The sequence below is a fragment of the Episyrphus balteatus genome, chromosome 3 (genome assembly GCF_945859705.1).
Source record: "Episyrphus balteatus chromosome 3, idEpiBalt1.1, whole genome shotgun sequence".
NCBI classification, from domain to species: Eukaryota; Metazoa; Arthropoda; class Insecta; order Diptera; family Syrphidae; genus Episyrphus; species Episyrphus balteatus.
In genome coordinates, this window is record NC_079136.1 from 47,939,528 (window position 1) to 48,183,320 (window position 243,793).

The window sequence follows — 243,793 nt, forward strand, 5'->3', positions numbered from 1 at the left end:
CTATATGATATATCCAATGAGTAAAGTATCTCTGTGTTATAGGGAAATCCGCCATAAAGGAAACTTACCAATCCCGACCAAACGACGGTGCGGGAATCCCGCTTAAATCATCCATCAAAATGTCTGCGGTCCCGCCAAACGTCACATCACAAAACCGCTAACTCATTTGTACAAAATGAACAAAGGGAAAAGAAAACACCCACAATAAAAATACAACAACAACAACAAATAACAACACGACACCAGATTCCAGGTGAAAAATTGTTGTTGTAATTCATGAAACACTTCATCACGTGACCATGTGTGCTACATGCATTCAGCAGAGAACTCGAAATGCGGAACCGCGGCGCGTAGCCGTAACACAAATACTCAACGTGCACCGTCTGCTGCTATGTCATACGTCGCTGTCGTAATATACACGTGCTATGCTAGCTTTCTGGCTTGCGGTTTGTGGTGCAACGCTAGATGCCAAAATCAGCTCTAAGGACTGCCATTCTATTCAATGTGGAAATCCTGTGGCCACAACTTGTAGTAGACACACGGGGATAACGCACGGCTCAAATATCACGACGATAATGATGACGACGACGACCGACAGACGGACAATTAAAAATACCGCTTCCCTAGTTAACGTCTTCCGTTATAACTATTAGATTACGACTAATTCAAGAACCGTTTAAGGGCTTCGATTTCAGACCCAGTGGAAGAAGACGGGAAGACTGGCTGGTAGCATTGAATAGCTGCTAGCTGGGAAAAAATAACAAACTTTAAGCCTGCCGCTTGTTGCCCAGGATACCTCCTCACACACAGAAGTTGTAATTGAATTGGAATTCCCTGATGTGGTGGGCTGATTCACTGAGGGGAGAAGTAGTTATAGTCTCTTGCAACTTATTACAAAATTACAGCCAAATAATAATGATGAAGGAAGGGTTTTAGGCAAGGTTACAAATGCGATTGTTATAAACGATATACCAACAGCCAGCGGTACAACTCCTTTTGCAAAAGCACCTTTTTTTGATGGACAGTTGAGTGAAAGCCGGAAACTTTTACTTTCTGTCAATAAGGTGTCAATAAGCCGTCTTGTAGTAAGAAATCAATGGGTTAATGGGATAGGAGGAGGCATTAATGCTGTATATAGCATGCCGCATGCCAACCTAAACATAACGTGTGCGATTTGATGATGACGAGGCAAAACTCTTGACTAGGAGAAAGGAATCTGAAATCGAAATCGAACTTAATGAGTGGGTGTTATATTTTTTTACTTGCGATATAGGTACTATAGGGCAAGTATAGGATTCGTAAAAAAAATCGAACTCGAGATAACAATTTTACATGACATTACGATGATGGAGAATGCCAAAAAAGTGGGTCCGGCAATTCTGTCTGTCTGTCTGTCTGTCTGTCTGTATGTACCTCGAGCTAGAGCCTAAACTAATGGAGTGATTTTGTTCAAACTTGGTAGTTAACAGTTTTAGGCGATTCCCTAGAGGACAAATTGAAATTTTTTTTTTAGGACCAAAACTAACGGTACCTGTCATATAACGGAAATAGAAAAATTAATTTTTTTCAAAAACGGCTCTAACGATTTTGATTAAAAATTTTGTGTATAGTATTGCACATAAGGGCCAACTTTTAAAATAAAAGAAATATTTTTTGTACCGTTATTAACGGTACCTGTCATAGAACGGTTTTTTTGATTTATGAATATCTCGTACAAAACTTACCTGATTTCAACGAAAATTTTTATACAAAAACGTTTAGGTAGGACTAATATTAAAATTTTAGAAAATTTTCAAAAAACACATTTTTGGATTTTTAAAAAATATTTCAAAATTTTTTTTTTGAAAAATCAATTTTTTGAAAACGGGTGTCTGAAAAATTTTGAAATTTCGTTTTAATGTGTAAATTAGTTATTTCTTCAAAATGACATACTAACTTTTTTTTTGAAAAATGTTAGAAAATTTTTATATATAAAAAATTATTTTTTTCAAAAACCGCTCTAACGATTTTCGAAATTTTTTTCTAAAAATTCCTTTTCATACTAAGAATAAAATGTCAAACTTAGTTTTTTGTAAAAGATCATTTAAAACTGTGTTTAGTTTATTACAAAAACAGATTTTTTTTTTATTTTTTTTTATTTCTTGAAAATATCAAATTTTAAAGTTTTCCCTAATTTCTTGAACAAAAAGCTTTAAAATTAGAGTAACTTTGAGCATAAGAGCAAGTACGTGCGACCCCAGTCGTGCATTTTATTTTTTTTTGCAAAGACGAAACGAAGAAGAATGTTGCGCCATATTAAACTTTTTTTTATCAAGTGATTGGGTATATGTGTGGAGCATCGAAATGTGTTAGTTTTACCTCGATTTTAGGGTTATGTCGTTATTATAATTAAGGAAACAAATAATTGTTTACTTTCCGATTGGAGGTGTTTTTAGGTCAAAGAATGTAGGTCAAAAACACTGTTTTTTTTTCATTAGGATACAATGTATAGTAGATAAAAAAAAATATATAAAGACAAAATAAAGACAAATTTAAACAGTAGGAAGTAATTTGTTTTAAATTATAAGATTTTCTATAAATGTTTAATGCTTTCTTTTAAAAAGTTAAAACTTTTTGGACTTTTGCACTTTTTAGGCAAAAGCACAATAATCAACGTTTTAGAGGGAGTGCAACTAGCCGCTATAACTGACTTTAAATATCAGCTGTTCAAATTAATCATGTTCAGATTTAATCCACATGTGACTGATGCCATTTCGAGGAAAACTAACTCCGCTTTCAACTGAACCTGCAAAAAAAAAACAAGGCTTAGTACAACCACCTAATAAATAAAATTATATTTAGAGTTTTAATACACCATTTTTCTTTTATAGTAAGGCTTCCATTGACATACTCTCAAGTCTCAAGTCTTGTTTTTAATTAGGGTACTGGAGAAGTAAATAACTACTTATTTGGTCTTCAAGCTCTAAAACGTCTCTAAACTTGCAAATTATTGGCATGAATGGATATAAACTCAATTTGAAATGGTTGTTCAAAAATTTTGTTCTTAATTATAATTCGATAAAGTTGTAAGATAATGCATAAATCTTATGTTTTTGGACCTGAAACCATTCCGAAAACTATGTTTATTTACCTACTGACCCTACTAACAATTTTGCTTCTATAATGCTTTACAGAATCAACAATTGCATCTGTAAAGCTTTATAGAACCAAAATTGTTTGTCGGGTAATTTGACTCGTCTCATTTTTTTTTTTGTTGAAAGTCATGATAAAATTGGGGTTTAAATTAAAATTGATGACAATCAATCAAACCCCTCCCTTAAAATTTCTATTTTCAATGCGGCTTTACTATTGTAATTAAAGAAGCCTATTCTAATTGGGACACTATGGTGTATACGTACTTTTTTCATAATTGAACATAATAAGGAAGTCATTGTGTTCTAAAGCTAGTAGTTTCAAACTTTTTCGTACCCATTCACATAGATAGTTTTATAAAAAAAATTAAGGTTTTTATAAAAAGTATTGAGTGACGTGATATTTAAAAGGTTTATTGTTAATGGCTGAATTTTAAACTTATTGCGTGTTTCAATAATCCTAAATGAGATAATTTCTCAATCTCTCTCATTTCGAATTTCAAATGAAATAATTTTGTAAACGATTTGACATTAAAAAAGAAATATTAATTATAATTAATATTATAAAGAAATATTAATAAAGAAATATTAATTATATGTAATTAATATTTCTTTTCTAAAACTAACTCTAACTCTTTTCTAAAATTACTAAAATTAAAAAGAGATTAGATATTCAACATCTAACGACTATCATCATCGATTTTCATTTAATTTTCTACAGTTATAAGAAAATGTTGCAATTGAAATTCAAAAATACGTAAAAACCTTTGAAAATCAAAATAATTGATGATCATCAATTTACTACTGCCTTGACATATGAATGTACATATGTATAATTTTAATGTATCATGTGTTTTGCATTTACATGGTGCAGTTATAAGCCAATTTTAAAAATCTCTGTGGACACGTTCGCGTATACGCACTATTTTTTTAAAAGAATATATATATATAATATATTTGAATTTTAGTGTTTTAAATTAATTTCACCTACCACAATTTAGATAAAAACCAAGCACGAAGCTCAATTGACTGAAAACTGAGAGTAGATTTGTTACGCGAGAGGTTCCCGAATTGGAAAGTATTGCTACGAAATTATATTGACATTATAAAAGAATTTCATTATCTCATGTTTTTTTTTACAAAATTCTAACTTGATTTTCTTTATTATACAATTTTTGTGTCATACAGCCCTATTCTGCTATCCATCGGGGGTAATAATCTCTGAATATTCACCAATTAACATTCTGCTATTCATCGGGGTGAATCCAAGCTCACGTCGCACAGTGGGGCAGAATGCCTTAAAACGTGGTATTAAATCAACCGTAAGAGCTAAGAACCTGAAATTTTGTATATATGCTTCTGAGACCCTTACTAGGCCATATCTAATGCTATAATTGCCACGCCCACTAAAACGCCCACTTATTTGGGATCTAATAAAAATGTTAGTATTTTTCAGATTGAAAGGTTATTTTAAGGCTCAAGATACTTAATAATATATTAATTTCTTATCTGACATAACTTTTATCCATGCTTTTATCCAACTTTACCCTTATTGTAGAGAAAATCTGATTTAAAAAAAAATCTTTTTTTTTAATTTAAAGTTTTTATTTGCATCGACTTTTTTAAATTTAATTATATAAGTTTATTCATCACTTTCGTCATCAGATACGTTAGTTTCAACAAAAATGTTTGCTTCGGGAATGCTTGGAGGTTTCAATAGCACAGGTGATTCTGGGGGATAAGACTGCAATTTTTTTGGACGACCACGTTTCTTTGCAGATTCTTCTGCCTTTTTAAAAACAATTGAGGTATTGAGCCAATTTTCGTTTGTTGCATTAAATCTTTGTTCGATTCTAGAAGCTTTGACCCACCGCGTTTTGAACTCGGATTTAAAATGCGAAAAAAGTCTATTGAATTCATTAACTTGGCTAATTTCGGTACTTTTTGTCATATTTAGAAGATATTTTTTTAAAAAATCCAACTGATCCTCAATCATAACACTCTCACATCTTTTCATAATTTCTACAAGTTGCCTTCTTGTAAAAAAATTGAATTTGAAGAGATTCCTAAAGCAACGAAAAAAATAAAAAAAAAAAAAAGTTAAGGTTCAAAAGTTACGAAAATTCACATATCACAAAAAGGGTGCAAAACGAGCACGTTTTTTTGACGGAATCACAAAATAAACATCACAAACATTTTAAAATCACATAAAACACAACTCGATCCCACTCGGAACACATTTAAAAATCAATGGATTTCACAGAACCTCTAAAATAACCCTTTTAAAAAACTGATCACGGAACTTCACTAAAATTTTACATATATATTTACATATAACAAAAAAAAATTGTTTAAATAACTCTTACATACCCGAAGTTGAAGGCGGCATACTTAAATTTTTAATGAATCAACAAAAAAAATGAAAAACTGTTCTCAAAGATCACGATGAGAAATCGACAATTTCACTTCTGGTTCAGCTGACTACTAATTAAGCTTAAACAAAACTGTGTCGTGAAAAAACAGGAAGGACTAAAAAAAATTAAAATAATTTTTTTAAAGGATGGATATTACTCTATTAGAAAACATTAAAAAATTAAGTTTATTTGCAATTTGGTTTTATTAATTATTGCCAGCTTTTGGGTCGATTTGCCCCATTGTGCGTCGGTAATATCGGTAATGTTGTTCGGTATTCCACTATTCACGTGAGTGAACTTGCTCCATACATTTTCAATCCACACAAAAAATGATGCGGACAACTTTTGGTTGTAAAAATAGCCCTGTTCCATTGGAGGTGGTAGTTTACTCATGAGTAGATCTAGTACTACAAATAACACACGATCTTCTACTCGAGGAGATACGAAAGTGTAGTTGTTGTAGTAGATTTCTACGCACGAGTAAACTACCACCTCTAATGGAACAGGGCTAATTCACCATCGTTTAAATGAAAGAGAGTGCCACTTCTCACAACTTTTTAAGTATTTTTTGAGTATGTAAGGGTTGTGTTGACGTTCACATGGATGTCAAACAAAGGTAAGAGAATGCAGTTCACCCGATGGATAGCAGAATGATAGGGTAGTGTTAAAGTAGATCGAATATGTGAATCTGAACAGCACAATAGGGCTGATAGTTAAATACCCACAAAGTTTTTGAACTAAAGTTCATAATTCATAGCCATTCAAAAATCAAGAGGTCTATCATTAGTTTCTTTTGAAACACAATTTCTTTTTTTGTCTTCTTTTACAAACTTCCAACAAGGCTCCTTGGTTTTCTGTCGCCTTTTGAAATTAGTCTTTATCACGCAAGTTTCTTAATTTCCACCCTCAGTTTTCTTTTTGCTAACAACAAGTTTCACGTGTTTATTGCAACTTGAGTGCAGTTCAAAAACTTAAAGCTATTATTTCCCGCACTCTGCGGGTATGGCATTTTGTTTTGATAACATAATAAGTGACATTATTGAATACCCAAGCAACCGAAGTTGACTTGACATAATATATAAATGTAAAATGTGAGAACTGAACAAAAACAATGGATAAGTGAGAATATGAAAAAGAAAGGTCTTCTGTTTCGTTTAGTTGAATAATAATAAATTGAAGAAAAAATATCGCAAGTAAGAAGGGTTGTTGGAAACAATCAATATTTGAAAACACGGCGGTTTAAAAAATGTTTTTTAATGATGGAGAATTGAGTAGTTTTAGTTACAATTTTTGGAAATTCGGTTAGAACGTTAAATTGAAGAATATTTTCACTATAATCTGTTCGTAAAGGCATCTTATTTTAATTACAATGAGGTATCAAAATTGGACCATGAATTATGTAGTCAATTGACTGGAGAAAAGTTAAATCTTTTAAGTGCAAGCTGTTTAATAGAAAAGCCTACAGACATACAACTTTATAATTCAATTACTATTTTTAATAATAAAATCCTTGATCTCTGATCTAGCTCTAGCTGATACTTACCTGATCTTTAACTATTGTTTGTGAAAACCAAAAAAAAATTAAAACAATCTTCTTATTGGTCATATCATAACACAACATGTTATATTTTATTTCTATTTTGTTACATAAATATTTATGCATTTATTTTGTCTTAAAAGGTCATTGAATATATCGTTAAATAAAGGAAAGAAAGGAACAAAAAATTTTCTTTAATTTCCTTGGCTACTTTAATACTTTTGTGGAAAAATTTCAAGGAATAATGCAAAAGTGTATTTTTCTTATTAAATTTTTCGTTGAAAACAGGGCTCATTTCGAACTAAAATAAAATAAAATGTAGAAATACAGATATTGCCAGTAAAATTCCCATCCAATTGGGGATTATTGAAAATAATATTCGTAATAAAGTTTCCAAACCATTATAAATCAATAATAAAACCCTTGAAGGTTAAGCATAATTTCGTACTAATACTAGGTATATCCAACAACCTTTAAAATTTGGCCTTTTAATAGTTTTTTAGTTTATATATAAATTTTCATTCATTGTGGTCTAATAAATTTTGGTGTCGTAATATCGATGTTATTTTGTGTGTACCTTAGGGTGGGTCAAAAAAATCGAAATTCTTTTTTTTGAATTGGTACTCCGAAAAATCGATTGCTAGACCCCTCTAGAATATACACACCAAATATGAGCTCTTTATATTAATGGGAAGGTCCTCCGCTTTGCAATTTTCCATTTTTACATCAAGCTTCTACTAAAAAAAAATAATTTTTTTATTAATTGACTTTTTAGCAAATTTCTTTTCATATTCTTGTAGGAAATTGAACGCTCTACAAAAAAGGCCTTATACACTTTTTTCGTTTATCTAACCGTTGAATAGATATTTGAGGTCCAAAAATCGAGAAAATCTTTAAAAATTCGTTTTTTGTTCTTAATTTTGTAACAAATTGAAAAATTATAATGATCAAACGCGCAAGACATATTCTTGTTGAAAATTGATTGCTCCACAAAAAAGGTCTTATTAACTTTTTTCATTAATCTAACCATTCTAAAGATATTCGAGGTCAAAGTTAAAAAGAAATATAAAAACATTTTATATTTTTAAAAAATTTCTAATTCACTGAAACTTCATTATTTTCAAATTAGCAAGATATATTCTTGTAGGGGCTTAAACGTTCTACAAAAAATTCCTTGGAATGAAATTGATTGCTTTAACCGTTTAGAAGATATTCGTATCCAAATCGCAATGCATACGGGTCATAAGAAAACTATTGAAATCAGTGAGCATTGGTTTGGATACGAATATCTTCTAAACGGTTAAAGCAATCAATTTCATTCCAAGGAATTTTTTGTAGAACGTTTAAGCCCCTACAAGAATATATCTTGCTAATTTGAAAATAATGAAGTTTCAGTGAATTAGAATTTTTTTAAAAATATAAAATGTTTTTATATTTTTTTTTAACTTTGACCTCGAATATCTTTAGAATGGTTAGATTAATGAAAAAAGTTAATAAGACCTTTTTTGTGGAGCAATCAATTTTCAACAAGAATATGTCTTGCGCGTTTGATCATTATAATTTTTCAATTTGTTACAAAATTAAGAACAAAAAACGAATTTTTAAAGATTTTCTCGATTTTTGGACCTCAAATATCTATTCAACGGTTAGATAAACGAAAAAAGTGTATAAGGCCTTTTTTGTAGAGCGTTCAATTTCCTACAAGAATATGAAAAGAAATTTGCTAAAAAGTCAATTAATAAAAAAATTATTTTTTTTTAGTAGAAGCTTGATGTAAAAATGGAAAATTGCAAAGCGGAGGACCTTCCCATTAATATAAAGAGCTCATATTTGGTGTGTATATTCTAGAGGGGTCTAGCAATCGATTTTTCGGAGTACCAATTCAAAAAAAAGAATTTCGATTTTTTTGACCCACCCTAGTGTACCTATGTACATATAAGTAGTATGTATAACATTTCAAAATTCTATATTAAAAATTTTTTTAAATGCATCCTTTTTAATATGTGTTTACGTATATATTGCTTCATTTGATATATATTTTCTTTTTCTTTTAACATTTATAGTTCTTTTTTTTTTTCCTTAGTACTGTTTTTATTTGTACTTATAACTTGTATCATTATTTTTTTCTTGTTTTTTTTTTCAAATAGAACTCTTTATTTAAATTAAATTTTAATGATAGTAAATTAATTAAATTATAAATTAAAAGAAATATAAATCATTTGAATATAAAAGTGTTTAAATGCTGTCGTGCTGATTATATGGTGCTTTTGATTTAAACCAAAAAGATTTCAGAAGACTTATCCAAATTGTTTGGTTCTCATAAAACATGTCTAAATTAAATTTCAAAAATTCGTATAAATCGGTTCAGTTTCATTTACCCAAATAGTTTTTTGGAAAAGGTTTGTATAAACTGTAGTTTTTAAAAACAAGTAGTTTCCACCGCAAAACAAAACTTTTAAAAGATTAATATTAAATCCTTATAGGAATGTACCTAATGCAAATCATTTTAGGAAAACAAAAATTCCTTACAAAAAGGTTTTCTAGACCTTAAGTGGGGATTACTCACGAATGTTTTACTTACAATTTAGGTACCTTAATATTACAGATGTAACTATTAAGAAAAACCAAAATTCAACTTTTCGTATGTTCTTTACTTAAAGATTCTGCTGCGTAAGTTGTAAAATTTGCGTTTTTAAAAATTTATTTACTCAGGTTTGAAATCTTTCTCACCATAAAACTTATGAAAGTTAAAAAAATTAATGAAGTAAAACATTTTATCTATTCGCTCCAATCTGCAAAAGATGTCTCTTAAATCTGGATCACCAATCTAAGATTTGGAACGTTATTAAGCTAACCAACGACTAAGCGAATATATGTTACTGCGTTGTAAAGCTATTTCTTTTTATATAGTGGAATTTGGTGACCTTTTTGTTGTTGCATTTTGTTGATAAATGAGCTTCAGTTCAAAATGAAACAAATATTAAATGTTCATGACGTTTCATCAATATTTCTTTTTATCGTAAACTTTAAATATTTTTCAAAAGTTTTGCACCCATTTTTTAGCCCGAAGTGTGGTTATAATAAAGGGGGGACTAAAAAACAATAAATTTGTCCAAGAAAGTAAAATCTTAATTCTTCACTACCCAGATATGTTATTCAACTAAAAATAAGCAAACAAAAATTTAAACAAAAAACAATTTAATTTTAAAATTTTATTAAAAATTCTATTAATTATTTTTTTATTTTTATTTTAATTTTTATTAAACTAAACAAAAAATAAAAACAACCTCAAAACATAATATCGAGATTCAAAAATTTTGAAAAAAGATATGAGTACAAATTTGTGAATACAATACCATTTTTGGGGTAATTTTTTAGGTAACGCTACATTTTATAGTTGCCTTCTAAATTACTAAACACCAAAAAAGAAGATTTATCAAATTTATTTTACATGCGCATTAAACGCGAGTATGTGTGAGAAAGTGCAAATTTTGTAAAGACATTATCATAAGACAAAATATATATTGTTTTTTTTATAATACTTAAAGTTTTTTTTTCTCTGATTCAGTCTAAAACTTCACTAATTAACCCTCAGGATAAAATCAATATCAAAAACTATACTCTTAACCATACAAAAAAAATAATATTAAAGTTCAAAACAAACTATAGTTGTTGTTAAAGCAATTTTGGTGATCAAAAATTAAACTGGAATCACATAGTTTAAAGTAAAAATTAAATATAAAATATGCAATTATGTAAAAATTGTATGTGAAAACAACAATTATTTAGGAATATATTTGAATATAAAATGTTAGGTTGTCTGTAAATACTCTGATTTCCTTTCAAATTTCGAAACATTAATTAATTGAGTTTCGAGAATTCTAAATTATATTGATTTGACGAGATTATAAACGAACTTTTAGAGATTCCATACGACTGACAATGCGACGACGCAATTCAGCATATCTAAAAAGAAATAAACAAATATTTTAATACAATTCTAGGTCCAAAAACTTTAACTGTTTACTTACTTTTCTCTAACTTTGGCGATTTCACGCTCCAACTCATCGTTGTAGCGATCTAAAATTGCACGGCACTCTGGTACGGAGAGGTTGATAAATTGAGCAACCTCATTGCTGAAAATATTTTTGAAATGAATTTCTTAAAATTGTTTACACTTTATTGATGGTGATTTTACCTTATTTCTTGAGTCCTTTGAGCATCCATTAGAAACATTCGAGCTACATCTTCATGTGGACCAAGCATTATACGAACAACTAATGGATAGTCTGTATCCTTTAATCGTTTCTGCTCTCCATTATCTCGCAAAATGAAAAGTGAAAAATTCTCTGCCGGACTATCCACTTTATATTTCTCCAAAATGAGATTTATAACTTCTTGTGTTGTAACCAACGATGTCACCCATACGCTCATTTGTGATCCATAGGGTGGTGTAAAAAACGATGTTTCTCGATTATAAAAATGACCATTAATGGAGCAACGACGCTTGAGCTTTGTACGAGATCTAGAAATGAAACGAAATGCCATTAATAAAAAGAAATAAACAAGGTTAAAGGTTTCTATATGATGGCTGAAAAAGTATTGCCATCTTTACACGGTTAAATTTGTTGAACCAAAATACTGAACCAAAATCAACATCGGATACAAGAGCAATCACACGTGTCATATTCCCAGAAAATAGGGACACAAGAATAGTAATCGGCCAATTCACATCCATTACCCCATCGGAGTAACAAAGAAGCGTTAATCCATTGAAACACAATAGAGTCTCGGAATCTTCTATTAAACGACCAATACCGACTAACATATAGTTATATGAAGTATGCGTGCAACAAAGAAAACAAAGATGGATTTTTTAAGAACTATCTTTTCACCGAAACGTAGTTTTGACGACGTTATGGTACTTCAGTGGGATCTTAGTTATTTGATTAGGAAAAGAGACATTTTTTGTAAGCCAGTCCATGCACACAGATCGTCTGACAAAACTTTAGGAAACGTATAGATTTTGTAGAAAATCTTGCGATGGTAGACTTGGAGCACCCAATGGATACTATTACTATGGACGGAATAGCGATAAAAACCACTATTGACAATTTGGAGGAAGCGGTACCAGATCTTTTTGTCAACCAAAAATGGTGCAAGACTTCCAGGAACATTTTGTCTTTTACATCGAGAATCTCTACTAAAATAATAAAGATTAAGGAAATGCCTACAAAGAAACGAAAGAACTGACTATAATAACTAACAGGAGGTGCTAAGAGAACAAAAATAGGTAAATATCATATTTATGAACTCTACACAACACATTTAGTATAGTACTATAAGTGTCTACAGTCTCTCTTTAAGAACAGTTTCCTTCCAAATTTTAAATTGCAAAAATTTTCGCTTTTGCGTAGAAGAACAAACTTTGGGGAAATTTCTACTCTACCCTTCTGCGAGTAAAATTTTTCTACAGCGAAAACAACATACATAGATCTTATTATGTAGTTTAAATTTCGAGAAAATCAATCCACCAACTTTAAAAACTTCACCGTGGGTCTTAAATCTCACTAGATTAATATCGGATGCTAACTTGATATCGAAAAGGCATTCAATAGTGTTTGGATACAAAAGCTAATATGATCTTCGCCAACAAAAAGAGGCTCTACGAAGAGGCAAACACAAATTAACAGACAATAAAAAATGTGTCTAAAATCTCAATTCTGTGATAAGAAGTATAATCAGCACCTCGAAATTTCCCGACAACTAGTAGCTAGACCGATTCTGTTTCTGCACTGACTCTTGACCAGCACGCTAAATGGCTAAAATCTTCAATTTGTTGCTAAGAGCACATCCATTCTGCTTCGATTGCCTTTCTACAATAAGGACCAGAAAATCCATTTACTTGACCTACAAGAAGTGAGATATCGAGAAGAATTAAGATCATTTTGGTGCAGTTGGCCTTCCAGTCAAAATGTTTGTTAAAGGGGAACGATATAACGTTGTCAGAAACATAAAACAGGTACAATATGACGTTGCATGCTCCATCCGAGAAAACAAAACACTCTGAAAATTCTGTCTTAATATTTCGCTGCAGTGTACAAAATTGTGTCCGTTATTTTATGTGACTGGCAACGACCTAATCAGTGATCAGCCCATATCAGTCTCTCAGGTGTGCTGTGATGAGCATTATTACATATAGAAGCGTCATTATCCTGGTAAAAAAGCCACAACCACTTGAGAGCTAAGAGCACTAGGAGCTCATTCAAAAAATTTTAGTAAGCGTAACTGGAAGCAATGGTTAAGTTCATAGTTCATCCTGGGTTAGCGATATTTTGAACAAGATAAAGTTACTAACTCTCTAGTTGTACTTACCTCTTATTGCCTGACCTCCTCTTAATTGCCGTCGATCCAGTCCTTGGCGGTCGTCGCAATACCACCCCATCTTCTGTAACATGATATTGTTGGCCATTAATATACGTCTCTGTGGCTGTTAGCTCACCCGCAACATCAGAACTATTTGTATCGCCTCCTCTGCTTGTGTCGTTGTCACTATGATTGGGCGGATAGCAATCCATGCGAATATTTACATATCGCTGTTCGCTGCGTTTTATTGTCGACGGCTTGCGTGGCTTCAAAGTTGAAGATTCATCCTCGCTATCGGTAAATTCAAAACAAGTCGGCCCTGACTTTGAACGATTAATGCCTTTTTCAAAAACCGATCGACCATTATGATTATGATTCATATTTGCCGAACCAGATTTCTGCAGAGCATAATTCCTCGCCGACGAATGCTCAATTCCACTAACAACCCTTCTGCAAAGAGTGTCATTGATCATCGATGGATCAATAGAGCGCAAAGCTTGTTCGCAATTAAAACTCTTGCTCATTGCATTCTCACCGTAAAGTTTCAACGAATCATTTATTCGTGATGGATCAATTGGTTGGTTTTTCTTTAATGTGTCTTCGTTAATTTCTGGAAAATCATTTGATCCATTCACATATTCCTGATGGATACTTCGTTTGAAATCTTCAAAGTCCATTGGTTTGAGTGTGTCATCATCGTTGTCAGTGGTTGGATTGGTCGTTGTTGTTTCAGTTGTAGTTGTTCCCAATGATGCCGATGCTGTGATAAAGTTGTCGGAAGATGTTTCTGTGGTACTGCTGCTACTTTGCTCTGATGCACTCTTGGTCGGAGAACTTTCACTAGAAGATTGTGATGATGGCAACTTGACTGGCATTGTTTCATAGATTTTATCCTTCTCACTAAATCGTCGTTCTACCTGAAAAATAAAATGAATGTTTTTGAAAATGCTTCTTCCTTGAATAAGAATTGTTTTTTCTTACCTGTAATAAATCATCAATTTCATCCCATTCCAAATTATTAATACTCTCAAGCTTAGACGGAAGTGTTGATGCTGTACTGCCCGTAGTGGTTGTTAATGTTGATTGCGTCGCTGTTGGTGTTGTCGGCGTTACTGCTTCCTCAGACAGGGGATACTCATTTAAGCTACACGAATCAAAAGTCATACTATCTGATAAAGAAACATCTGTCGATAGGTCATCTACTCCGCCTCCAGTTGTTGTTGTCGTTGTTGCTGGATCAACTGATTCAGTTCCATCATTTTCTTTATCAGAATTCTCCGCTTCAACAGTGCTACTGGTCGAATAACGTCCAGAATTTCTTTTACGTATTGCAACAGTCCGTTGATCGTCATCTTCTTTTAAATGGATAACACCTTGCACACCCCAATATACTCGTAAAGCACCTTCAAGTATCAGTCTATTGTTAACCTCACGGCTACGCACCTCTAGGCTTTTATTGTCATAAAATTGATTATACAGCTAAAAGGATTATTAAATAAATTTATTAAAAAGAAAACTCAATTCGAGAACATTGACAAACCTTTAATTTTGATTCCAAATGATCTCTTGGTAGCGCTGGCGTACCATTACTATTGGCACGTTGGATACCCTTTTGTCCAAAATTCTTATGAGATTCTACTCGAGTACCATGGCCAAACAGTTGCGGGCCAAATAGGGCGCCATAACATGGCACATGACAATAAGGCACTCCCTTATGCTAAAAATAAAAAATATGTATAAATAAGGCAAACATTTTAAATGAACAAAAGAACAAATAGGGTTTAAATAAATAAAAAAAAAATATGCTGATCGTAATTTTTGATTTAGGATGGAATCTTGTTGCATATTGTACATACTTGAGGTGAGATGATAAGAGAAATAGGAGTTCAGATTTTTGAGTAACTTATAGTAACGCTCTGCTACTAAACTAACCGTTAAGAATAGGTTTCTTCTAACACACAAAAACAAACGCTTTACTGACTAGTTTATGGTTGGGTACCAAAACCCCAAACAACAAATGGTAAGAAATTTACACTTGTCGGAAATTTTTTTTAGTTGAAAATGTCCAAAAATGCAGATTCGCGGTTTTGGCGTTGCCCATTCGCAGTAATGGCGTTATGCCGACGATATAGATTCCATTACCGATATCCTAACGTGTCTAAAAAACGCGATCCGCCTTCAGGAACATTCGTCAATTTTTTAGTATAGTGAATAGTCTTTAACGATATTTTACTTGTGATAAACATACATAACATAACATATAACTTAAACTACAAAAATAAATTTTTAATTCGTACCCATTTTTGACTAAAGCAAAAAAAACACATTTTTTAGAGATTTTACCTGGTGCAGGTTTTCCCAAATATCATAAAATCTATAAGTTTTCTGGCAAAAGCGTAAACTACATTTTTGTTCATTATTGTTTTCTTCATAAATTATCATGGGTAAGCAAAAATTAATTCCATTTAAAAATTAATGTCTGAGCAATTAAAAAAGATATTAACATTTTTTATATGCAGGTACAAAGAATAGCATTTTTTCTTAATATCAAGACATTTATGAAGTTTTTATCATAAGTATTAGCGGAGTTATAAACATTAACATGAGTAAAGGCATGCCGAAGTAAGCGTTTTCTTAAATCATCGCTAAAGGGTATCAACTTTGCAGATAGAGAGTTACTGTAGAACAGTTTTTTTCTTACAATATACCCAAGAATCATCCCTCAAAACATTTTTATCTTAACCCGGGTAACCCTGTATATGCTTTGTTCAGGTGGGATCAAGGAAAGTGGTATTTATGAGCTACATTATCTAAGGAAGTAGCAAGATAGCAAGGGTCTAGCCCTAAGTTCTTTTACACGATTTAAGCAGCCGTTTGCTTTCACCCTAAGGTCAAATAACAGAGGAAGGCGTTTAAGAAAATAGAATCCCGGTTTTAGCTTACCGATTTGGTCAAAATTTTATTATTTTAATTTTTAGAATGTTCATTTATCGGGTTATGATACCTTGAAGACAGGTTAAAGTTTTATTTTTGGAAGGTCATTTCACTAAGTACACTTTTTAAACCATTATATGGAAAAATTCGACGTTAATCTAAAGTAAAAAAAAAAATGGGTTCCACTAGACCCATTTAAAGACTGTTTCAGGAGTCGATTGACTATTAATGAGTTATCTTAATCTTCCAAGTCTTAAATAAATAAGGATGGAAACAAAAAAAAAATACTCTGTTTATAGATGAGAAATTTTTTTAACCATAAATTAATTTTTAACAAAAAAAGTGAGGGAGTTTATGGCACAAAATCAAATAAGGCAAAATTGTTGTAAAAAGGGTTCACGTGGAAGTAATCTTGCTACAGTAATGATTTTGAGTAAGGTCTCATAGGTACAAAAGTTTCTCTCGAGTTAAGCAAAAAAGGTGTGAAAATAGGTCCAAAAGCTTGCAACAAATATATCTCAAACAGTAATATAAAACGTTTGCCAATTACTTTTTACAATTCAAAATGATGAATACTTAAAAAAAAACTTTGTTCCTGTACCAAAAGGCAGAAATAAACAGAAGTGGCTAATGTTCAACTTCCCAGATTTTATAAAAACATAAAATATACCCTCCATCGGTTCTTAGCAGTTTTTGTAGCATAACAGGTAGTATACTTTCAAAGCTAGGAGACTTAAAAGATAAGAAACTAATACATGCTGTTCTAGCAGCTCGAAAAGTGTGTTGCTATCGGTTTTTCCGGAGACTATATCTAATAGTAGCCGTGTTTTATTGGTAACTCAGTACTTAGCTCAGTAAAATTTTACACGGGAAACAACAACAAATGATTGCTGAGGATAAACAAATGTTTTGTATTTGTTGGTTTACAGAGAAACTGTTTTTATAGACTTATACATTTTTGACCCTTCAACAATATAGGATTATAAAAAATAAATAAAAGTTATCGTTTTTTGTTGTTTGCAGCATAAAATGTTTACTTAGTAAAATACTGAGTACCAATAAAACACGGCTAGTATTAGACTAATACTCATAAGGAGCTCATTATGAGTAGCACTGATTGCGCTTCTATGTATTTTTGGTTTCATTGAAGCTTCAGCAAGTAAAATAGTCATTTCAGGAGAGAGGAGAACAAAAACAAAACAAGGGTTCATCTCCAATTCCAGGTGATTGAGGATTCGATTTTAGAGCGCCGGATAAATGTATTATTCAAAATGAGATAAAAAATGGAAGTATCCAATTTTATTTATACCTACACAAAATACTAGACCATTCATCTATCTATGGCAATGAGGGCAGACAAAATTTGCAAGCATGCGAAATTGACGCAAACATAAACATGAGACATGCCACCCAAGACTAATTAACTAGGTACCTTTTAGTTTATTTTATTTTTTTTTTGTTATCTATAAAAAAAAATGACTTCTTTTATCCATAATTCTCTGTACCTACTTAGTCATAATTCACTGGAAAATAATGGAGCTTAAAAAGAAGATACTTTGAAGACGATACGTGATCAGAAAACAAATCAACTCTAACCGAGAAACATTCTCACTTAATAGGTCTTTGAACCCACATAATGGAAAACTCATATTCAATTTGTACTTCAAATCAAAACCGAGTAGAAGAAAACAAAAATGAATCAATAAAACAAAATTGGTCAAATACAAGATACAAATGAATCGACTTCTTTATTTAAATGACGATGGATTGGTATATCAATAAAACTTCGCCTCAATAGATAAGAAAAAGATAAATGTCTGAGCAATATCAATTAAAGTATTCATGCACAAATTGATTTAAAATCTTGCAAGATTCCGAAACAAATAAAGATTCTGAGACAAAAAAGACAAACAAAAGATACGCAGATACACAATTATTAGGGTCACTAGCTATTAAATAAGTTGACTTTTTTTTGTCTTCCCTTTTTTTTTTTTTGTTAAGCAGATCATCCAATTAAACCCAAGAAACTAACAAAGGCATACAAAATAAGGGAGGAATAGAAGAAGAATGATACAACTAAAATGCAACTAATCGTCACTTTGCCTAAGAAATGTATTTATAACCGCAACACACATTAAACCCTTAATAGTTTTTCTTTTTTTAATTGATATAAATCTTACCTCAGCATGTTGACCGGGATTCAATCGTTTGCCACACTCTTCACAACGCAAACATTCCGGATGCCAATCATAGCCCAACGATTGTTTTCTTTCAGCTTTAAAGAACATAATTTTATGAATTAAATTAAATATTTATAAAGTAATAAACATTTTTATACCAAAGTAGACAGGCTTTCCACACTTGTGACACTTCCACATGGCGATTTAACAGCCAGCTGCGTCTCGAGGAAAAACTCTAAAAATCCACCCACGAGAACAAAACAACACACAATCGAGTTCAAAAAATGAAAAATACTTTAATTAAAGTAGAAAAATTTTGAGTTTCTTTCGAGAGATCTTTGGATTTTACATGGAGTCGTCAAAGAAACAAGTTATTCATAGAATTCTTGACAAAATTACATTAAAAAAAGCCAAAAGAAAGAAAATAAAAAAACTTCCTGGAATTTGTAGACCAATCGAGTTGTTGGCTGTAGAATAGAATATACATAGATTCTCGTCTGTCCCGTCCGTTCGTCGTCGTTCGGTGTTCGGTTGTTGCTCGTTATACGCCTACAATAATTTAATCGTTTGGTTCTATCTACTACTTGCACTTGCAATGGAGGAGGATTTTTTTTTTTTGTTTATGATAGCCTCTTTGGAAATTGATAGATGTGTATTTGAATAGACATTATTTCTTTGTTTACTTTATTGTCTGGGTTTTTTGTTTTATATAGAAAATGAGAGGGGTTTAACCACGCACTTTTGGCTGTGGAAAAAAAAGGTTTTTCTCCGGTTTTTTTTTCACTGATAGATTTGATTTTTTCGCAAAAGAAGAAGACGAAGACAGTGGACTTGAATTTCGGTTCTTTGTGCACTTTTGTTTCAATTCGTGGGTGTTTCATAAATGTCAGTTTGACATTTACATTAAATTATGGCCGGTTTGCAGTGAATTATTTTTGTTATTGTGAATTGTTGAAAAGTGTGTTCGTTGAGTGTGTGTTTTGGTGAAATTTTTTAAGGTCTTGTTTAGATTGATATAATTTTTTTTTCCATGTGCCAGAACATGTCGAGAATTTTTGTGAAAAAATTTTCATTTCCCTCGATTTGTTCAGGCAAAGGGTGTAACTTGCAGTAGAGAAAGAGGAATGAAAAATTGTATAAATATTCGGAGTAGAAAATTAAGGTTTTCTATTGTGGTCCTTCTTCCATAGTTTGGTAAGTGTCAAAATACTTTCAACTTCTGGTAGCGAGAGAAGGCCAGACGTGCAACATCTAATTTCACTAACCAATCGTTTAATTCAAGGGCCAGTTGTACAAATGTGGTTCAGCATTGGTTGAGGAATTTAATTTGCTGATTTCAGTGGATTATCTGTGGTTTAACATTGGTTTAAGCAATGATTAGGCTATTTTAACACATAACCCAACTAGCACAACAGCTTCTATAAATTGAGATCTCGCAGGATCTACTTTTTATACAGCTTGTATTGAGCTTGCTTCAGAATTTAATTTCTTATAGAAGTTTGAACTTGTTTAACAACTTCTAATAAGTTGTTTAAATATTGTTAAAGAAACTTAAACGAAAAAAGCTTGTTTTCGGAAAAGCCTGCTTAATGAATTTATAGAAGATTTACAGAAATTACCAAGTTTAGTATTTGGTTTTTGGTTTTGATATTGAATAATCTAGCTGGGACACTTTTTGGTTTTGACATTGAATAATTTAGCTCAGACATTTTTTTTACATTTCTGCTATTTGAACTGATTAAGTTTTTGATTTCATTAATTAATATACGAGGATGGCCGAGTGCGTAGAGTGGTGGACTGCCACCAAGCAGATACGAAGTTCGATTCCTGGGTGTGGTAAAAAAATTATATACTTTTAAAATTATTATTAATAGATATACTAAAAACTAATGGAATAATAATATAATTTCAGATTAAAAGATAAAATTCATGATTTAAAATCAAATAAAAACCATTTAAAAAAGAATTATATTTTGTTTTTGTAGTAGTTTTTTTTTATTTCGATAAGACATGTATTAAAGAGCTATACAAGCTCTTCCGAAGCTATCTGTCAAATCTCAAAGCTTCTGTAGAGCTTCGGTAAAGCTTCGTTTAAACTTCTTATAGAGGGTCAAACTTGTATAACGTTCTCCTTTTTCCATGCCCAACAACCTTACTAAAGTTTAAAAGAAGCTAAAATGTAGCTTTTGTAATACCTTAACCGAAGCTGAAATGTTAGTTGGGAACGACCTTGAACCAGTGCTAAACCTTAGATTTACCATCCATTTCAGAAGATATAAGTTGCTGATCCACTGATCAAGGACGTGTTTGTACAATAACACTGACAACAAGCATAGTAAGCATAGCGCAGATTCAGCTAGAAAATCACACATTATGTCGAATGGCTAAAGTCGACTGGGATTCTTCTATTGGGGTTGTCACTTTAGTCACCTGCGGCTTACGTTCACACGAATCGACATACGCCGAAGAGCTTCGCCGAACGTCAAAAATCGACTCGTGAAAAGTCGACATAAGAAAAAAAAATGTAGCTAAAATTTAGGGTGATCTGCGTACTAGGGTTTAACATAAATGTGAATTGCTAAGCTCGACTGCAATTTTTTTTGTCCCGTTTAGCCCGGGCGTAATAAAAAACACACTTAAATGGGGTTTTTCTTTTTTAGTTCTGAACAGAGTTTGAACTGTCAAAAAAAATCTTGTTTCTTTTTTGTTCAAAAGCCTGGTACGCTGCTCGCGCTAAATTTTAGCTCCCATACAAATTATCGAAAAATTTTATCTGAGCTAAAATGGATCCCAATACAAATTATCGATAACTTGTATGGGAATTTTATCTCAGCTAAAATTTAGCGCGAGCAGCGTACCAGGCTAAAGCGTTCAGAGCCTCGAAATTTGTGTATATTTGCTGTCCAAAAATAGTTCAGAGTTTGTTCAGAGCACGAACTACGAGCTCGGAAAAAATAGACTGAACTTATTCTGAGTAAAACCTGAATGCTTTATGTCAATGAAAAAAAAAATATATATGCACAATCAGAATTAAAATGGCTGTTGAAGATGTCGGCTCAAGTGCAATTGGTCAGTTTTAATAATAAATTACTTCAAACTATGTTATTTTTAGTTATTAAAACATAATTTTTTTTTCTTTGTTGTTGTTGAAAACTATGAATTGACAAAATGTCATTTAGTGACAGTTTGTTCTCAACTTTGTGCCAATATTAATTCAGAGCGCTCAGAACACGGTCAGTTCATTAAATGTTCAAAGGGTGCTCATGCTCATAATGTTCAAAATTTTCTTCTGAACTAAAAAAGAAAAATCCCTAAAATAATAATAGTCATCAACTAAAAACAGGCAAATTATTCTGTAAGCTGTATTCAATCGATTTTGTGTGTTTCACACTTCATGAACACACCCACAAAAACTCCAACAAAAATATATCAAATCAAACAAACCTATTCTAGTGTCGTTTCGTTTCCCATTCTTCTTCTTGATTTTATTGTTGGAAGTTGGAATTTTGGAATAAGAAAAAGTTGTATATTTTTCAACTTCGTATTTCGCTGTTCGCTCTTGTGCCTCTTATTTTTCATATAATTCTTTTTAATAAAATATCCATTCATACAAAATAAAAGTTAAATTTATAAAATTAACTTGATTAAACAAATAAACATTCCAAAATCAAGACTATTTGCTTATCCTCATGAACAAACGATAGCAACATTTCTCATTTTACCGATTTGTTGTTGTTGTTCAAATGGATTTACTACGTGTTCAAAAATCCTTCTTCAATATGTTTTGTTTTGTTTTATCAATTAACCCATAAATAATTAATAAATAACAATAATTAAATTTCTTTAAGAAGAAGAACAAAAAAACAAAGTAACCCCTTTTTTTCGTATCAGAGAAAAAACGTTATGTCTTCAGAGGAAAATCAATTATCCGAAAAAATCGATTTAATTGAACCCACAACTGGCAAATTATTCTTCGAAACCAAATCGGATTTGGTCTTTTGTAAGCCGCATTTGATGCCTCTCAAATCCTTAACTCTCGAACGTTTAGAAAATATGCAAAAGAAAGCTCAGCAACAGTTACAGGAAAATCGTCTTAAAACTGCTGTTGTTGGAGAAACTGATAAATAAAATAAAATCCACCCACTTTTAAAAGAGGAGCATTTTTATACATTTGCATCACACAAAAAAAAAATGGCATACCTTTTAGCAAGTGCAATTATTTTGGCATTGTTCTTGGCCGGAATCTCACTTTATCGCTATGGCAATATCCAGAGACAACATTTGCTCGTGACATTTTCCGTTCTAACAGCTTGGTGCTTTTCATTTTTGATTGTTTTTACTATTCCATTGGATGTTACTTCGGTAAGATGATTTTATTTAATTTTGTATTGTAATCAGTTGGCTCCTAATTAAGAGTTCAATAGTAATTATGTCTTAAGTTTAGATAAGAGTCGAGACTATTAAAACTAATGGTCTCAGATTTATTATTATTATTTTTTTTTATTTAACTATTGATTGTTCCATGGTAAGTTTGTTTTTGTTTGCGTCATCGAGTTTTATCAATGAAAATTAAAATTCATTTCTATACAAAGTGTAGATAGTTGTTGGTGACTGTATCTTCGAGTTAAGTTGACAATCGTGGGCAAATGAAGAAATATTTCAGTTGAGAAATGAATCATTGAATACAATTACGTATTGACCCTTTTGAATTTTACCTAAGAAAATCTTGGTAAGCTTCCCGGTTTTGAAAACTTAATGCAAATGTAGTATTTGCATTTTTTTCCAAGACTATATTTTTTAACGAGAAGCCTTCTTTACATTTCGTCGTCGTAAAGCAAAATTGTTCTAAGGCCCAATTTATTGAATCTCCATTAAACTTAAATCGACATTAAAAAAGGGAATTTTAAAATTAAAAACCAAATTCGTTTAATTCAGTCTCTTTTAAGGACTTTTTTGAAGTTTGGCATCATTAACTAATTGATCATTAAATTTAAAAGTCGTTTTAGTTAAAACACCAAATTCGACCTTTTAAGAGGGATTTTTAGAGGAAATGGAGGTTTTAGACAGGGTTTCTATTTATTCACTCTCCATTAGCGTCAAATGTCATTTCATTTATTATTTTATTAAGAAAAGTTTCAGTGTCAATTGACAATTAAAAATAAATAAAATATGCATAAATATGGAAATATTGAGATGGTGAAAAAGTGTTCAATCAATATCATAAGACCAACGTTTGGTAATTGTAATTATTGGTAAAAGTACCTACCTCAAATTATTCTAAAACTTTATTTTAAATTTTGTGATGTGATTTTAATGAAGCTAAAGCTGTTCAATAGGGTAAATCTTCATGAATTTATGCTTCTATGCACTTGAAAATATGCGAATCTATTGCCGATTATATTGGTATTATCATGCGAGCCGTTGCTAACTAAGAATTAGTTTATATTCAAAATAATGCCATAAAGGGAATATTATTTTAAATAACTGCGAGTCGAGGCTCTATTAAGGGAAGGTATGCGGGTTAAACAAACGAAAATTCACTTATTATAATTCGTGAATTTTCGTTAACATGTACGTGGGCAATTGTCACATATCGTCGGTGAAACCAGAAAAGTGTGTAACTCCATTTTAGCGAATTTTACAGGAGAGCAAAAACACAAAATCGTTTTGAAGGCATTTGTATGAGTTTTCATTTTCTAATTTGCTAATAAAATAAAAACTATGAACTTTAAGAGGATTTTCAGTTTAAGAAACGGTAGATATCAGGTTTGTCTAACAAATGGCATTTAATTTTTTAGAAAATTTGGAGTTACACACTTTTCTGGTTTCACCGACGATATACTATATCAACTGCTTCACCTCCAAAAAACACGGTTGTCGTGCTGCAAAATACATATTTTCAGTTTATGCTCAGCCTTGTCATAAGTTCTATTCGTGATATTGTGGCGTTTTAGCTGCAAAATACTTAAGGGCCATCATTTTTGAGTTTTTATATTGTTTATCTTTCAAATCTTCAAATTTAAATATATTTTATTTGACAAAAATGTAGCTTTTGACAGTTTAATTTTTCAAAAAATAAAAAAAATCCCTGGGATATTTTTAATGGAGTTTTAAATTTAAAGTTTCCATTAAAAGTAAAGACTTTAACTAAAGCAGAGTGAATTAAATGATTTTTTAATGATGGAAACTTAAAGACGTCAATAGATTAACAAAAGTCACAAAAAGCAAATTTTTAAGGGGACAATTTTTAAGTTTCAAATTGGTTTAAAGAGACAATTTTCTGCTCGTTTGCATCCAAGTTATGTTTTTTATAAAGTTTGTTCTTTTCTCTTGAATAAAATATACAAGTTTACCTCATTAGTAGGTGCATACTATTTTTAAATATTTTTTAAAACTAAAAACCCAAAATTGAACATAGAACAATTCCTATACAAGTACATTTTTTTCCTTAAATAAAAAGTGGACTTAGAACAAAATATGATGGGACTTAGAACAATCATCATTTCCAAAAGGCTACATCCCTGTTTTTATTGTTCTATGTCCCATTAAATTATAATATCTGCGGAGTTAAATTTTTTGACAAAAACAATTTTCATTTAACTCATTTTCAAAACTCAATTTTGCCTTGCATCGACGATTTGTTTGTTCATTCGATTAAACTTGCATCTGCGATGCGTTGCATTTCAATTAACTATCCTATGATGTTTTGTACATTCTACAACATTCTGAGTTGCATGCAGGTGTTGAACAGAGAACAGCTTTGTAAATTGTTGAGCATCCGCCCAGACACACATAAACATCAAGACTTCTTACAAGGAAAATAGATTTTTGCTTACGAAAGCTCTTTCGACAGCAAAGAAGTGATTTGCTTTTGAGTCAATCACCTTACCTTTTAGTAGAAAGTACGGAACTGTAATAAAAAGAAAAAAAAAACTCAGGACGCTTCCCTTATTGATTGATTGGGAATTCTTCGGTAATTCCTGAGAGGCAGGTTACTTTTATTCCGATTTGCAACATATCTATAATCGGATGATTCAGATTATGGACCTCATTGTTAGTGTTGTTGAAATGTTTCAATTCCTGCCTGTGAAATCAATTTATATTTCCAAGAATCATTAGCAGATATTTCATGCTGGCGGCGATACATGCTCTGAGTTTTTGCTCACAATATAGGTACTATAAATCTGGTTTAGAATTATAAAAAATCGAACTCGAGATATGAATGAATACTGAATGTCAATAAAGTAGGTCTCGCAAGTCTATGTGTCTGTATGTACCATGAGCTACAGCCTTAACGGAAGAAGCGATTTTTTTAAAACTTGGTTGTTAAGAGCTTTTGGTAATTCCCAAGAGGAAATGGAAATTTTTCTTGGATTAAAACAAACAGTAACTGTCCTATAAAAATAGAAAAGTTTATTTTATTTTCAAAATCGGCTTTAACGATTTTGATTAAATTTTTTTGTGTAATGAAGCAAACAAGGCGATACATTTGTGATTAAAAAATATATATTTTTTGGACTGTTATTAAAAGTACAACCGTTTTTTTTAGTTCTGAATTTCTTGTTGAAGACTTAGCCAATATAAATAACGGTCAGTGTGGCGTATGTGAAACATTTTTTTCAACAAATTTTTATTTATAGGTCGTTTTAAATCAAAAGTCCTGACTCTGAGTTTATTTTCTCCCTTCCAATAAAATTGAGAACAAATAAACAAAAAACTCAATTTTATTGGCTTATTGCGACAAATCAACTCAAAAATAACAACAAATCATGCTTGTTTGAATGAAAGAAATGCTAAAGAAAAAAATAAATTGAATTTGTTTATTAATGATTTCTATGGTGACGGCTCCAAAATAATTGAAAAATAAAAATAAGATATATACTGCCCAATTATACAAATGAAAAGATGTGAATTGAATTTCAAGTTATGAATTGCTATCATATAAACTGGACATTTCTGGTCCATCTTCATCTAGCCCTATAATAATATCTTCAGCAAAGTTATCCCAACTGCCTTCAAATGATAAATAATTAAATAATTGTATGTTTTTTGTATTGCCCGCGGATATGGAGTGATGCAAGCCCGGGAGACTTGCCTCCGCTTTCTGAGGCTAACCCAGTGAATCTCACAGACGGATCAATTAATTAAAATAGGGATATAAAGAACTGTCCTTCGTTATTTTATCGTAACTTAGAAAAAGTTCAGCTGCCTCATAAATGCTTCCTTCCAGTAAGCGAATGAGTTTTTTTTTTATTTTTGCTCAATTTTCCATGGGACTTTTGATTTGAAACGACCCATAAATAAAATTTTGTGCTTATTCCTGTGGACTTTTCTTTATGTATTGTTATGTTAAGCTTTTTGAGGATGGCAAACTAATTTATACACTCACGAAAAAAAGTATGGAATAAATCACTGACAATAACTAAAGTCGTGTTTAATTGGTAACTCAGAACTTAGCTCAGAAAAATTTTGCACGACAAACAACAACAAATGATTGCTAATGATAAACAAAATATATTTTTCTAAGCTTATACATTTTTGAATTCAGTAACTAATGATTACACTATACTAGTTTTGTTGCCAAACATATATATAGTTTTTTGAAGGTGTAATGAACTCAAATCCGGGGTCAGAAAAAATTTATCAGCTCCCGTTTTTTGAAATAATGTATTATCGTCAAAAGAGGACAAAAAACGTTTTTTTTTTTAGTAATTTGGACGTTATTTTTTTATGTAAGGAAAACTTCATTAACATTAATCTATAAGAATTTTTGTCCTGCTTTCAAGAACTGTTTAAATCTTTCCAATATCTTTTTTACTGCTCGAGATATCTTAAATTTGAGTAAGTGTGTTTGGCTTAATATAACATGAGGGAAGGAGATAATATCGTCGAAACAAAAACATATAGCGTATGATTCACCAATGGTTCACGTGGCCTCATTTAAATAATTTTCATGACCCATTGGGTCATGTGACACTCAACGTGTTAGGACCAAAATCTTTCAAATTCGAAAAAATGAAATCAAGCTATAAGCTTGAACTACATATATTGGCTTTTTCTATTTTTATTGTTCATAAAATTTGGCCTTGGCGTTATAAATGCCGAAGACTTGTTCTTGCATTAATGTAGAATCTCCTACTATGTTACCTTATAGTCTTTTCAATTTTTGGTTTGGGTGTTTAGCACTACATTAGACTCTCCCGTCTGGAGGTGTTCCCCTTCCAACACTAAGCTTTAATCTTTGTTTAAATTATTTTGGCTCTATCGTGAATCTTCAGGGGAATTCAGTTTCCCTGGGAATAGTTTTTTCCCTCGAAATTGTTTGTGCGATCTAGAATCTCCTTCGGAATTTAATTCCAGGGAACAAAAATACTATGAAATGACAAATTTCCATGGATATGTTACTGCCGAAAAATTTTAGATAGTCATTTTCGTTCCTTTTTTTAAAACAATTCCAGGATAATTTTTATTCACAAAAGCTCCCATTATGAGGGGTTAGTTCACATACTTGAAAAACCAAACTTATTTGACTACAGCGACAAACTAACAATAAAGCATACAATTTTGATAATCTCCATTAAAAACCAAACCTTTTATATCTCCAATTTTCTTTTTTTCAGACTGTTTACCGCCGATGTCTTCAAAACAAAACAGAAGTCATCAATAAAGACGATGGATCGGCAGTGTTTATCAATCATAATGAAAACTGTGAAAAACCTTGGGGCCTAGTATCGGAGTCGATATTTCCAAATCTCTGGCGTATAATTTACTGGTCCTCACAATTCTTGACATGGTTAATAATGCCATTGATGCAATCTTATCTCAAAGCTGGTGACTTTACCATCAAGGGTAAACTTAAATCAGCTCTAATCGACAATGCCATCTACTATGGATCGTATCTCTTTATTTGTGGAGTTCTACTCATCTATATTGCAGCCAAGGGTGTATCATTAGATTGGCAGAAACTCAAAGCCATCGCATCGTCAGCATCGAATACGTGGGGTCTGTTTCTGTTGGTGTTGTTATTGGGTAAGTTGATGGTTGAAATGGTATTGTACTCAAGTTTCATGTATTGTTTTCATTTCAGGATACGCTTTGGTTGAAGTTCCTAGATCATTCTGGAACAATGCCAAACCTGGCTTTACTCTTCAATATGCTTATTTCAAAGCAGCCAAACTAAGTTCAGAAAAAGCCGAAGCTGAGGAGAATGTCGATGATGTTCTGGAATCATTACAAGGCATTAGTCGCTCAGTACCCAATAATCACGAACTGCGACCTTGTGTAGAAACGATTTTAAGAAAGGTGCCAACAGAACTACAGGAACGTGCTAACCGCAATTACAGTCGAGGTGGCAATGGCTCGTCGACAATTGTGCCATCAGAGAAAGCACTCGTAAGGATTCACAAGCAAGTGATAAAATCCTTACAGACACTTCAGCGAACCGAAGCTCTTTGGAGTGTTCAAGTTGAAACCGTATTGCATCTAGAAGATGTTTCTCGAAATATTCACTCATCTGAAAGACGTTTCAAAACCGAATTCCCAAGAAGTCGATCAAATATCTCCAGAATTCTTTACAGTCCCAAATTGGATTGGTATTGGGAATGCATGCTTAAGTCCCCATTCTTGAAAGCTCTGTGCATTGTAACGGCTACAATGTCATTCATGGTCGTTTGGAGTGAATTGACTTTCTTCAATCGAAAACCAGTCTTGTCAATCTTTGCCAACGTCATTAACATTGCCAAGGAAAACTACGATTTCTTCACAATCGAATTGTTCTCGCTGATTATGTTGAGTTATTTATTCTACTGTACTTATTCGACTATACTACGCATTCGATTCTTGAATCTTTACTACCTGGCACCACATCATCAAACCAACGAACACAGTTTGATTTTTAGTGGAATGCTTCTTTGTCGTTTGACTCCCCCAATGTGTTTGAATTTCCTCGGGCTCATTCACATGGATTCGCATATCATCAAACAGCGAATCATGGAGACTTACTACACCCAGATTATGGGTCACATGGATGTGATCGGAATCATCTCAGACGGATTCAATATCTACTTCCCAATGTGTATGCTTGCTTTCTGTTTGGCAACTTGGTTTAGCTTGGGGAGTAGAGCTTTGAATGCATTAGGATTCCAACAGTTTTTACAAAATGAAACTATTGCCACGGAACTTGTGCAGGAAGGCAAAGATCTAATAGCCCGGGAAAAACGACGTCGACAGAGGGCCGAAGATGCAATGGCTCGTCGACGAGATTTCAATCGAACTGACTCGGCCGAAGTAAATGGCTCGAGTATAGGAAAATATCGCAATTTGCGAGTTGGAGGTAGTCTCACACCTGCTGATGGTCTGCTGAGAGATGGTGATCCAATGGGATATGCAACTACCAATCGGCAACCTGATCTGACACGCAGTCTTTCCGATGAGATCAATGATCGTTTCGGAGTTAGCACACATGTACAGATTGGTTTTAAGGGCACAAGTGACTTAGATGATTTTGAAGATGAACGAAGAATAGGCCCACCACCAAGAGGGATATTTGATGATGTTTAGCAGAGTGCAATAGATGATCGAAGAAGGTATTAAAATATAAAAAAAGAGGCCAGTTGATAAATAAATCAAAATAACATCAGGAATTTGGCCAGTAGATTGCAGATAAAGTAAAAATTAATAATCTATTCAAAGCCAGATACAGATGAGGATAGAATGCTTGCAAAGACACTTTTTAGGCAACGAGTAAGGCTTTTATCTAAACGAAGCCATTAACTTATCAAGTTTTACCGAATAAAGTGTTTCAGGTTTATTTTCGAAAGATGATCTTTCAGTAAAAATTCTTGAGAACTGAAATTAAATTAAGGTCGACTATAAATTAATATTCTTGCCATTTATCCAAGTACTTTATTAGGCAACAAGAAAATTGACAAAATTTCTCCTTATCGTTTATTAGTCTTTCCAAAAAATATTTTTTGAAATATCTGAGTTAATTTTCAATAATGTCACAGGTTGATATAATTATTGAACGCCATATTTGAAAGAAGAGAATCAAGTGTAGTGGAAGCCAAGTAGCATCTTGAGGCGTAATAGATTTAGGCTGCCCTTAAGCTGTGACAAAAGATGTTAGCAGCAAATTATGTGGCTATCGCATAAAGTTTTATATTTTATGAATCAATGCTCTGATCGTTTATCTCAGCTCTAAAAAAGCTTTTTAAATTTGTAATCAAGTTTTGTTCGAAAAGCTTCCGGAAATTTTACTCCCTTTCGCTATTACATCATATTTAAAGAAAGAGTTTTCATTCACAAATAGGATCGATTAACTTCAAAACATTTAAAATCCTACTCGTCAATTATTATCATCGTGAATGCAATTCCGCTGAGAAGTAAAAATAAAATTATTTTAAATTTTCGTTTTGGATATTGAAATCTCTATTATTCTAAATTCATTGAAGCATTTCGAAAACTTTTTGTTAAAATATCTCAAACCCACTGGATCTGGCTTTTGTTAAATGAAAAGAAAAAAAAAAACAATTATAAATATATTTAGCTACATATTTACTTTAGTTTAAGACTTATGATAAATATTTATTTATAAAAATATAAAAAATAATAATAATAAAAAAAAACACATTTAAATAATTGGCTTCAAGAACAAACCGATAGTTTTTTTTTCGATTCTTGATTATTTATATATTTTTAAGCAACCCAATATATATATTTTTTAATTTCCTGTGTAAAAGACTTTTTTCGAAATAAGATATTATGTGTCATTTAATTATACATTATAATAATTATAAATAAAACATTTGATTTTCCTAAATCTTGTTATTTGTTTAAGTACTGTGAATATAGAAACGGATTTTTAAATAATAATGTATACGCTAAGTATGAATATTGTTTCTTTTTTTTTTTTAAATAACTAATTTTATATGAAAGTCGGTATTGTGCAAAAATTAAAATTATTTATAATTTGAAAAAAAAAACATTGATAAACTAAACGTAAATATAGGTTCATAAATGATATTTCAGAAAAAAAAAATAAATAAAATGTACATTGTACATTTAATACAAAATTATGTTTTTTTTTTGTTGGAAAGGATTCAACTAAAAAAAATTTCCCATAAAATGATTTCGCCTAAGTATCGTTGACGTTGAATTCTCAGATATTTTTTCAACTTGCGATATACAAAGGTAGTATAGAGAAAGTTAAGGATTTGTAGAAAACGAGATTCCCTAGAGTCAAAATAGAATTCTATTTTTAGGACCAAAATAAACGCTGATTGCAATATAAGCAAAATTAAAAAAAGTGGTTCTAATTTTGTTGTTTAAAAGTTGTGTGCGATCTGTGAGTTTTATTTTTTGAAATAAAAAAAAAACACAGTTGAACCTTTTTACCGTAGCTGTCATAGAACCGTTTTCTTCATTTTTGACTTACGCGGCTGTTCTGATGCCTGATTTACAATATTGCGAGACGACGAGACGAGATTTTCCTTGACGATTTTAAAAATTTCCAAATAATAAAAGTATATGAAACAATACACAATATTCCGATTCTCGTTGAGTTGAAATTCCGAAAATTTTGAAAAAGGACGCACGAGACGACGATTTTTCGAAAATGAAATTTTAATATTAAAATATTTAAACAGCTTATATGGATAAAAGTTGTTATAATTTCAAAATTCGAGTTAGTCTAGGTAATAAGGTGAGTGCCTCGTAATCTCACCGTTCGGTGAGATTATTTCGCAGTATTGTGAATTTCCATACGATTTTCAAACGATTTTTTTTAATCGAAAACGTTCAGAAAAAACGCAACGCTCTCGTCTCGCAATATTGTAAATCAGGCATAATATTCGTTCGAATTTGAAAACGGAAATTGAATCCGTACGGATTGAAAACGGTTGTTCTGATTTCCATTCCACTTTTTTGTTTTCCGGTTGCAAATTGCTACCCGTATTGAAAACGGCAAAAATTTGTCCGATCCGATTACGATCTTTTTTCGAAACACCTATAAATCCGCAAAATGTTTTCGAATACGGAATTCGAAAATAAAATTCGGCTGCAAATTAGAACAGCCGTGTTACTTGAAATCCATTCAACTGATTTCAACAAACAAGTTTATACAAAAGTAACCATAAAATATTTTCAAATTTTTGGATTTTTTTTAACGGACCCAACAATTTTTGACATATTTTTTCTAAAAACTCTTTGCTGTATAATAAATCTAATGGCATGTTTCGGTTAGAGATTAATGCATTAAAATACAATGTTCTTTGTCAAAAAAAAAAAAAATATAATCTTCTCACGTACCTATAAAATTAAAATACCTACTCTTTTGATTCCTTATTTGTATGACAAATGAAATCACAGTGCCAAATTTTACTCCTCCTCCACTACTTTTGCAAAATGCGGTTTAATAAAAATTAATTGGGGACTTTGAACCTGCTATAGACGTTCCTAATTTTCCTGGGCTGGTAAAGTTTTGGAAAATTTTCTTAAAAATACCTAATTAAAATTTGTTTCTAATTCAATTTAAAAGTTCAAATGACCTCAACTCCAAAGCGTTTCACCCAGACCCAGGTACGACAGTAGGGCTCATCATTTAGATCTGTCGTACCCTTAAAATAAAAATAATTTTTATAAATTTCTATTATTTTTTCTTCGTTATCAAATTTGTTTCGAAAAATCAATCTTTTGAAAACGGGTCTTAAAATATTCATTTAATTCCTTCAAATAAATATTTTTGAAAAATTAATTTTTTTTTTAAATTTTCATTAATAACCATTTATTTTTGAGAACGCCTGTTTTCAACACGTTTCTATACATATTATAACAACAAATACTTCGTGTAGAATAAAAGTTGCCAAGTATAGAAGTTTTGCCAACCAGCTCCAGCAGCAGCAGCTGATAAGACATTTTTTATTGCCGTGCTTGTATGTTGCAACTTCCAATTCAATAAATAATTTACAATTCCCATTTTCTGCTTTATGTTTGTTGTTGCTGTTGGTTGTTGTTGAGCAAGATAAATAAAATGTGTATAATGGTTATTATGCGTATATACATCATGACAAATGACACCATTTTTGTTTCTAAATTCAGGGGAATATAGCAACAATGATGCATATAACTTTTCTTTGCGCAGATGTATCAAAAGTGCAACCAAGCCATATGAAGACCCATTCACAATAACGAAATTTTAGTTTGGTGTTTGTTGTTCACATTATTAAAATAACGAATAGAACCAATTACTAAATCATAACGAATAAACAAGGCAAGTGAATGCCGATTCCAATGAAAAAAAAAATCGCTACTTAAATCTCTTTTTTAAGACTGATTTACATATTTTCTTACTATAGGTCGTTTCAAATCAAAAGTCCTGACTCTGAGTTTATTTTCTCCGTTCCAATAAAATTGATGGCAAATAAACAAAAAACTCAATTTTATTGGCTCATTGCGACAAATCAACTCAAAAATAACAACAAATCATGCTTGTTTGAATGAAAGAAATGCTAGAGAAAAAAATAAACAAACCAAAAATCTGAATTTGTTTATTAATGATTTCTATGGTGACGACTCCAAAATAATTGAAAAATAAAAATAAGATATTTACTGCCCAATTATACAAATGAAAAGATGTGAATAGAATTTTAAGTTATGAATTGCTATCATATAAACTGGACATTTCTGGTCCATCTTCACCTAGTCCTATAATAATATCTTCGGCAAAGTTATCCCAACTGCCTTCAAATGATAAATAGTAATTAAATAAATTGTATGTTTTTTGTATTGCCCGCGGATATGGAGTGATGCAAGCTCGGGAGACTTGCCTCCGCTTTCTGAGGCTAACCCAGTGAATCTCACAGACGGATCAATTAATTAAAATAGGAATATCAAGAACTGTCCTTCGTTATTTTATCGTAATTTTAGAAAAAGTTCAGCTGCCTCATAAATGCTTCCTTCCAGTAAGCGAATGAGTTTTTTTTATTTTTGCTCAATTTTCCATGGGACTTTTGATTTGAAACGACCTATACTACAGTATTGATAAATGCAATACGTCAAACTAAACTATAATTTGCTAAAACAAAATAAAGCAACTCATAGCCAGTTCTTGTTTATTTGTGAAATTATTCAAGCTTTTTTTGAGATGAAAAAAAAAAACAAATAATGTAAAACAAAGTATAAAATATTTAATTTCATTTTTCACTTTGACACACATACACATACATTTATAGAAAAAAAAATCGCTACTTTTTTAATTTCCTAAATTAACTAAAAATTTCGAATTTTACTAGCGACTGCAAGTGATTGAAAGGAATTCGACATTATATGTACACCCCTCCTTGTATCAATCAACGTAGATCTGAATTTTAAGAGGTTTTGAGAATGTTCTGACTTCTGACCAATCAGAACCTCTAACAATTAAGCTCAAAAGTGCTCTGCGTTGAATACAGAGATTGTTATTTTATGTTTCCTTATACAGAGCTAAATTGTGATCTATTAAGCCTGGTACGCTGCTCGCGCTAAATTTTAGCCAAGATAAAATTCCCATACAAGTTATCGATAATTTGTATGGGACTCATTTTAGCTCGGCTAAAATTTTTCGATAATTTGTATGGGAGCTAAAAATTTAGCGCTAGCAGCGTACCAGGCTTTAGTTGGGAAGAGGCTTCAATTGAAAAACTTTTATGTCACCTCTTAAAATAATGGACGAAAGGTACGCTGAACCTCATTCCCCGAAATATTTGAATTAAAAATTGACCCCAAAAGTCTTATTCTACCGAAAGATAGTCCAATCCAAAGCGAAAGAAAAAAGGTTGCGTTCTTCACAACCAAAAGTAAAAGTTAACGAGCAACAAGAATAAATATCGCAATTATGGGTGCATGGCATATAAACAACTTTTATTAGTTCAATTTCGAACGAAACAAAATCTTTATACTCGTTATAAGAAATCAATAAAAACACTCATCGCTACAAAACAAAAATAATCATTCAATCGAATGTCCCATCACTACAACAACCTATTGTGAATGGAATGATGCGACGTGCGCTTTTCTACTTTATTTCTCTATACATACGCCACAGCTACATAAACACACAACCTGACTCTTGTATACATGTTCAAACATTTTATTGAACAACTTTTATACACTACGCAAAGAAAAAAAAAAATAGGTGTCTGCTGCTGGTTAGTGTGTCTCTACACTTTTGTGTAATGTTTTTTGTCGTCCGAAAAGAATCTCTAATAACTCGGCAGCATTTTTAACAAATATACATCATCATCATCATTTTTCTTGCAATAAAAACAACAAAAAAACTTTTTGTTGTTTCTATTCTTTGCCCCCCTGGCGGTTGTGAAAAAGAAAGAATATAACAACAATTTATATAAAATACTTGAGTGATTTCTTGTGTAAATCAGAAATTACATATTTCTCCCCAACAAACTCAGAGGTCGCCCCCTCAATAGTTGCTAGAGTTCTTCTCTACAACCAACAAATTGTCAAATTTGTTAGAAACAAAAAAAAAAAAACTCAATAAACAAATAATAATGGAATGGACTCGCGACAAAACCCTCTCACTAATCAATGAGTACAAAAAGAGACGTGGTCTCTGGGACATGACCCACGAGGACTATCGCAAAAAAGAAATGAAACAAAAGCTTCTTATCGAGGTGTCAGCTAGCCTGGGTGGCGGCATACCAATAGTCGAGATCGAAAAGAAGTTCCATACACTGCGTACGCAATATCATCGCGAAATAAATCGTATGAAACGCAAAGAACCATACAACTCAAAGTGGTTTGGTTTTAAGAATTTACAATTTTTAAGTTCACCCAAAGCAATGCGGGCTGGCAAGGGTAAATTGAAGGCTGAAATAACAGAAGATGGGGTAACCAAGTATATTATTCGTGATGCATCGTCAAGGGATTCTGAGGTGGCAGGTGCTGTGGCAGCTGCAGCCTCGTCCATTACCACAGAATTCTTAACGATTCATCGCAACAAACCTGCAACAACAACGGTGACATATGAAACCGCTGCTGCGACAGTTCCCGCTCCAATTTCAATTGGGCGGGTACAAAAATTTGAATCAAATCGAGCGCGCGATTTGGAAAAACTCATTGAAGAAACTACCAAAGATGTCGAAGAGCCGGAAGAGTCAAAACCGAAGATTATCAAAGAAATCAGCCTGCCGCTGCAACATCACTCTTATAGTAGTACCTCGATGACGACTCAGGAAGAGTCACAATCTCAGCATCACCAACAGCATCAGCAGGAACATCACATAGAAGAGGAACACTTGAGTACTATTGATATACAAACGAGCGTTGAAGATGAGAATATTGGCTATCATCATCATCAGCAGCATCCAACGCCAGCGAGGGTTTTTAAGATTCAGCGAAGAGATACTTGCAATGAAGAAGAGTACTATGAGGAAGAGCAACAACAGCAACAGAATCAGCATCAACATATTCAGAGCAAGCGAATCTATTATGACAATGGCAATGCTGGAAATGTTAATGGCAACATTACTGCCACTTCGCCATCTGGTATAACTATGGCTAAATTGCAAACTGTTCAGTCGCCGAGATTTAGAGACGAATTCGCTACGTACGGCGAATATGTTGCCAATGAGATGAGGACAATATGCAATCGAGAGATACTTATATCACTCAAGCATAAAATCAATACGGCACTGTTTGAGGCTAGTATGGCTGAATTGCAACAGAAGTGAAAATATCAAGACACGGAGGTGTGGTGGGTTTAATATTCAATACCTACATAAAAATGTTGAATAAGCTCTCGACTAAGTCAGCAACTCTACCATTCTTCTGTGTAGAAATAGAAAAGTATATTAATAAGATTTGTAGGTATTCATGAAATAAGAGAGATGTGCTCTGTAAGATTGCACATTTAAAGTCAAATAAATATCAGTTTTTAGTTTTTATCGAAATTTTATTATAATAATATAAATTAACTATAATATTTGAAAAGAAAATTTTGAATATTTAAGAAATTTATCAATTAAATAATAATAAAAGTGTTTCAATGTCTAAAAGCGATTTGGTTGTTTTCTTTTGTTGGAAATGGATCGGTTAAATTCTGCTTTCAAAAGTAATGGAGTATAGGACCTTTAACTAAAACTTAGTGAATAGTATTTTTTTTTACCGAAAACCTTTGTTTTCTCTACCAAATCATTAGATTACACTGGTTAGCAAAATTAAACTTTTTTTTGTTGCCGAAAAAAAATTTATCAGCTCCCGTTTTTGAAATATTACCGTTAGAAAATGCAGTACTTCGGACCTTATTCTTTTATATAAGGAAAATTGTTTGAGCGTATTTAATAACGGTTTTTATAAGAACTATTTACCACCTTTTTAAATCTGTTTAAATCTTTTCGATATCTGTTTTACTGCCCGAGATGTCCTAAGTTTTTTTGGTATCTTTATAAATTTTATAACGTCATTATCTTCTTTATGATATATGAAGCCAAACCCACTTACTTCAGTTTAAGATATCTCGGGCAATACAAAATATATTGAAAAGATTTAAACAGGTATCGAAAGATGGAAAACAGTTCTTAAAGAAACCGTTACTAAATATGCTCAAACAATTTTCCTTATACAAAAGAATAAGGTCCGAAAAACTCAAAAAAAACGTGTTTTTGCATTTTCTAACGGTAATATCTCAAAAACGAGAGCTGATTAGTTGTTTCTGACATCGGATTCGAGTTCAGCACACCGAAAACCTTCAGAAAAGTATATTTTTGTTTCGGCAACAAAACCCTTGTAAACCAGTGTTATTTTTCAGGTTAAAAAAGTTTGTATACTTTTGTTTGAAGATACAAAATTCTTAACTTTTAGTTTAAAGTTTTGTTTTGGAAACAAATAGCACCTGCATTGTTGGGATATTGCTTTAATTGATGTACAGTACACATATCGCTCATTTACTTGAATACTGCCTTAACTCAAAAATTACGAATTTTGAGTTATTAATGCCGAAGTTATTGGAATAAAGTAATCTTTAATCCTGCAGAAATTAATTTCTAAGCTTTAAAAACTGACGGAGAATTTTAACTTGTTTCCTGAAAAACCAGTTTTTTTTTTTGAATAAAGTAAAGAATGGAATAAACAAAATATATAACGACCCTATCACGAATTCTATTCGCACCCGAAATTTTCTACGAATCTTAGAAAACCCATCACAAAATCCGTTGAGTAATTACAATTGGTATGAGATTTTCAATTATGAACAGATTTTGTGATTCTTAAGTTGGGACACAGTAGGATTAGTGGTAGAGATAAGTAGCAAATTTCTGAATGGAATTCGTAAATAGGCATGACATGAATCTATTGTTTTTGTTATTTAATTGCTACACGCTAAACTGTAAAGTAGCTTTTTTAGAAATTAAATTAGTTAATGAAATAATTTTGGTCGATATAAATTTAATGTAGTATTAAAATATAGTGTTTTTGTTAAACTAGGAAACAACTCACAAAACAAATTTCAAGTTTCTGAATTACAAAAAAAAAATTGTTAGCTAGTCTGAGTATTAAGACTCCTATTTTAAGTGTCCGACCGAAGGTTGATTTTCAGCCGAAGTCTAAGCCGAATTATTGGGCTAAAGGAAAATCTTCGGTCGATGCCGAAGCCGAAGCATAAGGTTAAAAAAAAGTCAAAAATTCTCCCTTCCAATTGGATAAAAATATTATTTTTATTTATTTATTTATGATGACACACATGTGTTTTGAAATTTTTCAAAAATTGAAATTTTTTTCCGGCGCCTAGTACGACGCTCGATACAATAAACAGATTCTTCGGCTTCGGCCAAAACTTCGGTCTAAAATGGCCGAAGCCCAAGGTTTGGCCGAATGTTGTTTTTTTGGCCGAATCTGGCCGAAGCCGAATGCCGAAGCTTCGGTCGAACACTACCTATTTTAATCTCGCATCTCAATCCATGATAAATGCAAAATATATTTGTAAGAAATTAAATGACGACATTTTTGGAAAAATGAATTTGACCATTGATAAGCGTCCTTATTCTTTATTATTTATCCATTCGCCGGTGCCTTTAAAAACCGATCAAATCTAGCCTAAAAATGATTATCATTTAAGGGTAAAGTTTATTTGAAAATTGCAGCAATTAAACTTTTTTATTGCTCCTTCAGTGATTTCAAAAAAGAAATACAATTAATGTAAGTTTTTCTTTAAACAATGCAAAAAGTGACTTAGTCCACTCTCATAATCATGGGCACATATATTCGCTTCTTCTGACTTAACACGTCGAAAATGTTTATCTATTTGCTATTTAATCTTATGTACAACCAAACAATTTAATCGATAAATAAAAATATTTTTAATTTTTCAAACTTTAAGGGCCATTTGCTCCATTTTAAAGCCATCATTTAAAAAAGGTAGTTTAAAAAATTCGTATTCGATTTGACAATGTTCTAATTTTTAATGGGTACACTATAATGACAAGTGAATAAAATTGACCTAATGAGTATTCTTATTATTGAATTTTTATAAAATTACAGATACATGTCTATATTCATTCGATTTGGAACCAACCCTTCGATTCAATAAGCAGAAATAACATTAAAAACAAATTTTTTGTTTTAACAATTCTAATTTTGCTAGTATTGTATAATTAATTTAATTCAAACAAATTCAACAAATTTTAAATTACATAACCGTATTTCTAATTTCACTTAAAACTAATCTAATCGTGTTTGATGAACTCTCTTCATGTGATCCTTCAAATAACGCTTCTGCATCATTTTGACTCCACAAATATGACATGCAAAATCTGAAGTATTATCATGAATCTTACGATGTTTGGTGAGATTATTTAATGCAGCAAATTTCTTATGACAAAAACTGCATTCGAATGTTTTTTCTTTGGTCGTCTTATGTTGCAACGCATGCGAATCCAAATGATGTTTGAATTTGAATCCTTTGCCACAATCGAAACATTTATGCGGTGCTTCTTTTGAATGGGTCTTCCGATGTGCATACAGAGTTGAGTCTGTTTTGAAGTGTTTCCCACAATCGTTGCATTTAAATGGTTTATCTTTGCTGTGGACACTTCGGAAATGATTTAGCAATACACGTTTACATGGGAATACACGATGGCATTCATCGCAGGGAAATTGTTTAGCTAAATTGTGATTGGAATTCATGTGATATTTAAGACCACTGTTGCTGGTGAATTGTTTGTCACATTTGGAACACTGCAGCTTATTGTTATTGTTGGTTTTGGTAGTATGATTCTTTGTTGGGGTAGCACTTTGTAAAGAACTCAAGGCATGCTCCGTCATGTGGGTGATAAGGTCATCTCGTGGTTTGTAATTCTTACAAAGATCACAACAGAATACTAAGTCACAGTGCACAGCAATCAAGTGATCATTGAGTTCTGGTTGGCCTTTGGTGCAAACTGAGCAAAAATTGCAAATAAAGCTGCCATTTGTTGCTTCTTTTGAAGTGCCCCTGGAAATAAAAAAGCGTTACTTTAAAAATAAGAAAAAAAGTACGATTCAACCAAAGTGTTGTTTTTTTTTCAAAAAGTCTCGTACGATTTGAATTTAAAAATGCATATATTATCGCTAATAAAATCGACAAAAGTTCAAAGTGAGAACCTAAGAACACCGTCAATAAAAAAAAGTTAGGTACCTACAAGGAAATGAAAACCACACACAATCAGAATTCGCATAGAATTTCCCCTTTGCACTTCCTCAAGACCAAAATTGTGCGTCTTAGAAAGGGTACAACAGCATCTAACTGATGAACCCAACTGTTGTACCTGGGCAAAACGCATTTTAGACTACAGGTCATAAAAATTCTATTAAATTGAATATTATTCATAAAGTCCACAAAACACATGTAAACAAAAATTATAAATTTATTTTCATTATTTTAGTTTTCTGTTTTCTTTCTTCTTTTAAGTTTTACTATACTATAAAAATGTTACACATACGCCACAGTGACTAACTAAATTGTTTGATTTATTACTTTATTGACTTTTCTAAGGAAGTATGCATCTGTACCAAATTTGTACTTTTTATTTATTATTGAACTGAAGTCTTAAAAAATGAAATACAAATGTCAGGCCAATTTTGAAGTTTGAGTCGTCTTCACAATTGGCCTGACATTGCATTAAGATATTCAAGAATTTTATGATGAAATTGGCTTACGGGATTTTTGTAAATTGATCATCATAATTCCACTCGTTTTGTTTTGATGATTAGTTTCCTGTTTGCAAAAATTATTCAAAAAAAAAAAAAAAATCCTGGGGACTTATTGCGATAGAAAATTTTATTATGAATTATAAACAAAACATGATTTTATTAAAAAAAAAAATCAAACTATAAATTTAACATTGATTAATACACGATGTTATCTTGAAGACATTTATTCTACTCTTCACCACCACCTTCTTCCTCTTCATCAAATTCACCTTCTTCATCTGCAGTTGCTTCTTGATATTGCTGGTATTCAGATACCAAATCATTCATGTTGCTTTCAGCTTCAGTGAATTCCATCTCGTCCATGCCCTCTCCCGTGTACCAATGCAAGAAAGCTTTTCGTCTAAACATAGCGGTAAATTGTTCTGATATTCGTTTAAAGAGTTCTTGAATGGCTGTTGAGTTTCCAATGAATGTGGCTGCCATTTTAAGACCTCTTGGCGGGATATCACAAACGGCTGTTTTGCAATTGTTGGGTATCCATTCAACAAAGTAGCTGCTGTTCTTGTTTTGGATATTGAGCATTTGTTCGTCAACCTCCTTCATGGACATTCGACCTCGAAAAATGGCAGCCACAGTAAGATATCGACCGTGTCTAGGGTCACAGGCAGCCATCATGTTCTTAGCATCGAACATCTGCTGAGTGAGCTCGGGAACCGTGAGAGCTCGATATTGTTGCGATCCTCTGGAAGTCAATGGAGCAAATCCAGGCATGAAGAAATGTAACCTGGGGAATGGAACCATATTGACAGCTAATTTCCTTAGATCTGCATTTAATTGGCCGGGAAATCGGAGGCACGTTGTAACACCAGACATTGTGGCCGAAACTAAATGGTTCAAATCGCCATATGTTGGAGTTGTTAGTTTCAAGGTCCGGAAACAAATGTCGTACAGAGCTTCATTGTCAATGCAATAAGTCTCATCTGTGTTTTCGACCAGTTGATGGACACTCAAAGTTGCATTGTATGGCTCGACAACAGTGTCAGATACCTTTGGAGATGGCACAACGGAAAACGTATTCATTATCCTATCGGGATATTCTTCTCGAATTTTCGATATCAGTAGAGTTCCCATACCAGAACCAGTTCCTCCACCTAGCGAATGTGTCATTTGGAATCCTTGGAGGCAATCACATCCCTCAGCTTCTTTTCGCACAACATCCAAAACTGAATCAACTAATTCAGCTCCTTCGGTGTAGTGTCCTTTGGCCCAATTATTTCCAGCTCCAGATTGGCCAAATACAAAATTATCAGGTCGGAAAATCTGACCAAATGGACCCGAACGAACAGAATCCATAGTTCCTGGTTCCAAATCAACGAGTATAGCTCTAGGAACATATTTTGCACCGGTGGCTTCATTGTAATAGACATTGATACGCTCCAGCTGGAGATCACTATCACCGTAGTATGTTCCAGAAGCATCAATGCAATGTTCATCGGATATAACCTCCCAGAATTTTCCTCCAATCTGATTGCCGCACTGACCCGCTTGAATATGAACAATTTCACGCATTTTTTTAAATTATGTTTAATTATGTAGTTCTGAAACAAATGCAATGGTTTTTGTAAATTATATTCTTAAATTTTCAAAAAGAAAAATTCTTACACAGAAATGCGGACTTATTTGTTCTAGACTTTAAAAAGCAATGAAAATTGTATAACGAGAAATTAATTTTCTTTAATTATTTTTCATAGCACTCTCAAGTATTTGAAAAATAATTAAGTTAGAAATCTTAAAAGTGTTTTTTTTAATAGATGAAGAGTGTTTTTATGGAGATTAAAATTTTTTTTTTATTTTTTTACCACATTCTAATCATCACGTTCGAGAACGTTAACAAGTAAACCTTACCAACAAGAAACGCAGTGATTAAACCTTTCCGTTTCCGACTCTCTGTTTTTATATTTTTTCTGACGTAAAGACAGCATATCTTAATAACGACAAGAGTGGACAATTGTTTTTTTCATTTTGAAAGTTTTTTAACATAAAAGAATTCAGTTTATTTTTTTTTACATTACACTCAAACTTTTTTATAACCAAATATTATGATGCCTGGCATATACAAATGCTTGTTTTTCCAAAAAAACTTCTTCGTTTACATTCAAAAAATGTAGTTAATACCCCGATCGTCCCTACCGTCGCACAGTGTGCAATTTTACATATCTAGTGGAACTTTATTAAAATTCGAAGTTTTCCGAATATAAATATTTTGATGTATAATGAAAGGTTAAATTCTATACTATGAAATATTAACAAAGAAACAAAAATTAAAACTGCATGCGCCGTTCTGCAGTGTCATGAACATAAGATTAAAATAAGCAAAAATATATTTAAAGTTAGATGATTTTTTTGAGTGAAACTAATAGTTGTGTATTTTATTATTTATCAAAGCTAGCTGGAAAAACATTTTTTTAAATTATTTTTTGGTATTCTATTATGATGTTACTACAAAGACAAATGTGTTGTTAAGTCTTAAAATGGAAGAAAATTTAATTTTGTTTCAAGACCTTAGGCAATTTATTTTAATTATTTATTCTGTTAATTTATCAAGCGTTTTAAAAATGTATCCGCATGTATCCTTCGTGAAATGGTGCTTAAGACCTCGCTCAATATTCTATTTATCAGAATCCGTTAGGGGTTTTTGTGAATAGCTGCGGCCCCAATACAAAATTTTTTTTTTTTGTTCAGATTTATAGGCCATAAACGTATTTTTCATATTTTCAAAAATCGTAAATCAGATTTTTGTGAATCGCAAATTACTTTTTTAGACTCCTCATAATAATATAAGACAAAAAGATCAAATAAAATTTTTCGAAATCTCGCTTCGTTTTCGAGATATAGATAGTTTCGATTACTCGATGTCGGCTCTTCCCCATCTATTTTGTGCATATACAGGGTGTCCCAAAAGTAATGGATCAAACGGAGTATGCTAATAGGGGATCTTAAGGGCTCTCAGAATTTGGTAACTTGTTCATCCCAAATCCTTACGGTTTTCGATTTAATGCAATTCTTGTGAAATTTCGAAAAATGTCGACTTTGCAACAGTATTTTGCTTCCTGCGGCCATTATTGATTTTTGTTTTTTACAATTCTTTTACTAAAACATTGACAAATAATTAGGAACAATTATTTAATCAAAATATTTTTTATTCAATAAGCCATTTCGATGCAAATTAACTAACAGTTTCAAGTTTAATAAAAAATCAATTTTTTACTTTTATTTGAGAGCAACACCACAAAAAAAATTTTTATGGTGTGAGAATGGTTTATTATTTTAAAAAGTTGCCCTGTTATTGTAGTTTTCAAAAATGTATAAAAGTTTCCAAAGTTGCAGTTAGATCGCAAAATATTACAATTTGAATTCAACAAAACAAGGTTTTTCAAAGCAAAAATACAAACAAAAATAGAGGCTTTTGTTCAAAGAAAAATAAACAAATAACAATTCGAGAAAATGTGTTTGTTTTGGTTGTCTTTTGCTCTGAAAAACCCTGTTTTGTTGAATTCAAATTGTAATATCTTGCGATCTAACTGCAACTTTGGAAACTTTTATACATTTTTGAAAACTACAATAACAGGGCAACTTTTTAAAATAATAAACCATTCTCACACCATAGAAATTTTTTTTGTGGTGTTGCTCTCAAATAAAAGTAAAAAATTGATTTTTTATTAAACTTGAAACTGTTAGTTAATTTGCATCGAAATGGCTTATTGAATAAAAAATATTTTGATTAAATAATTGTTCCTAATTATTTGTAAATGTTTTAGTAAAAGAATTGTAAAAAACAAAAATCAATAATGGCCGCAGGAAGCAAAATACTGTTGCAAAGTCGACATTTTTCGAAATTTCACAAGAATTGCATTAAATCGAAAACCGTAAGGATTTGGGATGAACAAGTTACCAAATTCTGAGAGCCCTTAAGATCCCCTATTAGCATACTCCGTTTGATCCATTACTTTTGGGACACCCTGTATACTCCGATGCCTCATATCGGACTTATAATTAGATATATACATATATCTGAAAATCAATAAGGCACTTGTAGAAATACATATTCAATATAATCAAACTGGTTTTCATAGCAAAAATTAAGTGTACTTGGAACCACGAATTTAGTTCCGCTAGATTCCTAGATTGGCAAAATTGCACACTGTGCGTCGCTTTTTGCGTCAATCTTAACACATTTCCACAATCTAAACCGGCAAAAACAATCACTAATGGCATTGCGATGATGAATAATCCCAAAATTCTGTCTGTCTATCTACACACACAGTCTTAACAACTTGAGCGAGTTTCTTCAAACATGATAGTTAACAGTTTTTGAACCGTTATTTACCGTGCCTGTTATATTATTAATTTTTGAATTTTCCCAAAATGACAAAAAACGAAAAATTACAAAAAATAGCGTATACAAATATTAAAAAAACACACTTTATGGAGTAAAAAAAAAATACATATTTCAGTTCTTGAAAATGGGTTGATAAATATTTTTTGTTTCAAAGTTTTGGCAAAATATTTTCTCAAAAATGGCATATCAAAAGTTTTCTTGAAAAATGTTAGAAAATTTGAATATACATAGAGAGAACTATTTTTTATTTAACTGTACCATAAATGGGTGAGAGTTGTTAGCCACTAGGACTTACTCCTTCTTATAACTTCCCCTATACAAATATAAAGGTCATGCAAAATAAATCACAACAAAAACATTACTGTTAAAACAGAGCCAAATTCTCTTTTGTTGAAATTATGCTGGCCAAGTTCTAAAGCTTGGTTTCAAAGTATAGTAATTTTTTTTTATTACCGATTTTTAAAGTTATTTGAAAAATTGCCAAGTAAACAATCATTTTATGAATACAAATTTTAAACTAACTTTAGAACTTGGTACAGTTTTACATCTCAGTACTTTTTGTCGCAGCATAATTTCAACTTAGTGCTTAGTCTTTTTTTCATTTTGATTTGAAAAACTTTTTCCGTCACACTTGAGTATTGAACTTAGACCAAGCGAGTTCAGAAGCCAGTACACTACGCACTGCGCTACCTCACCCACATGATTAGCTTCACTTAATTGCAGGTTTTCTTAGTTTATCAACATGCAAATGAATAGACTTAGCATTTTTACTAGCTCCTTCAAGTATGATTATTGTTATTCGGCTCTTTCATGTTTTTCTCCATACTCTTAGGCATAGCAACAATTCGTTTGCATATACGAAAGTAGGAAAGTGATTAGAAAGATGTTAGGCGCGGGCCCTGATTATTTTACATTAAGTGTCAGTTTTTTCGTATGTTTACATACTTGCAGTGGCTGCTATTTATTCCGTCAATACTTGTAACGCAATTTACACTGCGGTTCACTTGAATAAAGGCACTAATATTACAAAAGATAAAAGCGATTGGTGCTGTGTTTTGGAAATTTATTAGATTTTCGGTTTTGGATTTTCAAAGAGTAACTTATTACAAACAAAAAACCAAAAACAGAAACCGTTTGGCTACTAGTTGCGTTTTTTCGCATTTCCTGACAAAACACTGTGTTTTGTTTGGTTCACTAGAATAAAGGCAGGCTCTTAAATCTTGTAAAAACGATGAAAAAGCGTGGACAAAATTAGTTTTAGTATAGAAAAGTGCAACTTTGTAATAATATGTGTATTTTAACAAAATCTGCACTAAAAGCTACCATTAGGTACCACAGAAAATGCAAGAATAGAAGGTAACATTAAAAATGCACTTCTACTATGCACAGTCGTGAATGCTGTTGGTAAATACTCTAAATTTGTATGAGAATATTTTGAAATTAACGTAAACTAGTGATTTAATGTAAAAGTAAAGCATGAGGCACCTAGACAAAGAGCCAAGAGAAAAATAATTCCAAAACTAGCTGCACGTTCCGTAAACGTTGGCTCTAAAATCAAACGAAAAGTGGTGTTTATTTTATGTTAGTGTGATGGTTTGTACCTTCACTGAAGTTAAAGATGAGTACAATATTTAAAAAGCTTCAAAATTCAGAATAAGACCACTATAATGGTCAAATAAGGCAAAATAAAAAGTTCATTGTTTACGGTTGCATTTGAAGAAAACAAAAATGGGATGGTGAGTGGTTTTTGGATGGAAAACAAATCATCTAAAATGTTCCAGAACGATATTAGTCCTATTTCTTAGATTTAGAAAGGAGGTACATTTTTTGCATCACCAACAAAGGTCGCTAAAAAGTGTAATAGGAAACAATACTTTTTTATAATATGCAATAATTAACTTTTAGTTACATGGTTCGAAAATAGTCAACCACTGTGTTTTGTGAAAAGTTGCGAAAAAACGAAACTTGAAGCCACATGGTTTCTGTTTTGGCTTTTTGTTTTTGCAATATTGTTTGTTATAAATTGCTTTTTAAAATACCAAAACCTAGAATTTGGTAAGTTAACTTACCAAAGCTCCAATTGCTTTTTTTTTCTAAAATAAGTGCCTTTATTCAAGTGAATCGCAGTGTATGAAAAATATTTTGTAGTATTTCGATAAAATATTATTTAAAAATTAAAGGCCATTTGCGGAATCGAAACTTTAATAATTTATGTCGAACATAAACTCTTATTCTCTACTTTTTCCTCTGCGAAACTATCACATAAGGATTTATGTTGAATACAAATGCTTAAGTTTCGATTAGCAAATGGCTCTAAGGCCTAATTTATTCACTCTCCATTACATTTAAAATCTCCATTAAAAAATTGAAAACTGTCAAATCGCATACAAATTTTAAAATTTCCCTTTTTTAATGGCGACTTTAAATTTAATGGAGTGTGAATAAATTGGACCTAAGGCCCAATTTATTGACTCTCCATTAAACTTAAATCGCCATTAAAAAAGGGAATTTTAAAATTAAAAACCAAATTCGTTTAATTCAGTCTCTTTAAAAAATTTTTTTGAAGTTTGGAATCATTAACTAATTAAGCATTAAATTTAAAAGTCGTTTTAGTTAAAACACCAAATTCGGCCTTTTAAGAGGGATTTTTAGAGCAAATGGAGGTCTTAAACAGGATTTCTATTTATTCACTCTCCATTAGCGTCAAATGTCATTTCATTTATTATTTTATTAAATAGAGTTTCAGTGTCAGTTAACAATTAAAAATGAATGAAACATGCATGAGTATGGAAAAATGGAATGGCGAAAATGTGTTCAATCAATTTCATAATACCAACGTTTGGTAATTGGTAATTTTGGCTTACAGAACAAGTCGTTTTTGTGTTGTTTTAGTTTAAACGACATGTACGTTATAGGGATGAATTGCTTCAGGTTTTGGTCACTACTAGCATTTCTTTCTCGTCAGACAAGAATAGATTTATAGGCTTGCTAGAAATTTTTGAAACTATGGGTATGAGGGTTAAATGGACAACACTCTATTTGAGATTTTTAATAGACACAAAATTCAAAAAAATTAATGCATTTCTTATCCACTTCGCAGAGCGCAGAAGAGCACATATAATATAGTAGATCTACTAGAGAATATCTACACGACTAGTGAAACTAATCAGGGTTGAGATGCTGCGTAATCCTAATCATCACAAAAATTGCAATATTTTCAGCATTTGGTTTCCACTGGTATATCGTAACACCTTCTGTAGGTTTTTGTCTGGCATTTTAGCTGCAAAATACTTATGGGCTATCATTTTTTTGTTTTTATGTTGTTTATCTTTTAAATCTTCAAATTTAAATATATTTTATTTGACAAAATCGTAGCTTTTGACAGTTTAATTTTTCAAAAAATAGAAAATCCCTGGGATATTTTTAATGGAGTTTTAAATTTAAAGTTTCCATTAAAAGTAAAGACTTTAACTAAAGCAGAGTGAATTAAATGAATTTTTAATGATGGAAACTTAAAGACGTCAATAGATTAACAAAGCTTTTAACTAAAACGACAAATTTCAAAATTTAATGGAGGCTCAATAAATTGGCCCTAAGTTCTTAAAGACAAAAGAAATTTACAAGCTTCGTATGTTTTTTTGTTGGTTTTTTTTTTTTTTTGCTTTGTTACAGAAATATAACATGGTAATATAAAGGGTTAAATAGGGGATGAAAATGGCCCGAGTTGTTTCTTGTAAATAAGGATGAAGTGCCAAAAATGATAGAGAACTTGGCTGGGCTCTACCGTGGCTCTTGACATGTAATTGCTCAAATATAATAATATTAAAATGCAATCGAAAGAAGAACATGCAATATAATTATTATAATATAAAAATAAAAATAATCTGCCACGAAATGTAGGTTAAGTCTTTTTTAATGCACATTGATATTTTAAATACATAGATACTTACTTGTTTGTATACTCATCACCACTATGGTCTTGAAGAACACTTGTTATTTCTAGCTTGAAAAAATATTAACATTTATTTATCTTCTGTTTAAGAATGTATTACTTCAAATGAATTTATACCTTTATCATTTCCATTTCTTAGAGGAGATACTTTCTCCTTGCTTTTCGCAATTAGTTTCTTCGTCTTCTTATTCTTAAGAAGCGCAGTAAACTTCTTTTGCGACTTCTCACATCGTTTGTAGAAAACATCCCAGCTGTCGATTAAGTTTAAGCAATCTACGCATAGGTTTTTGGGAAACTCTTCATCGCTATCCTTTAAAAGTAAATTTGTTTATCAAACGTTAATAATACAATATTTTAATTTAAGTAAATAAACAAAATACTTTTACTGGAAGATACTTGTAGATTTGTGTTTTGTTATCATCAACAGTTTCCAAATGTTTGTCTTTTATAATTTCACCGCAAATTCGACAAATCTTATTGAAATTCATTTTTTTGTCAGATTATAAAATTTAAATTATTAAAAATAAAATAAATAATTTTGTTTTTATTTGATAGATTTGATGAATAAATTAATGTTAAAAGAAAATTCTTCGTATATTTTTACGCTGGAAGACATTTTTCTTTGTTTACAAAACAGAAAAGTGAAGTTTGTGCAAATTTGTACAGCAGTTTCTGTTACCAACTTAACAAAGTGAAATGTTGATATCAAAAATAATTGCAGTTTTTTTTTTTGTTGAAGGATTTAGACTTGCAAACATGCTTGACAACATACAAGATACACCTAGAACTTGTATGACAACATTTAGATTTGAATTCAATTTGTTTGAAAAAATTTTTGATGAGAGCAGAACAAAAAATAATCAGTGATTTTTGATGAACAGTTTTTTGATGATGTTCAATGTTCATCACCAAAGAATTTAAGCGCAACCGTTCCACACTCAACTACATTTCATCAAGCCATGTTGTCGGACAAGTTAGCAAAAGTGTAGACGTTTGGATGCAATGTTCCTATACATTGAATAAAAAAAAAAATGCTACAAAATGTTGCACAGCATGTATCGAATGCACTTCTTGTGCAGGGTGTCACAATAAAATATTTCAAGTATAGAAGTTTTCTTTTAAATAAATGTAACTAAAAATATTTTCGTTCACTTGCTACCACGATAACTTTATTTAAACTGCAAGCTATTGGGATGTTTTCCTTTTTGGCTCTGAGCTATTTGAACAGAGCTCTCAAATATAATTATCATATAAAACACCTGAGCTGAGCGCCAAAACTAATGCCATTTCATATACAACTTCGTTATTTTTTTTTTACCCTGAAGTAGACGGCCGACTGTCTTTGGAATCAACTTTGAATTTTGCTCCTATTTTCTATCAAAACTCTAAAAAAAAATAAATTAAGTTTACTTCGATCAGCGTTTCACTCGATTTGCTCGGTCTTTTTATACCTGAGCAAATTGTGAAATCAAATATACAGGATGTTTCAAAAGTAATGGTCTAAACGAAATAATTATGCTGGAAGACCAACTTGAGGGCACTCAGACTTTGGTAACTTGTTCATTCGAAATCTTAACGGTTTTCGATATCTTTGGTAGTTTTTGGACAACAAATTAAAAAGAACTTTAATAATTTTAATCTTTTCAAAAACTTGAAAAATATGTCATCAAATGATAAGGTAAGATTACGATTATACGTGTACGATTAGGATATGTCGTCAGTTTTGTGGTGCATACGTATCGTCATCGCACAGTGGCCCGTTTTGACTTTTTTGCTTGCAAAATTAATATCTTCTAAACAAATAAAGATATCGCCACATTTTTTTTTATCTTGAAGGAAATTTCCAAGGCTATGAAAATTGTGAGTTTCAAAAAAAAAAAACTTTACAGGGTGTTTCAGAATTTGGTCTTAAAATAAGAAGTTTTAGATAAGGTTGTAAACATAATGGTGTTTTGATTACAATCGTCAAAAATCAATTTCTGAAGTAGTCTGAGTTGGTGACACAGTGGGGAAAAAGGAAAGGAACCAATTCGAGTGAAACAGTGGGGAGAAAAGTATTTTTTTGTTTTTTATTTTATGCAATTTTTTATTTTTCTTTATAGAAGAGTACATTTATAATGTATTTCAGTGATATATTACAAGTCAAAAAGTGGAAAAAGATAAAAGTAACAAATTAAGACATAAAAAACACTAGATTTCTTTAAAACTATTATCTAAGTCCAGGGTAATTTGTAATAAACTCATCATTTCTGGAGTGTATTGTTCTTGCAGATCTTTTTGGTTTCTTACATGCCTTAAGGAAGAAATAGGTGTATCCGATGAGGTTGCAAGCATGTTAAATAGGTCTTCATTCTGCCGAATCCTTGAAACTTTGCACGTATTTTGATATCTGTACTTCTTGTGGTCTTTAACTTTGCACTCCTGGGATTCTTCTGACAGTTCTCCAATTGAAAGTGATTGATATTCGATGATATTTTGACTATGGACCATTATTTTGTGAAGAGTAGGCGTGAATAGTTTTTAAGGATACTTTTTTTTAGAAGCTCTGCTGTTTTCTTAGTATACTCTCCAAATTTAACTGCATGCACTACTTCCCTGCAATTCAAAACATTCAGTAGGTATTATTTTCAGCATCATAATAACTTCTCCATTGACTCCAGTTATTCGAGCGGTTGCATCTGATTGTTCTCCTTGAAGTGTTTCCATTATTAGTATTTCCATAGCTTTCCTTTGGTTTATCCACATCAAGTCCAAACTCTTCTCGAAAACGCGTTTGGATCGCTTGTTTTCTTCTCTTTTCCATCTCCTTGGTCCCAATATATTCATAAAAAATCATGTTATTGAAATCCACCACTTACAAAACAAAGAACTCTAATTTTCCAAGATTTTATTTTCACACATGAAAAAAAAATGTCGAAAAAATGACTGACCTTATCAAATCAAATCGCTCTAGCTCAGTTGGATGCAAAATGACGCAGCTGAGCTTTTGGATTTTTATTAAGAAATATATAAGGATTTTGAATCAGCTGAGCTTGGTTTGATTATGTAGGAATCTTTTTTTTCTATGCAATTTGAAGTCGAAAAAGTGTGCAAAAATCAGTGTTTCAAAAAACTTTAAATTAAACAATTAAAAAATAAATTTTTTAATTTTTTTTTTTTAATTTTTGGTTTAAATATTTATACAGCATTAAAAAAAAAATAAAAATCAAAACGTTTTAGAAGCCCTCTTCCTAGTTTTAACACTCAAAGCTAAGAAAAAAAATAAAAAAGTGTTGAAGTGTTTCCATTATTAGTATTTCCATAGCTTTCCTTTGGTTTATCCACATCAAGTCCAAACTCTTCTCGAAAACGCGTTTGGATCGCTTGTTTTCTTCTCTTTTCCATCTCCTTGGTCCCAATATATTCATAAAAAATCATGTTATTGAAATCCACCACTTACAAAACAAAGAACTCTAATTTTCCAAGATTTTATTTTCACACATGAAAAAAAAATGTCGAAAAAATGACTGACCTTATCAAATCAAATCGCTCTAGCTCAGTTGGATGCAAAATGACGCAGCTGAGCTTTTGGATTTTTATTAAGAAATATATAAGGATTTTGAATCAGCTGAGCTTGGTTTGATTATGTAGGAATCTTTTTTTTCTATGCAATTTGAAGTCGAAAAAGTGTGCAAAAATCAGTGTTTCAAAAAACTTTAAATTAAACAATTAAAAAATAAATTTTTTAATTTTTTTTTTTTAATTTTTGGTTTAAATATTTATACAGCATTAAAAAAAAAATAAAAATCAAAACGTTTTAGAAGCCCTCTTCCTAGTTTTAACACTCAAAGCTAAGAAAAAAAATAAAAAAACAGATTTTTTTTTCATAGTAAAAAATTATTAACTTTGACTTGCTCTATAAGGCACACCAATAACCCAAATTGAAAATTTTTTTCAAATACTCGAGCTCCAACCATTTGTGAATCCAGTGATCTAAAAGTTTTTCTTTATCGAGCCACCCGAAAAATGAATATTGCAAGCACTTTTGTCTAAATGGGCCACTGTGCATCGTCAGTGCATATAGCAAAATTGGTCTAAGTCCTTAACAAATTGTATGGAGTTAGAACAATTTTAGGCTCTCAAACAAAACTGGGCTTTCACAAATTATGGCGGAAAATGGGAGCACACCAGATTTTGAAAATGTAAAAATACTTGACAGAGAAAAACACACAGACAAACGATATAACCTTGCGAATCTTCGAATTCAGCAAAATTTGGGAAGAGTGATGAATTTCAAAGAGGATAAAGACAACATACTCGTAAGCTCAAGTTATAACACATATGTAGGTAGGGTAGAGTTGCCTATTTTCGGCCGTATCCAGTTTCCGGCCACCTTTCGAAAAATCGTTATAACAAGTGATTTCGAAGGTTTATTCCAAATTTTCGCTCGTATGCTGTTTTAACAAATATGAGAACAGCATAAGAGCAAAATTTTGGAAAAAACCCTATGAAATCCCTAGTTATAACCATTTTCCGAAAGGTGGCCGGAAACTGGAGACGACCGAAAATAGGCAACTCTACCCTATACAGTCTGTGATAATAGGTTTTAAGTTTCTGTTTTGTCTAGTTTTCAAATAATTTCTTTACAATAGTTTTTCCGTTTTCAATTAAATAGTGCAATATACATGTTATTTTATTAAATAATACATATTTAAATTATAAACAAATCTAACACTTGATATAAAAATATGTTAAAAAAATGTAATTTGACGACAAAAGTAAGTTATTAACACAGACAATTATATAATTATTTGTGTTATTAATTAAAAAAAAAAAACAAAAGAAATTATCTAAAAATTGTAATTGTATTCAAGGTATAATAAAATTAAAAGATGTTGGCAAAAAACCAAACGAAACGTCGGGAAAATTAATGGATTAGTCTTTTAATTGCTTTAAAAATTCATAAATCATAAGAACCCAAATTAAAAATACTCAACAGTTTTGCTTTCCGCCGACGATATATAAAAGTTGGTGATGTCCTGTCCTAAAACTACAACCTCTACCAGATCACTTCAGAACTTCGTCTTTTATTGTTTTGTTTGGGGTAATGTTATACTTTAACTTATGTAACCATTAAGAAAGGTGTGTAGTAAATTGTAAATTTTATTAAAACTTTTAAGTTTCGGGTATATCCCAGGGTCGTGGAATAAAGGTTTTGTAGATGTAGATGTAAGTCTATTTTCTTGCCTTTTCTTTGATTCTTAAACTTTTGGGCATTTTCCTCATCATATTTTGACCAAAAACAACCTCCGACAAGGTTTTGGTTGGATCATTTTCGTTAAAAAATTATGATTTATTTACTTAATTCTCACGAAAACAAGGGTTTGTTTCAAATTGTTCCAAAGCATTTGTGCTAACTCATTTTTGCTTGAAGAAAAAAAGTGAAGTTATTGCCAGTAAATAAACAAAAAACTTTGTCCATTTTTATGTCTTACAAATATTTATTAGACTTTTAATTTTAATACATAATAATTATTTAATTTAATCAAGTGAAAGTCACTTTTACATGAAACTCTAATACTCTTCTAGCATTAAAGCGCCAGAAGGTTCTCTATATTTGGCACAATAAGAGTTTAAATCTAGTTACAAGAGTTTTATTTAATATTTTTATCTTCTTTTATATTTAGTGGGTTGAAATTCTATTTCGGTGGGGGAAGAAGTTCTAAATATGTGAATTTGTGCTGTTTACATTTTAAAAGTAATATGCGCCTATAGCATAATAATTACTTTGACAGTGTAAGATATTATTTTTAAGCTATTTATGGTTTTTGGCAATTTATCAGGAAAACAATATAGTTTCCTATAACGATTATGTTTAAACTTTCAGCTTAGGCAGTTAAGTATATGTGTGCATGTTTTTATACTCTTCTTTCGACAAATTTTTAGAGATGCTTTTTTATAAAATACTCAACTGTGCCTTAAAACTATATTTTGTTGTAAATTTGGAAATTATAGGCTTTTGTAATGCATTTCAAACTCCATTCTAAATCCCGTCTTGTCTTGTCTTTGTTTCATTTTGTATAGTTCGTGACATTGCTTTATAACATGTTATATCAAACAGATGCTCTCTTTAAACTTAACGTACTTGCAATAATATCAGTTGGATGGTAATCAGCATCGACAAATGATTCATGATTCAAGCAACGTGTTCCACCCAAGCAAGTGCATGAACACACAGAAGTATTGTCATCAAAATCGGTGCAGCAATTCGAGTTGCCAAGTAATTTTCCTTTCATATTGTAAGAAGATTCTTGATCATAGTTCAAGGGCTGATTGGAAGATCCGAGTTTTTGATGAGCATCTTCCTCGTCTCGTTTGGCTTCTTCAGCTTGCCTGAAATTGAATAAAACGATAAACACTAAAGACTCTTAAAATCTAAAATTAAAAAAGTCTTACATTGTCATAAATCTCAAGACCAACAAATTTATACTAGCTGCTACTACGGCCAAGCCAAAGAGTATAAAAACTAAGCTTAACGCCACATAACCGGGCTTATTCATTAGAGCCTGATCATTTTGCAGGGCAACATAATCACCAAAACCAATTGTAGTCAATGTGACGAAACAATAATAAAAGCTGTCAAAATAGCTCCAACCCTCATAGCGTGAGAATACAGCAGCTCCAGTTGTGATGATAATTGACGAAAGCATGCCTGTAGCTAACATAAGATTCATTTCTGTTGCCTCAGTATGATTACAGTGCATATAACGTTTCGCACGACGAATTATAACCGATGCAAATTTATTCAAACGTTCACCAATACTTTGGAACATAACCAATCCAAGAGGAATACCAACCTAGAGAAATTATTTAAAAAATTGTTGGAATTATATTTTGTTTATTGGCTTTAAGAATTTACCATAGCATATGCCATACAAAAAGCTTTACCACCAATTGTAACTGGAGTTGAATGGCCATATCCAATCATAGCTAGAACTACGGTTGCAAAGTAAAAGGCTCCAGCAAATTTCCATTGAGGTCCAGCTTTATGCGGTTTATTCTCAATTATAACTATTTCCATCATTCTGTAGTCTTCGGCTGAGACATTGTACTTTTTGACAAAGTTGTTTTTTAGTGCTAAGATAAATAAATAAGAAAAACATTTGAAGAAAACGTTTGAAGTAAAAAATATATTCTAAAGTTCGTCCAAGTTTCGATTTCCCACCGATTGTTTATTTCATACATTTAGGGCTTTTGTCCATTAACCCAATCCGCGTTTTTGTGGAGGTCGTAGATGAAAACCATAATCTAGTACCTACTTTACACATTTCTATCCATGTAAGTTTCACAAGTAGCACAGAATTTCTTAAAGAAGGAATTAAAAGTTCTGAAAGTTTGTTTCTGATATTATATTATTTACATGCTCTAAAGGGCAAGTATTGGTTTCGTGCCAAGAATTAATTTCTAGGTTATAATAAAAACCAACATTACGATGGTGAAGAAGTACGAAAAAATGGTTTTCGTCAAGGCGTCTGTCGTGTCGGTCCGTGTATCGATCTGTAAACATTTCTATGGATGTATGGACTTTCTGAAAAGAACGGGTACAGCTACAGATGTTTCTTAAGGAATTTTAAAAAGTTTGTTCATTTTTGTTTTATATACCTACCTATCTCGCTTAAAAAGTGTATCTTCTATTGTACCGAAATTGTCAAATCCGAAAACAAACCGTATTTTAACTTCTTATGAGCGCTCTTAAGCTATGAGCGATTGAAGAAAATCGGTCTGAATTTGTTTTTATTTTTTTTTTTCTCCAAAACTCGAAGAAAACAAAGTTTCGAAGAACTTTGAACTGAATTGTCTTTCATTGTAAAATATTTAAGATGAATGTGTTTTCGCGAGTTTTGCGTGTTTCATCGCTGGATGCAATTATGTTTTTCTGCTACGAGGCTAAAACTTTTTTTGGCTCCGATTTTGGAGTGTAAACATTTTAAAACTGTGCTATTGAAATAGTCCGGGCATCCTGGTGAGCTGGAGAAGCAACAAAACCGTGTATTATGTGATAAAAGTATGAAATTTGCATGGTTTGGTGGTGCTCAGTAAAAAAGTAATTTTGAGATACTGGGTCATTTTTAGAAGAAGTGTTTACAATAGAGGCGTTTTTCTATGAATCAAATTGGGCGTATTTTAAAAAAATTCAAAATAATTTGACCGTAGACAGGGAAGACTTTTTGCACACATTTTGCATTGATTTTTTTTAATGCGAAAAAATTTTTTATTTGCAATCCATTTTTTTAATGAAAAAAATATTTTTTATTTGCAATAAAAATTTTACTTTTAATGCAAATATTTTTAATTTGCAATATTTTTTAATGCAAATAGTTTTCTCAGTTCCAATAGTTTTTTTTTCTCAGGCAATTTTTTTTATTTGCATTAAGTTTTTATTTTTTTTTTTGTTTGTAATGGAAAACAAATGCATTTAAAAGAAAAATAATTTTTTATAACCTTGCATCTAGGTCGTAAGTTTAATATTTTTTATTCTCTATATGTCATGTGTGTACGTATTACTCGTAAGCCATAGCATTCAATCATTTTTCCGAACAAATTTTTTGTAGACGTGAGTGAACTAAGAGTTACTGTACTATAACTTTGGTTCAAGCATGATCTTGGCCATTTAAACATAAATATATGAACCTGTACCATATCTTAACCTATTTTGATTTCAAATGAAACAAAATCCCAAATTAGAAAATTTTATAAATGGCTCTTTAGAAATAGTTTAAATTTATAACATTATAAATATGCTGGGTAGGTTAAATTTTCAGTTGTAGGTATATAAGTAAGAAAACCAACATTAAGTTTGCAATAAGCTGATCTTCATATAAAAAAGTGCCCTCCTGTCAAAAACTCTATGATCATTAGGGTGTCCGTTATTTCCCAAAGTGATGTTTTCCGGGGAGACACCCACCAGATCGAAAGTTTAGGGCCTAAGGGGAATTTAGCAAAAAAAAAATTTTTGGAGGTCATTAACCCGTGCCTCTAAGGTCATACTTTCCCCATACAAATTTGTATGGGAAATTTTTAACTCATACATAAAATTTTTTTTCTCTCGAGTAAAATCATCTATTTTTTAAATGTTTGTTGATTCTGGTTGGAAAATAGTTCTTTTAAAAGATTACATTCAAAATTTCCCGTTAAAAAATGTTTTTATATTTTATTTCGGTTTTTGAAATTATTAGCTGTTTTCGTAGTTTTTGCTTTCACCTATCACATATGTTTAAATGCAGTTTTATTGGTTTTTAATTCTTTTCAAATATTGCATTCAAAAATTTGTGTATAAATCAAAAATTTTAATTTTTTAAAATTTCTATTTGAAATTTTTGCCGTTTTTATAATAAATAAATATTATTAAATACTTTACCCTTTCTTGTTTACAACTTTTTTGATGTCATTTTTTAGGTGAATAATTTTTAAACAAAATTCAATAAAAATATTGTAAACATATCTTTTGTAGTTCAAAAAATAAATTTAAACGTATAAAAACGGCAAAAATTTCAAAAAAAATTTAAAAAAATTAAAATTTTTGATTTATACACAAATTTTTGAATGCAATATTTGAAAAGAATTAAAAACCAATAAAACTGCATTTAAACATTGTGATAGGTGAATGCAAAAACTACGAAAACAGCTAATAATTTCAAAAACCGAAATAAAATATAAAAAATTTTTTAACGGAAATTTTGAATGTAATCTTTTAAAGGAACTATTTTCCAATCAGAATCAACAAACATTTAAAAAATAGATGATTTTACTCGAGAGAAAAAAAATTTTATGTATGAGTTAAAAATTTCCCATACAAATTTGTATGGGGAAAGTATGACCTAAGAGGCACGGGTTAATGACCTCCAAAAATTTTTTTTTTGTTAAATTCCCCTTATTTAGGCCCTAAACTTTCGATCTGGGGTGTGTCTCCCCCGAAAACATCACTTTGGGAAATAACGGACACCCTAATGATCATTGACTTAAGATAAAAATGATTTTTAATTAAACTTTATTAAGTACAGTACTTTTTTATAGTTTTTAAATACATACTTTGCAAAAACTCCCATCTCCTTGATTCTGTTTGTGATTCCAATGAGTCGAATACTGCTGCTCCAATGAGCAAATATGTAAATGTGCATACAACTAGCGATAGCGTTCGAACGTTTTGCCTCTTCATGGTGCAATGAATTAACACTCCAAAAATTGATTCACCTCGCTCAAAGAGCATCTAGATATTTTCTTATCCAGGTGCAAATTTTTAGCTTTTGCTCCTACTTATATAGTTTTCTAATGCTTTGAGATTCCTTACCGGAATCCTTTAACTCCAACGAACTATGAAGTTTTATATTCTTGTTTAATTTTTATCAACCACATATTACAATAAAATATTTAAATTTTAATTTAGTTTAATGTTAAACAAATTATATTTTAAATAACTGCGGGAAAATTTTCAAGACTTTTTATTGCAAAGTTTTCAGCTTGAATGATAACAAAAATTGATTTTTCAAAGAGATTTTTCATTTTAGAGTTTGCGCATTAAAAAAGCGGCTTCATTATTGCCTGCTGTACAAAAAGTAAATAAAAACAGCTGTGTTAAGGTAGTTTTTCTTTAAAGATGTAAACAAATAGTGATTATAGTAAACAAAATGATTTATGTAATCTACAAGTGGATTTATATACACACACACCTGTTGTTTTATTCTTTGTTTGTTTCATTAATTTTTAATCTTAAGCAACCCTTACAGTCTTTGACAGTGAATTTGATACATATGTTTATAGTTTTAAATTAATCTAGCTACTTTTCCAAAAAACTAACTTATATAACTTTTAATTAGTTCCTGATTACTTTATCATTAAAAAAAGCATACAAAAGTCCGCTTAAATTTTTATTACAGCAGAGGTTGGCAAATTTATTTTCAATTTTCATATGTGCGGTCACTGTGGCGTATGTGGAACATTTTAACAAACTAAATTTGTCGGTGACAAGAAAATATGTGTTTTTCTTTAGGGTCCTTTATTTAACTACTTCTGCTGACTCTACATAAATATTATTTCAAAAATTAATAAAACATACAAAAAGTTCTTAAATTTTATTAGTATGGAGTCTAAAGAATAACTTTATATGGTTTTGGATTTATTCAAAAGTTTAGAAATAATTTATTTTTTAATATTTTAGCCAAATGTATTTTATGAGATATAGCCTAATATATCTGTCATATGTATAAAAGTGGAGTTATCAGAGGTTTGCATTTAAGTTGTTGAACCTTAAACCTCCGGCTGAAGGCATCAGATCAATTTATCTGTTGACGCAAGGCATGGAAGAATGACTTCTTCTATTCACTCTTGACGATGGCCATATAGAATAACATATTCTACTTAACTATTATTTTTGCTTCTACATATGTAGCTTTGCAGATATACGGTAGCTTAACGGTAGCAAAATTGTAAGTTTGAAAGGAAGGAACTATTTGTATGATAGTTTCTATGATTTTTATTAAATTTAAAGTTCTCTATTTGTATTTTATTTTAAAAATTATTCATACAGGAATAACTTCACCAGATTTAAGATAAAAAGTACCATTCAAAATCATTTTTCTAACAGGATCCTTCCTAGAAAAATAAATAATTGTTTAAAAAAAATAAAGTACGTGTAGCTCTTTTTAAATAATTTGTTTGTATACTTCTTTTTAAATTCTTCATATGGTTTAATTTGGAGCGTTTCATGTGGTACACGATCTAAAAATTTATTCCATTTACATTTCAAGTATTTGTTGTTGGACATTGAATATGTTTGAATTAATTCTTCTCTTGTTGCGTTGCCTTCAGACATTTTGAAATTTCAATTGAAATTTTGTTTTGAAAGTGTTGATGTTTATATTTTTTTTAATAAATTGAAAAAAAAAAAAAAAATTTCAGCTGAGTATGTAGGTTTAAACATCCAAGGTCGCAAAAAATTGCACTGTGCTGATTTTTTTGGATTATTTTTTGTACAGCTACTATAGTGGTGTAGAACCGAGTTTAGTGGTGGGCGAAAAACTGCAACTTAAGAGCAGCTCTTTAAGTTCAATATGTCTTCAAATGAAGCAGTTCAAAAATTGTCAAAAAGATATCAGCTTTCAAGCTGAAACATATTCCGCGAATTTACTAAACTAAACTTCTTAATCATAGACGATTAAAGTTACAGTTTTAATTTTTTTTTTTTTTCGGAAACATCTTTGCCGTTAAGGTCTTAAGTCACAAAGCTGTATTTTTTATGGTTGAATATGAATAAGCTCTTTATTCTCATAAATTTCGTATTAAAAACATAAATCTGCATTTCTCAAACTTATAGAGTAGTTTTTGAGATAAAAGGCTTACAAAATTAATTTAAAAAAACCTGTAACTGACTTGTCCAATTTTAATAATTTAACTAATTTAAAGTTTAATTTTCTTAAGGCATGTGGAAATTCTTGAAGAACATAATGCGTAAGTGGTGTAAATGAAATGAATACCTAAAAATTAATTTTAATGTTATTTCAGCCATTTAAATTGAGCTAGGTATGAAACGCGAAACGTAGGTATTTGTGGGTATCTTATAAACAGCTAAAAATTCTGCGAAACTTATTGTTTTTAAATTAAGGGAGTTTGAAATTTCTAAGATCTTTGTCATAGTAAAATTTGTTTCCTTATTAATAGGGATGTAGTTGCAAGAAACATGGCTGTGGGCACTCTACAGTGCCCTTTGATATATCATTGGTTGTACCATTTTTTTTAATTCAACGTTTCGAGTGAATTTCAGTTTCAGTTATATATAAGTAGCGTACATCAATAAAGAGTCATTCTGGGAACGCCTATCTTGTGATCAATTACAGGCCGCCTCCACAGGAGATAATTTTTGTCATGTTGACGTGTCTTAACAAGGAATGTCTTGTGGAGGTTCGCCATTTCTTGTTATGATTCAATGTAAGACAACCGTGTCTTCGATTTTGTCTAAACACGATTGTCTAACATCGAATTTGACAGATGTGCTTTTTTTCTTTTGGAAGTGCAGTTTTTTCATTATTTTTTGTCATCTCATGAAGAAGGTTGTCTCCGTAGTAGCGGACGACAAAATAATATTTGTTTGTTTTGCGAATTTTGGCATGTTTTATGTTGAATTGAATTAGATTTCATGAAATGGTATATACTTTCTGAATTTATTTATTTATTTTGAATTTATATAACAGGTATTATAATTAATTTTTATAAAAATAGATTGTTTATTTTTTAGAAGGCAAATAAAAAAACAAACCAACCAATAGGTACATGTATAAATTGAAAAAAAATAAAAAAAAAAGAATCATACAAAATTGGCCATATAAAATAAATTTTGTCCGCAAAAAATCATACATCATCCTCTGGCGAACGAAGCATATGAAATCAATTGTCCGAACATAATTTGCCCAGCCAAGAAAATGAAAATTGTTATGTTGTAGATGCTAGACATTGAGTTAGAGAAAAATATCTCCTGTGGAGGCGGCCTGTTAAGATTAAAATTACTATAGGGGTATTCACGATCCGATGCAACTGGTCTAGTACTTTGTATATAAAATCTATAGTACTATCATGAAAAAAAAAACAGCGCCACCAAAAAAGTAAGCTAGCGAACGAACTAAAAAATATGTCAAATTTCAAACAGAAATGTATATCTCATCTCCTTACTCCCATTATTAATTCGATCTAAGCGCCCTCGCGACCACTCAGGTAACGAACAAACTAAAAAATTGTACTTCATGATAGCACTATAGATTTTATATACAAAGGTCTAGTATCATTGCAAAAGTGTAAAATCTTACAACACTAGAACAACAAAATATATGGATTGAAATTTTACAATGGTCTTGCACTTTTGCTATACCCAAGCCCTATTGCAAAATAAAAATTCAATGGAGTAAAATTTTTTTTGAAAAGATCATAAAATTTTACTTCAAAAACAGTTTTGAAAAAAAAAAAATTAAAAAATGGGTTTTTTAGAAAAAAAATAAAATGTGTTTTTCACCTTTTTTGTAATATATCAGCTTAAAATGGACTAATTTCATTTTTAATAACGGTTTTGGAAAGGTCTAAATATCACCCTACAAACGCAAAAAAACATTCATTCAATTATGTTTAAAGTCGCAAGAAATATGCAAAAAAGTAATTTAAGATCATAGTTTTTTTTACTCTCAAAAATTGAGTGACTTAAGGAAATAATTCATACTACTCACTTGCTAATTTTTTTGGGGGTTTATTTATATACAGAAGTTCATATTTTGAGCTTAGGAACCAGTAAAAAATGACACAAAAAGATTTCATGACATAGGTATTTTTCGTATATTCTTTTCACATGGAATTACTCAGGGGCGTTCACGATCTATTGTAAAAAAATAAAATTTTACATTTTTACTAGGCCTGTTGCACCAGATCGTGAATACCCCTATTATGTTTATATATTAATTAATATATTATTTAGGTCTGTTCGTTGTTTTTCCGCTCCAGGGCACTCTGAGTCCCCTTCAAGCAAGAAAACGGAGTCCAGAAAAAACAGTCCGACCTCCGACCGAGAAAAGCGGGGTTCCACTCACACACTTGCAACTTTTTGTGTATGAACACAAAGTCTAAGAGAATCGTGGTGAAAACTGAGAAAAGGAAAAAAAAGTAGACAGACATAGCCAACAAGAGCAAAAGCGTCATTTTGTCATTTTTTGTTGAAGTGTTTAGTCGCGTCGTATCTCGTGTCGTTGTTAATAAAATATAAGTATAATTATAAACAATTATATCAAACTATTAACAATATGGAAACAAAAAAAGGTATGTTGTATATATCGCTCAAAGTGTTTGGATTAAAGTGATGTGTTTCTGTTTGTGTTGTAGATGTAATCTCTAATGATGAAGAAAAAGGCAGAAGGTGAAACATGCAATTGGGCATCTAAAGAAACACCAACAACAGCAGCAACAACAAATAATAAAATGAAAAAAATGTATTGTATTTTATATTGTATATATTGTGAAAATTTCGTTTGCCAAAATTAAATAAAAAATAAAACAGTTTCAGTGAAAAAAAAAATAAATCTTGTTCTTTTTTTGGTCGCAAATGCGAAACGTCATCCCTTTTTTATTCCTCTTTCTGGTAGGTTTTCGCTGCTCCGACTCAGGTCCGCCTTCGGCTCCATTTTCTCGGAATGGAGATTTTCACCACACCAATACATATGCAATCGACTTCGCGGTGATTATAATTTCCATACTAATTTGAGCCGCCTTCGGACCAGTTTCTGATCCGAAGTCGGACTCAGCTCCGCCTCAGGCGGAGCGGATTCGGACCGCGGTCGGACCTGTTTGCTTGAAGGGTCATGTCAATCAATTGTCAAAAAAATCAAAGTTTGTCGGGTTTTATTTTACATCGAACACCTCAGAGCTTTAGTTTCATCACCTGATTTCTGTTTTGACATTTTTTTCTGTATTTAGTTTCTTATTTCATGAATTTCGTGAAAAATCTCATATTTACCACACAAATTTTGTATCCACAAACGGCAATCACTTTTCGCACTCCAAACATTTTTTTTTTTTATAAATGACAACAGCTGATTTGATTTTAGGTGTGTTTTTTATTACCACCGGTCTTAACTGGATAAAAAAATGCCTCGGCGCTTACCGAGAAAAATTTGAAGCACTGCATATTAAATGTTCCGAAATCAGCTGACACAAAAAAATATAAATCAGCTGACACAAAAAAAATATAGAGTTGTCATATTTTTCGCTTTTGGGTTTTCTTGTTTGTTTTTGAAAAAAAAGTTTAACTAACTATTAAAAAATATTTAAAATAATAATTGTCATTCCAAACATCAGTTTTGATGTTTTTAAACAAATTCTAAACAATTTACGAAGAAGTTAATTTGGTAGCACAGATTTAAATCTGTTGAAAAAGTTAAGCCGAGAGAATTCTCCGGGCTAAACAACTAAGCCCAAGGGGCTAAAGTGTTGTTGCATTTAAATTGTAAATTGCTTAGCCCCGACTGCGTTTTTTTGTCCAGTTAAGACCGGTAGTAATAAAAAACATACCTTTTGATAACTCTGAATTCAGCGCTCTGACAAAATACCCAGAGTTGTTCGGGGTGAGTTCAGAGCGAACAGCTAACACAGAGGAAATAACTCGGGTTGAAAAAGGAGCTACAAAAAACGCTTGACGTCGAATTCGGAACGACCCAGAGTGCCCTAGAGTTCACAACGAACAAACCTAATGTTGATATTTAAATTTTAACTGAAGCACCCTATAGTAACCGCTGTATTGTTCTAAAACAGCATCAACTCAACTTCACCTCAACAAGTATACCGGTTTTTTTGTTGTACCACTTCAACTGTCAAACAAGGTGTCTTTCTGCTGCGCAGGTAAACAAACGCTTGAAGGACTTCTTTTTTTTTATTATTTTTATTTTGGCTTTTCACAGCGACAGCATTTGGCACTTGTTTTTCCACTTTGCTCGTCGCCGCCGCTGCTTACAGCTCGTAAACATATTTTATTTCCGTATCATCAAATCAAAAAGAACAAAAAAAAAATAATAATTTTTAGCAAATTTTAAGCAAAAAATAATATTTTAACTAAATTATGGCAACATTACCGCCACGAAAGAATCCAACACCAACGAGAATCTCGAAGCAGCATCTAACTCCGTTGCAGACGCTGCTACAGATGGGTTTTCAAAAGCATAGGGCGTAAGTGTAAACACACTATTGATTTTCTTTTCCTTTCAATAAATTCTCAACTATAGACGAGATTTTTTTACTTTCATCTAAAATGCGAATTTCCCAATAGAAAAAAATGAGATGAAATTCATTTTTATGTTTTCTGAAATTATATTCTTTGAATTTTAGAGAAAAGGCTTTAGCTTCGACCGGCAATCGAGGAGTACAAATTGCTTCCGATTGGTTGTTGGCTCACGTAAATGATCCATCGCTAGACGAATGTATTCCGCGTGAATACATTTTATATGCGTGTCCAACTGGTCCTTTTCTGCACCAATTGGAAGAATTCTGGAATAAATCACGATTATTGTGTGGCTGGAATGGAGCACACAATTATGTTCCACACATTACATTGGTTTCGTTTTTCAAGGTAAGTAAGTAAGCTAGTTTAATGAAGATTTTTCTTATATTTTTCTTTGCATGAATAATTTAGAGATTAACCAAGAAGTTTGAGATTATTATTATTATATTATTATTATTCGTCTTATCTCAGAATTCAGGGATACAATTATTCAACCTTAAATTACATTTCACCCGATGTTTAATTATTCAGTCTTATAAGCTGCCAGATTGGCGATTAGAGTAATTAATTAGTTCAATTTGTGTGGCATATGTTATCCTCTTAAATATTTCTTTTGTAATTGTTTTGCGGTGTATTAGCGAGTTTCCAATTGCTAAACATTATTTATCTATTACTGCACTGTCGGCTAAAATTAGCGGACTGCTAACAAAAATGTTGTTGGTTTTTTAATTTTTTACTACATTTTTTTTAGATAAGAACTTTTGTAGTTTGATCAAATACACATCATTTAAAGAATAATTTAAAGGAGAATGGGCAAGTTTGTATGGAATATGGACGTTGCGCGGCCAGGAATGAATTTGTTATTTTTTTATGTAATTAAGGGTTACATACAGGGTGTCCCAAAAGTAATGGATCAAACAAAATATGCTGATAGGAGAACTTAAGGGCTCTCAGAATTTGGTAACTTGTTCATCCCAAATCCTTACGGTTTTCGATTTAATGCAATTCTTGTGAAATTTCGAAAAATCCCTACTTTGCAACAGTATTTTGCTTCCTGCGCCCATTATTGATTTTTGTTTTTTAAAATTCTTTTATAAAAATATTGCCAAATAATAAGGAACAATTAATTAATCAAAATATTTTTTATTCTATACGCCATTTCGCTGCAAATTAACTAACAGTTTCAAGTTTTATAAGAAATCAATTTCTAACTTTAATTAGAGAGCAACACCGCATAAAAAATTTGTACGGTGTGAGAATGGTTTATTATTTTAAAAAGTTGCTCTGTTATTCGAGTTTTCAAAAATGTATAAAAGTTCGCAAAGTTGCAGTTAGATCGCATAATATTACAATTTGACTTCAACAAAACAGGGTTTTTTCAGAACAAAAAACAACCAAAAATAAACACATTTTCTGGAACTGTTATTTGTTTATTTTTCTTTGAACAAAAGCCTCTACTTTTGTTTGTATTTTTGCTCTGAAAAACCCTGTTTTGTTGAATTCAAATTGTAATATTATGCGATATAACTGCAGCTTTGGGAATTTTTATACATTTTTGAAAACTAGAATAACAGGGCAACTTTTTAAAATAATAAACCATTCTCACACCGTACAAATTTTTTATGAGGTGTTGCTCTCAAATTAAAGTTAGAAATTGATTTTTTATAAAACTTGAAACTGTTAGTTAATTTGCAGCGAAATGGCGTATGGAATAAAAAATATTTTGATTAATTAATTGTTCCTTTCTATCTGGCAATATTTTTATAAAAGAATTTTAAAAAACAAAAATCAATAATAGGCGCAGGAAGCAAAATACTGTTGCAAAGTAGGGATTTTTCGAAATTTCACAAGAATTGCATTTAATCGAAAACCGTAAGGATTTGGGATGAACAAGTTACCAAATTCTGAGAGCCCTTAAGTTCTCCTATCAGCATATTTTGTTTGATCCATTACTTTTGGGACACCCTGTATATTGTGGAGAAGTTTTATTATTGTGACGTACTCCAAAAATGCAAAAATGGATAAAATGCATTTTTGCATATAACACTTTATGCAGATTGTCTCAAAGTTGTATCTTATGTGGGTATTTTAAGTGCAAGATACGATACTCTCTCATTTTCCCTAAATCTGAAGACCTTTATCTTGAATATCCAACCACTAGAACCGAAACTATAAGCTTTTTAAAACAACAGTTTCAAGACTATTTTGAGAGTTTCGTTATTCAATTTTTTGTTAGTTTGAATTGTTTGAAAACTTTCGAACAAAATCTTGAAGTGGTTGTCTTAAAAATCTTATATTTTGAGTTCTATTGGTCGGATTTTCAAGAGTAATGACTTCAGGCTCAGGGAAAATGGGAGAGCATCATATTTTATGTTCCAAATATAAATATAAACCAATTTGTCGTTCATACATTGAATAATGCATTAACGATACTAATACTGCATTTTCTTACATTCTTAACGCAATACTGCGAAACGTCCATAGTAAAAGTTTTTCCTAAGTTATAGTCCTTTCATTTGATACCAATTTTATTAATGGCCGCTCAACGTCCAAAATGCCCATTCTCCTTTCGCAACTATTCTGTTTCTTGAGAAAAATATCAAAGACAAAAAAAAAAATTGAAATTTTGCTCTGAATACTGGGTTAATATAAATGAATTAAAATAATAATACAGTTATAAACAACATTTTTTTTTATTTGTATTTAATGAGAGAAATTAAAAATAGGTGCATTAGACTTAAAAAAAAGTAATACCGCTACCTTCTCTGCATCAAGTCTGTTACACAGAGGTTGGTTTATTAAGCCCCACTACTAAATAATTGTTCCCTCGGAAGACTGGCTTGTGGAGTGGGTAGAAATTGTCGTTAAGTTTTTTGCTGGCAATTTTTTTTTGTCCGCAAAGAAAGATCTTTATTAACCCTCTGTAGGCACACCTCTTTTTTGCGAATTTGGTTTATACTTTTTCATGTCGCTAGAACTTTTTTCGGTCTCACTATTTTATGGAAAATCATATATGAAATTGATTTCCGAGGAATTCGAATATTGTATTCACAATTCCAAAAAAATTTATTTTCACCCTTATAAAGACACTCTTTTCTGATCACTTTTTATTTTTGTCCTGCCAAATTCGCACCCGTGTGCCGACAGAGGGCTAATAGCCTGTTTTCACCCCAAATTTTATAATTTCGCAAATTAGGTCAGTTCGAATTCCAAATTCTACAAATGTCCTATACAATTTGAAATTCGACTTAAGGCTGTAGTGAAAACGGACTATATTTAAGACTTTTGCATTTTTTCTGTGTTTGCCTAAAAAATCAGTAACAGACGTACGCGCCATTCGCTGGCTCCACCTAACTTCTTTCTTGTCGCATCTTCTTTGCATCCGCATCCGCATGAAAACCCGCATTGATTATTGCGGATGCGGATGTCCTAAATCATGCGGAAGTTCCGCATTTGCGGATGCGGATGCGAATATTCGCAACATCCCTAGTCAGTATCATTAACAAAAGCAAGTTGATGAACTGATTTTTGTAAAATTTCGCCACTATTGATGAACTGTTAGTTGTGCACAATTGTTTTAAGTATTATGTTAAAAGTTGAATGGGAGCTTATTCGGTGATGTTAGACAGACCACAAAACGCGAGATGTGACAAGACTGAATAATATAATTTCGTCCCTATAAGCGCTGTAGACTTGAAATTTGATACAAGAGATAAAATTCTTAGAATGGAATCTCTCAGACATTTGATCTTTGTTTGACTTTTGTTGCCTTAAATCGTATTTAAAAGCCTTATAGATAATGTAAAAAAAAGTCTGGTCTGGCCACACAAAAGTTTAGGTATCTCAGTCAGACTCTATCTTTTCTTTCTATGGATCGGATACAAGTTTCGAACACTTTCCTCTAAACACTTTTTGTGAGTTGAGTTCTCATAAAATTTGCTGTTTATTTCGCTAATTATCCTTGAAAAAGCATGCATGTGAAACTCGTGGTCAATATGTATATTAAATAAAAGTCTTATCTCGTTAATTTTTAAATAATACTTTTTATTGACAGTACAATGTCTGTTTAGAACGTAAGCCAAAATCAAGAATGATTGAGCTCACAAAAATCTATATGTGTATTGAGTTTTAGAGGTGCTAAATGGTAAGAAAAGAATGTTTTCGAAAATATAAAAACGACCCCAGCCACAGTAGAAAATCAAATATAGTCAAAAACTCAATGACATCATCGATCCTAACGCTCGTCGTCAACGACATTTCAACTTCCAATTCCCTTACAAAGCCAATTATATTCCAAATAGTAAATTGGTTCCTCCCGAGTTCGAATGTGTAAATTTCATCATAAAGAACAATTTTTCGAGTGACGAGAGCTCGTAAAAATCTCAATGTACACAAATCTGCTAGACAAGATGATATCCCCACCATTATTGTCAAGGGGTGTTCTTATACGTTGAAAAAATCATTTTAAAATTTTTTACATCTATCGCATTCTTCTGGACTTTTCCTGAATAGTTAAAAAACTACATTTGTCTAACCTGTCAAAAAAAAAAAAAAAAAAAATTGAATCTTCCTCACCTTCAAATAGACGTCCAATTGCATAATGTCCTAATGGAAACGTTAATAGCACCGAAAAGTGTAACCAATCTTAATAGTGTAATAAAATAGTTATATTGAGCTTGATATTTCCAAATCAAACATCTTTGCGCCTTATAGATTAGGGTAAAACAGGAAGCATTAAAAATGATTGGTGATGGTGCAGTTACTGAATCAATGGATTCTCTCTAACATCTCGAAGTGTCTCCTGCCTTTCCCTCATTTCCCGCCAGTTAAGTATAGAGACTCAACTTTTAGCCTTTCAACTCGTATCTGAAATGCTTTACTTGGCTCTGTTTAAGATCAGTGTACAGTTGTATCTAACACAATCCTCTCCTCTTTTCCTAAATGATCCCACTGTGTTGATTAAGGTATTCATAACCCCTTGCTGTGGGCGTTATATAAAAAACAAAGTTATTGAGTTATTTTTTGTTTTCCAAAATATTTCGGATTTCAATTTTAACATTTAAGAAAATACAAATAAATAATCCTTTTTTATCTATTTTCATAGGCTCCTGACGAATGCGCTTTACAACTATCTAAAGCCTTGAAACAAATCGTTGATATGGCTGGTGCCTTATTAGATCGACCAATTAAGCTAGAATTGTATATGAGTCCAAATTTTATGGGATTTTTTGTTGCCGAAGATGATGCCAACTATTTGAAACGATTGGCTTTACAATATGTGAAGGAATCATCTAATTCAAGTATGTTATTTATCAATTTATTCAATTTTATCTTCAAAAACTGTTTATATTTATTGTGTGCTTAGAAAAGTATAAATAATAAAATTTATTTTGGTGAAGGAAGGTTAAAAGGAGAAACTAACAATAATTTATAAATTCTCTTTATTTTTCTTATTATTTTTTATTAAAATTTATTTTAGTAATAAGTGATACTTATGAGCAACTTGATGCAATTGTGGCTTGCTTTCCATGGTGTGGGGCCGTATCTTCTGGTAATCGATGCATACCGCGCAGCAGTCGATGTAAGAAGACATTGTGTTAATATTTTACTACTTTGTATGTTTATTTTAATTATGTTGTGTATTTTTGATATTTGTTCATTGTTTTTAGCTTAGTTGCATATACATATAAAATTCGAAATATTGGAATCTAGTTAACTTGCTTCAACATACCCATTGTTCTTAACTATTTTAGCAACAATTGAATAGACTTCTTACTAATTTTGATCATTTTGGAAAAAATATGTTTTTCATAAAAATGATTTTTACGATTTTAACCTCCCGTATCTTAAAAAATTACTCCAGAATTTGTTTTTGAAAAATATTTGAAAACAGCTAAAATCTGATTAAATTGACCTTACTAACTTGCCACAGCAAACTAAGTCAATGCAGTACCTTGCATGAGTATAACCGCATCATAATTTAAACGGGAGGGGTCGGTTATAATTTTTGTAATTTTAGGAATTATTTCTAGCAAAAATAAAAAAAAAAAATAAAGCACGACTGGGTCGCACGGATTTGTTCTTATGTGAAAAGTAGCTTAGAATATCAAAGCTTTTTATCTTAAAATTTGTCAAGTAATATTTTTAATTTCAATTTACAAAAATTTAACAAAAACTTGTTAAAAACAAATTTTATAGGTATTATTTTTAAGTTTGTATTTGTATTACAAAATTAACTTTTTAAATGTCTTGAACTCCAAACCAAGTATATGTACTAAATTTGGTTAAAAAGGAAATATCTATTGACACATAATATCAAAGTTTCAAAAAATTCTTTGGTCCGCTTTAAAAATATTTTTTTAAAATTATTTCTTAATTTAAAAATTAAATTAATTTAAAAATTAAGGTTTCGCAGGTATAATTTCGTTGAAAGCGATTAAGATAGTTGTAAGGTAATAAAATAGTTGCAGGTAATAAAATAAAAAAAAAATTTTAAAAAAGAGGGACTGAATTTGGTTTATTTACTTTTGTTTTCTTTTAAATAAAAATATTTAGATCGGTTTTGAGAAAAACAAGCTTTTCTATTTTGGTCATATGAAAAGTACCGGGAATAACCCAAAAACTTTTAACTACCAAGTTTGAAGCAAATCGGCTCAGCTCGAGATGGAGACACAGACAGATAGAATTGTAGGACTTACATTTTGAATTGATAACTAAAACTTACACTTTGAACTACAAGAGCAAAATCTTAGGAGTTGGGACCCAGTTTATGAATATTTTAGTACTTAATCTGGTGTATTAATTTATATTGAAAAATGACTGCTGTATACATTGAACCGATTTCAATTAAGAACGATTTAAATAAATAAACAGTCATGGCAATTTAGATAAGCTAAACCCTAAAATCTAATTCAACCGTTTAAATCAACAAACATTTTAACCTTTGGAATCCAAAAACAGACTGAAAATGTCAAGTAGGTATCTTTCAAAATGAAGTCTATGGAATCTTATAAAGGTTGCTGGAGATTTATCTTCTATTGAAGACATGTGGCCGATAATAGGCTGGGGTAGAGTTACATAATTATATCCTACAAAATTGGTCTTATCCTCGAAATGTCTTTAGAACTAATAAAAAAAAAAAATAATATTTATAAAATAAAGATAAACAAATTATTTTTGAATAAATTCTTTTTGCTATTAAAATTATTAGTGGAATGTAGTACGTATAAATACCATTTTCAACCGCTAAAATAATCTTTATAGTGCATGGCATTGTTTGAAGTTGTTTTCGTTTTTTAAGTAGTCAATATAGAGTTGGTGGAGTCTTTCAATCTTAAAAGTAGGTAAGCTTAACTCAATTATTGTTGCATTTAGAAATAATAGCACAAGCAAGTCATACATTGTCCCTTTTGCCTGTACTATAAGTTTGAATATTACCTTTATCAAATAAATGTTATCTAGATAACAGTTTTAAATTCCATATCTTGGCTTTATTCTTATTATTTATTAAGATAAGATTTCTTACGTTTGTATGTGTATACAATTGATTGTTTTAAAATTAATATCAGCCAAATTTACCCCTATCAAGCTGAGATGATTTTGTAGTTTTTGTTTGATTACGCTTTGAACTCTTATCTTTATCAATTAAATTTAGTTTTTTTTTGTTTAAATTGCAATATCGTCTGAATGAGTAATTTATAATGTCTTGCAAAGTAAAATAAATTGTTGTTTGTATTATGAACATGTATGTGTGTATTTTAATTAAGTGTGTGTATGTGTGTGCTCTGGTTTTTTCTTCACTCTTCGTTATTTGTGTTTTTTTTTTTCTCTATGTCTGATCTTTTAGCAATATCATTGGAGCCGCACGTTAAATCACTTCATTTGACCTTAGCGTATCAGTTCCCGCAGAGCCAATTTAATGCACTGAAAACATTAGTGGAATCATTAGATCCATCTTGTGCATCCAGTTGGGAACTTCGATTATATTCGCGCGATCCAAGGCTAGCGACGAAACAAGTAAAAAATTTATCAATATAATCTGTACATAAACTAAAAAAAACTTCCTTCTTTTAATCTTTAAACACCTTTATTTGATTTCTAAAGAATTTCTTAACTTCATTATAAATCTAATTAATTAATTTTATCAATTTTGATTCTAGGTACACAAAGTTCTATATCCACATAGTCCACATGAAATCGATGAACTCGAATTGCGAATAGGTGATTTTATTTACTTGAATAGTGATTCTGTGGATAATTCGTGTGATGGATGGGTTGAGGGTATTTCATGGTTAACTGGTATGACTGGATATTTACCTGTAAATTACACTGAACGCACAGCAGAATCAGATGCATGGACTATGCATAGAGTTGTTCAATTATCAAAATCTATAACACCATCATTGACATCAGTTGAAGAAATTGATATTGTAGACGGAAGAAGTTTATCGACCGAGGACGAACGAAGGGATTTACATCCAGGTAAGAAAAAAATAATACATATAAATAAGAAAATGAATTTGGATTTTAAGTTAAAAAAGTCGTGTGTGAAAATAAATAAAGGGTATTATATACATACATAAATAATACTTAAAAAATGTACTTATATAAGTTAATTCTGGAGAACTTATCTATAAAATTATCTACCCAGACTTTCTTTTTAAATTTTCAACTTACTGTGTGTTGTTTTTTGTTAATTGGTTGTGAAAGTTTTTCTTAACCGTGTTTCATTGTTAACTTTGCTATCCTTATAGACCGAGAGCCGACAGCATATTTTGGCAGTTTTGATATAACCGAAATTCGAGTGTGCACATATCTAGATATGCACCACAGTATGTCAACGGAACAAGTCTGGCAGTGATCTTTTTCAGCTTTCCCTTGCCAGACGCATCCAAAGTGCAGCAAAAAATCAATTTTTGGCGTTTTGGTATAACCGAATAAATGATACACCAAAAAATCATAAAAAATCCCCTGATTTCGAATCTGTGGGTACCGCAAGTTTCTTTTTCAGCTTTCCCCCCGCCAGACCGCTTTAAAGCATTTTTAAGTGCATTTTTCTAATACAAAACCTAATTACTTATTTTCTGTTAGGTATAACCGTATGATGGTAACAAATTAAAATTCTATGTCTATTCCTGGTTTAGAAAATATAAGTTTAAGCCAGATATTTTTCAGCCTTCCCTCTGCCAGACGCCCTTAAAGGTTTCCCAAACAGGTTTTTCATAGAAAAAACACCTAGTTTCTGTTTTTTTCTTATAAAATTGAAATAATATTTTTTTGTTTAGAGTAACCATATGATGGCCAAATATTAACTTTCTCTGCCTTTTCCTGATTTAGAAAATGTAAGTTTAAGCCAGTTTTGTTTCAGCCTACCCTCTGCCAGACGCCCTAAAAGGTATCTCAATAGTACGGGAAAGTTAGATTTTGCTATATGGGGCATGGGGGTCTGGGAAAAAATCCGAAATGCATTTTGTCTTCAGGGATTAAAAGAGCATAAACCCAGGGATCGAAAGAGTCTAAAACCACATTTTGTACAACCGCACCAAGAATCATTTTGTTTGTCCCTATACAAAAAATTGCAATTTTTTGAAGTTTTTTGCCTACAGATCGAAAACGGTCTGTCAAATCGAAAAACCAATATTGTAAGAAATGAAGGTAATTAAAAGATCTACAACTTTTACAACGAACAAATTTTTTAAAAAACGCTCAATATATATGATATGACAAAAATAAGAAAATCACTTTTTGACGTGTTTAAAAAAAAACACCCTAACTTTTAAACCAAAGGGATAAAAATGTTATTTAACATATATTGTAGAAAATTAAATTATTTCAAGTTTGTCATACATTGTTTTTTTTTGTAGGTTCAAAAATACGCGAGTTATGTGAAAAACTAAAATTTATATTAAAAAAAAATGGCGGCCAAATGACTCTTAGTGCGATTGAACAAAATTTGGTTTACGACTCGTGTCTTTATGCCTTTCGAGCCCTGAAGTCAAAATGCATTTCGGATTTTTTCCCAGACCCCCATGCCCCATATAGCAAAATCTAACTTTCCCGTACTATTGAGATACCTTTTAGGGCGTCTGGCAGAGGGTAGGCTGAAACAAAACTGGCTTAAACTTACATTTTCTAAATCAGGAAAAGGCAGAGAAAGTTAATATTTGGCCATCATATGGTTACTCTAAACAAAAAAATATTATTTCAATTTTATAAGAAAAAAACAGAAACTAGGTGTTTTTTCTATGAAAAACCTGTTTGGGAAACCTTTAAGGGCGTCTGGCAGAGGGAAGGCTGAAAAATATCTGGCTTAAACTTATATTTTCTAAACCAGGAATAGACATAGAATTTTAATTTGTTACCATCATACGGTTATACCCAACAGAAAATAAGCTATTAGGTTTTTTATTAGAAAAATGCATTTCAAAATGCTTCAAAGCGGTCTGGCGGGGCGAAAGCTAAAAAAAAACTTATGGTACCCACATTTTTGAAATCAAGGGATTTTTTATGATTTTTTGGTGTATCATTTATTGGGGTAATACCTAGAAAAACGCCAAAAGTTGGTTTTTGACTGCACTTTGGATGCGTCTGGCAGAGGGAAGGCTGAAAAATAGCTGGCTAAAAATTATATTTTCTAGACCTGGAATAGACATAGAATATTAATTTGTTACCATCATACGGTTATACCTAACAGAAAATAAGTAATTAGGTTTTTTATTAGAAAAATGCACTTAAAAATGCTTTAAAGCGGTCTGGCGGGGGGAAAGCTGAAAAAGAAACTTGCGGTACCCACAGATTCGAAATCAGGGGATTTTTTATGATTTTTTGGTGTATCATTTATTCGGTTATACCAAAACGCCAAAAATTGATTTTTTGCTGCACTTTGGATGCGTCTGGCAAGGGAAAGCTGAAAAGGATCACTGCCAGACTTGTTCCGTTGACATACTGTGGTGCATATCTAGATATGTGCACACTCGAATTTCGGTTATATCAAAACTGCCAAAATATGCTGCCGGCTCTTAGACTATTAGTAAACCTTTTGTGTACAATTCCCACCTAAGCATTCAAAATAAAATTCAATATTCGGTCACACGAATATGAGTTAATTGTTTAAATATTCGATTGTTATAATTTTTTAAAAATATTTTTACTTTTGTAGTTAACTTAAAGCACACAGCACATTGTGAGAATTCACTTAAATTAGTTGCAGAAAAAATTCTAAAAAAAGTTGTCTGTTAGTTTTCAACTTCAGTTTGAGTGAAAGAAACGTGTGATAAAAAAATATGGTAAGACATTTAAACGAAAATTTTAATTTTGCAAAAGTCCGTCGATAGTTGAAAAAGCAAGTTTTTGTTGTCCGATACATATCTACATATCTATGATGTTAAAACAAATCAACCGCTTTGATGTCACTTACTAAATAATTGTTTGTTTTTTAAAGAAGGAATTTTAATAATTAGGACAACAATTACAAAGCTTTGTGTGCGAATTATTAAAAAGTCAAATAAAATCGGTCCAAAATCTAGATGTTTTGAAACAACATATTTTTTCTCGGTTAAAAGAAACCATCAAAAAACTCCAAAAGGTTTTAGATACAATTTTTAATTTATGTCAATCACGTAGACAAAATTGTAGTAAAAGTCGTAATAGTTTTTTAATTAAAAAAAAATTGCTTTTAAGTTGTAATTTCAACCATTGCATTGGTTGTATGTGCAACCATTGTGCAATTTTGTGTGCAACTTGTCTTACCGAAAAACAAAAAACCATTTTAATAATTTTTTGTTGCAAGCTTACTTTAAGTTGAATAGAACTTGAGAATTTTCCAGTCCAAGTTGTAATTTTGTTTTTATTCATTCAAAGTTGATGTTTTTAGCTTTTGTTCTTCAAATCTAGTGTTTCTCAATTTTAGGTCTAATTTCTTCACTATAAATTAAATTTAAAGTCCCGATTAAAAAAAAAACCTTCAATTTGGCTTATCTTGTTGATACACTGCGCTCAGTTAAACCGCATCACGAATCTTTTTCATCAAGTTTAAAAAATAAAAAAAAAAAATATTATCAGCTGTTATGATACCTTTCTCACAGATAAAAATGAGTTAAATCGGCAATAACTTTTCTTTGGGAGCGGTACGATTGATCGCAAACTAAAATCTCTTATAACGAAATCTCGCATTTTTTAAAATTTCACGCAAAACAAAATTTCGCATTTTTAAAATCTTACATAAGAAAATCTCGCATTTTCAAAATCCCGCAAACCAAAATTTCGCATTTTTAGAAAAAATCTCGCTTCTGCATAAAATTCTCGCTATAACAAAATCTCGCACCACAAAAATCTCGCATTGTAAAAGTCGACAAATTCGATTGAATTAAGTCCCTTTAATCCTTAATCGAGTTGATCTTGAACACTATGAACAACTGAAATTGAAGTATAATATGCATATAACAAACTTTTACCTTTTCTATCTTTTTCTCATAAATAAACAACAAAAAATTACAAAAATAAAACACAATAAATTCCCAGGAAAGTCATTTAATTGAAAAATAAATTACTTCAATAGTTAACAAACAAAAAGTAAAGATAATATACATAATTCCATACAAAAACAATAATTTTAAGATAGCGAGAGGTTTTGAGCCACGCTTCGCAAGTAATCAATTTTTGACAGTTGAAGTCGTTTTTTATATATATTTTTTAAAGATGTATTGCGAATAACGGTTTTATTCCTTCGTTCAGCATTTCTATTACATCTCGATTGCTGCAGCTTAAATTTTCCCATAACAATTTCCCTAGAAAGATGGCCGACCAAACTGTAGACACCAATATGCCTTTTATTTACGATGGCATTTAAGCGCCTATGCCAGACTTCCACATTATGTTGGGTTCCTTGAAAGTTTGTTGAAAACGTGTCAACAATATTCCAGAAACTTGGATAGTAAAGAAGTAGGTTATGCATAGGTAATATCAGACAGACTTATAATCTCGCATTGAAATAAAATATTTATTAATTCGCGCGCGCGAATTAATAAATATTTTATTTCAATGCGAGATTTTAAATTGCGAGATTTTAGTTTGCGAGATTTTAATGTTGCGAGCTTTCGTTGAGCGAGATTTTGTAATTGCGAGATTTCGATATAAGAGATTTCATAATGCGAGATTTTAAGATGCGAGATTTTAAAAACGAGATTTTAAAATGCGGTCAATCGTACCCAACCCCTTTTCTTAGACTAAGGGCCTTACTAATAATCAAATTTAAAGCTCGCTTTAATTTTTACCTTAATTCTAAATATTTCACAGTACCAAAAACCAATTAAATAGTCAGGTTAAAGGCTAACTCTTGGTTAAATTTTATAGTTGAGTTTCCCAACTATAAATTTTAATCGAGCATTAGCCTTTAACTTGACAATTAAATTGGTTTTTGGATTTGTGAAAAATGTAGAATTAAGGTAAAAATTAAAGTCAGCTTTAAATTTGATTATTGGTAGGGCCCTAATTGTATGGACTTGATTTTAATGTCTTTAGATTCAGCTCCAAAAAATAATTGAAAAACATGTTTCACATAAGAGTATTTTAATACTTTTAACTTCACCAACGAATTTTGTTTATAGACTCTTTTGATTCTACATCCAAGTTTCATGAGGGTTTTGTTTTGAATCCCAATTTACCTGTTCTAAATATTTAATAATAATTTCTGGTCGTTAATATTTACTTTCCAATGTCTTCTCTTTAAGGTCATTTACACCAAGATTTAATTGAAGGCTCCTCTTTCACTGAAGAATCCGACCTTAGCGCTGAAAGATTTTTACGAAAGACCTTAATTAACCGTTGTGTTGAAATTCCATCAGTTTTACAAGCAATACATCCACCACCAGAAATAGACAACGACGCTGACATAGACAGCTCAAGTATGCAGTCGGAAAAGAAAGACTCCAGCACATCGAAAGCGACAAAAAATCGCAAAATCTATGTAATGCGTCATGGTGAAAGGGTCGACTTTACATTTGGCACTTGGATTCCTTATTGCTTTGATGAGTTTAATAATTATGTGAGAAAGGATCTAAATATGCCTAAATCGTTACCTAAAAGGTTTGTTCTAAAAGATAAAAATTATTTTGCTAGTTAATTTATGATTTTGTTTAATTTTTAAGAAAAAATTGTCCAGAGGGTTGGCAAAATGATTCGCCTTTAACGAATATTGGACTTTTCCAAGCTAAATTAGTTGGTGAGGCAATGTATGAGGCTGGCATTCAAGTGGATCATGTTTATTGCTCACCAGCTTATCGTTGTGTACAAACATGTACAAGTGCTCTAGAAGGTAAAAGAGTTTCATTTTATTGAAGAAATAAATTTCATGTATGTTTCGAAAGGTCTTAAACTTAATGGAAAACACAAGCTACGTGTGGAAGCTGGACTTTTTGAATGGATGGCTTGGTATCCCGACGGAGTGCCAGATTGGTGTACTCTGGACGAATTAATTGAAGCGCGTTATCACATTGATAAAGAATATGAACCAATATTAAATGGGACCAATCTAAATGACGTCATCAAAGAGACATCTGAAGAATTTTACAATCGCAATCATGAATGTTTACTAAAAATCCTTGAATCAACAAGTAATATTGACTCTTTTTTCTCTACAAATTCTTTTAATTTAAAAATTGTCTTTTCTCTGCAGCTGGCAATATATTGATTGTAGCACATGCAACGACTCTAGACACCTGCTCACGTCAGTTAATTGGAGAAAATCCACGTTCCACAAATGAATTGCGGCAGGTTATTCACAAAATTCCATACTGCAGTCTGGCAACTGTGGAGCAAATAAATGGCGAATGGAAATTGGTTGAACCAGAATTTTTGCCTGTGACGCATTCAAAGAATCCACGTTTCGAATGGAATGCATTGACTGCCACATAGTGTTCGTGCTTTGAAGATCTTCTAAAACCAGTAGTGCAGTAGATGTGTAGAGTTGTTTTTTTTTATACATAGACAAAAAATAAAATAAAATCACATACAAAACAAGTAGAAAAAAATACATAATTAAATTAATTAATTAATTATTATTACTATCGTATTGTATACTCATCACTCAATTCTGTACTACCTTGGATAAAAGAAAAAAAAATATATTGTTAAATTATTATTACTATTATTATTATTATTGAACTTAATTATTATTAATTAATATTATCATTACTCACAAAAACATAAACAAAGATATTAAACAATTTTTACAAAAAACAATCCCTATACAAAATATCAGTTGAAATTAACAAAAAAAAAAAAAAAAAACAAGTTAAAACATTTTAACAAGAGAAAAAAATGAGTAAAACCGAAAATTTTGAATCCTAGTTTGTTGGATAGTTATATTATTATTAATATTAAAATAGACTGGTTAAACGAGTAATTTTACTTCTGATAGAACAGTAAAGAGTTTTTTTTGTAATCGATATAATTATTTGCTACTATTAAAATGACCTCTTATTCAGTATACACAAACATTCATAGAAGAAAATAATTCTTTTTTTTTATTTGTTGGACAATTATTTCAGATAAAGAATGAAGGAGTTTAACATCATTTTACTAATAGGCGCAACTGGAAAATAAAGTGCATTAATAATGCATAAATATTGACTGTCATAGAAATGGATCTTCGTAAATTTTTTCCGAAAACTTTGGTTTGAGAATGTTTGTATGGATTTATCTACTTGCAGTGTGCGGTATGTAGTCTGTTTTTAACCCAAACCACATGTTTTTCACATCATTCCTAAAAAAGGTAAATGAAACTTAAAATTGGTTGGAAATTCATGAAGATTTTGTTAGATCCGAAATGGAAAAGCCTTTTTATTGGGAACCGTAAACCGTGCTTAAGGGCAGGTTATGTGAAATATTTTTAAGTTGCTTTATAGGTATGGGGACAATTTTTTTAATGCCAAAAAATAGGAAATTCTTGAAAATATGAATATGATTAAATAAATTGTTGCGCATACACCACAGTGAACTCTTTTTATTTTCATAAAATAAAACAATAAACTGCATGTCATTGTTAGCGGAAACTCGTTATAAACTTACGTGAAAATCCTTTACTATTGGGGTGCTTGTTATTTTTTCAAGTAAATATCTATCAACCTATTGTTTTAATAATTAAAAATTTAAGAAATCACAAGAATCAAAACCATTTTTTTGGTTTTTTGTAAAATGTTTTTTAATAAATTTCAAAAGTATTTTTATTTTTAGTTATTTATTTATTTATCTACAAATAGATTATTATAGATTATGTTTGAGTTCTATCAATCCATTTAGACAAGTCAAGTGTCGGAAGTGCCTCACACGGTACGATAGGATTCCTGAAAATAAAATTTTATGAAGTTAATATAAGTTTGTGTTAAGCATAAATTTTAAATAGAAGTTATATTAAAATAAAGGAACCTTGGGAGTGTTGACCCTAATTTTTTGGGTGCTTTAAGCAATGTGAATATATGAAAAACTTACGTTTTTGAAACAGAAATGAAAGCTCTAGGCTGCATTGTCTGAATTTGATTTCCATTATCACACATTATTCTAGCCGCACTTGCCTTGCGAATCTCTCTAAGTTGCTCTACAATGAATTTAAAAAAAAAATTAAACAAAATAAATAGCCAAAACTTTTTAAATATACCTTTTGTAAATCCGGTCTTAGGATTATCGTTCTCGTAAAAAAACCGATCACCAACTCGAGTTCTATAAAACTGTTCAATCAAAATGCATAAATTTGTTGGACCAGCCAGTGTTCCAGGTACAAAATCCTCTAATGCTGCACCAACATTTAGATCAACATCTTCAGGGCTTTTATAAAAAGCTTTTAATCCTTCAACACTCTAAAAAAAATGAAGTATTTAAAAATCATTCAAAAATAAGTAGGAATCAATATTACATAAGGATTAATGAGATCTAAGAAATCCTCCCAATTGTTGGCCCTCTTGATACCACAATATTCTCTTAAATCGTTGTAGGAAGCTAAACCATGATCGCGACCACGATGAGTATCGATTGCACGAAGATCCAAACCAAATGGTTTGCCCCTTGGAAACAAAAAATGTTTAATCTAAAAATAGAACGAAAAGATCTTAAATAAAATAACGAATTTATTTTTCAGAGAAGATAGAAGATGAAGAAGATTCGGAATAAATGAAATAGTCTCGCGGTTAAGAAGTGGAAATATAGCATTAAGCTCAGAACCTAAATGTTTACCACCTAAATAACCTAATTTCTAAGCAGTTTTTTGGTTCTTACCTCTACATCAATATTGTTGTCAGTAAGTTGTTGCGGTTGCGATCCCATTCCTCTAGAAAGCGAATCGAAGTTATCACCAAATTCAATAATTTCAGGTTTATTGAACCAATCACGTAAACGCACAGAAGCATCTACATTTCTCAATTCGGAGATCAAACTGGAAGCAGAGGGAAACGGTTATCAGAAAACATTTCTTACAAAATTTTTTCTTACTCCAAACGACCCTCGCATTGCGAATGGAAGTGTCTGAAAGCAGCAGTAGTAAATTCATTAAGAGTAGTCGCATCAACATTAGGATCATAATCATTGACATGGCAATCCTCGGCCACATCATAGATCAACTTATTTCTCAGCATATTCTCACGACCCAAAAATATTGGCATCAATTCGTAGTAGTTAATGTGTTGGTATTGTGCAGTTAAAATTTTTCTAGCTTCCTGAAATAACAGCTCATCTGTCCAATGGGGATTCAATTTTTCCAATTCACCAGCTAAACGATTGTGTTCACGCAAAAGCATTGTTGTCAAAATGGTAACACCTGGTGATGAATTCACTCGTATATCACCACCTGCATAACAAATTCCATTTTCATCATCAATATTACAGAATACGGTTGGCATTGGATTCTTCATTAGCCATTGGTAACCGTTTCGTTCTTCAACATTCAATCGACCTCTTTGAAAAGTACGTACACTGCTAATTGCCGACATTGTGTTACCATACAATATCGACAAGTCCATATAACTGGTAACTGCATTCAATTGTTCTACTGGTCCGCCATTGTAATTACAATTTGTACCTTCATCGGTTAAAGTTCTAATGAAATCCATACATTCATTTCCGTATTGTAAATTGAAACGATCTTCGGGTGGAATATCAAGATTAAAACAAATTTCAGGGTTCCTTTCGAGGTAACGAAAATCATGTGAACAACAACGGACGAAACGATCTGAAAAGGATAAAAAAAAATAAATTGATTGGGTTTAGTACAAAAGGGAGAATTAGGAAAACTTATATGAAAAAATTAGCGTTAAGAAAAATTTATGGAAGAAGAATTGATGGAACCAGTGCCTATCTTCCAAAGTGGTAGATAAAATCTTTAAGTATGATCTTTGTTCCGTTTCAAAGCGTTTCTCGAACGCTCTTCACGATGTGAGGATTACAAAAACGCAGCCACAGTGTTACTGCGCTTTTTTGGTTATTTAAAAGCTTTTGGCTTATCAAAGATTTGCTTCATTTGATAAAAACTTTAAAGAGGGGTTTTGTCAATATAACAGAAAAGATTTTGAAGGATGCACTAACGCGGATACTCTAAAATATATTCCTAGACAAGTTTTATGTTCAAAATGCATTAAATTAACATTTAAATGAAAAAAAAGTACGTATAGGTACGTCACAGTCAATGAGTGAACTTGTTAAATATGTACATATATAATATATTCATTTTATTTATTTAGAGCTTTAAAAAATATTTGTATCTTAAAAAAACTATATCATTTATAATACCGTACACACATATCTTTCTATATGAATTGAAAAGTTGTGCTCAAGTAGCACAAAAGTCTAAAATACACCAAAATATTTGGAGTATTTTTTGCACTTTCGTGATATACATTTTAAATATAAAAAATATACCATTTTCTCGTGTATAATAAACTCCACTGGTTAAAAAAATTATACCGATTTTCGGTATATAAATAGCGCTAGTGGTATACAAAATGATCTGATTGGTGAAAAATAATTCCTTTGAAAAATACACAATAAATATATGAATAAAATACACCATTTAAATTATTCTGATTTATAATTTTAACCAAAGTCAATTTTCTCAATTTTGCACCAAAATTATTGAATTTATACCAATTTATACACCAGTGTGCTACTTGAGGTGGTTTAATTTTTCCTAGAAACGCGAAGCAAAATGAAAAATGTTTTGAAAAAAAAAATTTTTGTATCAGGCCCAAATCTGCAATGTAGGGTCGTTCAGTTTAAAGTTCGAAATTATTTAAATTAAATGAATAATTGGGCTAGTAAAGTGAATCAAAGTTGTTAATTTTTTATGGTGAGAGCTGTGCTAGACAGATTTGATTTGAAGAAGTCGGTCAATTTTATCTTTTTTTTGTTTTTCAAGTAGAGAACACTTTTGTTTTTGAAAATATAATTTCTTTGTTTCGCGGGTATTCATATTTGTATTACGGCATTCAAATATTGGTTAACATTTGGAAATCCATTTCCACTAAAATAAAGCGTGAAGAAAGTTATAAAAATTAGTTTCAAATTTCGCATTTAAAATTAAATCCTGAAAATGGCCCATTAAATAGTGGTCAATATGTGGCTTATTGTAATAAATATCATTAAAACATGAGCTTATTAAATTAAAACTTTCATGTTGTTTAACCAAGTCTTAAACAAAGCAAAAACTTATAGTATGTAGTAAAACCATCTCTTTCAACCATTAAACACTGTTCAGCTTATACAACTACAAGTACCTATACAAGATAGAAAACTATGTAAAGGTCTTTATTTTTTAGAAGAAATGTTATCCTCTGTAATTCTGTAAAAAATGTTGGTGTCTTTTTTGGTTGCTTATATATTAATTTTTCAAGGAATAAGCTCTAACTGAGGTTTATGTGACTATTGAAAAATTGGCACTTAGTTTTAAACAAACAAAATTTAATACCATACACCCTATTCAATCCTTACAACAAAGTTCACCTAGACTATAAGCAATTGTATCATAATTTACGGCCATATTATTCACTAGTTTAAAAAATACATCTGGATGTAAAGAAATTGAAATGTCAAAAAAAAAGTTTAAACCCGGTTTGCCTTAAAATAATCAGTTCTTAGTAAATAGCATTTCTTTGTTAGATTCATATATGAAAGATTATACTAACTTACTTGATGTAGAACCATTTGATACCCGACTGAAATCTCCAGCAACTATTTGACCCCATTGCATATTCATGAGTGAAAAATCTGGATCTGGAACATCTCGTTCGCCGAATAACGATAACGATATAGATCTTGCATTTGGTAATGGTCCTCCTGCAAGTGAGCCAGTTGGTTGATGTATTCCATCGCTATATTTCGCTGGTAATAGTCGTGAGAATCTAAGGAATTCGATAAATAAAAATCTATTCCAATTCCAATCACTTTTGATATGAGTGTATATTACTTGTAATTGGCCATGCCAAGAAGAGGATTAGCCAAATTGTTGCAAGATCCATCTATAGATCGATAGTTGGTATCCTCACATGTTGTTGGTCCCAGATTGCAAAAATCTCCTCTTGGGGGTGTTGTGGTTTGTGTTGAAGCAGCAGCGTTACCAGCAAATAAATCATGGAATGGACATGATGTGTGCACTTCTTTCACATTTTGCAACAACGATAGGATTAAAATTTGCAGAAGTAGTATTGATTTAATAACAGTCATTTGATTCAAAAGATATTTAACTTTAATAAATCGTTTTTATATAATATTTCTGTTAAGACAAGAACTATGACTATCTTATGCCAACTTCTCGCAAATACCTAAAAAGATAACAATCTCTGATCGAAATCTTAAGCGAATCGCTTTTACAAATTTAGGTTAGTAGATATTTCAGGTTATAAACAATATTTTGAATTTTTGTTAACAGGTCCGATAATAGAACGATTTAACCAGTTTCATTTTCAAGACACAAAAACAATTGCCTAATTTTTTGTCTGTTGAACCGCAACTGGTAAGGGTTTTGTTTGACTCAAGGTTAAGAGTATGCATCAAAAGCATTCTAATTATTGCAATTAAGTGAATGAATTGTTATTTGCTGACTAAATTGTCGTAATTTATTATTCAAATTTTAAATATGTGTACATTTATATTCATCGCAATAGAGGTGTTTATTAAAAATAAGCCAAATCCACCATTTAGTCACACGTAATTGTTACTTCAGTTTGTTAAAATCTTTAACTTTTCAAACGGTTTTTCGTTTTTTTTTTTCAAATAAAAATTGTTTATTCAATTTCTTATAGTCCAACCACCAAAAACCCATATTTTCTAGTCTAAGTTTTTTTTTAATAAAAGATGTAGTTAAAACATACCTACATCAGTTTTAAGGCTAGAACTCTCTTCATTAAAATGGGGTTAGAGTCAAAATTCTGCCTGGGTCAAAATTTTTTTGTCAAAATTCTGATTTAAAAATTTTGCTTTCAATTCTGCTTTTTAAATTTAAAAATTGAATAAGAAAAGGAATATATTCTTTATCGCACAACATCGTTTCTAATTAGTTTTCAACGGTATATAGATGTAAGTGATAAGAAAGTCAGTCTTCTAGGCAGTTAGGAAAGTACCAAACTTATAAATTACATTAAGGAGGTGAATTTTTGTTTAGTTAACGCATAGCTATGAAAAAAAAACAGAAGTAGCAGAATTTTTTTCTAAAAAAAAAAAGTGCTGTGCTGACAGAATTTTAAAAAGCAGAATTTTGACAGGCAGAATATAAAAAAGTAGAGTTTTGAAAAACAGAATTTTTTTGAAAAAAGCAGAATTTTGAAAACAATAATTCTGAAGTCAGAATTTTGACCCGCTCTCTAAAAATGTTTACTGCCACTTTTAAATAAGAATAACTATTTTATTTTGCATTCCTACTCAACCCTACCGCTATCGCATTTGTTTGAAAAATATGTTAGTGTTTTTGGTGTATTGAATCTGCACCTAATATTCAAACCAGGAAAATTAGGACTTGCGGACATGAGATTTTTTTTAGATTTTTGACATACATAAGTTATAAAATATCCAAACAAAGACAGAAATAAAAAAAAAAATAGCCTATTAGCACCTACATATACCAAGATTGTACAACCATGTTTTTTAGTGCATATTCTAAAATTTCCATCTAGGTACATAAAAAAAAAACAATTTTTTCACAGACATACATAATGTATGTTTTTTTCATTGAATTTTTATGATTCTTAATGAATTTTTTAAGAATTTTAATTTTTGAAGGTTTTTCGGTTGTTTTGAATCTTTTAATCATGTATTATATGTGTATATTAGAGTGACCGCAAGAAATCGATTTTCGAAATTCGGTCGGGGGAACCCCATAAAATGTTCAGCCTTTGCAGATTTTTAGATAGCCAAAATTTAAGCTTCATTGGATAAGTCTAAATGGTGCCGACACTCGCTCAAAGTATCAAAAATCTCTGTTTTTTTACTGTTTTGCGAAGAAAATTAGCTCTAGCTCCCAAACAGATGGGGCTATTTTCACTATTTATATATTAAATTAAAAGTAGTGTTTTTACGAATAATTCAGATGCTAAATTTGTTTAGTCTTGCTTAAAAAAAATGTTTGTGTTCAATTTAAGTTTTCAGTACTGACCTCAAAAAAGAGCTGAGGTGCAGACTCTGTTAACAAAGAAACTTTCTATGTTATAGATTGATATAAGGTATCTGACCGAAATGCTTCTCGTATAATTTTAATTAGAATAGAAGCATTAGGGCAGAGTAAAATTGGCTTTGAAATTTCAAAATCAGGCTTTTATTCAAGAAAAAAAGTAAAAAAATACCTACGATTTGAAAAACTCCTCCTTTTTGGAAAGTAATAAAAGAGGTTTCAAAATTAATGGTCCAAAAAAGATTCTAAAATATAAAACAAGGGTATCAATAAAAAAAATATTAATAAGCACCAAACACTTGATGTAATTAGCCCGGATTACAGGAGAGTTAAAGGCAATACATGTTAAATCCAACTGCGGATACGGATAGAAATGCTAAAAAAAACATAGCTTCATATGTTTATGAAAAGTAAGTTTTTCTTCAAAACAACAAAATCACAGTTTATGAAAGAACTATGGATTTGGTCTATTACTTTTACAGCATGTGAAACTCCTCATTGTTCCAGTACCTATTTCAAATAAATATTGTCTTGTATATAAGACTGATTTTGAAACTACAAAGTCAATTGGATTCTGCCCTAGTGCTTTTATTGTTTTAAAAATTATACGAGAAGCATTTCGATCAGATACTTTACATCAATAACATAGAAAGTTTCTTTGTTAACAGACTCTGCACCTCAGCTCTTTTTTGAGGTCAGTACTGAAAACTTAAATTGAACACAAACATTTTTTTTAAGCAAGACTAGACAAATTTAGCATCTGAATTATTAGTAAAAACACTACTTTTAATTTAATATATAAATAGTGAAAATAGCCCCATCTGTTTGGGAGCTAGAGCTAATTTTCTTCGCAAAACAGTAAAAAAACAGAGATTTTTGATACTTTGAGCGAGTGTCGGCACCATTTAGACTTATCCAATGAAGCTTAAATTTTGACTATCTAAAAATCTGCAAAGGCTGAACACTTTATGGGGTCCCCCGAAAAAAATTCGACAAAATTTTTTTTCTATGGGAGTTGCGGTCACTCTAGTGTCTAATTATTCTTTATTCAAACCTTCGAAAATATAAATTTCGAGGTTTGACCTTGAAAATCACGACTTTCGGACATGAGATTTTTCTAGACTTGAGCTAAGTTATAGAATATCAAAACGAAGATATTGAGCAAAAAAAATTTCTATTAGCATTCATTCCACTTATTTGACTAAGCTACATAATACGTATTTTTAATTATTCATTTATTTATCAACAAATAAAATTAATTAAAGATTATATTTGAGCTCTATCGATCCATTTAGACAAGTCAAGTATCGGAAGTCCCTCACACGGTACGATCGGATTCCTGAAAACAAAATTTTATGATGTTAATAAAAGTTTGTGTTAAGCAAAAATTTTAGCTACGAAAGTACAAATAAGGAATCTTGGGTGTTTTTTATTTTTTTTTCTTAGTTCGTAGAATGTCTGTTTTTTTTAGCAATTTGAATGTACTAAACTTACGTCTTTGAAGCAGCAATGAAAACTTGGCGCTGCATTGTCTGAATTTGATTTCCATTATCACACATTATTCTTGCCGCACTTGTTTTGCGAATCTCTTTTAGTTGCTCTTTTAACGGACAAAACAATGATTAAGACAAAAAATGTTGGGAAAATCGGTAATTTTGTACGTACCTTTGGTAAATCCTGTCCTAGGATTATCATTCTCGTAAAAGAACCGATCACCAACTCGAGTTCGATAAAATTGTTCCATTGAAATGCATAAAAATGTTGGGCCAGCTAATGTTCCAGGTACCAAATCTTCTAATGCTCCACCAACACTTAGATCAACATCTTCAGGGCTTTTATAAAAAGCTTTTAATCCTTCAACGCTCTACAAAAAAAATGAAGTATATTTTAAAATCATTCAAAAATAAGTAGGATTCAATATTACATAAGGATTAATGAGATCTAAGAAATCCTCCCAACTGTTGGCCCTCTTGATACCACAATATTCTCTTAAATCGTTGTAGGAAGCTAAACCATGATCGCGACCACGATGAGTATCAATTGCACGAAGATCCAAACCAAATGGTTTGCCTCTTGCAAACAAAAAATGTTTCATCTAAAAATTATACGAAAAAACCTAATGAAATATCGATTTTTTTTTTGTTTTACAGAAAATTGAAGATGAAGAAAGTTTAGAATTAATGAACTAATCCGGGTTCTCAAGTTGAAACAAGGAAGTGGAAACCTCAATGTTTCATCACCTCAATTACCAAATTTCTTCGCTGTTTTTAGGTTTCTTACATCTGCATCAATATTATTATCAGTAAGTTGTTGCGGTTGCGATCCCATTCCTCTAGAAAGCGAATCGAAGTTATCACCAAATTCAATAATTTCAGGTTTAGCGAACCAATCACGTAAACGCACAGAAGCATCTATATTTCTCAATTCCGAAATCAGACTAGAAGCAGAGGAAAATGTTTATCAGAAATTTTTTCTTACAAAACTCCTTCTTACTCCAAACGACCCTCGCATTGTGAATGGAAGTGTCTGAAACCAGCAGTAGCAAATTCATTTAGAGTAGTTGCATCAACATTAGGATCATAATCATTGACATGACAATCTTCTGGTACATCATAAATTAACTTATTTTTAAGCATATTCTCACGACCCAAAAAGATTGGCAACATTTCGTAGTAGTTTATGTGTTGGTATTGTGCCGTTAAAATTTTTCTAGCTTCCTGAAATAACAACTCATCTGTCCAATGTGGATTCAATTTTTCCAATTCACCAGCTAAACGATTGTGTTCACGCAAAAGCATTGTTGTCATAATGGTAATACCTGGTGATGCATTCACTCTTACATCACCACCAGCATAACAAATTCCATTTTCATCTTCAACATTGCAGAATGTGGTTGGCATTGGACTCTTCATTAGCCATTGGTAACCGTTTCGTTCTTCAACATTCAAACGACCTCTTTGAAAAGTACGTACACTGCTAATTGCCGAAATTGTGTTACCATAAAGCATTGACAAGTCCATGTATGTAACTGGTAACTGCATTCAATTGTTCTACCGGGCCACCATTGTAGTTACAATTCGTGCCTTCATCGGTTAGAGTTCGAATGAAATCCATACATTCATTTCCGAATTGTAAATTGAAACGATCTTCGGGTGGAATATCAAGATTGAAACAAATTTCTGGGTTTCTTTCGAGGTAGCGAAGATCAGGTGAACAACAACGGACAAAACGACCTGAATAGGATAAAAAAGTAAAATGATTCAACTGTGTACAAAAAGGGAAAAATGAAAACTTATAAGAAAAGTTGGTGTTAAAATAAATATAATGGAAGAAGTCTAACATCGAAAGTTGTCGATGAACGATGAACATTATGAAATTAATTTAAATCTGTACTTTCGTATGATTTTTGTTCCCATTCATAGCTTTTCTCGAACATTTTTCACGATGCACAGTGCCGTATTTCGACCTAAAACGTGGTCATAAATTAAATTTCTCAATTTTGCCCCCCAGGTAGATAACCAGGCTATTTTTTAGTGAAGTTTATTTATAGATTAGTCAACCCAGTTCGCGACACCATCAGTTGCAACTTGCAATATTTGGGTAAACACGAATTTTTTTGCGATTTAAAAAAAGTAAAAATTCTAAGTATTTTTTTTTTTAACTTAAAAGTGATTTTGGTGAAACATGTTGATAAGGATATAGACAATCAAGCTGTTTATGTTATTCTAAACAAAAATTATTTTTTCATACGGAGGTGTTAAAGTACAAACTTAAAAAAAATTGCACTTTTTCCTTGCTTAAATTTATAAATATTAGTGTTTTTTAAAAGCGCATCATGAAACAAATTGACTAAAAAAACAAAATTTAGAATAAATTACTAGCTTTAAGAACAGTTATAGCACAAGACTGTACCTACTTCAAATTTTTTGATTTAAAAAAAATTTGCACGGCTAATCGGAAGGTAAGCACTTAAGTGGGTTTTACTGTACCAATAAAATGAAAAATTTTCCTTTCAAATAACTTTTTAGTCATTTGGTACATATTTGATGAGAAAAAATTTGTCCAAATAATTTTGGCCAGGTTTTAGACCAAAATACCGCACTGTGCAACGCCTTTTAGCGTTCACTTAACTTACTTGATGAAGATCCATTTGCCACTCGACTGAAATCTTTAGCAACTATTTGAGCCCAATTCATATTCATGAGTGAAAAATCTGGATCTGGAACATCTCGTTCGCCGAATAATGATAACGATATAGATCTTTGCTATACTTTGCTGGTAATAGTCGTGCAAATCTAAAGGAATTTGACAAATAAAAATCTAATCCAAGTCCAATCACTTTGATATGAGTGTATATTACTTGTAATTGGCCATGCCAAGAAGAGGATTAGCCAAATTGTTGCAAGATCCATCTATAGATCGATAATTGGTATCCTCACATGTTGTTGGTCCCAGATTGCAAAAATCTCCTATTGGGGGTGATGTGGTTGGTGTTGAAACAGCAGCGTTACCAGCAAATAAATCATGAAATGGACATGATGTATTCACTTCTTTTACATTTTGCAACAACGACAGGATTAAAATTTGCAAAATTAGTATTGATTTAATAAGAGTCATTTGATTCAAAAGATATTTAACTTATAATAAATCTTTTTTGAGGAATGTTAGCTTTTATATAAAATCTTTCTGTTAAGACTAGAACTATGACCATCTTCTGCCAACTTCTCGCAAATATATAAAAAGATAACAATCTCTGATCGAAATACTAAGCGAATCGCTTTTACAAATTTAGATTAGTATTTCAGGTTATAAACAATATTTTGAATTTTTGTTAACAGGTACGATAATAGAACGATTAACGAAAGATTTAACCAGTTTTTTTTTAAGCGTCTAAATTTAGTAGCCTCATTATTTGTCTGTTAAAAGTAAGGGTTTTGTCTGGTTGAAGGTTAAGAGTATACAAAAGAAGCATTCTAATTACTGCATTAAAGTGATTTGATGGTTTTGTGGACTAAAATGTCATTATTGTTTATCAAATTTAAAATAAATCTATGAATTCAACCCAATAAGAAGTGCTTATTTAAAATAAACCAAGTCCACCATTTAGTCACACGAAGTTGCTTCTTTTTGTTAAAATCTTTAACTTTTCAAAGTGTGTTTTTTTTTTAAATACAAATTGTTTGTGCATTTTCGTAGTCCAATTCGAGTAAATTTGTTTATAAGGTCAGGGATATATGTATATAAGATCAAGATGCGTTCCTTTGGGAACATTTATCTACTGCTTAGTACTTAAAATAACTTTGAACTACTTTTGCTATATTGAAAAAGTACTTCAAAGCAGCTCGAAGTACTAAGCAGTAGATAAATATTCCTAAAGGAACGCAGCTAAAGTAAGAGATCGATATCAAAAGAAAGATAAGTTTTTACTAAAAATGAAGAATAGGGTTACCGAGAAAAAGTGGAAATTCCTATGTGGCAGCCCTATTTTATAGAAAAAATTCTCACATGACTTATTTAGTCATAATCTTTCTAGATTCATCAAATCAGAAAAAAAATTGAAACATCAAAAAAATAGTAAACAAAATTATATGGCAACCATATTAAATGCAAATAAAAAAACTTTATTTCATGTTTTTCCTTATTGTTTTAAAATCTGCATTTGATAGGTTTTGAAAAAAAAAAACACAATTACTCTGGAGATTGAACTACAGGTCAATTGAATCATTTATTACATTTTTAAAATTTAAAATCATTGAACATTTTGTATGAATTTATACCTAAAAAAAAAATAACTTTCCGAACTCTATTAAAACCATCTGTACCAAATTTAGAGAAAATTCGTCCATCCATTTAAGCAGTAGAAACATGTACAACAGATATGATTTTTTAGACTTCGGGTTTGAATTTATTTGAAATCTATTAGAAAAAATATTTTGGTTCACCGAAAAAATAAATACCCAGTTTTATTAGACCTTATAATTTTTCATTATATAATAATTATTTTAAAACATAGTTGGCAAAATATATATACCCCAAAATAATTACTTTTGAAAATAAATAGGATAGATGTCAAACTTGTACTTATTTTAGGTAATTTCTCGGTCTCTGATTGGTCAGCTGTCAAAAAAAATTCTTCCAATTTAGGTAATTTTATTGGAAAGCTGACTGGAAAGTTAGGCAAGAAAATTTTTCCTTAAAATTTAGGAAAGTTTTTTTTGTCAACATGACAGCAGATTGTTTTTAATTAAAGAATTAATTTAGCAAAATTAAATTTATTTGTGTGAAAAACAACTAAAAAGTGCATTATCGGTTATAATTAATTTTATTTATTCATTACAATTAAGTGAAATTTGGTGTCTTACCCATGCGACCGGTAAAATTCTTAAATAAATTTCGAAATTTGACAATAGCATCACATCCAAACTAATTTAGTCAATTTACTCAAATTTCCGTTCAGAAAATGAGGTTGCCTAAATATCTAGTAGCTAATATTTCCTGAACGTGCCCATTGCATAATTAGAGGTTTTAAAGTGTGTTTTAATACTTTGTCACTTTTTGGACTTAGTTTTCAAAATACCTAACAGATATAGCTATAGCTTGTCTCAATGTTAGTTTTAGTTTAAAATCTATAAGAAAAAAATAAAAAAGTTAAAATAAAAAATGTTACACATACACCATAGTGAACTTTTTGTTCGAAGAAAAATAAAAATAAAAATACATAGGTGTAAGCCAAAACAACAAACTCTATTTGTGTTTTTCAATTTATCAATTATTTAAAATACCTATCATTTAAATATTCCCTTCGAACAAAACTAATTTCGAAATTTTTTTTACCAATTTTTTTAATAAGTATTGTTTTAAAATAAATTTAGTGATCTATACATGTTCTAAATAAATAATTAATATGTTATCGTTATTTTAAATCTATCAATGTATCAATCCATTTTGATAAGTCAAGTTCTGGAAGCTCCTCACACGACACAATTGGATTTCTGAAAACGAGTTAATTGGATTTAGTTAAAATATAATATATGTACATATGCCATATTTCATAACTAATAACCCTACATATTATTAATGATAGAAAGCTATTACTTACATAAAATGAAAACTTACGTTTTTGAAACAGTTATGAAAGCTTGGCGCTGCATTGTCTGAATTTGATTTCCATTATCACACATTATTCTAGCCGCACTAGCCTTGCGAATCTCTCTTAGTTGCTCTACAATTAATTAAAAAATTAAAAAGAAAAACAATATAGAGTCAGAACTTTTTAAATATAGATACCTTTTGTAAATCCTGTCCTGGGATTATCATTCTCATAAAAGAACCGATCACCAACTCGAGTTCGATAAACCTGTTCAATTAAAATGCATAAAAATGTTGGACCAGCTAATGTTCCTGGTACAAGATCCTCTAATGATCCACCAACATTTAGATCGACATCTTCAGGACTGTTATAAAAAGCTTTTAATCCTTCAACGCTCTAAACAAAATAATGATTTAATTTTAAAATTCTTCAAAAATAAGTAGAATTCAAAGTTACATAAGGATTTATGAGATCTAAGAAATCCTCCCAATTGTTGGCCCTCTTGATGCCACAATATTCCCTTAAATCGTTGTAGGAAGCTAAACCGTGATCTCGTCCACGATGAGTATCAATTGCTCGAAGATCCAAACCAAATGGTTTGTCTCTTGCAAACAACAAATGTTTAATCTAAAAATGGCACACAAACACCACAAATAAGAATTCGGAATAAATGAAATAGTCTCGGTAAAGAAGTGGAAACATAGCATTAAGCTCAAACCCTGAATGTTTATCACCTCAATTACCAAATTTCTTCTCTGTTTTTTCGGTTCTTACCTCTACATCAATATTGATATCAGTTAGCTGTTGTGGTTGTGTTCCCATTCCTCTAGAAAGCAAATCGAAGTTATCACCTAGTTCAATAATTTGAGGTGCAGCAAACCAATCACCTAAACGCACAGAAGCATTTATATTTCTCGATTCCGACATCAAACTGGAAGCAGAGGAAAATGTTTACCAGAAATCATTTCTTACAAAAATCCTTCTTACTCCAAACGACCCTCGCATTGTGAATGAAAATGCCTAAAAGCAGCAGTAGCAAATTCATTTAGAGTAGTTGCATCAACATTAGGATCATAATCATTGACATGATAATCCCCTGGCACATCATAGATCAACTTATTTCTCAGCATATTTTCCCGACCCAAAAAGATTGGCAACAATTCGTAGTAGTTTATGTGTTGGTATTGTGCAGTTAAAATTCTTCTAGCTTCCTGAAACAACAATTCATCCGTCCAATGTGGATTCAACTTTTCCAATTCGCCAGCTAAGCGATTGTGTTCCCGGAGAAACATTGTTTCCAAAATGGTTACACCCGGTGATGAATTCACTCGTACATCACGACCTTCATAACAAATTCCATTCTCTTCGTCAATTTCACAGGATGTAGTAGGCATTGGATTTTTCATTAGATATTGGTAGCCGTTTCGTTCTTTGACATTCAAACGACCTCTTTGAAAAGTACGAAAATTTCTAATTGCCGAAGGTGTATTACCATAAAGCTTCGACAAGTCCATGTAACTGGTAACTGCATTCAATTGTTCTACTGGTCCGCCATTGTAATTACAATTTGTACCTTCATCGGTTAAAGTTCTAATGAAATCCATGCATTCATTTCCGTATTGTAAATTGAAACGGTCTTCGGGTGGAATATCAAGATTGAAACAAATTTCAGGATTTTTTTCGAGGTAGCGAAATTCAGATGAACAACAACCCACAAAGTGACCTGAAAAGGTTAAAAGAATAAAATTAGTTGATTGAGTACATTGTTAAAAAAGAAATGTTGTTACCAGTGCCTACGTTCTGTAACTCTTACTTTAATTAAAATGGTCAAGGAACATTTTGAATTGGAACGAAATCAATTTCTTTTAGGTAGGTATATGAATTTCTTCGTTCCAATTCAAAGCGTTTTTCGGCTCATCTGCGCCATTAGAACTTCTTAACTTCTTGCCCCATTTTGTCAAATGAAGTACCGTTGGAATTATTTTGCTCTTTCGCTAATTAAGAGCTATGTGAATTGTGACATTCCCATCCATGGGGGTAAGCCTTGTCGTGGCGGATGGGCTTACGGTGACTACTACTATGAAGCTAAGAGCTATGCGATCGCGAAACTTGTTTTCGCAGAAGGGCCTCCCATGGTCGACAGGTCGAAGCGGAGTAGGCTGTTGCTACTAATTACCCCCCCAACGAAGGAGTGTTCCCACCAAGGCACTCCCAACAATTGACGGTAGCGGAAGAATTCATTTACAGAATCAACGGTAGCGTCACCAGTTCCAGTTAGGCCGAACTACTTGGTGAACCCCTTATATGAGCTACTCCGACATATTCAGAGCACAGGTCTATAAGGAGCAAATCACATCTAGGCAAAATAACATCAAGGTGAGCCTAGCGACACACACCAACATCTAAGAGCTTTCCATTAAGCGTGCATGCAATTCCTTGGGTTAGGCGACTGGAGATCACCGGCGTAGTAAAAGACGATCACATTACAAAAACAGGAGCATGCCAGTGTCGACAAATTTGCGAAAAACGTTTCGCGAAATTTTCCGAAAAATTTCGAGCATTATGGAAGTACTTGCTAACACGAACAGCACTACCCCGCCAGGCAGTACCGCTGCTACACACGGTACTGATCCTGGACCGATTAGAAATAATCGGGTCAGAGCTATACGGATTCCGGGGGATAGCAAAGTAATGCACGAGGTTAGAAGAAAATTGAGAGTCGCGAGTTGGAACGTGGGTAGTATGAACGGCCGAAGCTGTGAATTAGAAGAGATGATGAAGAGGAGGCGAGTGGACATCTTGTGCGTCCAAGAAACCAAGTGGCGAAACACTGGAAACAGAGCCCGTTTCTTAGACGTCAAGACAAAACAATACAAGATGTTCTACTACGGAACAGAGCAAGGTAGAAACGGAATCGGTGTCATCCTTGCGGAAAAGCTTCTTGGAAACGTTTTGGCTATTTCGAAGTCCAGTGACCGATTGATGTCTCTAAAACTGGTGATGGAAGGAAAGGTGTGGAATATAGTCAGTGCATATGCTCCCCAAATTGGATGTGAGCAGGTGGAAAAAGATGCATTCTGGCTAGACTTCCACAACCTCATTAAAGACATCCCAAAGGAAGAGCTTTTGTTTGTGGGTGGAGATTTAAATGGACATGTAGGGAACGGCAACGAAGACTATGAGGACTGCCATGGTGGCCTTGGATTCGGAGCTAGAAACCCTCCTGGCGAAGAAATTCTAAGCATGTGCAGGTCACATGGTCTTATAGTGTTGAATACCATGTTCATTAAACAAAGCCGACACCTTATCACTTATAGCAGCGGTGGAAATGAAACACAGATCGACTACCATCTGGTATCTAGTTTCATGAAGCCGCTAGTGAAAGACTGCAAAGTGATATTAGGAGAAGCGATCGCCCAGCAACACCGTCTCCTACTGACAGAATTTTTTATGGAGACGAAGGCGGCAAACAAACAAAGAAAGGCTACCGGAGGTGTCAAGTGGTACAACCTGGAGAAGGAAAAAGGCGATGCATTCATCTCTGTTATGAGAAATTATCTGTGCGAGACCACCAGCAGATTACAAAACGAAGAGTGCAGAGTACAAAATATGTGGGACAAAGAACTTGCTTGGTGAAGGCGAGGTCACTGCTAGGAACATCTAAAGGAAACTACCAACGGGAAAAAGAAACATGGTGGTGGAGCGATGAAGTCAAAGCAGTGATATCAAGGAAAAAGACCGCTTTCCAAGCTTGGTCTAAATGCCCCTCTCATAATAGAGATGAAAAAGCACGACTCGAAGTGGACTACAAGCGCTACAAGAAGGAAGCAAAGAAGAAATGCGCCCAGCATAAGGCAGAGAGTACGGAAAGCATGTATCGCGAGCTTGGGGAAATATCTGATCCAGCTGCTGATGCAAACCAGGCTCTCCAGGAACTGCTACATGCCAAGATGAACAAGGGTGCAGCTATCTTCAAAATTGCCGCTCAAAGGAGAAGGAATGCTCAGGAAATACGTTCACCAAAGTTCATTAACGATGCTCAAGGCCTACTACTTGTGAATGACGACAAAATTCTCCACAGGTGGCGACAGTATTGTGACGAACTCCTAAATGAGCAATTTCCCAGGATTTACTTTCCAACAGCCGAACCTAATTTAGAAGAAGTACCCGACCTTACAGTCGAAGAAGTTAGCGTGGCGGTGAAAAACTCCAAGAAAGGAAAGGCGATTGGTCCAGACGAAATACCCTCTGAGTTCTGGAAGAAGATGGGAGACATTGGGTGTAAATGGCTCACGATTCTCATCTCCAAGCTCATTAGCGGTGACCAAATGCCAAATCAGTGGAGAAAAAGTTTCCTTCTCCCAATCTACAAAGGAAAGGGGGACACACGAAACTGTGATAACTACCGATCGATTAAGCTGATGTCACACACCATGAAGATCGTTGAGCGGATTTTGGACGGCCGACTACGAAAAATAATACGGCTGTCTGATGACCAGTGCGGGTTTGTCTCGGGTAAATCAACCACAGATGCCATACAGAGTTTAAGAATCCGAATGGAAAAACACCGTGATTCCTCGAGGGATTTGCATATTGTGCTGGTTGATTTCGAAAAGGCATTCGATAGACAACCACGAGATCTGATATGGGTGTCCCTGAGACAGCGAGGGGTTCCGGAAATCTACGTGCGGATGATCAAGGACATGTACGAGGAAGTAAAAACGAAGGTAAAATGCCCCGCAGGAGTCACCGAAGAGTTCCCAATTAAAGTCGGTGTGCACCAGGGAAGCGTCCTGAGTCCTTTGCTCTTTATTACCGTCCTTGACTTTCTGCTTGAAGAAAAAGTGACGGATCCGAAAGTGGGTCAGTTATTCTTTGCTGATGATGGCGCCATCATAAGTGAAGATCCAACATCCCTGCAACGAGCACTTGATGTATGGGTGGATGTTCTGGAGGGAAGTGGGTACCGGATAAGCGCGAAAAAGACAGAATATCTCTGCTGTCCATTTTCTGACCCAGACGGCCCTATTCCGGACATTTACCTGAATGGCACAATACTTCCCAAGTGCGAAAAGTTCAAATACCTTGGATCTATGATCAACAACCAAGCTTCTTGTGATGACGACATCAACCACCGAATAAGTATAGGGTGGATGAAGTGGCGCGAAAACTCTGCCATCTTCTGTGACCGAAAAATGCCCCCTAAACTAAAAGGAAAGCTCTATACTGCAGTTGTTCGCCCAGCACTTACATACGGTTCACAATGTTGGCCAATGTACAAAACGTATGAGAGTAAACTGACAGCAGCAGAGATGAAGATGCTTCGTATGACAGCAGGAGTAACAAAGCTTGATCGAATAAGAAGCAAGAAAATCCGAGGAAGTCTTCACGTCAAAAATACCGTCTTGGATAAAATACAGCATGACCGTTTAAGCTGGTACTGTCATGTACAAAGAAGAAACCCTGAGAACCCAGTTCAAAAGGCGATCGCATACGACGTTTCAACGCAATCGCGCAGAAGAGGCAGGCCTAAGAACTCATGGAGAAGACAAATGCAACGACAACTGCATTCAGTTGGCCTTAGACATGGAACAATTCAAAATCGAGAAGCCTGCCGACGTTTCCTGAGGTCAACCCGGCGAACCCCACATGCGGAGCCGTAGTGTGAAGCAGTAGAGTGGGAGAGTTGTGACCCCATCCGAGATCATGACTATCGTCGATAATGGAGAAGAAGAAGAAGAAGAAGAATGTGAATTGTGACATTGCAAGAAAATAGATATTCTGTCATGTATTCAAAGTCGATAAGGATAAAAAAAAACTGAACTTTTAACACATGGCAACCCTGACTTTCTACTGGGATATGAAGGGTAACGTAGAATTCGATGAGTGTGGGTCGGAAATACTCTACTAGGCATACAAATATTAAAAAAAAAAATATTGTATTGTAAAAATAAGTGTCGAAAATGCTTTTAACTCATTAAAATAGTCTATCTTAAACATATGCCTAGCTAAGTTATCATGTTGAAAATACATTAAATTACCTTTAATATAAAAAAAAACTTCAAAAAGTACGTATACGCAACAGTGACACCTTATGTTATCTGTAAATTAGTTCGAAAAATGACGATTTCTGCACAAATTATGTGTTAAAACTACACTGATTTGATTGTTTCTTCCCTATCTTATCCCTACACCATCTTAACTAGTCTATATAAATAATTGTATTATAATCTTGAAAAAACTTTTAAACCATCCTAGCTTAGAAATAAACACTTCTTTGTTTTCGCTTATTAACTTACTTGATGTAGAACCATTTGCCACCCGACTGAAATCTGCAGCAACTACTTGACCCCATTGCATATTCATGAGTGTAAAATTTGGATCTGGAACATCTCGTTCGCCGAATAACGATAACGATATAGATCTTGCATTCGGTAATGGTCCACCGGCAAGTGAGCCAGTTGGTTGATGTATTCCATCACTGTACTTTGCTGGTAATAATCGTGCGAATCTATAAAAGGAATTCCACAAAAAATACTCAATCGAGTTCAATCACGTTGATATGAGTGTAGATTACTTGTAATTGGCCATGCCAAAAAGTGGATTAGCCAAATTATTGCAAGATCCATCTATAGTTCGGTATTTAGAGTCCTCACATGTTGTTGGTCCCAGATTACAAAAATCTCCTCCTGAGGGTGGTGTGGTTGGTGTTGGAGCAGCAAATGAATCATGAAATGGACAAGATGTATGCACTTCTTTCACATTTTGTAACGAAAGTATTATAATTTGCAAAAGTAGTATTGATTTAATAAGAGTCATTTGATTTAAAAGATATTTAGGTAACTTAAATAAATAGTTTTTGAGGAATACAAGCTTTTATATAATCTTTTTGTTAAGACAAGAACTATGACTTTGTTATGACAACTTTACGCAAGTAAAAAGATAACAATCTCTGATCGATATCTTAAGCCAATCGGTTTTTCAAATTTAGGTTAATATATCAGGTTATATCTACATAAACAGTATTTTGAACTTTTGTTAACAGGTCCGATATATGAAAGATTTAACCAGTTTGTTTTTTAAGCGAAGAAAATATTAACTTATATTATTTGTCTTTTAAAAAGGTAAAAGTTTTATCTGGTTCAAGGTTAAGAGTGTGCATTATTCTAATTGATGTGAACTTGTTTCTTCAGTTTGTTAAAATAACTTTTAATTTTTTTTTTCAAATTCATCCAATTAAAGTAATGTACTTCCGTTTTTATTTTAACAAGATAAGTTTTATTTCTTCTTTTAGAATTCAAAGTTATAAGCTAAGCTACAAAGTTGTAAGTGGTCTTTGGCTTGTAGACGTGGGTGCTACCTCGAACAATACAAACAAGTACTCGGAAGCTCTACTTAATTATGAAAAATAATATAGGTACCCTAATAGCTCAGGGAAATTAGTCAAAATATCGGCATGAAATCGCATTTTTCGCGGGACAAAATTTTTTTCATGAAATGTGTTCGGGTGGTTGTCCTTATCATAAATGTCAATTTGTTGGCATAATTGGAGGTTGGGAAGAGCCGCCATCTTGGAAAAGAGATTGGTATCGTTTTTATTGTTATTCATTTTAACAAAAAATGACAAAGGTAAGACTTATTAACAATAAAATTATCTAAGAAATGATATACAAAACAATTCCGTGAGTTGATTAAATAAAATTTTATAGTTGGTCAAAGTGCGGGTTTATATCGCAAGGTTGGGACAAAATGACATTTTTTCATATATCTGACGAACTTTTGATTTGTTTGGATAATTCTTCAAGAATGAATTGTAGTACTTATATTTACCTATAAAATGAGCCCACAATCGTTATTGTCACCATCGTATTGTAGAAGTAATCTAACTCCGAATCTCTCCATGTACTAGTCAAAAGTAAGAAAAAAGCTGTTTTTTTGCTAGTAGGCCTAGAAAATTTTGGGAGTATAGGTATAACCAAAATATAAGTACGCAGTTTTGCAGCCATACGCGTGTTAATGTCGATTTCAAAGGTCTGACAACTCTAATTTTGTGCTTTATACGGTTTTTGGGGGGTTAAATAACGTAAGTTTTCCAGTTAATGTGAATGGGCTAAATTTATACTATTTGAAATTATAAATATACAAGCTGATGCTCTATTATTTTTCCTAAATCTGAACACCCCAATCTTGAGGATGTGACCAATAGAACTATATATAAGCCATTTATACGATTATGTTTTAGAAGCTTTTTTTGTTTAGATTTTTGTTTGTTTATTTGAATTGAAAAGCCTGATATGGTTAGTTAAAAAAGCTTATATCGTGAGTTCTATTAACCCCATAGCCGAGATTGAGGTGTCCAGATTTAGGAAAAATAAAAGAGCATCAGCTTGTATATTTATAATTTCATATAGTATAAATTTAGCCCATTCACATTAACTGGAAAACTTACGTTATTTAACCCCCCAAAAACCGTATAAAGCACAAAATTAGAGTTGTCAGACCTTCGAAATCGACATTAACACGCGTATGACTGCAAAACTGCGTACTTATATTTTGGTTATACCTCTACTCCCAAAATTTTCTCGGCCTACTAGCAAAAAAACAGCTTTTTTCTTACTTTTGACTAGTACATGGAGAGTTTCGGAGTTAGATTACTTCTACAATACGATGGTGACAATAACGATTGTGAGCTCATTTTATAGGTAATTATTAGTACTACAATTCATTCTTAAAGAATTATCCAAACAAATCAAAAGTTCGTCAGATATATGAAAAAATGTCATTTTGTCCCAACCTTGCGATACAAACCCGCACTTTGACCAACTATAAAATTTTATTTAATCATTTCACGGAATTGTTTTGTATATCATTTCTTAGATAATTTTATTGTTAATAAGTCTTACCTTTGTCATTTTTTGTTAAAATGAATGACAATGGAGCTATTCAATAAAAACGATACCAATCTCTTTTCCAAGATGGCGGCTCTTCCCAACCTCCAATTATGCCAACAAATTGACATTTATGATAAGGACAACCACCCGAACACATTTCATGAAAAAAATTTTGTCCCGCGAAAAATGCGATTTAAATTACTAATTTCCCTGGGCTATAATAAAAGCAAGTGAAAACAAAAGTTTATATTCATAAAATCATCTGGAAAGTTAATTCATAAACCAAATTTTATAAACCAAACTAACGGTTGCCGACGATTATTTTGCATTTATTTATGTTGTTTTTAGTGTTAAAGTCTCTAGCTCATCGCAAAATTAGTTTTAAATCATAGGCCACATTGTATCCTTTATATGGATGACAGACCAGAAAACCAGACAAAAAGCAAGGGACTTAAAAATCACTAAAGAGATTTTACTCTAATGAAAATATCAGGTAGGAACTTTAGCTAAGGTATAAAGATGTTTAATATCCATAAGAAAACATTTTTTTCCATAATAATAAACAACCTTATTATAAAAAAAAGTTTAAAAAAATGTTACACATACACCACAGTGAACTTTTTTTTTCGTTGAAAATTCAACATTCATTTCGACAAAAATCAATGTCAGCCATAAAAGCAAACCCTAATTGTGTTTTGAATACAAAAATCTAACAGATTGTAATTCTAATTTAATAATTTCAAAATTTCCGTGGAATAAAACTGATTTTAGAATTCAAAAAAAAAAAAAATTAAAAGAAATCTTTAAGAATTAATTTAATTTTATTTATCTTTAAATGTTTTATAATAAATAATGTATTATCGTAATTAGTCGCAATTAGTTAGACTTTGTTTGAGATCTATCAATCCATTTTGATAAGTCAAGTTTCGGGAGCTCTTCACACGACACAATTGGATTTCTGAAAATTAAATGTATTTAATTTAGCAAATTAATATAATATCTATCATATTTCAAAACCATTTAAAATGAAAAACTATTATAAAAATAAAACTAACGTTTTTGAAACAGTTATGAAAGCACTGCGCTGCATTGTTTGAATATTATTTCCATTATCACACATTATTCTAGCCGCACTTGCTTTGCGAATCTCTCTTAGTTGCTCTTGAATCAAATAAAGGAAAAATAAGAAAAAAAATATTATATACAAGGAAAAACCAATCTTCAGTATACCTTTTGTAAATCCTGTCCTAGGATTATCATTCTCATAAAAGAACCGATCACCAACTCGAGTTCGATAATATTGTTCAATTAAAATGCATAAAAATGTTGGGCCAGCTAATGTTCCAGGTACAGGATCCTCTAATGATCCACCAACACTTAAATCAACATCTTCAGGACTGTTATAAAAAGCTTTTAGACCCTCAACGCTCTATAAGAAATAATTTCTTAAAGTCACTCAAAAATAAAATGCATTCAAATTTACATAAGGATTTATGAGATCTAAAAAATCTTCCCAAGTGTTAGCCCTCCTGATTCCACAAAATTCTCTAAAGTCGTTGTAGGAAGCTAAACCATGATCGCGACCACGATGAGTATCGATTGCACGAAGATCCAAACCGAATGGTTTGTTGTTTCGCAACAAAAAATGTTTGACCTAAAAATTATACGAAAAAGAACTAGTATAAAAAACCGAATCAATCTTCCACAGAAGATTGTATTTGAAGAAGATAGAATTGAAAATATAGCATTAAGCTCGAAACCTCAATGTTTAACACCTGAATTACCAAATTTCTTCATTGTTTATCGTTTCTTAATTCTTACCTCTACATCAATATTGATATCAGTTAGCTGTTGTGGTTGCGATCCCATTCCTCTTGAAAGCGAATCGAAATTATCACCAATTTCAATAAGTTCAGGTTTATTGAACCAATCACGTAGAAGAACCGAACCATTAACATTTCTCAACTCCGAGATCAAACTGGAAGTAGAGGAAAATGGTTATCAGAATTTATTTCTTTACAAAATTCCTTCTTACTCCAAACGACCCTCACATTGTGAATGGAAGTGTCTGAAAGCGGCAGTAGCAAATTCATTTAAAGTAGTTGCATCAACATAAGGATCATAATCATTGACATGACAATCCTCAGGCACATCATAGATCAACCTATTTCTCAGCATATTATCCCGACCCAAAAAGATTGGCAACAATTCGTAATAGGTTATGTGTTGAAATTGTGCCGTAATAATTCTTCGAGCTTCCTGAAACAACACTTCATCCGTCCAATGTGGATTCAATTTTTCCAATTCACCAGCTAAACGATTGTGTTCACGAAGAAACATTGTTGCCAAAATGGTAACACCCGGCGATGAATTCACTCGAATATCACCACCAGCATAACAAATTTCATTTTCATCATCAACATTACAGAAAATGGTTGGCAATGGATTCTTTGTCAACCATTCGTTGCCATTTCGTTCTTCGACATTCAGTCGACCTCTCTGGAAAGAACGCAAGCTACGACTTGTCGAAATTGTGTTACCGTATAATATCGACAAGTCCATGTAACTAGTAACTGCATTCAATTGTTCTACTGGTCCGCCATTGTAGTCACAATTTGTACCTTCATCGGTTAATGTTCTAATGAATTCCATACACTCAATTCCATGTTGTAAATTGATTCGATCTTCTGGTGGAATGTCAAGATTGAAACAAATTTCGGGATTTCTTTCGAGGTAGCGAAAATCAAGGGAACAGCAAGGGACGTAACGATCTGCAAAGGTAGAAGAAAATAATATTATTTCAATTCCACTGAAAACTTTATTAAGCTTAGACTCATTTAAGAACTCATCAGGTGAAACAAGAAGAAATATCAGGCTTCAGATACTGACCAGATAGTTATCTACTATTTTTAAGGAAATGGGTTTTAGCAGTTACATAATGACAATGTGTTGCCTTTTCTTCGTCTTAATAATGAATTAGCTCTATAGTAAAAGGTCTGTAAATTTGACGGTTTATTTTTTAGAACTTTATAATTTTACGAGTCAGCAGTTTTCACTTCTCTCGCTATCGCTATTGCAATTGATATAATTTCTAACCAGGATACCAAGTATTTACTCGATTGGAAAAATTGAAAGAAGTCGACCACCAAAGTTTCGAATCTGTCTAACGTAAAAAGGTTAATTCTTGTGGAATTTTCGAAATGGTAACGGAATTATGAATACCAGAGCTATGCACGACAGAGTTATGCGCGTCAAAGTTATGAAAAACCGAAGTTATGAAAGACCGAAGTTATGAAAAACCAGAGTAATGAAACCTAAAGCTATGAAACGTGGTTTTTGGGTTGGCAACCATTGAGAGAAACCAATGGGTCTAGACAAGAGAGGTGTCTGTTCTCCCCGTTTAGCCGGGAGAGGCAATTTTCTAAAAAATTGACTTAATTTGGAAAACAAAATTATAAAAAAAAGTACCTCTCAATGGTTGCCAACTCAAAATCACGTTTCATAGCTTTAGTGTTCATAACTCTGATTTTTCATAACTTCGGGTTTTCATAATTTCGGTCTTTCATAACTTCGGTTTTTCATAACTTTGACTCACCTAACTCTGGTATTCATAATTTTGTCGGCTTCCCGGAGTTTTCAATATCTATCTAAACAAAATGTTTGAAAAAAATTGATTTTCACCAAAAGTATTTAGTCAGGCCAATAATATTCTTTATTTGGTCAGTAAAAATGTTTGTGTTGGGAGTTGGCGGACGGAGTTGAAACGTACGATGTGCCGGAATAGGACTTGTCTAAGACCACATACAGTTCAAAGAGCCAACGGAACCACCCTTACCCCCAAACTAAAGGATCCCGCCACTAGGGCTGTAAAAGTAACGACAAAACGAGTACCCGCATGTATACGTTACTTTTGATACTAGTAACCGCATCAATAATCGTGTGTTTCGCATGTTTCGTTACTTTCGCATGCTTCGTATGTTTCGTACTTTTCGTTTCATGTATTTGATACGTTTCGTATGTTTGGTGTTTTAAGTATGTTTCGTACGTTGGTATAAGGGTGTAAAAAAAAAAACAATTTGTATAATCTAAGCTACATTTTAAGGCCATTAACATTAATTTAAGTTGCTTCGTTCTCATGTTATAAGAGTTTGTAGGTAGCTATACTGGTTTTTTTTCGGTTTTTTTTTAATCAAACATGGAAACGTTTTTTGATTTTTTTCTAAATTTTTCACAAATCTTTGGTAATTTTTTGTTTATATTCGTTCCGTAATCTTATCATAATTCTTTAAAGACCTTTATTTCAAAAGTACATAGCGCAGATCTCGGAATATTAACACTTCAATACAAATATTTCGAACAATTTTCCATTTTTTTTTTCTATTGAGAGTGATTTTCAAACCTCGTTTTCTCTGCTTTTTTTAGTTGAAAATTTTGCACTGGAAATAAACAAATTTTTTGAAAAACCAAAAAACTTTTGTACATTCATAAGCTACATTTCAAGACCATTAACAAGGAGGTCATAAACACATTAGTTGCGGCCGGCATGGGTATATTTCGGCCGCATAGAGAAAGTACCAAAAACGTCTCTTATGATATTTCTGTATAAATTATGTATTATCGATAACACAACGATACCTTTGCTCTACTATTTTGAACGAGACAAAAGTAAACTTCAGATAATTATCTGGAGCTAGCATTTTGACTACGATAACGATATTGATACGAGATGCTAAATGCGACAAATTGAGTGTATCACTTCGATGATTTAGTATTGAAATTGGAATGGGGTCGTTCGTCGTGTGTTTCGTATCTCGTATGTTTCGTTACTTCAGTACCCAGTAACGAAACATAAGAGTAACAATACTATTTAGAAAGTAACGTTTCGTTACTCGTTACTGAAGCAAATACCCGCATTTTAGTAACGAATACATACGATTTGCTACAGCTCTACCCGCCACCCCTCAAAAACGTAGAAAATACCATGAAGATGTGCAAGAAACAATTTCCGGAAGCAAAAAATACCCGATGGATTTATGGCGATCAAACATAAGTATTACAAGCAGGTAATTGAACAGACTTTTCGAAAAGCCTACTAGTGCCTTGCAATCCAAGTGGAACCAAGTCATGTAAAATTGCAAATTTTAGTCAGTATGCCAAGAGCTTCTAACTAAATTTTAGAGATTTTGCTTTAGATTAAGCATAGCACCATCAAATTCCCCAATTATGTAGATTTTAATTTGATTGGTTAGCTCTTTATCCTTCTTAGTAAACAAAATTCTTACATTGTGGCATGTGGCGCATTGGCAAAGATCTTTCACTCGCGGGTACTAAATTTGACATTTTAAGCGCACATTTCGATGATAAATCTTAGTTAATTCGCATCAGTCTACAAAACACTTCAAAACACAAACAAACACTACTTAAAGACTAATATATCTTTTCTTAAATTCAAATATGAAAGACTAGCAAACTTACTTGATGAAGAACCATTTCCCATCCGACTGAAATCACCAGCAACTATTTGACCCCATTGCATATTCATGAGTGTAAAATCTGGATCTGGAACGTCTCGTTCGCCGAATAACGATAACGATATAGATCTTGCATTCGGTAATGGTCCACCGGCAAGTGAGCCAGTTGGTTGATGAATTCCATCGCTATACTTTGCTGGTAATAATCGTGCGAATCTATAAAAGGAATTCCACAAAAAATACTCAATCGAGTTCAATCACTTTGATTTGAGTGTAGATTACTTGTAATTGGCCATGCCAAGAAGTGGATTGGCCAAATTGTTGCAAGATCCATCTATAGTTCGGTATTTAGAGTCCTCACATGTTGTTGGTCCCAGATTGCAAAAATCTGCTCCTGAGGGTGGTGTGGTTGGTGGTGGAGCACCAGCAGCGTTACCAGCAAATAAATCATGAAATGGACATGTTGTATGCACTTCTTTCACATTTTGCAATGATAGTGTAATCATTTTCAGAAGTAGTATTGATTTAATAAGAGTCATTTTACTCAAAAGATATAACTAACAATAAATCTTTTTTTAGGAATGCTAGCTTTTATATAAACTTTCTGTAAAGACATGATTTATGACTGTCTTTTGCCAGATTCTCGCAAATAAAAAAGATAACAATATGTGGTAACAAAATTTTAACTGAATCACTTTTACAAATTAAGGTAAGTATTTCAGGTTAAACAGTCATTTTTTTAAACTTTAGTTAACAGGTCCAATAAAAGTAGGATTTAACCGGTTTTTTTTTTTTAAAGATAATAAAGCATTTGCGTAATTTTTTGTCTGTTGAACCGCAACAGGCAAGGGTTTTGTATGGTTCAAGGTTGTGACTTGTGAGTATGCATCAGAAGCATTCTAATTGTTGCAATAAAGTGAATGAATGGTTATTTGGAGAATAAATGTCATTATTACCTACTATTTAAATCCAAAATATTTATATATTTTTTTTTATTGCAAAACAGGTGTTAGCTTAAAATAAATAACGTAGGTAGGTACACGACATGGTAATACGTACTTGCTCATATAAATTATATAAAGTTGGTTAAAAAAAAAACTTTTTGAATTTTGAATACTTACTAATTTTATTCTACCATAACGAATACAAAATTTCCTTCGGGCGTTGTCTGGAAAAAGCGAACTTTAGATGAATTTTGTAAACTATGGTTTGAATTTATAGTCAGACAGAGCATATTCATATGCACAGGCTTTTCAAGCAAATAATCTGATCTAGAATTTCTTTAAAAATTCATACTTTTTTTTTAATATTTAATCCTATGTTAGACCAGGGTAAATAATTTTTGAAACCAAAAAAAATCATAGTAGGATGAAACCCATTGGAAAAGGAGGTAAATATGATAAAAATTAAAGGAAAAATAAATTAAGGGCGAGTCGAGTTTGGGAAGTGGGTGGGTTGAGTTTTTAATGGTAAAAAATGGTATATCTCGATTTCCGGCAAAACTACAAGTTCTATGAAAAAAGTTGTATGGCAAAGTTGTAGGTAATAAAAAGATCTACAACTTATGCATTAACAATTTTTTTACATAACCTCAAAATTTATATGAAAAATTCAAAAAACCGAGTTTTTGGTTTTTTATTTTTATCTTTTTTCAAAAAGATATTTTTTTCTACAAAATTTGGTGAAAACCTACCCTCTTATGTCTCAGATACACAGTAATTTATTTGATTTCAAATATTAATTTTTTAACCTTATTTTGACTTAATATCAAAAAAACACCCTACTTTTCAATCGAAAATTCACGTGTCAAAATATCAGTTTTTTTTTTTTAAATCGGTGGGTAATTTGTTCGGTAAAATCTCTTCTTTCTGATGGTGTAAACATAAATTTACATTAGTATACCATAGTACATATTCTCGTAAAATGCAAAAAATGAAAAACCTTAAATTCGAAAAAAAATGTTTATCATTATTAACAATTTTGGTCTATTTATTAAAATTTAAACTTTATAGTGTTTATAGATAATGCACTGTAAAATTTAATTTAAGTTTAATTTTAAAGAATTGGGTTGACGGCCTCGGATTCGAAAGGCTTGAAACCGACTGTTATATTTATACCTACAGTTAAAAAAAGCAATTCTGTCTGTTTGTATGTAACTCGAGCTACTTAAAAATTTTTGATTAGAATTATGTAGGTAAATTCGATATATTTTTTTTTTTAATTAATACATCGATATATTTCAGGGATCTATTTGCCTCATATCATCAGGATAAAAAAATATTAGATAGTAATTTTTAATTCTAATCTGTTTCCTCTTAAAAATATGATTAAAAATATGAAACATAAATATTAAAAAAATATTTTTATAAAATAGCCCTTCCGATTGCGTTTGAAAGTCAACAATTTTAAAATCAATTTTCATTCAAAACATTAATTCATACTTTTCTTAAAAAACATGAGGGTAAGTAACTAGACACATACGTGCAATCTACACGGAGAAAAAAAGACACCTTAAAATAAGATGATGTCCAGCTTAAATCCCACCACCCTAAAATTTCATTAAAATGTTTCCACATAAAAATAAGACAATCTCCCATTTAAACTAAGTGGAGTTCTTTCAGATTTGGGCATTCAAAAAAGTAAGATGATTTATCGGATTAATTTATGACGGAAGTCATCTTGGTCAAAAAACCATGCAGAAACCCGCTTTATTTAATCCGCTCGTTTTTAGGTGTTTTTCTCCTGCAGTCACGCATTTTTTGTTTTTGTTGTGAATGGTAAAGTGCACTAGGGATAAGAAAATAAATTGTAAAATTTTGTATAAAATGCGATCCCATGTTTCTTTTATCCGAATTTTTGAGGAAAAGGAAATGTTATTAAAATTACAAATTTTTTTGGCGTAAAACCAATACTTGCCTATTAGATCAAGTAAACAACATTATAATTTATGCCTCCTATCAGTGTTGCCAGAGAATTTTAGAGGCAAGGAGCCGAATTTTAGAAGTCTTGGAGCCAAAAATCGCCAATTACAAAAATTGTTCATAAAAACTCAAAATATTGCATGTTGTACCATTTTTGTTTTTTCATCATTTTTTTTTCCAACTTCAAATTAACTTAGATATATGATAACAAAAACAAAAAATAAAAAAAAATAAAAAAGAAATAATACCTATTCTGTACTAAATTTATCAGACTTCAAGTTAGATTTCTTAATTTTTTTTTTGTAATAAATAAGAAAAAAAATATACATTGTGGAAAAGTGGAAACAAAATATGAGGCGTTCAGAATAATAATGGGTCAAGTTCATTATCGTGCATTATTCTGAACTTTGAGAAGCTTTTTCTCAGACACTAAAGGAACTTTTGAAATAAATGTTTCACAGATCGATAACTCTATACATATATGTCCAAAATGTCTTTCTTTTATTTTTTTTTTTTGACATAAAACGAAACCCTTAATTTTTAAGACCTTAAAACATCCAACCTAAAGAGAAGTGGACTTGACCCATTATAATTCTGAACGCCTCATATATGAATAAAAATGGAAGTAGATACATTCACAATTGTGCTTTTCAGCAAGACGTCAGATTCTACTTCGAAGAAGTTTAGTTCTACTTCGAAGACTTTTAATTCGTTATCATAATAATCAAGTTCTTTTCTTATAAAAGTTTTAAATTTTGAAGGAGCCAAAAATCGCCAAATTGAAAACTTAAGGAGCCAAATTTTGATAAATCGGAAATCAGAATTTGAAGGAGCCGGAGAAAACTTGAAGGAGCCGGTTTGGCTTTCGTAGCAATAGGTCCACTGGTGATTTGATGGTTTATCTCACCGATCAGTGGAGCAAATCATTACACCGTTTTGGAGAAAGTAAGATTATTGCACTTGATATTTCAAAAGCATTTGATAGAGTTTGGCATCAAGCTCTCTTATCGAAAATGCTTGCATTCGGTATTGATGAATCTCTTCTTCGTTGGATTAGAAATTACCTTTCAAATCGTTCAATTCAAGTTGTATTGGATGGATTCAAGTCTGAAACCCACAAAATAAATGCTGGTGTGCCCCAGGGCTCCATTTTGTCTCCGACTCTCTTCCTCATTTTTATTAATGATCTACTCTCTGAAACTTCTAATCCACTAAATTGTTTCGCTGACGATAGTACCCTCCTTCGGATGTGGATCTTCAACGGCAAAATATGATAAGCTCATTAAATTCTGATCTCGAATGCATTGTCCAATGGGGAATAAGAAACCGCGTAGAATTTAATGCTTCTAAAACACAATGCTGCTTACTATCACTAAAACGAAACCCTCCCCCTTTGCCACTATCCATGAGTGGTACTTGCATCGAGGAAACTGAACAGCTTTCGATTTTAGGAATGTCCATTACAAACCACCTCCTGTGGAATGAGCACATATTCGATGTCGCCAAAAACTCTGCGAAATGCTTAGGTTTCCTCCGAAGATGTAAGAAATTTTTCACCCCTTCTGATCTAGCTACAATTTATAAAGCATACATTCGTCCAAGGCTCGAGTACAATTCCCATATCTGGGCAGGTGCTCCTAAGACCCACTTGAGTTATTTGGATCGAATCCAAAATAGAGCTTTTAAAATGATAGGTGATAGGTCCATTACAGATACAATCCCATCTCTCGAGCACCGCCGGAATGTATCATGCCTGTCCTTATTTTATAGGTATTTTTTTTTTAATGTTCAAACGAAATAGCTAGTTGCATTCCTCCCCTTAAGCAATTCAACCGTGATACTCGTACTTCAAGGAATGCCCATCAGTTTACACTAGAGCCCAATTTCGGACGTACCGTCAAGTATAGAGATTCCTTCTTTAGCCGTACTACGAGAATGTGGAATGCATTACCTACCCGCCTCAGTTTTTCCCTCCCATTTTAATGTTCAGAACTTTAAAACCAATGTGCATCGGCATCTCCTTTTAAATCCTTTCCACTTTCCTTAAAGCTCGTTTGTTTTTGTTTTCTTCTTAAAATTTGTGCCAAGAGGTTAGTGTTATCGCTTAGCCTTTAGCAGTTAAAGTTGTAAAGTTTGCTTGAATTCAAAGTGCTGCCAAGTTTGGCAATACTCTTATTTATTTTAAAAACAGTAAGCTCACTCTATTTGACTGGAGTTCAATTTTCCCTCCTAAATTCTTTTTCATATGAATTCATTCTGGGGGTTTTGACGTCGATATAAATACCTATAATAATTTTGAGAATTTTTTTGATATATAAAATTAGAAATTTATTTTCCAAGGGTGTAACACTGAGCCTGATAGATAAGTGAAACAAAATTATTTTATTTATTATTTTATTTTTATTTACACATTTTACAATTTAATCGTATTTTTTTACAATACAAATAAATAAATTTGAGGAAAAATACTCTTTAGATATAAAAAAAAATTACAAGTTTTGTAAGGCTAAAATATTCCTGTCTTTTAGCACCTGTTCTCAACTTTTAATAACTTGTTTTTTTCAATAAGCATTATTTGTTATCTAAAATAACAAAAATTCTGTAGAAGTTAGCTTATGGATTTAAATGAGTTAAAATACTTTGAGCTCTAGTTAAACTTTTGTTTTCTTTAAGAATAATTTCCATTATGAATTCAGGTATATGTAAACAATAAAATGAAATTCTGATTTTATGTACATCTTAGGCTAAATTATTCTACTTCTCGATTTCATGTTCTTATTTTACTTTTTCGAATGTGCATGTGGACCAATGGGTCCATAAAAACCAGGCGGCTGGGAATAACCTTCGGGACTTCTATCAATCCATTTCGACAAGTCTACAACTGGAATTTCCTCGCATGGTATAATTGGATTACTGAAAAAAAGTTAATTAAAACAAACATTAAAATATCTGCAAAAGAAAAACTTACGCCTTTGAAACTGTAACAAAAGCACTTGGTTGCATCGATGTAATATGATTTCCATTGTCACACATTAATCTTGCCATACTGGCCTTTCGGATTTCTTCAAGTTGTTCTAAAAAGGAAGAAATAGTGTTTTTAATAATTCACAATCAATATCTGATAAAAATTTACCTTTAGTAAATCCACTAATTCTATCACCACCTTCAAAGAAATACCGATCACCAACACGAGTTCTGAAGAATTGTTCAGTTAAAATACATAAGAAGGTTGGTCCAGCCAATGCTCCAGCTACATTGGATTCCAATGCACCACCAACAGTAAGATCCACATCATCAGGAGTTGAATAAAGATTTTGCAATCTATCAACAACCTGCACAAAAATTTAAGAAAAATTGAGGTTAGAAGTATTTTTAATGGTATCTTTAGACATCGTACATCGTTATCAATAAGATCAGTAAAGTCCTTCCATGTTGTAGCTCGTTTCAATCCGCAAAATTCTCTCATGTCGTTGTATGAAGCAAGACCATGATCACGATTACGTTGAATATCAATTGCTCGTAGATCACCACCGAATGGCATGTTTCTTCTGAACAGGAAATGTTTGATCTGAAAAAGATTTATTTATTGCGTGAGTTTTAGTTTTTTTTAATGATGACAAAAATCCAACGATTTCTGCATGGATCAAAAGCGATCTAGAATGGTTAATTTTTCGGTTACTTTTTTGATTGAAAAATATGCTATTTTTTTAAATTAAATTCGTCAAAAGTTCAAAAAATATTTTTTTGCTCAAAAAACATTTAAAATAGATAGAAAACACAACAAAGTAATTTTTAACCAAGTTTTGTTAAAATCCAACCATTTTTTTTTCAATATTTTTGGGGTAATATAAAAAAATTGATTGGGTAAAAGTTGTAGACACTTTTACAATCTACAACTTTTACATATAACTTTTTTCAATGGGAGGTCTACTGTTGAAAGAAATCGTAATTACGAATAAAAGTGTATTGTTAATTTTTACTTACAATTTAGGTACTATAGGGAAAAAAAAAAAAAAAAAAATCAGACATGTAGATAATTTAAAGGACTACAACAATAATTTATTTTTTTAGCCAATACTTGCACCGTTTACAAAATAATAAGGCAAGAGTTTGCTAAACAAAAAACGTCTTTGACTTAATATTACTTATTTTGTATTTGTTTCAACAAAAATAATGTGCACCAAATCGATAGAAAATGTTGTAACGAACAATTAATAGCTTTATTTTTTGTCGTAGGACATTCTGAAGCCGAGTTATTCCCAAAAAACTATATTTTTGGGTGTTTTCGCACCGGTTTTGCATGCGTTCATTTATCAATTGCTCGGCCATCTTTAGTGATAAAGAGCTGATTTTTTCTGTAAAATGCAGGACTTGAATAAGGCTACAAAATAAATTAGAAAAATGTCAATCATGATATAAGCTTTTTTCGAAATAATGACAAAAATGTGTTTTTTAACAACAAGAATTTGACTTAAAATGGCTGCCATTTTGTATTTACTCACTCAAATACAATGAAATTACATACAACGATAGAAAATATTATAAGGAAGAGAATGTATGTTTATTTTTTGGTCTACGACAATCTGGAGCAAAGATATCAGCTTAGAAGTAAAATATCCCAAAAAATGCATTTTTGCGAATAACTCCGCTAATAAGAATGATCAGGTGGTGAGAAATTGGGTTTAAGCCTTTTAAATATACCCCTATCGATCCATGAAATAAAAACTGACAGTGCCTCTCTGCGCAAGGTCAAATGACGCTTTGACTGGAGTATCTAACGGTTTTCCAATTTGTTTTTTCTAAAAATTCTTTTTTATGCAAGAAATCAAATGTTGTACTTGTTTTTGTGCTAAAGATCATTTAAAACGGTGTTTAAAACAGATTTTATTTTTTTATACTACTTATGAAATTTCTTAACAATATGAAATTTTAAATTTTCCCTAATTTTAGCCAATAAAAAGGTGTTAACATTAGAGTTATTTTTACCATAAGAGTACGTGCGACCCCTGTCGTGCATTTTATTTTTTCAGGTGAAAGGATGTTTTTTTGAGGTGCGGGGCTTAGTAATAATACTTAAAAATATTGATGTCTAGCAAAAACGTTAGGTACATTGGGGATTGAAACAAAGAATTTAAAGATTTTATAAAAATAAATTAGGGTAAAAATTCTTTTTTTTTTTTTCGAGAAAAAGATATGTTGAAATTTTGAACTGGAATGTTATTTGGAAATATTTTTGGTGGGAGACCGAAACAATCCCGAAAACCATAATCCGAAAAACAAAAGTTCCGAAAATCCAAGATCACTAAAATTCATAATCCTTAAAATTTGGAAAATCTAAAAAAAAACAATTTTGCGCTCTAAAGGTAAATTCTTTCAATCTGAATTCTTCTCAAATCTCTTCAGATCGACGGACGCGAGACAATGAAAAAGAACGTTAAATGTCTTACCAATTTGATTAAATTAGTTTCGGTTTATTCAAAAAGGTCTGCCCTATAACATTGGAATTTGCATTCTTTACTTTACAGACCCAATGAAAGCATGGCGGCTTCGGTATTAAGTGTTTTCAAAAACAAAATATTTTTAGTAAGAATTAATCATTCTAACAAATGATTGTAGTTTGATTTTAAAAATGTAACAATACCTAATGTCCTTTATTGTAGAACAAATATTTAGTATTTTATTTAACTTTTTTTTTAATTAGGTATTATTAATATATTTATTCAACTTTTTTTTTTAACTTTAATAAACCTTTGATTAACTTACCTCTCTATCAAAGTTAATATCAGTAAGTTCCTCAGGTTGTGTACCCAAACCTCTTGTCAATGAATCAAAATTATCGCCAACTTCAAGAATACCAGGACGATTGAACCAGTCACTAAGACGCAGTGAACCAAGAACGGATCGTAATTCAGAGATCAAGCTATAAATTAAAACAAGTGCAAATATTAAAGTCACAACCCAAAATGCCTTCAAATTTCAAAAACTCACTCTAATCTTCCTTCAATCTGTGAATGGAAATACCTAAAAGCAGCTGTAGCATGTTCATTCAACACCGATGGATCAATACTAGGATCATAATCATTGACATGACTTCCTGCTGGCGCCTTATAGATCAATCTATTCTTCAACATATTCTCCCATCCCAAAAAGATAGGCAACCATTCGTAGTAACTGATTTGTTGATATTGTCCGATATTGATCTTTCTTGATTCCTGGAATAATACTCTATCGGACCAATGAGGGTTCAATTTCGCCAATTCCTCAGCAATACGATTATGTTCTCGAATAAGAACAGTATGAAGAATAGTCAAACCGGGATTCTGATTGACACGAATATCACCAGCTAAATAACAAACTTCATTGGCATCCTGCACATCACAATCTGTGGTAACGTTCGGTGTCCTTGGCAACCATCTTCCTCCATTTCGTTCCTCGACTATCATCTGACCACGCTGGAAAGCCCTAATAACTCGATTTTGTTCGATAGAGTTTCCATAGACAAGAGAAAGATCCATATAGCTTGTGACAGCTGACAGTTGCTCGGCTGGTCCACCATTATAGTTACAATTAATGTCACGATCGGTTAAAGTTCGAATGAATTCCATGCACTCGGTACCGGTTTGGGAGTGAGCCGGATCATGGGGTGGAATTACAATAGGGAAACAGGTCTTGTGAGCACTGGACTTTCCGATTAGACGACCCTCGGGTGTACAACAGGAAATAATGTGTCTCTCTGCAAATATCAATGATATCAGTTTTAAGCTCAAAAACAGGGTTTATCACTTACTTGATTGGGTTCCACCAGCTTGCATACTCATATCGTGGGTTATTATTTGACCCCATTGCATATTAACTAGGGTAAAGTCTGGATCAGGAACATCTAGCTCACCGAAAACCACCAACGACACAAGTCTGGCATTAGGTAATGGCTCGCCGGTAACGGAACGTGTTGGCTGCTGAATTCCATCGCCATATCTGGGAGACAATAGACGACCATATCTGTAATAACCACAAAAACACACACATACAGTTTAATTAAACCTCATTCATTTGACATCCCAGCTATGTGGCTGGCGGTTAAAATACCTTGAATTAGCTATGCCCAATTGGGGATTTCCCAAATTGTTGCAAGAGCCATCTAGAGTTCGATATGGCAGTTCGGCGCATGATGGTGGAGCTGTACCGCAAGCAGCTGAACCAGGCATTGGAAAAGTTGGTCCATAGGGACTGGCAAAGGCAGCAAACGGATTTGGTGGCTGCGACGAGACTTCGAAATGTGATGCTGGTGGGGGAAGGGGTCTGTAATCGAATGAGATACAAAAAATATTGTCATACACTGGGTGAAGAACTTTTTTGTATGGGCACAGCAAAAGTATACAAACCGTGGATAGCCTCTGGCATGAAACAATTCTGGCTGCTGGACGGTGTAGCCGGTAAAGTCGTTACTTGGATTCTCATGAATTACATTATATTCGGCTGTGGATACTTTAACTCCATGAGCTGAGAGTAAACTTTGCATGAGCAACAAAACTAGAGTAGTGGATAACGTCATCTGGAAGAGAATTTCAAATTGATTGATACAAAATGTTAAAAAATCAAACTTATAACTTTTTTTTAGGAGAATATTTGTTTTTATTTAATATCTTGATTATCAAAAAGGGTTTAAAACTAATTGATAAATTAATAGGGAGCTATTTAATTCGAAAAATATTTAAAAATTATCTTTAACTATAAAAACATTTCACATTTTTTCCGTGCATACTAAACAACTTATGGATACTTAGTTTTAATAAATATTTGGCTATTAAAAATTGCTAAAATAGTTAATAAATTGTTACAAAGATAGAAACTTTTTACTTTGTATTTCCACGTAAAGGATAAAGTTGTTGTAATACATATAATTGATTTGGATGAGTTTGCCCAACTTAGTAATACTTAATCCCGGTGTGCAAATAAACAATTGTATGAACACAAAATTTAACTACAAGTAAACAAACTTGTTATTTCCGTTACCTGCATACTAGGTACATAAAGCATTAAAAAGAAAGACAACAAAAGAAATTATATATTAACGTTCTTCTATAAAAAGATGTTACGTATACGCCACAGTGATCAATATTTTTATACAAAGATGTAGTTCAAAACTCTCCTTCGATCCTCAAGATTTAAAACGACCAAAATACCATATTTAAGTGTTATAAGCTGTGATTGTTTGTTGTTTTTATTTCCTAGAATATTTGATCTAAAATCAAGAAGGTGGGAAAGTTGAATTCTAGGCATTTTTAAAACCAAAACAAGTTTAATTAAAGATTTTTTTTTCTCTTTAACAATTTGTTGATTAGTGGAGCAACTAAAGCAAATTATAAGGGAACCCGACCGAAAAGCTCTGATTTTGATGATTTTTTTTTTTCAAACGTGGGTAATTAAAAATATTCTAAGGTCTATAGATTAAAAATTGCTGATGTTGCCGTATTGTTTTTTAAAATTAAAATTAAATTTTTTTGAACAAAACCATTTTTTTTGCTTGAATTTCATAAAACAAGTGATAACAAAAGATTCTCAAAATAATTTAAGGAAAAAAAATATATGGGAGTAAAAGAAAATCTTCCAATGTTTAAGCGATAAATGCAATTTTCTCACATACTGACTTCAAACACAAAAAAAAATATTTTTGAACACAACGGCAACCTACAATATTTACAGACAGGTTTTTAAAAAGCTAGAATCTCATTTGTACCTGAAAAATTTAAATACACTTAATTTAAATATGAGTTTTTGAAAGAATAGTCCTCAACTCAAAATTTTGGAAAAAAAAAACGTTAGGCATTAAAAAATTTTAAATGGCTTTTTTCGAACTTTTTCGTAGTAAAATATGAATTTTTTTGTTTTTAATTTTTGGCCATAAATATTATAAGTTGAATTACAAAGAGGTAATATGTATTACAGTTTTGAAAAAAAAAAAATATAAAAATTAATTCAATTTCATTGATTTTTTTTTGATAAAAATTGAATTTTTGCATTGCAATAATTGATTTTCTCAAAGATTTTGGCAAACAAGAACTTTAAAATTTTGCTATTTAACTTTCAACAATAAGGGCTATTGAATGAATAAAAAATAACTTTATATTTAAATGTTAAATTTTTTTCAAAACTTCTATTAAAAAAAGTTCTTCGAAAACGAAAAACTTTTTAATTTTTTTTCATAAACTGTAATAGATATTGACATTTTCTTTTATAATTTCAAATTATTATAAATGTGGCCAAAAAAATTTGAAAAATAAATGCATTTTATATTACCAAAAAAGGTTTAAAAACGACATTTTAAAATTTTTTCAATATATTTTTTTTTTCAAAATCTGAGTTCAATTACCATTTTTCAAAAGCCCTTTATTCAATTTACTTAATTTTAATTTTACAAATATGAATAAGCTTCTAGCTTTTTAAAAATGTATATTTAAATATGGTAGGTGTTGCAGTTGTGTTTAAATATTTGTTTTTGTTTTTGAAGTCACTTAATAAGAAAATTGCATCTATCGCTTAAACGATGAAAGATTGTCCCTCACTCCCATATATTTTTTTTTCCTTAAATTTCTTAGAAAATCTTTTGGCATCAATTAATTTATGAAATTAAGCAAAATTTTTGAAAACCTTTTTTTTTGTTTACAAAAATCTTCAATTAAATTTAAAAAATCAAAATGGCAACACCGGCAATTTTTAATCTTTAGACTTTAAAGTATTTTTAATTACCGACGTTTAAAAAAAAAATCATCAAAATCTAAGCTGTTCGGCCGGGTTCCCTATTATTGCCATTTTTTGAGCTTTAGTTACTCCACTAAATGACTAATACAGAGGATATTTTTTTATTTAAGGGGGGAAAAAAAATTGAAAATAGCTTAAAACTAAGTTCTTTTACAAATTAGGTGACTTTTCTTACATTTAAAACATTTTGTTTTTTATTGTAGGCTACCATAAAAAAACATTTGTTCTAAAACTAAGTTCAATCACAAGGCACAGTTTAATTGCATTGCAGCTGCCTGGATACCAAAAATAAATCGATCCAACAGCATGAGAGCCAAATCTTTGTGTTATTTTAGAATTTTTGCTGAAAAATAAATGAGCTTTTTACTCAAATTTTAAGAAGATTTATCTATCAAAATAATAAGAAATCTCTATGGAAAACTTTCTTAATCGTTGATATAAATAAGATTTCATTATAAAGCAACACAATAAGGCAATATTTTAGTTTTAAGGTTAATTTTTGACTTTCTGTTAAATTACTAAACCAATTCTAACAAAAAAATTCACGAAAAAGGATTTCTAAGCTTAATTTAAGATAATAAAAATTTTCAAAAATATCATTTTTGGATTTAAAAAAAAAATAATTTTTTTAAATCAATTTTTCGATTAGGGAGCATAACAACATACCAAAATTTAAAAACTTATTTTTTTTAACAAATTTTTTTAGAAAACATTTTCTTACTCAAAGAAAAATTTAAAATCTTTCGAAATCTCAATTTTGTAGGTCTAGATTGCTCAAAGGGAATTGACTTCAAATCTGATCATCATTCTAAAATTGTTTATGCAATTACATAAATACCTACACGATTTGAGCACTTTTCCTGCTTTCGTTTATTTAATGTCACAATAATGTAAAAACTTTACTATGCACAAAATATCATTTGAATTTAAAACATTTTTTAATTAAAATTATTTCTTGAAATATCGTTCTTGTACCTAATATTCTATAAAGTCCCTGATTTAAATAGCTATGAAAAAAAATTATAAGGCGTCGACTGAAATATTAATTAATCCAATTTAATTTGCTATAAATACATAACTTATACAATATTGCTACTGTGCATTAGACAAAACTAATTTGAATTCAACGATCCGTTGCACTTTGAATCGATAAAAATTATTATTTAATCGATTTGCCTTATCGGCGGTGTAAATCAGTTTTGAATGATTTCATATTCTACTTAGCTTACAATGTAATACCTAAAGTACCTGCTATTTTTCATATTATAACAAATTGCAATTTATTAAAACACCCCATTAATTGCTATATACTTACCTTGCAATAGTGTTTGGATTTATTTTAAAGTTATTAAACATAATTTTCTAGGTTGTGTTTTTTTTCTACTTTAAAAGGGTTCACGAAAAAATACACGTTATGGCTTTACAACAAGATTTTCTTTTTTTTCGAACGAATTTTGACTTTTAAAAGGTCCTAAAATTGTTTTTATGAGAAAATGAGATTTTGAAAACACTTGTTTTTTGTAATCTTGGTAATAACTATTGAGTGAAAAAGTTATAAAAGATCATAAAATTTAAAAAGAAATGCACTTTCAGGACATAATCCGTCCCTGCTGCCACTGGTTTTTGGCATTGAATTAAAAAAAAGGGTTGAAAAACCAGTTGATAGATGGTTTCTCTTTTATTTTTAATTAATCAAACTCTTGGCACTAAACACATTTCATAACAATAAAAAATAAAAAAATATCTCATTGTATTAATTTTCACAGCACAAGTTCCTCATATAATTTAAAATACTATGCCTATCAGGGGCGGACTGGCCCACCGGGCATTCTGGATTTTTCCCGGTAGGCCCTCGGGCAAGAAAACATTTCTTAAAAGCACTTGAAATTCAATTTTTAAATTCACTCACGTCATGCTTCAAATCGGTTTCTGGCCTTTTTAGTCAGTATAAATATATTGCGCTTCTTATGGATCTTTCGAGACCTATAGAGTTATGTTTGTGAGCCCCCTATGTATGTTTCGAGGCCCACAGAATTATGTTTGCGGCATTTAAGTCAACGTAGGCCTCCTATGGATCTTAGTGGGCCTACCGAATTCTGTTTGTGGGCCCCCTATGGATTTTCAAAGGGCCCCATAGGGATATTTCAAGGCCCACAGAATCATGTTTATGGCGTTTAAGTCAATGAAGGCCTCCTATGGATCTTTAGGGGCCTACAGAATTCTGTTTGTGGGTCCCCTATGGATTTTCAGGGGGCCCCATATGGATCTTTCGAGGCCCACAGAATTATCTTTGTGGCCTTCAAGTCAATGAAGGCCTCCTATGGATCTTTAGAGGCCTACCGAATTCTGTTGGTGGGCCCCCTATGGACTTTCAAGGGGCCCCATATGGATCTTTCGAGGCCCACAGAATCATGTTTATGGCGTTTAAGTCAATGAAGGCCTCCTATGGATCTTTAGGGGCCTACCGAATTCTGTTTGTGGGCCCCCTATGGATTTTCAGGGGGCCTCCTATGGATATTAATGGGCCTACTGAATTCTGTTTGTGGGCCCCCTATGGATTTTCAGGGGGCCCCATATGGATCTTGCGAGTCCCACAGAATCATGTTTATGGCGTTTAAGTCAATGAAGGCCTCCTATGGATCTTTAGGGGCCTACCGAATTCTGTTTGTGGGCCCCCTATGGATTTTCAGGGGGCCCCATATGGATCTTTCGAGGCCCACAGAATCATGTTTATGGCGTTTTAGTCAATGAAGGCCTCCTATGGATCTTTAGGGGCCTACCGAATTCTGTTTGTGGGCCCCCTATGGATTTTCAGGGGGCCCCATATGGATCTTTCGAGGCCCACAGAATCATGTTTATGGAAGGCCTCCTATGGATCTTTAGGGGCCTACCTAATTCTGTTTGTGGGCCCCATATGGATCTTTCGAGGCCCACAGAATTATCTTTATGGCCTTTAAGTCAATGAAGGCCTCCTATGGATCTTTGGAGGCCTACCGAATTCTGTTTGGGGGCCCTTTATGAATCTTTCGAGGCAAAAAACAAAAAACAACAAAAACTTTATCTGTATAGATTTTTGAAAAATCCAGATAATTATCCAGATTTTACTTTCTCTCGATAAAAACAGTGGTGCTAAGGTACTTTATTTGTTGTGTTAAGCCTGAACTACATCAAAACACAAAGTCAAAAAAGTACAAAAAAGTAAACACGATGTTTTTTCTTCTTCCCCCTAGTAGCTTGCTTGTATATCTCTCTTTCATTTTAAAAAAAGTATTCGGTTCAAAAAGCTTGAAAAAGACCAAGCTTTCGATTTTCACAAAGTTTTAAAAACAAATATGTACATTGAAACAATATTTTATATCCTTTCCGTAAGGTAGCTCTTCGATCACATAGTTCCTGTCATTTTCCGAAAAAAAAGCTCTTTTGACAAACAATTGAAATTTCAAATACATTCGATTCCCTATAAGTCGTACTGTATCACTTACGATTCTTGAGCTACTTGTGTTGTTTCAACCGTCCTTTGCTTCAACAGTACCTAATCTCCCCTAATTAGAGATTTACGTGACAAGATATGAAATAAAAGTAACAAATTGAGTTTTTAAAAAATATTGAACTCTTAATTGATTTGCAGCAAAAAATATTTTGATTTATTAATTATTTCTTATTATTAAGAAATGTTTTAGTGAAAGAATTGTAAAAAACAGTTGCAAAGTCGGGACTTTTCGAAATTTCGCAAAATCTGCATTAAATCGAAAACCGTAAGAATTTGAGATGAACAAGTTACCAAATTCTGAGAGTCCTAAAGTTAGCCTATGAGCATATTTCGTTTGATCCATTACTTTTGGGACACCCTGTGTAGGGGAGGCAGTAACGCTAGTTTGGGTCAAAACGTTTATTTCCCCGTTTGCGTCTTTTAATTTTATCCCGACTAAATTAAAGCTGTCCATTTTCCTACACCGTAAAATATCACACAAAATAAGTTGAAAATAGTTTTTGGAGTGTTATAAAAAGAGTGTATAACACAAAAAAATCTGGTTAGTGGACAGAACTTTTTTTACATATGTACATATATGTATTATATTTATATGTTCTTTCATAAAAAAATATCATGTAATTAGAATTCCTTCTCGTTTTTTGTAATTTTATATTTTTCCGAAAAATGACAAAAAGTATACAGTGAGACATTATTAAAAAGCAAACAGTGAGACATAAGATTTAAAAAAAATCTATTATTTTAGCATGACTTCAATATGATTTCGTAGTGTTTTTTCTTTCGTTTTTTTTTGGGCTTTTTCTTACATTTTTTGAAAAAAAAATGGGTTAAAGTAACATTAATTAATTAATTATTTACTTGTCAATTACCTAATTATTTGACGTTTTCCTTAATTTTTTTTTCACCTAAGAATGTCTCACTGATCGCACCCTTTGCAAACAGTGAGACGTTTTGACTTTTTTTACATTTTAGTCCAATGTAATGCTCTCATTCATTCTTTAACTACAAGTTTTTTTGCAACATTAAGATAAAATATGTCTTAAACTGACTTCAAAGTTTCGTTAAATTATTTTGAAAACATTCTAAGATATACTAATTTAAAAAAAGGGTCTCACTGTCCGCACCTCTCCCCTATACAAAATATTTACCAAATTTTTAGCAAACACGAGTTGTGGTTTAATTACGGTGACCATATTTTTGGGAGCAAAACCCGGGACAAAAAACATTATAAAATCGTAATAGAATGCATAGATAAAGTTGCTAAGAATATCAAAGCTTTTAATGTACCTGATAACTCACAAAAATATTTTGAATTTAATTTTATAAGAATTTTAATATCAATTTAAAAAATGATATAAAATTAAATTAATTTATCGAAGTACCTAATTTACCGGTTCAGTAAAAGGTACTGTTAGTAACTGTTAAAAATATTATTTTTTTTTTGTGAAAATCGTGAAGGGTTGTTTTTTAACATCATTATTTTATTTTAAAAGATTTTTAAATTGTGAAATATTAAATTTTAATTTAACTTTTAACATGTAATTAAAAGTTTTGAAATTTTAAAGGGTTCATTATTCAAAACACTTTTTCTTGTGAAGCTTTAACATGACAAACAAAAGCACTGGATAAATTCACGAAAACTTTTAAAAACAAATGCTTTTATTTGAAAAAATAAATGATTTTTAGCATTTACATTTTCCAAACTTGGTCAATTAATTAAAAGTAGGTACAATTAATAAAAAGGACTGTCACCGACTAATTTCTATAAGTCGGTTAATGTGGTTGCAGTCCTCGTAAAATGCCACATGTTCCGAAAAAATAGATAAAACGTCCTTAACAATTATTCCTGACAGACCAACCCCTTATATTTTAGAAAAAGAAGGTGCAATAAAGACGAGATGGTTAGTAAAACATCAAGCTCTTCAAATGTCTCTGTTAAAAAATATTTCTAATATTTTTTATTTAAATTAAGAACGTACATACATTTTGAAAAAAAGAGCTTGTTTCTAATTATTTTTCAACCACTGTATATAAAAAAACAATTTCTGCATATCAACTTTTATTTTTAAATATTTCGAGTAAGTAAATAATTATGTAAGTATTTTTTGGCCCTTTTCCTAAAAGTCCCGGAAGGCCCTTTGCATCCCAGTCCGCCCCTGATGCCTATACTTCCATAGTCTGCACGAAATGCATGCGGCATGTGAAACTTTCAATGACATATTATTTTCATGTCAAATATCTATTTCTATGCAAATTGTTATTATATTTTTTTTTTCTTAATTATTAAAAATGACAAAAGAAAAAAAAAAAAAACAACTGCTGTTAAATGCACAATTGTGCACACACCTTAGGTATCACATTGGTTAAAGGAACTAATTATAAAAATGACGAAAGAATTAGTCAAAGTCACGCAAGTTTAATAATTACCTACTGCAATTTTGGTGTTAAGCATAGAGTTTAAAAATCTCATATAAATTTGTAATGAGACAACCGTGATACTTAAATTGTATTACAATACTGCACAACTGGGTCGTTGGGTGGCTTGATAGAGTAACTTTTAATTATACAACATTACTTCTTATACATTTTAATTAAAGAATTGATATTTATTGATTTTCCTATTTTAATAAGAGTCTTAATGGCAACAATTTATATCATTCAAATTTTGAATGAATACATGTTTTCAGCCAATCTAACTCAAAAACACCCCACCATAATCGACTGTTGCCGCTTTTAGCCGACTCCGGAATGACGTTCATTAGCACATATCGAAGAGAAAATTATTTCTTATTCTGATAAAACAGCTTTTGGAACTCGGAGTCATCAAGGTGTTGGTTTTTTGACCTACTGTGAGCAAAAAGGACATCCAATTTTAAAAGAGCTATCGCTTAAAAAGAAGCCTACACATTTGTTTAGGTTTTTTAAGGTATCAAATATCTTCTGTAAATTCACTTTCCGATTTTCCAAAACGATTTTGTGGACTTTTTTTTTTAATTTTCAACTGTAACCAGTGCAGTGATCAGACCGGGAAGCGGGTACTTTTCAGTCGATATAATATTTTAGTCTAGGGCCCGCCACAGTGTGTCGAGCCCATACAAAAGTTTATCATAAATACTTGCAGCTAAGTTTTTGGAGTTTTAATATCTTTTTTGGTGTTTTTATGGCAGGAATAGAAAAAAAAGTTACAAATTAACAAATTAAACAACCTATTACTTTTTTTTAGTATAATTTTTGAAATTAACATTTATATTGAAGAAGCCACTTGTGAGCAAAATTAATTTTTTTTTTGTTATATAAACAAAAATATACTTTTCATAAGGTTTTTGGTGTGCTGAACTCGAATCCGAAGTCAGAAAAATTCTGTCATATCACGTTTTTGAAATATTCCCGTTAGAAAATCTGAAATGTCATTTTTTAACAGTTTTTGAGGTTATGTTCTTGAACGTGGTGATTTATTTTAAATAAATTTGTGACAGTTTCTAAAAGAAATAAATGTTTTCTTTTAAAGCCCGTTTAAATCTTTTCAATATCTTTTTTCTACTTTGAGAAATCTTAAGTTGAAGTCAACTTGTTTTGTTTATCTTCTCTATACAAAAAAATCGTATGTTTATTTGCGTTTCATAGCAAATCTCGAATAGTTTTTTGTCAATCGCTTTCAAATTTTGAAATAACGTTTTATTTGCACTTTCGTAAATTCTTATATCGGCGAGGTTGGTAAATACGCTATAATACACAGTAGAGCGTGGCCGGATCAAGTAATTACTATATTAAAAATTTAGTATGCATAAAAATATAATTTTTTTCTTGTTGAAAACAATATTTAAAATATTTTCAATTACATAAACAGCTTTTTGATACTTGTGTATGGTTAAAAAATATTAAAAACATCAATTTTTTCATTTTTGTGATCCCCTTGAATCTGTTTCTCAAAAAATGAATTATTTTGAGTACTTGACTCGCAGCACATAAATGTGAATATCTCTGGTAATCGCAAACAGAAGCAGACCAAACTTTGCCAATTTTAAGTATAGCTCTTAGGCAAAATAATATAAAAAATGATCGATATGATTTTATATGTTTTTTTTTTTTAAATTAAGTTTAAAAATTAATTTTTTTCTTTTTTGGCCATTTATCAAAGAAATTTTAATAAATCATATATAATTTTATAAATTTAATTTTTTTTTTTGTTATACGTTTTACAACAACACTCAAAAAAACAAAATAACATTGACAAAATTTTTCAAACATTCACCAAACGTGAAATATACACTCTCAAAGATTCGCATAAATTCCTCAAAATATTTTAGATTTCCGAGGTACTCATGTTTCGGAGCTTATTTTGAATACATAACCTGGGTTACTTTCCAAGATAAATATGTTTTCATATGAGTTGACACTTCTTAATTATATTTTAATAGCAAAAATATTAATTTTTAACAAAAAAAAAAAGTGATTTATCATAAGGGGACGACACACTCTGTCCCGCCAAGAAATCAAAATATTCAGAATTTTCATTCAATTTTACTTTGGCTCATTTGTGTAAAATGTTATGTTTATGAAAGCGCAAATTTGACATGTAAAATGGATAGTATAGAGCTTTTAGGTTTTTTTGAGACAACTTTTTATTATGTTTTGGTTCAAATGAATTACAAGGTGATAAGTTAAAAGTCTACTCTTTTTATACTTACGAGTATATGCGAAAGGGTACCCAATTTTTTTTTGTAGCTGTAAACAATCACTTACACAGCAAACTTTTCGATAAATTTTTACTTCATCAGCGTACCTATCTACACAGAGAACAAGACCATGTAAAATTAACTAGATTTCTGCATGTTTTTTTGCCAAAATGACTTCAGGAACTAAGCGGAAATCCACTTAATTTAAGATGAAAATCTACTTATTTTTATGATAAACAAAAGATTTTTACCTTGAAAAAGTGGATTTTCACTTAATTTAAAACGGAAGCCACCTTGGCAATTTTGATTGTTTAGTTGGCAATTTTTGAAATAACTTTAAAAATCGGTAATTAAAAGAAAAATTGTCAAGAGAACAATCAAAATTTTATTGATACGAATTTGAACCCAAACTTTAGAACTTGGTACACTTTTACATCTCAGTACTTTTTGTGCCAGCATAATTTCAACATAGGAGAACTTGGCTACTTTTTAACAGTAATGTTTTTGTTGTGATTATTTTTTTTCATTAACCCATTTCCGGCTAACGTTGCGTTTTCGCAACGTCATGTTTGAAGACTTCTGGAACATAACTGGTTATAAATTTAAACAAACTAAAAAATGATTTGGAAAGATGGTCAAATTATCTAATCGACCTGTTTTGGGATTTTTTTGTAAAAAAGTTTTTTCGAGCTTTTTTTGGGGCTATGAAAATTCGAGTTTTTCAAAATGTTGAGGTAAAATTTTTGAACTTTTGAAAAATATAGTCAAAATTATAATTTTTCTAAATAGTCTCAACTACAGGTAAATAAGGGTTCAAATTATATTCTAAAATAGTGCTGAAGTAATTTATTTGAGTTGCCTGCTTGTTACGAAAACGATATCGAACTAAAACTTTTTTTAATGCATTTATTTTTTGAATTTCCTATAACTTTTCTTATTTAATATTAAGTGTATTTTGTTAGCTTTCATATTTTTATAACCCTGGTTAAAAATAGATCCATCAGTAGTATTATCGCAAATAAATTACGAAAAGCTAATTAAGTGTCAGAGTGGTTGCTTTAGAGGCAATTTAGTTTAAGGAAATCACAAAAAAAAATCTTTTTTAAACTTAATCCTAATATTTTTTTATTTCTAAACAAACATCTCTAAAGCTGTGTCAAAATTTGAGTCCCTTAATTTTCCTTGTAATTTTCAAATAAGAATCAAGTTTGTGTAAGCTTAATTGTTGTTAAAATATTAAAATGTTCCTCCACAAAAGTTTTGTTAAGATAAATGCAAGCTCAGGTCGACACTTAACTAATCAACTTAATTATGACTGATTTAAGGCAAAGTATAACTAGTCAACAAGTTCCTTCCGTGGTCAGTCAGTCAACTATAAATAAGTCGATTTAAATTTAATTCCACTATCAGAAGCCCGACAAAATGCCTCGTCAGTGGTTATTGATATCGATAGATATTAACTTGCTTTTTTTTCTATCTATAAAGTCATTAACTGTAACATTAACTCAAACGAATTATGTTTAAGGAATTACCCACATTAAAAATATATTTATTACTATTTTTAATTAGTGCTTTGACAAAAAAAGCAGTTAATAATTGAATTAATTAGTGGAATCATGTTTCACTTTCATTCACTATCAACATAATACATTGTTAAACTATGTTGACATAGACAGATTTAAGTTTTCCACATATTTTACTTCATAAGTAAAACAAGGCCATCGACATTTTTACATACGACACATTATTAATTCAATTTCAATAAGATAAGTTTAACCTTTTCAAAAAAACACAATATAAATCTTAAAAGTTATATATCTTAATATTCTGCAATGACAGTTTTTTCTTGTTGTTAATGTTCCCACATAAAATATATACAACAAATGATCTCCCCCTCATTCCTATTGCCAAAGCAACATACAACATATCTTCATCGATTCGATCAATGGACAAACAGTTTCATTGTTATTACGTGTTTTCCAAAACGGTAGCAATCTATCACATCATGCAAACAATCAATTTTCATTTCGGTTTTTTTTTTGTTTGTTTTGTACCTGGTAGAAATGTGGACAACGCTGCAGAGAATACAATCACGAGACTCGAGATAGTTTAAGTATTATAGCCTAAACGACCAACGTAAGTTCTATACCAAGATCAGATTCGCGGGAATATAGTGTGGTGGATTTTTTTATGAAGTGCTGAAGCTTGTTACGCTGCCGCTTAAGTGGATTATTGGGTTAATCTAATCGGGCAGTTTTTTTGTCTTGTTTTAGTGACTGCACACTCTGAGTGTTGTGTTGGTCTGGTCGATGTCTACTTTACAGCTGCTGCATACCGTGTATTTGTCCATTCAAAGCATCCATACAGGACCAGGGTCGCATTACAACATGATTGCGCCCAGTGCAAAATAAGTTATTTTTATATAAAAGCATGTGATTCAGTATATTTTTAAATTCTTATAAATATGTTCGTTCTTGTTGATTCTCATAGAATCGAGTCACCTTCTTAATTTCAGTTTAACTAATAGAATGGACTTGGATTCGTTTTACAATAACAAAATTTATTTTACATCAAATTTGAAACTTGGAAAAGAAGAAGAGGTATGCACAAACAAAATTAAAAGAAAAGAATCATCATTATAAAGGTGAATGTCCATTTCTTTTAGTTTAACCTTTTAATTATTTCAATGAGCATGCAAAATGAGAAATCAATTCATTCCTACCCAATACACAAACTTTTTGGTAAAGAAAATTCTTTTAATGAAATGAAGTTCATTTTGATTTAAACAGAGTCAAAACGAATTCCATTTATTTTTATTAAAAATGTTTTCTTTTTAAGCAAGTAGATGGGATTTAAAAAGAGCATTATTTTGTTTTGCCTCATTTTAATTCTCAGGGAATTAAAGAAATGAATTTTTAAAAAACTTATCGTCGTTTTTACGGAAAAGTTGAAAAAGTTGAAAAAGTTGAAAAAGTTGAAAAATTACTTTTTAACAGAAAGAGCATAGAAAAATATCACAAAAATAAAACCATATCTACCTGTTTAAGTAGTGCCATTATCCATCATATTTTAGTTTTTGCGTTGTAAGAAAGTGGTGTGTCAGTTTTTACTAACATTCCAGGTTTCTAAAAACTTTTAAAATAATTATGCATTTATCGATTTTAATATTTTTCCTGTTTCGTTTTTTTTTTAACACAATTTGGTCACAACAATTAACGACAATTATTTTTCACCGGAACTCTATGGGATGCAATTAGTCCAAAAATTTTATACGCCGTAACTTAATACTTGGAAAAATATTTCAAGCAACTTTTAAAAAACTTTTAAACTGAAATTTGTATAAAAAAAGTTTAAAAAAAGTTCATGAACAAATTAATTAAAGTTTCAAAAAAGTTCATTAAGTTTTTTGAACATTTTTTTAATTTTAAAATTTCTGTATAAAAAGGCGTTTACGAAAAAGTCAGAAATCAAGAAAACGGTTCCGTTTATAACGGGTCAAAAAGAATTTTTTTTATTCAGCAGGTATCAGCAGTGATAAGCGAGTTCAAAGGTGATTTTCAAGAGAACACATATTTGTTCTTTTTTGTTTTTTTGTTTTGATCAATTGGGTTGATAAAGTGTTTTTGGAAAAAACACAAAAATTTTTTGTCCTATTAAATAAAAAAAATTATTTTTTTTGGTAACGATTTTCAGAAAAAAAAAATTCTAAAAATTCTTTGTTAAAGAGATGTTTTTTTTCTGATTTTTCAATCGTCAGCAGAAATGTCAATATTAAAATAACTTTCATTCCTAGGAATAAGCTCTAACTATGGTTTATCTGACTATAGAAAAATTGGGCTTAAGTAAAAGTTTATAGGTAGTGGTTTTGAAAACTACATGAGGCGTTCAGAGTAATAACACTGTGCTACAAAATAAAAAAAAAATACACCCGAGAAATTACATAGTGTAGGCTGTTCGTATGGTCGAATAATTCATAAAAATATTTTTGTTATGTTTTTGGAACCCTCCATTTTTTTTTTAATTTACAAAAAACCATTTTTACATGTTTCGGGAACACGTTTTTTGAGTATCGATGTGAGTTGAAGAATGAATACACAACAAATTTTTTATATAAATATGAATTGAATATGCATTTTAAATATACATGCTATGCTTATTTGTGAGTAAAAATGTATGTTTTTTAATTTTTTGGCATTAAACGTGTAAAGAGGGATTTTTGAAAAAGTCTGAAAAAAAAATGATTTTTTTAACAAGCTAAATCTCTAAAATTAAAACAATTAAAAATCTGAAAAATGTTCACATGATAGCTACACTTATTAAATTTGAGCCTGTAAAGTTTTAAAGTTTTTGAACAAATGGTTTGGCTGGAATTTAAAATTGATCGAACAAGGTCCAAGAAACCCCATGTTATTCCCATAAGAAACTTCAACCGCATGGCGGCACGGGTTAGAATTAAGTTAGAGACTTGAAACTTGGGGAATATTTTTTTTAGTTTATTTTCAACCATATAAGATCCTAGGAGCATAGAAATTCTAGTAACACCCTATTGTGCACCTTGCAATTCACACCATGAAAAGCCACATTTTCTATTTACGAAAAAGTAGCATAGATTCCGGAGTTTTGGTCAAATAAAAAAAAAATAAGCCGATTTGTGCCTAAATGTATATTCTTTCAGAATATAACCTTTATTTTTTGTTTGTTTTATTTTGCAAAAAAAATTGGGTAAAGTTGAAAAAATTAAAAAAAATATCACTTTTTCAAGATTTATGGGATAAAAACCTACACTTAATTTGTTTAAACTATAGACTTATATACATCATTCAAAAGGTCTGGAAATCTTCTTTCCAAAAACATGTAAAACATATTGAGAATTGTTAAAAAAATGACTGAGATATTGGTAGATTACATCGTAAAGTCTGTAAAAATGTTTTTTTGTAAATTAAAAAAAAAAGGAGGGTTCCAAAAATATAACAAAAATATTTTTATGCATTATTCGACCATATGAACAACCTACACTATGTAATTCGTCGGGTGTATTTTCAGTGTCGCACCGTGTAATGGGTCAAGTCCACTTCTCTACAAGTTGGATGCTTTAGGGTCTCAAAAATTAAGTATTTCGTTTTATCTTAAATGCAACGAAATAAAAAACTCTAGAGGTATAGAGCTATTGATCTGTGAAATACTATTTTCATAATAGTCTATTTAATAGACCCGAGCTCCAGAGCAAAAATAGAACAAATTCGTTCAAGACTTTTTATTGGCGATTATGGTTCCTTGGCATACAAGAATACTCCAGCCAAAAGTGCTACTAAATCCATTGGTGCATTTCTGAGAAAACGGCAACACTGGTCGGTTTTCAGTTTTTTTGATTTAACTCGAAAACCAAGCCTGACTTTGAAATTGTTCAAAGACACTTTTCATAGCAAATTAAATTTTCTGCCAAGTTAAGATGGTTAAAAAATTTTAAAAATTATTTTTGACTAAAATTCTAACCTAAAATCAAAGAAAAAAAAGTTAAAAAATTGACAATTTTATTTTTTTTTACTAAATCAAGGGGCATTTTGTGTCTGTAGCCGGGACGTCCAAACTTTGTACTAATGAAATAAAGTAGAGGTAAAATCCTTTGATAATACGTAATTTTTAATTTTTTTTGTCAAGAAACAACTTAAATGTACCTATTCAAAAACTAGCACTTTTTCTAAATTTTTGACTTTTTTAGTGAAAAGCAAGTTTTTAAAACTCGATAAAATCCTATTAATTGGTAACTTTTAGACTTTTAAAGTAAACATACTTCGAGGGATTGATTTAATATAAACTAAATATGACAAACAAAAAAATTTATTTGCATCCTTATGGCCTTTTGTGCAATTTTGTGTATGTGCATTTTTATAAATACGGGTCGAATGGATGGACGGAGAGCCATTAGCTTTGGTCTATTGCATAGAAGAACATTTAATACCAACTCATTTACTGTTTTCAATGGCCTGAAAAACAATTCTTGTAAAATCCGCGACCAACGAAAAGTTTCTCTTGAAAAACGAAAAAAATACTGTAATGAGTTTGAAACAAAATAGCTCAGGCAAATTAGTAAATCAAATTGCACTTTTCGCGGGACAAATTTTTTTCATGGAACGTGTTTAGGTGAATGTCCTTATCGTAAAAGTGAATTTTTTGGGATGATAAGATATCGGGAACAGCCGCCATCTTGGAAAAGAGGTTGGTGCCGTTTTTATTTTATAACTCCATTTTTACTCATTTAAACCAAAAATGTCCGAGGATAGACTTATTCACAATTAAATTATCTAAAAAATGATATACAAATGAATTCCGTGAGTTAGTTAAATTCAATTTTATAGTCGGTCAAAGTCCAAATTCTTCTCGCAAGGTTAAGACAATATGATATTTTTTCAAATATCTGAAGAACTTTTGATTTGTTTGGGATTTTCTTCAAGAATGAATTATAGCACTTTTGATTATCTATAAAATGAGCCCTTTATCTAAACTGTAACCAACATAATGTATAAGCCATCTAACGTCGAAGTTCACATTCTACTAGTCAAAAGTGAGAAAATAACAAGTTTTCTTCTATTAGACCGAGCAAATTTTTGAAGTGGAGGTATAACCAAAATATAAGTAAACAGTTTTTTAACTATATTCGTCTAAATATTGAATTCAAAGTTTGAAATCTTTAATGTTAACCTTTATATGGTTTTCGAGGTTTTAAATGAAGTGAATTTTCCAATTAACGTGAATAAGCTAAAGTGACACTATTTAAGATTCTAAATATAAGAACTGATGCCCTGTCATTTTTCCAAAACATGAACACCTCAATCTCAGCATTACGATAAGTATAACTCAAGATATGAGGTGTGTAAGCCGTTACCTTTTCGAGACTATTGTGTTTAATTTTTGATTGTTTATTTGAACTATTGAAATCCCAAATAAGTTCAGTTAAAAAATCGTATATCATGACCTCGACGTTTGGTTGCTTCTACAATGTGATGGTTACAAAAACAATAAAGGGTTCATTTCATAGATAATTAAAAGTGCTATAATTCATTCTTGAAGAAAATCCCAAACAAATCAAAAGTTCTTCAGATATTTGAAAAAATGTCATATTGTCTTAACCGAGCGAGAAGAACCCGGACTTTGACCGACTATAAAATTGAATTTAACTAACTCACGGAATTCATTTGTATATCATTTTTTAGATAATTTAATTGATAATAAGTTTATCCTCGGACATTTTTGGTTTAAATGAGTAAAAATGGAGTTATAAAATAAAAACGGCACCGACCTCTTTTCCAAGATGGCGGCTGTTCCCGATATCTTATCATCCCAAAAAATTCATTCAGGACATTCACCTAAACACGTTCCATGAAAAAAATTTGTCCCGCGAAAAGTGCAATTTGATTTACTAATTTGCCTGAGCTATTTTGTTTCAAACTCATTACAGTATTTTTTTCGTTTTTCAAGAGAAACTTTTCGTTGGTCGCGGATTTTACAAGAATTGTTTTTCAGGCCATTGAAAACAGTAAAAGAGTTGGTATTAAATGTTCTTCTATGCAATAGACCAAAGCTAATGGCTCTCCGTCCATCCATTCGACCCGAATTTATAAAAATGCACATACACAAAATTGCACAAAAGGCCATAAGGATGCAAATAAATTTTTTTGTTTGTCATATTTAGTTTATATTAAATCAATCCCTCGAAGTATGTTTACTTTAAAAGTCTAAAAGTTACCAATTAATAGGATTTTATCGAGTTTTAAAAACTTGCTTTTCACTAAAAAAGTCAAAAATTTAGAAAAAGTGCTAGTTTTTGAATAGGTACATTTAAGTTGTTTCTTGACAAAAAAAATTAAAAATTGCATATTATCAAAGGATTTTACCTCTACTTTATTTCATTAGTACAAAGTTTGGACGTCTCGGCTACATACACAAAATGCCCCTTGATTTAGTAAAAAAAAATAAAATTGTCAATTTTTTAACTTTTTTTTCTTTGATTTTAGGTTAGAATTTTAGTCAAAAATAATTTTTAAAATTTTTTAACCATCTTAACTTGACAGAAAATTTAATTTGCTATGAAAAGTGCCTTTGAACAATTTCAAAGTCAGGCTTGGTTTTCGAGTTAAATCAAAAAAACTGAAAACCGACCAGTGTTGCCGTTTTCTCAGAAATGCACCAATGGATTTAGTAGCACTTTTGGCTGGAGTATTCTTGTATGCCAAGGAATCATAATCAGCAATAAAAACTCTTGAACGAATTTGTTCCATCCAAAAGGGTCTATTCAATAGACTATAATACATTTGACACATTTTAATTTTGAACTCCTCATATATAAATTTGATTTTAAGAAAATTCTAAAAATCGCTCTTTTATTTTAACCCCATTGCCAGTGCCTTTATGTGCCGATCACTTTGCACATAGCATCCCTACGCCAATGCCTAGAGCGTGTTAACGACGTTGACATTGCGCAATAAGAGACTTTTTTTTTGCATTTTTTTGTTGTTTTTCTTCAATTTAATAGCTTCGGTGGTATAAGGCACCAAGAATTGCTTTTCATGGATGAATGATACAGATATTATGCTACAGTGGTGAATAACTACCTGCCAGTCTCCCAATGATGATAATTTATGAACCACTAGGTAAACCAAAATAAAAAAAAAAAAAAAAAACAAAAAAAGAAATAAAGTTAGTTTTTATTTATTTTACTTTGCCACTTTGGTTATTTATGATTTTACCAGAATTGAGAATTAGGTAACATTCCAAATTCGTGTGTGATGCATTTTAAAAATAGTAATTCACCGTTGTTGATCATATGGGTGTTAAATTTTTGTTCAAACAGAAGTTTGAAATAGTGCAAAACATTAGAAAACAAGTGGTTAAAAGCTTTGTAATTAACATGTGAAATCAATAATAATTACTTACGACTCCTGGGGTCGCTGGCACGGATTTTAATTGCTTTATACCTACTATCTGCTCTGTTGATTCGAATCTATATATTACCACAATGTTTTGATATCTATGTTAGCTTAATTGGAAATGAATTAAAATGATTGAGAGTGTCATTTAATTCAAAGTGTTAGGTTATTGTAAGAAATAAATTGACGCCTTTTGCTGTCATTGCACTTAACGAATGGGATTTTTTTAAATTCCAATTCATAAAACAGGCATCCGCTTAAACTTAACCGGGGTTTACGTTTGAAGTTGCGAAATAATAGTAGAATGTTGAAATAAAAAATAAAATGACCTAGTTCATGTTCTTTTAAGAGGTTGAAGAGATTAGTTGAAGTCAAAGCAATCAATCAGAGAAGGTATGAGTCATTTTCGTATTTTTGTTAATTAATTACCTTATTGCTTGATTCAAAATTCAAACTAAAATTCCCAAGGCACAGAAAAGTCAATAGTTATTGGTTATGGGATGTTATAAATAAAGCTTAAATAATGTCAAACTAAGGTCAACTTATTTAGTTATTTGCTAGCGGTAAGATTTTTTATCAAGTTTTTCAATAGAAAAAAAAATATTCCACATACGCCACAGTGACCGTTTGTATAAAGGTTTTAAATTTTGTTTTTTTTTTGTTTAAGCTAGGTGGTAGACCAAACACAACTAAAAATGACCAAAATAATTTGTTTCTGCTAAGTTTAAACTAAAGACAAAATTATATAAAGAATATACGTAAGGGGCAATAGAACAGTAACCAATAAATGGAGGGCTCACAGCTATAACGAACCAAGTCAATAAAAAATTCAAATCTAGTACCAAAACTTGCGCAAGGTTTAAGATCTGTCATTAGTTTGGGCAAAAAGTCAAAATTGTCATTTGTTGAAAAAAATTTTACCCATGCCATTCAAGATTCAATGGTAGCGTATTTACTTTAACTCCTTAAATATCCGAGTTAATTTTTTTTTTTTTTTGTTGGTTCACTTCAGCTCTAAGCCCTGAAAATATCAGACCTTGCTTAAAATCTTGTAGAGTTATTTATGATAATGCAAAAATTATCCTCATTTTTCGGGTTCAAGTGTTGCAACGGAACATTGTCTTAACAGCATTCAATGTAGAAAAATACACGAATTTTATCCCTTTTCAGGAAAAATTGAAATTGGGAAAATTATCTATGAATTTGAAACTGAACCTTCCGCAATGAAGATCATTGATGTTACTTAAAATGTTTAAAGATAAAATTGATTGTTTTAGATTAGAAGTTTCTCAGCTTTTTTTTTACTATAAAAACATCTTCAATGTATTAAAAAAAAAAATTCTCTGTTCTTCTGGACAAGAAGTAATATTTTTGATATACTATTTATTTTTTTACCCAAAATGGCATCCTTTAATTTTTTGTGGAAATACAAATTGAAAGTAGAACTTTCACGTGAACAGGATTATGCCCGGAAAAATGAAATGTCAGTTTTCCCTTATTCTGAGTTGTGGTCGAAAAGTTATTCACGTTCGGAAAACTCCCTGTATTTCAAACTTTTTCCGGTTATATGCTAGGTAGTAAACAGCTCGTTTCTCACTAAATTTTTGGTAAAAATAAGAACATAAGAAACTAGTCGAACAAAAATATTTCGAGTAGAACTTTTCACTGGAAACTAATAATAGCGCAGGCTGATACTTTGTTCATTTCTTCAGAAAAAATGACCAAGTGGAATAAAAAGTGACCAAATGACCAAGTGAATATAAAATGACCAATTTTGGTCATAAATGACCATTGTGGCAACCGTGGGTGGTAGTCAATGGTTTTCTTATTGTGAGATGGAAAAAGAAAATCTTAATGAACAAATTTATGGAAAGAAAATGCAAAATAACCTTAGTACCCGCAATATTTTCAAGAGGTAAAAGTGTTTTCTTTTTCTAGAACCTTTAAAATGTAGGTATTCAAGATCTGCTTGCTTAGATTAAACAAAAATCTTTCCCCAAAGACTATGGGGGTGTTAAAAAGTGCATTCAACCATAATTAAAATAAGAACAAAAGTGTAAATTGAAGTAGTCGGAACCATTGAAGAGAGCAAATGTCCTTCAATGTTCTAAATTGAAAGCAAACAATTTAATGAAAATCATTATTCCATGTAAATTTTGACTTTTTTTTAGATTTATATGATTTTGTTTTTTTCTCTGCATCACACTAGTGATAGTATGGATACAAAAGTTTACACAAAAAAGACGGAAATACCCGCACTACCCAGCCAGGCACTACCATGACTACAAATGGAATTGATCCTGGACCGAGCAGCAATTCTCGAGTCAGACCTAGATGGATTTCGGAAGCTTGCAAGGTATTGCCGCAGATTAGACAAAACCTGAGAGTTGCGAATGTGGGGGCATAACAGGTTGAAACTTCGAGGTGGAGGTGAGCAGTCATTTAGTGTGTCCAAGAAACGAAATGGAAAAACAGGGAAAACAGGGCCCGCTTTTTTTTTGGGGAGGTGAGACAAAATGTTCTTCTATGGAACGGAAAAGTTTAAAAAATCGGATCATTCTTGAAAAAGAGACACTATTCATAGAGTTGCCCATTTCGAAATCCAGTGACCATTTGATGTCCCTTAAATTGGTGTTTAAAGGAAAGTTGGGGAATATTATCACGATATGTGATGTGAACATTGAAAAAATATGTAGAAGGACTTTTTTAGGGAAGAGTTTTCACTGTCACAGGTTTGAATAGACATTTCGGGAAGACAAACGAAGGCTATGAAAAATGAAATGTGCAAAATACGTAACCATCATCCACCTACAGCTCAAAGTATCTGGGATCTTCTACAGCAAACTTTCATAGAAAAATTCAAAACACTGTTAGGGTTTTCAAAAGAACACAACCACCATAGCTTAGAAAATTGGAGTTGGAAAGATGAAGTTGAAGAAATTTTAACTTAAAAAAAAAAATGGTATTCAAAGCTTGATTGAAATGCCTCTCTAATAATACAGTTGCGAAGTTACGTCTCGAAGTGCGGAAAATAGAATCTCCAAGAAAGAAGCGAAGAACTAGAACAGAAGGCTTTTATCAGGAGCTGGATGAAATTTGTACACCAACTGCAGGTGCTATTCAAGAGCTCCAACAAAACACTACACAGACCATAAACGCTCAGTAGATTCGTTTGGCGATTGCTGAAAACCAACTTTTTGTGCAGGACGACGAAATTTTTGAAAGGTGGCGACAGCATTAAGACAGACTTTTAAATGAATAATTACCCAGCCTATACTTTATAAAAGCGTCACCCACATTAAGCGACGTCACAGTTAAAAAAGAAGGTGACGCGGTAAAATACTCCAAAAATGAAAAAAAGATGCAAATGTGTTTGGCCAGGCGAAACATTCTCCAAGCTCTAGAAAAAGATAGGAGACAAAGGACTTATATGGTTCGTGATTTTTATGTCTAAAAATATAAGAGATGATCAAATGCCCAATCAATGGATAGAAAGTTTCCTTCCATTCTACAAAGAAAAAGGTGATATGCGAAACTGTGATAATAAACCGTTCGACTAAGCTAATGTCACACCATAGCCGTATTTAGGGGGGGGGGGGGTTTGGGTGTTTAACCCCCCCCGAAATTTTTTTTCAGAAAATCAAAAGATACCTATACTATAAACATATAGGTACAAGTCTAACATATGCAGCACTAAATTATTTGTTTTTGTATTTTAGTGATTTGATTACCTATATGAAAATCTCCCTTAAAATCACTACCAATTTTGCATCGTTGCAGAAGCTGTCGATGAAGTTTGTATAAAGGAAAACAAAAATTGTTTGGTCCATTACAAAGAGTTTTTATCTCTTTGACCATTTTCTAAGCACTATGTTAACACCTTAAAATGCTCTTTTAAGAACCCTTTAAATACCACAAGTACTTATGCAGGGTTTTTGGTGCCGAGACTAAACTATACTTTTTCAAAGGGTTTCGGTGGCCGAACTCGAATCCAAAGACGGACTTATTCGATCACATCTCATTTTTGAAATATTACCCTTAAATCTATTTAAATCTTTCAGACATCTTTTCTACTGTCCGAGATATCTTCAGTTGCTTATTACACACTTTTGTTCTATGTTAACATTAAATCCAGTATGTAAGCGAAAATAAATGTATCGATTTATTCAGAGACTGTAGTACCTACCAACGCTAGGAAATAACCTCGAAAACTGGTAAAAAGCGGGATTTTCGATTTTCTAACGTTAATATCTCAAAAACGCGATGTGATAGAATTTTTCTGAGTTCGGATTCGAGCTCAGCACATAAAAAACCTTTAGAAAAGTATATCTTGGTTTCTGTAACAAAAACCTTGTTGGCCATACTCAAAATAAAAAAAATGCGATTATACTTTTGCAATGGAAGAAAAACTTGTTTTTATTTCTAAAAATTATAAGAGAAAGTAACGGGACATTTTGTTCTTCTCAATATTCTTGTTTTTTGATCCCCTTTAATAAAAAAATAGTAGGGTGCCGCTGCAATACTCGGTTTTATATGAATAGCATTTTTATATGGTGCGATTATACTTTTGCAAAGCACTGTATTTACAACATTTCGTTATTCTTTTGTTTCAAATTATAAAATTAAACAATTTCAGTTTATTGTTAAATTTCAAAGTGAAGTGAAGTACAGAAACCAGGGTATACTCTTTTATAGGTTTTTTGTGTGCTGAGCTCGAAACCGAAGTCAGAAAAATTCGATCACATCACGTTTTTTGAGATATTCCCGTTAGAAAATCGAAAATGCCGCTTTTTACCAGTTTTCAGGGTTACTTTTTAGCGTTTACTTATTTTTTTTTTAAATTGAATTTGTAACAGTTTCTAAAAGAATTAAGTTTTGTCTCTCTAAATCCGTTTAAATCTTTTAAATATCTATTTTCTTCCTCGAGAAATCATAACTTGAAATCAAAGTGTTTGGGGCATCTCATATTTATTTGCTTTTAATAGCCGATATCGAAAAGTTCTGTACCAATCGCTTTCAAATTTTGACACAATTCTTTTAGAAACTGTTATAAATTTAATTTAAAAAAAAAATAAGTAAACGCTAAAAAATAACTTTGAAAACTGGTAAAAATCGGCATTTTGATTTTCTAACCAAAACGTGATGTGATAGAATTTTTCTGACTTCGGATTCGAGCTCAGCCTATAGAAAAGTATACCCTGGTTTCTGTTACAAAAACTTTGTTGACCAGTGTAATTAGCTCATGTGAAACAACTTGGATTATTTAAAATTTTGGTTTTTAAGTATTGCTAATTTCATTTAGAACTGAATAGATAGAATGTACCTGTCAATTTTCTGCTACAAAATTTCAGTGCAAGAAAAAGTCCATTTTTCAATGTTTTATATATTAAATTGTACGAAATAATTTTTTTTATAAAGCCTTAGAATGGTTAAAATTTGTTTCTTAAAAAAAAATTTCTTGCTCGCTAACGCTCGCAATTTATATCAACCAAGTTATCACTCTTTGTACCTACAAAACTAGAGATGCCGCTGAATATTCTGCCATTTTTAAATTCGTTTACCGTAAGCAGGGCTTTTTTAAACTTTTAACTACGAATTCCTCTCTTAAAAAATACTTAAAAAGGATATTGGCAAATTTTTCGCTTCTTCACAGTTCAAATGACTATTTGATTTAGCGGGATTTAGAATCGACTGCAGTTACATATAGTTGATACAAAGTATTGTGATCTCTAAAAAAAATTTTGTTTGGTCTGAGCTAACCCCCCCCGAAATGAAATCCTAGCTACGGCTATGTGTCACACACTATGTCACTACCTATAATTTTATTTTATAATTGGGTAATTGTTACACACAATTGAAGCAATTACAAGACACTATTGATTGAGCTTCAACAAAATGCTATTCGAGTGCAGTGAATTATAAAAGTTTCTTTCATTTTTGCTACACATTTTTCAAAAACAAGAAATACAAAAATTTACCAAAAATCTTTACAGTTAATTAATTTCTCTTAATAACATTTTCAACATTCAATCATGTGTTGAACAAAATTTGGGTTTCCTCATTCATATCACTTATCAAGATCAAATTCCTGATTTCGCCATAGAAAATTAATGGTGTCTATTCCACAGATTTTTTTTTTCTTTTGTTTAAAGACTAAAATAGTTTAAAACTTTTAATTAAAGTGTCTGCATAAAATAGAGCTAAATAATATCCAAAGCTTAATCAGTTTTGATTTTCAAACATGGTCTTGTTGCATGATCTCCAAACAAAAATACCAATCACAACAAATTAATTAAAAAAACAACGAAAAGTCTGAAGAAACAAAACTCTATCTAATTATAAAAATCGTGTTAATAAGTAAGTTAACAGCTAAAAGGTACATATTAATGTATAAAACACATTCGATCGTCGTCATCCATCCCCCATGGGTGTCTTGTCTAATGGCCCATTTTAAGCCTTAAAACTTGTCAGCAAATTTTTTTGTATTAATCTATCTGATTACAATCAACACCACCGGAGGTGTTTTTTTACTTGAAATCATTTACGAATTCAATCTAAGATAAAATATCTTGTATCTCATTCGTCGTTAAACACGCGCAATCTCCCCTTTATACAAGTGGAATTCTCTTCATTTGAAATTCCATTGCTCTGAGAGATTTAATAATTATGTGGAATTAGAGGGCCCTGATAAATCTTTAGGGGCAATAAAACGCATACTCGCAAATGTTGACATCAATATTTTTAATAAATATTTATCAATTTGCACTTAATACCTGGCTTTTATACCAAATTAATCAGTTAATTACACAAATCTGCGAATTTGCGACGAACGAAAAAATAGCCTACTTTTAGTTTTAATCCATCATCGTCATTGGCTCGAAAAGACTGCGGATTGATATTATGTAAACCCCCAAGAGACTGGGAATAGGTAAGTGGGTTTAAGGGTATTTTTGTTCGATTTTGAGATAAGATCTATTTTGTGCAAAAGCTTGAAAGTATCTAATCCATGTGAATGGCTTTAAACTCGACTACGATAGTCACGACGGCAAAAAACATGTCCCAAAAAGACTATGTTGCTTTGGTGGATGTGGGGTTAAGTCTTGCTGTAGTTGGACTTAGAGGAGGTAGTGAAAAGAGATCCGTGATGCAGATATGCATCCCGCAACTCACGCGAATTAACTCACTTCTGCATCATCGACAAGCATAACTAAGCGACGATCGTAGACGCTGCTCCAGTGACCTCTCTCCAATCCGTGCCTAACTATTGTATCTTTGAGGGGAAGTTTTTTGGTATCACGCGATTGGATGGAAATATTCTTGCAAATTAGGCACGGAGTCAAGACACAATGAGAGCATTACGATTTTATATTAATTTGCAAAGCAAAAAGGCCATTTGAGTATTGATTTTTTTCTGTCGTGTTACTGCTGGTCAAAAGGCAGAGACACAAAACAACATCTGTGTTAAAGTGTTTTTTATTTTTATTTATTACCGCATGATTATTGTCAGACCAACATGAAAAAAAAGAAAAAAAAAAAAACAAGAAAAACCAACGAAATGAAACGAGTGCTGACAGATAACATTGTAAATTGGAAAAAACGTGCACAACCTTCGGTAAGTTATTTTTTTTAGAACGTTTTTACACAGATATATCCTGCAAAATGTTACTTAATACTTGGATATATTTCCAACTGGTGGTGAGCTTGGGAACTATGAACTTATTAATGGCAAATTGATTATTCCGGAGTCAATTAAATCAATGATATATGTGTGGTACAAGTGCTCTAAATAAACAAATATATGGTAAATGAGAAAGTCTTATAGGCTGTATGGTTATATGGAAACTTTTGTTCTTAACCTTGAAAATAAATAGCCAGCTGCGGAAGATAGAATTTATATCGAGATCGAAAAATAGAAACAAAGTTGATGTGATCACAATCGTTAAATAAATCTGAAGTTTGACACAATCATTGTCGTGCTTGAGCTTTACCTAATAAAATTCACAGTTCCTTTCTTTAACATTGAATTTTTGCAGATTAATGAGAATAGTTTATGTATTTTTAACGACATTTTATTATAACATAGTAAACTTATGCTAGCATGAACAATAACTACTGACTTGACATTACTTTTTGATGCTAATTGGTATTTTAATGAGTCCGCTATAGAACATAAACAGTTTGACAGATTAACATCCGTTGTACATGATAGAGTAGCCGACAACCTTCACTGGCTTATGAACTTGTTTGAAAGTTTAAAATATGAAAAAAAAATGCATGTTCATAGGAACATTATGTCAAGAATCCTTTCTTTACTTGCAGTTTGCGGAACAGCAGAAAAATGTGTAGCACTGTGTGAACAGGGTGGTAGTGGGATGAAAAATATTCAATATTGTTTCTCCCATCAACAAATCCATTTCTCCGTTTGAGTACACCTGCGAAATACGGATCTTCTTCCATAGAATTTCTGTTTAAAATAAGAACTCAACTTAAAGTTGTTTGGATCAAGGTACCAAGACTAAATGGGCCAAATTCATTTAAACGGTCTCTCGAGGAAACTCTGGCAGAAACCTAAAATGCAGAACAATAGAATTCCATCTATTCACTTCAGGGAAGAAGCCCTGAAAGATGGAATCTTCGGGTCAGGATGAATTTGTCTCTTTATAACTAGTGTTCGTTAAAAAACTTTAAATGTATCTAAAGGTAGACAGACATGTAGGAGAAAAGAATTTTTCCAAAAAATGAATTAGTGCCATTTTTCACGGATAGCATAGATTGTTAAAGAACTTTGTCTTAATATCAATCACTTTTTTCGCATTCCTTGCCATTGCATTTTATTTTAAGCAGAAATTCTGATGACAAAAAAGGGTTATAAATAAACAATGATATGGATCTCTGTTAGTCAGTCTGCTCTAATTATCCTATTCACGTGCACTTCATCTGGGAAAATTACATCCATAAATATGGATCTGAGAGCAGATTTTGGAGTTTCCTTATTTCACAAAGTGAAACAAATTTTAATTTTTTTTTTTTTACATTAAGATTATATTACTTAAACCTTTTTCTACCGAAATTAACACTGTTTTGAGAAAAAAAACAACCATTTTGGTTTTAAGGCAAGAACCGATAACACTGGTCAACAAAATTTAACTTTTTTTTTGCCACAAGAACAAAAATATACTTTTCTAGTAGTTTTTGGGGTGCTGAATCCGAATCTGAAGTCAGAAAAATTTGATTGGCCTCCGTTTTTTAAATATTACCGTTTTAAAATGCTAAAAAACGTAATTTTGGCTGTTTTCGAGATTCTGTTTTTATGTGATGTAATTCATTATAAACAAATTTGTAACGGTTATTATAACAACATACATTCTTCTTTCAAAAACTGTTTAAATTTTCCCGATATCTCTTTTATTGCTCGAGATATCTTAAGTTTCATATAATAAGCCAAAGAGAAACTAAACTTAATCTAAAGTATAAGTCACTGGTCACAGAATTTTTGCCACAAGAACCATAATATACTTTTCTGAAGGTTTTCGAGTTGCTGAACTCAAATCCGCAATCGGAAAAATTCTATTAGCCTCCGTTCTTGAAATATAACCGTTATAAAAAAAAAACCGTTTTTTGCATTTTATAACGGTAATATTTCAAGAACGAAGGCTAATAGAATTTTTCTGACTGTGTGTTCGAGTTCAGCAACCCAAAAACCTTTAGAAAAGAATATTTTGATTCTTTTGCCAAAAAAAGTTTAATTTGGTTGGCCAGTGTTGTTTCTGATTTAAAGACCGCTACTTAAATTTTAAATATCTCGGTCAATAAAAGAGATATCAGAAAGATTTAAACATTTTTTGAAAGAATAAAACTAGCTCTTATAGGCAACGTTACAAATTTATTCACAATGAATTACTCCACATAAAAACATAACCTCGGAAACAGCCAAAATTACGTTTTATGACATTTTCTAACGGTAATATTTCAAAAACGAAGGCCAATCAAACTTTTCTGTCTTCAGATTCGGATTCAGCAAAAACTACTAGAAAAGTATATTTTGGTTCTTGTGGCAAAAACCTTGTTGACCAGTGTAATTTTCTTCAATTTCAATTTTTCCTCTAGGGAATAACACTACTTAACTACTACGAGGTTTGAAATTGATACATAGCTCCAATGACAGTGACAGACACTCAGAGCAACAGAATTGCGAGTCCCCCTTTTTCGCATTGTAGGATATCATCATAATGTCTGATTGTTATCCCGAGTTAGTTTTTTTTTTCTACGAGTCCTAAACTTGTCTATAGTACCTATATGAATTTGATAAGTAAAAATGTTTTAAACAAAATTTATCGCGCTACCTGCGGACCAAAGTCGAACGACGCGACGCTAATGGGGTCAGGTAATGAACTATATTTATCAATATGGTTTTGGAGTGAGTTGAAATGGAATAGAAATTACTAAAGAAAATAAAACAATAAAATTGCGCCACTATTAAAAAATGTCACGAATTTCCAACAAACTCAAATCAGCTATAACGTTCAGGGAAAATGAATCTGATAAAAATCTTGAATTTCTTTTTTAAATTGCAACACCATAACAATATTAATTAATCGATTAGGTAGGTCCTAATAACTTAAAGGATTTTTTCTTAAATATGTAAATATTTTTCATAATGTAAAAAGATGCTAATGTCTAAGCTATTCAAACAAAATTGCGTTTAGTTTTTCTCATAAAAATTGAATATAGAAAATATGGAAGATGATAGAAACAAAAAAATCATAGCTGCGTCGTCTTTAAACATTTATTTATAACTTAACTGAATTTTATATATCTGAGGTCTTATCACCAAAGACATGTTGGAATAAAATATGCACATACACAACAATTCTTTGTGAATTTTTTGGTTCCTTTGAGTATAGGTATTTACAAATTAAAAATCTTAGAATGTTGATTGTAGAAATATATTTTTATTAGTGCGTAGACGCATATTTTATCACTCATATTTGCTGACTTGAACTTGCCTAACTGCTTTTCATTCATATATTATTTATACTCAACCCCCTAATTAAAGCTCTCCACTGACAATAATGCAACATTGTAAATTTACAAAATGATTAAACACCATTTTTTTCAACCTTGTATTTGATTTATTACAACGTCTCTTAACCATCTCTCAGCTTTTTATAATGTGTGTAACATAAAACTATTTAAAAATCAATTTCTAATAATAAATTAAGGCCCAATTTATTCACTCTCCATTATTTTTAAAGGCTCCATTAAAAATTATAAAACTGTCAAATCGCATACAAATTTTAAAATTTCCCTTTTTTAATGGCGACTTTAAATTTAATGGAGTGTGAATAAATTGGACCTTAGTCCATATTAAGAGTCTAAACATATCACAAAATCAAAACACACTCAGCAAACATGTTTTCTCCTTACCAAATGTTTAACGTGTGATGTTGATTATGATCTGGATTTAAAATTCTGTTTCTGATTCTAAGAGATATAAATTAATGTTGCCTTATTAAAAATCAACAAAATTGTCTTGTGCACACGAACATTGTAAATCTTTTCGCTGAATTCTAATTCTGAATCCATTCAAAGCACGTTCGCATCACATTCGCATGTAACTTTGCTATAGTTTTTATGCATCAAAGTTACAGAAAAGTGCGAATTCTCGATATAAATCATAAATAAATAGATTCATTTATTTATGTTGAAATCACGAAATCAAAAGACTTTAATTTTTTTTTATTTAAACTGCAATGTTAGGCAAAAAAAAAATAAACAACATGGATAAATGATTGAGACGCACAATTTATTCAATTGACTTTATGTTGGCTTCTGATGTTGATTGAATAGATTTTTTTTGCTGCTTTTCTGGAGGGGGTATTGAATTGAATTCACTGGGGCATACCACACAACATATAACACAGGTGTCTTGTTCAATGTTCACCCATCGAAGAATTCGAAGAAAATTCGTTCCGAAGCTATGCGTGCACAATAAAACCCACGAGGACACTCAATTCAATATGGGAACGGACAGATATTTCAAGTATCTAACGTATCTAAATCGTGGTTTGTTTGAGTAGAAGTCTTAAAAAAGAGAGTTCAAACAACATACCGCGCTCCAACATTCAACTTTTGATTGACAAGGAAAAAAAATCCAAACCAGAGTGGTCGTAATAAATTGGAGTTTTTTGTATGTTCTCCCCTGAAATGCCTATCTTACCACCGTCACATATTTGGATTCAAGTCTTCAGCATAAAAAAAAAAAAAAAAACAAAAAATGTTAAAACTTAAAAGTATCTCAATGCGATGTCGGACGACCTAGAAGCTTGATACGGAAAAACATCTAAGGCTTTCAAGTTGAACGCACAAACTCTATGGGTCTTTAGTCTTTATGTGCTGTGCCATACTTGCCATTTATATACACTTTCGGACTGGCACTACAAAAAAAAAAAAAAAAAATTATTGGGACTTAATTGGTTCAACGTTTTCTTTTTTTTTTGAAAACATTTCTGGTTTTAATCTTTCAAATCTCTGAAAGTGGTCAATAAATTTTAGAAAAAAAATATTTCCTTCTTTTTCGAAAGGGGGCCTGAGAGATTTTTCTTGACAATCTATATGCAAGTTACTCAGTATAAACGTAAGGTATTTGTGTTGGATCGTTTGGGTTATTTATTTATGATTGATGCTTGGTGCGCATATTTTTCTATAAATTTTGTGCATGCGTTTGAGTACTTTTTCTTCTATACCAGCATCATGTTTATTTAAAAATGCGGATGCCAGCAGAAACTACTACTACACGTCAGTCGTGAGTTGAATAGATAATTATTTGATTTATCTATTAAATACCTTTCATTTCAAAATAAAAAGCTTTTCATGTTAATTATTAAGTTTAAAGTGGTAAAGCACCAGCATCTCATCATTTATGAATATTTATGGTTAAATCTGCGTGCCATCTTCAAACACACAAAAAATAATAAAGATTGTGCGTATGATTTTTCATTTCATAATTTGGTAGTAGACAGAAATTATTGCACTCCAGAAGAAAAAAATAACAAGTTTTAGTTTATATGAAACCAGAATATTTAAAAGGTATTTTAAGAGCTTGTATATGTTGTTAGATGACATGAGACAAGTTGGAACTAATTGAAATAGACATAGCGAATCTAATATTTATAAGTGTGACGAAAACAAAATTTTATTAATAAATGTTTGCTACTAAACATTGACAGACTAGACATTTTGCGACATTACATCATCCTGTCTATGTCTAAGCAGATCAGATAGTGGAGTGTGCAGGAGCGCTAAATGTTTTAGCAAATCAAGGTTCTGATAAACAAAATTCAAAACAAACAGGTTGGTAAAATTGTTTTTTTTTTTTGTAACAGTGTTGTAACCGCTCGAAATAATTTGATTGAAAATTATGCTGGAACGAACAGGACTTACAATAAAAACGATTTTGCTGAAATATATATATAAAAAAAAAATTAAATGAGGCGCCTGCCTTTCAACTAACATACCCTAACAATGTTGCGAAAGCGGAACAACGGAACAAAATCCCTAAGCCTAAATTCAGTAGGTTTTGTTATATAGTGATCCCTAAAAGGTTCAAGGTTTACTTTTAAGGACAAAAAAATGAGGTGTTTTTCCTCAAGATTTCAGGAATAATTATCCGTTTTTATCAAAATCGGAAAGTTTTTTTTTTTTATACGAAAAACTTGGTTTGGTATTTTTGAAAAACAACTAATTTTAAGGGACATTTTTGAGTAGTTTTTGATTTTTTTGTAATTTTTATAAGCCTCCAAAAAATCTCAAGCTTATAGGAAATATAGGCTTTAGTCATGCGCAAGCATTTACAAATTTTTAAATTTTAAAATGATTTTTGACCGAATAACGGGAAAAACAAGTTTGTTTGCCCCAAGTTTTTTGGCCGTTTTTAACATAGGCCATATTTCACATAGGCAACTTTTGCTAAAAGTTTAAAAGTGAATATTTTTAAACTCATTTTACGAACTTTTCAAGTTTTGATTCCCTTTTTCATTTAAAATGTTAACTAATTATAGAGTTGAAAATTAAAAATAAATACAAAAAATGTCGGAACGAAGTCCGCCGGGTCAGCTAGTATACATACATAATAATGTGTCCGTGATGCATGCCGATTTCCTGCCTAGGAAGAGAATTCTTTTTCTGGGAAGTTAATTTTTTCGGTGACATAGATGAGCTCTCAGAATGACAGAGTAAAGACTTGATCATATTCCTCATCCTCAATATTTCAAAGTGAATACAAAACAGCCTCCGGGTCCGGGCACTTAGCTGTGAGGTGGCAGACTTTTAATTTGTGGTGAGCAAGTAACCAAAGACTACTGGGTCATGCCACTTCTTTGTTTGTTTTTATTTTTACCTTAACTAGAAAATAGACCTCAAATCCACATAGAATAGATATTTAACCATTGAAATTCACTTACACTGAACCAAATCCTTACGTAAATACAACGAAAAAATTCGTTGAGCCAACGAAAATTTAATTAATTTTCAGCCGATGAAAAATTTAATTGGCTCAACGAAATGGCTTTCATACGTTAATGAAGAACTTCATCAATTAACGAAAACTTTCGTATTTTAATGAAATTTTTCATAAAAATTTTTGATCGAGAATTAATGAATTTTTACATCAGTTTACGAAATTTTTTCATCGATTAATGTAAAATTTAATTAACCACGGTGATATTTTTCGTTAGTCAATGTATTTTTTGATTAATTTATGAAAGAACTTTCGTTAGCTAACGAAATTTTTCGTAAATTTTATGAAAAGTTTAATTAAATTACGAAAAAATATTCGTTAGGGGTAACGAAACTTTTCGTTGTATTAATTTTTTTTTTAGTAGATTATAATATATATTTATTGGACTTGTTAAATTATTATTAATTTAAAACAGTCCAAAACAAAAAATTGGCGTTTCGACCCGGTGGGGCTCACTTGGACTCATCAGTTGACTTATCCGTGAGACACCTTGTCAATACGCAAATATTTTTTATATTCAGCTCAACTTACATAGATTTTTAAACAAAAACCTAATGTGAACTATATCCAGCAAGATTCAATTTTTAATCCATAAAACAGAAATGCACCCAAGTCTACGTTTTTTTTTGTAAGGCAACGATTTTTTTTCGTTAACTGATGTATTTTTTCATAAGCCAATGTAATATTTCATTAGTATATGAAGAATTTTCATAAGCTTATGAAGATTTTCGTTAGTTAATGTTGAATTTCATAAGTTAATGAATTTTTTCGTTACTTAAGCCTGGTACGCTGCTCGCGCTAAATTTTAGCTGATATAAAATTCCCTTACAAGTTATCGATAACTTGTATGGGATCCATTTTATCTCGGATAAAAATTTTCGATAATTTGTATGGAAGCTAAAATTTAGCGCGAGCAGCGTACCAGGCTTTAATTAAAACATTGATAAAGTAAGGAAAAAATTCTTATTTTTGTTTTTTTAAATGAGTATGAAATTTTTCGTTAATTGATGAATCTTTTCATTGAATTGGATTTTTTGGCACTAAAAAGGGAGAAAAAGTGTATGAAACGTTTTCATTAATTGATGAAGGTTTTCATATTACGAAAAATTACATATTTTCGTTGAGCCAACGAAAGTTTCGTTGGGCCAACGAAAATGTAGTGTATGAAACGATTTTCGTAATTTTACGAAATTTATTATTTTCAGTGTACTTAAAGCTTTAATGAATTAGCTTGCGACCGGTATTTTTACGTACCTACCTTTCATTTTCACGTCAATTTCAGATTTTTTCAAGGTCCGCTGACATTTCCAACAATAAAATATTAAAATATATCGTTAGTAGTACCAAAGGATGACGTGTTTTTTTTTCATAACTGTTCGACATTTTCTTACAACAACTTTAAAATTTGTTTTTTTTACCGACTTCCAAAAAGGAGGAGGTATTCAATTCGTCAGTATTTTTTTTTTTTTTTTATGTTTGTTACCGCATAACTTTGGACAGAGTGAATCAATTTTGATAATTCTTTTTGTATTTTAAAGCTAGTGGCTGCAATGTGGTCCCATTTCAATTTCCCCCGTTTTGAATCATGGAAGTCGGTTTTGTTTTTTTGATAAAAATGATTATTTAACAAAATATAGAAAGAACGAAGTTCAATGGAACACTAGAGTTTTTTGTCTAAAAACAAAACTCTCCAAAAATGTAAATTTCAGATAAAACGACGTTAAGAAAAAATTTTAAAGTTTGAAAATGATCTTTTTTGAAAAACAAAAAAAAAAAAAACAAAAAATTACTCTAACTGATACGATTTTAATCAGTTTATTATGTTCTCTCATAACTTCTTAAGAACTCATCATAAGTTAAGAATAAAGTAGATTGTCTGTTGGATAGAGGCTATATTACGTTACAATAAATGAAACGACTTACTATTTGGAAAATTTAAAAAAGGAAAATTATTTTTATATTACCACATAATTGTATAGTTTCTAAAATCACGCCTTGCACATGTGAGCCAAAAATATTATTTTTTTTAAACTTGTGGAAAAGTAGAGTTGTTAGAATTTATTCGTTACTGAGTGAATTTGAAAGATTAAGACAATCAGTAACTTGGTACAGTTGCAAGAGAACACTCTAGAGATGAATTGATTTTGTGTAAGTCACTATTCTGCAAAATTATTTTAAATATAGGTTTTTTTTTGTCTTTTCTAATAGTATTTTTTAAAATAAGGATATTTATTATGGAGTCCTGAAGAAGGTTGTGATCGCAACCGAAACGTAAAGAAAAGCTTAAGATACATAACTTATGTATCTTAAGCTTTTCTTGAGGTCAATTTTGTAACTTATGTAACATAAGTAACAAAATTGACCTCAAGTCCACGTAGGAGATTATTATTACTGTAGTATGTGTCTATATATTCTTTTTTGCAAAAAGTATGAGTATTTCCGTTTCAATTTTCAAAAAGTCAACAATAATTTATTCTACTGAGCTGAACGATGTCATTTACCATCAAACAATTTTTTCAGAGTGAATATATAACACGAATCTGTGCCCATAGTCTGTAACTTTTACTACTGGCGATAAAATATTTGAATGATTTTATAATCCATTAAATCTTATCAAAATAAAAGAAATTTTATTCCAGATCGTCATTTCTTAATTCATAAATTCTGAATTTCAAAGAAATTTTGCTTCATTTATGGAAGAAAATGGATTTTAGAGACGTTGAAAAACGTTTATCGCCAGTGATAAAGTTATAAAACAGGGTGCAACCATCTTTAAAAAGCAAGGAAAAGAAGGAGAAATACTCAGGATGTTCGTTCATCAAAGTTCATTAACAATGTTTTAGGTCAACGACAATATTACGATCGACTTTTAAATTAATAATTTCCCAGGCTATACTTTCCAATAGCTTCACCCAACTTCAGCGAATTATCAAGACGTTAATTAAGCGGTTGAATACTCAAAAAAAAAAAAAAACCAAAATTTGTTGGATCGGACGAAATACTCTCAGAGTTTTGGAAAAAGATAGGACATGGAAAACATTGAGTTCATGAGGCTCTTGATTCTTGTCAAAAAGCCTATAAGAGATGATCGAATGCCTTATCAATGAAGAAAAAGTTTCTTTCTTCCAATCTCTAAAGGGATGAGTGGTACTCGAAGCTGTGATAATTATCCGTTCGTGAATATAGAACTTTATGAAGATCGAGTCCTGGGTAGCAAACTGCGAAATATAATTAGGATTACGTAATAGATGTAACCCAAAGTATTAGGATCATTATGAAAACACATCGGAATTGCAATGAGGATTTGGACATGGTATTGGTTGATTTTGAAAAAAAAAACCTTCAGTTGACAACCACGGGATCTTACATGAGTGGTCCTCAGGAAAGAAAGAGTTCCACTTATCTATGTGCGGATAAATTAATGAACATGTATAAAGAAGCAGTAACTTATTGAGATATCCCCCTATCTACGGGACAAGCTCCATGTAAGATTGAAATGTTTTTCCTTTATTCTCAAGAGACTTCAAAATGTCTTTCAAAGCTTAAACTAACCACCTTAAGAAGTTGCTTTTTTTCTTAATTAAAAAAAAAAAAAAAACAATCTATGCCTAAGTAAAAAACGAAACGAAAAATCACCCATATGTACTTGTCGGTAGGTAGTACAACGACGCCTTTGCTATGGCTTTTATTTTGGTCAAGTTTGATAAATAATACAAAGTTTGGTGTAGACAAGTTCATTTAACTACATATATTTATAAAAAAAATATGAATGTAAACAACATTTTTCAATAACGATCGCTACAAATTATTATTATTAAGTGCATTAAAGCGCTGCAAGAACATAACTACCCACTTAACTTATTGGATTCAACGAACGTAATAACCCTCTAGGTATGAATAAGAAAAATTGTTTATTTATCAGAAATTAGTAAAACTGTTTTTAAAACTGGGCCATTTATTAAAAAAATAAAATATTTTAAGACCATAATTCCATAACGAAAACTTACTTACCAAATATGAAATATTACTAATGGACTGCTAAAAAACAAGTTCCCATAAAGAACAAATTTATTGATGAATTCATTCTTTTGAACTTGTGATAGAGTGACACATAATAAATGTTATCGAAATTATCGAAAATTATATCAAATTATGTATAGTCTCATTAATTTTTTTTGCCTTGCAAATAGATTAAACCAATTTGCACCAATCCGTTGCTTACACACAAAAAATACCTTCTTGCCAGCTACCACCAATTTGGCACAGAAAAATGTGTCCATTGCACACCGAAAACTAAACGTCAATTTAGTTGTTCTCCAATCTATAGAATAACTTTGACAGCAACCAACAATTTTTATACCATTTTCGTTAGAGAATTCTATCATTCTTTTAAGCCGGTGCATTTTTCTGCACCAAATATGTCAACCGGCTTCTTTTTCTGCGCGCAAAAATTCATCTAAATTGATGGCAATTAAGAACGAGAGAAGCTAAAAAATAATTGAAAATCGCGTGAATGATTTAAATAAAATTCTTGCTCAATTTTTGTGAGCCATTTTTAGTGCCATTGGCTTAAACTTGTTTATAACGTGTGTGAAGTGTGACTTTGGCTATGTGTCTACAAAAAGAACTTAAAATCAACAAGAAAAAAATTGATTTTTTTTTTTTTTTGCATTGATGCAGTTGCAATGTGTGAATTTATGCAAAAGAAGGACAGAAATCAAGTCTTACCAGAAATTATATCAAGAAGGTGTTTTTTTATAGCTTTTGGTGATATTGATGGTTTTGTAATATTTGACCTACTTTTTTATGAATGCGAGTTAGAATTCAATTAGAAAAATTGAAATTGATCAATAAAAAGTTGGGTTATTATTGATTTAGAAGGATGGATGATGAAACTTCGTTTCCTGTCAAACAAGGTTTGATGTTGTTGTTCAGTTATTTCAGGTTTCAGGACAAATTAACCACATTTTTGTTATTCAAAATATTAGCTCCAAACGTTTGCTGTTGGCTATTAGACTTTTACTGATTCTTACTTTGCCTTCTACATTCATCTTTAATCCATTATAACAGTTTGAGTATCTAAATGTTATTTAGACCACCAGCAATGATTTATTATAACTACCGCAATTAGCATTTGCAACTGATACCAGTTGCTCAACTGCAGCTCTTTCTAATTGCCCATCAAATATAATTGATGTCCCAAATCTCGTCTGCTTAAAGTATAAACTGTCTCGTAAATATGATTGCTGCAAACATTTCCTGCACCATCAAACTGGAATTATGGTTAGTGTTGCAGACTATAGGCAGGCTATAAACTCGTAGTTAACTCGTATTTGTATATACTTTTTAATTATTATATTTTTAGCTTTAGCTCCAGGGTTACGGTCAAAATAGTAAAAAATGTTTAAAATTTTTACCGGCTCTTGAAACGAAATGCAATAATTTAATAAATTTTTGTGTTTTTTTTTCACTTCACCTTACTTGTAAAGTTAACATGCAATCGAACTTGTTTGAAACTTTCAATTGCAGACGATAAAATGATTTATTTTACAAAAAAAAAAAAACACTTTCGCATTACACTTCAATATAATTTTTCCTCCTCAATGAATGATTAATGGAATGACTTGAGTTTTATGCCAATTGCAATTGCCGCCTTTTACAGTGGGATAAAGTGAATGAAAAATGGGTAGTGTAATTTTTTTCATAAATTAAAATTAAATTAAAAACTAATAGAATACTCGACTTCAGGAATTCATTTCATGCGTTAAGAAGGTGAAACAAATAGTACCTACATACAAAATCCTAATAACACTGGTCGGCAACGAAAATGGAGCATGAACCAAACCATACTTTTCCAAAGGACTTTTGTGTGCTGATTCCGAATCCGAAGTCAAAATTTCACTGGCACGTCAAGTTTTCGAAATATTTGAATATAACATGTCAAAAACGCATTTTTTTGGTACTTTTGGCTTTGAATTTCATCACCTTTAAATTTTTTTTTGCAAATCTACTTATGCAATCTTCAAAAGCCATATTTTATAGTCTTAAATACGTTTATTTTTTTTTTTTTTCAAAATTATTTTTGACTAAAAGATATTTGGTATAGAAATATATGATATCTCAAAATCTTGGTGGTTAAGGTAACTTATGGTTTTTGAAGCAGATTTGAAGTAATTTCCAGTTTTCGACTCCTGACTCGGATGAAAAAAATAGCAAAATATTACGGAAAAATAATATTTTCAGATCAAATGTCAAAAAACATTGCATTTAAAATTAGTTTTTAAGACTTTATAGCTATAGCCCAGTCATTTTAGTCATTTTTAAGCCCAATCTGCGGAAAAATTCCTACTGGGCTGAATTTTGGTATACAGCTTAATGACGGCTTTGTTATGAAGATGTGAAAAATCGACATTGATATCGTGTCCGCGTTAAGAGTTATAGGGGTCTAAAGGTCACAAAAACTGGTTTTTCACGATTTTCAGCAAAACGGTAAGTCTTATCAAAAAATTTTCAATGCAAGAATTGTAGACCAGATTATTATATATAAAAAGTGTCATGACACTTTTTTTCCTAAGACCCACCGTTTCTTAGGTATAACGATTCAAAAAGTTGAAGTTTAGTTGTAATCGTCATAATCCTATTCCTGAAAAAAAAACTCCTAACTGAAAAGTTCCTGAAATTTCATTATTTTTTTAGCTTGAATTTCGTTCCTCAACTGTTAAGAATATGGGGAAACCAAAAAATAATGGAAATTTTCGCCATTTTTCCGATTGGGGCCCTTCTCCCGAAACCATTTCCCTGGGAATTTTTTTAAGAATATGTCTGAAAATATACAGGGTGTGCAATAGAGAATGGACAACCCTAAAACGGCTTATAGCTACACTTATGATTGTTCTAAAAACAGATAGAAAAAAGTTCTATCGCAACCAGTTTATAAAATATGGACTTTTTTTCGTTCAGTGTATTTTAAATTTTATCATCTTATGTTTTCGTTCACTACAACCACGAATGAATGAATTTTATTTATTTCTTTTTTTTATAATTTTCTACAATAATTGGATGAGTACATAAACACTTTAAAAATTTCATAGCTATTGCACATTTTCGTAAAAAAAATTTTGAAATCTGTTTTTTGATGCAAAATGTAAAAAAAAGTATTTTATGAAAAATTTTAAACACCTGTGGTATAAAATAAATCTATAGAAACCTAGGTGGCCAACTTTCTTAAAAATATTGTGGTATAAGGAGAATATTTTTAAGAAAGATGGCCACCTAGGTTTCTATAGATTTATTTTATACCACAGGTGTTTAAAATTTTTCATAAAATACTTTTTTTACATTTTGCATCAAAAAACAGATTTCAAAATTTTTTTTACGAAAATGTGCAATAGCTATAAAATTTTTAAAGTGTTTATGTACTCATCCAATTATTGTAGAAAATTATAAAAAAAAGAAATAAATAAAATTCATTCATTCGTGGTTGTAGTGAACGAAAACATAAGATGATAAAATTTAAAATACACTGAACGAAAAAAAGTCCATATTTTATGAACTGGTTGCGATAGAACTTTTTTCTATCTGTTTTTAGAACAATCATAAGTGTAGCTATAAGCCGTTTTAGGGTTGTCCATTCTCTATTGCACACCCTGTATATTTTCAGACATATTCTAAACAAAAATTCCCAGGGAAATGGTTTCGGGAGAAGGGCCCCAATCGGAAAAATGGCGAAAATTTCCATTTTTTTTTGGTTTCCCCATATTCTTAACAGTTGAGGAACGAAATTCAAGCTAAAAAAATAATGAAATTTCAGGAACTTTTCAGTTAGGAGTTTTTTTTCAGGAATAGGATTATGACGATTACAACTAAACTTCAACTTTTTGAATCGTTATACCTAAGAAACGGTGGGTCTTAGGAAAAAAAGTGTCATGACACTTTTTATATATAATAATCTGGTCTACAATTCTTGCATTGAATATTTTTTGATAAGACTTACCGTTTTGCTGAAAATCGTGAAAAACCAGTTTTTGTGACCTTTTGACCCCTATAACTCTTAACGCGGACACGATATCAATGTCGATTTTTCACATCTTCATAAAAAAGCCGTCATTAAGCTGTATACTAAAATTGCGATGAGCAGAGCTCAAAAACTAGACGTGATGGAAAAAATCTGTAAACTGTTTTGAATTTAGCACACTCAAGTATATTAAAATCACCTTACAGAGTTCTGCTCCCGATTTTTTTTTTGTTTTTTGCCGACCAGTGTAATTGGTTGATTTTTTATTTTCTTTCAAGATGAACATTAGTGCTTTTTTATAGCTTGTCGTGAAAATGTTGGTTTTTTTTTTGGTTTTAAAAATGGTCGGCCAACATAAAATGACATCAGTGATTATTTTATTGTTCAAAGTTAAAAAAAGTTCAAATTTAAAAATATTTTCAAGCTATTCTTACAGAATTTTCATATCTCTTCATAATAAATTTTGATGGTATAGTTCATATTTACATTATCAATTATTACATTATTGATTACTTTTATAAAATTACAAGTTTGGTTCGAATATATCAAAATATACTGCAATGTTTTTTTATTAAGTAAATTATTATAAATGAATATTTAAAATTAAATTTTATAGCAAATTTACAAATTTACAAATTTAATAAAAACTTAAAAAATATATATTTAAATTTTAGATTAAAAAATTTTTTTTTAATGGTTATGACCTCCAAGCTTCAATCGATGTATACCATTAAATTTCTTGTATAACAAAGAACTAACAAAAGTGTAAAATTTGTAGAGCCAAATTTTCAAATCTTTTCAGAAACGTAACTGATGGTGTGACATTTTTCAAAAAATTAATTTTAAAATTATTTACAGTGGAGGTCGAGTACAACGAATGCCGATATAACGAATTATCGATTTTACGAAAATTTTTTTTAAGTCCATTAGGTATTCTATATAGCGAACAAATAACGATTTTCAGAAAATGAAAAAAAAAAAAAATGAGTTTACAAACAAATTTTAAAGAAACTCTTGACTGTAAATGTGTTAATATCTTTTTAAACGTATGTTTATGATAATATTCGAATAATATACACAATATCCTACAATAATCGTCTTTTTGTATGCAAACAGATGCTCGAAATTTCCGTTCGTTATGCACAAACGGATTTTTTGTCTTTTTTGTTCTTTAAAGTAAAGTATGAAGTAAAATAATGAAAAATACAATTGTACTTTCTATTTACCTAAAGATTTGTATAAAAAAAACGTATTCAATATAACGAATTTTCGATATAACGAATTGACTCTAGATATTATTCGTTATACTGGATAACCACTGTAATTTTTTTTTAAGTTCAAAAATGATTTGTATGCATTTTGTAAGTTTTGACACAAAGGCCACTTGAAAGATTTTGTAAAAAAAAAAAACAAGAAAGTCAGGTTTAAAGAAAACGGTTCTTTGGCAGGTACCGTTGGTATAAAGGTTTAAAAAATATTTTTTTTATATCAAAAATAGGACCTTGTTTGCCAAAGTCGTAGTCGAAATCTTTAGAGTAGTTCTTGAAAAAAAAAACAACATTTTCAATTTTGGACCTTATGAATACCCCAAAACTTTTAACCACCTAGTTTGAAGCAAATTGCATCAGTAATTTAGGCTTCCGCTTGAGATATACACCAACAGGCAGACAGAAAGAAATAATTTTGAACCCACTTTTTCTTTTTTCGTATTTTCGTATTCTCTATCACTTCTGATTGTGATTGAAATGGATTGAAAAGAAAAAATCAAATGTTAGTTTTCAAACAAAATCTATCTTTTGTTTTTAAATATAGTTGTAATATGATCTCTGCGATGAGTCCTTTGTTTTTTAATTCTAATTTTTTCCAATGGACAAGTTCAAATTCAATGAAATTTTAAATATCAATATTTTTAATATAAAACAAAAATAAAATTTTAAAACAACATCAATTTTGGATTATAGAAAAATGTGGAATTAAATATTAGAAATTATTCTTTAAGATGTTGATTCATAATTATTACAAAATTTTTGTATTGAAAAATTTTATTTATAAAAAATTTATAAAATATATTGATATTCGTAAAATAAATCAAATTGCATACTTTTTTGGAACTGAAATTCGTTTCAGATGCTGTTTTATGTTTATGTTGTTTGTCATTTTTCATCACATTTACTAAAATTGTATATAAAAGTTTTAAAAATTTAGGTTTTTTGAACTCTAAGAGTAGCACTGTTTACCAAAAAAAAGTTACGCATACACCACAGTGACCCATATTTACATAGAAGATGTAGTTCTATATCATTTGATTTTTGGTGATAAAACAGCAATATATTTTATTGCACTTATATTTTATCATATTTAGGTTCAATGGGTTTTCTATTAAAATTGAAGTAAAAGTAAAATGAATGATTGGATCGCACGTACCTACTTGCTCTTCTAGAAAAAAATGCCATATTTCCGTTTTTTTTTAAGACAAATAAAAGACCCAGTTTTATTAGAATTGATTAGAGCAATAAGTACGCAAAATTTAAACATGAGCCATTGTTTGAGAAAACTGTTCCCAAATTTTCAAAAGATACGGAACAAAGCCTCCAACTGCTTTAATTGCAACAAAAGCCTACCATACAAAAGATGTAAGAAAAATAAAAGAACGTTTTAAAATTAATTTTATATCGTTTTGAGTTCAAAACTCTTCATAAGGTTTTTTTTAACTATTCATAAAACGATTATGCTTACATTTTATTTTTGTTATGTTTATATTGGCATTGTGTCCACTGTGATCCCGAACCACCTCTATTTTGATTATATTTCCGTATCTTGGGTGTTTTCATTTCACTTTCATTAGACATTTACTTATTCACCCATGAATACACAAATTAAATAATATTTTTGAAATTTTCCGTACCGACAGAAATAGCAAACGATTCAAGAAATTCCTGAACAAATATTGCAAACAAAAATCTCTACCAGCATCATAATTCTTGTTTGACTCCAAATGGAGCGAGGCTAATTACGGGTAATTTAAATATATATCCATCTCTAGGTCAACCTTGACTTTGGCTGAAGTTGCATCATTATTCCTTGAGGTAATTTTACTTTTTTAAGTCATCCAACTGGACTTTCTTTCTTCCTCTCGTCTGGAAAAACTTGATTCGACTTAAAATTGCGTACGCACGTCGCGGTTCGCACACAACTTTTGTTTTTTTACTTTTTGGATGGACACAAGCCTATTAGAAGAAAAAAAATAATCAACAAACATGTATCTCAGCTTGTTTTGGAGTTTGCAATATTATATGGGCACCGGTCACGGAATGAGAAAAATTAATCGACATTGCCTAGTTGAAAGTAAAAGCATCTCAGTTTCGCAGTTCTCTCAGATAAGACACTAAATGATTTGAAGAAATGTCTTGTCTGTGCGCACAAAAATAATTGTGAACATAACCTCCAATCTTGCTGAACCTGATTTGAACTTGATAGTAGTTAGTGCTAATGCAATGGGTGATGTAAATTGTTTAATCCATGATCAATGTTGGGAGTTGACTGGCACATGTGTACGATTAAATTTTTTTTTTTTTTTGTAACAACTAAGTACAGGATTTTATCTTTAAGCAATATATTTCACTAGAAGACATGTAATAGACATGGATATATTTTGAAGCCTTTCTTTCGGATTGAAGAGTGGGTTTAGAAAAAGTTCACAAAGCTATTATACACTAGCATTAATAACTTAAACATGAGGAGATTGTAGAAGATTAAGTGAGTGTTTGAACCAGTTAGAAGAAACTAAATTTCTAATTAAAGGATTTGTCCACTTAATTAGCTAATATATTATAACTCGCGGTGACTTAAATTGTTTATTAGATGATCCAAGTCAGGTTTTGGAAGATGACAGTATTTACTCAGCGAAGCTGTCATGAAATATTTTTGTCATAACCAGCGCCAGAGTGAGATTAGGTCATCTAAGAGAAAATACATTTTTAGTAAACAAGTTCACTTTCTAACATCTTTGCGTCAGTACTTCTTTAATTTAATTCCGAATGTACTTATGTTCTATAGACGAAGAATAAGAAGAAGAGGAAAAATAAATGAAAAGAAGAAGAAGAAGCAGCAGAAGTAAATATGCTGAACTATGTTAGATATTTACTATCTGACCATTACGGAATGTATTATTTTGGAAATTTTTAAACTTAACATCTTAAAACTTCAAATCCAAACAAAAGGGCTCTATCAAGCACACAAAAACAAGAAGAACTTTTTAAATAATTGTTCTAACTAGGTCTTAAACAGAAATAAACTAAAACTAAAAAAATAAATTTTTAATTCTTACCCATTTTTGACTAAAGCAAAAAAAAACACATTTTTTAGAAATTTTTTTTTACCTGTACAGGTTTTCCTAAATATCATAAAATCTATCAGTTTTCTGGTAAACTTGTGAGCAACTTTTTTGTTCAAACCCCTTACCGCATGATTTTTTTTTTTTTGTGAAAAAAATATATAAACTCCAGCTCAAAATTAACGCACACATTTTTCGTCTGAAGTTATACCCCTGCATCTTATTTTAAAAGGCTTTAAAATTCTTTGGTGCATTTTTTTGTGTTTTGTTATTGTTTAGCAAGTCGAAAAAATGTTAAACTGCAACAGTATTATCAACCAAAAAAAAGATAAACCAAATTTAACAATTCAAGGTCTGAAAACTGATTATAAAATAATTTTTATTTTTAAGAAGAAAAATTTAAAAATAATGGAAGCGGGTGACGGTTCTTTCCCATAATTGTATGCAATACTTGGTATAGTCTCCTCTAGCGCATATGACAACCTGGAGTCGTTTGTCCATTCCACTAATTAACTTTTGAAGGTTTTGTTTTGACACTTCTTTCACTGAAGTTTTCAGTTGATCAAGACTGCTTGGAGGTGGATTTCGGTCGCGAATGCATCTTTTCAATATTTCCTACACATGTTCTATTGAATTCAAATCCAGATTTCTGTGTGGTTAATCCGAAGCTGGAATATTAAAATCTTGAAGATATTCTCAAACTACTCTAGCATGCATTATCGTGTATCAGACTAAACTGTGGACCAAATCTAGGGGTGATTGGAACCAGATGCTGTTCGAGGGCATCAGTCAAGTATTTTTGGGTACTTAACTTAGGTCTAGAAAGGCTCGCTAACACCGTAGGTGTTGTAAAGCAGATTTAACTCCATGAAATTTTATGACTCTTCTTTAAAAGGCTCGCGGGTTAACAGACAGACTTCAGCAAATCTCTCCCCAAATCTTCCCGACAAACATATTATTCCATACCTTTAATTTAAGATCACTATTGTCTCATTTGAGAAAATAACCATGATGCTGTGGCATAAAGTAATAGCAGGACTTTACTTTAAAATAAATAGGATGTGCGTTAAATTTGAGCAGGAGTGTATGATAGATTTTGTTAAATAAAAAACACGTGTTTCAGGAATTTTCAATTTTTTGAGTAAAAGTCGGAAAATTTTGGTTTTTCCGGTTTGGATCATATTTGGCACATTGAGCAGAAAACGAACAAAAAAAAATTTAAATTAAATTAATTATACGTAAAAACTACGCGCTGGAACTGTATGAGTCTCAATAAAATAGATTAAAAGGCCTTTTAATCTATTTTAAATTAAATTTATAACATTCCGCACGAAAACGTAAAAAAAACGGGTGTAGATAATAAGAAAAAAAATGAATTTGTTCCCTTGTTGCACGATGGCTCATATATGGACCAACAGGAGAGGAACATTTCTGCACGGTGGCTCATATATGATCCAATCACTTAGTGCCACTTTTAAATGTCTTAAACTTGATAAATGTAAAAAAATATATATTAGCAATTATAATAATATTATATCCTTTATTGGCATATTTTTTTAAAAGTTCTTAGTCATTGTTTTATATTTTTTATTCAATTTTCAATTTTTCAAATATGCTCCGTTCTGCCTATCACCAGTTCGGCCACTTTACCGGAAAACTATGCTCCCCCAAATCATTACAGATGGCGTTTTATAATGTTATTTAGAGGCCTTATATTACTTAATTCGAAAAGTTTAAACAAAACTAGATTTTTTTTTAACTTTAAAGTATTAAGGCTTTTTATGGTTTGGCCATATATGAGCCACTGTGCGGTAAGTGGTTAAAGTTATCTTCATTAGAATAAATTTATAAAACACTATGTTTATAATACATTTATCGAAGAAAATCGGGCCCAAAGTCAAAAATTATCATGGGTAAGAAAAAAATAATTCCCTTTAAATATCTGAGTAATAAAAAAAGATACTAACATTTTTTAAATGCAGTTACAAAAATTAGAATTTCTTCTAAAAATCAAGACATTAATGAAGTTTCTATTATAAGAAGTATTAACGGAGTTATTAACATTTACATTAGTAAAGGCATATCAAAGTAAGAGTTTTTTTTTAAATCATCGCTAAAGAGTATCAACTTTGCAGATAGAGAGTTACTGTACAACAATTTTTTTCTTAGAATATACCCAAGAATCATCCAACAAAATGTTCTTATCTCATTCCGGGACACCCTGTACTTGAAAAAAATAGATTTTCATATAGGCTTAGATATCACATCCCTCTACGGTGAGTTTAAGCCCAAAATTACAGGCGTAAGAAAAGTATTAATTTATACATACTTTATACCATTTAGGGCCAATTTTTCAATAGTCAGATAAACCTCAGATAGAGCTTATTCCTAGGAATAAAAGTTTTTTTTATATTGACATTTATTCCTATGATAGTCTAACTGACGATTGAAAAATCAGGGCTTAATATACCCAAAAATGTGTTCACGAAACATTTCCATAACTCAAAACTTGAAATTAAGCTTAAAATCATTTAAGTAAATTATCCAGAAACACTTTGGGACTCTGAATAAGTAATGCAGTATTATCCTCATAATTCTGCCTGTTTTTGGTATTTTTAGACAAAATCCTATCCATTTTGGCTAGAATATAAACTTTTACTACCCGATAACTTTGATAATTTTTTTTTTGGGCACTATGACATATTGTAAAATTATTTTCAAAATTACCGTCTTAGACAGTTTATAAAAAATCATTTGTAACGTTATTCTGACGAAATTCATACTTTGAGTGATGCAAATAATGCTTTTAAAGTTGTTTTAATAACAAAGTGTTACCTGTAAATAAAGAGAAAAAACTAGTGTTATTAGATTATACATATAAGTGTGTTTTGTAGATAATTATAAAAAATATGATATTTTAAATTTCAAACAATTCTCTAAATCTCAAATATACTTAACATTAATGTCTATTTAGTTCAATTATTTATTAGCGTGTTTAACTCTAATGTTGAAAGTAAAATCTATTTTACCGCCCAAAGTTCATTCAATGCATACAAATAATAAATAAAATTCAACCTCCGTTTATTTATATCAACAGTTCAAGTATCACGATTTATTGAAAAAAATAGTACATAAAATCGTTTTATTTATTGATACCTTGGCTAAATGCTATGCCAAAGATTTTTTACAGGGTCGGACTATGAAAAAAAACAAAATTCTAAGAAAATTGTAAAGTTCTTTAGACGTTTGACTTTATTTTAAAAAGTTACCAATCTTCGTATATTTACATTTTAGTCACAATGAAAAATTTTTTTTTATTTCAATGTTAGAAGAACGAATGGCATTTTTGACGGTTTGACTCCCAAAAGTGATAAGAACTCTTTTGAGTTTTGATAGAATTGGAGTTAAGGCCATCTGAAATTGAACCTTTTAGAATGTTTTTTTTAAAAGGTATTAATGGTAAAACAGAATCTTTTAAAGTTTTGCTAGAAAAAAAAAAGTTTTTACCTCAGCTCTTTCGTTTAAGCAGCTAAAACCCTCAACAATTTTTAAATCGAAACGTCTTCCAACACCACGGAGCCCATTTATAGTTAAAATCTTTGTCCAACTATTGTTCCTTCCCTGATGACTTATATTTTTTACAATCTATTGGAAAAATTCAAGCAAAAGGTACCTTAAATCAATTGAATATTTTGCAAATCGATTCGATATACTTTTTGCGCATAAATTATGTTCACGCTCTGACAAAACTCTCGCGACTGTTCAAGGAGCTGCCGTATTATGGGGGCTTGTGTTACTATTACCACTGATGCTTCTACCGCTGCATAGTGGCTTTTTGCATTAATTCTCGTCAGATCAACCTTAAATGGCTCGAAAGGTTATTACAAAACTCGAACCAGTGTCGAGTCGTGATGTGTCAACGATGTATAAAAAAAAAAAAACAAATGTGGACCGCTTCTAGCTTCTATATACCTACTCGACTGTCGACTAGTAGGTATACAAAATGTGCCTTCGATAAAAACATTTAGTTAAATATTATTTTTTGTACCAAATGTGTGTTAAGGCAATATAATAATGTCGCTTGAAAAATAACCGCATAATTGGGCTTTTTAATCGTTGCCGTTTGTCGTCAAAACAACAACAGCGTCAGTCGTCGCGTCGTGTCGTTTGGTTGTTGTTAGGTTCTCTCATCTGATAGTTGCAATACCTACTCAAGCTACATACCCAGTCAAAAATTCTTTGATTAATAGTTTGCAAGATAGATTTAGATGGAAGATTTTTTTGTTCGCATTTACGCTTGTCTAGGTAAATTGTTTGTTTTGACAGTTTGATTTGTGGTTAAACTTCTATTGGAACTTCTGGGATTTTAGATTGAGACAGTTTTGGCCAATGATGAAAGAGTTTTAGTTTAAGGCCATCCTGAATAATTAAGTTCTTACCCAAGATTCTTAAACTAAATTCTTGCGGTTATATTTGGCATCTTGAAGTCATATTTTGTTAAATATTTGATTAAAAATTAAGTTGACCTCTTTTAAGTATTTTTTTTTTAGATCAAAATTGCATTTAGTCATTTAAATATATTTTTTATTGATATACGCATCAATGGTTTTATATTTGACAGTAATAGCAAAAGTATCTAGAAAAACCTTTATTTCAGATGTTATTAAATGTATTCTCAAAAATTTTGACCAGCATTTTAACGAGATGAAACTTCAAGAACTAATGGCATTTGATCATATGAAATGACTAACGTAGGTACGTTTTCGAATTTTGTTCTAAAATGTTCTAATAAAATCTTTATATTCAGTGATGAAGAGCATTTTTGCTTAAACAGCTTCGTCAGTCAACACGATTTTTTGAAATCATGGGATTTCTTCCACAGTCTTGTGAACCATGTTGTTCACAGGGGTGTTGCAATCAACTTCAACAAACAAGATTAACATCAATTCCTTATTTCTATTCGCGATTTGTTGCTCTCATAGAGCTTTATTAGAAGTTTTCAGATAGCAATAATTGAAGAACATGTGAAAACCGATGGGCTTATAATAATGAGACAAATAGATTATATTAAGTTCTTTGAGTACTAAATTCGTACATAAAGTTCGACTCGGGTTCAGCTTTAACTAAAATTTCGTTTCTTCTCATGTATGAAGAAAACCTTTTAAAAAAATTCATCTAGGTACTGTATCAAATAAGGTCTTTAGCCGGTTTACGGACGATGATTTTACGTGATAACGTCGGTCGTAAGAAAACAGGTTGTGTGCTTTTGTTTGAAATGAGTCAGTTGAAACATTTATTTATTTCAAACAATAATAATTTACAAAAAAAAGCTAAAAAAAATACCCTGTTTCTTTTCTCATTATATTAATTTTTTTTATTTTAAAAGCTTACAAAAAAAAATCCAAAAATTTCTTCTAAAGAAAACCATTTTTAAATTTTTACAATGCGCAAAAAGTATTAAAATAATTTATTAAAAACAATCATTTCCTATGAAAAAAGTGAAAATTTCACTTCCATCACCCAAAAATCCATTTTTTTATTTAACAACCTATACTAAATTTTATACCACCTGAAAGCTTATTGCTAATGTCTATTAGACATCTACAAAAAGAACTAGAATTTTTTTAACTTGATCAATTTTCATCAAAAACAGCAAAAAAAAAACATATAATTTTATCTTCTCACGCTATTGAATCAATTTTTTTCAATGACAACCTATAAAATTTTATATCATGTGAAAGCTCAGTATTTCACCTTTCATATGACGTTTCAATCTTATTTCTGCGATGCCTAGAAAAAAAGTTAGAATTGTCGAAATTCCAAACTGAGATTACGATACTTTCCAAACTGGTGGCTGTTCATGATAAACAGATTTCCCAAGTGTTTTGAGGTATTTCGCAAGTTTTTTTAAATTAACATTGTTTAGCTTGTAGTGAATGTACAGTTATGTGTGATATATTCAATGAAAGGTCATATCATCAGGATGCTCAATAAAGTTAAATCAAATTTGTATTTGCTCTAGATCAAAAGATATAACCTGTCGAAAAATAGAACTTTATTTTACCGTTATCTCAAAATTGATTGATTTTGCAAAGGTATAGTCCTATCTATTATCTATTTATAATATAAATTTCATTCATTTATTTGTTGAAGAAAATAAGATAAAAATAAAAAAACTTTTAAAAAACGGTATAGTCCTATCTATTATCTATTTATAATATAAATTTCATTCATTTATTTGTTGAAGAAAATAAGATAAAAATAAAAAAACTTTTAAAAAACGGTCATAACGGGAAAAAAAAACTTGTTTTTCCCGTTATTCAGTCAAAAATCATTTTAAAATACCAATTTTTTGCACATGTATGCGCACAGTCATAGACTACATATATAAGCTTGAGATTTTTTGAACGCTACGAAAAATTTAAAAAAATAAAACTCACCCAAAAATATCCCAAAATAAGTAGGTGTTTTTCAAAAATTCATATTTCAAAACGAAGATACTTAAAAAAAATCCGTTTTAAACCCCTAACTTTTTATTGTATTACCTTTCGAAAGACGTTTTTCAAATTGTCAAAAAAAATTTCCCCTACCTATAATCACTAACTTTCGTCAAAAGTCTACTTCGTGTTTTAGTTCTAGAAAACCATTTATTACTTGGTTTTGAAATTTTTTAGAACTTTTTCAATACCATTTTCAGTCTTGTAAAAAATTTACATATCTATCGATTAAAACAAATTCAACTCTTTAAATTATCGCGTTTAGCCAATTTTTTGCAATTTTGTTTTGCCCCTATTTACCCAATTAAAAGATGGAATTTTTTAAAATCCTTCAAATGTATTCAACTTTATTTTATTATCTTTTAAATGAGCTATAGATTTTTGATTTTTGTATCTCTAATAGTTTATTTTTAATTTTTAATTGAAATTTTTGCCGCACTGCGAAAGTGCGATAGTGGAACGGGAGAAAATGGCGTCACTTTTTTTGTGGTGGCTGCCATGGTTCATCGATTTATAAGATGTTATCACGTCAAAAAAAAACTTCTTTCCGTCACTAAGGGCAAAGCAGTAACTTTTACTCGATTCAACTTTATATCAATTGCAGAAAATGGCTTTATTTTCTTTAGTTTGTGGTCTTTTCTAATAGTTTTGCTGACGATCTTAAAATCTTTTAGGCATGGATAGCAAACGTTTCGGAAAATGGTTGTTGTTGTGGTTGCTAAGTTGGGCTTTCTAGCATTATTTTAAAAACAACATATACTTATTACACTGGTCAACAAGGTTTTTGCCACAAGAACCAAAATATACTTTTCTATAGGTTTTTGATGTGCTGAACTCGAACCTGTAGTCAAAAATTTTGTATTGGCCTCCGTTTTTGAAATATTACCGTTAACTGTTCAAAAACAATCCAAGGACAACAAATTTTTCTAACTCAAGCATAATTAACACATATTCAACAACTATCTATAAAGTAAGAAAAAAAAAAAAACAAACAATAAAAAAGGAAATAATTTTTTTCATAATGTGGTTCGACTCTCAGCTCTTTCGTTTTATGACTAAATCAATACCTTCACCTTACTTTTAATGTTGCTTTTTAACACCTCTGAATATTTATTTAATAATAACATTAACATGTCACTTAGTGAATTTTCTAAAAAGTAAATTAAGCCAAACCAACAAGTTCTCTCTATATGCCTCGACAAGAGATAAATAGATAAGCCTAATAAAAAAAAAAAATACTTTTGTGTGAACATAAAATTCCACACAATTTAAGGCCAACTACTTGTATGCTTTTCTATCAAACCATGTATACTCGTATATCAATTACGCTCTTAATGATTTCATTAAGAAATATGAAATAACTATTTTTTTCACTTAAGGCCAGGTGTAAATGTTACAGGAAGAAAGCCCCGCAGGCTATGAAAATCGAAATGGGTGTGGTATTGAGCATATCAAAAGGAATTTCAAATAAGAAAAAAAAAAAGAAAGCAATCTATATATTTTTGCCACACGAACATAATTACTATCTGTGCGAGTTACACTTTATGTCAATAAAACATTAAAAATGCAAATTTACCACAGGGCACAAGCTTAATATCATTTATTTATTTGAAATTTCTTTAAGTAAGAAAAAAACTAGTATTTCCATTAGAGGCTGTTTAAAAGAGAGAGAAGTTGTAAACTCATTCATCATTCAAGCAACTGGTTGTCCATATCCAGCTGCGTGTTCGATGTATCGATCTTCTTATGTCAAAATAAAACTGACAAGTCACTTGACACCCGATATGCTTTCTTCGGCCCAAAAATGGGCAAAACTACAACTTTGTAATATTCCCCACGCTTGTTTATTTATTTTCCCATTTTACTTATTTTGAGTAATTAAGCCAAATATGTACGTTTGTCAGCAGTCAGCCACATGCAGAGAGTCGAATTTGACATAAATAATATCAAGATACTTATGTAAAATGACAAAAAAAAAAAAACAACAACGACGTAACGTAAGTTTCACTCTTTTGTTATGTTAACGTCATTTTGCGCGTCAAAACGTCTGTCACTCCAAATTGATTGCTCCTTCTTTTAATTTGCACTCTAAATATGGTGAAATTGACATCAGATCAGAGTCTGTCTGACAAACAAAATAGAAAAATCAATTTACAAATTTACTACTTGGAAATAGAAATGAAAAAAAAAAAAAAAGAATTCCGAAACTGCGCCTGCGCCACCACCGATTGGATAACAATTGGTTGGACTTGTCGGGTGGATACAGACTCAGCGCATAAAATTACAGCGCATTACCATTAAGTTTTTTGTTAACTCTTCGGCAACACTTCCAAATGAGCAGTAAGAATGGTAATTGCAGGTGTGATTAAATTGTCTGAGTTTGTAACTTCCACACAAGCAGCAGCTAGCACACGATAGCAATCGTGTAGATTTGTAATTGAATCAAATTTGAAGTTGAACGCGCTCGCAGTGCAATTTCCTGCAAACAAAACGGCACCACCTGTCATTTCACAAGTGATCGAATAAAATGACATAATTAATCGAGAAAAAAAAACACACACAACAACCGTATAGTGTTATAAGGAAACGCGTTTTTTATGTTAACTAAAGACGACAAGAGATGATAAAGAAGTGTTGATGGATGGGTATAAGTTGCTTGTTAACATTTGAGCTGTAATTTACTTAAGTTTATGGAAATTTGTTGAAAATGGGCAATGGCGATAAATAATGCTAAAACGGAAGAAACTGCATTTGTGAATTCCCTGTTGTATATATTCCGTTTGGAAGAAAGATATCCTTCATCATTTAATTAATGAAATTTTATCTAATGATTGTGGTTTAGACTCAGTTTGGGAACATTTAAAATGAAGCAATTAGAAAATACCAATGATTTAAAGAAATATTTGAACTCAATTTTTATTAGATAGTTGTTATGTTAAATAAGATTAATGATCAAGTAATTAAAATGTTTGCCAATGATATCCGTGGACACTTAAAATTTTTAGAAGCACAAGTTTTTTTTTATCAACCAAATATGATATAACGGTGAAAGAAAATAGTAACGTGAGAATATCGCAATTATCCCTACCTGAATCTAAACAAGCTTTAGTGAAGCAATCTCCTTTTAGATTACTAACACAATCCTAACCTAACAAATCAAAAATTATATCCATCCACCACAATTACTTTAGTATTTCAGAAAGCCCGTGTTATACTTTTCTTTTATCGCCTTATGAATGTAAAATTTGACATCTTTGTACCGAAAATGGTCAAAAATAAAAACAAGCTACCTAAAAGTTGGAAAAAATTTTATAAGTTTCAAGAAAAGAATAAATCCAGCATTTCAGGCTATTGATTACCTATACCTATCTTAACTAAGACGCACATAGGAGTATTGTCATCAAAAACCTGGCCATAATTATTTTTCGTGGTTTTTGTTATTATTTCTGTTTAAAATGAGTATTCCTACAAGAAAATTCAATATAAACCTAGTTTTTGTTATTTTTATTTTTTTATCAAAAACTAAAAAAATTGATTAATGGCCTGTACTCCGCCTCTCGACATTATTTTTCTCAAATTTTTTTCCTCATCCCTAATACGCAATTATCAGTTTCTTTTCTCTCTTCCCCAACCTTAATTAAGATCACCCAAAATAAAATACACTAATGACATCAGTAAATTTAATTTAAAAATAAAAAAACGTTGCATAAAGTAAGGAGTATTTTCTATCAGAAAGTGAAAAACTAATTGACCCTCGATTCTCTAAAGAGCACCTAAGAGCACCCGATTTTTGTTGCATTGTGTTAAAGAATATATTAACTAACTCATAAGTTTCAATTCATCGCAGAATAACGGGGTATACTAAAACAAAATTATTAAAGTTCAAATAATAACTTACCAAAAATATCAAGTTTTTAGATACTAGTTCTAAGCCCGAATTAAAATAGAAAAAACCATCTAACATTTTCAAAACTTTATTAATATCGTTAATAAATAACTGAAGAAAAATTCTCCATTTAAATTTTTTTAGATTTCTATCACAACACTTCGATATCGCATATAGAATAACACTTACCAAAATACTTCGCATTCAAATAAAAATGAGGTAGATGTAACAGTTAACATTGAACTCATTTTTTAAAAAGACACTATCGAAAAACAAAAAAATGAGTGCAGCATATTGACACATGTTTATTTTGCACCCATTTTGTCAAACTTTTTGGTGTCAATTTTGATTTTTAGAAAATCGACTAATGACCAGGTTTTTACTGCAAATACTCCTATGTGAGACGTTTACGGGTTTCAAAAGCAGAAAACGTTGAATGGGTTATAAGAGAAGATAAAACAGCGGAGTGCTATTAAATTAGAGGGTGGAAATTGATGATAGGGGTGCAAAAGCCCCTTTTTGGTGTTTTTCAATATATCTCGTAGGCAAAGCATAATTTGGATATATTGATTTTAAAACGTGTTGTAGGAAATCAAATTCAATATCGGAAAAATGTTTTTTTAAAAATTGAAAACAAAAAATTCCATACCAAAACAGTCCAAACAAATATGAAAAAACTCAAGAAAACGATTTTTTTGATTTTTTTTTTTTTTTCTCTTTAACGGTATCATTTTTAGGGGGGAGATAGTCATATGCATTGCTCTGAATGAGAAAAGAAGGTTAAATTAATTTAAATCAAAACACTCGCCTCATAAAGTTTTTTCATTTAAACCTATCTTTATTTTTCAATTTTTTTGTTTTACTCAAGTAAAAAAGAAACTACAATACATTTTTTTTATTTAACTATTTGTGTATGTGATCTAGCCTATGTATAACACTTTTTTGTTTTGATTACTCAAACTATTCCAATTTATTAAAGTATTGTTATCATTGAAGCCTTTGTTTTAAATTAACGTATAATTTATGTTTATTTCATTTAAAATTCTACTTTTAGGTAAAATTTCAAACGGTTAAAGCTATTCAGTTTTTTGTGTTTTCCCAACAATTTTGAAAAATGAACTTATTCTGTTCTTACAACTTACGATTCAAGTGATTATTTTTGTTTTTGGTAAAACGCAAAGTCTATGAAAACAAAACAAGGTAAATATAAGAGTCAACATAAAACATTGCAATTAATTATGTCTAACAATTTAATGTTACAGCTGAAACGAAAGAGCTGAGGTAAAAACTTTTTTTTTATCATTAATAGGGACACGACAATGAAGAAAAGGGTATTACCTTTCATGACCTCAAAGATAAAAAAAAAAGACACAAGGTCGAACATAGATATAGATATACATATATGCATGTATATACAATGTACATACATACATTGAAATATCATAAACAAGCCTACTAACCAAAAATTCCACCAACTCACCATAAAACGAATGTGTTTTTGCACCATTTACTTTTCATTCATAAAATATTACTTTTGGCCCTGAGGTAGCATAAATCATTACATTAAGAAATATGTAATTCGGTCCCAGCTTAAAACTATAACTATTTTTATGCCAAACCACAACATTCACCATCAAGATGATTAATATATGTTTTTTTTTTTTTTTAATTTAACGATTGCAAAACAATTTCTATCTCACATTAACTACAAGAAATCTGAAAACATTTTTTAACCCAAATAGTTTAAATCTAATAACTAACAAGCACCCGCTCATCAGAATTCATGGGAGCACAAAAATGTGAATCGAAAGGAGTCCACTTTAATTAAGTAATTAAACGTCAACAGAGTTTAGAAACATCTTTGTTACCAATTCATCAATTGGTTAATGTATTTATTTTGCGAATAAATTAAGAAACTAATAAAAAAAATCTTGACGGTTATTATGTGACTCTTTTAGACATAAATAAATTGGTTAAACTTGAGTAATTATTATATAAATTTTAACTTCAATTCCAATTGACTCATTTGAACTTATTTTCGAATAAATTAAAGTGATTTATCTTAATTCAGTGCTAATACATCTGTTTTGTCTGTCTTTTTTGAATCGATTGAATAAATTTAAATTTCGTAATTAATTAATGATACTCATCTCATCCACAAACAACGTCCCTTCTATTTGAAATGCATTAATCATTTGACCAATATCTCAACAAAAAATAACTAAAACAATAAAAAAAAATCATTTTACAACTTTGTTGACAGCAGCTGATGTTGATGTTAGATGATAGTGAATAGTGAATAGAGTTCACACGTTTGAGTAACAAAAAAATAAAAACGGTAGCCAGTAAGATATCTTTTACCTTTTAAAGTCATATTATGTAGTCACACCTTAAGATGCAATAAATAAGATAAAAAATAATAACGCCTCGACTTCAAAGTAAGCCAAAGGCTTTTTTTTAAATGTTACCTTTTCTATCTTTTATGGCAAAAAGAATTAAACAAACAAAAAAATGAAATGAGTAATGTCAACATTAACGAACGAAGATAGGTATTCCCCAGAGCTAAACATCAGTTAAGCTTTCCGCTTCCTCTGGTGACGGCCCCTGGAGCCAGTGCATTTTTGGTTTTGTCTTAGGTAGTTAAAGGAGTGGTTGTGGGATTGCAGTTTTGAATTTAAATACTTATAATTGGTTTTGATCTTCAGCTGGATATTATTGCGACATGCATGCAAATTTGATTGTTAGAAAGTAAATTTGTCGTATTTATAGCAAATTTTTTTTGCAACACGTTCAATCATTGGCAATGAAAATCACAATATTATTATTAGGTAAACGAGTGTGACTTTCATTTGATGATAAGTAATTTTTTTGTATTTGCCGCTCTGTTATGCAATTTTGTCTCTTAAGGAATGGTTTTCAGTGTAATATAGAATTATTCCTCAAAAGGTTAACCTTCCCTTGAAGCAATTTTGTTACTTTCCCAATTTATTTAGATTTACATATACCGCATTTATATATTGTGTTCCCACCATGATGAAGTAAAGGGCACAAGTTTTTGCTTTAATGATTGTTGATTTTTGTTGCATGAATCGGATTGACCCTAATTTGAACTAACTTGGCGACACCTAGTGACTTCATTTTTTTATAAAGAATTCTTTTGTGCTTTTCTTTCATTTTCTGGTGGAAACAACCAGATACTGAGAATACAGTCTGTAAATGAAATTTGTATTACTCAATGTGGTGTCAATTTGGCACCAAAGATGCACACTAAGTGATCGGTTAACGTTCAAGAATCACACAAGGAAGTTTTACCATAAAAGACAAAAATACCGTGAGGGTGGTAAAAATCTTTATTATTGAAAGTAAGAAATATTGTTATGAATGGTTCACCATTATCAAATAAAAGTTTGTTTTGCAACAAGCTCATGAAGTTTCCCCGCCTAGTGAAATAAACGAATCGGTGCACTTTCACATAGGAAAATAAATTCTCGGTTGATTTTTATTTGCTCACAAGTCAGTCGTCCTTGTCGTTAGGTTTAAATTCAACGAAAATCAATTTGATTTAATAACTTTTTCTAAAGATTTATTATTGAAGGTGATCAAAGTGGCATTACGTTAATACGATAATTACTATGGACTAAATTAATGAAGAAATGAAGCCCAATCGAGTTATCGCTCTTAGTCTATTAAAATACTCTCAAGAAATCAGTTGATGAATAAAAACATTGATTGGTGGTTTTTGCCGATAAAGAAACCTCAAATCACATATAAGTTTGGAATACTGGCTCAAAGTTGATTTATTATGGTAACACCAATCTAGAGGCAAAAAAAAAAAAAAATCGTAACTGAATATGTTAAGAAAAAAATTGTATTCAAAAATTTCTTATTGCAACCAAAGTTGTAAAAATATCAATTGAAACAAATAATAAATTTGAATCTAAACAAAAATTTGCATTAAAAAAAAAAATGTATTGCAGCTGATAAAAAAATTGCATTAAAAAAATTTATTGGAACTGAAAAATATTTGCATTAAAAAAAATTTATTGCAAATAAAAAAATTTGCATTTAGAAAAAAATGCTATCGCAACTATAAAATATTTGTACTGAAAATAAAATTTTTCTTGCAAATACAAATATTTTTTACATTAAAAAAAAATTATTGCGAATAAAAAATTTTCTGCATTGAAAAAAAAAAAAAAATAAATCCAAAATGTGTCCATTAAAAAAATATTTCTTTTTAATTTTCGTCGAATTTCATGCAATTTTGGCTATTTGGCTTACATAAGGTTCAATGTTATAAAATTATAAGAAATTGGACGAATACTAAAAATATTTAATGCAGATATTTTGCATTGTTTTTTTTTTTCAATGCAGTAAATTTTTTATTTGCAATACCTACATTTTTTTAATGCAAAATATTTTTATTTGCAATACAAATATTTTTCAGTTCCAATACATTTTTTTTTTAATGCAAATTTTTTTCAATTGCAATAAATATTTTTTTAATGCAAACAATTTTTAATTGCAATTAATTTTTATTTAAATTTGTTATGGAAAACAAATGCATTAAAAAAAAATATTTTTTACAACCCTGATTGCAATACATAGGTAATTATAAAAAATACATGATAGTAAAACAAATACCAGAAAATACTTGTCTTTGATGATGTTAGCTCTTAAGGACAATTTGTATTTGTTGATAAAAATCACGTAAATAAATAAATTTGATCGTCTTTGGAAGCTTAATGGTTTCCAAATTATTCATTTTTGAAGTTCACTCTTATGAAAACATAAATCTTTCAACATCGAAGGAAGACTCGATTCACCATTTAGAACCAAAGATGCACAAAAGTGCATTTCGTCAAATAACTCAGTACCATTTTACGAATCAAAAAATTGTGGTAATTTCCTTGGCAAACTTTGTACAAAATTCTAAGATATCTACTTCTAAAGGCTATCCATTTGCTTAAGTATCTTAAAGATGTATTACAGATTGAAAATTACTTAAAACCTTTCCCAAAAAAAAAAACAATTACATTATATCCGTCCTTTATAAGAGTTATTTGTTAGAAAAACTACAAACTAAGTTTTGTAAGAATCACTAAGATATTAAAAAACTGAAAAAATCAGGATGCTCTTTAGCACGAGGCCAACCTACATACCTACCTTTTTTTAACTAATTTTAATTTAACTATTCATATAGCTTACAAAGAGCGAGGTCTTCCAAAAAACATTTTTTTACTTACATTTTCCCATTTTATAAAAACCATCTCCTCAGTAAAATTTGCTAAACGAAAAATTTTATTCAACCTCAGCATTGATAGTTACTATGGTTGTTCTTTCAGGCTTTTGCCTTAAGCCATTACCAACTCAAACAAAAATCCTTGAAAATTATTTAAAGGTCTAATACTTTACATGTCTGATCGTAAATGTCTTATATGCCCAACCCATTGCCACTTACATACAACATTGTATATCGACCTACATAATTCATGTGGAAGTGGATAGGGATACACCGATACACGGAACGAAATGTAAATAAAACTGAAGCTTTTTCCAACTTCACAATCTTTTGACAAATCTCCCAGATCTAATCACCTCCCATTACTAGATTAATAGGCAATTCTTATATTTTTAGCTGTAAGCAATTATCCAAGGTAAAAAAATAAAGTTTTTCTTTATTCTTTGAATATTCATGAACCTCAGTTAGAGATCACTTAAGCAATAAAAAAACAATCAAACAAAAAACAAAAACAAATACATAATTTAAGAAAAAAATGTTGGGCAGTCCTACACTGCCTCCAGGTTCAATAAAAATTTGTGTGGAGCTATTAATTGTTGAAAACAAATCATTCCATGGCAGCCTACCGTCGTCGAATAGAAAATTAAGATATAGTCGTGCTTTGGAGGAACTTTAGCTAATGGCTGTGTATAATTTCAATTGTTATTTAAACGGAAATAAATTACTTTTCCAGATCAGATTAGAAAAACAGGGAAGGAATTGTCAAAAAGTGAATTAATATAGGCGAATGATTCAATTCTCCTATTGGAAAAAAAGAACAGGCTTAAAAGTTTCTGGCCGCAAAACTACGGTTGAACGTTGTTCAGAATTCAGTACATTACAAGTCCAAAAATATAATAAAAGTTGAACTGTAGGTACCTCAAGAACAAAGGTTTTAATTTATTTCCGTCTTTTATAAAAACACGCCCAAGTCCAACCCTGACTTAAAAATGATGAGAAAAACTAGACAACACGCCCAGGGGAAATCAGCCAAAAATTGATTGATCCATGAAAAAAAAATTGAAAAACCTTGTATATGTTTGAGGTTATGGTTCAATTTGTTATAAGAATAATAATATGCCTGGAAGAAAAAATGTGCCATATGTTTTTCTTCAAATTTATTGCGGAAATTATAATAAAGGACACAGGTTAATAATGTTACCATAATCATTTCATATTTATTTTTGAGAGGTATTTTTCTTTGGGCAGAATCTAAAGTACTTTTTAAAATTTTTGAACTTTGTATCTACTTTTACTATTTCGTTGCATGCAATCAAATTAAGGCACTTTTGCGGTACTTTATAAACTAATTTTTTTTTGGTACTTAACCGTCCTATTGAAATTGCAAATAAAATAAAATAAAAATATGCTTTCAATTGTAAGTTATTTAATTCAATGAATTGTCTATTCTTTTATCGGCAAATAAGATAAAGTTAAATCCGCATTCAAATATAGTTTTTTTTACTTTACTTCGTCCCACACACACATGTTAAAAGGTTCAATTTTATTTACCTTTATTACATTATGCAATTATGCAATGCAAAAAAATGTAACATAAAATGGCATTCATATATTTATGTATATAGTTTTTGAGAACGCCTTCACGTTTTAAGTTATATATGCAAGTTGGACTTGCGGACTGCAAGAAGTTGTCACATGCAATGGACTATTAACTTCTTGAGTTGGAATGTGTAAAACCAAATGCATGTGTCTGGTTTTGTATAAACCTTGGGGACTGGTTGTTTGGATAGGTTAAATTGATCAAGTACTAAATAGAGTGTTTTGGGGATTAAGAGGTGTCATTTTGACTACCAGTTGATTAATTAAGTTTTCGTTAGTATGACATTTGAAATATACTTTTATCTTACACATCTGTTTTTTTGAAGTGTTGTTTTAAAAAGAAAAATATTAAGATTTTTTAGGGCAAGTCTATGTTTTAGAAACGATAATAAACAAGGAAAACAATTGCAGGTATAATTTTTGACAAGTTTTAGCTATTTCTGACTTAGAGCATACTTTATACAGTAATAGTTAATGCATTTAATCAAATTATGACTTGCAGTAATTATAGAATATCTTTAATGTCAAAAAAGGAATAATTTTTGTTTAATTTAATTAGGTACATATGTTTTTTATTTTCTTAAAAAAAAAAATTGCATACAAAACATAAAAACTTTCAAATATTTTACAAAAAATGAATTGGTATGCAAATAAAGAAATATTAAATCAACACTTAAAAACAAAGTTATTATTTTTGAAAAAAATTGATTAAAAAAAAATCGAAATTTTTATAAAATTTTTGTTTTGAAGATTTTTTAGAATTTGAATAACAACAATTTTATATTGATTGAGATTAATTTTTTCTAAAGTACATATTTTATACCTAGCTTTTTTTATCTCCGGTAGAGTAGAAAATCCATTTAAAACAATTTACAATTATAGGTTAATTACAATGTAATTTAAGACTCTGAAATTGTAGAGAAATTTTAATTTGTATATAATTAAAAATTAATTGTAGTTAATTGTAAATTGCTTGTGATTAACCGAAAGTAATTAGATTTCAATCAAGTGTAAATTTTAAAACTTTACGGATCTATACAAAAACTGATTTTTTTTAAGACTGTGGCAAAAATATTAGTATTGCAAGGCGAAACTTTTTTTTTAACAAGATATGATCAAAATAAAATTTTAAACTACCTAAAATATAATTACTTACAAGCAATGGAAGCATATTATTACATAATGGAACTTTCATTCAATTTAGTAGTATACGATATAAGTAATTTTGATAATTTTCTTGTTGATTTAAACTGATCTAGCTAGACAACTTTGAAAAAAGCTGGTAACTTCAAATTTCAGTTTCATCCAGCACTGACTATGAGAAAGCCATATTAATATAAGTTTCGATCCATAAATGTCGTTTTTTTTATAAAAATTATATTGTTTAATTTTTCAATACTTCATTTATTTATTTATTTATTTATTTATTTATTTATTTATTTATTTATTTATTTATTTATTTATTTATTTATTTATTTATTTATTTATTTATTTATTTATTTATTTATTTATTTATTTATTTATTTATTTATTTATTTATTTATTTATTTATTTATTTATTTATTTATTTATTTATTTATTTATTTATTTATTTATTTATTTATTTATTTATTTATTTATTTATTTATTTATTTATTTATTTATTTATTTATTTATTTATTTATTTATTTATTTATTTATTTATTTATTTATTTATTTATTTATTTATTTATTTATTTATTTATTTATTTATTTATTTATTTATTTATTTATTTATTTATTTATTTATTTATTTATTTATTTATTTATTTATTTATTTATTTATTTATTTATTTATTTATTTATTTATTTATTTATTTATTTATTTATTTATTAATTTATTTATTTTTATCCGTACATTGCTAAATTTTTGATAAAAAAAAAGGTGGTCAGCTGAAAACAAATCATATTTAGATAAGTTTAAGCTAAAAACTATAATTTTATGACTACACGATCATGAAATAAAGATGAAAAAATGTTCTCAGACAATATACAATTTTCTGAAAATAAAAAAAAATTGAAACATAGCTCTTTCCTTGCAAAAAATGGCACAGATAGGTAATTCCTTAAATATAAAAATTGTAGGAGGGGAAAAATTAAGCATACATAGTGTAGAAAAAACTCAGAAGGTACTCAAATCCAAAAACTATCCAAAGTTTGTATTATTTTTTTCCCTTCAGAATGGGGAAGTGGTCTATATTATCAAATTTTGTATAATAAATACTACAATTCCGTTTTGCATGCAACCACTACAGTGTAGTGTAATATAGTTTATACTACAGGAATCTGGAATCCATATTTTGAAGTCTGTTTTTAAATATGGTAACTAATACTTTTAGACTTCAAATGTTCTAAGATTAATATGTTTCAAATTGTTGTGAATAAGAAATTTTGATGTTTTTATGAAATTAGACCATTTTCTGGGAAAAGTGTATTTTTTTTTTTCAAGTTAGATAAAATCATCGTATGCCATAAGTATATCAACTGGAGGAATAAGTACTGAAACATACCTATGATATGATACATGATTTTGTGGTATTCGTAATAAGAGGCACTAACGTCTTCTCATAAGACCAAAATATGAGTTTTTTCACCATCATGTACAAATTAAGTTTTTCTGTTTAGGAATTATGTATATCTTTTTCTTTAAGAGCAAATTTAGAGAAGATGTATTGAAATACATATATACAAATCATTATTGAAAGTTTCATATCTTTCTTCTATTTAAAATAAATAGCTATCAATTTTTTATTCTGCCCCCTGTCATCTGTAAATGTCAAATAAAAATTAAAATATCAATTTCTATCTATTTTTTGATCATATTTTTACACATGAAAATTTGTATCTTTTTTATTGAAAAACAAGCAAAGTATTTTTCGGTAGACCAAATTGGTAAGATAGTCAATTTTAAGTTGATTTGATTTTCTTTACGTTTACGTTGAAAATGAAGTGTAATTTTTAAAATTTCAAAATTTTTCCAATTTTTTTGTTTTTAACTGAATTTATTCAAACTCCATTGAGGTTATTTAAAATACGAAATTTTAAGGTTTGTATAAGAATTGACAGATTAAATTATTTTAATTGCAATTTTAAATATAAACAATGAAGAGTGTATAAATTGGAGCTACATAAATAGTTTTTTAAACCTATACGTTTGTTTTAAGTTGACCAATTTAATTGGTCATCAACACATGTCCCTTTTTAAGTAAAATTTAAAAAAAATAATATTTTTAATTTAACTGTATAAGAAATTAAAACGAAAACTAATACAAAATTTGTTTTGAAAATTATGAAAAACATCTCATTACACTATTTTGACTTCCATACAAAGTGTGTCAGAGATCAAACTAAATTTCAAACATTTTTCAAACAAAATCGGAATGAAATTGAAGAAAACTAATCTACAGATACATTGGTCCCATTTCACAAAATTTATTTTCCAAAAATAAATATAAACTTTTTGAACCAAAAACCCTTAACCACTTATTTTGAAGCAAATCGCTCCTAATATTTAGACTGCAGCTCGAGATAAACGTAATGTAAAGACTGATAATTCATCTATTTTTTTTTTTTGCAAATCTTAAACTTGCCCTACATATTTTCATAAATCGCAATCAAAAACTGTTCAAGAAAATAAATTACCTTCAATTAAAAAAAATTATTAATTTTAGACACAATTTCGACTATCAAATAAATAATGTTTAAACTTTAAATTAATGTTAAAGCCAATACTTCAAAGATTTTACTCAAATTCAATAATTAGAAAATCTTTTTTTTTTATTATTTTTCTTTAAAGTAATTTTAAATAGGACAAACTAATTTGTATTTAATTCCTTGATTTGTTACCAAAAATTTAATTTAAGCATCATTAAAGCTTATGTTGTTTTTTTATTTTATTAAATTAGTTTTAAATTTTAAATGTTAAGTAAAAATGTTGCATGTAAATGTGTAATATCAAAATATTGAATTTAAAGATTCCATTCTACTAATTTGTTTTTTTTTTTTTTTGTTACTTAATTTTTTTTTTAACTGTTAAATGCAAAACTATTTATTCAATAAATTATTTTTTTTTAAATATTTTTTTTTTGAAGTTTTTTTTTTTTTAATATCAACTACCAACACATCCCATAAATTTAAATAATTTTGAATTTTTATAAAAATGGGGTATTTAATTTTTAATCGAATTTTATCCTTTAAAATTCTTAAAACTCACCTTTTATTTAAATACTAATTTCTTCAAGATTATTCCAATTTACACGTTTCCTTAAAATCCAAAATTAATTTGTACAAATTTTAATTGATTTTATATTCACTAAAAATCTATTTGTTCCTCAATCAATTTTTCACACTTTTCTCATCAATCACTTCGTTATACTATTGTGCACTTTAAAAAGGCAAAAATTAAATTTACACGTAATTCTCTTTAACTATCTTCCAAGCACTTTTTTATAAATATTTTTTTTTTATGAATTATTGTTATTATTATAAAAACATAAAATCGTCTTCCCTTGCACCAATTAAACACGCAAGGTAATTATTATTGTGTTAAGACAAAACAAGGTAAAGTCGACCAATAAACTATTTGAAGCTCACAATAATTCACTTCCCGCGGGTTAATAATAAATTAATTAATGTTTCAAAACAAGAAGAAACCACCAAACGCTGGTGTTAAAACAACTGAGCTCTTGCTGATGGATTTCTTGGATATTTATAACAAACTCGTCGAAATGAAAGAAAAAAATAGATAAAGTCCGTCGAAGCCTCCTCCTTTGGGTCGAAAAGCAGCGAGAGTAAAACTATTGGCTTGTTAACGGAAAATCCAAACAGTCGTCGTTGTCGTAGACGAAGTTGTCCCTCTACCTTCTAATAAAGTCTCTTGAGCTACAACAGAAGACAATATCACACCACACATTGCTTTTAAGCCTAAACTGTAACACTTTTCGTCTATTTTTTCATGTTTTTCTTGTAACTTTTCTTAACAGCTCTGAATAACATAAAAGCTTTAAAGTCCATATTCACCTCTAATGGTTTGTTTTGGAGTTGTTCAATTTTTACGGGCTTGACTGTTGAAGCTTTCGATATTACCTTGCAAGGTAAATCGGTAGATCTCTGTGGAGTTATAGGGGTTTATCGAGTGAGTTTTTTTTCAAGATTATGGTAAGCTTTAGCCAAGTTGTAGACTTGTAGTAGCTTCGATTCATTCATATGCAGTCATTCATGGTGTAGATTGTTGGCAAAGGTAAAGTTTGTAAATATTTACTTTTTGATCAAAGTTATGACGATGTGCCTCTGTGGCGGCTTGTTATAGAGGGTTTTGTGGGAGCTCCCATCACAGACCATTAATTAGCGCGGGAAATTTTATTGCTTGTTGATGTTATTTTTGTATCATTCGAGGCTTGGTTTGAGTGAAAGTGAAAACACAATATCAGATCAGCTCAATGACACGGAGGGAGATTTTATCAGTGATGCGCTGCTGATGAATCAATGTGATTTCTTAGTGAATGAGAGAGTAACAGGTGGCAGATAATGGTGTTTGTTATTGTTTTTTTTTTTTTGTTAGTATATTTTTTTTTCTGTTTTGCAATGTTGAAAAGTTCTCATGGAGATGATGATAATGATGATGCAATTTTTTGCTTTATCTCATTTGAGATACTTTTAATGTGTTTTAAGCCATAAGTAGCGTTGATTTGTTGTTCCGGTTTTAAGGGAAACCTAATAATTGATTCACATGGTTAATAGAGTTGAGTTAATCAAGTTAATTAACGCAAAATTAAACGTTTTGCAAAATTTGTCATTAAGGAAAGTTGGAAAGGTGTTTGTGCAGATTTGAAGTCAGGGTTTTTTGGTTATACATATTTTTTAGATCCCACGAAATTTCAATTTATAATAGAAGAAATTTTGTAATGGAGCAGGTCATTTTCAAGGCAATATCTATACTTAATTATAAACAGCTAAGGCAGTACTAGCAAATCTGTGGGAATTCATATAAACATTTCTTTGGCAACCAGATATATGTAAATACACGATTAAAAATTCTGTCGTCGTTTTTAAGACGGAATTAGGAAGGAATTAGGCTCTTTTTAATAAAAAAAAAATTAGGTTCTAACGTTTCGATTTTATTGCACAGTTTTAAAATAAATTTATTTATTAATTTCAAACATTTTTGAAAAGCTTTATATTGAATACAAGAAAGAGTAAAATATAATCAAAAGTATTAAAATGTGTATGTACCAAGAACAAGTTTGAAAATAACGAAGTTGCTTTTAGGACCACAACATCTGACATAAATTTTGTATATATACTAGCTGACCCGGCGGACTTCGTTCCGCCATTTCTTGTATTTATTTCTAATTTTCGACTCTGTAATTAGTTAATTTTCAAATGAAAAAGAGGATCAAAACTTGAAAAGTTCATAAAATGAATTTAAAAATGTTAACTTTTGAACTTTTAGCAAAAGTGGCCTATGCAAAATACTCTTGCATCAAAAAGATGTAACGTGTTGAAAAATAGAGTTTTATTTTACCGTTATTTCAAATTTGTCATTACAAAATTAATTAAAACAAAATATAGTCTTGCCCATTATCTATCTACACTGTAAATTTCATTCATTTATCTATTGAAGAAAAAAAGATAAAAATAAAAAACTGTTAAAAACGGACAAAAAACTTGGGACAAAAAAAAATTGTTTTTCCCGTTATTCGTTCAAAAATCATTTAAAAAACTCAAAAGTTTGTACATGCATGTGTATGATTAAAACCTATATTTCCTATAAGTTTGAGATTTTTTGCAGACTTTTAAAAATTCCAAAAAAATAAATAATAAGTGTTTTGTCGAAGGTCTATGACTGCAAAAAAACCTTCACAACTTGGTTTTGAAATTTTTTTTTGAATTTTTTCAATACCTTTTTTAACTATTGAATAAATTTCACTATTATTTAAAAAAAAAAGTCAACTCTTTACGACTTGCCGTTTAGAAAATAGCCTCTTTTTTCAATGTCGTGTTACCCCTATTTACCCTATAAAATCTTAAATTTTGTTTGACTTAAACCTTCTCCTCTTATGCCTCTTTGATTAAAAAAAAAAAATTAAGAAAATAAGTCAGCCGGTGTGGGCGGTTAGCGAACGTACACAAAACCAAACTTTAATATACATATATGTATAATAGATTTTAAACATGATGGTTTAAAATGCAGAACTTTAAAAAATCTGTGATGTACCTACCTAAACACATTTTACTTGAATGCGGATTTTTTTTTTTTTTTTGAGAAATTGTAAAAATTTTTAATTGGTTAAAAGACAACCAATATTATAAATGGTACTCTTAGGAACTTATTTAAAGTATTACTTTTGTCTTTTTTGCTTTTTTTTTTTTTTTTTTTTTTTTTTTGCTGAAAAAAATGTATTACTTGGCATTTATTTATATAATTCTTAGTTAAAATTTAATGCGGTTTTCAGTTTAATATATTAACCAAGCTAATGGATTAAAGGAGGAAGTGTGTGTCGTGGAATGCCTGACTTTATTAAACAGACTTAAAACAAAATCCAATTTTTTTTTTTATTTTCTTGTATTTCAAAACAATGAGCTTCATTAAAAATGTTCTTAAAGACCAAATCAATGATCGAAAATAAATAAACTATCAATATCATAATACTAAAAAATAAAAATTTAACTCATACGCCACCAAACACCTTACATTTTTTAAGTATTTCTTTTTTGAAAACCAAAGACTTGGCAGTTGTTTTATTTTTTATTTTACATATAACTTATGACATATATGTAATTAGCGAACGACAAAAGAATAATGGAGTCTGCTCGTAAGAAACCGACTTTTATTCTGTGTTTTGGGTGATTTCCTATAGAAGGAAATTTATTTTTACTATACTATAATTTACCTTACCTGCAACTTAACGCATTCAACGATTTTTTGTGTGGGTTTTGGCAAATAAAGTCCTGCTATTGTAATTAAAAAACAATCTTTTGAGCCATTTTTAACATTAGATTTAGATACCTCTCATAGAACCATTTTCTTGATTTCTGACCTAAATGACTGTACTGATTTCAACGAAAACTTTTGTGTTTGAGAAGCTGTAATACTAATATTTAAAAAAATTATTTTATGTACATACATTTGTACGAGGGTGGGTCAATAAGTCCCTGAAAATTCACATAGATTGACTTTTAATTTCAAATTAAAGAATAAGGTTGTCATAGACGACATTTCAAATAAGTACACTTAAATTTTCAGTCAAATGGTGTTATCGGTACAGCAATAGTTTTCTCGAAATGACAAAATCGGAACTTCGTGTGTTGATTAAATATTATTTTTTGCACAAAAAAGCATAACAGAAACCAAGAAAAAGCTTAAAAAAATATTATGGAGATTCCTCTCCATCTATTGAAACTATCCATCACTGGTTTACACAGTTCTGATGCAAACGCACCTGCTGATTACGACTTGATTAAGAACTTTCTGCTAGTCAGAATGAAGTCACTTTACCAGAAATGGTGTACAAAATCCATGGTTTGGCATACCACAATTTTTTTCTACTAATTTTCCGAAAAATATTTAAATCTAACGATTTAAAAAAAAAATCAAAAAATTCTTTCGTATGCAAGTAATTAAATGGCTTCCTGTTTTTGGAGGTCAAAGCCATTTAGAATATTTTTTTTTTTTTAATTTTTAAAAACATATTTTATACCTTTTTTAGCTTTTCTAATAAAACTAAATTTACGTACAAATAAATTAATTTGATAACGAGACATATGCTCTCTTGCGGCGAGTAACGCCATTTAGTACGAATATAGTACTAGATCTATTTCAAAATCGACACTTTTGAGTTTTTCAAAATGCGATAACGTATTATTAATTTCCTTGAGTACTTTAAACTTCCATCGCATTTTCCAGAAAATCTTTTTATTACACTATAAACCTCTTAGTTTTCAAAAATCTTTAATTATAAATAAAAATTGTAAAATGTCCTAGAAACTTCAATGTTATAATAATTATTTTAATTTATTTTCATTTCTTCAAAATAATTTAAAAAACGCTTAGTACAATTTTTTTTTTCATAATTATACATTAATGCAATTTTAATTTTATTTTAATATCTGAAAACATTTTAACATCAAACTTCATCAGCTACTTCCATAATTGTTGCATCTGCCTTCTGTCGCCTGCGTGCTAAAATTGCTTGTAATTCATTCGATCGAGTAGTTTTGAACTAAAAAATATAATTTAATTTAAACTCAATCTATTAAATAAATTGTTAATACTTACTCCACTAATCTTTTTCTGCAAAAGAAGTTGTGATTTCAAACGTTTGCTATCATCCTTGCAGAAATAACTCTCCACAGTTGCATCAGGTAATGCAAACAATTCTTTTCCACTAAGACCATGCAGTTTTTTAATAACTTCATTGGAGAAACCTTTTCCACGCAACCATTCTTCGACTTCTTTGCTCGTCGATGCTTCTTCGATGTAAATTTGAGGAGTTTTCAGAATTTCTAAATCTCTTCGTTTTTCACGTAATAACATTGATTGACGAAGTTCTTCCTGAATTTCTTCTTGGGACTCTAAATTGTCGGTTTCACAATCGTTACGAGCTCTCATTGCTATTATTAATAAATAATAAGATTGAAACATATAGATACAAAAAAGTGTGAGAAAAGGAGTATCATTTATTTGTAAACAAATTTTTGAATCCCGGAATGTCAATAACTTGAATAAAACATACAATACCGGATATTGTCTATCTAAGTGTGAAGTCAAAACACTACCTACTCTTCGTCTGCATGTTAATTAAGCATACTTTTACTTTTTATGTCTGTGTTACATGCAGACGGAACAACTTTGAGGATGTCTTGTTACTTATTTCTTGATGCGTGCCAAATTTAAATATTCGGATAAGGTGCTGACGCTTGCATTCAACATGGATGTCATTAAGACGCCTGTTGCATTCACTTATTCTCACAGTTAAACATTATCCAAGGAGAAGAGCAATACAAATTAAGATCCAAGTCACATACTTGAGTATCAATCCTACACAGAAGACATCACGACAAATCAACTTTTTATCAAAAATAAGTCGAAATCAATACGAAACTATGCCTAAACTGCAGATTAATCAAGTTGGCATTGATGTCAATGACCATTTAGATGCAGTCCATATTCAAAGTTGACATTGGTTGAAAAAACAAAACTAAACATCAGAGTCCAACTTGAATATAGTAGATGCCGTTAATTTCGTCTGGATATCTCAAATACCTGATTCAATTTCCACCCATTTAGTGGACTCAGTCATTTTGCACTGCTTGATTTTTATCCAATTCAAGATTTTAAGATGTCTATCTTTTTTTTTTTTTTTGTGTATTTCTTACAAAACAACTTTACTTACCAACAAGTGCTCCAGCTAATGCCAACTCCTTTTGAAAACTATTAACTGGAGTTATTGGAGGGGTGTCACCACCTGCTGGTGGCGGCGGTGGAGGAGGTGGCGGTAGCATTCCCAACGGTTCACTAAATGATCTTCTGGGAAGAACCTGCTTTGGCATTTCCCGCTCAATTTCATAGGCAAATAATGAAGTTCTTCCAGCTTTTCCACTTTCTGTAATCGAAATACATATTTGTTTTAAAATATTTTCTTTTTATATTAATAAGATGCAAGTTAGTGGTTTGTATAATGGTAAAACAACTTCCTGATGTTATAATTTAATATATTATTAAAATGAAATAATTTTTTGAGTAAAAGTAATTTTTGGTATCGATTTAATCGATTTTTATACAGCGTTGTCGTGTGTTGTTAGATTTCGTACTATTTTTCGTACCATATTTTTAGTTTTAGAGATTATCAACATACAAGTATTTCAGATTCAAGTAGGATATATGTATGACATGTTACATTTATATAATTACTAGCTGACCCGGCGGACTTCGTTCCGCCATTTCATGTATTTATTTCTAATTTTCGGCTCTGTAATTAGTTAATTTTCAAAGTAAAAAGAGGATAAAAACTTGAAAAGTTCATAAAATGAGTTTATAAATGTTAACTTTTAAACTTTTAGCAAAAGTGGCCTATGCAAAATACTCATGCATGCGTATGATTAAAACCTATATTTCCTATAAGTTTGAGATTTTTTGCAGACTTTTAAAAATTCCAAAAAAATAAAAGACTACCTAAAAATTAGGTTGTTTTTCAAAAATTTTTATTCAAAATACAGGGCCTATGAAAAAAATCCGTTTTAGACCCCTATTTTTTTTTTTTTTAAATATCTTTCTCATGATGTAACTCAATTTTCTGTGCAAAATTTTGCGTACCTCTAATTAGTCTTTTGTGGAAGGTCTTTGACTGCAAAAAAAACCTTCACAACTTGGTTTTGAAATTTTTTTGAATTTTGTCAATACCTTTTTTAACTATTGAATAAATTTGTCTATCATTTAAAAAAAAAAGTCAACTCTTTACGACTTACCGTTTAGAAAATAGCCTCTTTTTTCAATGTCGTGTTACCCCTATTTACCCTATAAAATATTAAATTTTTTTTGCCTTAAACCTTCTCCTATTATGCCTCTTTGATTTAAAAAAAATTAAGAAAATTAGTCAGTCGGTGCGGCCGGTTAGCGAACGTACACAAAACCAAACTTTAATATATATAATAGATTTATTTAACATTTCTGTCTATCTGCCAAATCCTCTAGCGGCTGAGAGAGAGAAATTATTTTCATCATATTTGAGACCAGTAAGCTTCGGGAATTTAAACTTACGTGGGGTAAAAGAGTCTCAATTTAAAATCAGTTCTTGAGAATCTTCATAATAGAAGCGCTTTAAAAATGTGAACTTGTACTTAGAAAGGAAATGATTTCTCAAATCTTTATAGCTTTATAGAAATAATTTACATGTCAAACAACGTGATGTAAAATTAAGGATATGCGTCCAGAGTAAGTAAGTAATTAATTGATGATAAGTACAACAACAAACAGTCCATTTTACAAAAAATAAAAGAGTCAAGAGGCTTTCAATGCAAAAGAAATATTATGAAATCAATATCACGTGGCAAATACACGGAGAAAAACGACAGTAGATTTTGTATTAAACTAAGCAGATTTTTTGCATCTTTACACAGCATTTGCTGCACAAAATGTATGCACAAACAGAATTGAATAAAAAGAATTTTTTTTAAACAAAAGTTAACATTTTTATTTCTGTTTAATCTTTTAATTTCAATAAGAACGCACGTAAAATTTGTGAGAAACAATTTCATTCTTGATGCCCGATTCACTTAAATTTTTCAAGGAGAAAATTCTATGTTTTTGACATAGTTTAACCGGATTCCATTTATTTTTACTAGAAATCTTATTACTATAAGGAATGGGATTTAAGAAAAACATTTTGATTCTATGTTCCTTATTTTTATCTGTGTAGTGGTATAAGAAAGGATTTTACCATGAACTCTTATAATTTGATGGTATTCTACAAAAATGAAACTTTCATGACAAGTTATACAACTGTACCAAGGTTTGCAATTCGGGTTTATTTCATAATATATATTTTTTACTCTAAAATCCCCTTGCCACAACTTACTATTCCAGAGTTATTTGATAGAATGTACTTTTGTGAATTTTAAAATCAAAATGTTGGATCGAGCAATCTTTCAATGAAGACAAATTGACCATTTTCTTCTTTACAAATATATTGGCTAAAAAAGCTAAAGATATATTCCCAAAGACTTTCCAGGTGGATCAATTTTCCATGTATCTACGGATTACTTTTTTTTACCAAGATGAATGTATAAAACTTATTTACTTCTGCAATGCTCTTCGAAAATGTTTTTGTTAAACACACTTTTTGACCGCAGTTCTTAAAATTCATGAGAACTGTGGTTTTTATTGTTGGACTAGGTACCCAAATGTTGTTCAAATACTGCATATAAGAGGTGCATTTGGCAGCCCAGAATGAACCAAATCTATTTAGTGAAAAAAATAAAATGCACGACTGGGGCCGCACGTACTTGCTCTTGCAGTTTAAAACACTTTTATGTAAGTTTACTTGTAGATTTTAAGAGCTGCCTCTGTATAAATCAATTAAAGAAATTTTTGTTGATGTTGGGAAGAGCCGACATTTAGGGCAAAATTTTGTTAAATGAAAAAAAAATGTTTTTTTTATAAGAATGCAGTTTTTGTTGTAATTGCTTTGAATATTACTTTGTAAAGTTTAATCAAAATCGTTAGAGCCATTTTATAGTTATTTGGTATAATTTGAAAAATTTGTATGGGAGGTACACTTTTTTGACTTTTTTGAGAAAAACTAAAAATGCAGTTTTGTTGCAATTGCTTCGAATATTACACAGAGAAAAATAGACCACATAAAATAGAACAAAAACAATAAGATTTCTCTATGGTTTTCATCCAAGAAGGAAACCTTATTAACAATCGGGTTTTCCTTATTGTTTTAAAATCTGCAAAAAAATAAAAAAAACGATGACCAGGCTGGGAATCGAACTGGAGACTTCAAATCATTAGTCGCCCACCTTACCACCTGAACCAACCTGCCTTGAAAATATTGATGGCGATTTTTGTTCTAGTGCTAAGTTGCAAAAAAAAATCAACTTTTCAGTCAAATTTTAATAAGATTTTCTCTATAAAAATAATAAGAAATCTCCTTAAAAAAACCTTATTAATCGTTGATTTTAATAAGATTTCCTTATGAATTGTATGGAAGGTAAAACAATATGGCAATCTGTTAGTTTTTAGCGGGTCATATTTTTCTCTGTGTACGTCTGCAAAGTTTAATCAAAATCGTTAGAGCCGTTTTCGAGTTATTTGGTTTGAATTGAAAAATTTGTATGGGAGGTACACTTTCTAAGTGAGATATAAAAAAACAAAAAAAAAAAACAAACTTTCAGAATTCCATAAAAATCATCTGTACCAAATTTGAAGAAAATCCGTCCACCCGTTTAGGCTGTGGAAATGTGTACAGATGGACGCACAGACGTACAGATGCACGGACGGAATTGCGGGACCTACTTTTTTGGAATTCTCCATCATCGTAATGTTGGTTTTGATTAAAACCTCAAATTTTTTTTTCGACACGAAACCAATACTTGCCCTATAGAGCAAATAAAAATGTTGGGAGTGTTAACCAGTATTGTGCTTCTATCAAGTCTCAATTTGATATCACTTAAAAGTTGAAAAAGATTGAATGTTTCCTAATAAACTGCGGCATGCAAATTTAAAAAAAAATCGTGAGATCCGACTGTAAAATCGTCGACATCGGTTCAAGTCTTCGGTGGATCTTAAAAATCATCTGTGTTGGGCTACAAAAAAAGTAAAAGGAAACAATTTTGTCAAGCTCAGAGAGGAAAAGGCTCATGAGAGAAAAATAGATCTCAATCCAAAGGGGTAATATTTAATTTATGAAATTTAAGGTTGCGAAGACCTAAACATTTTTCTCCGGTTCGGACCTGCAACACGAAACCTGCATCCACTTTGAGAATAAATTTTTTTATTAAGTTATTCCAACACACAGTTATTCGTTCCTTAATTTAAATTTCAACTATCTCTGCATAGTACTTTTTTTGGGTTTTCGAGATCATCGACAGCACTGTTTTCATGATATTTATTTGGGCGGTAATTTACTCTATGTGCGGTAGCATAACAGTATTCGGTGTATCTCACTAGAAAGTCATTTAGATAACCTTGGAAAATTATTATTCACAGAAGTTGTTTTAAATAAATTTTTGTTGAATAAATTCGTATAAAACTTTGTATATCCGTGCTGTTCATCTACATTTCTATACTTTCCTTTTAATACAACTAACTGGTATCTACTAGTACCATATTTATGTAGTTCACATTTAAGTTGGTGGGGATATTTGTTTTGGTTGGTGAACCAACATTAAAATATTTAAATTCGAATTAAAATTAATACAAGTAATTTCTCTAAATACATGTTTAAAAAATCAAGTAAATTTTATTTAACTTTACCTTTGACGGATATACGATCGTTTGTTGATGATGCCAGTGATTCTGTGTCCTAAAATTAAATAAAACCATCTCATTAATTTTGGTTGCAATTTAAGATTCACCAATACTTACAGATTTTTGCCCAATGTAAGTTGAAGTTTCAGAAGTATCAAAGTTATGTGGATTCAAAATTGTATTTGGTACATATCCAACTAGTCCACGATGATTTCTTGTTTTCCACCAATTTTTAGAATCATCAATAACCTAGGAAAGAAAAGACTGTAAAAAAAATATCCCTATCCCTATAAACCTTTCTAACCTCCAAATATTCTCCTTTTGCAACTGTTAACTCCTTATCAGTATCAGCTTCTCTTGGATGAGTGACCTCAGCTATTCTGACATTTCTAGATTTCAGTTTTCTATGCCAGGTGGCGTTAGTAATATCATGCATAAGATTGCTTTCGGTCCTGATTATCGGTGGTGGTATATACTCGACAGGATCATCAACACTAAAATCTGGTGACCAATCATCAAAGAATATCGGATGGTATGAGCCAGTATGATCCTTAAAAGAATCTTTTGGTGAATTCCAATTTCTTCCCAAAGATCGCCAGAATTCCCTTTGTTTTGGAGTGACCTGAGACTCAAGGTAACTTATGGTCTCTCTTCTTAAAAGTGGATTAACTACAGCTTGAGGAATACCAGCATTCACATACACATCATTACAAATGACAACAATTGATTCTAGCGAAACGAATATGTCTGTCAGTGAAAACTTATTTTTGCCAATATGTGCTTGTAGACGAGTCAAGAAATTGAAAGCCAACTTGAATTTTGCCAAAATATCCATAAACTCATTTTCGACGGGAGGTCTTGAACGTAAAACGAGTAAACCCTCACCATGAGGATTTGTGTTGAGTTTGTTTTCAAGTTTTCTATTTTGAAGCTCATCTAAAGCCTCAGCAGCATAATGTAAACGAAATACAAACTTTTCAATATCTTCAAAGCAATGATTTAAAACATTGATATCACGTTCTTTCGTATCTTCAACGTCACGGCTTTTCATCATAGCTTCACGAATTCCATATTGATCCTTAACTCCATTTCCCATTTGCTTTGGTTTATTTTCAATACGATCACGAGTTTGGGTTATTGTTTTGCCACTGCGAACAAGCTTTAGATCTTCTACCAAATGCACAGCTGAAGCTTCCTCAACCTATCAATTTAATATGTTTTTTTTTTTTTTATTTTCAAAGTTATTCTGTAAGAATAGGCACATTACCTGAAATACATGCATTTCTGTATTTCCTAAAGCTGATCCTGATACAGAAAATATCAACAAGTTATTGAATTCCTCGAGTGGATCTTTGCTCACAAGAGCAACTGGTTCATGAATCAAAGACCCAGGAAAGCTTTCAATTTCTACCTAAAAAAAAACATAGTGTATAGTTTTAGTCGGTGTGGAAAATATAATATAAAAAAGATTTGGTGTTGTACCTATGTTAAAAAATTTTTTCCATAATTTTAACATTCAAGGTTAATAAGGGTATTAAAATTCCTTCAGAATTGCAGACCCGAGGCTTGAAAAGGCAATTAAGAGCGAATCTTCAAAGATCAATCTATATCATGGTTGGAATATTTAAATGGAAGCATTACGCTAATGATCGTGAACAATGGCCAGCCTAACAGTTTTAGACCTAGAAATCTTGGTATGATTTTCAAAGACAACTTTTCCATAAAAGGTGTCAAATGAGAGCTTATTAACACGCTCACTGAAAATATTTTCTAAACAAAGATGGAACTTATACCAGTAGGTACCTACTGAACAAAAATGTACAATATTTTTTTTTAATTTATGACATTTTTATCAACAGAAAAAAGTAAAAAAAAACATTTTTTTTTATTAAAGATTATGATCATGATTATTTAAAGTCCAAATCGTTATCCTTTAATTTTTTTTGCAAAAATTGTATAGAATTAAACAAAAATAAAATGCACGACTGCACACTGGTCGATTCAGTACATCGTAGCTGGTCAAAAGTCGAAAAAAAAGTTGTTGTCAACATAAAAAATACCGTTAGGCCGAAAGTAAATATTCTTAAACAACAAAAAACAACAAAAATAATTTTTTGATGCCGTTATTTTATTCATGGGAAGCATCTCAATGTAAACATTCATGATTTGCTCACTCTCTATTTTAACGTCCACGAGTTAACAAGTGTTTACAAAGTGATAGTTTATGATAAAAGTGAGTAATTGAGTTGAACAAAAAAATGTCAGAAAATGCTAGTGGTATGCATTTTTAAATTCAATTTGTTTTTTGTAAAAAAAAGTCAAATTCTATTTCTGTTAACTGAATGTTGTAAGGCATTTTTTTGATAGTTTTCAGATGTTTGTTTTTTACTTCTTGGACGATTAAAAAAAAGTGCCGAAGAGTGCCATCGTGAATTTTTTTATATTTTGTAGTTTGAATCATTACCTTTAATTTGATGCTAAAATTAAGTGCCGAAAACCGCCGCAAACAATTTTTTTCGTCTTTTTCAGGTACCAATTCGCTCTTTTTAAGGTGACCATTTTTATTATGAAGGAAGGACATTGTTCAAGATTGTCTAGCTTGTAGAGCATGAACTGTTATGTGTGATATATGAAATGAAAGGTTATATTATCTCTTTTCAAAATTAAAATAAATCAAATTTACAAATGCTCTATGTAAAAAGATATTACGTGTCAAAAAAAAGACCATCTTTTTACCGTTATCTCAAAAATGTGACTATGAAAAAAATTGAAATTTTGCACAAATATAGTAGTGGCTTTTATTTATATTTCCTGTTAATTTGATTAATATATCTATCAAAACGAAAAAGATATAAATAAAAAACTGTCAAAAGGGCTCGAAAACGGTCAAAAATTTTGGAAAAAGAAATATTTTTTCCCATTAAATATATCTCGGGCAATAAAAAAGACATCAGAAAGATTTAAACAGGCATTGAAAGATGGAAAACAGTTCTTATAGAAACCGTTACTAAATATGTTCAAACAATTTTCCTTATATAAAAGAATAAGGTCCGAAGTACCCAAAAAAACGTTTTTTGCATCTTCTAACGGTAATATTTCAAAAACGGGAGCTGATTAATTTTTTTTAACTTCGGATTCGAGTTCAGGACACCGAAAACCTTCAGAAAAGTGTATTTTTGTTTCGGCAACAAAACCATTGTAAACCAGTGTAATAGTTTAAGCTGTACCTACATTGATAATGAATATAGCAGCTAAGGTGAAAAAACTGCTAACAGGCACGGGAAGAACGGGAGATTAGGGTTCATCGATTTGTAAGACGTTATCACTAAGACATATACAAGAATTAAGTCCACCTAGTGACTCAAAATCGACCACTGTGGACTGGGTCGCACGAACTTGCTCTTAGGGTTCAAGTTGTAGAATTTTTAGGACTTTTTATATCGATATTTAGTATTTATAAAATTATTAAAGGTGTATAAAAAGAAAAAAAATGTTTTTTTAATCCCATGAAAATCGTTTTTTAAAGGAATAATACAACATCTTAAATCAAATTGTACCCTAAAACAAGTATGCAATTTCATTTTTTATATTAAGATCCATTTTTGAAAAAAAAATTTCAAAATCCTAAGAGCCGTTTTAAAAAAAAAAACTATGCCATATTGTAAAATCAAAATCTAAATTTTTTTTAAATCCAAAAATGATTTTTTTCAAAATTTTATTTTGGGCTTATTAAAATTATATAAATGCTTTTTTACAAAAAGTTTCTTTGAAATCGAATTAGTAATTTCGGAGAAAATCGGATTAAAAAAAAAAAAAACGGTTTTATGGCAGATACCGTTAATAATGATTTTCAAACAAATGTTTTTATTGAAAAAGAAAAACCTTGTCATAAAACTTCCATTTGAATTTTTTTTTTACAAAATCGTTGGAGCCATTTGCGAGCAAATTCAACATTACTAAAATCGATATATGACAGGTACGTACCGTTATTTTTGGTTCAAAAAAATTAATTTCAAAAACCCCTCTGGATAGTCACTACATAACAAGTTTGATGTTAATCGGTCCATCCGTTTAGGCTGTGTAGTATTTTTGGCATTCTCTATCATCGTAATGTCATGGAAAAATGTTATCTCAACTTTGTTTTTTGTACGAATGCATAACTTTATAATATATAGTAGGTACCTATATCGCAAGTAAAAACGACTTGATGAATTGATTTTTATAATTTTAGTGCGACCATTTTTAAAGGAAATACAGTCACTTGAAAAACATAAACAAGTTTGGAATGGCTTTTGATCCCTTTATATTTTCCGCTAGTGCAAATGAATTTATCACACAAAGGTTTTATCAGTTTTGGTATCAAAACGGTGCACTCTACGCTAATTGGGTCATCAAGCGAGGCTGCTTATAACCGCCATATCTACCTACCTAGAAATAATTGTTGATATAGTCAAAGTGTTTGAATTTGTTTAAACACCAGAAATCGCTTTCATCTTTAATAGCAAATCAATTAACATATCTTGTCTTGCTGTAGCTGTTTCAGTACCATAGTCAAATAGTAGACGTTAAAAAAATGTTCACTATGGCGTATACGTAATTGTTGGTATTTCTACTTCCATTTCATTTTAATGAATCTGTTAACTCTCACGCAAAAAATTTGCTGCACGCTCTCTGTTTAGTATACATGATTTGAGAAAGATAACAAATTTATTAACAAAGGTTTTCGAAGTCAAAGATACTCTTAAAATATCACGTTTTTGTTATACGTTTTTCAATATAATCAGGTTTTACAAAAATGCCTAAACTATTTCAGAATCCAATATTTGAGCGTCGGCAAGATTTTTTCCTTTTCAAAATTATTCACAGAAATTTATGATAGGTATTTCCAAATTTTAGTTTAGGTAGTTGATGGTGTTGACGGAAATACAAGTTTATGAGTTCGGATTGGGATTCAAGAAACCAAAATATTTCGGGAAAAAAAAACTTATACCAGATCAGTCCAAAGTAACAAATTATTTAATCAAACTTTAAAATTGTGATCTTTAGTCCATTTGCAAATTATATTTATTAAAACCTTACCTTATCCTGATCGAGTATAACAATCCATTGTCCATTAAACCTCATAAACATTTTCTGTGGACATATATTCGTATCCTTGAGTAATTTCATTTTCTCAATTGGATTCCGTAGCTCTGATTCATGTTTCACCTTAAACGTAGCCAAATGATCCATTGCATATGTAGGCTTATCGTGATCTATACCATTCGATTGGTTGTGCTGTTGTGATTGGCCTTGATGATTGTGATGATTCAAACCTTGGAACAGAGCACTTAAGTTGTCGGCAGCGGAACTGCCATTCAATGACGTCCGACCCATATTTGCTAGTGAATGATTTTTTTTTATCAGCCCAAGGCGGAAGTTTTTATTGTTATTGTTTTTTTTTTTAATATAATACTTTAGTTGTCTGGAATAGATAATTTGATTTAGTTAAATTAGGTATATAATATTTGTGTAAAGGGAAATCAAAAAGGTTTTGATGTAATTGAGGGTTACAAAAAGAGTATAGTAGGTTCAAAATACAAATCAATTGATAAAAAAATTAATAATTTTGTGTTTTTTTTTTTGTCGCAGTTTGTTAGTTTTTTTTATTGATAACAGTGTGATAAGACTTTTATGACTCAGCTACGTACTAACGTTATTTTGGTAAAGTTGCAGTTACTCATTTAGAATGCAAGTCGATTTTAGATGTTTCTTTGGCGCCTTCCTTTCAAGCTCCAAATGTGTTGAAATTTGCTATTATTTGCCCTCATGGCATCAAACCAAGCAGAGAGAACTAAATCCACGGTCTTCAAAGGTTATTCCCAAACAAGATACAAATCCTTGAAAAACTTAACCAAAGAAAGTTACAACCCACCATATTCTACATGCGATTCAAATGTGCATTTGTATTAGGTTAATCCATGTCTAGCACTTGCTACTATCCTTAAACTAAAGTTTGACCAATTTGAACTTTTAACAAATACCTAAGTTTTTCATTTTAAACTATTTCTGTTTACTTACTAGTAGGTGAGGTACTATGATATGGTTATTATAAGTTAAAACCAATTACCAATTTAAGACTTACAAGATTGTGTGCATTTCTTTCGACAATAATATAGTAAAACGGGAAATTGCCTATGCCTACACATCGCATAGTGATAGAAATAGTTTTAACGAATTTGTATAAATGTAAACGTGACTGACACACCTCGCTAACATGTATTTAGTCAAACAATTTGTTACCGATTAGTGAAGTTAGTATGAAACCAAAAAATAAATTCGTAGAAAAGAATTATATATGGGATGTAGATAGTAAACATGGAAACATGGATAATTTAATGCTGCAAGTTTATAGTTAGTTTTAAGTCATGTGGGTGTGTAAAAAACTACTTTTAAGAGCAAAAAAACGGAATCAAAAAAGATAATTTTTATTTAAAACAAAAATTGCAATGGATAAAATAATGTTTCTTCAAGTTTTATGGTCTCATTTAAAAGCTTGAATTTTTTACTTTTAATTGTTGGTAAAAACTTCAAAATGCATACGATAGTATCATAGCTATCTGTCAATAAATTGCACTTCATTTTTTTCTAAATGTTAAATTTTCTTGATATTCTCTGCTTCAATTTCAGTTTTTTTTTCCTACCGTTACTATTGACGTTATCTGTCAATAAATTGCACTTAATTTTTTTAAAATGTTAAATTTTCCAGATACTCTCTGTTTCAGTTTCAGTCTTTTTTTGCTTACATGCTTCATTTATGTTGATTGGATCCTTATAAAGTGAACGGGATTTAAAGTTCCTAGTATTGATTTAAAGCCTTTGTTTCAAGCTTTTTAATGGTGCAATTAACATTCATGTATGTCAATTACATCCTGGCCAATTAACGTTTTAAAAAAACGCAAAAGTTTGATTCCATTTTTTTGCTCCTAAGTGTATATCTTACTCTAAAATATAAAACAAAAAAAAAGTCTTGTTGTAAGTTTTTAAAGGAGATTTATTTCAGTTAGGTATACAACAATAAAAAGAGTGATAACACAAATTTTAACGTAAAGATCTGAAGATCCTAATCTTTGTGATGCGATGGATATAACATATAGTAAACAAGAATTTTTGTATTCTAAAAAGGGTTGGGTTCGATATCCCGCTTTTTATATTCCCGTTTTTTTAAATCCCGCTTTTAAAATCCCGTTTTTCATTATCCCGCTTTATATAATCCCGCTTTTAAAAATCCCGATTTTTATAATCCCGTTTTTTATTATCCCGATTTTGCAAGCAAAACTAGTTGTTTTATTTTCAAAAATCGCGTGATTTTTTAAAATAAAACTACTAGTTTTGCTTGCAAAATCGGGATACTAAAACAAATTAAAAAATGAGAGATTGTTCTAAACCCATTTAATTAAAACCTTTAACAAAAAATATAATATATAAAAAAAAATTAGAAAAAGCAAGGAATGTGATACTAAAAAGAAATCAATTAACAAACTAATATTTACTTTAAAGAAGAACAATCAAATCGTGATAATCCCATAGATTAATAATAACATAAAATGATCACAACAAATTAAATTAAGTACACACTACATAATCAAAAGAAATTTCATTTAAATATATTTCAACTTATATTTGGATGCATTTCAACAATTTTGATACTTAAATAAATGAAATTTCTTTTACTTGTGAACTCAATTTAAGGCTTTAAGCCTTAACTACATTGGCTCAAAAAGTGAAAAAGTACAAAAGTGAAAATTTTCAAACGCATTTTTGTATGTTTTTTCGGGCTAGAAAATTAAAACAAATTATGCAGAAACCTTATTTTTTTGTCCAAAAATCAATTTTTAAACTCTTTTTTACAACAAATTTCCGGTAGAGAGAAAAAAAATATTTTCACTTTTTCAAAAAGTGTTGAATGTAGTTAAGCCCTCTAATCATTTTATGTTTTTATAAAAGAAATACCTTTTCATAATGTGTTGAAGGTACATATTGTGTGGGCTTTACAACGAAAAAAATCAGTTTTATTAATTTTTTGTCTATTTGTCACGATTTTTTTATTTGTGAATTAAGCATGTATTTTGTAAAAAAAAATCGGGATTTTCGGGATTTGACGGTATTTTAAAATGCGGGATTTATGAAAACGGGATTTAAAAAACCGGTATTTTAGTAAACGGGATTTTGAAACTTGTTTTTTCGGGATTTTCGAAAAACGGGATTTTAAAAAGCGGGATTCCGATACGCTCCCTTCGAAAAATAGTTAATTTTTCCTACGGGTTTGAACTATAGAAATATTAGAACTTGTCTCAATTTTTTTTTTTTTGTGAAAAAAAATAAGAAAAATAAATGCAAAGGGTAAAAAATCTACCGATATTTTAGAGCTCAAAATTTTAATAATATGTGCATATTAAGCATATAGTTAAAAGCAATTAATTTTTGATACAAACAAATAATTTACAGGCTGGAATTTTTCCATATCTAACTCTGAGCATATTTTGTAACGTCAAACAGGTTTTCCATTTTTGAAGTATTTAACCGTTTCATTAACTTAATAACTTCTTAGGTGAAGCTAGCTATTGGGCAGTATAGCCTGGGGAATTGTTTATTTAAAAGTGCGTCATAATCTGTAAAAAATTTGTACGTTCTCCAAGAAAAGTTATTGCACTTTGGCGAACGAATCTTCCGGGGTACAAATTTCTTCCAGCTCCCGATACAAGCACTGCCTTTTTTTGCTTAAATTTGGGGCACTCCTCTTCGCTTCTGTTTTGCAGTGACTCTACACCACTAGAGGTTCACTTTGATCAAGCTGCTGCCAAACTAAATATTCTTTCGAAAATGTATCAACCAAAATAAATGAACTTTTTAATTTTGGATCACAAAAACAAAACGGTCAAAATAGAACCCCCTTATGATAAAACTTTTTTCTTATTAATTACATTCGGGCTGTAGTAATTTCTTGTATCGACCCAAACACACTTACTTAATAAATATTACTTATTAATTAATTAAAATAAACTTGAAAGTCTTCAAATCTGTCACAAAACCCACAACATTAATTAGTTCAATATGATACTTTCAACATGACTCTACTTTTTGTATTTATGCTCTTTACAAAAACATAACTTCACTTGACCGTTATTGATATAAAGTGTTGTTGTCATCAAAGATATTTTTAACCTTCAAATGGTAAAACAATTGGGTACAACAAAAAAAATACACGATAAGTGTTTTCTATATCAGACTTTTCAGATTTCGTTTTGATAAACAAAAACCTTAAATTGATAAGATTATTGTTTTCGATTTACCTTTTTCTATAAAGTGTTGTTAATTAAATTGAACAATTGCTGTATATTTTACGTTTCAAAGAATTTTCTAAAAATAATTTTTTTCAATAAACATACTTACATTTTATGAAATTCGGTCTTTTTTGTTTATCCAATTTTGTTGTTTAAAACATTTCAGATTTAAAAAAAAAAAGTCCTCTTTAAGTAGGGGTACAAATTTCACAAACTTTTTTCCGATTGTTGGTATACCTACACTTTCACTTTTTAAACTTGCATATCTTTTAAGGCGCAAAGGTCCGTTTTCGAAATTTCACTACCGAAAACAGTTCAAACTATGACATCGCTATCGAATGATAGTACTTTTGGTTTTATTAACTTTGGTCGGCCAAAAAAGCAATCTTCGAATCTGCGCAAACACTCGAAAAACGTATTGTCTTTTCACGTCTCAATTCCGAACTAAAAACAATCAATCAAGCAAGTGAGGAACAATCAAAATTTTTCTGAAACTGATAACACACCTGTACTTCACCATTATACGAGTTCTATAAGCGCATAAGTGAAAGGCGGGTATCTTTTTTTTTTTTGAGAATGTGTAAACATTCTAATAGGTGTATTGATTTTTTTTTTTTCAAAATTTCATACATTGCAAAAATCCCTGATATCACCTAAATAATATAATGGTGTTTATCTTATCGACAACTGATTGTTTGATTTACACTTGTATAGAACGTTTTATATGAAACATTAGAATCAAGAATTTTCGACTGATAAGATGTCTTTGGCTTGCCTACGTACACACACGACAACACGATGAGAGAAAAATGTAGGTGACGGAAGCGGAAGCTGGTGATCTATTCTTAAAGGTATTTCATAATTATTGTCTCATTGCAAAAAAAAGAACACATAAACTCCTGCTCAAAATTAACGCACACATTTTTCGTCTGAAGTTATACCCCTGCATCTTATTTTAAAAGGCTTTAAAATTCTTTGGTGCATTTTTTTGTGTTTTGTTATTGTTTAGCAAGTCGAAAAAATGCTAAACTGCAACAGTATTATCAACCAAAAAAAAGATAAACCAAATTTAACAATTCAAGGTCTGAAAACTGATTATAAAATAATTTTTATTTTTAAGAAGAAAAATTAAAAAAAAAAATGGAAGCGGGTGACGGTTCTTTCCCATAATTGTATGCAATACTTGGTATAGTCTCCTCTAGCGCATTTGACAACCTGGAGTCGTTTGTCCATTCCACTAATTAACTTTTGAAGGTTTTGTTTTAACACTTCTTTCACTGAAGTTTTCAGTTGATCAAGACTGCTTGGAGGTGGATTTCGGTCGCGAATGCATCTTTTCAATATTTCCTACACATGTTCTATTGAATTAAAATCCAGATTTCTGTGTGGTTAATCCGAAGCTGGAATATTAAAATCTTGAAGATATTCTCAAACTACTCTAGCATGCATTATCGTGTATCAGACTAAACTGTGGACCAAATCTAGGAGTGATTGGAACCAGATGCTGTTCGGGGAATCAGTCAAATATTTTTGGGTACTTAACTTAGGTCTAGAAAGGCTCGCTAAGTCCGTAGGTGTTGTAAAGCAGATTTAACTCCATGAAATTTTATGACTCTTCTTTAAAAGGCTCGCGGGTTAACAGACAGACTTCAGCAAATCTCTCCCCAAATCTTCCCGACAAACATATTATTCCATACCTTTAATTTAAGATCACTATTGTCTCATTTGAGAAAATAACCATGATGCTGTGGCATAAAGTAATAGCAGGACTTTACTTTAAAATAAATAGGATGTGCGTTAAATTTGAGCAGGAGTGTATTTAAGTTAGATAAGAATTTTTTTAACATTTTAAAACGTTTACGACCTCGCTAGCATTCTATTTTTGAGTTCTTAGAATAGAAAAAGTCAAGTTAAGTTCTGACTTTCACAAATCAAAGCAGTCCGCTTTTTTTTTTCAAAAACAAGGGACAACAATCCCTAAAAGCTATTGTTATACCTACTTGAAAAAAAGCAATGCCGTACAATTGCACATTAACGCCAATCGCTTCTCAAAAAGGTATAAGAAAACAGGGAACGAATTTATCGTTTCTCAGAAGAGACAGCAATCGTTTATTTGTTTAGTTTAAACTGTTCTCGTATGTACAGCGATTTGTTGAGTGTATAAATTTAGTTTTGGAATCAATCATTTTTCAGTTAGGCGAAGTTTTCAGAGCAGATCTAAGCAGTCTATAAAAAATAATGCTTTTAACACACAAAGAATGTTTTTAACACCGTTATGAGATTTGTATACTTTTCGTTTCGGTTATTTTCACGAAACGAACGAAACGTGGTAGATCAGTTACGCTAATCACACCGAAAAGTATTATAATTTTAACGCAAGCGTTAGTAATGAGGATGCCTTGAGAAAAATAAGTTTTATTTTTTATTATGCCATTTCTTGTATTTATTTCTAATTTTCGACTCTTTCAAATGAAAAAGAGGATACAAACTTGAAAAGTTCATAAAATGAGTTTAAAAATATTAACTTTTAAACTTTTAGCAAAAGTGGCCTATGCAAAATACTCATGCATGCGCATGATTAAAACCTTTATTTCCTATAAGTTTGAGATTTTTTGCAGACTTTTAAAAATTCCTACTCAAAAATGTCCCTAAAAATTAGTTGTTTTTCAAAAAATTTTTATTTCAAAATACAGGGCCTATGAAAAAAATCCGTATTAGACACCTAATTTTTTTTTTTTAATATCTTTCTAATGGTGTAACTCAAATTTCTGTACAAAATTTTGCGTACCTGTAATTAGTGTTTTGTCGAAGGTCTATGATTGCAAAAAAACCTTCACAACTTGTTTCTGAAATTTTTTTGAAATTTTTCAATACCGTTTTTAACTATTGAATAAATTTGTCTATCATTTAAAAAAAAGTCAACTCTTTACGACTTACCGTTTAGAAAATAGCTTCTTTTTTCAATGTCGTGCTACCCCTATTTACCCTATAAAATCTTAAATTTTTTTTGCCTTAAACCTTCTCCTCTTATGTCTCTTTGATTTAAAAAAAAAATTAAGAAAATAAGTCAGTCGGTGTGGCCGGTTAGCGAACGTACACAAAACCAAATTTTAATATAATAGATGTAGGTATATAAAAACAAAAAAAAAAATAAAAAAAAAAACATATACAAATCGTTTTTCAAAGGAATAAAACAATATATGAATCCAAATTGTGCTCCCAAACAAGTATGCATTTTCATTTGTTTTATTAAGATACATTTAAAAAAAATTCAAAGTCGTTAGATCCGTTATTTAAAAAGTAATTTTGTATAAATAAATTTTTTTGGAAGAAAAAGTTTTAAAATAAAATTGGTATGCCATTTTGAAATCAATAACACTGTGTTACAAAATAAAAATCATTTCAATTACTTTGGAAATGGCCTAGCAGAGGTTTCAGGTATTACTGAGTACATCATATTTCGGCATTTAAAATTTTTTGTAGACCCTCAAAATTTCAAGTTATCGTCAAAAACAGTTTTTCAATGTTTTCAGATTTCAACGATTTTTTACTCAGCCATTTTTCGGTCAATTTCAGATTTATTTACAGTTCTAAATAGAAGAGTACTTGTTCTTTTTGAAAATATTTTTTTATTACGCTCAAGCACCAAATTGGGTGTAGATTTTATGGGCTGAATCTTAAAGTACAACATTTATTCACCGTTTTTTAGAGTTCGGAGACCGTTGTATAAAAAGATATTTTTAGAAAAAAATTTTCGAAAATTGTAGGAGCCGTTTTTTAAAAAAATAATTTTTTATATATAAAAATTTTTTAACATTTTTCATAAGAAAAGTTGGTATGCCATTTTGAAGAAATAATTAATTTACACATAAAAACTAAATTTCAAAATTTTTCATTGATCCGTTTTCAAAAAATTGATTTTTCAAAAAAAATTTTGAAATATTTTTTAAAAAACCAAAAATGGGTTTTTTGAAAATTTTCTAAATTTTTAATATTATCTTTACTTACACACTTTTGTATAAAAATTTTCATTTAAATCGGGTTCATGTTGTACGAGATATTCAGAAACGAAAAAAACCGTTCTATGACAGGTACCGTTAATAACGGTACAAAAAATATTTTTTTATTTAAAAAGTTGGCTCTTATGTGTAGTACTACACACAAAAATTTTAATCAAAATCGTTAGAGCCGTTTTTGAAAAAAATTAACTTTTCTATTTCCGTTAGTTTTGGTCATAAAAAAAAAATTTCAATTTCCCCTCTAGGGAATCACCAAAAACTGCTAACTACCAAGTTTGAAGAAAATCACTTCACTCGTTTAGGCTGCAGCTCCAGATAGAGACAGACACACAGACAGACAGACAGACAGACAGAATTGCCGGACCCACATTTTTGGCATTCTCCATCATCGTCATGTCAAGTAAAATTGTTATCTCGAGTTCGATTTTTTTTACGAATCCTAAACTTGCCCTATAGTACCTATATAGCAAGTAAAAATTGACACAAAAATGGCTGAGTAAGAAATCGTTGAAATCTGAAAACATTCAAAAACGGTTTTTTGACAATAACTTGAAATTTAGAGGGTCTACAAAAAATTTCAAGTGCCAAAATATGATGTACTCAGTAATACCTACGACCTCTACATACCTACAGATGTATTCCCTCAAAATATAAAACTGCAACTTACTTAAAATTTTTTTAATTTGCTATGGAGGATTGACTAACTTAATTATAATCTGAGTTAACTCAATATACTGAACTCTAAGAAATACATAAAAACGAATACCATATTACATTGTTAAAGGATTGTTTCACAAACAAATATTGCTCGATAGATTTGTTCGCATTTGTGAACTTAGCTGCTTCATAAATTTTTCGTTCCAATGAACAAATAAGTTTTGTTTAATTTTCCGGCTATTACTAGTTACATACCAATGTATTTAAAACTACATATATTTCTTTACAAATTTCCATTGGATTTTAAACATGAAAAGAATTGAAGACTCAATTTTCGTTACCTAGACTTGAGCTAAATTAATACATTTTATTTTCTGTTCCCATTCAAAAATTGATTAACTTAAATGGTCTATATGGCAGAGTGCAGTGTGTGGATGTTATTCAATCGGAAGAATATGGCTTTGAATTAAATTTAATAGCCGCATTGCATGTTGAACTATTAAAATTTTTACTATACCATAAGCTAGGAGACCAATTAGCGTAGTAACCCATAAATACATATTTCCATAATAGATACATAAAATAATATTTAAAAAAAAAGAGTAACTATTGATATTGTCTGGATAAAACCAACTTGCCAGTATAAAACATAGCCATTTTAGTGTGTTCTGTGAAGCAAATATTTCAAATAATTTCCTTTTGTTCGCCTTGTCCACGTAAGTATTTGGACTTTAGTCATTAATTTTCTGCGAAATAATCTTGAGAAACTTTACAAAGCTACGTAAAGATATGTAAACAAAATATCAAACACCAAAGCAATTTTAATTAATTTGTCTTTATTATTATTATCTGTTATAGTCACGATTTGAAAAATAAAAAATTAAACTTATTTCAAACCATTTGAGATTGTTCATGGACATAAAGTTTATCAACAAACAATTACTTGAGATTATGATTAATTAGATGACTTTAACAATTCATCACATGGCACAAGGGGGTTTCTGAAACAAAAGTACAAATAAAAATCAAATATTAATTTAATGATAAACTGTTTGTTAACAATTTGTTATTATAATGATTTTGAGTAAAACTTACGTATTTGAAGCAATATAGAATATATTTTTTGGGACTTCTTTCAATCCTGAATTGGCACACATCAATTTAGCAGCTGTGACTTTTTTCAATTTACTTTCAAATGAAACAGGATCAGCAACAAGATTATGATGCCATTGACGGATTTTTGAAAATTGTTCACCTGTTGAAAAAAAGTTATTTTAATCTAAAACATACCAAATATGATAAATATAAAATTTTAAAGTTTTGTTCATATAATTGGCCAGTGTTGTAAAATTTTATCAATTGAAAAAAAAAAAAATGAATTTGAAAAAAAAAAATGCATTAAAAAAAAATATTTGTTGCAATTGAAAAAAATTTGCATTAAAGAAAAAAAAATATTTTTTGGCTATAAAATAAAATGCACGATGCATGTAGCTTTGTAGCTCTTACCTTAAAGCCTTTTATGAAAAAAAAATTAGGGAAAATTATAATTTGATTTTATTAAAATCTTTTTTTATTAATTAATGGAACACCGTTTCTAATGGTTTTGAACAAAAAACAAAGTATGCCATCTAAACTCTAACATAAAAACATAAAAAGGAATTTTTCGAAAAAAAATTTGAAAATCGTTAGAGCCGTTTTTTTTTTAAATTATATTTTTAATAGGTGGATATTATGACATACAAATTTTCTACCATTTTTCAAAAAAAAAAGTTCGTACACATGTTATGTTGAGTCTCGAAATAGTTCACTAACCCGTTTTCAAAAACTTGACTTTTCAAAGAAAAAATTTTGAAATATTTTTTAAAATCCAAAAATTTGTTTTTATCTATAGTATTTATTTCGCAAAGTAAAAAAAATATAAATATTGCAAATAAAAAAATTGCATTAAAAAAAAATATTTATTACAAATAAAAAAGAAAATGTTATTAAAATTCAATGCAATGCAATAAATTTTTTTTCATACAATTTTGAATATTTGGCATGGCATGGTCAAAGAGTCCAAATTCCATAATATTCGACGAAAATTAAAATGCACATATCTTGCACTTAATTTTTTTTTTCAATGTATAACATTTTTTATTAGTAAAAACATTTTTTTATTTTTATTTGCAATATACATATATTATAAATATATTTTGTTTTTTTTTTTTATATGTATTAGACTGGGCCAAAAAAATAAAATATTTTTTTTTTGAAAGTTACTTCGAAAATCTTGTTCAGGATGATGAAAAAAAAATTTGGTGAAAATTTGAGCCGTTAAAAAAAATTTTAAGAGGTCTATCATCGGTGTTTTTTATTTTTATACATGATATGATGTTTTACAACAGAACTGCTAGACGATCAAAGTAAAAAAAATTTCTGTTCATTTTTTCTTGCATAAAATTAAATTTCCTACAAAAAAGATCTTATTGAAAATTTTCGTCAGACGAGTCGTATTCGAGTAATTAAGCTTTTCGTATCAAAACCAATGCCCACTGATTTCAATAGTTTTCTTATGACAAGTATGCAATGCGATTTGAATACGATTATCTTCTAAACGGTTAAAGCAATTAATTTGCTGCCAAAGAACTTTTTATAGAACGTTTAAGTCCCTACAAGAAAACATCTTGCTAATTTGAAAATATTGAATTTTCAGTGAATTAGAAAATTTTGAAATTGAAAATTGATTTTTTAATTTTTTTCTCGATTTAAATCGTGAATAACTTCTTCAGAACTCAATTTAGGGAAAATTACTACAAGACCTTTTTTGTAGAGAATTAAATTTCCTATAAGAATCTGTCGTGGTTTTATGTTTCTATTCACTTATTTGCTCATCACAAAATTCCAAAGTGAAACAGTCAAATTGAAAAAACACTTCGATTTAAAAAGCTTAATTACTCGAATACGGCTCGTCTGACGAAAATTTTCACTAAGATCTTTTTTGTAGGAAATTTAATTTTATATAAGAAAAAATGAACAGAATTTTTTTTTACTTTGATCGTCTAGCAGTTCTGTTGTAAAACATCATATCATGTATAAAAATAAAAAACACCGATGATAGACCTCTTAAAATTTTTTTTAACGGCTCAAATTTTCACCAAATTTTTTTTTCATCATCCTGAACAAGATTTTCGAAGTAACTTTCAAAAAAAAAAATATTTTATTTTTTTGGCCCAGTCTAATATGTATATACCTAAGTTTAAGATTTCTTATAAAAGAAGTTGTTAACCCTTTCGAACTCAAGCTATGAAAATCAATAATAAAAAAGGTTTTTTTTGGTATTATCGGGTCAAAAACATCAGAACTAAGAAATATGAATAGCAAAAATTTATTTTCCAAAATAATAAATAGCAAAACTAATGTGTTTTCCTCATGTTACATGTAAGTAACATGCACTGCCTATGACCATTATTATTATTAAGCCATCGTAACCTAAAAAATTGTTTAATTTAATATTTTTTACGAATTTAAAAAAAAAAAATGTTACATGAGAGTAACGCTGGGTCCGAAAGGGTTAAATATGTACAAGTACATTTTAAATTATCTTAAATTATACCAGCTTATAATTAATTTTTTTCTACAGATTTTTAGATCTTTGTCTTTTAATTTTGTTTTCATAAAGCGGGAAGATTTTTGTTTTTGTCCTTAAATCGATTTTTCCAATTTATTGTGTGAAAAAAAAAATGTATTTACACCTACTAAAATTTTAAGTGGAATGTACATCAGTTTTTTTTTCTGTAAAAACAATTATAATTTAATTTTTGAATGAACTTAGGTATAAGAAATATACACATAAAAACACATAAAATAGCAATTTTTTTATAAAATAACTGAAAAAGCATGGCGTTTGATTTATTTTGTTAAAAAAAAAACGAATTCCTTAAAAACTGCCCAGTTTTCAAAAACTAGATTTTTCAAAAAAAAAAAAAACAAAAAAAAATGAGATCTTTTTTATAAAATCCTAAAATGGTTCTCAAAAATCAACTGGGACATTCTTCTATCTAAAACAAAGGTCGGTTAAAAACTCTAAAATATAAGCAAATACTCAGCAAATCTACTCAAATGCTAAAAAAAAACAACCAAAAACCTTTGTTTTCAGTCAAATTGTATTATATTTGATCGAGTAAAAGGCTTAAATTTTGGTATAAATTTCAGATGATGCCGTCTTCTATCCAAAAATAGTTCTCTCTCTCTCTCTTATTGTTCTTTGATACTATTAAGGTTTTTGTTTGGAATTTCAAACGTTTTTATTTCTGACCAATTTACAAATACATCGATGCCAAATTAGTCATGTGACAATTTTTCATAGAGTTCCAATTTTAAAAGTGGCAACCTATATTTTTCATTTTCAGTACCAATTTTTCTTTCATTTGAAACCAATTTTAATTTCTAAGCTTATAAGCTACTTGAGTAACTCGACAACCAGAAAGGAATGATTTTGAATTTTTAAGTTAATATTATATTGTATTGTACTTCAACTTGCTGCACAATATTCTTTTAAATTAAATAATAACTGCCTTTAGGTATACATATAAGACAAAACAAAATTGAACAAAATCGTTTGAGCTGTACGCATGACAGATGTTTTTTTTTTTTCAAAAAATTTAGAAAAACTTAATCTGTGATTTTATTATAATCACTTACTACATTACGTCCACCGGATTCAACCGAAATTGTTAGAGTGGCAAAATATTGTTATAATTCGAAATTTTTTAAGCGAGATATCCAACCTTTAGGTCTAAGGCTCGACAGTGAACACACGGACGAAACGTCAAGCAGATGAAGAGACCAACGGACGGTATGACAAAAACCACGTTTTAGACTTCTCTATCATCGTTATATTTTTACTTGCTCTATAGGGCAAGTATTGGTTTCGTGTAGAAAAAAAAAGTTGAGGTTTTAATCAAAACCAACATTACGATAATGGAGAAGATCAAAAAGTGGTTTTCGTCATGCCGTCCCTCGGTCTGTGCGTCTGTACGTCCATCTGTACATCGAGCTAGGGCCTAAACGGATGGATGGATTTGCTTGAAGCTTGGTACAGATGACTTTTACGTAATTCCCTAGACCCGTTTTTTTTTATTTTTTTAATATCTCCGTTTTAACGCATATCTCCCATATAACGTTTCCGAGGTATTGCAAATTTCTCGAAAACGGCTCTAACGATTTTGATTAAATTTAGTGTACGTAATACTCTTACTGATTCTAACAAAACTGCGTTTTTAGTTTTTCTCAAAAAATGCGGAGAACGGAAATATGGCGTTGACGTTTTTCAAAAATTGACATATTTTTAAAGTTCATAAATTTCATCAAAGCATAAGTCAATTTTATTCAAAATTTATAGACATAATTTTGAACTGGCGAATGTAAAAAAAAATTAAAAAGTAGTTTTTGAAAAAATTTTTTTAAAAGGTTTTTGAAAAAAATAAATTTAAATGTAATTTTTTTAATTTTCATTTTTTTGTATTTTTTCCAATAGATATTTAAGATAACGATACTTTGAACTACAAGAGCAAGTACGTGCGACCCAGTCGTGCATTTTATTTTTTAAACGAAAGCAATACTTGCCCTTAAAGAGCAAGTAAAAACCCATACTTATTTCATACATACGAATGATGAATAGCTTGTTGACAGTTTGTTGATTTTGGAGTTATATAGGTCTTAACGAAGAATTACTAACTTTTTTTTTAACTTACTACTAAAATAAAATACAGATTTTATGAAACTTTCATTAAAAAAAAGACCATCAAATTTGATTTATAAATACTTTATTCGAGTGCAGTGCACTTATAATTTCCATTTATCAGTTTGTGGTGTATACACTTGTGTTTCTTCATGAAATACAATTTAATTACAAGTTGAAGCGTTGAATGACTCTGCAACCACTATTTAGTAGTAAAAATTTGATTACAAATCTGAATTGATCTAACAAATCTGTGGGTTTGATAGCACTGCCTACGGCTTCAACACATTTGTTTTGAAATGTGTTGTCTTACAATGTAAGCAATTCAAACAGGATTACAAACAATTCAGATTTTATTATCTTTGGTTAGTTGTTGGTTTCATTTAAAACTAAATGGTTAGTTTAGAAAAGGAAAAAATAAGACTTTTTAGTACATTTTTATCAAATTCAAGTCTATTTTCCACAATTCTATAAGAATACGATTAACAAAATTCTTGAGACATTGTTTAATTAACCAGCGTGTATTGACAAACTTAGCTCCACTTAGAAATTATACCAAAAGTCTTTAAAGTAAAGTGAACTTTTTTATTTGCTCTGTAAACTTGATTTCTAAACAATGTTTGTCTACCATAGTCAACACAACACGCATCTTTGATTTTGTCATATCCACACTTTTGCCACCATTCGACATAAAACAATAGCTCAATGTCACACAATCATTATTGTGATATCTGATATCTTTAAAAAAAAAGCTAATTTCTTGAAACACGCAATTGTCTAAGTAAGTAAAGTACAAGATAATAAAAACTAAGTAACTAGTAGTGCTTGAAGTGTAAACAATTTAATTTGGTTGGTCTCTAATTTGACTAATAATTGCCAACTCAAAAAGAGCTGTAAAGTAAAACAAGACCAAACAAAAGTAACTCAAGCGCGAAGCTTTTTCAAACTTACCCAAAATACAGGTGAATGTCGGTCCAACAGTTGAGCCATTAGCAGGTATTTCAGAAATTCCACCGACAATCAAGTCGACATTCGACACATGTTCATAGACGGATTTTAATTTCGTTATTTCCTGCAATATAAGATTTTTTTTTGTTTTTGATTAATTAATTAGACCTAATATAATAGATGAAACCATCTGTGCGGGAATTAGAGGAATGTGATTAATTGTTACATAGTATTAGATACAGTGGCACAAAACGGGGTAAAAATTGGAAATTTAAGCTTGACCAATTTATACCAATCAACAGAAAATTTGACCAAAAAAATATTCCAACCGATAGAGTATTGAAAAGAGGTCTTTTAAGTCTGCGTATTGCTTAAATGTTCAAATTTCAAGTATTTTAAACCAGTTTATACCAATTAGACCACAGAACACAAAATCCATTGAAACGGTCCAACTTTTTTCCAAAGAATTTATTATAATTTAAAATATACCGAAAGACTATCGTAAAAAATTTTCAAGTTAAGGTAAGACTGGTATAAAAAATTTAATTATTTGCCATTTTAAATGGTATAAACTATTATTTATTAATTATTCCAAATTAAGCATACAATATTTCCCACTGTATCTAAGGTATGCTTGCATTAATTTGTTGCAATTTGCCATCGGTCTGACATAATTGGACATTTTTTCAAGGTTTCATACTTTGTTCGCTGGTAATCGTATAATGTTTTTATCCATAGTCGATACACAGTCTTGGGAGGTCTTAAAATCATAATTATATTAACGTGATTGATATGCTTTATACTTACTGCTGGTGCTATGTAATGATTTAAATCATCCCAGGTGGTAATTGGACGACCTTCGCATTGTTCCAGATATTTCACATATCCCTGCAAACCATGATCTCTACCACGTTGTATATCGAATGCTAAGACATTTGGTCGGCTAGGTACGCGAGCTTTAGTGAATTCTTCAATTAACTGAAATAAAAATATGAAAAAAAAATTGGATGATGTAACGTTTTAAGTACATATGTTATTAAAGAAATTAATAAATTAATTTGAGTTTTTAGTTAAATTTTAAAGTTTACTTGATTATTAAGATAAGATAATATATTTTGTCAGCCTAATTAAATATGACTGGATAACACTTTGCAACACAGATTTTAACTTTAATGCCGAAAAAAATATTTTTTCAACAAAAATAAAATGCACGACCGGATCGCTTACTTGCTCTTTTTTTTTTTTTTTTTTTTTTATTAAATTTCTTAAAATTATTAATACATAGTTAATACCTACATACAATAATAATATTATATAGTAATTGTAACAAGATTAATAATTTTTAGAAGAAGGTATCATTCTGTAGCACTTGTGTGACTAGAGGCGAATGATCCGTCATTTTAAAATTTCATTATTTTTTATTATGTGTTTATGGGGTAATATGTATTATGAAATTACAAAATTATAAAAAAGGAAATTAATTCAAATTGCAAAAGAAAGACAATTTTAAGTATGAAAGCTAGTAGAAAAATAATTTGTTTTGATATCAAACTCAGTTTAAAAATAATTTGACCATAGAACTATCCACAGTGAAAAGCAAATTCCTTACTTTATTTATGAACAAATTTGATTGCTTTTCTATTCGTATTTCAAATGGTAGTTTATTAAAAAACCTAGGTGCCGCCGCAGTGTAAAATTTATAAAAGTGTGTCCTATTAGATGAAGGAATATTTACCATTGCCATGTTATTCACTCTTAATCCATAAATGTTTGAACTTCTCAAGGTAGCACTATAACCGCTTCGTAAAAAAAACACTTTCAAAACCTTAAAGATATAAAGATGAGCTATTGGAAGCACCCGAAGATTAAGGAAAAGAGGCCAGGTACTTGTTAGCCTGTTGACTCTACATATAAGTCTTATCATATGTTTTTGGGCAACATTTAATTGTTCTATTGTGCAGTTGTATATTCCACCCCAACTAGCAATACCGTACTGTAACTTAGAGTGCGCCAATCCATAGTATATCTGCAGGAGAATTTTAGCTGAGCAGTGGGGTTTCAAAAGATATATTTTGCGCGTCGCGGATAACATATATTTTTTTAGTTCATCTACATGCGGTTTCCAGCTCATGTTTTTATCAATTAAAACACCTAAATATTTAAAGCATTCAACATTTTCAACTTTAAAACAATTTGTACACATAAAGTCATCAGAAAAGTTTTTTTTGCCACATGTGTGAGCTGATAAGGCAAATCTTGAACAATTAGTGGAATGGAAATAAACCTCACATTCATCAGGGTAAGGACCCTTTAAGCTACAAATCATCATTTTAGTTTTTTCGCCTTTAAGTAATGTTATAGCTTATAGCTAATGTTGCTTTAAAATTAAAGCTTTTTATAGAATAAAAAAATAATTTTAATTAATTTTAATGATTAAATTTAAAAGAAATCTAAGTATGAAAATTTGTTTTTAAAATTACAAAAACACAATTTTTTTAAGGATTTTTTGGAATTTTTTTTTTTTTTTTGAAAATTGTAGGTCCTTATGATTTTAAATTTTTTTTTATAACTCATTAAAATCAGTATGCACTGGGATTTGGATACGAATATTATAGGTATACAAAACATATTTAATACAGTCAAATAAGGAGAAAAAAGGGGTAAATCTCGGAATGAATGTTAGTAGAAATTTTTTTTGCTCAATATCTTCCTTTTGCCATTCTATAACATATCTCAAAAGTCTAGAAAAATCTCATGTCCGCTTGTCGCGATTTCAAGGTCAAATCGCGAAATGGAGATTTTCAAAATTAGCAAAAATAGGCTATGGTATTATATACACATATGATACATGATTTCAAGGTATATTTTAATGCTGATTCCAAAAAATCTAAAATTAAGACAATCCGACGTCTCTGGAAAAAGTTATACCTGTTTTTCATCTGTCAACTCATATTATTATAACAGTTGCAAACTTACTGCCTAAAACCCTTAAAAGTTATGGTAGACGAACCAAATTTTGCATGAAGATTTTAGAATCCATCATTATTAAAAATCAAAACAATCCCTTACAAAAAATATATACACCTACGAAATAATGGTATTTTTTGATGGAGGGGCAAATTTTAGAATATGCACTAAAGAAGATTCTTGTTCATCTTAGGAATAAGTGCAAATAGGCTAATTTTTTCATTTTAATCTTTGTTTGGATATTCTTTAATTACCCTCAAAAATCTAAAAAAATCTCATGTCCGCAAGACCTAATTTTCTTGGTTTGAAAAGAAGGTGCAGATTTTAAAAAATTAATAAGAAAAGTTTAAATTTTTATATGTATACCAACATAAGCGACATGATTTAAAGGTATTTTTTAACACTAATTCCAACAAAACTCACAAACAAGTCAACCTGACCATCCCTGAAAAGTAATGCACCTTATTCATGTTGATCTGACACAAATATATGAAGTGTATAGTTTTCCAATTTTTTAAAATCTGCACCTTATTTTCAAACCAAGAAAATTAGGTCTTGCGGACATGAGATTTTTTTAGATTTTTGAGGGTAATTAAAGAATATCCAAACAAAGATTAAAATGAAAAAATTAGCCTATTTGCACTTATTCCTAAGATGAACAAGAATCTTCTTTAGTGCATATTCTAAAATTTGCCCCTCCATCAAAAAATACCATTATTTCGTAGGTATATATATTTTTGTAATGGATTGTTTTGATTTTTAATAATGATGGATTCAAAAATCTTTATGCAAAATTTAGTTCATCTACCATAACTTTTAAGGGTTTTTAGGCAGTAAGTTTGCAACTGTTATAATAATATGAGTTGACAGATGAAAAACAGGTATAACTTTTTCCAGAGACGTCGGATTGTCTTAATTTTAGATTTTTTGGAATCAGCATTAAAATATACCTTGAAATCATGTATCATATGTGTATATAATACCATAGCCTATTTTTGCTAATTTTGAAAATCTCCATTTCGCGATTTGACCTTGAAATCGCGACAAGCGGACATGAGATTTTTCTAGACTTTTGAGATATGTTATAGAATGGCAAAAGGAAGATATTGAGCAAAAAAAATTTCTACTAACATTCATTCCGAGGTTAAACCCTTATTTGACTGCATTAATTTATAGACCGTCGATTAATAAGGAAGTGTGTTTTTTTTAACTCAGGACTGAAAATAGAAAAAAAAATTTACGAATGGATTGCACGAAGTTGTACTTGTTGTAGTTCACAGTACTTATTTATTAGCTAACTATTTAAAATTATTAGAAGAAAAAACAATCGCAACTTTTTTAAAAAAAAAATGTTGCCTTATAGAGGAATTAAAAATGGATACAGAAGAACGTTTTTACGTTTATGACATTCTGAAGCAATCCACAAATTAATCTATAAATTAAATCCAAGTTCAAAGAATGTTCATAAATCCGTTCTAAATATAGAAATCAACAAAACTTTTCTGACATTTACCTTTAATAACTGTTAAAAAAAAAAAAAAATTTTTATTACATAATGAACCGTTTTATTTGCTTTATTTCACAAACAAATTTTAATCAAAATTAGTTAGAAATAAACTATTTTAATTTCCATTTTTTGACATTTACGGTTAGGCTGTAGCTCAATGTATTGTCATTTCTGATGTTTACGAATTCTAAATTTTCCCTATACATAGTATGCATAAATTTTATCGCAAGTAAAAATAGGAAAAGGCTGATTTTTTAAAAAGAGAAAAGTTATTTTTGATTAAACTTCCATAAATATTTTGATTAAATCTTTTGTGTAATTGTGCAATTAATACCTGCTATATAACCATTTAATAGTTAACTAGTTGGCCAATTTCAACGAACATTTTTATACAGAAGATTTAAAGTAACCAAAATAAAGATGCATCAAAAATATTTCTGGTGCAAACGTGATGCTTTGTAGATAAAGTAGTGTTTTCTTTCCATGCAAAAACTTGTAATGCAAAATCAGTGATGCGTTTATGAATCACAACATTTTCAAAAAAACACATTTTTGATTTTTCATGTTTTTATTTTTAACAAAAACATTTTTGATGATTTTTTTCGAAATTTCAATTTTATCTTTTTTCTTATATACACTTAGGAGCAAAAAAATGGAATCAAACTGGGTTTTGTAAAAACGGTAATTGATCAGGATGTAGTTGACACACATGAATGTTAATGGTACCATTGAAAAGCTTGAAATAAAAGCTTTAAGTAAATGAACTTAAAAATCTGTTCACTTTATAAAGATCCAATCAACATAAATGAATCATGTTAGGAAAAAAGACTGAAATTGAACCAGAGTGTACCTCCTCTGGAAAATTTAACATTAAAAAAATGAAGTGCAATTTATTGACAGATAACGCTAATACTATCGTAAGAAAAAAAAGACTGCAATTTGAAACAGACAGTATCTGGAAAATTAACTTTAAAAAAAAAATTAAGTGCAATTTATTGGAAGATAGCGCTAATACTATCGTATGCATTTTTATATTTTCCCCAACAATTCAAAGTAAGAAATTCAAGCTTTAAAATGAGACCATGAGACTTTAAAGAAAAAATATTTTACCATTGGAATTTTTGTTTTTAATATAAGAATTTATTTGATTCCGTTTTTTTGCTCCTAAGTGTATATATCTATTCTTAAAAATGTCATACCAACGTTTTCTGGGAAAAATTATAAGAACATTATGCATACAGTATTAAATTTTTTTTTGTTTAGCTGGAGTTAAGGATTTTTTTTTCTAAAAATTTCTTCTTAAACAAGATATAAAATGACATACTTTATTTGAAAATCAAATTCATTTAAAACTGTGTTTTAAAAATTAATTCGTTGTATTATGGTATACATGGAATTTTTTTAATGGTGTTCATTACTTAAACCCGATTTCTTGTAAAAATTCAAAAATGACGTTCTTTGAGTTACCACAGAATGCGAAAAAAAATTAAATTGCATTAAGAAATTGAATTAAGAAACAGCTATAATTTTCTTGTTATTTTTGGCAAGCTGAAGATATTACTTTTAAAATCAGATTTTTTTAAAGTTAAATCGAATGACTCTTCTGTTTCAAGTCATTTAGATTCATTCAAAGATTGTAGCTTGCTTAAAAACGGAAAAACTTTCTAAAAAAAACCAAGTTACCTATCGGAAGTTAGTGATGAAACTCGTTTGACCGTGCAATATCAATACAACTGTCACAAGCTAACAACCAGACCACACCAAAGAATCATTGTTTGGTTGTTATAATATCGGTACAACAATTATTGCATCGTCCAAATACAACTTTAGAAAATAAAATATTCAATTCTCGATTTGAACACCTTACACGTATTATTTTGAACGAACAATAATTATGAAAATCACTTGAAAGATTCGAAAATTATCTTACGAAATTCAATGGTTAGATTATTTTGGTCAGTGATATAAATTGTAAAGTATTGCGAAAAAAAATATTACTCATACACCACAGTGATCCGTAATCATTTTTTTTATTTCTTGTTAAAAGAATCATTGTTTCTATTATTATAATGTTTATGTATTATTCTATATAAACTATTTTCCATTTTCCTATTGAACTTCAGTTATTTAACAATAATTTTGACATTTAAGACAAAATCATTAAAATTCATCCACTTTCTTAACTTTTTAGCCTACTATTTTTAACGTTTTAAAATTTTTTCGACTTTACTTTGGTAACTCCAAATATTAAGATTAAATTAAACTTTTTTCCTAGATACAAATATTCGTTGGTGAAGCACCTTATTGTTATATGTGTTGTAATAAGTAAATTGCGAAATAAAGCAGTGTTAATTTTTAAATGTACCATCTAAAATATGCCAAAAGAATATTGTTTACCATTATTGATACTTACATCACCAGCATAAGTTGCATCCATTCTCAATGCCCTTTGATTCAGCAACGAAGCTAAAAACTCATTCAATTTACTTGGCTGATCGAGAGCTTCTGATCTAAATGACGCTTCCATCAATTCAAACAACGCCGAAGCTGATAATTTACTGCAAAATCAAACCATCAATCAAAAAATTATTACCTAATTCACTCAAAATTAATTATATCATCACACTTACCTCATAGCATCCTCCGAATTAATCTCATTATTCATTGGCGATGGCATTCTCTGCAAAACATTTGGCATCATTGAAAAGTAAAACCTTATAGCAGCCACTGCAAACTCATTAGACACTTCCAAGTCCCTCAAATTATTTGCTCTCCTCAAAATCGGTTCGGCATTTATACTTGCACTAATCTTCTGACCCAATACAACTGGCAGCCACTCTTCAAACACGATTTCCCTATAAAGTTGCACATTGAGCTTCTTGGCAGCTCTGAACATAGTTTCATCTGTCCAGTCCGGATTGCGTGTCTTTATTTCCTCGGCGAATTGATTATGAGAGCGCAAAAATATGGTATACAAGATAATCGAGTAAGGATTGCTGTTTACACGAGTGTCACCTAAAGCAAAGCAATTAGCTCTTAGAAAGGAAATACTCGAAATAACTGTAATTAAAAGGTAGTCTTATTACCTGCCATAAAACAAGTCTCATTCGCGTCAGATTTTAGTGCACAATATAGGTTGCGTTTGTCGCCCTCGGCGAGTGGCAGAAGGCCTCCGTTGGATGACTTGAGTTTGCCATTGCTGAAAGTTCTCATGCTACTTTGGGATCTCCTTGTGAAGCCATACAATTGGGACAGATCCAAATATCCAGTTGCTTGATTCAACTGTAAAAAGTAATATAAAAAATTATTATGTGATTTAATGTTTTGTGCAATGTGGAACTTTATTTGTCATTTTTTTGTGTTTCATATTCACATAATTTATAGTTTTTTTTTTTGAGGCAATTAAATAATCTTTTTTTTTCTTCTAATCTGTGATGATGGTGGATTTATTGACAAAGTCGATTTATTTAAGAAAGTCTCAAAAGGCGCTTATTGACTAATAAAATAAAAAGAATTGTGCAGTCTAGACTAATTCTTCGTGATATATTGCTCAAGTGATTACTTTTAAACGGTTGCTTGGTCTACAGGGAGCATTTTGGTCTAATTCATAATATGAAATATAAAAAAACCGTTGACATAGAAGGTTTATTAGGTTTTTATGATGCTGATATTGGTACACTGGGGCGTATACGTATCATTTCCTTTTATGGATTTTTTTTTTATATATTTTTATTTATTTTTTATTATTTTTCGCACATAAAAAAGGTAATTGCTTCGTCACAATTCATCAAATGTTTTTATCAAAGGTTTTTCTTATAAGACAAATGCGCTAGCCTGTATTTCCCAAAACACCATTCATGTCGATGTTAGCATAAGTCGATTTCAAATAATATTTCAATTTTAGCTTTACTTATTTTAAAAAGTAGAAGTAAAAAATAAGAAGTAGGTATTATAACTTAAATACTAAAAGGCAATTGAGTAAAACCAGGGGGAAAAACAGCTTAAAAGAAAAGATTGATTAAACCGTTATTGAAACCTTATCAGAATCTACTTATACAATCGTGAACATATACAAAAAAACATATATTCAGCAAAGTGAGTAGCAACGATGTTAATTCCTGTAGTGTAAAATAATAAATAGCTATTGAAGATATTGGATAATTCTTATTCTTGTCAATCCAAAAAAATTAGGATTTACAGCTCAGATTTTCAATTGAGATCTACATTGGTGCTACAAGCAAGTGAGACACTCCTTAAACCAAAAACATCCTAAGATAATTAGCAATATGTTTGTGGTCGCCATTCTGTTGGAAGTCGATCATTATCCCCATTGTTTCACACGTACTTGCTCTTGCAGTTCAAAGATTCAAGCAAACTATTGAAAATGTATGCTTCAGTTTTGGATTTTTTTTTTTTGCTTTTTTTCGATTTTTTTTTTTTAACACAAAATAAAAAGAAGTCTTTAACAAAATCTTAATTTTCCTTTTTACCTAATTACCTAGTTGAAAATCGCTAGTAAACTACTAGTAGTACTTTGCCACCTCCCAAAGGTACAGGGCTAATAATGCAATTTTAGATTGAGCTAAGACTTTAAAACTAATTGTTCTTGCGAGGTCATTTAAATGCGAAAACAAGCTTATTTGTACTACTACTCAAAATGATTAAAAAAGTCATTTTAATGAAGGTACTATTTTCAGTGCAACAGGTACATATTTTCAGAAACCCCACTTCCAATGATGGTACAGTGATAAAATTCGGCATGAACGTTTCATTTGCAATGAGGACCAAGAACCTAAAAAGTGCATCGAAACATTTTCGACGAAAGAGATACTTTTAGACGTTTTTCAAGAGAAACTTTTCTTTCATTTTTGATTTGGCAATAACTGTTATTTAAGGCTGAGTATTTATAAAAGTAAACCATACACAAAATTGGACACAAAGCCATAAGGATGCAGTTAAAATTTTGTGTTTGTCATTATTTAGTTTATATTTATTCAATACCTAAAGTTAAGTTTACTTTAAAGGACCAGAACTTACTGATTATTACCCTTTTATCGCATTGTAAAATGTTGCTTTAAACCAATATATTTAAAAATGAAGAAAAAATGCTTATTTTTTAAAATCTATATTTCTTTAGGTATATGAAAATATGTAGGTATATTATCAAAGGATTTACCATCCACTCAAATCTTGGAGGTTTTGCATTAAAAACAAATTAAATACTCAGTTAAATTTGTTTTGCATTTCAGGTTAGAATTTTTTTTAAACTTTTTAACCAACTAATTTAAATAGAAAATTTAGGTCCATTTTCTTCACTCGGAGTTGAACATAACTTGAGAATTTTTAATATAAAAATTCTCAAGTTTTGTTCAACTCCGAGTGAAGAAAATGGACCTTAATATTCTATGACAAAAGTCTTTGAACTATTTTAAAACTAGGCTTTGTTTTAGAGTTATATTAAAAAAAAAAAAACTGCCGTTTTCTAGAAATGCACCAATGGACATTTCATGCTAAAGCATACTTTTATGTCAAGGATCATATTCAGTAATAAAAACTCTATAACGAATTTTTCACATTAGAAAGAGTCTATTCAGGCCCATTTGCTCATACGGATCATAAATCTGAATCATAGCTAAGTCGAACATAGCTTTTATGTTTTACTTAGTTTATTCAAAGTTGCTTAAAAATATTTATGTTCAACCTAGCAATGAATAACTTTCATGAGATAAATCGCTGAAAGTTTCAAATTTAAATGTCAAATCAAGAGAAAAGTCATTTTTTTCGTATTTTTTTGAGCAATTTTAACTAATAAAATGCAAAAATCTAGTGAAAGTGACAATAAATATGTGGTTTTTATCAACAAATAAAATTGATTAATATGAAGGATTGTTTGTATTATGAATGTGTCGAAATAAAATAGAAATACTACAGAAAAATAGTGTACAGTGTCGAAAAAAATGGTGCGTTAAATTTTGTAATCTACTGATGGTAAATATTTATGAATGCAAGTTATTGTCAATGATTTGATAATTGTTGCTTTTTTTAACACCTAAATCTTTTCTCAAGCGCAATTTCGTCTTTATTTCTCAAATAAAAAGTACTTAAGTGAAACATAAACTGCTTATGTTCCCCTATTTCTTCCCCCTAAGTTATGTGCAACTTAGAAGGATTTATGAAGAAGATTGAATTTCGTGCAAACCGTTATGTGGAACTTAGTGATTAAGTATCGTATCGTGCTTAAGTATCGTATAAGCAAATGGGCCTCAATAGACTAAAAACAAAACTTGTCAATATCATTTTCCTACGGTTTGAATCATAAGTAATGTTTTACTTTCATTTCAATTCAACCCCATTTCTTTCATCTGAATCAGCTTTTGAAATACTCTTAGGGCCATTGGCTGAATCGAAACTTAAATAAAATTTATGTAGAACATAAACTCTTATTCTCTACTTTTTCCTCTGCATAAACTGTCATATAAAAATTTATATTGAACTTATATGCTTAAGTTTCGATTCAGCAAACGGGTCTTAGTTACTTTTAAAGTGATTTATTGACTTTTGTGAAATGCAAATCAATTTTAGAATGAATTCTTATTTCAAAATAAAAATTGAAAGCACCCTGTTAAATTTTGTTTTTAAAACTCACTATATTTGAATACCCTTGGAAGTTTCCTTTAAGATAACAAATATTTAACGACATTTTTTACTCGTTTAAGAGTTATGATTTTTCCTACCAAAAAAGTCAATATGGGCAGCTATAACTGTCCAACTCTTTAACCTAAAATCTACAATTGGCGATGCTATTTGAATTAAAAGTAATCGGCATTATATTCCTAAAAGAAAAATCATTTTTTGATAGTATTCCTTTTGATTTTATGACCATTCATTATAATTTATAGTTGCCACTTATTATAAAAACGTCATATTTTCCATGTTAAAATTACAATTGCAAGATAAGAAGCGTATAGTATATTAAAATATTTTCAGCATAAGTTATGGGATGCAAGGTCTTGAAATCAAGTTATTCATTTTCACTCAAACTGTATCAAGTTTTGAAATTACTAAAATCAATTTCCAAAAGAGTTGAAAAAAAATTTCCTAATACAGTAATCAGCCACTAAACTAATATTTTTTTTTTAAATCAATTTCATCTGGCTTTCCTGTATAAATAACTTTAGTTAAATCGTCCTAAATGTCTATTCAACTTAACTAAGTTAGCTACTTACGATACTAATCTTTAAGTTAATCTAAGCTATCTTGCATTACACCACACATCATAGACTGACTACTATACTCTATGACTTACCTGCTGTGCCGGTCCAAAAGTGCATTTTTCAATTGACAACGCACTACGAACATAATTTAAACAAGTCTCTTTGCCATATTTGCTGAATAGATTAACTCCAATCAGAGGTGCACAATCCGGATGCAAGTTCCTGGGTATGTGAGCATAATTATCTGCATCGCAGCATTCAATTTGCTGTCCATCTTCTGCAGTAAATGAGTGTTATTATAAAATTTTTTGTTTTGTTTATTGATACCTAAACATTTATTATGTCAGAGAATTCTACTTACGTGATGAAGATGCCACTGGTTTACTGAGATCATGCTCAATAAATTGAGTCCATTGGACTAGAGCTAAATTCTTGCTGTGGCTATCTTCGTGGTTATTTCCATCATTGCTACTGGCAACAGTTCCATGTAAGGCTGAGTTACTGATTTCCCTTGGGGATGGTAGTTTATCTTCCATCTTTAAAGAAGATCAAAACAAAAAAAGATAAAGAAAAGAATTCAATTAGACTATTCTTGGCATAAAATAATGGCATATCAGTGTTTTGTTGGTTTACCTGATAGAATCCATCTTTATAATTACTTGGTAACAATCTTCGGAATACATTATTACCATCTTTGTGAGTTGAGAAAAAATCAAGGCACTCATCCATTAGGCCTTTAGTTCCTTCTGGAATTGATTTCGTTGAAAGAAACTGAGCACATGATTCCCGACTAACACCCTTTTGAATGCATTCGGTATTGTAAATGTAAAGACTGGATTTGAGAATTTTTCTCGCCAGACTATTTGTTTGTTGGGCTTTTTCATCGGGATGTGTTTCAATTAGTTGCTTGTGTGAAATACTTCCATTTTGGACATTGATGCCTCGACTTGATAAATTGTTTTCCAAGCTTTAAAAGGTTCAATAAAAATAAGAAAATTGTTGGTGTAAAGTAAAAATGTGTTCTTACTTTTGAAGGTTGTCAATTGAGTTAACACCCATCTCCACAGCCAAATCATAATTAGCTTTTGAAATCGCTCTCAAGGTTCGAAGTTCTGCTCGTGATGGATGCACAGGCTCTGCAAAGTGATGAAAGAGAAGAATAGGTCAGCTTAATATAATGTTTATAAATGGTGAATAGTAGAGTAACTAAAGCAAATTATTAGAGAACCCGGCCGAACAGCTCTGATTTTGACGATTTTTTTTCAAGCGTAAGTAATTAAAAATATTTTAAAGTCTATAGATTAAAAATTGCCGATGTTGCCGTATTGTTTTTTATAATTAAAATTAAATTTTTTTTTTGCTTAAATTTCATAAAACAAATGATAGCAAAAGATTCTCCAAAAATATTTTGAACACAACGGCAACACCTACAATATTTACAGAGACGTTTTTAAAAAGCCAGAATCTCATTTCTATCTGTAAAATTTAAATCCACTAAATTTAATCAAGAGTTTTTGAAACAATAGTCCTCAACTCAAAATTTTGGAAAAAAAAATATTATTAAAAAATTTAAAATGGCTTTTTTTTTACTTTTTCGTAGTAAAATATGAATTGATTTAAAAAAAATGTTTTGGCCATAAATATTATCAGTTGAATTCCGAAGAGGAAAAGGTAATATATATTACAGTTTTGAAAAAAAATATAAAAATTACTTCAATTTCATCGGATTTTCTTGATAAAAACTGAATTTTTGCATTGAAATAATTGAATTTCTCAAAGACTTTGGCAAATAAGAACTTTAAGCTTTTGCTATTTAACTTTCAACAATAAGGGTATTGAATGAATAAAAAATAACTTTATATTTAAATGTTGAACTTTAAAAAAAAATAAGTTAAATTTTTTTCAAAACTACTATTAAAAAAAATTTTTTTCGAAAATAAAATACTTTTTAATTTTTTTCATAAACCGTAATACATTTTGACATTTCCTTTTATAATTTCAAATCATAATAAATGTGGCCAAAAAAATTTGAAAATAAATGCATTTTATAATACGAAAAAAGTTTTAAAATCGACATTTTAAAATTTTGATAATATTTTTTTTTTTTTTTCAAATCTGAGTTCAATTACCATTCTTTCAAAGCCCTTTATTCAATTAACTTAATTTTAATTTTACAAATATGAATAAGCTTCTAGATTTTTAAAAATGTATATTTAAATGTTGTAGGTATTGCCGTTGTGTTGATGCGTAAGATAATTGCATCTATCGCTTGAACGATGGAAGATTGTCCCTCACCCCCATATACTTTTGTTCCTTGAATTTCCTAGACAATCTTTTGGCATCATTTAATTTATGAAATTTAAGCAAAATTTTTGCATTTTTTGCAATTTTTTTGTTCACAAAAATCTTCAATTAAATTTAAAAAATCAAAACGGCAACACCGGCAATTTTTAATCTATAGACTTTAAAGTATTTTTAATTACCTACGTTTGGAAAAAAAAGATCATCAAAATCTAAGCTGTTCGGCCGGTTTCCCTAATATTGCCATTTTTTGAGCTTTAGTTACTCCACTAGAAACGCACATCTTCATTTAAGTTTTTTAAATTTCTGAAAACTTTTGAATTTAATGTAATTAGATCAAAGGCGACACATGGTTGTTTTAGTTAGTGCGCTAGAACTCTATTAAAGAAAAGGTAAAAACTATTTTTTCACCAAGCTTTGATGTTTAGGAACTGGGATTTTGAGCTTTGTTTATAGTTTAAAGAACTGGATCTCCATAATCATAAACACAGAACCCTCCCGTATATGTCATAGGTAGATGCTCTTGAAAGTTTTGCTAATTTATCCGGTTAGCCCGATAACCATCATGCGTTGCCACGGTCAGTGTCACGGTGTGCCTTTTTATACCTACTATATATTAAGGATTTCTCTGGTTAGTATCACAAATTACAAGAGTTAATATAACGGGTTGCCTGGTATGCATCATGGGTTGTTCCGATTAATATCACAGGTTGACCTTAAATATATCATGTATTGCTGAATGTACCACGGGTTTCTTTAATAAATATCACAGCTTGCCGATAATTATCACAAACTGCCTCAGTACTGCTTTTACAATTTTAATAGATACTTATTTAATTATAACCCTTATTGTGAATCACATGGTTTAGCATTTTTTTTTTGCTGAAAAATGCATTTTGACTTTTGTAGTATCAGCTCAAAAGTTTACTAAAAAAATGTTATTTCTACAATAATAATAGTTATTTTTCTTCTGGTAGGAAATATCAAGGTTTTTCATATTCCTTGTGAAAAAATAAGAAATAAAATTTACTTTAGGAGCAAATACTCCAGTCAAAGCGTCGTAAAAAAGGGCCTCACCTTGCGCAGAGAGGCACTGTCAGTTTTTATTTCATGGATCGATAGGGGTATATTTAAAAGGCTTAAACCCAATTTCTCACCACCTGATCATTCTTTTTAGCGGAGTTATTCACAAAAATGCATTTTTTGGGATATTTTACTTCTAAGCTAATATCTTTGCTCCAGATTGTCGTAGACCAAAAAATAAACATACATTCTCTTCCTTATAATATTTTCTATCGTTGTATGTAATTTCATTGTATTTGAGTGAGTAAATATAAAATGGCAGCCATTTAAAGTCAAATTCTTGTTGTTAAAAAACACATTTTTGTCATTATTTCGAAAAAAGCTTATATCATGATTGACATTTTTCTGGCCTATTTTGTAGCCCTGTTCATGTCCTGCATTTTAAAGAAAAAATGAGCTCTTTATCACCAAAGATGGCTGAGCTATTGATAAATGAACGCATGCAAAACCGGTGCGAAAACACCCAAAAATATCGTTTTTTGGGAATAACTCGACTTCAGAATGTCCTACGGCAAAAAATAAAGGAATGAATTGTTCGTTACAACATTTTCTATCAATTTAATGCACATTCTTTTTGTTGAAACAAATAAAAAATAAGTAATATTAAGTCAAAGTCATTTTTTTGTTTAGCAAACTCTTGCCTTATTATTTTGCAAACGGTGCTAGTATTGGCTAAGAAAATAAAATATTATTGTAGTCCTTTAAATTATCTACAATTCAAAAAAAAATTTAGCTTTCTACGACCCACGGGAGCCGAGTTATTATAATTTTAAGAAAGCATTAATCCGTACGAAAATTCAAAAAAATTTCCCTTGTTTATGATTCGAATACTAGTTCTCAGTGAGAGGGGTTGTTTTCATTTTTTCTTGTTATAAGAGAATTTGTCTTATGTTTTTCGTTGGTCATTTGGACCTTTTTTAAAAAATTAATTTCTCGGCTCGTGTGGGCTGTAGAGAGCTAATTTTTTTTTTAAATTGTAGATAATTTAAAGGACTACAATAATATTTTATTTTAATAGATAATACTTGCACCGTTTGCAAAATAATAAGGCAATAGTTTGCTAAACAAAAAAACGACTTTGATTTAATATTACTTATTTTTTATTTGTTTCAACAAAAAGATTGTGCACTAAATTGATAGAAAATGTTATAACGAACAATTCATTCCTTTATTTTTTGCCGTAGGACATTCTGAAGTCGAGTTATTCCCAAAAAAGGATATTTTTGGGTGTTTTCGCACCGGTTTTGCATGCGTTCATTTATCAATAGCTCAGCCATCTTTGGTGATAAAGAGCTCATTTTTTCTTTAAAATGCAGGACATGAACAGGGCTACAAAATTGGTTAGAAAAATGTCAATCATGATATAAGCTTTTTTCGAAATAATGACAAAAATGTCTTTTTTAACAACAAGAATTTGACTTTAAATGGCTGCCATTTTATATTTACTCACTCAAATACAATGAAATTACATACAACGATAGAAAATATTATAAGGAAGAGAATGTATGTTTAGTTTTTGGTCTACGACAATCTGGAGCAAAGATATTAGCTTAGAAGTAAAATATCCCAAAAAATGCATTTTTGTGAATAACTCCGCTAAAAAGAATGATCAGGTGGTGAGAAATTGGGTTTAAGCCTTTAAAATATACCCCTATCGATCCATGAAATAAAAACAGACAGTGCCTCTCAGCGCAAGGTCAAATGACGCTTTGACTGGAGTAAAAGGGTAAACAGATTTGCACTCAGAATTTCAACATGCACGCTTTAAAATGCGGTGATAACCAGTATTTTTAGGGAGGCAACTCTTGATTTTACCGCAAAAGTTTGTGAAAAAGACTGTGATGCGAACATTCGTGATTTTGAGCGTACTGTGATTTTTCGGGTGATTCCTGCAATTTTACCGTCGCAACTGATTTTGCAAAAAAAAAAAAACATAAGCTAATATATAATTTGATCAAAGAAATTCGTGATTTGAATGATATGAATCACGTGACTTTAGCTAGGTGACTTGTGATTTTCCGACGAAACTATGCCAATCCATAGTAAAAATTGTCATTTCAGATAGGTTGCGCACATCGATATGCATAATTTTTTGACAACTCAAAGATATGTTAATCCTGCAATGAAAAACTGGAACTGAGTTAACTCTATTAATTTGTTGTGCAGGGTTAACTAGTCCAGGTTAAGGATCACCTCTGCAGTAAAAAACTAGCCCTTGCTTATTTTTGATAGACCACTTAAAATTAACGTTGTTAAACTTTGATTTAAAAGAATCATCTTCGAAATCATTTCGAAAAATAATTAAATCAAAGTGTTTTCGTTGACTTTAAGTTGTTTTTTCTTTCAGTGTAAAATGTTCGCTCCTTTTACGAAGACAAACTTTAAATGCCTCTAAGTTCTTAAGAAACTCATCACGAAAGCAAATTTAGTTTCGATAGAACTATCCAAAATTTGACGCAGTTTGATTTCATTTTAACAAATGATATGCATTAATCGAACATTGCATTGAAAGCATTGGTAAAAGTTACGTATACCTTAAAATTCTTTTAATCTTTTCCTACACTATCTATAAAGTAACTGAAATAATAAACTGCCAGTTCAAACACACCACCAAAAACTATCTACATAAAATTCATACCCGACCTAACCTACCATACAAAAATCTTTTTCAACGGATTTTCTTTGAAACTTGTTAATCCAATCAAAATTTAAATATTTAACTTATTTGCAACAAACACTTCAATTTATTAATTGTAAAGTGGGCTCATATGAGCAAGATCATGCTGAGAATATTTTTATGGAAAATTCCTCAAAATAAGTGGACCAATTTTATTGAAGTACACGCACAGTAGTGGCAATATAAATGAATCAAAAGAATTTATTTTTTAGACAATTTATTGTTTAGACTTTTGCTTTATTTAAAAAACAAATTTAAATAAGTCTTACCAATTTCGCCCTAAAAGTTTAATAACTTTCTTAATACTTCGATAAAATGGACGGTCTGAAAATACTTTTCAAATCCTCCAAAAATACTTAAATGCAAACAGCATACCGCTAATATATTTATGTAGGTATCCGTTAAATTCTGTTTTGACACTTTATTATGAACCTCTACTGTATTTCAACAAAGAAAATTAGACGGTTCAGAATATTCTTTGTAAAAATCACAACGAGATAAATCACAAGTCAAAACTGCTTATTAAGTAACAAAGAAAGATTTCACTTTTTAAAATTTTGACCAATTGGTTTGCATTTCAATGTAAATCTTTGAACAAAGTGAAAGATTCATTTCCATCTCCAAAGGGTAACAACCTATAAATTGAACTTGTTCCAACTTTCAACTCAAACTATTCAAAGTAATTTATCAAAAAATGTGACAGTTGATGGTTTGTTTGTTTTTCTTTCTTTGATGATTCAGATATTCAAGTTATGTATGTAGTGTAGTAGGTATAGTTATAACACTTGCATTTAAATTAAATAATGTAAACTTGTTTAAGATTTTAGTCACTATCTTGGCACGTGGTTATAGCTCTATAGAGCTCACTATATACCTAATAACATGACCTTAATGGGTGGGCAGGCCAAATGTGTGTTTCAATTATGTTTGTTTTCAATCACGTACTGGTATTTAGGAATAATGCAAATATAGTTAAATTATATGCAACCCGGGGTTTGGGTTGCTTGCAAGCGTAACATTTACTGGGTGACTTAATAAAATTGAAAAATATTTAAAAAGGTGAAACTGTTAAGTACTTAAAACATTTGGGAAAAATTTATAGAAGTTAGCAAATTAATAGATTTAATACCAAATGAATGAATGTATAATGAGCGACTTTAGATGATCATATCCCTAGCATAAAGAACATCGCTTTTTAAAACCATCATCATGGACATTATGTCAATTTTAAAAGTTCAAATGACCTTAACTCCAATGCTTTTCGCCTAGATATGACAAATGACAGTGAGCTCATCAGTTAGATGCTGTCATACCCTTAATAAGACGCAAAATTTTGGTATGATAGCATTTACTAGGGTGGGTCAAAAAAATCGAAATTTTTTTTTTGATTTGGTACTCCGAAAAATCAATTGCTAGACACCTCTAGAATATACACACCAAATATGAGCTCTTTATATTAATGGGAAGGTCCTCCGCTTTGCAATTTTCCATTTTTACATCAAGCTTCTACTAAAAAAAAATATTAATTGACTTTTTACCAAATATCTTTTCATATTCTTATAGGAAATTGAACGCTCTACAAAAAAGGCCTTATACACTTTTTTCGTTTATCTAACCGTTAAATAGATATTTGAGGTCCAAAAATCGAGGAATCTTTAAAAACTCGTTTTTTGTTCTTAAATTTGTAACAAATTGAAAAATTATAATAATCAAACGCGCAAGACATATTCTTGTTGGAAATTGATTGCTCCACAAAAAAGGTGTTGTTAACTTTTTTCATTAATCTAATCATTCTAAGGATATTCGAGGTCAAAGCTAAAAAAAATTATAAAAACATTTTATATTTTTAAAAATCTTCCAGTTCACTGAAAATTCATTATTTTCAATTTACCAAGACGTATTCTTGTAGGAACTTAAACGTTCTACAAAAAATTCCTTAGAATCAAATTGATTGCTTTAACCGTTTAGAAGATATTCGTATCCAAATCGCAATACATACGGGTCATAAGAAAACTATTAAAATCAGTGGTCATTGGTTTGAATTCGAATATCTTCTAAACGGTTAAAGCAATCAATTTGATTCCAAAGAATTTTTTATAGAATGTTTAAGCCCCTACAAGAATATATCTTGTTAATTTGAAAATAATGAATTTTTAGTGAATTAGAAAATTTTTAAAAGTAAAAAATGTTTTTATATTTTTTTTTTAATTTGACGTCGAATATCTTTAGAATGGTTAGATTAATGAAAAAAGTTAATAAGATCTTTTTTGTGAAACAATCTATTTCCTACAAGAATATGTCTTGCGCGTTTGATGATTATAATTTTTCAATTTGTTACAAAATTTAGAACAAAAAACGAATTTTTAAAGATTTTCTTAATTTTTGGACCTCAAATATTAATTAAACGGTTAGATCAACGAAAAAAGTGTATAAGACCTTTTTTGTACATGAATATGAAAAGATATTTGGTAAAAAGTCAATTAATAAAAAAATTATTTTTTTTTAGTAGAAGCTTTATGTAAAAATGGAAAATTGCAAAGCGGAGGACCTTCCCATTAATATAAAGAGCTCATATTTGGTGTGTATATTCTAGAGGTGTCTAGCAATCGATTTTTCGGATTACCAAATCAAAAAAAAAAATTTCGATTTTTTTGACCCACCCTAAGCATTTACCTTATGAGTCAACTTTCATATCTGAGCGAAACGCATTGGAGATTATGTCATTTGAACTTTTAAAATTGTAAATGTTTTTTTTTTTTCTTTTATCATTTTTGATCTATTGATTGATCGTTTGCAAGAAAACGATACTGGTCCAATACATTTTTTTATCCCGGGTTCGGTGTACCTAAAACCTTAATTTTGTTGGAAGTTTTAGGTACTATAGGTTGTCTGAAATGATTCAAGGATCAAGTAATCATAGAGTTTATCGAAATATTTTTGAGAGTAGTCGATTTAAGTCGAACAATACGTCGCACGCCTAAAGTCGACTAGGATTCTTCTATGGGTATTCTCAGTTTAGTCACCTGCGGCTTACTTTCACACGAATCTGTGATGAGCTTCGCGAAGGTCAACCAAAAACAGCTGTTTAAAAAAAAAAAAAGCGCGATCTGTTCGAAAAATATCGTCATGTGACTTACCGTTTAATTAAGCATTAGTAAGACTAGCATACAAAATAATATCGCATGAACAATTTTGTATGCATATGACCCATGATGTCGATTGATGCAGGCAAATTCTGAAAAAATTCATATGAGGTGTTTTCAAAGCGTCACAGCTCGATTTATGCATACCTACATGAAATCTAGATCGTTTATCCTATATATTTTGTGAAGAAGACTGTACGTAAGAGAACAATGTAACAATAAACAATTGCACTAAGTTTTAGATGAAGCTCAGCTACGAAAACTCTAAAGCCAAGGTGGGCTTTGAATTTCTGCCCTCAAGTTCAAAAAACGGAAAACCGAACTAGTTCTATTAATGAGGATGCAAGATATCTCAATATCAACGACTTGCAATCACAAAGGTTCTTGCAAATCTTCTGTCCGGCAAGTCTTTCACGACATAATGACACAGTAACGCGTTTTTTTAATGGCAGAAGCTCCAAAAGGTCAAACACGATGCAAACTAAGATTAATGTTAAGAATTTATCCAATATCAATATTGCATTCAAGTTTTGCTGCCTGAAATAAGCTTTGTTTAAAAGACCAAGAAATAATTAAAGGTTCACAAATCTACATTTTTTGTTAAGTATCTATAAGTACCTATGTACATTGTGGAGGAATGACGAAACCCTTTGTGCCACAAATTATAATTACCGGCAGACGGCTTATAAGCCATGCTTGTATATCTTTTATTTAATTATAAGTTTGTATCTTTTCTTTGAAAAAATAAAGATTAATAATAATAATAATAATAATAAATTATAATCTACAAATTTCAAAATTTTCTTGTACAAATTTGCTGGGTTTCGTAAGGGTCTTTTATACTTTAACAGTTCTGTTAGTTTTGTTAACCGCTGCACTGCCTAAAAATAAGTTAGTTGTAATAATTCACGGCAAGTGAACCATCACAATATTTGCTTTTGCCTAATTTTTTTTTTGTTTTGATTTTAACTCGATGAGAGGCCCGTGGCTCCAATCTCAAAAAATGAATAGATAAACAAGACTTAAGTCTTGTTTACATGATTTGAAGATCTTCCAAATATTGGCAGACATGTCACATAATATCTTCCAATTGCCAAACCAACACTGGTTAAATAAAAAATAATGTTATCATAAGTTAACAAGAAATTTGACTTTTTCTGAACTTTTGATTTGACAATTAGGTATTAAAGAAAAATTAGACTATCTAACTTTTTGTTATCATATTTTAAAATTAAGGGTTTTTCATCATTTTAAGGGGAATTGTTTTCGTTACTGAATCGTCTAAAGTTCTTATCACCCATAAAGAAATCGAAATAGAAATAAATAGGTTTGTTTTTGTTCAATTTAAAAGAAAAAAAACAGATAAGCATTTAAAGAGCAAGTTCAATTTTCAATTCACTGATTTAAAACTGGCTCGTGTAGAGTTTACAATGTCCACATTTTGGCATGATTGATGAATTCCCTGAATTTATTCAGTCACGTACATATATTATATTCCTGATGTACAATACAGCTGCCTTCCTAAGCTCAAAAAATGCCGACAAACAATTACACATGGTTTTGTTTTTGTTTTCAATTTGAACCCACGATCTCTCGTTGATCTTAAGATCTTCCTAATTGATAAGTCTTCTTTCAGTCAAAACAGACAAAGGAACTTATAAAAACAATGCAAACTTTTGAAAACATCTTACCTGTTTTAAACTCAAACAAACCCTCAACTCCAGTTCCAAATAAAAAACTTATCACAAACACTGCACTTAGCATCATTGTAACAATATTTCTAGTCATTCTAGTCATAAAATAATTATCACTTCAATAATATTTCTCTCTTTAATTAATTAAAGCAAAAACAAAAAATAATATTAATTTATATGAGAGATGATCAAAAAGCTCTTCAAAGATTTTAAAACTGTCTTAGCGGTTTTAATTTGCTTTCTTGTGTGCATAAAAATGTGTGATACTATTTGATCATAAAATGATCACCGATTACGACAACTGCCCGGCAAGTACTGTCTCAAAACTGCCATAATCTTCATCCATCATTGAAAAATTCAACAACAAAAACAAACAAAAATCACTTAACAATTCTACGGATGATTCGTTTATTTTCGTTAAGATTTGTTTTTGTTTGCTTTGTTGTTTTTGTTTTATTCGTTTTGTGTTAGCATCTTATGGGTTATGGGATTGCGTAGGTAAAGTATACGAATATTTACATTCTACTTGTTATTTACATGAGTCACTGGAAACACCAACGAGCATAGTAAAGTATCTGAACTGGGCATAGTGCGTTTTTCTTTGTACTGAAGATGTCGATAGTGAAATCATATAGCTCAACTAAAAGGTGATCTGATAAGACTTGTCAGATTGGCGGGTGATTTTTTGCAAAACCTGTTAGCGTTTAACTGATGCTTCCTTGTTGAGTATT

The 243,793-nt window shown here is 30.5% G+C and overlaps 14 protein-coding genes, 2 long non-coding RNA genes and 1 pseudogene across 19 annotated transcripts; 5 read left to right on the plus strand and 12 right to left on the minus strand.

The window, feature by feature from the left end:
* Positions 1–10,357: 10,357 nt before the first annotated feature.
* On the minus strand, positions 10,358–19,427 carry LOC129914693 (serine-rich adhesin for platelets). Its single transcript, XM_055994034.1, has 8 exons — positions 18,721–19,427; positions 18,563–18,657; positions 14,989–15,165; positions 14,430–14,927; positions 13,458–14,365; positions 11,281–11,607; positions 11,114–11,218; positions 10,358–11,048 (listed from the first exon to the last, which is right to left on the minus strand). The coding sequence occupies exons 1-8, from the start codon at positions 18,758–18,760 to the stop codon at positions 10,988–10,990; spliced, it is 2,211 nt and encodes a 736-aa protein (XP_055850009.1). The 5' UTR covers positions 18,761–19,427; the 3' UTR covers positions 10,358–10,987.
* A 2,751-nt stretch (positions 19,428–22,178) lies between these two features.
* LOC129914703 (BBSome-interacting protein 1) lies at positions 22,179–22,690 on the plus strand. The gene has a single exon (XM_055994047.1). The coding sequence runs from the start codon at positions 22,466–22,468 to the stop codon at positions 22,688–22,690; it is 225 nt and encodes a 74-aa protein (XP_055850022.1). The 5' UTR covers positions 22,179–22,465.
* Positions 22,691–22,753: 63 nt separating this feature from the next.
* On the plus strand, positions 22,754–31,472 carry LOC129914696 (LMBR1 domain-containing protein 2 homolog). The gene is made up of 3 exons (XM_055994038.1): positions 22,754–22,924; positions 28,183–28,591; positions 28,650–31,472. The coding sequence occupies exons 1-3, from the start codon at positions 22,754–22,756 to the stop codon at positions 30,119–30,121; spliced, it is 2,052 nt and encodes a 683-aa protein (XP_055850013.1). The 3' UTR covers positions 30,122–31,472.
* A 1,984-nt stretch (positions 31,473–33,456) lies between these two features.
* On the plus strand, positions 33,457–33,841 carry LOC129914706 (uncharacterized). The gene is made up of 2 exons (XR_008772232.1): positions 33,457–33,602; positions 33,659–33,841. It is a non-coding gene; the product is annotated as an uncharacterized LOC129914706 (long non-coding RNA).
* Positions 33,842–35,720: 1,879 nt separating this feature from the next.
* On the plus strand, positions 35,721–37,611 carry LOC129914700 (uncharacterized). The gene has a single exon (XM_055994041.1). The coding sequence runs from the start codon at positions 36,106–36,108 to the stop codon at positions 37,285–37,287; it is 1,182 nt and encodes a 393-aa protein (XP_055850016.1). The 5' UTR covers positions 35,721–36,105; the 3' UTR covers positions 37,288–37,611.
* Positions 37,612–39,346: 1,735 nt separating this feature from the next.
* LOC129914701 (gastrula zinc finger protein XlCGF7.1-like) lies at positions 39,347–50,736 on the minus strand. 3 transcript variants are annotated; one of them, XM_055994044.1, is made up of 4 exons: positions 50,478–50,736; positions 50,209–50,401; positions 50,090–50,138; positions 39,347–41,042 (listed from the first exon to the last, which is right to left on the minus strand). In XM_055994044.1, the coding sequence occupies exons 1-4, from the start codon at positions 50,577–50,579 to the stop codon at positions 40,271–40,273; spliced, it is 1,116 nt and encodes a 371-aa protein (XP_055850019.1). In that variant the 5' UTR covers positions 50,580–50,736; the 3' UTR covers positions 39,347–40,270. The 3 variants fall into 3 exon arrangements, with proteins under 3 accessions (XP_055850019.1, XP_055850020.1, XP_055850018.1); XM_055994043.1 differs by having other exon boundaries at positions 39,350–41,042; positions 50,472–50,735; XM_055994045.1 differs by lacking the exon at positions 50,478–50,736 and having other exon boundaries at positions 50,090–50,142; positions 50,209–50,287.
* LOC129914699 (tubulin beta-2 chain) lies at positions 41,850–43,528 on the minus strand. The gene is made up of 2 exons (XM_055994040.1): positions 43,403–43,528; positions 41,850–43,338 (listed from the first exon to the last, which is right to left on the minus strand). Exon 2 carries the CDS (start codon positions 43,307–43,309, stop codon positions 41,969–41,971), a length of 1,341 nt encoding a protein of 446 aa, XP_055850015.1. The 5' UTR covers positions 43,310–43,338; positions 43,403–43,528; the 3' UTR covers positions 41,850–41,968.
* Positions 50,737–55,570: 4,834 nt separating the features above from the next.
* Positions 55,571–60,598, minus strand: LOC129914702 (two pore potassium channel protein sup-9). Its single transcript, XM_055994046.1, has 4 exons — positions 60,160–60,598; positions 56,990–57,207; positions 56,527–56,927; positions 55,571–56,463 (listed from the first exon to the last, which is right to left on the minus strand). Exons 1-4 carry the CDS (start codon positions 60,335–60,337, stop codon positions 56,184–56,186), a joined length of 1,077 nt encoding a protein of 358 aa, XP_055850021.1. The 5' UTR covers positions 60,338–60,598; the 3' UTR covers positions 55,571–56,183.
* A 987-nt stretch (positions 60,599–61,585) lies between these two features.
* LOC129914705 (uncharacterized) lies at positions 61,586–61,978 on the minus strand. Its single transcript, XR_008772231.1, has 2 exons — positions 61,791–61,978; positions 61,586–61,719 (listed from the first exon to the last, which is right to left on the minus strand). It is a non-coding gene; the product is annotated as an uncharacterized LOC129914705 (long non-coding RNA).
* Positions 61,979–66,549: 4,571 nt separating this feature from the next.
* LOC129914694 (ecdysteroid-phosphate phosphatase) lies at positions 66,550–82,117 on the plus strand. 2 transcript variants are annotated; one of them, XM_055994035.1, is made up of 10 exons: positions 66,550–66,816; positions 66,976–67,216; positions 71,973–72,168; positions 72,348–72,449; positions 74,715–74,884; positions 75,028–75,349; positions 80,596–80,950; positions 81,013–81,179; positions 81,232–81,477; positions 81,540–82,117. In XM_055994035.1, exons 1-10 carry the CDS (start codon positions 66,710–66,712, stop codon positions 81,776–81,778), a joined length of 2,145 nt encoding a protein of 714 aa, XP_055850010.1. In that variant the 5' UTR covers positions 66,550–66,709; the 3' UTR covers positions 81,779–82,117. The 2 variants fall into 2 exon arrangements, with proteins under 2 accessions (XP_055850010.1, XP_055850011.1); XM_055994036.1 differs by lacking the exon at positions 72,348–72,449 and having other exon boundaries at positions 66,551–66,816; positions 81,540–82,115.
* Positions 82,118–83,100: 983 nt separating this feature from the next.
* On the minus strand, positions 83,101–87,568 carry LOC129914981 (peroxidase-like). The gene is made up of 8 exons (XM_055994436.1): positions 87,312–87,568; positions 87,035–87,246; positions 84,347–85,082; positions 84,134–84,290; positions 83,775–83,945; positions 83,520–83,718; positions 83,354–83,459; positions 83,101–83,208 (listed from the first exon to the last, which is right to left on the minus strand). The coding sequence occupies exons 1-8, from the start codon at positions 87,566–87,568 to the stop codon at positions 83,136–83,138; spliced, it is 1,911 nt and encodes a 636-aa protein (XP_055850411.1). The 3' UTR covers positions 83,101–83,135.
* Positions 87,569–90,693: 3,125 nt separating this feature from the next.
* Positions 90,694–94,124, minus strand: LOC129914982 (peroxidase-like; annotated as a pseudogene).
* Positions 94,125–96,389: 2,265 nt separating this feature from the next.
* Positions 96,390–102,989, minus strand: LOC129914704 (peroxidase-like). The gene is made up of 7 exons (XM_055994048.1): positions 102,897–102,989; positions 97,585–98,320; positions 97,372–97,528; positions 97,054–97,224; positions 96,795–96,993; positions 96,624–96,729; positions 96,390–96,499 (listed from the first exon to the last, which is right to left on the minus strand). Exons 1-7 carry the CDS (start codon positions 102,961–102,963, stop codon positions 96,421–96,423), a joined length of 1,515 nt encoding a protein of 504 aa, XP_055850023.1. The 5' UTR covers positions 102,964–102,989; the 3' UTR covers positions 96,390–96,420.
* Positions 102,990–106,342: 3,353 nt separating this feature from the next.
* LOC129914698 (peroxidase-like) lies at positions 106,343–111,503 on the minus strand. The gene is made up of 8 exons (XM_055994039.1): positions 111,242–111,503; positions 110,964–111,175; positions 107,524–108,259; positions 107,310–107,466; positions 106,972–107,142; positions 106,719–106,917; positions 106,544–106,649; positions 106,343–106,446 (listed from the first exon to the last, which is right to left on the minus strand). Exons 1-8 carry the CDS (start codon positions 111,496–111,498, stop codon positions 106,365–106,367), a joined length of 1,920 nt encoding a protein of 639 aa, XP_055850014.1. The 5' UTR covers positions 111,499–111,503; the 3' UTR covers positions 106,343–106,364.
* A 4,854-nt stretch (positions 111,504–116,357) lies between these two features.
* LOC129914695 (peroxidase-like) lies at positions 116,358–189,278 on the minus strand. The gene is made up of 10 exons (XM_055994037.1): positions 189,050–189,278; positions 121,263–121,432; positions 120,967–121,179; positions 120,668–120,879; positions 119,869–120,613; positions 119,644–119,800; positions 117,278–117,448; positions 117,014–117,212; positions 116,849–116,954; positions 116,358–116,793 (listed from the first exon to the last, which is right to left on the minus strand). The coding sequence occupies exons 2-10, from the start codon at positions 121,430–121,432 to the stop codon at positions 116,661–116,663; spliced, it is 2,106 nt and encodes a 701-aa protein (XP_055850012.1). The 5' UTR covers positions 189,050–189,278; the 3' UTR covers positions 116,358–116,660.
* Positions 189,279–193,887: 4,609 nt separating this feature from the next.
* Positions 193,888–205,263, minus strand: LOC129915925 (epidermal growth factor receptor kinase substrate 8). The gene is made up of 8 exons (XM_055995632.1): positions 204,887–205,263; positions 201,075–201,218; positions 200,112–201,008; positions 199,925–200,056; positions 199,814–199,862; positions 195,231–195,440; positions 194,114–194,448; positions 193,888–194,057 (listed from the first exon to the last, which is right to left on the minus strand). Exons 1-8 carry the CDS (start codon positions 205,181–205,183, stop codon positions 193,962–193,964), a joined length of 2,160 nt encoding a protein of 719 aa, XP_055851607.1. The 5' UTR covers positions 205,184–205,263; the 3' UTR covers positions 193,888–193,961.
* Positions 205,264–214,625: 9,362 nt separating this feature from the next.
* LOC129914221 (peroxidase) lies at positions 214,626–243,385 on the minus strand. The gene is made up of 12 exons (XM_055993363.1): positions 243,060–243,385; positions 233,192–233,300; positions 232,798–233,131; positions 232,526–232,700; positions 232,257–232,441; positions 228,037–228,232; positions 227,581–227,965; positions 227,364–227,508; positions 221,284–221,454; positions 220,480–220,600; positions 214,902–215,061; positions 214,626–214,807 (listed from the first exon to the last, which is right to left on the minus strand). Exons 1-12 carry the CDS (start codon positions 243,163–243,165, stop codon positions 214,762–214,764), a joined length of 2,133 nt encoding a protein of 710 aa, XP_055849338.1. The 5' UTR covers positions 243,166–243,385; the 3' UTR covers positions 214,626–214,761.
* Positions 243,386–243,793: the final 408 nt, after the last annotated feature.

Coding starts and splice junctions, on each gene's coding strand:
- LOC129914693 (XM_055994034.1), bottom strand. CDS start 18,760: ATGTGGAAGTGTCACAAGTGTGGAAAGCCTGTCTACTTTG. Junction 14,928..14,988: donor ATTTGGAATCAAAATTAAAG/GTTTGTCAATGT, acceptor TAATCCTTTTAG/CTGTATAATCAATTTTATGA. Junction 11,049..11,113: donor ATCGCCAAAGTTAGAGAAAA/GTAAGTAAACAG, acceptor ATTTCTTTTTAG/ATATGCTGAATTGCGTCGTC.
- LOC129914703 (XM_055994047.1), top strand. CDS start 22,466: ATGTCTTCAGAGGAAAATCAATTATCCGAAAAAATCGATTTAATTGAA.
- LOC129914696 (XM_055994038.1), top strand. CDS start 22,754: ATGGCATACCTTTTAGCAAGTGCAATTATTTTGGCATTGTTCTTGGCC. Junction 22,925..28,182: donor TTCCATTGGATGTTACTTCG/GTAAGATGATTT, acceptor TCTTTTTTTCAG/ACTGTTTACCGCCGATGTCT. Junction 28,592..28,649: donor TCTGTTGGTGTTGTTATTGG/GTAAGTTGATGG, acceptor TTTTCATTTCAG/GATACGCTTTGGTTGAAGTT.
- LOC129914700 (XM_055994041.1), top strand. CDS start 36,106: ATGGAATGGACTCGCGACAAAACCCTCTCACTAATCAATGAGTACAAA.
- LOC129914699 (XM_055994040.1), bottom strand. CDS start 43,309: ATGCGTGAAATTGTTCATATTCAAGCGGGTCAGTGCGGCAATCAGATT.
- LOC129914701 (XM_055994043.1), bottom strand. CDS start 50,579: ATGAATTTCAATAAGATTTGTCGAATTTGCGGTGAAATTATAAAAGAC. Junction 50,402..50,471: donor ACAAGTATCTTCCAGTAAAA/GTATTTTGTTTA, acceptor TTACTTTTAAAG/GATAGCGATGAAGAGTTTCC. Junction 50,139..50,208: donor AAGAAATGGAAATGATAAAG/GTATAAATTCAT, acceptor TTTTCAAGCTAG/AAATAACAAGTGTTCTTCAA.
- LOC129914702 (XM_055994046.1), bottom strand. CDS start 60,337: ATGCTCTTTGAGCGAGGTGAATCAATTTTTGGAGTGTTAATTCATTGC. Junction 56,928..56,989: donor TTTGTATGGCATATGCTATG/GTAAATTCTTAA, acceptor TAATTTCTCTAG/GTTGGTATTCCTCTTGGATT. Junction 56,464..56,526: donor GTCTTGAGATTTATGACAAT/GTAAGACTTTTT, acceptor ATTCAATTTCAG/GCAAGCTGAAGAAGCCAAAC.
- LOC129914694 (XM_055994035.1), top strand. CDS start 66,710: ATGGCAACATTACCGCCACGAAAGAATCCAACACCAACGAGAATCTCG. Junction 74,885..75,027: donor CAAGGCTAGCGACGAAACAA/GTAAAAAATTTA, acceptor TTTTGATTCTAG/GTACACAAAGTTCTATATCC. Junction 80,951..81,012: donor CCTAAATCGTTACCTAAAAG/GTTTGTTCTAAA, acceptor TTAATTTTTAAG/AAAAAATTGTCCAGAGGGTT.
- LOC129914981 (XM_055994436.1), bottom strand. CDS start 87,568: ATGACTGTTATTAAATCAATACTACTTCTGCAAATTTTAATCCTATCG. Junction 85,083..87,034: donor ATCAAATGGTTCTACATCAA/GTAAGTTAGTAT, acceptor TATCCTTTTCAG/ATCGTTTCGTCCGTTGTTGT. Junction 83,719..83,774: donor TAGATCTCATTAATCCTTAT/GTAATATTGATT, acceptor CATTTTTTTTAG/AGTGTTGAAGGATTAAAAGC.
- LOC129914704 (XM_055994048.1), bottom strand. CDS start 102,963: ATGAATATGCAATGGGGTCAAGTAGTTGCTGCAGATTTCAGTCGGGTG. Junction 96,994..97,053: donor TAGATCTCATAAATCCTTAT/GTAACTTTGAAT, acceptor TATTTTGTTTAG/AGCGTTGAAGGATTAAAAGC. Junction 96,500..96,623: donor TTCATAACTGTTTCAAAAAC/GTAAGTTTTCAT, acceptor ACTCGTTTTCAG/AAATCCAATTGTGTCGTGTG.
- LOC129914698 (XM_055994039.1), bottom strand. CDS start 111,498: ATGACTCTTATTAAATCAATACTACTTCTGAAAATGATTACACTATCA. Junction 107,467..107,523: donor CAATGTGAGGGTCGTTTGGA/GTAAGAAGGAAT, acceptor CTCTACTTCCAG/TTTGATCTCGGAGTTGAGAA. Junction 107,143..107,309: donor ATATCAATATTGATGTAGAG/GTAAGAATTAAG, acceptor TATAATTTTTAG/GTCAAACATTTTTTGTTGCG.
- LOC129914695 (XM_055994037.1), bottom strand. CDS start 121,432: ATGACGTTATCCACTACTCTAGTTTTGTTGCTCATGCAAAGTTTACTC. Junction 121,180..121,262: donor CATGCCAGAGGCTATCCACG/GTTTGTATACTT, acceptor ATTCGATTACAG/ACCCCTTCCCCCACCAGCAT. Junction 120,614..120,667: donor AGCTGGTGGAACCCAATCAA/GTAAGTGATAAA, acceptor TGATATTTGCAG/AGAGACACATTATTTCCTGT.
- LOC129915925 (XM_055995632.1), bottom strand. CDS start 205,183: ATGGGTCGGACGTCATTGAATGGCAGTTCCGCTGCCGACAACTTAAGT. Junction 201,219..204,886: donor TTATACTCGATCAGGATAAG/GTAAGGTTTTAA, acceptor GTTTTTTTTTAG/GTAGAAATTGAAAGCTTTCC. Junction 199,863..199,924: donor CTTACATTGGGCAAAAATCT/GTAAGTATTGGT, acceptor ATTTAATTTTAG/GACACAGAATCACTGGCATC.
- LOC129914221 (XM_055993363.1), bottom strand. CDS start 243,165: ATGACTAGAATGACTAGAAATATTGTTACAATGATGCTAAGTGCAGTG. Junction 232,442..232,525: donor ACCAGTGGCATCTTCATCAC/GTAAGTAGAATT, acceptor CATTTACTGCAG/AAGATGGACAGCAAATTGAA. Junction 215,062..220,479: donor GACATTCACCTGTATTTTGG/GTAAGTTTGAAA, acceptor TTTTTTCAACAG/GTGAACAATTTTCAAAAATC.